The sequence below is a fragment of the Callospermophilus lateralis genome, chromosome X (assembly GCF_048772815.1).
Source record: "Callospermophilus lateralis isolate mCalLat2 chromosome X, mCalLat2.hap1, whole genome shotgun sequence".
Lineage (NCBI taxonomy): Eukaryota > Metazoa > Chordata > Mammalia > Rodentia > Sciuridae > Callospermophilus > Callospermophilus lateralis.
The window spans coordinates 4,786,807-4,993,276 of record NC_135325.1 but is presented as its reverse complement, the minus strand read 5'-3'; the positions used below and the strand labels follow the sequence as shown (position 1 = coordinate 4,993,276).

The window sequence follows — 206,470 nt, the reverse complement described above, 5'->3', positions numbered from 1 at the left end:
ATCAGAGTAATTGAGGCAAGTATCAGGGGAATCATTCAGCTAAATTTTTCTGCTTTCCTAGTTCAGAGATGAATCAGCCTTTCAGGGCCAAGAGTGATTTGCTTGTGATGGATTCTAGGAATGTTCTGTGCCTTTGAAGAGAGGGTCATAAGCTATGCTTTTCTGGGATGCTGCCAAAAACCCACAGGAAAGACAGAGAGGAACACAGGAGTTTTATGCAATAGTAGGCCACATGTAGCTTCTAGGTCAGAAGCCTGGTTGATGGAACAGACCAGGCTGTGTGCTCTCACCAGTGTGGAAATGGGCGTCACATGTGTCCATCTTTTTTAGATATATTTGGATGTCCTTATGTTAATGGGCTTCAGAAACCAATGTCTACAAAATAATCAGTCCTTGATTTGAAACCAACCTATTTCCTGGGTTCAGTGAGTCTGAATCCCTAATGTGGAATATTTCAGAGATATTTGTCACTTAATGAATAGCCGCTACACTGTCCTAGGAGATAAATTACCAAAATCTACAGGATAGAATTTTTGGTTGATAGCTTGAAGAAGAAAAACGATCGCAAGTGATGAAGTTTTTAAGATGTTCACACACTTGTATAAAATGTATCTTTGAAAAGAAATTTATTAAGTTATATGAATGAAGAAAATACAATTTTTGAAGAAAAAAGTCAAATAAAACGTGCTGACAATGTGGGGGTCTTTTTTTTTTTTTTTTTTTTTGGTCCCGGGGATTGAACCCAGGGACGCTTAACCACTGAGCCACATCCCCAGCCCCCCCTGCTTTAAATTTATTTTTTAGTTATAGGTGGACACAATATCTTTATTTTATTTTTATGAGGATCGAACCTGGCGCCTCACGCATGGTAGGCAAGCGCTCTACCTCTGAGCCACAACCCCAGCCCCCCCAGCCCTTTTTTATATTTTTTTATTTTGAGACAGAGTCTTGCTGACTTGTTTAGGACCTTCCTAAGTTACTGAGGTTGGCCTTGAACTTGCGATCCTTTTATCTTAGCCTCCCAAGCCAAGTTGCTGGGATTACAGGTGTGCACCACCTCACCCAGTTGTGTGTGTGTGTGTGTGGGGGGGTCTTTAAAGATTATAATAGTGTTATTTTATTTTTTTAAATTTTGTAGTTGTACTTGGACACAATACCTTTATTTATTTTTATGTGGTGCTGAGGATGGAACCCAGTGCCTCACACATGCAAGGCAGGCACTCTGCCACTGAGCTACAGCCCCAGCCCTATAACAGTGTTATTTAAAGTCACTTAGGGAAGGCATTATTCATTGTCATATGAGTGTGAAGCTTTCTGTTATGCATCCCAGGATTTCAAAGGTGATTGAAATCCTGGATTTCAAATGACATGGTAAAAATGGCTCAAGGTTCAATGTACAGGGTCATGCTTGTCATTTCAAAGGTGGGCCTTGTTATAGTGAAATATCAAATACCCTTTATTCCATTTCTAAACATTCTTCCCTCTGCCACCTTTTCACCCCCATTTTTAAGTCTTTGAGTTCTTCAGAACTATCTTTCTTTCTTTCTTTCTTTCTTTCTTTCTTTTTTTCTTTCTTTCTTTCTCTCTCTCTTTCTCTCTTTCTTTCTCCCTCAAGGGGCCAGCAAATGGAATTCCCTATTTTGCTCTGACCACACACAGCCTTGATTTTATCTTCTAGCAAAGGCCAACTTCTCAAAGATTTATATAAAGAAGGGGAAGCTTGCTCTAATTCCTATTATGGTCGTGGAGATGAAGGGGAATTTGAGTCCCAGAGGGAGCTCTGTACAGGCGTTAAATTGAAATATCTCCAAGAATATTGCAGATCCAGTAAAGAGATGGGTGAAAATGACCATCTAAGCTATTCTTCCTTGTTCTCTTTTATTATAAAGTTGTCTTGGTAAATGCTGATTGTGAGGAAAGACACTGGAATGAATCTAACCTAACTTTCCTATGTACATATAGGAATAACTACAGTGAATCTCACCATTGTTTCATTTACAGGAAATTATTAAAAAAAAAAAAAAAAGGAAATGTCAGAAGGATCAATAGAAGGAAGGAATCGGGGATGGGGAGAGGAAAGGGGAAGGAGAGATACTAGGGTCAGACTTAGAACAAGATATATTCCATGCTTGTATAATTATGTCAAAAAGGATTCTATTGTTGTGTGTAATTAAACAGAACCAAAAAAAAAAAAAAAAAAAAAAAAAGAAAGAAAAAAGAAAAGAAAAGAAAGAAACAAAAAGAAAAGAAAAAAAAGTAGAACAGTTGGAAAAACAAAAAACAGAGGGGTCTTTTTGAGACATCTGCACTTTTCTAGGTCACTGCTATGGCCAGTGGGATGAAACATTTAATCTCTAAAGCCTAGATTAATAATTATTTAACTTATTTGGTGGCCGGTCACCTTGGTAATAATTTAAATGGAATGTCCACTTTCTGAAAAGATAAATATTTGTAAAAGTTTGTCATTAGGCTGGAGATCTTTAAAAATCTACCTCTTCTCTTCTTTTTTGGGGGGGAGGAGGAAGGGTATGGGGGTGGTTTGAACCCAGGGGCACTTAACCACTGAGCCATACCCCCAGCCCTTTTTATATTTTATTTAAAGACAGGGCCTCGCTAAGTTGCTGAGGCTGGCTTGAATTTGAGAGCCTCAGCCTCCAGAGCTGCTGGGATTACAGGCATTCGCCACTGGGCCTGGCCTTGTCTTGCATAAAGGCACATTTTTCACGTGTCCATTATTACAAAACAAACTACTCGAAACTGAATAGTTTAAAACAACCCCCTTTTTTTTTTTTTTTTTTTTTTTTGCTTCACAATTTTGTGGGTCAGGAAGTTGGGAAGGATGGGGTTGGGTGCTCATGTCTTATCCATATGGCATGGGCAGGGGCAGCTGGGGCTCATGCATCCATTTCCATGATGACTTCTTTGAGTTTTGTGCCTCAGTATTGTTGGCTTCTGTCTCTTTGTATGGTGTCTTCCTCCAGGGCTTTTCCTTCCTGTGGTATGGGTTTCTTCCAGAATGGTGACCTCAAGTTCATTGTTTTTCTTTTTCTTTTTTCTTTTTTAGTACCAGGGATTGAACCCCATGGGTACTTAACCACTGAGCCTTATCCCCAGCCCTTTTATTTTTTATTTTGAGACAGATCTCACTAAATTGCTTAGGACTTCGTTATGTTGCTGAGGCTGCCTCAGCCTCCAGAGTCACTGGGATTAGAGGTGTGTGCCACTGCACACTGTTGCACTGTGTGCCACTTACCTTGACAAACAATGGCTGTTTGATGGAGGAATCAGACCTGATTATAAAATGAAATTATAAGAACATTATGATGAAGAACCAATGCCTGGGGAAAAAGTTAAGGCTCCCCCTCCCCAATCTCAGCTTCTCCTCAGGGAACCTACTTAACCACCTGGTCCCTATTTATTGGATTGTAAATAGCTTTCTCTAGGAGTTTTCCTCTCTTGAAAATGTAAACATCCTTGGGACAGACTTTCAAGGCCACAGATGCAACAGGTGCCTATGAAAAAAAAAGTCATTTCTTCTTATACTTTGAAACTTTCTGAAGTCTGCAGGAATGTAGCCACATCATTTAATTGCTATGCCAATAACTGCTGTCTGAAACTTTCTTACTTCTTAGAAATATAGCTCTAGGGGCCAGGGTTGAAGCTCAGTGGTAGGGCGCTTGCTTAGCATGTGTGAGGCACTGGGTTCGATCCTCAGCACCACATAAAAATAAATAAACAAAGTAATTGTGTCCATCTACAACTAAAACAATATATTTTTTTTTAAATGTAGCTCTTAGGGAGATAAAAACAACTTTTTTTTTTTTTTAGATTTTCTTCTTGCAGTGCTGAGGATTGAACCCAGGGCCTTGTGCATATGAGGTAAACACTCTACCAACTGAACCACATCCCCAGCCCCCCAACTTACCTTGAGTTACTGCTACCTGTGGTGAAGGCCACTGTCTTTGTTCTACACCTGTGAACTACTGTGCATGATCTTTGGTCAAATAGGCCAAGAATTCAAACCCACCAATGTTGTAATAGTTAAGAAATGATGTCAAACTTCCTATAAAAGCCCCCTGTACCTCAGTTCAGGGCCCAGAACTTCAGAGTACTCACTATCTCATCTGGGTTTGCCAGTGTAAATAAACCTCAGTTCTCCAACCCTGGAGCAGCTGAGCTTCCTCTCTTGCTGAGTGCAATTTCCATAACAAGGGAGAGCAAGATTTCCATAACAAGCTAGGTCATTGTTTTTCTTACAGTGCAGTTGGCTTCCATGAAGCAGGAAATGCGAGCTGCCAGGCCATTTCAGAGCCACACTCAGAGCTTGGCACAGTGTGGCTTCCACCATATTGCAGGTCAAAGTACCACAATCTCTGTCCAAACTCAAGAGGAAGAGATGTACCCTCTACTTTGTGTGTGTGTGTGTGTGTGTATGTGTGTGTGTGTGTTGCTGGGGATTGAACCCAGGGTCTTGTGCATGCTAGGACCCTCTACTTTTGATTGAGTGTGAAAGTCACATTGCAGAACAAGAGCTTTTGAGATCAGAGACACTGTTCAGGGCATCATAGGAAAATAATCTTTCAAAGGTTGACAAACAATGGCTCTGGGAAACAATGTGTAGGTGTGAGGATTTTCGGGCCAAACATCTTCCCTAGACTTGAAGGGATAGCTGAAGATTTCCCAGAGAGAAAGACATGGAAGCTAAGAGCTGAAAGATGAATGGGGATAAGCCAGATCCTAGAGAAGGAAAGAATGTTTCAGACAGAGGTACAGCAAACCAATGAGAGGGAGCATGCACATTCCAGAACCTAAAATAAGTTGGTGTGTGTTTATCCTTCAGATAGAGTGTATTAAGGGCAAGGCCAGTTCAAAGATATCACAGAACTTTCTATTGAAGGTTTTAAGCAATTTTGATTCCATTTACCTACAATTTTTTTTAAATGAGGTAACTTTTTTTTTTTCATAGCTTTATTTTATTCATTTATTTTTATGTGGTGCTGTGGATCGAACCCAGGGCCTCACATGTGCTAAGCAAGTGCTCTACCACTGAGCCACAGCCCCAGCCCCAGCCCCATTTACCTATGATTTAAGAGAATGGGTTAGCTAGGCAGGAAGAGCTGGTGGTTGTTGGAGAAGATGGACTGTGGTAGTCAAAATGAGAAGGACTGGGTGTGTTGAAAGATCTTAGGAATCAGAATCTCTAGGCTTTCAAAGTGAAAGAGTGAGAGGGGGGACCTGGCATTCCAGGAATCCAAGAATTGGTTGAAGTTGAGCTTTTGAGTAGGGAATGCAGAGCATTTATAAGGACTGCAAAGTGCAGTCAGACAGAGTGCTCATGCTTATATTTTACTTGAAGACAGTTATGGTTTGGATGTGAGGTGTCCCCCAAAATCTCAAGAAGGTTCAGAGGAGAAATGACTGGGTTGTGAGTCTTAACCTGATGGCATGACTTTGCGGTATATATTTTGTATCCGGGGAGCAGAGTCTTCTTTCTTTCTTTTTTTTTAAGTGTTTTTTTTTTTTTTTTTAATACCTTTATATTTTTTACTTATTTTTATGTGGTGCTGAGGATCGAACCCAGGGCCTCACTCTACCGCTGAGCCCCAGCCCCAGCCCCTTTCTGCTTTCTGATCATCATGTGAGCTGCTTCCCTCCACCACACTCTTCTGCCATGATGTTCTTCACCTTGAGCCCCAAGGAATGGAGCCAGCTTTTTATGGAATAAGATCTCTGAAACCGAGTGCCCTCAAATAAACTTTGCCTCTACTAAAGTTGTTCTGGTTGGGTCTTTTTAGTCACAGCAGTGAAAAAGCTGACTTAAAACAGAGACAGTTGCAGAAGTAATTATAATGGTGATAAGAAACAATACATTATTCCATCATGTTTTAATGGTCATATGTATTAACTCATTTAGACTTGCATCACACAAATAAGGTAGAGAAGGTGGTTTTGAGCCCCACTGATATGTAAAGAGCCCAGGGAAAAAGTCTTTGTTCCTCTACTAACCTGTTCTTAAGAGCAAGAGCCTGCAAATGAGGCCTGCAGCCAAAATTATCTATTTTGTGCAGTCTGAGAACTAAGAATGATTTTTTGGGGTGTGTGTGCGGGAGACTGAACTCAGTGGCACTCAACAACTGAACCACATCCTCAACCCTTTTTTGTATGTTATTTAGAGACAGGGTCTCACTGAGTTGCTTAGCCCAGATCGCTGTTGCTGAGGCTGGCTTTGAACTCCCATCCTCCTGCCTCAGCCTCCCAAGCTGCTGGGATTACAGGCGTGTGCTACCGTGCCCAGGTAGCTAAGAATGATTTTTACATTTTAAGTGGTTGGAATAAAAATAAAAAGGAGAATAATATTTTGTGACAAGTGAAAATTATATGAACTCAAAATGAAATGAATCATCTAAATTCAAATTTCAGTATCTATGATGAAAGCTTTATTGAAATATAGGCACACCCATTCATTTAAGTATTATCTATGACTGCTTTCTTGCTATAAAGGCAAACTGGAGCAGTCTCCAGGGAAATACTCTGTGTTCTGCAAAGTAAAAGTAAAAAATATTTACTATCTGGTCCTTTACAGACACAGTTTGCGGGCTTTTTTTTTTTTTTTTTTTTGTTAAAGGAACCCCTTTCTTTTCTTTCTCAAAACCAGGCAAGAAGCCTTTTGGTGTTTAGAGTACAGGAACCGCAGCCAGGCCTGTACCTCTGATTAATAGTCCTAGCAATTAACTAGATTGCCTGGCTAACTGGAGGCCACTCCTGATTTCCAGGGGAAACTCTGCAAAGCCTGTTCATTGTATTCCAACAACATGGAAGCTCTTAACCAATTGCCCTAGCTGAAACCCTCCTTCTCTTTAGGTAGGAACGGAGATGTCTTTCTTGATTCTTGGCTCCTTCCCCTACCCCCAGTTCTAACTGGCAAACAGCAGGAAACTTACATAACAAGCAATTTTATGGTGCCTAGGACGCGACAGGCTCTTCTAGTTCTCAGTATAACCCCATGAGGCTGGTACTATTATCATCAGCATCCTCAATTCACCAAAGAGGAATCTGAGGCACAGAGAAACTGAGCCACCTGCCTGAGATGACACTAAAGGATGCCTCCAAGTGGTGCAGGTAGCAGTCGAATCTGTGCAGCCAAGCTCTGCGGGTAGAGTGACAACTAGTCTGTGGTTAAAGACAGGTTTCCCGCCAAGGCAAATTGGGGACCTTTGTTCTGATCAGAGCACCTGCTGGGCCCGCACACCCCTCCCGGGACCTGGCGCGCCCCCAAGCTGCCGGGGTGCGCATCTCTTCCGCGCGGTGCCGGAGCAGCGCAGAGACCAAAGGGCAACAGAACTGGCCCCAGGAAGGCGAAGGGCGGAGCAACAGGATCTGTGCGGAGCGTGAATAAAGGGAGTGGCGGTCAGGGCCCCGCAGACCCAGAGACTCCCGCCTCCCAGAGGCTTCCTTGGGCGAAGAGCTGAGTCACGGTGAGGATCCTGTGGCCTTAGCGCCAGCCCGCAGTGCGCTCGGTGCGGTTCCCTTGTCCCCCACCGCAAGGAGGCTCCAGGGGCCGCCGCGCCTCGCTCTTTGGCTGCTCGATCGCTGTGTGAGTGCCTGGGGCTCCCCCAGAGGTGGGCTGGGTGGAGCATGTTGCAGATCGGTTGGCAAGATACCACCTTCCCAACCCTATTCAGACTCCTGAAATGAGTAAAGATGCTGCAGTCAACAGTACTGAGATTTTGTCACAGTGCTAGTTGGCTTTTCTTTCCTCAAAGCACTGAAGCCTGTTAAATACCTCATCAGTTGTTCACAGGCATAGAATTTAATTTGGGGAGTCTGGAAGGACCCAGAATAGTCTAGCTGGGGGTAAACAAAGTTTCTAGTTGCTCTCTAGTAGGTAGATGTTGACAGATCTGTACAGCTCTGAGTATTAAACTCCTTTCTCTGCCTTGCATTCTGTCGCCCAATAAATATTTACTAATTATTCACTTGCAGGGGGGGGGGATACATTTTAGGATGGGCCTTGAGTAACTGGAGGGTATTGCTGGGTAGAGCCCCCCTAAGTAACAGCAGCTAACATTCTCATGGTACTAACCACACCCTTTTGATATGGCATTTATTACTCCCACATTATGGATGCAAAAAACTGAAGCATAGAGTCCCAGGTCAAAAGTGAAGGTAGGATGCAAACCTGGGCTGTCTGGCTCCAGAATCTGCTTCTCGCTCAAGCATTTTTTTGAATTTCAGTAGGAAACTTTGAAGGAATTAGTTCTATTTCACTTGAAGAAGAGATTTAGAGAAACAAAGGTACTATTTGCAAATACTTGAAGCCGAAGTGAAGTTAATTATATCTGTTCTGTGATAGTCCATTGGTTAGAACTTAGACCCCTCAAAAAGGAAACACTCTTCAATAATAAATGAAGAGTATAGGTCCTCCTGAGTATGGAGTGCACCCTCAAGGGCAGTTCACCCATGAGTTGCCTGAGCTTTAGAAAGCTCAAAGATTTCTTGCCTAGAAAGTTGGCCCTGCACTTTAGGGATAGATGTATTTTTGAATTCAATGACCCTTGAAGATCCCTTTCATTGCTGAGATCTTCAGAATGTTCTGGTGAGAGTCATGGACCTCTTGGTTTTGTGTTTCCTATCTTGCCACACAAATCCTCCTCTATCTGACTCCCTACTTCATGGGTGGTACTAGGGACTGTGTGGGGAGGTCAAGAGAGTGCAGTGTCATAAAGCAGATGTAGTACAAGATAACTAGATTACATGAAATAATGAGCAGGGTACTGGGCACCTAGAAAGTACTATCATTATAGTTATTTTAACTCACCTAATCCACACCCTGTATATAGTAAACATTCAATAAATTGTAGCTGTTGCTGAGCGTGGTGGCACAGGCCTCTAATCCCAGCAACTCAGTGAGGCCCTAAGCAACTTAGTGAGACCCTGTCTCAAAATAAAAAAATAAAAAGGGCTGGGGATGTGGCGCAGTGGTAAGGCACCCCTGGGTTCAATCCCTGGCAATCAATCAATCAATCAATTTATAGCTGTTACCCTTTAGGAAAGTCCTAATTTTAATACCCTTTATGTTGTAGTCCTTGGATATTTTCTTCTGTATAACTTCTTTTTTGTTTTCCCTCCTCTTGCCTTTTATCCTCTATGGCAGAGCATCAGAACACTCTCCTTTTGGATTTCTACATGGGGTCTTCCAAGAAGGTTACCATCTCAGTGCTCAGCCGGGAGCAGTCAGAAGGGGTTGGAGCACGGGTACGCAGAAGCATCGGCAGACCCGAGGTATGTTGGTTGGGTGGTTGCTACTGTTTTCTTTTCAGAAGGAACTGGTGGGATGTTGAGGATGATTTGGGAAGAGAGGGCCAAGATGGGCATGAGCTTCCCTGTGCGGTGCCACAGATACAAACTCTAAGCTTCATGATTGAGGCCACATGCAGACCATCCCTATCCTAAAGGGAATTTCTAGAATGTGAATACAGAAGTCCAGGGCAACAAGTACAGTTGAGCTTCAGGAAGTGTGTCTGCTTCTGTCTGCACATCCATGTCCTACCTTGGGCTGACCTGCTCTCTGATTTAGCATGTGCATCACTGAACATACAGCTCCTCAGTTTATATGCTCACAATTCAAAGTATTTGGGAGTAATTTTGGGTCTCAATTCTAAATTCCCAGGAGACAGAGTTGATTAGCCTAGCATGGGTCAGGTATCTATTCCTGGTCAATCCCAAAGTGTCAGGGATTTGGATTCACAGAGAGACTTGCTAAGACTCAACTCTGTAGACTTCTGGTGAGGGGCGCATAGATGGGGACTCAGTAAAGGTGAGATAGATATTTTCAACATTAGAGAATCTTTTCACTTGAATTATATTGGGACCTTGAGATTTAAAGGGGAATAAATTCTTAGTATCTATTATTTGTCAATTCAAAAAAATAAATAAGAGGTATCAAATAGTAGTCATAGCCCTAGGGCCATACCAGATTCCAAAATTATTTTTGAATAAGAGGAAATGCATAAGAGAAATGGATTCCATTTTGAGAAGTAAGGCTGGGTTGTCAATCCTCTTAAACTCTATTCAGATTGTACCTTTTTTTGTTTTATTTATTTATTTTGGTACCAGGGATTGAACTCAGGGCCACTCAACCACTGAGCCACATCCCCAGCCATATTTTGTATTTTATTTAGTGACAGGGTCTCACTGAGTTGCTTAGAGCCTCACTGTTGCTAAGGCTGGCTGTGATGCGCGATCCTCTTGCCTCAGCCTTCCGATCCACTGGGATTATAGGCGTGTACCACTGTGCCTGGCCAGTACCTTGTTTTAAAAATATTTTTTAGTTGTCAATGGACCTTTATTTTATTTCTTTATATGAGGTGCTGAGAATGGAACCCAGTGCCTCACATTTGCTAGGCCAGTGCTCTACCACTGAGCTACAACCCCAGTCCCTCAGATAGTATCTTGCTACTTTGTGGCTAAACCTAAGTTTTATGCCACTCATTACATAAGACTTACTGTCTGCACCTTTAAACAAAAAGTTATCTTTGAAAATTGCTTACAGGGTTTTTAAAACCTGGCTTTCCTCAGTGAATGTGGCTCTGCATTGTTGATAGATTGGATATTTTTTAAAAAGTAGTTATTTATTTTTTTGAATTGACAAATAAAAATTGCATATACTATCCCAGTACCTCAGGAGGCTGAGGCAGAAGGATTGTGAGTTCAAAGCCAGCCTCAGCAACTTAGTCAGGCCCTAAGCAAATTAACAAGACCCTGTTTGTAAATAAAATATTAAAAAGGGTTGGACATGTGGCTCAGTGCTTAAGCACAATCCCTAGTACCAAAAAAAAAAAAATTACATATACTTATGGTGTACAACAAGATGCTTTCATCTATGCTGTTTTAGTCAGCTTTTTCTCTGCTGTGACTAAAAGACTTGATTAGAACAACTTTAGAGGAGGAAAAGTTTATTTGAGGGCTCATTGTTTCAAGGGTAGCTAATACTTTAATGAGTTCAACCGTCCATAGACAGCTGGTTCCATTCCTCTGGGCCTGAGGTGAGGTCGGAACATCATGGTGGAAGAGTGTGGCAGAGGGAAGTAGCTCATATGATGATCAGAAAGCAGGGAGAGACTTCACTTTCCAGATACAAAATATACACCCAAAGCCACGCCCCCCAGTGCCCACCTTCTCCAGCCACACCCTGCCTGTCTTCAGTTACCACTGGTTTAATCCCATCAGGGGATTAATTCACAGATTGGTTAAGGCTCACATAACCCCAATTATTTCTCCTGTAAGCCTTCTTGCCTTGACTCACACATGAGCTTTTGGGGGACACCTCACGTCTAAATCACAACATATGTGTACATTGTGAAATGGCTAAATGAAGCTAATTAACATATGTATTACTTCACATCATTTTTTTTTTTTCTTTTAGTGGTGAGAATGCTGAAAATCCGTGGTCTAAGCAACTTCCAAGGGTACAATACATTGTCATTAATTGTAGTCCCCATGTTGTGAAATGGATCTATTAAACTTGTTCCCTAATTGAAATTTTGTGACCTTTGACTAACATCTCTCCAGCATCCCCACCCCCACCCCTGGTAGCCACTGTTCTCTGCTTCTACTTGTTTAGATCCCACATATAGGTGAGATCACGAAGTATTTATCCTTGTGTGCTGACTTTATTTCACTGAGCAAGAATATTGCTGACTGACCATTGAAGTAGAGGGTGAATTGTCAACCTAACTCTGCAGCCAGTCTACCAGGTTTCCCTGGCTGTTACCTTGCTATTTCTCTTTACAGGGTTAACTTCTTGTTTACCCACAATTATCTCTCAAGGCCCATCAAATATTGTTTGCAAGGATACATGCAGACTGGTTGGTACTAAGAGCTAAATGCGCAGGGGCAGATGGAGGTGGTGTCATATTCTACTATGCTCCATCAACAACAGAACAATTGGAAAGATTTCCCAAACACTACAGACACCTCTCAGTTAACTGTTATTGTATGTCAAGGGTAGCTAATACTTTAATGAGTCCAACCATCAAGAACACATTTGCTGAAGATTTTCTGAAAAAGAAATTTTGATCTGTTTGGTGGTCTGGTGAAACCTATCAATTCCTTTGCAAAACAATGTTTTTAGATATATAAAATAGCTGGGTGCTATGGAGCATACCCATAATGCCAACCACATGGAAGACTGAGGCAGGAGAATTGCAATTTCAAAGTCAGCCTTAGCAACTTAGGGTCTCACTAAGTTGATTAGGGCTCTACTGTCTCTAAATTTAAAAATATTTAAAAAAGAGCTGGGTGTGGTAATGCACACTTATAATTCCTGCAGTTTTGGAGGCTGAGACAGGAGGATTGCAAGTCCAAAGCCAGCCTCAGCAAAAGCAAGGTGCTAAGCAACTCAGCGAGACTCTGTCTCTAAATAAAATACAAAATAGGGCTGGGGATGTAGCTCAGTGGTCGACTATCCCTGAGTTCAATCCCTGGTACCCACCCACCGCCCCACAAAAAAACAAAACACAACAAAAATTTAAAAATTAAAAAGGGCTGGGGATGTGATTCAGTGGTTAAGCACCCTGGATTCAATCCCTGGTACCAAAATAAATAAATAAATACATAAAATAAACCACAGAGGATTACCAAGAAAAAATTTTATACTACAATATGGTTAAAATTTTCGAGAACCACTGGTGCAGTGCTGCACACCTGTAATGCCAGCACTCCTTGGGCTGAGACAGGAGCTTTGCAAGTTTGAGAGCAGCTTCGGTAACTTAGTGAGACCCTTATCAACTGAGGGACACTGGTTTTGGAGAACGCTCTTACACACAGCTGAACCTAATCCTAAATGATATAAAGCCAATAATACCTGAGGTAGCAGGGTACAGTCAAGTGATTCTAGGTTAGCCTATATCAAGACAACATTGTAGGGCTGCAGTTGTGCCTCAGTGGTAGAGCACTTGCCTTAAATGTGAGGTACTGGGTTTGATTCTCAGCACCACATATAAATAAAAAATAAAGGTCCATCAACAACTAAAATGAATAAATAAATAAAATTTTAAAAAAGACAAGATGGCAGCAGAAAAGGGAGACCCTCCTCACTAAGTTATTCATGACCCTATTTTTGACCATTTAGGTTCTTGCTGTGTTTTTGTTTGTTTTTTGGTACTGAGGATTGAGCCCAGAGGCACTTAATGACTGAGCCACATCCCCAGTCCTTTTTTATTTAGAGAGAGGGTCTCACTGAGTTGCTTAGGGCCTTGCTAAGTTGTTGAGGATGGCTTTGAACTCATTATTCTCCTGCCTCAGCCTCCAGAGCTGCAGGGATCACAGGCGTGTGCCAGTGTCCTGACTGTTGCCATGTTTTCTCAGCACTATGCACTACCATCTTGTCAGATAGGTAGATCCCTAGTCTCATCAGCAGAGAATAAAGCCATTTGTCTAATGTCAAGGAAGTTACTTTTCAAATTCTCTGCACAAAGGTTTATATCTCTGAAGAAATATCTCATAAACATTGGACCCCAGTGCTATTTTTTCGTATAAGGGATTGAACTCGGGGGCACTCAACCACTGAGCCACATCTCCAGATCTATTTTGTATTTTATTTAGAGACAGGGTCTCACTGAGTTGTTTAGCACCTCATTGTTGCTGAGGCTGGCTTTGAACCTCCCATCCTCCTTCCTTAGCCTCCTGGGTTGCTTTACAGGTGTGAGCCACTGCGCCTGGCTCATATCCATGTTTTTAGTATCCACAATGATTGACTCATGGCAATCTTATTTTGTGTATATCCTCCTCCATTTCTCCCCTTAAAGCATTTTGAAGGGACCCCTAGCCATCTTTTCATTTATATATATTTCAGTCTGTGTCTATAAAAGATAAGAAAAATTGAAAATATATGTATGAATACAATCCCATTATCACACTTATAACTTAAAATAATTACTTAATATCATCAAATAGCCCTGCCAAATCTTGGTCTTCATTGATTTAGCCCCTGTAGCTGGTGCTCACCATTATCAAGATACTGAGTTAAGGTAGAGGGTGTAAGAGTCACAGCTCAAGATAATTCAAGGCTGTATCTAGATTTCCATCTGGGATATGTGCTTGTGGTCTCCTAAAACCTCAGGCCACAGTCTAGATGCTGAGTAAGCCTAGGAGGTTAAGCCTCTGAGCTACTAGAGGGCCTCCCTTTTTTGCTGCCATCTTGTCTCGATGTAGGCTAATGTAGAATCACTTGATTGTACCCTGCTACCGCAGGTATTATTGGCTTTATATCATTTAGGATTAGGTTCAGCTGTGTGTAACAGCATTCTCCAAAACTAGTGGAGAACAAAAGTGTTTGTATTTTTCTTTTGTAAAGCCCCAAATTAGGCAGTCAGGGGGTTAAAGGCCTCACTATTACTCATTCTATCTTAGGTCATAATTCTTGTTTATTCCTTATGGTCTAAGACAACTATTAGGACTATGTTAGTCATCTTTGCATTGCAGTGATCAAAATACCTGACAAGACAACTTAGAGGAGAAAACATTTAGACTCATGGTTTCAGAGGTTCAGTTCATGGTTGGCCAACTCCATTGCTTTGGGCCTGAGATGAGGCAACATCATGGCGGAAGGGCATAGTGGAGGAGTGCTGTTCTGTTTCTGGCAGCCAAGAAACAGAAGGGAAGAATCCAGGAAGCAGAGAGAGGGGTAAGGGGCCACAGGGAAGATGATTCCTTCCAGGTATGTTCCCAGTGAGCCACCTCCTCCAGTCATGCCACACCTGCCTACAGTTACCACACAGTTAGTTCATTCAAACTAGGATGGATGCTTTAGGTTACATTTCTCATAATCTAATCATTTTGCCTCTGAATATTTCTGCATTAACATAGGAGCTGGGGGGCGGGGGCATACCTTATATCCAAGCAACAACAAGGGCATCAACAACCATTTACACTCTGCCACACAAAGGAGGAAGAGGGGAAAAGAAAAAGAACACACCTCAGCTGTCCATCCCCCTTTTATAAGGAATTTTCCTAAAGGCTCCACTCTGTAATTTCTACATTGTGGCCAGTTTCAATCATATGACCACACCTAGCTACAGAAAACTAGGGAATCTAACACAAGTACTACTCAGGATTTTTTGTGGGGTACCTTCCTTGTATATAGAAGTATTCTAAATTCAGTGGAGCATCATAACAAAAACATAGCCCTAGCATCATAACAAAAGCACAGCATGTGTCCTATCCCCAGTGAACTGCCATTCCTAGTTGGTACTTCCAGTGCTTCCTGACTTAAACAAATACCAGGCTGCTGGAGTTTTATTATGGAAGTGCTGTGGGCCAAGGGGTGGTGACCACAGATTTTGATTGACTTTCTCAGGAGATCAAAAGAAATAACTTGGAAGCTACAGCTTGAATTTAGCAGTTAAAGGATTTGGAAGTGTGTACAGGAAAGGAAAAATTTAAAAGAGCACCAGTTTAATATGTAGAGAAAGAAAGATGTGATTGAGTTGGGGTCTTAGTTAAAACATGTTAGAAAATCAGTTTTCATATAAACTGATCTTATATACAGATAACACATATTTATTTAACACATTGTGGAATCTATGCTCAATGTTTAGAGAATATTAGGAACTTTGATAAGGACTAATTTTTTCTTTTTTAAAATATCTTTACTTTGTTTATTTATTTATCTATTGTTTATTTTTATGTAGTGCTAAGGATCGAACCCAGTGCCTCACATGTGCAAGGCAAGTGCTCTACCACCGAGCCACAACCCCAGCCCCAAGTACTAATTCTTGACCCTGCAAATAACACTTTAGTACAACAGTTTAACACAAGATACTCATACTTATTGGAGAAAGATAGTCTCTAACACTATCTTTCACCTTTTGGCCACTAAAACTGGTTGTTACAGAGCTGGGGCCTTCTGGGAAATTGAGGCATGCAGAGACCCCCCCCCCCCCGCCCCTTTCAAACCCCAGTTCTTGCGATCAAACCCCAGTTCTTGGGATCTTCAGTTCATGGTTGGCCAACTCCATTGCTTTGGGCCTGAGATGAGGCAACATCATGGCGGAAGGGCATAGTGAAGGAGTGCTGCTCTGTTTCTGGCAGCCAAGAAACAGAAGGGAAGAATCCAGGAAGCAGAGAGAGGGGTAAGGGGCCACAGGGAAGATGATTCCTTCCAGGTATGTTCCAGGTATGTCAGAAAGATTTCAGACATGTCACTCGGAGTAACAGGCATGAATTGATTGAAGGTATAGAAAAAGGGAAAGGAGACACTCTCAAGGGAGAGAGAGGGTCCTATGAGAGATACGAGGGACAGTTTGCCTCTCCTGCACTCCAGTTTTATTGGGGATCCCAGAGAAGTTTCCAGAGACTCCTACCCAGGTTCACCTCTTGACTTTTGACTGACAGCAGGATGACATCAGACATCTGCATCCCCACTGCCATGACCACTCTAGTTATATTGGGCCCTGCTGACTGGTTCTAATTGGATTCTTAACCATTCTTTTATGGTTAAGATTTTATGGTTAGGTTAAGATTTTATGGTTAGGAGGAATTACCCTTATCTCCCTGAGTTTCAGGATCTGGTCACCAAAGTCTCCTGGGTTCCTCCCATCAACTTTATCTTGGGTCTGCATTTCTCCTGCAGTTAACAGGTAGTTTGCTCAGGAATGTGACATATCGGTCCAATTATACCCTGCAGGGCTGCAGGTAAATCACTTCTTGAAAAAGAAAGCATGTGGGGTCAGCACAGTGGGCCCATCTTATAGAATTATTCTCTTGTGTTCCCATCATCCTTATCTGTCTGTCCCCTATCAAGGTCATCTCTCTGACTCGATTCAACCAATCCCCTGGCTTCTGTAATCTCTTCCTGGTCATGTCTTTCTTCCTGTGTGTGTTCCTACATTATAGATTGGTGACCAGTATTACAAATAGTTTTGATATGGTTGAAATTGTCCCCAAATTGATATGTTGAGACCCTAATCTCGAAGGTGATGTTATTAGCAGGTGGAGGCCCTCAGGAGGTAGGTCATGGGGCTGGGACACTCACAAATGGAATTAATACCATAGAATCAGCTGGCCCCTTCCAGTATGTGAGGACACAGCTAGAAGTTGCCATCTATGAACCAGGGGGTGGATCCTCACCAGATTCTGAATTTGCTGGTGCCTTAGTCTCGGATTTCTCAGCCTCCAGAACAATAAGAAATATACATATATATAGTCATTTATAAGCCACTCAGTTTATGGTATATTGTTTCAGCACCTCAAAAAGAATAAGAAAATTGGCACCAAGAGAGGGGTCATTCTTCCATTGTTTTGGACAATATATTCTAGCTTCTGTTTAAAATGGCTCCTTATCAAGTGGTGATTTGGCCACATCCTTGGTTTTTCTCCCACACATTTCTTTACAATGAGAAAGCTTTATTCCAAGTAGGCTGAGGATTTTCCAAATCTTTTAAGCTCTACTTCCCTTTTAATTAGCAATTATTTATTTATTTATACTGAGAATTAGACCCAGAGGTGCTAAACCATGGAGCCACAACTCTAGCCCTTTTTATTTTTTATTTTGAGACAAGATTTTGGCAAGTTACTTAGGGCCTCCCTAAGTTGCTGTTGCTGGCCTCAAATTTGCAATCCTCCTGTCTCAGCCTCCAGAGCTGCTGGGATTATAGGTGTGTGCCACCATGCCCAGCTTAATGATTAACTCCTACATGTACTTTAAGACCTCCTTTATTCTACCTCATTCTCACATGTGTAAAATTGTCTTTCCTTAGAGCATTTACAATCACATTGCAATACTTGGTTTTGTAGTCTGTTCCATTATGAATCTGTTTAGGACACAGATGATCTTATTTGTACTTCACTATTTATATCTCAAGTGATTAGGAAATGTTTGTTCACTCTTAGTAAAACATCAACTCTCTAACACAATCAGCAAAAAAAAAAAAAAAATTCCCTATTGTTTCAGGAATAAGGAGTTCTAAGGAGTTCTTTTAAAAAAAAAAAAAAATTTGTTTTTGGTACCTGGCATTGAACTCAGGGGTCCTCAACCACTGAGTCACATCCCCATCCCTATTTTGTATTTTATTTAGAGACAGGGCCTCACTGAGTTGCTTAGCACCTTGCCATTGCTGAGGCTGGCTTTGAACTCCAGGTCCTCCTGCCTGAGGCTCCCGAGCCACTGAGATTATAGGTGCGTACCACCGTGCAGGCAGAAATAAGGAATTCTTCCTGAAAGCAATTTTCATCACAAGAAGTTGCTTTCTGGCTATGTAGTTTTTGATGAGTTTTGCTAAATCTGTTCATGAATGCAGTCCCTGGTATCATGGCTGAAAAAGCACATCTAATCTGATGAATTATATTTTGATTTCAGTTAAAAAATCTGGATCCGTTTTTACTTTTTGATGAATTTAAAGGAGGTAGACCTGGTGGGTTTCCTGATCATCCACATCGAGGTTTTGAAACAGTAAGTATGATAATTTGCCTGTGAAAGTGTGTATTTTAAAACTCACTTCTAATTGAAAATTCAATTTTGGAATAATGGATAGTGGACTAAAATTCATTTTATAAGTTTTTGGCTATGCACTGTCTTACCATAGAACTGTAATATCAATTTTACATGAGATGTACTCAAGTTTAAGTATTTACTATTAATAGTCTTTGGATTTGTGCCACTGGAGGCATTTCATTTGAGCAGTTAATAAGCAAAAGTTGGCTTCTTAAAGTACTTTTATAATTAAAAAAAATTATTGGAGATGAAAAAAACTATTTAAGATGTGATTAGTTTTATATATATATATATATATATATATATATATATATATATTTTTTTTTTTTTTTTTCTATGCAAGAATAGATACATTTAACTTCATGTAATATAAACCCCCAAAGACAACTCAAGAACTCAGTGAGTATTTATACTAGGTTCTAAGAAATTATAGAATCAGGGGGCCAAAATGCAACATAGCCTAAAAATTAGGGTTTTGAGGACATACTTAGACCTTTGCAAGTTTAATTGCAAAATTTAGAGATTCTATTGAATAATATTTTTAGTTTTGGTTAGATATGGAAAAAATATGCAATATAATATTGTGGCACATTCAATGTTTTCCATTTTCCATATATATATATATATATATATATATATTTTTTTTTTTTTTTTTTTCTGGGAAAACTCAGTGACACTTCCTGTTACAAAGTTTAGCCATTTGCTCTTTATTATTTTTTTTTTAATATTTATTTTTTAGTTTTCAGTGGACACAACATCTTTATTTTATTTTTATGTGGTGCTGAGGATCGAACCCAGTGCCCCGTGCATGCCAGGCGAGCGCGTTACCACTTGAGCCGCATCCCCAGCCCTGCTCTTTATTCTTAACAAATAATCCAGGGCTTGTTAAAGGTTTAATATATTTGCAAAGCCAATTAGTGAATAAGTAAATATTTACTGAAGGCTGGTGACATGCAAGTGTTGGTATAAGGTGATCTTTTGTATTTCCGTGTGTTTGTTGTGCGTTGGGGACTGTTGATACAAGGCAGAAGGAGTGAGGCTAAAGAAGAATGGGGCATGATCCTTACTCATATCCATATGTGGTCTAGTTAAGGATATGAAAGCTGGCTAGAGAGTTAGCCATCATAGTGTAGAAGTTAAACGAACCCAGAAACTTCTAGAAACAGGATCAGGGTAGTTGGGATCTGTCTTCCTTTAGCAATTTGCCATCTAGTTCATCTCTGCTAATATATTGGGAGCACTGTGCTTTACATAACAGCAATTTCGGGAGCCATGTGTCTCATGTTCTCTATATCCATGTTGGATTCCAATACTTTTCCCAGAACATGTCTCTGCATACCTCCCTCTAGTTTCCATTTACTAATCCCTTAAAAAATTTTTCAAACGTCATTATATCCATGAAGTTTTCCAGACAATCCCAAGAGGATGCACTTTCTTCTTTGTTTGATCTGCATAGCGTTATATTTTTTACTAGTCTCACATACATTATACATTAAGGGTGGTCTTGATCATTTTCTGTCTGTCTTGTGTTAGAGTTGGGACTTACCTCAACCTCCCCTCACCACACCCAAGAAAACTGTAAATTGCTTCAGTAACTACTGGCTAAAATTAATTGGATAATAAAGATGACTTTTGCTGAAGACAAGTATATTTAATAAAATGAATGGGGAAACATATTACTTTCATTTCCATTATGGAAAGTGCCTTCTAAGGGGACTGTTTTATATATTGGAAGGCATTCAACTTTAAAAACTCAACTGTCAAATATCCATGTTTGGTGCTTTCTTTTTAAAAATTTTCCTTAAATCTGTAAATTAGTAATCACAGGTGATGCTCATTATTTGTGGATTGCATATTCATGAATTCACCTACTTGGAAAATTCACTGGTAACCCCAAATCAATACTTGTGGGGCTTTTGTGGTAATTCATGGACATGTATGGAGTGGTGCAACATTGGAGTTGCTTAGTGTTCATGTTCCCAGCTAAGGTTGAATAAGGTGATGCTCGGCTTTCTTGTTTCAGTTCTCATAATGTAAGCAAGTGTCTTTTTCATGGTCTTAGTGCCACATTTCTTATATTTTCATGCTTCTTCTTGGTCATTTCACTGTTTCAAGTGGCTCCCAAGCATAGTTCCACTGTGCTGTCTAGAACCCCTACGCATAAGAATACAATTAATGTAGGGCTGGGGTTGTAGCTCAGTGGTAGAGTGCTTGAGGCCCTGGATTTGATCCTCAGCACCACATAAAAATAAACAAATAAAAATAAAGATATTGTGTTCATTAACTGAAAATAAATAAATAAAGAATACCGTTAATGTGTCTTTTCTCATGGAGAATAGTGTATCTTACATAAACTGTGTTCATGTATGAATTGTAGCACTGTTGGCTGAGAGTTCAATGTCAATTAATTGACAATACATATTACATAATGTGTCTTTAAACAGAAACACATAAAACAGAGTCAGATATTGACAGGTTGACAAAAAATACTACGGAGGCTTGAAGGAACCCAATCCTATATTTCCTGTAGGAACAGTGGTTCAGCATTCACTAATCCAGTGATCATGGTAACTTTATAAAACATAACTGCCTTGAATCATGAGAAATGATTGTGTTGGTTTTCCCCATGAGGGTTGGTAAGCTAAGGACTCAACTATCTCTTCATATGGACTTTAAAAAGTCTACAATTTAAAGCCAAGTTCACCTGTAGTCTCTCATTACCTTTTCTTTGGTGGTTTATCTAACTTATACAAGCTTATAAATTTTGAAAATGCTGTTATGTTATCTTAGTGTACAAAAATATTATTATTTTTGATCTATTTTCCTCCAGTACTTTTTTCTGTTATCTTGCTATATATGTTTTGCATTTTTTTTACCTAACATTATACTGTTAGCATTTTTCTAATATTCTTCAAAAACCTAATTTTTATTGGTCTCATTAAGTATCTGTCATGATGATTGTACCAATTGACATTATCATAGTGAAGTATGAAAGCAACTGTTTTCCTTCAACATCACCAACATAATGCATTTACTTGACTTTTTAAATCTTTGCCCTTTTTCTTTCTTTCTTTTTTTTTTTTTTTTTTTTTGGACTGGGAATTAAACTGAGGGGCGGGTGCTTTATCATTGAGCCATATCTCCAGTCCTTTTATTATTATTATTTTTTTTTATTTTGAGACGGGTCTCACTAAGTTGCTTAAGGCCTTGCCGAGTTGCTGAGGCTGGACTGAAACTTGTGATGCTCCTGCCTCAGCCTCCTCAGTTGCAAGGATTACAGATGTGTGCCATGGATCCCAGCTAAATCTTTGCTATTTAGACAAGTGAAAAACAATACCTCATCATAGTTTTAATTGACATTTCTTTTATTTGAGCAAGGTTGATTTTCTTTTCATTTTAAAACATTCATTTATCATAGATATTTAGATCTCTATTTTTTCTTTGTGCTGTATTATCAATAATGTGTAAACCATAAGTATCTCCTTCTCAGGCTAAACTAAACTTTGGCAGGACTTGCCTAGGTTTATTTTTTTTTTTTGGCAGGGGTGGTGGGGGGTGTACTGGGGATTGAACTCAGGGGCAGTCAATCACTGAGCCGCATCCCCAGCCCTATTTTGCATTTTATTTAGAGACAAGGTCTTACCCAGTTGCTTTAGCGCCTCACCACTGCTAAGGTTGGCTTTAAACTTGTGATCCTCCTGCCTCAGCCTCCTGAGCTGCCTGGATTACAGGCATGCACCACCACACCCAACTCAAGGTCTATCCTTATTGGTATTATTTTTATTATTTTACATAAGTTCCTTATATATTAAGGAAACAAGATCCTCTTAGTGATAGGAGGTGAAATAGTGTTAAGAAAGATTAGATTGTTTTGCATGTCTCCAAACGAAGCATAGGTACTAGTTAACTAACAGAAGAACTTTCTAAGCTGGGTGTGGTGGTGCATGCCTATAATCTCAGTGACTCAGGAGGCTAAGACAGAAGGATTGCAAGTTCAAAGTCAGTCTCAGCAACTTAGCAAGAGCCTGTCCCAAAATAAAAATAAAAAGGTCTGGGGATGTGGCTCAGTGGTTAAGTGCCCTTGCATTCAATTCCCAGGACCAAAAGATTTTAAAGAGGCCTAAACAGTAAGGGGTGGAATAATTTTGCAGTTATCCAATTTTTAGTCTCTCCTGATATGATAATGTGTTTAGGGCAGCTATAAATGATCACAAGCACAGGATGATCTAAAAAATAAGAACGCCCTGCCCAAGTTTAGTTTAGTTCAAAAAAGAGGTAGTTAGCTAGGCGTGGTGGTGCATTCCTGGGATCCCAGTAGCTCAGGAGGATTGTGAGTTCACAGCCAGCCTCAGCCATGGTGAGGAGCTAAGCAACTCAGTGAGACCCCCGTCTCTAAATAAAACACAAAATAGGCTGGGGTTGTGGCTCAGTGGTCAAGTGCCCCTGAGTTCAATTCCCAGTATCCACCCCCACCCCCCGAAAAAAAAAAAAGGGGTACTCACAGCACACACCTACCCTGAGAAGAAACATATTTTGTGTCTTTCAAAATCACCCTTAAATTATGGTCTTAAGTCTTCCCAGGTTTTATCACTGAAAAGTCTCATGTCCCTGGGAACCCCTCAGGCCTGGATAAACTGAGATGGTTAGTGGTTACTCCTGCGTCATTTTAGGATGGTCTCATTCATTATGTTCTTAGTTAGGCTAAAAAGTATTTTTAAAAAAAAAAAAAGTTTTTCACTACAAGCCTCAGCAGGTCCTTTGATTTTCTTCATGAGAACAAAACCACCCTGTTTCCAAGGGTGTGCCTATCAGAAAAGCCATACTCATAATAACTGGTTGGTAGCCAGCAGCATTTGCAGGCAGTGCCTGAACAATATCCTAGAGAGGAAGGGAAAGGCCCTAGTGATTCACACCTAAAACATATGACCAAATTCCAGCGTCCTATCTCCCACACAGCCTGTTTCTTCTAGCTTGCTATGCGCCATTTTCAAAAGCAAACCATATCATCCAGGCTGAATCAAGGCTGAGAGAGAGAGAGAGAGAGAGAGAGAGAGGGCGCTAGCTTGATGAGAAGAAAAAAGTTTCTGGAAAAATTGGGAAATGATACTTTCCTAATATCATAGAGACTATTGTTTCATGAGTATCTTATGTCATATTTATTTATTAAAAATTTGTTCTAATTAGTTATATATGATAGTAGTTATGTCATATTTAACACTCAGATCTTGCTAGCCCAAACTGGATTCAGCTACTGTGAATTTTCTTTTGTTATCATATTACCTACAAATGAATAATTTTCTTCCTCCTTTCTAATATCTATGACTCTTATTAGTAATGGTTCAAAGCTCTCAGAACCATAAGAAATTGTGATTGGAGGACTCAGGACTTGTCCTAAAGTTGTAGGTATAGTGAGGCATATGGATTTTAGAATATATGTTGATTTTGGAAAGAAGCTAAGAGTTGATAGGAGGGACATCCCCACCCCTATGACATCCCTGGGCACCACCATACTAAGAATGTCAAGCAAAACCTCTAAGTAAATGGCTGGATATAAAAGAGTTATGTAAAAATCAACCACTTTTCTACATAAAAGCAATAAACAGATGTAATTCGGGGAAAACATTCTCTTCCTAATGCAAATAAGAACCTCATATAATTCCAGAGAAAGAAGTTATTTCTCATTAACACAGTAATCCTACTTCTATGAATCTAATAATTTCCTGGAAAACAGCCCAGAGTAAGAACAAAGGCTTATTATACATGTTTGCCCCAGTACATTTTTTTTAAAGAAAAGAACAAAGTTATTCAGAGTAATAGGGTGATAATTACATATGTGGAAATTATATATGAGGAAATTATTATGTGTCTGGAAAATGAAATATTAAGCTGCATTATTTATAAAGATAATGTTGTAAACTGTTTAAATATTTATCAATCACAGACTGTTTACATTGAGATTTTTCAACCTCAGCAACTATTGACATTTTGGATGGATGATTCTTTGCTGCAGCAGGGCTGGAGGGGAGAAGTTCTGTGTGTTGTAGGATGTTTAATGGTGTCCCTGGCCTTTACCCACTACATGCCAATAGCATCTACCCCCAATTACTGCAATAAAAATGTTCCCAAATCTTGTCAACTGTCTGCTGGGTGGGAGGAAGTAGGGTCAAAATCACCTGTGGTTGAGAGCCAGTAGTTTAAATATAGTGTCTATGTAATAGCTCACTACCCAGTCCTTAAGAAGAATGACACAGTTTGGTAGGTATTAGTACAGAACAAACCCCATGATATTTGGAAAGCGACAGAAGCAAGGTATAGAAATTATAGCACAGTGAAGGATTTATATAAAAGCAAAAAGTATACCTTTATTGTTTAATGGTTTATTATCAAGATTATTGTTAGGAGGACAGATTATTTTAATGCATGGTTACTTCCACAGACTATATGGAATCAAAGAAAATAACATTACAAAACACATGTTACAGTACCAAAAGAAATGGTGCTTAGAAAGAAAATGAACAAATCATTACAGCTACAACAAGTTCTTGGGCATACCTAGATTATCTCTGAATGGCTACTTAAGAAACTGGTGACATTGCTTCCAGGGAACATTTCTGGATGACAAGGGAGAAGGGGAGGGAAGTTTGTTAACTTTCACTTCTTTTTTTTTTGATACTTCAGATTAAACTCAAGAGCTCTTAACCACTGAGCCACATCCCAGCTTTTTAGACAGGGTTTCGCTAAATGGCTTAGGGCCTCAGCTAAGTTTCTGTGGCTGGCTTTGAACTTGTGATTCTTCTGCCTCAGCCTCCTGACTGTATGCCACTGCACCTGGCAGAAGCTATCACTTCTAACAGAGGATCTGGGAGGTTTCAGGAGGAATGTGGACATTTATATTAAGACCTTCAGGAATAAGTAAGATTTGACTGGATAGTGCAAGTTAAGTGTGGAGGTCCTGGTTTAGAGGATATAATAGAAATAGTAAGTAGCCTAGTCAGGCTTAAAAACTGTATGAACAGCCCAGCATGGTGGCTCACATCTGTAATCCCGTGGCTCAGGAGATTGAGGCAGGAGGATTGCAGTTTCAAAGCCAGCCTCCATAATTTAGCAAGGCCCTAAGCAACTCAGTGAGATCCTGTCTCAAAATAAAAAGGGCTGGGGAATGTGGCTCAGTGGTTAAGTGCCACTTGAGTTTACTCCCTGGTATAACAAAACCAAACCAAATCCTGTATGTACAAGGGCAGGATGGGGCTGGGGGATGTGATGGCATCTAAAGCTATAGACTGGGTCATTGTTGGAGGTCTTCAAGGGCCAAGCTTGATCTGTAGTTGGGAGTGAATGGCTGATATTATATATTCTGAAACTGTCAGGTTGAAATAATTTTGGTAAAATAGAGCCATCTCTAGCCTAAAAACTCAGCTTTTTTGGAGAGTATTATTTATGTCAGTGTTTCTCAACTAATAATTTTGCCCACCCAGGTCATTTGGCAATTTATAGTCATTTCTGGTTGTCACAACTGATATGACACTGCCATCTAGCGGATAGTGGCCAGAGATGCTGCTAAATATCCTATGGTGCACAGGGCAGGTCCCACAACAAAGAATTAAAACCTGGTTTATGTCAACAGGCATAAACCACGTAGAGGAAGGGAGGACTTTAACTGAAATATTCTTTGAAAATAATCCAAATAAAATCTAAATTTTCCCATCCATCTCACCCAAACTACATTACAGTTACAAGCAGAAACCATCCATTCATCCGAGAATACTTTCCTAGAATTCTTAAGTAGAAAAGTTGGTGTGTGTGCATGTATATAAAAAGACTCTAAACTAGTTATTAAAATATTATTTTATGTTGGGCATGGAGGTACACTCCTGTAATGTCTCAGAAAGCTGAGACAGGAAGATCGCGAGATCAAAGATAGCCTCAGCAAAAGTGAGGCGCTGAGCAACTCAGTGAGACCCTGTCTCTAAATAAAATGCAAAATAGGGCTAGGGATGGGTCTACTGGTTGAGTACACCTAAGTTCAAGCCCTAATACCAAAAATAGTAATAATAAAATAGAATAAAATAAAAGGACTGGGGATGTGGCTCAGTGGTTAATTGCCCCTGGTACCAAAAAAAAAAAAAAAAAAAAAAAAGAACTGTTGTCCCCTCATTTTACAAATGAGGCACTCCCCAAGCTGAAATAATTGAATAATTGTGTTAAAGCAGAACCATCTTTAGCCTAAAGACATGGTGATTTGTCAAGTTCACTTGCAGAGCAGGATTGGACAGGCCCGTGTGATCCCAGGCCCACACTTGTCCACTCTTCCATACTACCACTCCCTTCCAGAACAAGGTTGCCTTTCTGTACATGTGATGTTCTTTCAATACACTCACATGTTCCGATGAGTAAAAGGTTTTATTACTATTAGAAATGAGATTGCATGAGCAGCATAGAACACAGAACTATTAAACATTCCATACTTCTTCCAAACTTATTTACTATGGGACCTGATGTTTTCTGGGGTTAGGGATCCAGATTTTCCTACCTGAGAGTGCAAAGTAATGCTGTTTATCTGAACTTCTAGTTTAATGAAAAAATGAATTGTTATACCTGGATAAGAAGGACTTTCTAAAGTCACAAAGAGACCCTTCATGATCTAATAACATAATAGTTAACAAATTCATACTTAAATCACTCATACATTTTATTACAAACTAAAAATTCTTTTTCTTCTTCTGTACACTTCTGGCCCCACCTTACCCTGGGTTTTCCTCAATATATCAATCTTTTAAGGCCCATCTGGAAAGATGCCTCTCCTGCGAATAATTCCCCAATTCTTCCAGATTCTTTTTTACCAGAATTAATCCTTCTGTGTATCCACTGGAACTGCTCCTATTCCTCTTTATCTTTTATTTTTTAATTTTTTTTTTAGTTGTAGATGGATACGGTATCTTTATTTTTATTTATTTATTTTTATGTGGTGCTGAGGATCGAACCCAGGGCGTCACGCATGTGAGGCAAGCGCTCTACCACTGAGCCACAGTAACCCCAGCCCTCCTCTTTATCTTTTCTACACTTGTCTGTATATTTTAATAGCTTATCCCCTACTGGAATGGTAGCTCCCTAAGGGTAGAGAAGTAATGGTCACTATGTTCCTTCTTGATGATTCCTAACTTCCTGTTTGTGATTTTTATTATATTTCCCCCTGTGCAGGCCAAAATGAAAAACAGAAAAATGATTAAGAAAATAGTAGGGATAAATTTATTTTATTTAAAATAATGCCAAGTGTGGTGATACACACCTGTAATCCCTGCTACTCAGGAGACTGAGGCAGGAGGATCACATGCTCAAGGTCAACCTGGACAAATATAGCAAGACCCTGTCTCAAAAAATAAAGAGGGCTGGGGATGTGACTCAGTGCTTAAATGCCCTTGGGTTTAATCCCTGGTACCAAAAATAAATAAATAAATAAATACATAAAAATTTGAAAAGATTCTTTTTTTATTTATATATTGCTGTTATTTCTTTTTTGATAGATTACATGGCCTTTCTTTTATAAAATGATGGCCATATAGTCTTCATGTCTCTTCAAAATTATTGAGCTCATGAAAAGCAAGGAAAGAATGAGAAAGTCCCAAAGGTGGAAGAAACTGAAGAGACACAATGACATGGATCCTGGAGCAGATAAAAGACATTAGTGGAAAAATTGGTGAAATCCATATATGTTATATACTTTACTTAATAGTGACATATCTAATCAATGGGTACAAACTTACACTTAGGGGAAAAATTTCTGGTGAAAATTGCTTACAGCCTCCCTAAGTTACTGAGGCTGGATTTGAACCTGTGATCCTCCTGCCTCAGCCTCCTGAGCCACTGGAATTACAAGTGTGTGCCACCACGCCCAGCTATAATAACATTTTAAATTAAATATTAAAACCAAAGTGAAATTGACACAAGTCTCTCAAACCTGTACCTATGTAAGAGCCCTACAAGCCCCAACCTGCCTAGGACTCTGTGCTGGAGTAGTTCAGGCACTTCATTCTCAGGTGTCTCCCTGGACAATTTTTGATCAGAGTTTGAGCTGAGCAGAATAACTTCCCTCTAAACCACAACATAGCTGTTGCTTTGGCAATAAGATGGCAGCCTGCTACACTGACACTCAGTTCTTAAGCTCAGGTGCCATGCATGTGCTAAAAGGCATATTTACTTATCCTGGTTTGGTGAGGCATGATTGTGGAAGTGAGCACACATCATTTGGGTCAGCAGAGGGCGCTCTTAAGCAACAGTCGTAGTAACTACTTACTTTCTCTACTGGGTGTGGACAGAAGACTGTTGCATGGGGGAGATTTTGTGTAATTGTAGAAGTTGGCAAATCATTCCTTTGAGGACCCTTAAATATAACGTGGAAGGTAAAACAATGCAGGTAAAGCACCCTTATCACATTTTATAGAATGTAGGTGGTACCAGTTAGGAAGCTAGGCTACTGATTACATGGACAGGCAGCAGTAGTTTGTCTGAAGAAATTCCTCAACAGTTTGAACTTGTCCTGGATTCAAAGAGGAAGAGGCATCCTATTCCTGTGATTCTAGAAGTAGATGCTGCCATTCAGCTTGCCTGAATACTTAGGTCTGTGAATATGATTAATGTGCATGTCAGAAATTTTAATCAGAATAAAAGGAAAATGAGTAGGTTTGGGAGGCTTTTGAGAATGTGAACAACAGAAAAATATGAGGAAAATAGCCAGATTTCTCTTTCTCTCTCTCTCTCTCTCTTTGTAGTTAGATATTATCGGGTAGAACTCCTCAATGTCCATACCAATGAAGGACTCTATGATCACTTAAAATCAGGATACTGCGGCTCTGGGTCCCTTGGCTAAGCTCTTCTTTTCACTTAGGAATTATGAAACCTATTATCAGCTTTGCATACTGAGGCATGAGATCCTTTCTCTGAGCTAGCCAGTTCATCTGAAGCCACTGACATTGGTAATAACCTGTTGTTACCTGTGTGAAACCCCTACAATCTGGCTGCTATTGCAACACCTGCCAGATCTGTCAGAGGAATCACTGTGTTTGCAACACTATGTTACATGGCATCAGCATTTGTGAGGCAACTGGGGAGGGTGAAAATAGTTTTATTTTCAGAGACAGAAAATGTTGATTTAGGTCCTTGCTCTGCTCTTAGGAACCACACACCCTAATTGTACTTGGCCACAATGTTTTCATCAGCAATGTGTAGATGATGATATGTACCCAGCGTCAGATGCTTTGTAAAGGCTGAAATTCTATGCAAAGGCAAGATGTCATTCGTTCATTCATTCATTCAGCAATCTTCAGTGTCAGCTGTATGCTGGGTTTTGTTGAAGATGAGTTTATAAAAAGTCCTTGCCCTCAGGGATTTTATGCTCACTTAGGGAAGATGGATAATAAATGAATAACCAAATAATTTTATAATATAGTGTTATGCAGTAAAAAATCTGGAAGAAACAAATCAGGGTATGAGATAAAGATTAGATTGAAATGAAACTGTAAAATTAATATGTGATATTAATTATAATAATAATAAAGACTAGATTGATAAATTAGATGTGATGGGCTGGTCGAGGCAGGTTTACTTAGGCAGTGACATTGAGCAGAGGCCTGAATGAAGTGAGGAAGTGAACCATGAGAATGTTGGGGGAAATATATATCAGAAAGCATGAGGATCTGAGGGAGGACCCACAAATGGGATCTCTGCCCAAGGAGGTGTGACAGATGGGCTAACTCTAGAACTTACTGAGCAGGTACTTTGTTTCCTTCCAAGGTCCTTCTTTTTTTTTTTTTTTTTTTTTGGTACTGGGAATTGAACTCAGGGGCACTTGAGCACAGAGCCACATCCCCAGCCCTATTTTGTATTTTATTTAGAGACAGGGTCTCACTGAGTTGCTTAGTGCCTCACCATTGCTGAGGCTGGCTTTGAACTTGCAATCCTCCTGCCTCAGCCTCCAGAGCTGCTGAGATTATAGGCGTGCGCTACCATACCCGGCCCAATGTTCATTTTATACATGCATAAATTGAACCTCCAAGAAATTAAAGGACTTCACCCCACATCTCACACCTGGTAAATAGCAAACCTGAGATTCCAACCAGGGCACCCAAACTTGACTGATTTCTGGAGACAGAGCCATGTCAACAATGGGAAGTGAAAGCAGGAGTCCCCGAAGCATCTGGGCCTCTTCAGGGTGTGACACAGAAATGTCATGAAGGGACCTAGTAGAATTTAAAGTAGTTGGGTTTGCCTGTGGGCTAAACACCTGAACTGTGTTGGTCATTTTCTTCCTTTTTAATTAAAACGACTTTTTGTTTCTTGTGAAGGTACCTATGTGGGGTTTTGGATTAGATGAATCAATTTAGTGGGATGATTTTTTTTAGGTTTTTGAGTGATTGCTCAAGTTGGCAAATCATTGTTAAACATTGTTAAAATATTTGTGTAAACTAGCTTGTGTTCTTCATTGTATGGATTCAGACATCATATTTCTATCCCTGACACTAGTTAGCAGAGTCTATTATGCAGGCTGTTCCTTGGTGGCATTTCTCATCAGCCATATATGACCTCAACTTGTATTTTTGTTTTGTTTTACTCAGCTACCAAGAGGCGGGGGGAAAAGCTACCACTTAAGGGCAAATGTAAAAAAAAAGAAAAATATAATTTCCCCTATAATATAAACTTTTTACTTTAAAGAAAAAGTCTTGCATCTTATTGTGAAACAGAATGAGGCACCCACACTCTTCCTTCTAGGTACCATTTGGAAAGAAACAACAAACTATTTTCTTTTGGGTTGTAATTCTTCAGAATTAATTTATAGTTCCTTGAGGGACACCTTTCCTAAATTACATATGGCAAGTGACACTTTTCTGTCATCACTGTTATGGGTTTGTTTCCTTCTCTCTCCATACACAAACACAAAGAAATAAGAACTGACAAGGAAGCAAAAATATTTAGTAAAGATCCATGGAAAGGACTGGAAGGAGGAAAGGAGGAAGACAGACCAAGAAGCACATCAACTGCTTTAAGAAAACACCTGGTTCAGATTACAAACTTCTTACTTAATTAGACACATACAACCCTTGACTTTAAACATAACACTCAGAATTCGTCAGCCACCCACGGCAATTCTCCAGGTGTTTGTGATTATGTAATGCCCTCAAAAATCATCTGGATTGTGTCAACTCTCAGAAGTACTGCTTGACTTTTTTGTAAAAAGAAATCCTCTACGGACATTAATTTATATGTAAGGTCTCAGGGTAACATTTATAGCACTTAGCCAAAAATAAAAGATTATAATAAAAGGTCAGGGTTTCCTTGGATTCTGAGGGTTTTTTTTTTTTTTTTGCTTTAAGTAGTGAAAGGTAAGCATTATGTGTTCAGTAATTCTTCATTGACCAGACTTCTAATTCAGATTTTATAGTCTTTAGGGTGGGAGAAACGATGTTTACTTTATTAATAATCAGGGAGAAAGAGAAGGTCCACTCTGCAAACATGAAGGAAAAGGGAGATGAGTGTCTTTGCAGTCTTTGAGAACAGGGTTGAAGTTACTCTTTAAAATCAAATTTGAAAATTAAAAAAAAAAAAAAAAACAAAACCTCTCCTCTCTTGGTGTCCACTTAAATTTTCATCTTTAAATGAGTCACAACACAATTTATTTTTTTGAAGTTCCCTGGCATATTTTCTGATGATTAGCAAGTTGAAAGTCCTTAGGTTTGGATAACTGAAAATTTGGGGATGGAAAAGAATATGATTGGAAAGGGACTATTTGAGAACCCAAAGGGGAGCTTCAGTCCCAACACAATGGGAATGGCTTTTCTTATCCAGTTATTTAAATTGAAAGTGTATATGTAGGGCTGGGGTTGTGTATGAAAGTGTATACGTAGGGCTGGGGTTGCCATTCTAGACTCACTTCTTAGAGTTTAGCTGATTGTTTGAAAATTGGAAGGTTTTTGCTCCTATTCTGACATGAATGTCCTCTATAAAAATCACAGGTCTTTTCCACCCTAGTAGCCCATGTTAAAGTCTGAGCTATATGGCCTTACAAGTGATAGGGAGTTATTCTTCTTATTCTTCATATTTCTTCTTATGTCTCCTTGCCTTTCTGTTCATCTCTGGTTCACCTAAGCAGGAAACAGATATTTACCAGCATCTACATGCATAGAAAGAAGCAGACCACTTATTCTCATCCCTCTGATTAGAGGCAGTATCTTTATTTTTCCTAAAATAAAAAAGATATTTCCATTAGAAAAGTAAATTAATCATTGCCAAAATTCAAACTATCAGAAAAATGGAAGATTTTCTTTCCATTTTTATTTATTTTCAATAATATATACCTACAATTCCATTACTTAAAGATGACTGCTGTTCACATTTGGGTATGTGTCTATCTGAGCACCTTCATGTACACTAACAATAACTGGATAAAATTTTACTGATTGAACCCATTTAAAAACACTTGTATTTGACTCCTTTATAAATGGACTTGCTGTTCTTTGACCTGTTTTTTTAATTAAATAATCATTGATTTTTTTCTGTGTCAATAGAGATCTATACCACTTTTATCAGTTGCATAGTATTCTCTTATATGGCTATATTATAATTAATTATAATTATATTATAATTAATCCATTACCTAGATTGTTTCTGTCTTTTATTCTATTGTAATAAATATTGCAAAGGATAGATTTGTGCAGGCATTTTGTATTTCTTTTGTCTCATTAGATTCTAATCTTGAAAGTATATTGTTTATATTTAATTCATCCACTGGAATATGGTTTTCTATTTGGTTGGGGTTTTCTCATATGATCACTCAGTAATTCCAATACTGTTTATTAGAAAATGCTTGTCTGGCCCTCTGATTTAAGATTGCTGTTATCAAATATTAATTTCACATACAAATGACTCTTTTTTCCTGTGTCAATGTTGTACTGTCACTGTTACCATAGTAAGTCTCTAGGTATGAAGAGTTTTATAGTTAAAAACCTATAACCTCTAATTTCTGAAGCCATCTGCCTATTACCTGCTACAGTAAAGGTTCTGCCTAGGCTGTTCTGTACACAGTGAACCTTAATAGCATTGTTTTGCATGATGAAACATGGAGAGTCCTCTGTTAGCCAGCCTGGATTTTTAGTATAGTAAGTGCTTTATAAATATTTGGTTCCAAGAACTGGTACCGAACACAGTTAGCTCAAGAAGAGGAGGGTTTACTCTTAGGCTACAAGATAAAACTTCAACAGCACCACCACAATTGCCTTGGTTGGGGATATGAAGAGGCATAATGAATAATGAGCTGGTTCCCAGCCTGAGTTGTCAACCAGTTGAGAAGATTAAAAAAAAAAAAAAAAAAAGAAAGAAAGAAATATGGCAGACAAAAATGTACCTTCATTTCTGATAAGGCTGATATTGGAGAAGGTGGCTTATACCTGCAGGCAGGTCATCCTTCTGAAAACTAGGCAGACATACTCAGATCTCACTAACAGTGTTGGACCCCTGCAGGCCACTTCAATGAGGGCTGGTCCCCTCACAGAGGCCAAGAGCCAAAGAGGACTCTTACTTTCTGGGGGGGGGGGGGGCTGAGATCTAAGAGGAAGGGGAAAGAAAGCAGTTCAGCTCTGTAAGCTCAGTTTCTTTTTTCAAGTCTACCCGACTGTGAAGGGCAAAGTGTGGCCTGCGAGGTGGCACATACGTGTCATTCCAGTGGCTTGGGAGGCTGAGACAGGAGGATCATGAGTTCAAAGCCAGCCTCAGAAAAAGTGAGGCTCTAAGCAACTCAGTGAGACCCTGTCTCTAAAGAAAATACAAAATAGGGCTGGGGATGTGGTTCAGTGGTCGAATGCCCCTGAGGTCAATCCCTGGTAGCCCTCTCCAAAAGAAAAGAGGCAAAGTGTGTTAATATTAATGAAGTTTCCTTCATGCCGAAGGATACATCAAAAAAGGGAGCACAGGTTCTAAGCCTTTGTGGAAGGTCCTGCCCTGCTTTAATCAGCTGTGACTGATGGAGCATTACTTACATGGAATGGGTGAGAATATGGCAGTAGGAGGCTAAAGTTATGGATCAATCCAGAATAGTACTATTATTGGTTTTATTTCTAGGAACTTTCTCATCTCCCTGTTGCCATTCCCATTTGTTGGATGAGTTCTGTTTTGTTTTTTTTTTCCCTCACTTCTTGACTTTCACACATGCCTGGAATATACTTCCTGCCCATCACCATCACCATCTTTTTTTCCCCAGGTATACTCCTATCCCTCACCTCCTCCGAGGAGCTTTACCTTGCACACAAGTGTGAGTAAAATACCCACCTGTCCTTATCAGCACTATGTTCTAACTTGGCAGGATGCAAGTTCTCTGTTTTACTTCCTGCCTGATATTTGTGTTTCCCATGAGAATAGAAGCTTCATGAAGACAATTAAAATATCTGTCTTGTATACTCTTTTTGTTTTTAATCTTCTCCCAACGTGATATTTAAAACTTATAAAGGAATAGTGTAGATGAATTCATCTTCTTAATATTTTAAAATGATTATCATAGGTTTTATACCTTTGAATTGATGATCTTATGATTATTTTCCCCAACACAAATTTATAGGAAAAATTATTTTAAAAACCCATTGCCACTTATGACTTATAAAATAACTTTTTGAATTTCATGTTAAATGGCTACTTAGGTCTACTTTTTATACTTCGTTATAAAGCAAAGACATACTACAAAAGCAATCTAGCCTGAATATATTTGAGAGGTTCTTGTGTAGAGGAGAAAATAATTATGTTTGTGTAAAACAGAAGTATCTGATGTATATGTTAAGAACTTCATAACTAGTTTTTCTTTTCTTTTTTTTAATTGATGGACCTTTACTTTATTCATTTATTTGTATGTGGTGCTGAGGATCAAATCCAGTGCCTTACACATGCTAAGCAAGCACTCTACCACTAAGCCACAACTCCAGCTCCCCCCCCCCCTTTTTTTTGACTTATTTCAGACAAGAGGCCTAACAGTGTTGGCCTATTTTTTATTAGGTACTGGGGATTGAACCCAGTGGCACTTAATCACTAAGCCACATCCCCACCCCTTTTTATTTGTTTATTTATTTATGAGATTGGGTCTTGCTGTTATGGTTTAGTTTTTGTTTTGTTATGTTTTTGTGGTGCTGGGGATTGCACCCAGGGTCTTGTGCATGCGAGGCAAGCACTGTACCAACTGAGCTATATCCCTAGCCCGCTGTTATGGTTTACATGTGAGGTGTCCCCCAAAAGTCCATGTGTGACACAATGCAAGAGGGTTCAGAGGAGAAATGAATGATTGGGTTGTGAGAGCCTTTACCCAATCAGTGAATTAATCCCTGATGGTATTAACTGAGTGGTAACTGGAGGCAGGTGAGGTGCTGCTGAAGGAGGTGATTCACTGGGTCATGACTATGGGGTATATATTTTGTGTCTGGAGAGTAGAGACTTTCTCCCTTGCTTCCTGATCATCACTTAGAGCTGCTTCCATCTGCCATGATGTCTACCTCATCTCACCATGATGTCCACCTCATGGAGCCTGCTGTCTATGGACTGAGACCTCTGAAACCATGAGCCCCTGAATAAACCTTTTCTCCTCTACAGTTGTTCTGGTTGGGTCTTTCAGTCACAGCAGCAAAAAAAGCTGACTAAAACACTCACTGAGTTACTTAGGGCCTTGCTAAATTCCTGAGGCTGGATTTGAATTTGTGGTCGATCCTTCTGCCTCAGCCTCTGGAGCCACTGAAATTACATGCATGGGCCACTGTGCCCAGACATAACTAGTTTTTTTTTTTTCAATATATATTTTTTAGTTATAGATGGACACAATATCTTTATTTTATTTATTTATTTTTATATGATGCTGAGGATTGAACCCAGTGCCTCATGCCTGCAAGGCAAGCGCTCTACCACTAAGCTACAACTCCAGCCCCATAACTAGTTTTTCTTACCTCTTCGGCATAGTTTCTTTTTTTCCTTCTTCTTTAAATAATAGTTTCACTTGCTTTTTTTAGTTGAGATTTAGGGAATTGGTAACAGTTGCAAGTTCAAGAAGTTGGTAAAAAGCATAATTCATTATTTTTAAATACTGACTTAAACTGCTATATTTGGTTGAAAATTAAGTCTAGATACATAATAATAGATGTTGGGATTTTAATCACAATTTGCTTTTTCTGGTTCATTCACTTAATAATGGTTGATAAAATTTTGAAGGGAAATTTCTGGTATTAAAAAAGATAATGATATTAGGAAAATATTGGGATAGCTAAAGTATGAAAAAAGTCATCCAATAATGTAAATGTTAGAAGTTGTTACCCTTAAGCCTGAGGTAAGGAGCCCTGAGTGGTTTGCAGATAAACAGCATTTTTTTAATGTTCCTTTCAGGACTATCTAGGCTGATTGGCAATTCCTGTAGGAGTAAAAGATGAATTTCACAAATGTTTACAAATTGAGCAAAACGGTTGTCAAATCTAAATAGAATGTACAAAGGGATCCTTGTATCTTGACACACATGACATTTTAAGTCTTACATGCTAAATTGTGCATTTCAAAAAACAATATTACCACATCCCTTAGGTAATTAAAAATTCTAAGTATTTGGTTTCTCTTTAATCCTTGTTTTCTAGGGTAATCATAATAGCCTTAAAAATGAGAATTTTAGAACTGCTTGATTTTTTTTCTTATAAAAATCATTTTTTTCACATATTTATTGGCTCATTATAGGTGTACATAATGGTGAGATGTTGTTATGTAATTTGTACATGCACATGATATAGCAGTATAATTTGGCCAATAACACTCCCCAGTACTTTCTCCCTTGATTTTTTTTTTCCTTTTACTAAAATAATGATAGGAGGGAGGCTCAACTTTCTTCTGCTTTTCAGAATTTTCCACCCATACAAAATGCTCACCATTGTTGACTGTTGATTTTCAAATTCATTTTTCTAGATCATATTGTCAAATAGAAATTTCTATAAGGATGGAATATTTGCCAGGCATGGTGGCGCATGCCTGTAATCCCATCAGCTTGGGAGGCTGAGACAGGAGGATCATGAGTTCAAATCTAGCCTCAGCAACAGTGAGGCCCTAAACAACTCAGTGAGACCCTGTCTCTAAAGAAAATACAAAATAGGGCTGGGGATGTGGTTCAGTGGTCTAGTGCCCCTGAGTTCAATCCCCGGTACCAAAAACAAAAAAAAGAGATGGAAATATTCTGTAATATTCCCCATCCATTATGGTAGCCATTAGCCACTTGGGGCTATTGAGCACTTAAAATGTGGCTGGTGCAACTGAGGAGCTGAATTGAAATTTTATTTGATTTTAATTAATTTAAACTTCAGCAGCCCCACATGGCTAGTGGCTACTCTGTTGGATAGCACAGAATTTCCATTTTTAGATTCAATATGGACATAAATCCAGAAAAGTGGACTTTATGTGAATTTATTTGACATATTTCATAAGAATTTATTGAGTACCTAGTAAATTTGTGTGCCTGGTGTGAGAAATGTTTCATTTGGACTCTCTGAATTGGCTTTTAGGGGCAGGTATGGAGATCTGAGATGCATCATCCCACAAACCTGTGAACAAGGTCTTGGTAGCAGGGACCTTACTATTTCAACAGGAGTTGCCCTCTTTCACCTCGAGCTACAGGGCCATCATCTACCTGCTGAGGGAGTGAGCCCAGTAACTGGCTATGAGCTCTGGCATGCCAGGGCTGTTGCATCTGAAATGCTCTCAAAGACTTTGCATGGGTGGGTAGTGTGACCCTGTCATTGAGACTTCCTCAGCTTGCTTTACTTTCTTAATTATTCCCAACTTTTTTTTTTTTTTTTTTTTTTTTGAGTACCAGAGATTGAACTTAGGGGCACTCAACCACTGAGCCACATCCCCAACCCTATTTTATATTTTATTTAGAAACAGAGTCTTGCTGAGTTGCTTAGCACCTTGCCTTTGCTAAGGTAGGTTTTGAATTTGTGATCCTCCTGCCTCAGCCTCCCAAACCACTAGGATTACTGAGTGCACCACTGCGCCCAGCACTCTTGACATTTTCCTCAACAGATTTTTGGTGGAAAAATCAAACAACTCTTCCCTGACACTTGATACTTTTGTCTTCCCCTCCCCCAGTTTTATTGAGATACAGAAGACAAGTTAAAAAATGTACAATGTGATGTTTTGATATATGTATTCAATATGGAATGATTATCACCTCACATAGTTACTTCGTTTTTTTTTATTATTAGTTGTTCAAAACATTACAAAGCTCTTGACATATACATAGTTACTTTGTATGTGTGTATATGCTGAAGATCTACTACCTTATCAAATTTCACATATAGAGTGCATTATTAAGAACTCTAATTACATGCTGTGCAGTGGGTGTCCAGAAATTTTTGATCTTATAACTGCAAGTTTATACCCTTTGACCTACATTTCTGTATTTTTCCTGTCCCTGATCCCTGGTAACCACCCTTCTATTTTCTGTTTTTATAAATGAGATCATGCAATATTTGTCTTTCTGAGTCTGGCTTATTTCACTTAACATAATGTCCTCTGGCTTCATCTATACTGTTGGAAATGACAGGATATCCTACTTCTTTTTTTTAAATTTTTTATCTTTTTTTTTTAATTGGTTGTTCAAAACATTACAAAGCTCTTGACATATCATATTTCATACATTAGTTTGATATTCTACTTCTTTAAGACTTTGAATAATATTCTACTGTATCAGAATTTCTTTATCTACTCACCCATTTGCAGACATTTAGATTGTGTCCAGACCTTGGCTGAAGAGTGTTGCAGTGAACATGGGAGAGCAGATATCTCTTCAAAATTTTATTTACTTTTTGAATATATACCTAGAAATGAGATTGCTGGATCCTGTGATAGTCCTGTTTTTTAAATTTATTCAGGAATGCCTATACTGTTTTCCATTGTGGCTCTACCAATTTACATTCTAACTAGGAATATATAAGGGTTCCCTTTACGCCACATCTTCATCAACACTCATTATATTCTGGCCATTTAATAATAGCCATCATGACAGGTGTGAAGTCATATGGCATTGTGGTTTTGATTTGCATTTCTTTGATAATTAGTGATGCTAAATATTTTCACTTATACCTGTTGGTCATTTTATGTCTTCTTCGAAAAAATATGTATTCAGTTTCTTTGCCTGTTTTCTACCCCCATGGGAAAGCAACTTGAAATAGGAGAAAATAGTTTGCAAACCATGATAAGGAACTCATACAAGCCAATAACAAGAAACCACACATAATCGAATTTTAAATTGGGCAGAGGATCTACTTTTTCTTCTGTTTGTTTTTTAAAGGTATCTTATCTTCTGGAAGGGGGAAGCATGGCCCATGAAGACTTCTGTGGACATGTTGGTAAAATGAACCCAGGAGATCTGCAGGTATAACTAAGGGGAAGGGATTGCTGATGGTTTAATAGTCTTTGGGTGTGTCCTTGATCTTGCTCATTTCTAGTGCATTCACGCTTTCTGTCCTCTCTCTGTACTATTTCTGACCTCTCCCTTTTTTTTTTTTTGGGAGGGGGGCTACCAAAGATTGAACTCAGGGGCACTCAACCACTGAGCCACATCCCCAGCCTTATTTTATATTTTATTTAGAGACAGGGTCTTGCTGAGCTGCTTAGCTCCTCACTTTTGCTGAGACTGACTTTAAGTTCGAAATCCTCCTGCCTCAGCCTCCCAAGCTGCTGGTATTACAGGTGTATCCCACTGGGCCTGGCTTGATCTCTCCCTTTTTATGGATCCTTCCACTTAGCTTGGAAACCTGCACAGGTGTATTTGACCCCCTCAGTCACTTTCTGGTTCCCAACTATCTATTTTTTTCCCCACATTTTTCAAAAGAATAATCAAGAGCAACTATCTCAGCTTCTTTTTCCTCCATTTTCCCCCTTCTGCTTACTGAATCAGATTGGTTTCTCAGCAGCCCCTTCTCAAAACTTTATGAAATGGTTCAGGCAGTGATCACTTGTGATGTCCCAATTGCCAAATTCAGTCCTCATCTTTCTAGATCTCTCTGAAGCATCAGAGATGATTTACTACTTATCTTCTAACTTAATTGCAGGATTAGGTGTTGTCATTTAAGATAATAACCCAAACTCCTGCCCCATCCCAGTCTTACCTGAGATATATGATAATTAAAAATCCCCAAGAAGTGCTTAGATCATCTTTGTCAGTTCTAGAAATCTGAACATTGTATCAGATACTCTCTGGGATCATTTATATATTTGTGGGATGATAAATGCACATATGTGAATTATGGTATTTCAAAGAATACAAAATTTAAAGACAGAAAAGCAAAAAGGACAAAAAGTCATGGTGAAAGTCAATAGTAACCTCTCACTGGAGCAGAACATAAAATAGAGCCCATCTGGAAAGGTAGACACGATGAGTGGGTGTGTCCAGATTATGGGAAGCGGGGACTGCTGCCAGTGACATCATCAGGCTGTTTCTGCAGCCATATATGTGAGGTGTTGGCCGACACTTCTATCATTATAACTTCACGTTTGGTTAGGATGGTGGTTGCATAGTATTTTTCAGTTTATTTAGCATTTGCACATGAAGGATCTCATTGAAGTAAGTACTGTTTTTATTTCATTTTAAAAATGAGAGAATAAGGATTTCAAGATGTTAAAAAAATAAAAAGATGCCCATGGCTGCAGAGCTAGCAAATAGTGAGGAAAGAGAACCTTTTTCTCCCCCTTGTAAATCCAATGGGTGGGCCATTTTAAGAAAAGTATTGCTAACCTAGGTTATGTGAAAAGGTTAACAAAGCATTGAAACTATAGAGAGATGAACTGTTGATGGAACAGGAAAATGCTTTAAATTGGGAGGATGTCTTTGAGGAACACCAATAGCTATTGTCAGACAAAAAAAATTTTGGATCTCAGATTTAATCAGCCTTGTTAAATGGACAATAGAGAGAAATCTATTTAAACTTAATGAGGGAAAGAAATCTCTAACATATGACTGGTTTTCTTGGTCCTTGAACTAATAATGCTGATTCTTGCCTCAAAGCCTTTATCATATGCTACTGTCACCTTTTGGAGCCCTCTTTCTCTCCCCCTTCCCTTAGTCAATCCTTACTCTGCCTAAAAGTTTCACCTTCGGGTAAGCTATTTTGAACTGCACCACCACATCATATGCTCTCATAGAACCTTGGCACAGTGCTCAGTGCAATTGTGAAGTCAAGAGTGATTTTATGCAATGATTTATTTAAGGATTTTTTTCCTCCCATAAGGGCTGGATGGAGGATGATATTGCCTCATAGCTTCTTGGCCCACCTCTGAGTTCAGGTGGTGACAGTTCTTAGGTGTGTACACAGCACAGCATCTCCAGTGTTGCTACTCTTCCGGAGGGCTTTCTCCAGCCCATATACCAGCAGCCTTGATGTGCCAAGAATATGGAGGGATGGAAATGGAAATCAAAATGTCCTAGATTGGGCTGGGGTTGTGCTCTGTGGTAGAGTGCTTACCTAGCATATGCGAGGCTCTGGGTTCGATTATCAGCACCGCATATAAATAAATAAAGGTCCATTGAAAACTAAAAAAGAAAAAAAAAATTTAAAAATGTCCTAGATTCCCTTCTCCTCCATGCAGTAATTCTAAAGTGTATTTCCCAGTGATATTGAGTCCCAGGTGTCCAGATACCCTGCTCACTAATACCCGTCTGTGGCTTTCTGCCCTATCACCTGCACTTGTGCTTTTGCATCACTTTCCAAATAAACTACCTGAAGATAGGCCCTTGTTTCAGGTTCTTCTGTGGCATAACCCAAGCTAAAACAAGCAGGAAATGTACCCCTAAGGCTGAGCTCCATCCCTTCACTCCCAAGTTCCAAGGTTAGTTTCAGGAGCTGGCCCCTAATATGTTCTTTTTTTTTTTTAGTTGTAGATGGACATAATACCTCTATTTTATTTATTTTTATATGGTGCTGAGGAATCGAAAACAGTGCCTCACACATACTAGGCAAGCATTCCACCGCTAAACCACAACCCGAGCACATATTGGTCATGCAGTCACATATATACACACAGACCAAAAAAAAAAAAAAAAAAACAAGGTAACACCACATGTATATTTAGACCCACACATATATCTTCCAGGTGCTGGGCATACTGGTTGCTGATGGCTCACTGCTCCATCTTTCCTTTCCAAAAGTTGGCCACATTGCCCCAACTTGGGACATTCCTAAAGGTTTTTCTCTACTCCAGAGCTCCCTCTCAGATTGGTTCAGCCCTGTGTTGTAACTGCATTGCTGGTTGGCTTCTCCCCCTGCCCAATACTGCTTTCTTCATTTAAGTTGTATCTCCCAAGAGTGCTCCCCAATATATTGTCTGCCTGCAACTCCCCATCTTGAAGCTCAACCTAACACTCAGGGATATCCTGGAGAGGATTCTTCCATGTGCAGGAATTCCTTTTCTGATGCTTCGATTTCAAATGAAGCAGCATGGCAAGCATTTGGAAAATTGGAAAGGGCTCTAGCAATTTTCATTGATGTTTGTTATTTCTCATATTGCCCAAGGACTGTGAGAGCAGCACCTGTCAGATACATCACTTAGAGATGATGTTGTAATTGTCCCACATGCAGATGTGTTAGGGGCTGGGCTACCTTATCTTTCTTGTTGGTTTGATGTTTGCAGTGGATGACCGCCGGCCGGGGCATTCTGCATGCTGAGATGCCTTGCTCTGAGGAGCCAGCCCATGGTCTGCAACTGTGGGTTAATTTGAGAAGCTCAGAGAAGATGGTGGAGCCACAGTACCAGGAATTGAAAAGTGAAGAGATCCCCAAGCCCAGTAAGGATGGTGTGACAATTGCTGTCATTTCTGGAGAAGCCCTGGGAATAAAGGTAAACCATATTGTTATTGTATGTCTGTGAAATGTGAGGCATGAGATAACATAGGGCTGGCCCCATTGTTGGCTCTCATTAGGTTTATTATAGTTTGTGTCTCACGGGATGATCTTGCTTCAGAGGTATCAGAATAAGTACAACCTAAGGGAACCCAGAAATTTTTTTGCTGTGTGCAAACTCATACAGTTAAAAAAATTACAAGGGTACATATCCATGTAAGAATTTGGTCAAAAAGCAATTTTCAAGGTATGTCTTAATATGTGTGCAGATTTATCCTAATCCATTTCACTTGTAGTATTTATTTAATGCTTTGAATTAAAATGCATTGGCACTACAAGATTGCTACCTTTAAGAAACAAACAAGAGAACAAAGAATGGGATCCACTCTGCTCCATAAAGATTTATGTAGATTATTTATGACCAACTTAGTAAGTAAGGGAAGCACACTATTGCAGTATACAGAGGTGGTTTTTAAAAGTTAATTTGACCCTTTATTTAACCCATACACAACATGCCCTGTGTATAGCTGAGACTTTATACTGTTTAAGTTTAGGGCCCCACCTTTTGTCACTTCATATCAATTATGGACATGTTTATGGGAGGAAAGAAGTGTGACAAGCATTGTGCTCTTACACACTGGAACCGCTGGCTGGGGAGGCTGATTCCTTGCATCAGCCAATTGGAGGTAACAGTGAGCTGGGTAGCATGCTGTCTCAGGTGGGGTTTCCCAGAGGCGGACCCTGAGATGCAGACTCCTGGGCAAGTGATTTTAAGGAAAGTGCTCCTGGGAATAGTAAAAGGAAGCAGTACAAAATTGGGGAGGAAGTCAAGCAAGGGTACCATCTCAGGCAAAGTCCTAGAGGGAGGCTTTAACCTGATCCTGATAGGGATGGTGGAAGATGGGTCTGACTCAGTGTTATCCTTACCCGCCCCAGGCAAGGAAGCTAGGCATTCATTCCCCCAAATCCACTTGTCATTGGTTATGGCCATTGACTTTGGGGCTAGAGGGGGTCCCAGAAATGATCAAAAGTGATCTGAGGGGATCTGTGAAGGGTCTGGTACCTGGCCACGAGAACATGAAGATCTTGGAAACTACTTTGTCATTCTTCCAGCGGACCACCAGCACTTAAAACTATTTGAAATACTCGCTTATTAGTATTTTGATTTTAACTTTTTATGTGTACCAATGAGGATAATGCCTTGGCAGTGGCTGCTAACTTACCACTCAATAGGATGTATTACATGGTTATGATTATAGGTTGGGATTTACCAGTTTTTCTTTCTTTTGTATTATAACCACAGTTTTTGAACCTATCCCATGTCTAGATGCATGTATTATTTTGCTTTTTGTTTCCAGTTTACACAGAAGTAATTGAAGAAAAAAAATTCCAAGTTCTCTCTGTTAAGCATAGCTGACTTTTCTCCACCCGCTGGAAGGCTTATTGCTTACTTTGCCTCAGTTGGAAATGACCTTTCTTTGTGTTTCTGTGACCCGTTTCTCTTTTGCCCAGCATTGAACAGTGCCCTTTTCCGCTATTTGTGAAGACTTTCCTCTCTTTCAGTCTGCAGAGGAGAGTTAGCATCCTGTGAGGCCTTCCTGGAGTTAGGCCAAAGGACATCACTGGGTATAGTGTCAGACAGAGAGGTCTAAGGGGAGCTTTGTTAATGCAGTTGTGAAACTGTTCCCTCTATCCCATGTGATATTTTTCATTGTGTTTCTGGGACTCTAGGACTCTAGGGACATAACTTTCAGGGAGTGGATGGTGGAAGGCAGGTAGTTCCCCCTCCCCTTCAGCCAAAGCACAAGACTGTCCAGTTGCGTGTATTGGAATTATCTGTAAGATTTCATTTAGAAAAAGATTTGAGCTGTCTGCAGCTAAAAAGAGAACTTGGACCAGTGATTTAACAGATAAGCAAAGCCAGCAATATCATGACTCCTTAGAGTTTACAAATGTTTTTCATTTATAGAAAACACAAGGCAATTTTAAGGTTGAAGCTGGTTCCAATTATAGGCAGGACATTTTAAAGCATTTCCAAGCAGGAGACCATGTGGTGTTACAATTGCAACCAGGAATTAGAGACCAGAGGTAATGTTTTAACTTTTTTTGTGTGTGTGTGTGGTGCTGGGGATTGAACCCAGGGCCTTGTGCATGGGAGGCAAGCACTCTACCAACTAAGCTATATCCCCAGTCCCATTTCTTAACTTTTTCAAATAATGTTTTGGTAGCTGCTAGCCTCTATTGTTTCTTTTTTATCAAGTAAAATCTCTAAGGTGAATTATATTCTCTTTGATTTGAGAGCATTTTAATATTAAGAGCCTCTTTGAACCGTGAGTAGCATTAAATTTTGATTTCTAGAAGGAGCACGGGTCAGTACTTACCTGTGTGGATTCTAGAGATGGTGAGTTAGAATACCTACCATGAACCAGCTGTGCAGTCTTGAGCAAGCCACTTCATTTCTCTGTGTCTCACTTTTCTCATCCATAAAATAGGGTTTCTGTGAGGATTAAGTGACCTTTTATACAATAAGCTCTCAGAATAGTGCTGAACACATTTTAAGCACCACGTAAGTAGTAGGTGTTATTATTCTGGTAAACCTTTGTTAACCAGGCAGGAACTGGGCTGAAATTTATATTTGCCATCTATACTAACAGGATTTGCTGCAATTTGGGAAAGATAATTAACCTGCTTTGAAGAAAGGACACCAGTGTGAGTCACTGAGAGCTATTGGTCATTTCTCTGTGGATCTGATAAGAGACATAATTTTGTACATTTGAAGCCTTAATGTCTGCTCACCAAGGAATAACTCGGTGTTAAAAGGTCTAGATCTACTATAAAAACACACTGAATATTTTTTTGCATCAGGAAGATAATTTCAAGTTAAATTACAAGGTGAGACAGAGACTATACCTTACAAGAGAGTGCTGCATGTGTAACATATAGAATCAATAATAACTACCCTTCCTGCAACTAAAATATCTTGAAAATGGATGACATAGACTTAGTTATCATCGCAGTACTTCTCTGACTTTAATATTTATATGGCTTGCCTGGAAACCTTGATAAAATGCATATTCTGATATAGCAGGTCTGCAGTGGGGGGCTGAGATGCTATCTTTTTTTTTTTTTTTTGGTACCAGTAATTGAACCCAGGGGTGCTTAACCACTGAAACACACACCCAGCCCTTTTTAAATTTTATTTAGAGACAGGGTCTCACTGAACTGCTTAGTGCCTCACAGTTGCTAAGGCTGGCTTTGAACTCATGATCCTCCTGCCTCAACCTCCTGAGTCTCTGGGATTATAGGCATGCACCACCATGCCTGGCTGTGATTCTGTATTTCTAACAGGCTCCTAGGTTCGCCCATCTTGAGGAAGTTTGACTAGGCTCCTATGGATGCTGTTAAATGGTCTGGTTCTGTGACTTTTGACAAATCATATTTAATCTTTCTGGACTTCAAGTTCCTGCATCCACAGAAAAGGTGAGGAGTTTTTGTGTAAGATGCCATAACCTTAACTCACAACAAAACTGTCTTTTTGATATTTCCAAGGCAGGATGTATCTTTGTTTCCCAGGTTGTATGTGTCTAAGCATTGATTTGGCTTTGGAAAGGCATAGCCAGTTTTGAGCAAGATTCTGCCAGGACAGCCCAGTCTAACATGAAGGCTGAGAGGGGAGAAAAGATAAAAATGAGATAGTTTGAATAGTTTCTGTCACTTCTGGAAGGTCACAATCACATGTTTATTTCATGAGAATATGCAGTTCTCCAAGCCCCATTCCATTCTTATCAGCCGGCCAATCAGCTATATTCCTTGCCAGCTCTCTGTGGAACACAATTCTTTTCCCAACAAATGCCTCTGACTTGCCTCCTGCTGTTCTAAATTCCATTAGTTATGTCAGAAGCAAGCCTCCAGGAGGCCTCAGCCCCACCCACCAGGGTCAGAGAAAGGCAATCTTGGAGCCAGATGGCTTGGGTTCAAGGCCAGCTCTGCCACTGACTTGCTTTGAAGAACTCACTAAGCTTTCTGAGCCTCAGTTTTCTAATCTGTTAAATGGAGAGGACTATAGTGACTTAGTTCAAAGGGCTTTTGGGAGGATTATATTAATAAATACATGTAAAATAGTTAGAATAAATACTCTGTGTTTGGCACAGAGTAAATTCTGTGTAAGTGGGTACTATTTTTACTTTCTTTCCAAAGTGCTAGGACATATTTGTGTGATTTATAAAGAATCTTCTTTCTGTTGGTAGACTGTGTCTTCCTGAATTGTATGTAACTAAATTTTTAAAAATTCAGTGTTTAAAGGATTTTGCTAAACATCTCATGGAATTTTCTCAAATCTTTCTTTTTTTTTGGTACTGGGGATTGAACTCAGGGACACTCAACCACTGAGCCACATCCCCAGCCCTATTTTGTATTTTATTTAGAGACAGGGTCTCACTGAGTTGTTTAGGGCCTCACTGTTGCTGAGGCTGGCTTTGAACTCATAATCCTCCTGCCTCAGCCTCCCGAGCCGCTGGGATTACAGGCGTGCACCACCTTGTCTGGCGCTCAGATCATTTTGAATTCCACCTATTTCTCTATTTCAGGGCATTTTCAATGAAGCCCCATCCATTTTCTGCCTACTTGAGCTTGTTTCTGTTCCCTTGGTGAAATCTGTCCTTTCCTTCCCAAGCTCGGGAGGACATTTTTGCAAAGTAGCATTAAAAAAAAAAAAAATGATTACATCTCCAAAACAGGTAGCACAGGCACATGCCCCCCCGCTCCTTGCCTTTAAAGTACTCCAACAAGTTCATAGGTCTAGCTTGAAAACTACGACAGATATTCTCCTAATGGTAGAGGTTGAGTGAGATTGTGGATTTGTATCAGAAGGCACTTGAGAGAATGGGCTCCAGCTGTCTCAGAGAGCAAGCAAACGGAGAACTATGCTAATTCAGAAAGGAACTCTCCCTTCCAGTGGCCTTTTTGATACTTTATTTTATGTATAAATCAGAATACTCTGTGATTGAATAGCAGATCTGTGAGTATAGATCTGTAGATCTCTAATAAAGCTTCCCTTTGGGGTCCAGGTGGGGGTACATGGATAAACTCTCTGTATGTCTTTCCATTTTTAATTTTGAAAAAACAGAGATGAAAAATTGTGGTATATATGTATATTAAGAATTGTAATGCAGGAAAAAAAAACAAAGTACATGTATAAAGACATGAATTGGCATGAGCATACTTTATATACAAAGATGAAAGATTGTACTCTATATGTGTAATAAGAATTGTAATGCATTCTGCTATTGTGTATTTAAAAAAATAAAATCAATTAAATAAAAAAATGGGAATATCTACATATTTAAAACTTCAAACAGAAAAGGAAAAAACCCAAATCTTTAAAAAATTGTTTTGTAGTTGTAGATGGATAGCATGCCTTTATTTTGTTTATTTTTATGTGGTGCTGAGGATTGAACCCAGTGCCTCATATGTATTAGACAAGTGCTCTGCCACTGAGCCACATCCCCGGCCCTAAAACCCTAATTCTTAAAATCAGAAACAAATGAAAAATCTACAGTTAGTGTAAAGATTTCAGCAATATAATCACACAGAGAAAACATTTATTTTCAGGGCTCTTAAACATAGTTCTCTGGCTGTACATTTTTGGTGGGTTAGGTTCTAAATACTCAAAGAATGGCACAAAATTTTTAAACTTCACTGTGTGGTTTTATTGTTGGTGTTGGTATTATAATTTGGTAACAGTTTTATGTATGTTATGAGATAAAACAAATGAATAAATTTGTTAGTGTTTTTAGGAATCAATGTTTTTCAGCCTAAGAAAACAGATACAATAGAATACAATAGAAAACAATAGACACTAGTATGGCTGTATGTATAATCATGGCTGTAAAACCAATGTGATACTGTAATCTGTACATGTGGAAAAATAAGAATTCATACCCCATTTGAATCAAATGTATGATATGTCAAGATCATTGTAATGTTTTGAGCAACTAATAAAAAAATTAAAAAGAAAACAGATACAAAGCAGCACGGTGGTGTACACCTATAATCCCAGCAGCTCCAAAGTCTGAGGCAGGAGGATCTCAAGTTCAAAGCCAGACTCAGCAACTTAACAAGGCCTTAAGCAACTCAACGAGACTCTGTTTCTAAATAAAATACAAAATAAAGCCGGGGAATTGGCTCAGTGTTTAAGTGCCCCTGAGTTTAATCCCCTGTACTACCAAAAAAAGAGAAAGAAAGAAAACCAACAAAAGAGTTAATAATGTAATAGTCAATGCTAAACATTAAGTCGACACATAAAAATGAACGTCCATTTTTCTCTTTGAGGCAGTGTTTGTAGATCTAATATGATTCGATCACTTCGGGAATCCAAGATGCAATTTTATGTTTCTTTCTGATAATTTCATTTTCCATTGGCTTTTATTTGCAGCGATTTTTCTTAGGTCCATTTTAATTACATGAAATGCTAAAAAAATAAAGTTCCACCTAAACAATTCACAATCACCATAATGAATTCTGGCAGAATTTCCCTTTTGAGACTTTAAATAAGTATATTGTAATGACCAGATGGGGAGGACAAAGGAAAGGAACTATGAATGTGAGGCAGAGAGCTTCCTGGTCTCCCTTCAGCTTAGGGGAAGGAGCGAAATAGCATTTGAGAGAAAGAATATTGCAAAGTACTATGGGAAAATGGAGTTGAGGGTTTCACCATTTTTATCTGCTTGCTGGTGCTCATCAAGGTCCAACCCAGCTGCCCAGCTCATCAGCATGTTGACTTCCCTCTAGATCCACACCAGTATCCTATGTTCATTCATAACTGAGGACATTTTTGGACTGGCACTTCTCATTTTGTATACTTCTCCCATTTCTCTGGGATCTCTTTTCATTCAGTCATTAAGCACCCACTTCATGCATGTTGGAAACATGATGTGAATAAGATACAACCACAGTCCTCAAAAAAGCTCATAGCTGAGGGTGGGGAGAGAAGCTAGCAAGCATCAGAACTATAATATGACATGGGAAACGCTAAAGTAACAGTATGTAAAAATTCCATTATAGTCCAGAGGAGGGAGAATTCAATCTGCTTGTATGGATGGAGGGAGGGAAAGAAAGAAAATAGAGAGAGCAGAGATTGTTTGATAATGGTTTGTATGTTCCTGCATCCCTCTCTTTGAAGATTTTAAACAGCAGGGCTTGAGGTTCAGGTAGTCCTATCTCATCTCAAATTTCTTGGAACAGTTTATTGTATGGTCCCTATCCAAAACAGGCCAGGTGGCCCAAGCATATGATCAGCATCATTCCACAGACAAGGGCAAAACTTGGCTTTGATTCAACATTGAGAATGGGCACAATTAGGTTGTTAGTCTTGCTTAGTAAATAAGAGAACACCAAAGAAATGCACCCAGCAACTTCAAAGAACTTGTGCTGTGGTAGGCAGCCATAGTTGGCACTTCATTTGCAGTTAGGAATGTTCAAATAAACAATGGTCAAGATCTGCTCAAATCAGCTGTACAAAAGGTTGTTCTTGCCCAGGGCAGCCCACTCACCCCAGAAATACCATTCTTGGTGTGCACAAAAGGGTGCCAGATGTTCTTATTCCTTCAAGATGTCCCTGTTGACCCAGTCACCTAGGAAGTACATTCCAATGGTGTCAACAAGCCCTCTTCTGCCAGTAAATGAAGAATGGATAGGTACATTTTTAATCCAGAAGTTACATTCTGTTCTATTCATACATCCTTGGCCTTAGTGATCAGGATTATAAATTTGCTGGGAAAATTACACTAAGAGCATAATGAAAACTATAAAAAAACCAAGATGTCACCTTCAAAAAAAGGTGAGTGGACATTTTAGCATATTGTTGTAATCACTCCTCTGGCTGGCAAGGCTTGCCTTTTAGGATATAATAAGTCTTTCCTCAGGAGCACATCATATTTTTTCTAACCATAGCAAAAAATATAGGATAGTGTCAAAGAACTTTCTGTAGATGACTCTAGCATGTTGTATTAAAAAGTTGAGATTGATGTATTTTAAAAACTGGTATCAGCATATATATAAAGCTCTGTTGTTAATAGCTATAAACATAGGACTTTATTTTGCCAAAGGACAAATCCTTGGGAGCATGTAGCTTTTGAAAAGTTAGACCAAACTTACACTAAATATGATAAGCAAATTTAGTGTCAGATATAGTTCTGATTACTTGAAGCATTGAAAGTTTATGGTATATAAATTATACCTTAATAAATCTATTTTTTATATATTTTCAGATGTTGCTGGACCTTTATTTTATTCATTTATTTATATGCAGTGCTGAGAATCGAACCCAGGGCCTCACACATACTAGGCAAGTGCTCTACCACTGAGCCACAACTCCAGCCCCGATTAGTCTATTTTTTAAAAAGAATTCTACAGAACAGGTATAGGCACTCCAGGATAGCCAAATATTTCAAAGTTTCAACTCAAATGGGCTCAAAATCATTGAAGTAATTACTCTATTAAAGGGGAGCATGGTGTGATCTGAAAACCACAGGGAATCCTTTTTATCATCCATTACAGATCCAGGGGTTGTTTTTTATTTGCTTGGTTTAGTAAAAGGAGATGAGTAAACTGGAAGAAACTACCATTACCAGAAGGACTTCCATATCAGCCATGGGGAGATTGGAAGGATTTCCTGGAGGGCATCCTGGGAAGTTATGACATTAGTTCAGTTGAGTTCAGCACACGTGTACTGAGGGCCAATAGTGGGCAAGACCCGTGAAGGTATGGGGAGAAATGATGGAAAAATTCAAGGAGCTGGAAGGTCATAATTAAAAAGACAGACACATCAACTGGTAACATGAGTATATTATGGTGAGCCCCCAGAATAGTAATTGTGGTGGGTTAATGGGAAGATAGATTAGAAGGATCAGCCCTATATGAAGATTAAAGAAATGCTCTAAGAAGGCCTTCAAAATAAATGTTTATTCTTTTTTTAATTGATTTTATTTTTTAAATACAAGACAGCAGGATGCATTACAATTCTTATTACACATATAGAGCACAATTTTTCATATCTTTGTATATAAAGTATGTTCACGCCAATTCATGTCTTCATATATGTACTTTGTTTTTTTTGCATCACAATTCTTATTATACATATATACAGCATGATTTTTCATATCTCTGTATATAAAGTATGTTGACAGTCTCATGTTACTATCAGAGTCTTTTACTGTGGAGAATATAGTTGTTATATTTGGCTTAGAACATGAATACATCAGTGTCCAACTTGGCCTTGCTAATTGAGAAATAATAATAATTTGACTATTTTTCTGGAAATGTTAAAAGCCTCCTTGTTCTCTTTGCTTTCATATAATCATTTTTAACAACATGGAAGGAAACCATCATATTCAGAGTTCTTTTCCTGGACCAACTATAAATACCAATTAGAGACATTTATTTATTCATTTGAATTTTTTTATTCTTTTTGGTTATACATGATAGTAGAATGTATTTTGACATATCATACATACATGGAAAATAACTTCCCATTCTTGTGGTTGGACATGATGTGGCGTTACACTGGTCATGTGTTCATATATGGACATAGGAAAGTTATGCCTCAGTCATTCTACTGTCTTTCCTATTCCCATCCCCCTTCCTTCCCTTCATTCCCTTTGACTTATCCAATGAACTTCTTTTCTCCCCTCCTTATTGTATTTTAGCATCCATGTATCAGAGAGAACATTTGGCCTTTGGTTTTTTTTGGGTCTGGCTAATTTTAACACAATAGTCTCCATTTTCATCCATTTATTGGCAAATTCCATAATTTTATTCTTACTTATGGTTGAGTAATATTCTAGTTGGAGATATTTAAATGCTTCCTTTTAAAGGAAGCGATTTTTAAGTTCAAACCAAGGATCATCTTTCCCACCCCCTTCAGACGCTTGCCTTGGGTTAGTTTTTGTTGTATCTCTAGGTTCTAAAAGTAATTCTGGCTTTGTCATCCTATCTCCTTCTGTTATTTGTTTGTTTGTTTGTTTGTTTGGTGATGCTGGGGATTGAACCCAGGGCCTTGCACATGCTAGGCAAGTATTCTATCAACTGAGCTATATCCCCAGCTCTTCTGTTATTCTGTAATTACAAATAAGTGGTCCACAAGAGAGGAAGAGCTGAACTATTAAAAGGAGTAAAAAAAAAAAAAACAAAAACAAAAAACAAAACAAAACAAAAACAACCTAGCAACTTTTCTACTCCATCTTGATTCTATTAGCATTGATTTTTGTTCCTTTCTCCTTTTTCTCCACCAGTTTTCTTGTAGACTGCCCGCCCTTCCCTCCCCTGCCACACACATCAGTTACTGTTTCTGCCAGTTGAGTCCTGACCAGATTTTGTTTCTAAGCAGCCTCCACTTTGGCTGTGGCAGCTGTCCTTGTCAGGGGTCCATAGTCACCTACGTCTTTGTCTGCCTTGGGAGACTTTGAGTGTCTCTGACTAACTACTGAGACTTGGCTGAGATACTGATTTGAGGCCATCTGTTACTTATCAGTCCAACAGAAGTTTTGAGCAAGAGTTCCTGGTGACTGTCATGAAATGTTTTCTTAGGTTTTAACTGACACTCTGTCAGCCAGATGCACTGAAGCAGACCAGTACATTGTAGAGGGCCTAGAATTTGGTAAAAGTCAATTGTGGGGAGTTGAGGTTGAGGAGACAACTAAAATTTGCTGCTCCTTTCTACCCCTCTCAAATTCAGAATGGTCTAAGAGGTAGACTGAGGAAGGTGGCCAGATAGGGAAGCAAGTATCATCTCTATTACCAGTTGAATCTGGGTAAGAGCACATGACTTGTATCTGAGACCTTTTGGGTTTTCTAATACTCCCCCCCGCCACTTCATTAACCATGTCCAGGAAGAGCTAGAGGCATGCTTGTTATCTCATGGCCAAAAAACAGAGAAAGAGACATTAAAAAGCCTGGAAGGGTTGGGTCTGAACTGAGCTGAGCATGCTCAGTTCCTTGAATCATCCTCACCAACCCTATCTTACCTCCTTCCACCCCCCCCCCCCCCCCCCCCCCGCTCTCTACCCCTAGGGATTACTGAGGAAGGCAGAGAGCATCTAGCAGTGTTTCCTCATCAGGACATTAGGGAGGGGTCTGGAGGCTCCCCCTAACGTTCCCTAGTGTTATGTTTTATTAATATATTAGATTTGACACTTAGTGGTGACTGCCCCCTCAGGGAGGGAGATGAGAAGTTTGTCGGTGTGGCCCTCCTCTCTAGACTTGGTTGTACCCCAGAAGGATCTGAAGGGAATACAGAGTATTTTCATTATATTTACAGCAAGGGACATTGGTATTCTAGGCTGCACATTCACTCCCCATTCTATTTTTCTGCTTAATTATTTGTAACTATGTTGAGTGGTATATGAGAAGCCTGAGTAGCAGCATAAAAATCATGTCAATAGTAAAATATCCCAAGCTTGAAGGCAAACTTCTCCTATCATCAAGTGTCTAAGATGAAATAAAGTTCAGATCAAAAATTCCTTGTCTTTATAAATCAAGTCAAAAAAATTAAACTTAAAATTTATCTTCTAAATAAAGTACCAAAGCACCTTTACCCAATTTTAATCCTGCTTTGCTTGGGTAGAACAAGGATTTTCTTTCTAAGCAGCGTAGCAAGGGTTGCATCCCCGGCACTAGATATGTCTCCAATAATTCTGCCAAACTTGAATTCATTCCACCTCAATTCACATTTATCTCAATTAAAAAAAAAATAGTCTCAACAGGTAACAGAAGACACATTTATTACAATACCAGCCCTGATTCCATGAAATTTCATTGCACAAGCAACCTCCAAGCTCTAGAGGTTGGTTACTCTAGAAAGTTGGTTGCTGTCAAGTGCTGGCAAGGATGGGAAGAAATGGCTATATCATGATTGGCAGGCAGTTGTGATTATATTCTTTGTGGTGAGCAGGCTGGCGTTACTCAAAAAAACTAACTGCATATAAGGCATGTCCTGCAAATTCCCTTCCTGGAAATTTGTTTCACCAAAACTTCACCAAGCAGACATATGACAGTGGTCATCCTAGTATCATAGGTGGTAGAAAGCGGTCAGCCATGATATACAGGTTCATCAGTTAGGGAATGGATAAGTAAAAATATAGAGATCCTATGAGGTAGAATACTGTGTAGCTGCCAGAAGCAAAGCCTGTGTTTACTTAGACTTATATTATTAGCTGTCAGAAAATAATATGGAATAAAATCAGAACAAGGAAGCAATTTACCACATCTTGTGGCTTAGTTCTTCATTGAAGTCTTGATGAGGAGGAAGTAATCCCGAGCCTCAGTGGGACAGTCAGGTCCAACCCAGGCCCTGGACCTGCTGTAGCAGGGGGAGTGGAAGTAACTAAGGCTGTTTCCGAACTTGGCAGTCAGCCAGGAGGGGCTAAGGCGGTGGATCTCAGCAATGGCAGCCGCAGTGGCACCCAGGCATCTCCATAAGACACCAGGGGCTCAGGAGCTAGTGAGGCTAAGAGACTCTGAGGAGGCATATAAAAAGCGTCAATCAGATTCTTTCGAACAACTTAATAAAATAGGGAATGGAAACAGGTGAGATTAGCAACTTGCCCAGGGTTACATATGTAATAAGTGACAGATCTGGGATTCTAACTAGATGGACTGACTCTAGAGTTTGCACTTCTAACCGCAAGCTCACCCAGGTCCTTACCCGTTAAGCATAACCTGGTACAAATCAGATTTTGTGTTAAGAGCAGGCTTCAGCTGTGGCAACTTTAAAGATAGAGTCTGAGAGACATATGTGAAGGGCTCAGAGGAAAATCTTGACCATCATCTATAATTTTGCTAAGGAACTGACCACTTCCTACTTACCCAGGAATTCATGAACAAGCCCGCTCCTGAATTGGGAATAGATACTGACTCCTTCTGTAGATCCCCAGCGGTTTAGCAGATTTGATCAGCTCTGCAGTTTCTCTGAGATGTTGTTGAATAACTGGAAACTTCCTCTTATTTTTATATATACAAGAAGCCATATTTGATACTTTGGGAATCTATTTGAATACTTTATTTTAGACAGATTGGGGTAGTAAGTTTGAGGTTTTGGTGGTTAATCAAGAAGAGTCAGATTCGTGAGAGGCAATAACACAAAATTAATTTAGGCAGTGCTTGGACAAGGTTGCATGAGCGGGGGAAGTCCCTCACAGTTGAAGAGTTTCCAGAAACAGTGGGAAGGAAAATAGGGCAAGAGATATCCTGAGGGAGAGGGGAAAGTCAGAGAGGGGAACTTATGTGTCATGGTAATGTCACTCAACAGCAAAGAGGGGTCTCTAGAAGCAAGGTGAGGTGTCTTTGGGTCAGAGAACTCCAAAGGATAGCAGCAGTTTGGGGTACTTTTTAGATATAAAGTTTGTCTTATTTTTGGCTAGCAGATGTTGGGTGCAGTTTGGCTAGCAGATGTCAGGTAGAGATGTCAAGGTTAGAAATACGAAGGTTCTAGATGGTTGAAATTATTTATTCAGAATGTATTTAAAGCTATTTGATATGTGAGAATTTGAATTTGGTATCAGTGGGCTTTGGGTTAATGGCCTTAGCCTGCCGTGGAGAAGTAAGAAATATGGGGCCCATTTTTACCCAATATACATGGAACCATCTCTGCTCCATGTATATAATAGTTGGTTAGGAAACTTTCCATTCGTTCGGCTTCTCTGTTGCTGTAATGGGGTACTAGAACCTAAACAAAGTTCTTAGGAAGCAAGAGTCTAGAATTCTGATAGAGTGAGATGCGTCTCCAAGCCAACCAATACCTCCTCTTCCATTTCATTTGGGCTCCTCCATTTGAATCAGAATGTCAGGCAGCAACAACACACTTGAGATATCAGCTCTCCTGCTCAACTAACTGCTTTGTAAATGACAAAGCTGCAGTCCAACCAGGCAAAAAGTTTTCCCCAGTGTTACATAGTTCATTTCAGAAGGAGACTAGACCTAAAGGCAGGTTTCCTGAATTTTGCCCCATTTTATTGGCACATTGCCCTTTCCTTATCACACCATTCAGCCCTTCTGCTTAAATTTGCTGGCCATGTTTCTCTCCAGTTTGGAAATGCCTTATTTCATTTTTGTGGAAGGAAGCTTCAAAATGAACATCCCTTTCTCTTTCTACATCAGGGGACCTTTAGACACATGTCTGTTGAAGCATAGATCCTGCCTGTTTCAGAATGTCCTGCAAACAGTCACTTAGGAGAAGTCTTGTACTATAGTAAATTCCCCCTTTATCATTAAATTAAAGGATCCTATCCATACAAAGGTATCAGTTCCCAGAGTTCTATGCAATTTTGTCTTTGCCAAATAGTTTGTCATGTTACATCTTGATGCATTTTCTTGCAAGAACTCTTAAAAATTCTTAGCAAACACCAAATGTGGCTAATATAGATTTAAAATATTGCAAAGCCCTATGAAGAATATTCTAGCATCAGTTAATAGGTTTGCTGACTCAGTCTTAGAACATATTACCTATGGATTGGAGCTAAGGGATAGGAAGGCTCCTTGCTAGCACATTTAGTGCCCATTTGTGGTTTGATTGTACTGTTACCTTTATGGGTTTATGGGTAGATTATTTATACAAGTGATGGACCTTTTTGCTTTCTCTGATTTTAATTTTTCAAAAAATTAGAACATCTGTATCTTTGGGCAAGGATGCTGACTCAAAGGGTGAAAAAATAAAATCACAGTCCAGTTTCATAATTAACATGTCTTTAGCTTAATTTCCTGTCAGCATCTTTGTTCTCTTCCCCTTTAGTCACTCTCTTCTCTCTACCCTTCCCATAAATAAAAGATGAGAGGAGAAGGATTGAAGTGTTATAAGGGGCTGCTTGAGTAAATGATACTATGGAGACTAGACTGAGGATAATTTGGCAATGTTCAAAATTCTTGGTCAGCTGGACAGCTTGATGCTCAAGACTGTCCACAGTCCTTCACGGTTGATAGAGGTTCAAAATGTTTTCTGGTTCTCCTCTCTAACTCCCACCCTGCACAGAGGCTTGGCATTTTGCCCAAGAGTTCCTTGTCTTCTCTTTATGTAACACTTCATGTATATGTCAAAATACCATTACGGGTTTTAATTCTTCCCACAGTACCTTTGGCACTGAGGATGGAAACTAATCTCTCCCACTCCTTATCAGAATTGTTTAAAATAATCAAGAATTCAGAAATAAGAGTGCTTGGGATTGAGGACAGAAAACATCATTTTGTTGAAGAGCATTAGCTTATTCTAAACAAGGAGAGTTGGAAGTTTGCTTTAAATTAGGTGGTAAATCTACTTTATGTTTCCCTGAGCCTTAAAATCTTCAAAAAAAAAAAAAAAAAAAAAAAAGGGAAGGGATAGTTTTGCAGGCAGGGGCTGTGGGATCTGGTACTGAATTTCTTGAGTATGTGTGGCAGTGGAGAGAATAGGTCTGTGCTGAAATATTTTGTTCCAAGCACAAAGCCCAACAGACCATGAGGGTGGAAAGAAAACTGAGGAGACTAGGAGGCCATGGGAGAGGTGCTAGATGTCGACACGAACTCCTCGTACAGTAGATATGCTTCTATTAGTTGGGGCTCCTGAGATAGCTGGTAAAGTGGACATTTGGTCATCTCCATTAAGGCTCTTTGTAACTGGCAGAAAAGAACCTACCTGAAATAAACCCAAGTGTATGTGCAAACATAATAGTGATAAAGAAGATTATAGATTCTCAATCAATATCTTCCAAATGAGAGAATTCATAAATGAATGAAAAGTTAAATAGGTTAATGAGCAGATAGTTTTTTTTATTGGTGCATATAAGTTATACAGAATAGTGGATTTCATTGTATCATTTTGTATATGTATGTAACAGATAGTTTATTAAAAGGGAAGTATAGCTGGGCGCAGTGGCCGGAGGCTGAGGCAGGAGGATCTCGAGTTCAAAGCCAACCTCAGCAACAGCGAGGTGCTAAGCAACTCAGTGAGACCCTGTCTCTAACTAAAATGCAAAATAGAATTGGGGGTGTGGCTCAGTGATTGAGTGCCCCTGAGTTCAATTCCCAGTACCAAAAAATAACAGGGGGAAGTATAAGCAACATAATTAATATACGTGAGGTCTGTAGAACAGTGCTTGGTACATGTTAAGTCCTCAATATATTTAGCTATTGTTATTCTTATACTAATAATACTATTTGTTAAATTAAAAGTAACAATATCATCTAAACTAATAGTTAATTTAAAGAGTAAGGAAATACCAATTTTGTGTTTTTTAAAAATAAGCGGACCAACATTTTGATGACATGGGTACTTTTTTACAGGTAGTTGCCAAGTGACTTGACCAAAAACAATTAGGGAGAAAGTCACTTAGTATAAAAAATGATCAAAATAATAATTTGCTAAAAAAACAATTACTTCTAGATACACATTGTTGCAATATTGTTATTTGTACTCTGGAGATGGTACCTGTAACATTTTTTTTCAGGTTAAGTTACTTTTCTTTTTTTCCATTTTTAAAAGATTTTCAGATTTTTTCCTTTTCCTTTTTTCCCCTTTTTTTCTGCAATTAGTTCTTCCCTTCTCTGTTTGTGACAAGGAAAAACATCTAAATGCACAATAATAGGAAATTTATTGGAATGTGTTAATCTTCTAACAATGGGGGGGGGGAACCCAAACCAATAGAAGGAATTGAAAACTGCCCTGTGGTATAGCAAAATTTCCAAGACTAGAAAAAGGAGTGGCTAGCTTTAGACATTTTCAATAAAATTGCTGTTTAAACAGATGATTGTGTTGACCAATTTGCTTTGGGCTACATTGTCTAGACCTTTAGACTCATAATTTTTCCATAAAGGGAAAAATCAGAAATGCAGTCAGAGATTTACATGCAATAATATTGGTCCCAAGTTAGCAATGACACACACACCCAAAACCCATAAAACTCAATGCCCATCATTAGAAGGATGGCCCAGCTGGAGGGTAAAGATCTAGGAACAGGTAGAAACACTGTTTCTTTCTTCATATTGGGGTTTGGAACTCCTTAGTATAATTACTTAATTTGTTTAGCAAATTCTCTTAGACTGAGAATTTGAGTGCATTTCTTGAAAAGTCACTAAATTATAGTTTGTGAAATAGATCCCCCAAAGAAATGTGAAAGCCCATTTATTACAGCTCTGACATGGGCATTAAGTTGTTTCCACTTGTTTCTAGGAAGGACAGCCTGGTGACAGAAGCAGTAGCACTCAGGAATAAATGGGCAGCAGTTATCTTGTGAAGGGAGCAGCGGCAAAATTCAAGATATTCCCTTTGCCACTCTCACATATAGCAATGTAGCATACTCTTTTTCTTGGGAAGATGTTTTAAAGCCACATGGCTTCCATATGGAAGCAATTTCATCTCCTAATTAAGATCACATTTGTGAATAAAAGCAGAGGAAGGAAGCCAGCTTGACAAGGGTATCATACTAAAAGCCAGGGTAACTGGGAAGTCTTTGAAGGATGTAAAATGAAGGTAGTTTGAGTTTGGAAGGAAATGATTTTATAGACCTAGTTTTGTCTTGGTTGTTTTGTGGTTGTTACTGGAATGGTGTCTGAGACTCATTAAGGGTTTGGTTCTGACATATTTATAGAGAAAGAGACACAAAGCTCTCCTGCATTTGGTAGCACCCCTGTTGCTGTAGGTTAGGAAAATTCACCCTTAACCTCTTATGAAGAGTTACATTACTTATGTTCTAGAAGCTTTCTTGTATGTTATTTGAACCATGTGATTATAAGACCTTCAAATATAGGCTAAACTCTTTAAAGGAAAGTTTCTTAAATACTTTCTTTTTAAAAAATATTTATTTTTTAGTTATAGGTGGATACAATGTCTTTATTTTTATGTGGTGCTGAGGATCGAACCTGGTGCCTCACGCATGGTAGGTGAGGTGCTCTATCTATGAGCCACAACCCCAGCCCTCCTAAATACTTTCAACCAAGAATTATGAAATGGGAAGAAAGAATAAAGAAGAATACTTTGGGATTTTAGTACCTGTGCAAGCGTTATTAATCAGAACAAAAACAGAGAAAAGGAGAAAGTAAACAATTTCACTGATGGAATTTAAGTGCATTAGTTCTGTCCATGCTAAAACAGATTTGTAGAGGAATGTTCTATTTTAGTTTGTCATGGCCCAATTTGTTTCAATCCTATGGAAATAGATAATTGATAGCTAAGTTTCAACAAAAAAAGCAATGATTTATTTAAATTCCCATTCCACTTTGAGGGTGTATTAATAGTTTAATACTATACATAAAAATAAACAGAATACAGGAAAGAATGTACCTAATTGTGATATTTCTTAATGCTTGAAAATCAGCAGTGTATGTAATAGAAAAACTAAATCCAGATTTTTCAAAGTGTATTGGAGGCTGTCATTTTTATCTTTGAGTTAAGTGAACATAATTTACAGTGCTATTTCAACAGAGTTATGATGGAAGATCAAAAATTTTAAAAATTGGGCTGGGGATGTGGCTCAAGCGGTAGCACGCTCGCCTGGCATGCGTGCGGCCCGGGTTCGATCCTCAGCACCACATACAAACAAAGATGTTGTGTCCGCCAAAAACTGGAAAATAAATATTAAAAATTCTCTCTGACTGTCTCTCTCTCTCTCTCTCTCTCTCTCTCTCTCTCTCTCTAAAAAAAAAAAAAAAATTTAAAAATTGACCTGCTTTTCAAAAAATGTGTGTATATTTGTATATATGTGTGCGCCTACTCACATACTCACGGGAACAGCTTTCAACTGAGTTTTATCTTATTATAAATTAAGTAGAATAATATACATTTAGTTTAGAGGGGTTGAGACAGTCATTTACTCAACACATGTGATATTGAAATCCTCAGTGATCCAAATTTCAATACAAAAGAATACTAGAATCAGAATTCTATTTTAGGATATGGATGTAGTGAAAAATACCTCTAAAATCAATTTAAAAATTCCCTTTAGCCTTTTTCACACTCTGAGGCAATAGGATATATTTCTGGCTTTATAATATCTCTCATTGCTGGGTGTAGTGTGCAAGCCTATAATCCCAGTGACTCAGGAGGCTGAGGCAAGAGGATTGCAAGTTCAAGACCAGACTCTGCAATTTAGCCAGGCCCTAAGCAACTTAGGGAAACCCTGTCTCAAAATTTGAAAAAAAAAAAAAATTGTAAGAAGGGCTGGGGATGTGGCTCAGTGGGAAAGTTCCCTAGTACTAAACAACAACAACAACAAACAAAGTCCTTGATTTTCATTTAAAATTTTCAAATGAACGCATAAAATGAAAACAGAATGCTCTATGTGTGCATGGTTGGGTGTGTGTGTCTGCATTTATTTGTGTAGTCTTAGGTAGATTACTAATTTTGAGATAATGTGGCTTCGTTTGAGAAGCTAAAGGCAGGAATAAAAGAAGAAAAATAGCCAGCCCAGGAGGGCAAGATTTATGGCTAAAGCTGAGGGCAAACAGAGGGAGTTAACCAGTGGCCCCCCACTGTCCTAGTTGTTCTCCCTCACCCCAGCTACAGTCTCACTTCTCAGTAACTCCAGTCTGAGAAATTAAAAGAGAATTTTTACAAATTAAAGTATGAAGGAAAAACATTAATTTTCTGACCCAGAACTTCAAACCCAGAAGTAGACTTAAACATCAGCAAGTGTCCCTACAAAGTTTTCAGATGAATGAACTAAACTTTGTTAGTCAACAGGGGAAGCAATATCAAAGACTGCTGATTTCAGTTCAAGGTTATTTTTTTCCATATTCTGAGAGAATACTAATAAATAATCAGCCAAGAACCTCTCTGTGATTAATCTCTTTGCTGTAGGTAAAGACATGCATCTGCCATTGGGGCAGAGATTGATAAAGATGCTTAAGCCAAACAGGCATCCTTTGTTTGAAAGTTAATATTGCCCAAGTTGAAGAGTCATTTGATATTATGTAAAGTTTACCCTGGATCTTTTCAGAGGTAACTTTAGACGTCTTAACCAGGAAAAAAAAAAAACAACCACCAGCCTCTTTCCAGATGGTGCCATGCACACCTAATCACCTAATGATCCTAGATCCTGTGTCCCTTGTGAGCTGCCCTTGTTTTATGTATGCTTCAAGCTCTTCAGATTGATTGTGAATCTTTGGCCCTGGGTTGCACTTGATGTCACAGGTCTTTCTGGTTTCATTTATGTATGCACAGGGGAATTTGCCTTGCCAGTCTTTGAAGCTGTACCAGTGCAGCGTGACCTTCTAAGCCATGTAAAACCCCATTAGACCATTTTATTTATTTTATTTTTATTAGTTCATTTTACATAGAGATAGCATTTGGATTCATTTTAACATAATTATACAACCATGGAGTAGAATTTGCTACCAGACCATTTCAAAGCCCAAAGCCTTGATAGGTGACATAAGAAAGGAAAAAGGTCTACTGATAATCAACATTACTTATTTAATTTATAATTCTAATTTAATGTACAGACCATACTAAATTCACTTGTTCTGAAGAGTGTCATTTTGCTACATATAGATAAAGATACTGATGAATATCCTAGATATACTGTCAAAAATATATTACTATACATGGGATTTTCCATTGTGAGACATCATTTGATAAATATTTATTGAATCTGGGTGCAGTGGTGCACAACTGTAATCCCAGGAGCTCAGGAGGCTGAGGCAGAAGGATCACTAGTTCAAAGCCAACCTCAGCAACTTAGTGAGTTCTATGCAACTTAGTGAGACCCTGTTTCAAAAAAAAAAAAAAAAAAAATTAAAAAGGGGCTAAGGATGTGGCTCAGTGGTTAAGCACCCCTGGGTTCAATTCCTAGTACCAAATAAATAAAAAATAAATATTTATTGAATACCTACTATGTGACAGATAAATTGCCCCTGAGAATTCAGTGATAAAGGCATGAATGTCCTTGTTCTCATGGAACTTATGTAATTATTCTCTGCAAAATTATGTCCTTATCAATGGTGGTAAATAATTCTGGGTTCTGGATTCTCTTTTTGTGTATGTATAAATGCTTTTTTTTTTTTTTTTTTTGGTACCAGGGATTGAACCCAAGGGCACTCAACCACTGAGCACATCCACATCCCATTTGATATTTTATTTAGAGACAGGGTCTCACTGAGTTGCTTAGAGACTCTCTAAATTGCTGAGGCTGGCTTTGAACTCCCGATCCTCCTGTCTCAGCCTCTGGAGCCACTGGATTACAGGCATGCACCTCTGTGTCCAGCTATAAATATATATTTTTTTCTTTTTTGGGATTGAACTGAGGATTGAACCCAGGGGTGCTTAACTGATACCGCTGGTTAGAGTCCTGCTTCCCCACATGTTGAAGTTTGAACATTAGAGAAGCACGCAGAGGCAAGCATAGAAAGCAGGGTTTACTTTAAAGGGGTAACATAGACTTCTCCCAGGAGGGAGAAGGGGGCCACAGCTGGTATTCTGGTATCCCAAGAGGGGAGGTTTTCTGCCCTTTTTATATGTCCTAGGCTTCCTGTGTTCTCCTGCCTTTCCCCCTTATCTTTCTCCTTCCTGTGCATGTGACTAGGCCCAGGAATGCTCAGTGGGGTGGCCAAAAGGTGGGAAACAGGTGGGCTGAAGGGGGAAGGGCAGGATGGAGCAGCCCAGGACACATTAATTAACAACCTTACAGCTCCCTGTGGGGAGGGACAATTCCTGGGACAGGTTACCTTAGCAACAGGTTGGAGCAGGGACAGGTTCTGGATAAGATCCCTCAGGGGACAGTCTTCAACTTCCCAGACTCACTCAAAATTGGCCTCCTTGACCCGACCTGACTCGATTTACCTATCTACACTGACTGCCTATCTAATTCTGGCTTCATAACCACTGAGCCACATCCCCAGCCCTTCTTTATATTTTATTTAGAGACAGGGTCTGGCTGACTTGTTTACTGCCTGGCTGAGTTGCTTAATGCCTCGCTGAATTGCTGAGGCTGGTTTTGAACTCATGATCCTCCTGTCTCAGCCTCCCAAGCTGCTGGGATTACAGGTGTGCGCCAACGTGCCTGGCTATGAATGCATTTTTTGATATTTTTTTTAGTTGTAGTTGGACACAATATCTTTATTATTTGTTTATTTATTTTTGTATGGTGCTGAGAATCAAACCCAGTGCCTCACGCATGAGAGGCAAGCACTCTACCACTGAGCTACAACCCCAGCTCTATAAATGCATTTTAAAGTAAGTTTTTTTTATTAAAATATAAACACAGAAAAGTACACACATCTAGTGTGTTATGCTCGAACTTGGGACCCCCAAAGACCACCAGAGACCCAAGATCGATGTAAGCAGCAAAGAGGTGTTTATTGTGAGCTAGCTCAGTCCTCCGAGCACACACACAGCAACTGGTGACGCTGAGAGGCCCCGAGCCCAGGGTTTGCAGCAGTTTTATACATTCTTTGGAGAAGGCAGGGACTTCACATACATCATAGCCTCTTTTAGCAAATCATCACACACCGCGAGAAAATCAAATAACAACTCTAAAACATGATTAGCACATTCACTGGCGGGAACAAGTTGGGTAGGGTGATTGGTCAGTACAAAAGGGGTATTCGTTTGAACTGATTGGTTTGAGCCAAGAGGGGTTTTCATGCTGAACTACACGGTTTCCCAACATGTTACCAACCACCATAAACTACTGGGAGGGTCATCTGGCATCCCAGGTATTTCCCTGTCTCATGCTGATTGGTGGCTGCTAGGGGGCTGCTATGGATCCCCACCTAGCCTGACTGAGTCAGGGACACCTGGCGCAGCAGATCTCTCCTGTAGATAAACAACTTAGCAGGGTGGGAATGTGCCTAGGAGTGCTCTGTGGGTTTTTCCAAGGACTAAGGTCATGTCCCTTCCTTGGACAGGCTTTGCTCTGAGGTAAAGGCTGGTTTTTCAAGTGTACATCTCAGAGAATTTTCTTCACCAAGTGACCGCACCAATGAAACTAGCAGTCAGATCAAGAAGCAGAATGTTTCCAGTGGCCCCCAAACCCCGTTTTTTAAACTCCATCCAGTTACTAACTTTCCTAAGGTAGATGCTTTTCTGACTTCTGACACCATAGGTTAATTCCATCTTGTTCTGAACCTTACAGGAATGAAATCACATGCTGCTTGCTTCATTTGCTCAATATTTTGCTTGTGAGTTTGCTCTGATTTGTTCCATGTAGTTAGGTTTATTATCCTCCCTGCTCTATAGTATTTCACTGTAAAACTACATTACAATTCATTTATCCATTCTGTTGTTACAGACATATGGGATATTTTCAGTTTGTGTATATCATCCACAGTGCTATTATTAAAATCCTTGTACCTGTCTTTAGGTGAATATTTAAATTGGATATACACCTGTGAGTTGGATTGTTCAGTCAAAGGTTATGCATATATTCATCCCAACTATATACCACTAAGCAGTTTTCCAAAGTGTTTGTACCAAATTACACTGCATTAGCAGTGTCTGAACATTCCAGTTACTCCACATCCTTGACAAGCTAACTCATTTTTGTGTGAATTTCTTTTTTATTTATTTTTAGTTTTAGGTGGAAACAATATCTTTATTTATTTTTTTAATGTGGTGCTGAGGATCGAACTCAGTGCCTTATGCATGCTAGGTGAGCACTTTACTACTGAGCCACAACCCCACCCCTAATTTTTGTATGAATTTTTAAGTTACCAAAAAAAAAAAAAAGAAAAGAAAGATAAACTAGAGCCACTGAGGCTTTGTGATAAGTAATGAGACATCATAAAGTTTATAGCAAAAGTACTAATCCCCTTATATTTTGGTCTGCACCAATGATTCTGTATGGCATTATATTGAATCACAAACTCTACTTAACTGTTGATGGAATTAAAGGCACCATTTACAATGAAAAATTCTCAAAACTTTGCCTTTCTTATATTTGGAGTTGGGGCTTTTACAAGCCAGCAGTAGCAGACTAACTTTTTGGGCAAAAGAGCCAAACGAGAAAAAATAATATATATAAGCCACTTTCTCGAATTTCAAAATGGAAATGGCTTTATGGAGTTCTGGGGAAGAAACGTACATTTGGATGTGAGATAAATTACTATATCAAGTGGAAGATTAAAAGTGAGAAATGTGGAGTAACTGTTAGCCAGTAAAGTATTGACATTGGGGGTCAGGCATAGTGGCACACGCCTGTAATCCCAGCACTTGAGAGGCTGAGGCCAGAGGATTACAAGTTTGAGGCCAGCCTCACCAACTTAGTGAGGCCCTAAGCAACTTAGCAAGGCCCTCTCTCAAAATAAAAAATAAGAAGGGTTGGGGATGTGGCTTATGGCTCAGTGGTTAAGCATCCCTGGGTTCAATCCCCAGTATAAAAAAAAGTTTTATATATATGCATGTGTGTGTGTGTGTGTGTGTGTGTAATATAAAAATACACATGTACATACACATTGGGCCATATTTGAGAAGTGGCTGTAGGGAGACATCTGTTATTCTTTACAATTAGCTTGTAAAGCTAGGAGGGCTAACTTCTAGACCAAGACCCTTAATAGGAGCTATATTAGCAGCCCACCCTGCCTTAATAGCACCTCCCTAGGAGGAACCATAAATGAAATAAATCTGAGCCTGGACCTATTACAGAAGGGCCCCTTATTCTGCTGGGGTGTGGCTCAGTGGGCACTTGCCTAGTATGTATGAGTCCCTGGGTTCCATCCCCAGTGACCTTATTCTTAGAAAAATGCTGATGGTTTCCTTTCTCTTTTCAGTCCAAGGTTTACACTCGCACACCAACCTTATATTTGGACTTCAAATTGGACCAAGGAGCAAAGCATTCCCAACCTATTCCTGAAGGTATGATGGGTTCTGAGGTTTAGTAATCTTGTCAAGGAAAAAAAAAGAAAGAAAGAAAGAAAACAAGGGTCTACTTTCTCTGGAATGCTGTTCTTTATAAACCTCAGCACAAAATCCTATGAAATTTATTGATGTTTAATGATGTTCAAATTAGCAAATGTTGGGACCTTTCAAGTTAAGAAAAGCAGGAAGAATTTATAGAATGTTGGGGCCTGACCTTCTGGGTCATATCTCTCAATTTACAAGTGTGGACACCAAGGCACATTTGAAACTTGGTCAAGGCTGTGTCAAGACTTAATGGATGAGGTAGGGCAAGTAAATTACCCATGTTTCCTGACTTTCTGGCCCCTATTAACTCACAGTATTTCTGGAGGCAAATTCTGAACTTTGTTACTTAAGAACAAATGCATACTTGATTGCAACACAGGTTTTGCTTGATATAGGTATGGCTATGGAAGGCTAACCTTTGAGATGACATTTAAATCCAAAGAATAATTAGAACACTCTCAAGTATTTAAGGTCAATTTTATTTTTAAAAATGGCTAGGGCTGGGAGTGTAGTTCCATGGCAGAGTACTTGCTTAGTATGTGCAAGGCCCTGAGTTCCATCCCCAAAACTGCAAAAACAAAGAAAAGCAAAAGGTTACACTCAAGGTCATTGTTCATCAAATTTACATGCACACTATACATGAGTTTTATGATAGTAAGTGTAAGAGCTTATGTGCTTTAATTGTTGTGTATAATATTTTTTGCTTCTACCTTTTAAAAAAAATTATTTATTTTTTTATTTATATATGACAGTGGAATGCATCAAAATTCTTATTACACATATAGAGCACAATTTTTTTAAAAGAGAGAGAATTTTTTAATATTTATTATTTTTAGTTTTTGGTGAATGCAACATCTTTATTTTATTTGTATGTGGTGTTGAGGATCAAACCCAGCGCCCTGTGCATGCCAGGCGAGTGCGTTACCGCTTGAGCCACATCCCCAGCCCCTAGAGCACAATTTTTCATATCTCTGGTTGTATACAAAGTATATTCACACCAATTCGTGTCTTCATACCTGTACTTTGGATAATAATGATCATCACATTCCACCATCATTAATAATTCCATGCCCCTTCTCTTCCCCTCCAACCCCTCTGCCCTATCTAGAGTTCATCTATTCCTCTCCTCCCATGTTCCCAACTTTTTTTTGTGTGTGTGGTGCTGGGGATTGAACCCAGGGCCTTGTGCATGCGAGGCAAGCACTCTACCAACTGAGCTATATCCCCAGTCCTTGTTTTTACTTTTTTTTTTTTTTTTAGAGAGAGAGAAAAAGAGAGAGAGAGGAGAGAGAGAGAAGAGAGAGAGAGTTTTTTAATATTTATTTTTTAGTTTTTGGCGGACACAACATCTCTGTTTGTATGTGGTGCTGAGGATCAAACCCGGGCTGCAGGCATGCCAGGCGAGCGCGCTACTGCTTGAGCCACATCCCCAGCCCTTTTGTTTTTACTTTTGATATTTGCTTCCCTTCATCCTTTTTGTCCTTTATCCACCTGTAGCACTGCCCTTTCTCTCTGTATAGCCCAGATCTATCCTGGAATGAAATCTTGCTGTATTTATCACCACACTTATTTTCCACATTAACATATGTGTACATGCAGATATACACATATATAGGGTTATTTTGTCATTGCTTTACTAAAATGAAATCACATTATACTTTTTTGCATTTTTTTTTTTTTGACTGAACAATACCTTGTGGAAATCTTTCCTAATTTACTCATATGGATCCTTTTAGCAGTGATGTTTTACATTGTGGGCTTAGGATGATGCATTTAGCTATTTCTTATCAGTGGGCATTCACTTTATTCCTAGCACCTGACTACTGCAAACTAGTCTGCAGTAAACACCCTTTTATATTTTTCTTCCCATATGGGGATTTATTTTAATGGGACAGGTTTCCAGGGATAGTCACAGGTTTGTACATGTTTAATTTTAAAAAACATTGCCAGATTGCAGTAAAAAATGGCAGCTTTACTTTCTTTTTTGGGGGGCGGGGTACCACGGATTAAACTCAGGGGCACTCACTCAACCACTGAGCCACATCCCCAACCTTATTTTGTATTTTATTTTGAGACGGGATCTTACTAAGTTGCTTAGTGCCTGGCTAACTTGCTGAGGCTGTCTTTGAACTTGTGATCCTCTTGCTTCAGCCTCCCAAGCTGCTGGGATTACAGGTGTGCGCCACCACACCTGGCCCGGCAGCTCTACTTTCTATCAGCAGTATTACAGTTTCTCAATGACCCCATCAGCAGAAGGTATATAGTTCATGTTCATTTTGGCTCTGCTCTTAGCTGTCACCCCTGTATTGCCTCATGAGAGAATGGGTGCATGCCCATTTGCAAGCCTGTGTTGGCATTTTCTTGTCATTATGAATTGTAAACCTAAGATTTGTTTACAAACACATTTTTAGAGGGATTGAAGCAAGAAAACTAAGACATTACTTCTAGTTAGTGAGTTCCATCTTTTTCAGTCCCTCTCCCTCTCTCTTATTTCTCATGTGTGCTCTCTGTTTCTCTCTCTCTTTCTTTCTCTCTCTCTCTCTCTCTCTCTCATATGCACCCACACATCCATGCTTCCATTGAATTAGGTGACAAATTTAATGTTTGAGACAAATTCAATGTTGGGCACACAATTAATTCAAGTATTATAAAGTAATTATTATTTGAGGATTTGATGATCTCAGCTGCCTGAAGTCAGACACACTGGATATAACTTTATGCTGTACAAATTTTATTATGATGTCATTCAACTCAAGGTTACCCTTTGTCTTTTATTTATTTACTTATTTTTTTTTACCACTTTTCCAGGTCAAATTCCATCACAAACTCCAAGGACTGTCTAAATTTATTTTATTTGGATGCTTTGTTGCATCAAATATTCCTTGAACTGTGAAGAGCATTGGCTGGATCCTTGACATGTTTTGTTTATAACATTTTGATGATTTTTGTTACTCATGGTAAAGGGATTTGACATGGATATCTGGGTTATGTTTGGCTTTTGGCATACACTTTGGAGTCTGATTTAATGTCAACTTGGTTGTATCATTACCAGACTAATTGGATAGAGAAGTACATACTGCTACCATCCCATCCCTGATACCAACAAAATGCCTGTGTCCCAAGGGAAACCCTGTTAAGGGAACCCAGAACCATTTTTCATGAATCAGGCTAGGGTTTATCTGAATTCCTTCCCATAAATAGTATTAGAATTGATTTTTACCATTGCTTATTTCCTTTGGGCTAGGCATGGTTCTGTTGGGTTGTGCTAATCTCACAGAAACAGATGTTTTATACAGTGATGATTTGGAAGACAGTTTATATCAGAAATTGAGCTGGACTGTGCATCACTTACAAAGAATCCAATTTGTCGAGTCTCTGACAGTACCACATTCCTTTCATATTGGCCACACGTTTTTCATATTAGTTCTTGGCTAAAATAAGAATAAGTGTGGTTCCTTCATAGTGACTTTTACCATCTCTTGCAAGGCAATCTGATTTTTCTTGTATAAACTGATACACAGATAATATTATCAGTTATCATACATTATGAAGGACATAAATCTGTGTTTCTAGGAAAAGTATCAATCTTTTCCAAGAAATTTATGCCTTCTGGTCCTCACATCCCCTTTGTCTTCTGACTGACTACAGCAAAGTTTGGCCCTCAGTAGCCACTCTGTTTATTTTCTCCATCTTCCTTCATAACATCTCTGCTTCTGGGTACTTAAAAGCATGATATGGAATGTTAAAAATGGAGACATGTTGTAGTATGGAAAAAGTTGGATTTTGTGAATCTTTTGTTTCTCTTACCATATAACTTTTTTTGTGGGTACTAGGAATTAAACCTAGGGTCACTTAACCACTGAGCCACATCCCCAGCCCCTTTTCATATTTTATTTAGAGACAGGGTCTGGTTGAGTTGCTAAGGACCTTGCTAAGTTGCTGAGGCTGGCTTTGAACTCACAATCCTCCTGTCTTAGCCTCCTGAGCCACTGGGATTATGGGCATGCACTACCATGCCTGACCCACCTTATAACTTTTCTTTTGAATATTTGTAGGTAAATAAATAATTTATTTAGAGGACATATAGTCAATTCCTTTGTGGTAGGCAGATTAATGCCCCCCCACACCAGATATTCATATCCTGGTCCCCAGAACCTACGAATATGTTATGTGGCAAAAGGGACTCTGCAAATATGACTCAATGAAGATTCTGGAGATGGAGAGTGTTATATTTTGGATTAGTGTCTCTCAAAGGCTATGTTTTTTGAAGGTTTGGTCCCTAGTCGGTAGCACTATCAGGAGGTAGTAGAAACTTTAAGAGCTTGGGTGTAATGGGAGCAAATTAGGTCATTGTGCATGTGTCCTAGAATAAGATATTGGGACCCTGGGTCCTCTTATTCTTCTCTTTTTCACTTCTTGGTTGCCATGAGGTGAGCAGCCTTGAGGCTCTGCTGTGCATTCCTGCCATGATATTTTGCCTTGCCACAGGCCTGAAAGCAAAATGGTCAACTGAGCATGAACTGAAATCATGAGCCAAACAAATTTTCCTCTTTTAAAGTCAATTATCTCAGGTATTTTGTTGCAGTAATGGAAAGCTGACTAATACAGAGAGATTAAACTGGATAACTCAAGTAGGTACAGTGTCATCATAAGAGTCCGTATACATGAAAAATGAAGACAGAGAAGTCACAGAGAAGCAGGGAGGACAATAGAAGCTGTGATGTGATTGTGATTTATTGAAGCAGCAATAGGAAACTAATATAACCTCCTAAATATTGTCAATATATTTTTGATTCTGTGTTTACCTTTAAAGGGAGAGAGAAAGGAAAGGAGCCGTATTTTAATTTTTTTTAAAGAGAGAGAGAGAGACAGAGAATTTTTTTTTTTAATATTTATTTTTTAGTTTTCAGCGGACACAACATCTTTGTATGTGGTGCTGAGGATTGAACCCCGGCCACACGCATGTCAGGTGGGTGCGCTACTGCTTAAGCCACATCCCCAGCCCGCCATATTTTAATTTGATTTAAAAAGTAGATTTTAGGGCTGGGGATATAGCTCAGTTGGTAGAGTGCTTGCCCTGCATGCACAAGGCCCTGGGTTCAATCCCCAGCACCACAAAAATAAATGAATAAATAAAGTAGATTTTAATGCTTTCCATCAATAACTACTTGGTAAGTCACATTAAGCTATATTTAAATAAATCTTATTGTATTAGTTAACTATATGCTGTATAACAAAATTACCCCAAAACTTGGTGCCTTAAGGCAACATTTATTATCACAGTGTCTCACAACTTGGCTGTGTTCTCTGGCCCAGAGACTATTACAAGGCTGCAATAAAGGTATCAGCCAAGACTGAAGTTATGAGCCTCACCTGGGAAGGATGCACTTCCAAACTCATACTTATGTGATTGTTGGCAGCAATCAGTTTCTAGAGGATGGTTGGCTAGAGTCTGTTCTCTGTTCCTTGCCACGTGGCCTCTCCATAGGACAGCTGTTATGGTTTAGATTTTGAATGTCCCGCTTTAACCTTTTTTTTGGTGATGCTGGGGATTGAACCCAGGGCCTTGTGCATGTGAGGCAAGCACTCTACCAACTGGGGAATATCCCCAGCCCCTTGAATGCCCCCTTTAAAAGCTCATGTGTTGAAAGCATGATCCCCAAACTAACAAGGTTCAGAGATAGGACTTTTAGGCCATGATTGGATCATGAGGACTCTGACCTCATCTAATGGATTAATCCACTCATAGCTGAATGGACTACTAAAATGTAGGACCTCACTGGAGGGAGAAGGTCACTAGGGACATAATCTGGAAGAGTTTTATCTTCTCCCCAGCCCCGCCCCCCTCCCCATCTGCTATGAGCTGAGTGGCTTTCTTTCACCATGCTGTTTCTGCCTTGGAGCCAGCTAATCTCAGAAGTGACATCCTGGGCTGGGGATGTGGCTCAAGCGGTAGTGCGCTCGCCTGGCATGCGTGTGGCCCGGGTTCGATCCTCAGCACCACATACAAACAAAGATGTTGTGTCCGCCGATAACTAAAAAATAAATATTTAAAAAAAATTCTCTCTCTCTCTCTCTCTCTCAAAAAAAAAAAAAAAAAGAAGTGACATCCTATCAATTTTGCTATATTCTATTGATTAGAAGCAAGTCACTAGGTGCAGTCCACACTCAGTGGGTGACACAGGGCAATATTAGAAGGCAGAAATCATGGTGTCATCTTATAGTCAACTGCAACATTTATGATCTTGGTTAAAAGTATAATGCATTTTTCCATAAGGTCAATGACTCAAAAATGAGTAGTGATTTTTTTGTTTTGTTTTGTTTTGGGTTTTTTCTGTGCTGGTAACTGAACCTAAGGCTTCATGCATGCTAGGTAAGCATTCTACCACTAATCCATACCCCAAACCCCTTTTGATTTTTTAAAACATAATTTGACCTAGATGTCCTTCAATAGATGAATGGATAAAAAAAAAATGTGGCATTTATACACAATGGAGTATTACTCTGCATTAAAAAATGTCAAAATCATGGAATTTGCAGGGAAATGGATAGCACTAGAGCAGATTATGCTAAGTGAAGCTAGCCAATCCCTAAAAAACAAATGCCAAATGTCATCTTTGATATAAGGAGAGCAACTAAGAACAGAAGAGCATGAGAAGAAGATCACCATTAAACAGGGTCGAGAGGGGGGAGGGAAAGAGAGAGAGAAGGGAAATTGTATGGTAAAGGAAGGAGACCCTCATTGTTTTACAAAATTACATATAAGAGGAAGTAAGGGGAAAGGGGGAAAAAACGAGAGAGAGAAATTAATTACAGTAGATGGGGTAGAGAGAGAAGATAGGAGGGGAGGGAAGGGGAGGGGAGGGGGGGATAGTAGAGGATAGGAAGGGCAGCAGACACTTGTATGGCAATATGTAAAAACGTGGATGTGTAACCTATGTGATTCTGCAATCTGTATACGGGGTAAAAATGGGAGTTCATAACCCACTTGAATCAAAGTGTGAAATATGATATATCAAGAACTATGTAATGTTTTGAACAACAAATAATTAAAAAAAGAATCAAAAAAAAAAAACATGATTTGAATGAGTCTGAAGAAATACATGGCAAGTTTTCCTCAGAGTTCCTGCCTAAATGTCTTTTCATAGTTATTCTTTACTGTTAAGGAGAATAGCATGAATGATTCATGTGATTTTTTAGATTTTGGGGTATTTCCATAGAGACAGTGAAAGCTGATTTTATTCACCACTCCAAATACATGATTTAAGTCATGGATAGTTTTTTGCAAAGCTTTCTATTTAGAATATTCAATCAGTTTCCCTCATACTTAAATATATGCATAACATTTATGGATGTAAATCAATAAGTCTTCAGAGCAGTGATGAATGGGAACCAGAAGCTGAAATGTAAAATTATCCATCAAGAAGTTTCATATCATTTTTCTTTGTGTAGGTTGTCCATGAGTTTTCATATTGATTTCTAGGAGCTCTTTATATATGCATAATACTAATTATTATCAGTTATTTGTATTGCAAATATCTTCTCCCATTTGCCTTTTCACTCTTCTATACTATTATATTTTCTATATTTTAATAAATAAGAAGTCTTTAAGTGTATGCATCTATTCCTTAATGATTAGTGCTTTCTGTGGCTTCTTTAGCATTCATTACCTAACTCAATATCATGAAAATGTTCACTAACAAAATGCTTTGTTATTTTGCCTTTCATATTGATGTATTTACTCACCTGGAATTAATTTTCTTTTTAAAATTATTTTTAATTGACAGATAAAATTGTATGTATTTATCATACACAACTTGATTTTTGAAGTATCCATATCTTTATTTATATATATTGTAGAATAACTAAATCTAGCTAATTAACATACATTATGTAGTTATCATTTTGTTAAGAACAGTTAACACTTTTCAAGAATACAATACATTGTTATTAAAGATAATCAATGTAATGTGAAAGAAGATCTTTCTTTTCTTTTCTTTTTTTTTTTTTTTTTTTTTGTACCAGGGATTGAAGTCAGGGGCACTCAACTCCTGAGCCACATCCCCAGCCCTATTTTGTATTTTATTTAGAGACAGGGTCTCACTGAGTTGCTTAGCACCTTGCCTTTGCTGAGGCTGGCTTTGAACTCATGATCCTCCTGCCTCAGGTTCCTGAGCCCCTGGGATTACAGGCATGTGCAACTGTGCCCAGCTGAAAGTAGATCTTTTAAACCTTTTAATACTAATTGAAATTTGTATGCTTTGATGGAATTGGTTTTCATGTATGGTGAGATACAATTGCATTTTTTTAAAATATAATTTTGATATAGAGGATAAAGTGGCAAAAAAACAGAGATGAGGAATGTAATGAACTAATCATCATAGCTAACATTTATTAAGTACCTCCTGTTTGCCAGAAACTGTTCTGAGAACTTTACCCATATTATCATCTGCAATCCTCACAATCCCATGAGGTAAGGAATGGGATGGTTTCAGTTTTCAGATGAGGAAACTGAGGTACAAAGAGATTAAGTAACTTACTCAAGATCAATTAGCTAGTGAGTGTTAAGTATGAGATTGTAACCCACATGGTCTGACTTTTCACTATGATTCTTAACTGCCATCTTGTCCTGCACAAAAAAAAAAAAAAAAAAATTAATGGATCTTTAGTGAATAGTACTCTATTAGTAGTGCCTTGGGCATATTGGTAAATAATCCCAAGATTTTTCACATAGGTTAAAAAAATGAGTATTCTTGAAAAATTTTAGAAATTTCAGTGAGTAAATAATTTTCACCAATTTAAAAATTTATTGTTTTCCCAATATGTCATCTTTAGAAGCAAACAGTTTAAATGGATAATCAGTGTAAAATAAGAAACTATTCTAAGAATTTAAACACATTTCAAGTTTTACAGAGGTTTCATATTTTGCACATACTATTTAAAAATCCTTTTCCCTTAAAAAATAATCAACTGTCTAAATATGTCCTAAGATAATCTTAGGGGGTATTTATGACATTCCCTCCTAATTTCCAGTTTCTATTGTTTTCTGAGCCTTTATTTAATGCTCAAAATTCTGTATATTTTAGAACTTAATATTCTGTAAACTTTGCTTTAACCTTACTTTAAGTGCTTAAAATCATTTCTATTTTATAGCTTGTTATGTAATTTTGTGATTATGTCTACAAATTTGAATTATTTTCTGAGCAATTGGAAAACCAATAGGAAATACTGTATAGTTGAGGAGACAAATTCTTTTGAAATAAAACCAAGAAATAATAGGAACATATATTACTTTAAATGAAAATTATATTAAATGTCTTCTTAATTACAAAAAAAAATGTCAATGCTTCTATGTAGGGTTTAATCTTTAAAGAGCAATATATGCTCCCAGGGGATTCTAATATATTTACTTCTTGCTATTTTATTGGCAAGAAAATAGTCTGCAGAGTTTATCCTGTAGTGGGCTAGGCTCCATTCAGGGCATACAGAAGGTTGTCTTCTGAGAACACTGTGCAGAGCTTATATTGTTAACATGTTTTTCATTCAAAGTGTTAAATTTTATTTATTTCCCAGTTTTTCTGTTAGCCTTTGAGCAACGAATATTTATTATTATAAATGTGAACCAAACTGTTACATTTTTTTTTTCTAAAATAGAGGATCTTTACAGATGACTCTTGATGTTATATGCCCAAGGTTTAGAAGCAAAGCCTGTAAAATAATGATTATTCTGTAATGCATGAAATATATCTATTTTCTTTCTTTTTGGTACTGGGGATTGAGCCAGGGACACTTTACCATTGACCACTGAGCTACATCTCCAGCCTTTTTTTTTTTTCTTTTTAATTTGAAACAGGGTCTTGCTGTTGGCTATGAATTTGAGATCCTCCTGCCTTAGCCTCCCAAGTTGTTGGCATTACAGTGTGTGTCACTGTGCCTGGCTCTACATGTACTATATTCTGAGTACATTTTATTCTGGAAAGCCAGTTGTCTCAAGTGTAATTACTTGTGTAGCATGCAATACAGGTGGGCATTTTATTATCAGTGTCACCAAATTTGGCAAAATGGGCATTTGCTTGTTTTCTTTGGATGGAATTCCTGTAAATTCATGTAATAACCTCTTTCCTAGATTGCAGGGCCACAAAGTTGAGACCTCTGTGTGTCACCTTTCTTGCTATTTATGGATAGTTATAAGATGGGGGTTAAATGACTATTTAAGGCAGATTTGTCAATCTTATAGTTGCTGTATGACCAGAAATCCTGACTTTTGTCACCAATTCTAGACTGCAGTGTTCAATGGGACACAGACAGCATCTTAAATGCCATAGGGAAGTTGATGAGGACGTTTTGGAAAACAGTTCCAAAATGTAGAGCTCTTAATTCTGTTTTGGGGAAACAGGACCCTGCCAAACATTTCTCAGTGTCTTGTGCAATCTGCTGCTTGGCTTGGTGTTGACAGGGATGCAGTGGGGAACGTGTGGTCATCTCTGTAGCTGTGATCCTTCTCTGTCCTGGATCACAGCCTCATCAGATGTGTATAACCTCCTTTTCTGCAAGAATTTGGAGCAAAGTAGAAAGTAAAGGAATGGGCAGGAAAGGGAAGTGACATTTAAAAAAGTACCTCCTAAGTGTCAGGCGTGGTATAGAGAACTAAGAAAGCATATAACACACGTCTGCATGTGAAAATTTATATATTTGTACAGAGATGCGCCCAGTGCCACTTAATTATCATAATAGCCCTGTGTTGTATCTATTTTTTTTCCTTATTTTACAAACCAGGAGACAGGTTTGAAGAAGTTTAGAGTCTGGTCCTAGGTTTCCCCATGAATGTTGTGTGGATTTTTATACCTACACTTTCTGACTGTGATCATGTGTTCATTTTTGTTGTTTTCTAGTTATGTGGTTGGTTGGTTTTCTCTTGCTCCACAAAGGTCCCTTTGTGGAACTGCTGCCCTGCCCTCCTTTCACCCCTCCCTAGGAAAGGTATGCTGGGTTAGAATTAAATATGGAGGCAAAATAATCAGAGGCTCCATGCTAATGGAGAAGAGGAGCAAGACCAGATTGAGAAGAATCTGCCAGGTTTAGATGTTTGGGCTTGTACTTACTGGGAGAACAGGAAGTCACTGAAGGTTTTGGGAGTGAGGGGTTAGTGCTTTTGGTTTTTTGATGGTTCTGGGGATTGAACCCAGGGACCCGCTACATCCCCAGCCCTTTTCAAAAAAATTTTACTTTTTAAAAATTAATTTTTTTCTTGGTAGTAGGGATTAAATCCTGGGACATTTTACTACTGAGCTATATCTTCAAACCTTTTTGTTTTTTGAGACAGGGTCTCTCTAAGTTGCCCAGACTGGCCCTCAGCTTGTTATCCTCCTAACTCAGCCTCCTGAGTCACTGGGATTACAGGCCTGCACCACCATGCCTGGCTCCACTAAAGCATTTTAATTGGGGCTTCTAGAAAGTTCCAATTTGCTATGTGTAGAAAACAAATTGGGGCCAGTTAGGGGACATTTCTTTTACCTGTATAGTTTAGTCTTAAAAGAAAAGGGGTGGAGAATGTAGTTCAGTGGTACAGTGCTTGTATGAGGCCCCAAGTTCAATCTCCAGTACATGCATACACACACACACACACACACACACACACACATGTGCATGTACATATAGACACACATACACACAAAGTGAAATAAATGTGTTCATTATTTCATACTTTGTATGCTTCCATTTTTTAAAAAATGGAAGTATTGAAAATAAAAGTATTGAAAATAAATGAAAATTCTTCTCTAAGAGGGGAAGGGGATTAGCAAACAATCTGTTCTAATGAGAGGGATCAGCAAACAAACCTGAACTGAGGGACTTTCTACAAAATAACTGTTCTGTACTTTTAATGACTCACACACACACACACACACACACACACACACATGCAAAAAAAAAAAAAACAAAACAAAAAAAACTGAAGGTCTGTTTCAGATGGAAGAAGGTTAGATGTGATCACTAACCAGAGCATGTTACCCTGAGTGGATCCTTTCCTAGAAATTTGTTTTTCTTATCTCCATAAAAGATATTATTCTGAAAATTGCAACAATTTGAATATGTAGATAATGGTATTGTATCAATGTTAATTGCATAATTTTTTATAAGAGCACTTTACTTGGGCTTAGGGTTGTATGTAGCTCAGTGGTAGAGTGCTTGTTTAGCACATGTGAGGCACTGGGTTCCATCCTCAGCATCACATAAAAATAAATAAATAAATAAAATGAAGGTGTTTTAAAAAAGAGCTGGGCATGGTGGTACATGCCTCTGATTCCAGCAGCTCTGAAGCCTGAGGCAGGAAGATTGTGAGTTCAAAGCCAGCCTCAGCAAAAGCAAGGTGCTAAGCAATTCAGTGAGACCCTGTCTCTAAATAAAATAAAAAATAGAGCTGGGGATGGGGCTCAGTGATTGAGTGCCCCTGAGTTCAATCCCTGGGTACCCCTACTTCCCAAAAAAAGAGTGCTATACCTTTGTAGGAAAATATCCTTGTTTTTAGGGAATACATATTGAAAATTATTTCAGGGTAAGAGGCATCATGTCTATAAATTATTTAGAAGTATTTTGGGAAAAATGACATTTATACCAAGAAAAATGATAAAGTATGATAACATGTTGGCTTTTGGGGAATCTGGGTAAATGGTGTACAGTAATTCTCTGTATTATTTTTGCAGCTTTTCTGTATGTATAAGTAAAAATTTAAAAATAATTTGGTGAAATGAGGAGAGGACCAAACATCTCTGCCTCCTGTCCCAGGAAGTCAGGCATTAAGTCCATGGTGAGGTATTTGCCTGTGGAAACTTAATGCAAGGACTTCTGGGGCAGATTTTCAGGAACCACGGCTGTTTTGAGGTCTGGCAACCAGTGTGACCCAGAATTGGATTCTCTTCTTGGCTCCTTTACCCTCTCCTCTCCTCCCAAGAGCTGACTTCTATTATGGATTTGGTGTGTCACCAGACCATGTTTTTCTACTTTTTATCTAGATACATGTATCTGTAAATTCACTGGACTAATGAACTCTTAAGACTGAGAAGGGTCCTGCCCGGTTGGTGCATGCCTGTAATCCCAGTGGCTCAGGAGATAAGGCAGGAAGATCGAAAGTTCAAAGCCAGCCTTAGCAATTTAGCAAGACCCTGTCTCAAAATAAAAATAAAAAGTTGTAATGTGGCTCAGGGGTTAAGCGCCCCTGGGTTCAAGCCCAAATTAAAAATAAAAAAAGACTGAGGAAGAGGGAAATGATCTAGATTAAGCCAAGGAATGTAATTAAAAAAAAAAAAAAAAAAAAAAAAAACTCTCACTAGGGATGTTTGCAAGAATTAGGAACCTCCCTGGAAATGAGAACAGATGCCACAGAAAATGATTTACATAATTAAAAGAAACATTGTACATTTTTTATGTTTGGCTAAAGGAGGTCTGATTTATATGTGTTGCTGACTTAACTGTCCTAGGGGGCCAGAAAAATATGACCTCTATCCCAACTCATTTTATTTGTTATTGCCTAAGGGAAGGGAAGTGCTTCCCAGCTGTAGAGGGATGGTAGCTTGGCAACCATATTTGTAAAAGAAAGGAAAATGTAGGGGTGTGACCTTGACAGCAACAAAATTGTGAGGGTGGCATCAATTCCTGGTGCATAAAAGTGGGAGGAGGGTACACACAATTTTGTGGTGCTGGGGATTGAACCCAGGGCCTTGTGCATAGAAGACAAGCACTCTACCAACTGAGCTATATCCTCAGCCCATAGAGAGGTAATTCTAAGGGAACAAGGTTGTTTTTAAATATGTAGTATGTATTCACATACTTGGGTATTTGTTTTCTTTTATGCTAGCCTTAAGAAAACAAACTTAGTGGAAATTAAACAAAGTTTAATAAAAACAAGTGCATGTGGTCACCCATGCTGAAAAGAAGATAAAAAGGAAATTGCCCGCTCTTGCAATTCCATTACTTCTAACATTGTGCATTCCAGCCAGCAGCATGAACTGTATTATAACTGGCAAAAGAAGACTCTATATCCTACTAGACTATTTTAAAAAGGAGGAATAAAAATAGATAAATGCATTTAATAAACTGACTCAGCCATTCCTTGACGCAAATGTTTGGTACTTCTGGTTATGTGAAAAAATTTTAAAGAAAATTGACCTCGGCAATTATGTCTGGACTAGATTTCTGCTTAGAGGGTAAGAGAGAAACAAAGGAGGAATGAAATAGAAAGATTAAAATGATCCTACCTGGATCCCTACTGGCTAGATTTGGCCACTTGCTCTCATAAAATAAAGATGGAAAAAGGAAAAGTGAATTTTGTGCATTTTTTTCAAAAAGAGATTTTTAAATTGTAGATGTTCACAATACCTTTATGTTGTTTATTTAGTTTTTTTATGTGGTACTGGGAATTGAACTCAGTGCCTTAAGCGTGATAGGCAAGCACTTTACCACTGATCTACAGCCCCAACCCCCAAATTTTGTGCATTTTGATGAAACTGGGGAAAAGCAGCTAGATTGATTCTCCTGGCTGCCCCACAGAAGCATTTACCATTTATAAAAACAAAAGCCAGATGATATACATATGTAGATTTGCTTGGCTAACAGAGGGGACAAAATGGGAACAAAAGGCAGGAAATATCCATATTCAGTTTAGTTATCCTGTACTACACAGGCTGGGGCAGGGATAGTCTCCATTCCCAGATTTCTCTGTCAGGCCAGGAAGTTGAGGGGAAGCCCCTTAGCTTCCACTTGAGTTTAGAGGGGAGCTCCCAAGTTTAGTCCTTTTCAAAATGAGTTTTTATTTGGTATTGAAACACACAGAACTTCCTCTTGCTGAAAATGGTGATCTTTTCAAAGCTGACTTTGAATAAAACCTATTTGCCTACGAATTTGACTCTGGAGCAGCAAGTGTTGTAGCTTAGTCTTTTCCTCTTAGAGCCAGGATCAGAACCGCCAGGTAGCAGGTCAAGCAAATAACAGCTTGAGGTCGTGTCAAATGTGGAAAGAGTTTTTTAATACCTTGAAACCTTGAAGAGGGGATTGGTTATGTAGATTTTGACATGTCCTTACAGTGCAATGCCATACAGCCTTTCCTAAGGATGAATTATTGCTCTGTGTTTTGACAAGGAAAGGAATTTAAAACAGAACATTTTGGTCTGTGCACGCCTGTGATCCCAGCAGTTCAGGAGGCTGAGGCAGGAGGGATCTCAAGTTCAAAGTCAGCCTCAGCAATTTAGGGAGACACTGAACTACTCAGTGAGAACTTGTCTCCAGATAAAATATTTTAAAAGGGCTGGGAATGTGGCTCAGTGATTAAGCATCCCTGGGTTTAATGCCTAGCACCCCTGCCCCCAACCCCTCAAAAAAAAAAAAAAACCCAGAACTTTTTGTTCTAATTTTTAAGTCATTATCATACAGTGTATAAAAGGAAACAAACAAACCTTTAAGTACAAACACCAAATTGCTAACAATATTTATGTCAGTGTAGGCATGATGATGTAGAAAGATTTCCAGTTTAGATGGTCCATGCCTTCATATTCTTAAAATAATGTGTTACTTTTTTTATACTCTAAAAAAAAAAAATAAAGTCATTTGCATTTTGAAAAGAAAATCTCAAGAATGTCCAGTGGTGTTTTTTTTTTTTTTTTTTTTTTTTTTTTTTTTAACAAAGCAAACAGAGAAGAAAGGGGTTTTGTTGTACAGTATAATGATAAATCAGGTTAATAGGAATGGGAAGCTCAGCATCCATTAGCAGGCAGATCAGAGTGCACTACAAAGTCTGGCCAGGGCTTTCAGCATCTGCCACGGACCTCTCTCCCCAGAGCTGTACAACTTGAGCACCGCTGGCGGGGCCTTGTTCATTATATCTGCCAATTGTGTTTGGCCAACCTTCAGATTTTCTCAAGACTCCATTGTGTTCAATGTTATCAGTTCTGGAGTTTCTTTTGGGCACTCTTGTGTGTTTGAACCCACCAACCATCAACCATCACAACCATGTCCTTAGAGTGTATTTTATCCTCCTTACTCCTTCTGTGCCTGCTTTTGTCTATTCAGTCACTGTGTCTTTGACTCCTGGGCCCTTCCTTCCCACCATGAACTCTGCCCTATATTTCATTTCCATATTGTCTTTTCTGCTGAAGGCACAAGGAATGACATCCTCACTCCTTTTTGAGATTTCTAGGTTCACATCTCTCTGAGCAAACACAGCATCTCTCTGAGCCACGGGTACAGTACATAAATATTCATGAAAATCAAGTGCTGGGGCTAAGAGTGCAAATGTTAGGTTGTTGGCCCCTCAGGTCATGGTAGGAATCTCATAGACACTATGTATCCTTTTCCCAGAAAAATGCACATTTTTGAAAAATTGTGTGGGCAATTCCAGGTATTTCACAAGCCATCTGAAGCCCATTAGTCCCCCAGAGATTTTTGTATACTTACATCCTTGCAATTGATGCATGTTATACTTTAGAATAGATAAGAAAAAATGAGTTCACTGAAAACTAAAATTCAACTAAGTAATTAAAAAAAAAAAACAGGGCTGGGGTTGTGGCTCAGTGGTAGAGCGCTCGCCTAGCACGTGTGAGGCCCTGGGTTCAATCCTCAGAAACACATATAAATAAATAAATAAAATGAAGATATTGTGCCCAACTACAACTAAAAACTAAAATATTTAAAAAAAAATCTTTGTAGCATTATTCACACTTCAGGCTACCTGGGGACATAGCAAACTGAAGATAAAAGACAAATTGGAGTCTTGCAGTTAATAGAACTAGAAGGAACAACTTGTTTGTTAATATGACTTTTGGCATATAGATATATAGCCACATGAATTGTGCATTTTCTACTTTGGGTGGCTCTGAAACATTGAGAGTGAAGTCATTTAGGTTTAGAAGCACGTATGTGTGCACGCATGTGTGTGTAAGAAAGTGTACATATGTGAGTATGTATTTTAAGCAGCTCACAAAACTAGAATCTCAAATACATGTCTAAAAGAAAACAAAGGATTTCATCTTCAGATTTTTCTTTTGTCTTTCCTTTTGGCATTATGGACACTAACATTTTAATGTTGCTGGTCCTTTTCCAGGGTGGACGAGTTTCATTTATACCATATCTGGAGATGTGTATATTGGTAAGTTATAGGTATATAATTTTGGCTTCAACTGCAACTTAATTTAAACCACTAAAGGGATAAATGGTAGATTGAAACTATTTTGTATAATCAAATACACCAGCCCTCTGTACATTCCCAGCATAGGTACAGTCACGGCAGGGTGCTCACAGTTCCAGAATGTTCAATGAGGGAGAATATGAATACCATTCGTGACATAGCCATTTTCTGTGGTCTCTGTGCAGACAAGAGGTCCAGGCATGATTATGTGTGTTATCATCTCACTAAGAAGAGGTTGGCAACCTCCATACTATAAGGAGATGCAGCTGTAATACACTCCCCTAGGAGCAGGAATCTATCTCCTCGGAGGTGAAAGAAGGTGAATTAGCAGTCCCAGATGCCTCTGAAGTATCTCAAAGTGAGTTTTCTCCTATTCTAAGGGTTGTGTATTGTATAGCTTGTTGAGTCTTTTTAAAAAGGGACATTTGAGAACTAATTAACTTTCATTTTTTACATGAGGAATGTGAAATCTAAAGGAAGTTAAAATTTAACTTGCCAAGGGTACATTGATAGACCTGGGACCAGAACCAAGGCAGGATATGGTTGTAGCAGATGCTGTCAGTGCCGTACCCATAGCCCTGGGGCTATATATCCTCAGTACCTATTGATCAACTTCCAGTGGCCAGTATCTATGCCACTTTCTCTCAAACCCTGGAAGGCTGCTCTGCCCCAGACAGGCAGGTTGAAAGTGCTGGAGAATGAATACTCTGAAAGTTACCTGGATCCTCAGGTAGAATAACCCAGAAGCCTTTGTGAGAGAACTTTTCCTAAAGTTTCCTGGTGGGAGTGTTCCCCATGACTCGCCCTTCATTGTCTGCCTTCTGTTCCTGCCTAACCCTTCTGGACTGTTGTTCCCTGGAATCAAATAAACTTATTGCACCAGAATATTCATCTCTAGCTGTGCTTTTGGGAATATCCCAAAGAGAATCAAGTTCTCATTTTCTGTTTCTCATCCCTGTGAACAATCATGGTTGGGGAGGATCCCAAGGTGCAGGCCAAGAATCCCCATTTCTGAGACCCTCTTGGGTCGGATCCTCTCCACCTGCCTCCTGCAGGTGCCCATATGAACTTCCAGGGGCCCTAACATGGCCACCTCTTTGGGCAATACACTGTAAGCTCCAGGATAGCTGGCTCGCTAACATAATCTGCTCAGAGCTAGAAGGCAACACCCAGAGCTAGTTTAAAGCATTCTTTTTTTTCTTGGTCTCAGGGATTGAACCCAGTAGTGCTTAACCACTAAGCCACATTCCCAGCCCTTTTTATTTTATTTTATTTTTTAATTTTGAGACTCAGTCTTGCTAAGTTGCTTAGGGCCTTGCTAAGTTGCTGAGGCTGGGAATGTGAACTCATGATCCTCCTGCCTCAGCCTTCCTTTGTTTGGTACTAGAGATTGAACTCAGAAATACTCGACCCCTGAGTCACATCCCCAGCCCTATTTTGTATTTTTATTTACAGACCAGGTCTCACTGAGTTGCTTAGCACCTTGCCTTTGCTGAGGCTGGCTTTGAACTTGTGATCCTCCTGCCTCAGCCTCCTGAGCCGCTGAGATTACAAGTGTGTGCCACCATGCTTGACTAAGCTGTGCTTTATATTTTCCAAAAAGAGTGCTCAATTATCTACAAGTTTTCTTCTGGAAATAACAGTATTTTGAACTTATTCCTAATATGGTGTAAGTGGACTTGATTCCTCTTTCACTGAGTTCAATTAAGGGTCAGAAGCAAAATTCATTTAGTTTAGCATTCAAGAAAGTATGAAAATAATCTAGTATTGTATATAAATCCCTGAGCACCTATATTAAGCTATATTAACCACCTGGAAGAGATGAAATATCATTTATTTTTATAATCTTCTGAATATCCTGATAATTCCATAATACTTTGTAAAAATGTAAAAAAATAAAATGGAAGTAGTACCCTTGATTTATGATTTCAAGACCAAGAAAATAATCTGCATAAATGGAACATAATAAAGAAAGCACATGAATTCTAAGGTGGATTCCAGAAATATTTATGTGGAATAAGAAAAAGCAGGAGAAAGCGAACTTTCTATAAAGGGCCAGACAACAAATACTTTCATCTCTGTGAGCCACAAAGTAGTCTCAGTTGTGACTACTCAGCCCTGCCAGCAGGCACAAAAGCAGCCATAGGCAATAACACATACAAATATATACAATAAAATTTTATGTAAAATTTGTGTATTTTTCATATGTCATCAAATACCATTTTTAAATTTCTTCCAACCATTTAAAAAACTAAAGACCTTTCCTAGCCTATTGGCTCTACAATTGATTTTGGTTTTAATGTCATTGTGAAGGATAAGGGGAGAAAAATTAACAAGTAATCTTTAAAATCTATTTTAATCCATTGTTACAGTCTTGTTTCCTGAGAGACCTTTAGTTCCAGAAATTAATGCATGAAAAGCTCTGTACTTCTCAGGGTGAGAATGCCACTTATTTTTCTTATTGTTTTTTTTCTTATTTATTTCTTATTTTTTAAAAATTGTCTTATTTTATCCACTTATTTTCCTTGAGGTGAGGCAGGATTTTTCTGAGTCATCTCTGATCACTGGCCTGATTCCCATTTGTGACCATGGGCCACAAGTGCAAAACATCTGGCAAGAAATAGGGTTGTGTGGCCAGGTGCAGTGGTGCACACCTGTAATCCCAGTGATTTGGAAGCCTGACATAGGAGGATCATGAGTTCAAAGCCAGCCTCAGCAAAATCGAGGCCCTAAGCAAATCAATGAGACTCTGTCTCTAAATAAAATACAAAATAGGGCTGAGGGTGCTGGGGTTGTAGCTCAGTGGCAGAGCACTTGCCTTGCACATGTGAGGCACTGGGTTTGATCCTCAGCACCACATAAAAATAAATAAACAAAAAAAAAGATATTGTGTCCATGTATAACTAAAAAAAAATATTGAAAAAAATAGGGCTGAGGATGTGGTTCAGTGGTCAAGTGCCCCTGAGTTCAATCCTGGTACTTCCCCCCTGCAAAAAAAAAAAAAAAAAAGAAAAGAAATAGAGTGTGGTCTGTAGTCTTGGAGTGAAGTTGCATCTATCCAGAGGTACCATGGACAGAATCCAGCTCACAAAACTAGCCTCTTAGGACTCTGCTTGAATTAATGAGCAACCCCATTTGAATTTTATCTCATTTGAATTTTATGAGGATCTCATTTGAATTTTACTTCCTTCCCTTCTTCTTACCCAATCTCTAATAAGGGTGTTAAAAAAAAGAGTCAAGAACAAATCACGGAGAAAACAAACTGCAAAACAGAAAGAGCTATTGAATGTGTTCTGACTTATAAAATTTATATAGAATCTAGAAAATGCTTTCCGATTTTACTGCTTTGATTTTATCTTGCTTATAAAACTAGATTGGCACCAGCCAACTACAGATGGCAGGAACTGGTATGCTTTTCAAGGCTTTTTGTAAATTTTGATACATTTGCTTTCTTTAACATTGGAAAAGCTTTCTAAGTCAACTGTTGCCTTTGATGACAGTCTCTTATTGAGGCAAAAAGTCCTTTGACCATCACCTCAGCTGGATTCTGTGCAGAATGTGATAAAAAGAAAAAAATCAAAAGAATATAAAAACTGTATGGTCAGAAAACTAATAGATCCCAAAGGTACTACTACTGAACTCCTTCCCTGCAGCTATGATGAAAATTACACATTAATGCAGAGATCAAAAGGGTGAAAGAGTTTATGTGTCATGTCCTTGAAGCTTGCTCTGGTTTTATCAGTTTGAATGCCAGTGCCCTAAAAGGACCAATATCAAGTATAATGTTGGTGCTGAGAAAAAGGCATTTAGAAATCTAAAAACATTTATCTGTGGTACTGAAATGACAGCTAACTGGCTTACAAAGGTAGAATGGTCCCACTTAAAACTTAGTTGGTATTCAACCTTTGGTTCCTAATTCTGAGTGGAATTAAGAAACTTGACATGGTCCTTGGATATTACAATAAAAGTGGGCAAGCACACATATATACCAGATGTGCTCTTAATTGACCTCCACTTACTCAATTTACTGGATTGACTGATGCTCTTGCATTCCATAGTGAATACTGTGAGGGATGTACCCCACAGCTAGGATGATCAGGTCTTTCCACCAGCTGAGCTGTACTGGACTTCAAGGCAGTTGTGATTGTTCTCCATTTGTTTGTGCCAGTTGCACCACTAATTGCAACTATGTAATTTAATTAATATGTAAATAAAAGAAATAAATGTGGAAAGAGAGATGGTATTCTAGAAAGACTAAGTCAGATGCTTTGTAAAAGTTAAGTTGCTGAAGAAAATGCCTTCAAATCAATATGAATGAGACAAATGGCAAAGATTAGGGGAAACTGTAATAAACCAGAAGGATTTAGGTGATGCCACATGGGTATGTCTTACAAAGAAAGACAATGCTTCAATCCAGTCAGCAGACCAATTTTAGCTATATTCATAAAAATTAAAAAACTAATGCACATTTACACTTCAATTTAAAATGAAATGTTTGAGGAAGTTTCTGTTTTTCGATTAACAGTCTTGATTGTATCAGATAAGGGATCTTTAACTATACACATAAAATTAGTGGTGTCAAAATATAATGGAAGTACTAGAATGTGTGGGACACAGAGTATGTGGGACAGCAGTTCTCATAAAGAGAAGAAAAAGGCATATGCAGAAAGGATGTACAACAGTTAATGGCACTTTTTTTAATAAAAGAATTTTTTAGGGACTGGGGTTGTGGCTTAGTGGTAAAGTGCTTGCCTAGCATGTGTGAGGCCCTGGGTTTGATTCTTAGCACTGCATATGAATAAAATAAAGGTCCATTGACAACTAAAAAAATTTTTTTTAAAAAAGAATTTTTTAGTTGTAGGTGGACACAATACCTTTATTTTATTTATTTATTTTTATGTGGTGCTGAGAATCAAACCCGGTACCTCACACATGCTAGGCAAGTGCTTTTCCACTGAGCTACAATCCCAGCCCCAGCACTGAGTTTAAAATAGATTTTCAAGTATTTTTGCTCTTTTATGATGGTTTAGGTAAAACATTTGCAATTAAATCATCTTCGGCTAAATTTTCCTTAACTATCCTATTAGATTGAACATTCTTTGGCACAGATTCCCAATGGAAACTATTTATTATCTGATTTGGCCCTATTTATAATAGAAAGTAATCAGAAACAATAAGATATATTTCCTTTGAGACCAATTTTAGGTTCAGGAGATAACTAGATTGGGAAAAATATCATAGAAATGACTTAGAAATGAAGATGAAATCAGTCTTTGCCTTCTATGACCCCTTGTTTTAAGCATTTCATGTAACAATGTAGAAGCTAGAGGTACATTTAGAATTATTACAGTGGAAACCTGACTCCAGTGTCTATAAGAAAGGTCTACTTAGGGTGAAACATTTTGAATGGCCTCTCCATATCAACACTTTCATACATCGGCAGGGAGCATGGGCAGAAGTCGTACCCCATGTAAAGTTAGGATTAGAGCCCTTCAGACAGCTCAATTCTTGGTTTCTAAATTAAGATTTCCTCACAAATCAGTGAGCACTGCAGTAGAGCAAGCCACCCTGATAAGGGGTGCAGAGAAATACCAACTCGGTATTTCGAGTGCTGTCTCTTGTCAGCTCACTCCATTAACGCATAGCAAAGGAGTTTATAAACTATTTTGGTCTATGTATCATGAAACACGCTATATGACAAACTTAGGGGCCAGAAAGGAACCACACGGGTAATGGGGGCTATATATGAATAAGATGAAAATAAAGACATGGTTCATTGCTCCCAGGGGATCTCAATAAAACACACCTAATAAAATGCTGCTCCACATCACAGTTAAAAATATCATCCAACTCTAAATGAGGTTCTTCTTTAATTCCCAGACTTTTCTTTTATTGCCAAATCTAAAGCCAGCCTCCATTTCTGTCATTCTAGAAGCATGTTTGAGCAATGGTGGGAGGTCCACAGTTTCCCCAGAAATGTTCCTGCATTACCTTCCCACTGTCTGTCTTCTTGTCTAGAATTCCCCTTTTCCTGACTTTGCTTCTTGCAGGTTTATCCTAGTTCTGCAGAGCTCTGTTTAAGTGTTATCTCCTCCATAAGGAATTTCTGGAGTCCCTAGACCCGAATGAGACCTGCAGCCCCTGTTTTCCCAATCAACTTATTTGTTACCTTGAAAAGTCAATTTCATTTGTTCTTTCATCTGTAAACGTCAATACAGAAGGAATGAAAACTTATCTATCCTGAAGATACCCTCTACAGCACTTAGAATAGGGTCCTGTTCGTAGTTCAATAGCTATTATTCCATAGCTATCTAATTTATTTATTTTTCAGTCGAATTATTCTCTGATTATTTTGTATATGTATTTTGTTTGCTCCAATGAGATTTTTGTTTTTTTCTATCAGGGATTGAACCCAGGGGCACTTTACCACTGAGCTACATGCCCAGCCCTTTTTATTGATTTTTGAGACAGGGTCTCACTGAGTTACTTAAGGCCTCACTAAGTTGCTAAGACTGGCATTGAATTTGCAATTCTCCTGCCTCAGCCTCCAGAGTCACTAGGATTACATGCGTGTGCCACTGCACTCAATCCTAATGAGATTTTTAATTATTTGTAAGCAAGAAGTCTGCTTTGCACATTTTGTATTTTCCCATGATACTAGGCAATTGTAGGTACTCAGTAAACATTGCATTGAAATGAATTAATGATGGAATTTGATAATTTTCCTAGGTATGATTACTTTTTCTGGGGTTTATAATTTTCCCAAGGAAACACTTTTAGGAACATGTAATGCCAAGGACTTTGCTTATCCATTGAACTATAAATGGAAACACAATGCAGGACTCACTTCCCTGTTCTCATCTATATTGAAAAGCAACCAGTTTCAGACTTTGGTAGTGTGAAATCTACCTGATCAAGAGGTTTGAGGAGATCCCTAAGTCTGTTATTATGGAAATTAAAACTAATATGGTACTAAATGGTTGCCCAAATGTGCAATCATAGGATAAATGTACTATAATAAGTCTTAAAGTTAGTGGGTCATCTTTTTTTTTTTTTTTTTGTAGGGCCTGATGATGCTCAACAGAAAATAGAACCTCATCACACAGCAGTGCTTGGAGAAGGTGACAGTGTCCAGGTGGAGAATAAGGTACGTATTAGAAATCTTTACTTTTCTTAACTTGTACTTCCTGCTAGTTGCTAGGAAAATACTTCAATCTATTTATTTATTTACTTACTTATCTATTTATTTATTTATTTTTATGTGGTGCTGAGGATCGAACCCAGGGGCCTTGCACGTGCTAGGCAAGCGCTCTACTGCTGAGCCACAACCCCAGCCCTCCTTCAATCTCTTGTATAGCTGGAAATTGTTCTTTCTTCCTGGGAGAGTAAATTATGCCACAAATTTATCAATTCCTTTCATTACTTTATGCTATTTTTATTCATTTATTTTAAAGTTTCATGTATGTTGATCCCTTATCTTCAGGAATCAAATGAAGCCCCCTCTTGTTTGAACCTGGAGACATCTTTGTTGTCTTTAATTTTCATCCTTTGTAAAACTGGTTTATTTTGCTTTTAGCATAAGTAAAAATGATTTGGCCCTCTAGAAGTGTAAATATTGACCTGCACACATACTCACATAGAGCCATTTGAAAATAATCCCCATTTGGAACTGAGGGGGCCATGGGATGTGTTTCATCTCCTTTTTTGATGATTCTCTGTTTTATAAGTGAAGGTTAATATTTTAAAAGTCCCGAGAGGTATTTTGTCCAGGTTGCCAAGCTTCTTATGTCTATTTCATTCCATTGAGTGGTTCGCTCACCTTCTTGTGAGTCTGTTAATGCAATGGGATGGCTTTGGGTCACTCTAATAGAAAAGATTAAAGAGACAATTGTGCAAAAGCTTCTGAAAAGATGAGTTTTGAGAAGTAGAAATGAGAACTATTTCAGTGTGCCAGTGACTGATAGAGAGGTAGTGTGACTCATTTCTGACCCCTGACCCTTGTCGTACAGAGTGTAATGGATTTTAGGAATTATCGTATCTTAGCCCACCTTCCTGGAAGTCACTTTCTGCTGCTTTCCTCATTTGCAGCACCTCCATGAACTGTAAAGTAAATAGGAGAAAAATCTCATGAACACCAGAAAGAATGCATATCTCAGAATCAATGCCCTGTAATGTTAGGTCGAACCATATGAAATTGCCATTTTTGACCTACAAAAATGCACTTTCACATATTTCACTCCAATTCAGAAAAGAGGCATGAAAACTATACATGGGCCAGAATCTACTGATGTCAGATTAGCTTGCAATATTATTTAACTTAGCAACCTCATTTCTTTGCAGATAATAAGGATTTAGAAGGTAAAATGGAAGGGGAGCCAGAGCACAGGGGACAACTGGGATAGAAAGGAATTAGCTAAAAATCATCAATGCATGGGCAAGCAGCACTCCTGGTTCAAAGAACTATTCTGCCATTGTTCTGTGTATAAGCTATAGCCTGCACCATGCAAACCTTAGAGAAAGATTTCTATCTAAAAAATGGTTTTTAAAAATTAGCATTTAAAGAGTGTATGTTCTATCCACAGGAGGGTAGAAATTTCCCCTTAGATAACATCAGGAAAGGGATTGTAAAGATTTGAATCTTGGCTTTGCCACTTGTTCATTATGACACTTTAGTGGGCTGGGGTTGTGGCTTAGCAATGCACCTAGCACGTATGAGGCACTGGGTTCAATCCTCAGCACCACATATAAATAAATAAATAAATAAATAAAGGTATGTATCATGTCCACTTACAATTTTAAAAATTTTAAAAATTGAAATAAAGGGCTAGGATTGTGACTCAGTGGTAGAGTGCTTGCCTAGCATGTGTGCCTGGGTTTGAGCCTCAGCACCACATAAAAAATTTAATTAATTAATTAAAGGTATAAAAAAATTGAAATAACTGAGGCCAACTGCAGGGATTGTTAAGAATATTTGGAAGGATCTAAGAATCTATTTATATCTAGCACAGGGGTCAGTAAATGATGTGTACTAGGCCAAATCCAAATATGTCTCCATAAATAAAGTTTTATTATATCACAGTCACATCTACTCTTTTCTGTGTATCTATGGATTCTGTCACACCGTAAAGGTAGAATTGAGTTGCTGTGTTCCCACAAAGCCTAAAATTCTTTGGCCTTTTCAGAGAAAGCTTGCCAATCCTTGGTATAATATATTGGAGGTGCCCAAAAATGGTAGCTGGAGAGTTTTCTGATCCAAATACCTCATTTAACAGATACTTATATCACATTCATGTTATATCATAAGGACCTATACATACCCTACCTAGGCTTGAAGGCAATTTCTACAGCTAAAAAAAGTCCCTAAGGGACCCTGACTCAGTCAGGCTGTAAGCCAGGTTTATCTTCAAACTTCATCTCAGCATCATGCCCGTCTTCTTGGTTAACAGTGATGAGTAAAGTTTCCTCTCGAGGGGCCAATTTCTAGGACAGGAAAGGAGGGCAAGACAAGAACAATGTATAAAACCATGCCTTCTCTCTATTAGGCTCCTTTCCTCCATCTCAGCATTTATTTGACCAATCTCAGGCTAACACATGTCAGCCTGCAGGGACGCTTCTTGGCCATTATTCTGCAGTCTGCTGTAGCAGAAGGAATTGCAGGGGGCTTGGTTTATGATAGATTTGAGAATCTTCTGGCCAGACCCTTTGACTTCCTAGAGAAAGCCCAAACCACAATGGTTTCAAAACAAACTTAGATTTTTCAGAGTTCTTAGAGATTAGAATCGACCTCAGGCTACCCAGGACATTTCATCCTGGACTAGTACCAGTCACCCTGGAATGGCCTCTGTTTCAAGGGCTAAGGCTCCCTTTGCTGCTTGGGCCTCCCAATTGTTGCTCTGAACTTTCTCCTGAGTGATGTTTGTCCTGATGGCTCTATGATTAGGAGCACATAAGTTTGATATGAAACACTCCATCTCACCTTTAGACCCTGTTTATACTAGTTTTCTAATTATTATTAACAGTCTCACCTGTAGTATACTGAGGTAGACAATCAGTTCCTCATTGACTATCTTCAGAACCATTCTTGGGAGTAACAAGTCTCTCAAACTGGCACCATTTGTGCAGAATTCACTAAAATAAAGAGATGAATATTTGATTAAATATAACATTTGAGCCAGGCTCAGTGGTGCACACCTATAATCCCAGTGGCTTGAGAAGCTAATGCAGGAGGATTGCGAGTTCAAAGCCAACCTCGGCAAAAGGGAGGTGCTAAGCAACTCAGTGAGACCCTGTCTCTAAATACAAAATAGAGCTGGGGATGTGGCTCAGTAGTTGAGTGCCCCTGAGTTCAATCCCTGGTACCAATATATATATAAAATATTTGATTAAAATAACCATGGAGGGGCTGGGTAGGGCTCAGTAGTAAAGCACTTGCCTCTCATGTGTGAGGCACTGGGTTCAATCCTTGGCACCACATAAAAATAAATAAAGACACTGTGTATTCATCTACGACTAAATAAATATTTTTAAAAAATAACTATGGAAAGAGAAATAAAATACCCCATTTTTACTTATTTATGTGTAAAAATTTCATGATGAAAGAAACCACTAATTTTTAAAAACTGATAGCAGTTAATTGTTTTATCTTTCCATTGGCCTAGGAAGTATAAACAATGAATTCTAGTAAGAACAAGTGTATGCAATTAAGCCATGCTAAAGTTCAGTTCCTTTCTGGTCATTTTTAATGTAATATGTGACTATGAAAAATGCTACTATAGCAAAAGCATGTCCTTTGATTAATTCTCAAAGTCCTGATGTTATCTCAAACTTTGTATTTATAATCAATCACACAAACCAAGAAAGGCATAGTTTAGAAGTTATTAGCACATTAAATGAATCATAGGACTCTCATCTGGACTTTAATCATCTGTTTTTAGTATCAGTGGAACTCAAGACATATTTTGGCAATAATACTTATGGAATAACAAGCAATTTTTTAAAGTAAGTTTCTTTTTATCCTTTTAGTACTGGGGATTGAACCCAGGGGCCTTAACCACTGAGCCACATCCCCAGCCCTTTGTATATTTTTATTTTGAGACAGGCTCTTGCTAGGTTGCTTATGGCCTTGCTAAATTGCTGAGGCTAGCCTCAAACTTGCCATCCTCCTGCATCAGCCTCCTGAGTTGCTGAGATTACAGGCATGTGCCACTGTACCCAGCTATTAAAAGTTAAGTTTTAAAATGGCAGCCATTATGAAGTCAAACAACAACAAGTGCTGGTGAGGATGCGGGAAAAAGGTACGCTCATACATTGCTGGTGGGACTGCAAATTGGTGCAGCCAATATGGAAAGCAGTATGAATATTCCTTGGAAAGCTGGGAATGGAACCACCATTTGACCCAGCTATTCCTCTTCTTGGTCTATACCCAAAGGACCTAAAACCAGCATACTACAGGGACACAGCCACATCAATGTTTATAGCAGCACAATTCACAATAGCTAGACTGTGGAGCCAACCTAGATACCCTTCAATGGATGAATGGATAAAAAAAAAATGTGGCGCATATACACAATGGAATACTCAGTACTAAAAAATAACAACATCATGGCATTTGCAGAGAAATGGAAGGCATTAGAGCAGATTTTGCTAAGTGAAGTTAGCCAATCTCAAAAAACAAATGCCGAATGTCTTCTCTGATATAAATGGCGGGGGATGGGGGGAATGACTCAAAATGGGGTAGGGAGGAAGAGCATGGGAAGAAGATTAGATAGGGAAGATGGGTGGGATGGAAAGGGAGGGAGAAGGGGGATTGCATGAATGGTGGCAGGAGACCCTCATTGTTATTCAAAATACACGTATGAAGATGTGAGGGGAAAAAAAGAATAGTGTTACCTTAGATTAGGTAGAGAGAAGTGATGAGAGGGAAGGGGAGGAGTGAGGGGATAGGAAAAATAATAGAATGAAACAGACATTATTATTACTGTGTGTATATATGTGACTGCATGACCAATGTGATTCTGCAACCTGTACACTCAGAAAAATGAGAAATTATATTCCATCTGATTCAAATGTATGATATGTCAAGGTCAATGTACTGTCATGTGTAACTAATTAAAACAAATAAAAAAATTTTTTTAAAGTAAGTTTTAAAGTAAGGTGCAAAGGGCCTAACTCTGAGCCAGAAACTCTGAAAATGTACACTAAAGTAAAAGACATGACCTCAGCCCCTAAAGATCATGAATTTTACTTGTGGTTATTCTATGTGTAGTAAGTGGGCCTCTGTTATCTTTGTATTTTCATTAAACCCCACAAAAACGTTTACTTAGAGCCACGCCAGGACTCATGTCTTAAACAGGTCTTTCATTTTCTTTGCTTTTGCATGATTTTCATCATCTTCCACCATTTGCAAGGTCACTGTAGATGAGCAGTTTCAAGATAACGGTAACTGGGATTTCAACTCACATCAGTGCTCTACTGAATATCCAAAACAATAACCAGAGTTTACCAAAGAAGACTAGTTAAGGGAAGCAAAAACGATATATATTTTTTTGAAAAGACACAAAATAGATCTAGTTTAGATTACAGGAGAGGAAGCCACCACTCAGAGGTTAAATTTGTAGAAAAGTCATTGAAAGAAATGTGGACCATCCTGTGGATTTCTGCAGTGATTAGACAAACCCAATCCGCCAATTCCCAGGAGTTTAATAGTTTTGCATTTTCACACAAAATGCACATGTCTTTGTATCCTCCTGCCCAAATAATAATTGGAAAGTCATTTGAGTAATATCAAAAGAACAAACTTATTATTTTGAAGACTTTATCATTCCAAAGTTTATGGCATGCTTACCACTCAAGAAAAATCTATCTTTTGAATTAAGAAATGAGAAGCCTTTCTTCTCTTAACCCCTAATTCTTTCTCCTCTGTTTCCTGACCCTGGAACTCAAGTGTATCTCCTTGCCCCTACTAAAAAAACACCCCCAAACACTATTAAATGACTTCCTCTTTCAGATCAACTTATAAATAAGGTCTGTTGTTTCGCACTAAAATTTCATCTCTCCAAAACCATCAGAGAATGAATCTTTAGTGATAAGTGACAATTAAATTAAAAATTAATTAAAATTAAAATTATTATTGAGTTTTTATGATCTAAAACTAATGTAGTCACATTAAAAAAAAAAAAAAAAAGAAAGAAGTCATTTCAGATAGAAACCTTTCCCTGCTTCTTTCCATGCTAGTAGCATTCCCCAAAACATGGTAAATGTTCTCTGTGTGCCCAGGGAAAGTAGCATTATGACAGGAAACACTGTCCACCATAACTGGCTATGGTGGGCAGACTAGGCCAATTTTTTGGAAGAAGGCTAAAACTGTAAAGATTGTCTTGAGCCTTGAGTGTATTAAACCCAACTACAGATCTAAGAAATCAATAGTATTAAGAAATGCAAGTATTTTGAACTGGAAGGAGATAAGAAGAGAAAGGGCCAAACAATCCAGTTCTGTGCTTCATTTTCGATAATAAAATCTTTTTTTTTTAAATTAATTTTTATTGTTGGTTGTTCAAAACATCACATAGTTCTTGATATATCATATTTCACACTTTGATTCAAGTGGGATATGAACTCCCATTTTTACCCCGTATACAGATTGCAGAATCACATCAGTTGCACAACCATTGATTTACATATTGCCATTCTGGTGTCTGTTGTATTCTGCTGCCTTTCCTATCCTTTACTATCCCCCCTCCCCCCTCCCCTCCCCTCTTCTCTCTCGATAATAAAATCTTGAGGTCATATGCATTTCAAAAAAAGAAAAAGGGACCTTCCCCTTTCCTGTGGACTTATATGATGCATAATTTAACTTATTCATAACCTTGGGTTATCAGTATATATTGCCCAACTATGAAGTCTTCAGGGCTTGCTTGCTTCTATATTAAGTGGGTCTAGACAAATTTTTAAGCTCATGTGCCTCTTTTTCATAGGTTTTTTTTTTTTCTTTTTCATTTTCATCATTGATGTTAAGCTGGCAACTTTTTTGGTATTGTTATACAGTAGTGCTTTCCTGTCTTGCTTTGCACCTTTTATAAATCTAATAACCATGAAATCTAAAAGTTAGAATTGTGTATCAAGCAAGAATAAGTAGGGATTGAGTGAGGATCTATGCTAAAACTGAAGCAATGATTTTAGTTAATGGGCTTTAGGCCAGCTATTTTTAAACATTTAAATTAGCAGAAGCTGTTTTAGGTTTACTCCTTGATTTTCAGCTGGTTCGCATTCACACATTTTGAAAGCTAGTTGGATTATGGATTGAAAAGATAATGATGCATAAATATGCACCTTGGGAATGATTGAACAAATTTTTTTTTAATTTTATTTTTTTTAATGTGATGCTGAGGATCGAACCTAGTGCCTCACAAGGGTGAGGCAAGCACTCACCACTGAGCCATGATCCCACCCCTGAACAATATTTTTTAACGTGAAAAAGTGATTAAATCATCAACTAAGTGGATGTATTAAATGATACCTGCCCTGGGGTTGAAGAAACCATCTACTTTACTTTCCCATTTAATTTTTTTGAAGTTGAAAGACCAGGAGAAGAAACAAATTTCAGTCCTATAAAACATGGCAGTTTTGATTAAATACATGAAAAAGTAAAGAGTTAATTATTAATGTTTGTTGCATCCAGTAATAAATCTAGGACTGGAAACATTATGATGATTTTTAAACTTTATGTTAAAAGAAGTACATAAATAAAACATTATGATGATTTTTAAACTTTATGTTAATAGAAGTACATAAATATATGATATAGTTTAAAATAATGGTATGATATATAGGTAAATGCTGAATTATTAGGAAATTGGTGAAGTTTTAGAAATTTTCAAGGTTTTGTTTAAAAGGACATAATCAGGGCTGGGGTTGTGGCTCAGCAATAGTGTGCTCACCTAGTATGTGTGAGGCCCTGGGTTCAATCCTCAGCACCACATAAAAAATAAATAAAATGAAGGTATTGTGTCCAACTACAACTAAAAACTAAATATTAAAAAAAGTATGTAATCATTTTGCTTTTTATTTTTTCTAAATTAGATAAACCCAAGAGAAGATTGAAAAAATACATGTTCAATTACCTATTAGTAATAAACCACTCTGCAATGTTTTGCCTTAAAACAATAATAATCTATACTTTTTCACAATCATTGAGAATCTGCTGTTTTCTCTAGTGTCATTCATGTGACTCTCAGGCTAGTGGTTGGCTCAGCTGGGGCTATTGTTTGGGGCTGCCTCAGTTCTGGTTTATGTGGCTAGCTTGGGATTCTTCACAAGATGGCAGTCACAAGAGAGCTCCCTGGAAAAAGATTCACAGGTGGGATGAGCTGTAGAAATCAAACTGTAAAAGCAGAAGTTGAGAAATCAGAGAAGTCACTAGTCTAGAATTAATCTAGAATACTAAAGCACATCCAGTTACTGAAATGAGGCCACAGAAGGGAAACTGATGGAGAATCTACTGAAAGACTCTGTAGTTCTGCAGCCAAAAGTCTGAAAAATGGTTCTGGGGTTGCTTTTGGTCAGCAGGGTTAGCAGTCAGGAAGAAGGACGGGTAATAGTGTGGAGGAAAATAAGAACAAGCTGGAACCTACTAGCATTCTCTCTTAGCATGCTAACTTTGTGAGTTCACAAAGCAGCACCACATATATCTAAGTATATATGTAATTCATTTCCAACAGAACTATAGTTCTTCTTAATTTCAAATCAAAGCACCATTTGGAATAAGTAAATTTGTTGAAGAGTTCATATAGGATATAAGTATGATTTTGGAGAGAAAGGACTCTCCAAATTTACTTATTACAAATGGTGCTTTGATTTGAAATTAAGAAGAACTATAGTAATTAACGTGTTAATTACTTAAAATATTTAATTAATGTCATTTTATAAAATGAAATGGTCATATGATTTTTTTGTCTGAATGCATTACATTATAAAATAACTCCTTAAACACAAACTTTTAAAAAACATAATTTTTTTTCTTATACATTCTATGTTTCTTTGGGGTACTTCTATGGGGTACTGGGCTCTACCACCAAACTCTACCTTTAGCCCCTCTTTTTAACTTTTAAAATTAGCACTCAGCACATTATTAGAGCAATTTTTTAAAAAGAGAAAAACAGAATGAAATTCACCTTGATTTTCATTATTCAGAAAGAACCAATGCTAAAATTTTGGTATGTCTGTTCCTTACTCTTTCAATATATGGTATTTTTATTTTCCTAAAAGTGAAAAATACTATTCATACACCATTTTGTGGTATTTTTAAAAACTTACAATATATTATGAACATTTACACTCTTAAGTATTTGTTGAAAGAGATATTTTTAATGGCCATATAATATTTCATCTTAAAAAAGTATAATCATTTAACCAATCCCTCATTACTGGAGAACTGTTTCTAATTTTTTCTGTAATTAATAGTTCTACAATGGGGAAACTGGCATTATTAGATTAGAGGACATCAGCAATATTGGAGGTTTTGAATCATATTTTCAAATTGTTCTCTGGAAGGACTACTGCACCAATTTCAAAATATCCCAAAAGATATATCAAAGTGTGTCTTTCACTGCATCTATACTAGCCCTTGATATTATAATTAATATTTTTCCACTTTCAGGGGGAAAAATCAAATCCTCAATTACCTTTTTTTTTTTATTTTGGTGCTTGAACTCAGGGGCACTCAACCACTGAGCCACATCCCCAGCTCTATTTTGTTGTAGTTTTTATTTTTTAACTACACGATAGCAGTGGAAAGCATTACAATTCTTATTATAAACATAGGGCACAATTTTTCTTATCTCTGTATATAAAGTATGTTCATGACAATTTATGCTTTTATACATGTAATTTGGGTTTTTTGCATTACAATTCTTAATACATATATATCACAATTTTTTGTAACTCTGTTTGTATATACAGTATGTTGACACCCAATTTAAGTCTTCATACATGTACCTTGTTGTTTTTTATTTAGAGACAAGGTACCATGGAGTTGCTTAGTACCTCACTGTTGCTGAGGTTGACTTTGAACTTGCAATCCTCCTACCTCAGCCTCCCAAGCTGCTGGTATTACAGGCCTGTGCCACCATGCCCAGCAAATCCTCAATTCTAATCAAAAACTTAAAAAAAAAAAAAAAAAAAAAAAGGACCCTTTTGGAAAGAAACTTGCCTGAGCAGATGTTCCTTGGATGATCTGTTTTTATAAGGTTCCATTTGGTGCAACATATTTGGGGCATATTTTACATTAATAGTAATAAATGTCAAAAGTAAATAAAATCTAATTTTATTTGGACTTATGTAAGTAATTTTTTCTTTTAAAAATTATATTGTTAGTTAGTGAACTCTATAACAAGCCAAGTCAGTCACATAGTTTGCCATGAAAATGTTTCCAGTTAAAGATTTTAAACTTGAGAATGTTAATATTTTGGTGTCCTGAACTTATTTTTGAGTTTTAGTTACTACTAAATATCTAAAGAATAAATGTTTCCATAATGAGTATTACACAGAAAATATTTTTGGGATTTGTACTCAGAAGTACAAACATCATTCATTTAGTTCGCATGTCAACTATAAATCGTTCCTAATTTGACATTCAAAACCAAGCATGTTTTTATGTTTTCCTTGTTAACTTTAGGATCCTGAGAGAAGCCATTTTGTCTTAATTGCTGGGGAACCATTAAGAGAACCAGTTGTTCAACATGGTAAGCCCAAAATGATGCTGATTTTCCTGCTCTGCTTTCTTTTTCTTTGAGAGTAGTGCACATGTATAGAATTACTGAGAAGACTGGCTAGATTTTCGTCCTCACTCTCCATCAATGAACCTAAAGATTTTGTTTCATTTCTTCACCATCAGAGGAAAATATATATCTGGTGTTTATTCCTACATTAACTTCTGCTTTTTTTGGAAAAAAATGTAAGTACTTAGATGTGGCACATTAATCTTAGAGCTATGGGAAGAATCAAATAGTGCTTTTGTATTGTGTCATAGGGGATTTCAACTTGAAAAAAAGGTTCTGCAGTATATTGGGGACCTGAATATCATTTTCATCTTTACCAAAAAAAAAAAAAAGTGGTTTTAATACTGTCTTAGTTTATTTTCTGTTGCTGTAAGAGAATACATGAGGTGAGATAATTTATGAAGAAAGGAGTTTTATTTTGGCTCACAGTTGCCAAGTTCAAGAGCATGGCAGCAGTGTCGTCCTCATACTGTTTCAACTCATGGAAGAAAGCAGAAAGGTACATATGTGCATGCCAAAGAGGCAAAACCACAAGGGGTGTCCCTTACTTTGTAACAACCGACTCTAATGGTAATTTATCCAGCTGCAAAAGAATGAGAACTCTCTCACTAGAGAAAAGCATTAGCCCCTCTTAATGACTTCATCAACTCTTAAAGGCACCACCTCCCAATACTGCTACAATGGCAATAAAAAATTTCTTTCAACACGAGTTGAGGGGACAAACCACATTCAAACCATAGCAGATACTTTCCTTATAGTTTATTGAATTTTTAGTGAAAAATATGGACCTCTTAGGAATAATATTTCTTTGAAAGTTTCTATAATAGTCAAGTCATTCTTCTTTACTTACAAAAATGAATAAGGTAACTGTGGCATTGTAGAAGTAGTACTATTACTTGGAGGCAGAAAATCTTGACATTAAGTACCCAGCCACTTCAATTCTTTGAATCTTGATTTTCTCATATCATTGGCATTTGATTAAATGAGAAACATTTAAAGGCACCTAGAACCCAACTTAATAGTTAGATGCATACCTACAAAACAAATGTTTGCTTTACTAATTATTAAATTCAACATGCATTAAAATCCATCATTGTGTTACCTTGCCTCACATGAATTCCCAGATATACACAGTGATTGCAAATAAACCCCAGCTGATCATAAGTTTAAAGAACATGGATTGTCTTACAAATATTCTTTTTTTGGCTCTATTAACAAATTCAGCAGGCATATTATTTAAATGCCTGCTGAATTTATTAATAGTTCATGACATCCATCCTATAGTTCATGACATCCATTTTGCATGCATCCAATTTCCACTCCAAAAGTTAGTAGTTTCTGTTTCTTTTTATCTTGACCTGACAGCATACAAACTGAGTAGGGCCATAATCTCTATTTGTAGAGACTAGAATTTAGGTAGGAAAAGGTGTGTGGGATTGAAATCTTTTAAGTTAGGCAATTTCATCTGCAACTGTAATGAAAAACAGGGGTCCAGTCAAATTAGGTGACACACACCTGTAATCCCAGAGACTCAGGAGGCTGAGGCAGGAGGATCCCAAGTTTGAGACCAGCTTCAGCAATTTAGCAAGGTTCTCAGCAATTTAGCAAGACCTTGTCTCACAAAAAAAAAGCTGGTGAGGGGTGTGGGTGGCTGGGGATATGGCTCAGTGTTTAAGCACCTCTGGGTTCAGTCCCTGATACAGAAAAGACTTGGGTAACAGACTAAAGGGGATTGCTCAAAACCACTGTACACTTATATATGTGAATCCTCTTCCAATGGCTTGAAACACAGGGACACTAGGTATGCCTACAAATACAAACTCAGATCAACCTAACAAAATAGTATGTCTCTTAAAATATCAGTTACTAAGAAACAAAGCATTTTGTTTGCTTATTTTGTTTATTTAGCTTCTAAAGCTCAGAATTTAAGTTTCCTTTTACCTAAGAATGTTTAAAGGCAGCCACAACAGTCTCTCGACTATGTGAGAACTAGTACTGTTTTCATGAATTAGTTAATAAATACCCTGCTCCTCTTGTCACCAAGATGTTTTCTGGATTCTGTTTCTTCTAGAGTCTCTGAGGAGAGAAGCTTCCCGAACATGGCTTTGCAGGGCTCTAAGCTTCTAGTACTTCCCTGTGTATCAGAACCTCATTTCTCCAAGTGTGGTCCAGGGATTAGCAGGATTAGCATCAGTTGGGAGATAATCAGAAATACAGAATCCTAGTCCCCACCCCAGATCTCCTGAATCAAAATAGGAATTTTAGTAAGGTTTCCAGGTGATTGATTTATGTGAGCATTATAAATTGAGAGACATGGCAGAATACCCCAGAAAGTGTCAAAATTGAATCCCAGAAGCATACTACAGAAAAATAGCTTGTACATGATAGTGGTGCTCCACAAGCACAAACTATAGGAAAATTATGATGTGCAGGAAATCGGTCCTTGGCCTGATCTCATTTTCCAGTTTCCATGTCCCCTTCTTCTGTGTCCTTTAAAAAGTTGGCTTCTCCAAGGTCCTCTTTTGGACTTATTTATTTATTTTGGTACCCCCATCCCCAGCCCTATTTTGTACTTTATTTAGAGACAGGGTCTCACTGAGTTGCTTAGCACCTCACCATTGCTGAAGCTGGCTTTGAACTCATGATCCTCCCACCTCAGCCTCTCGAGCTGCTGAGATTACAGGTGTGCGTCACTGCACCCGGCCTCTTTTGGATTTATTATTTATTCACCATATAAGGTCTTTCTCATTCTTTTCTTCCTGATGCAATTCAAACCTTCACTTCCAGATGGAATTTCTGTCACGAGCCCCAGATCCATAGTCCCGAAAATGTACCAAAGACCTCTCTGTTGGGAAACCATTTTACTGTCTCTAATACCTCTGTGTCAAAATACACAGAGCCAAACTCCTTGTCTACCAACAGCCTCCTGCGTCCTGTATGTCAGTTACCCTTAGCTCCACCATTGACTGACTCAGCTTCTCAGGCCAGACAGCTTCTCTACCCCGATGCCAAAATTGCCTTTAGAAGCTACACATTAGATCATGTTATTTCCTATTTACCCTTTCTGATCACCTACATAATTATGTCCAAACTTCTTCCTGTAGATGGCCTCCAAAGCCCAAAAGTGTCTGGCCTCTTCCTGCATCTCAGATCCCCATTCATTTTTGCCCTTCAGTCCCTCCTTGCAGCACTATGACTCTATCCTGAACAACCCCAGTATTATGATACTTATGACAGTGCCATTCTTCTTTGTTTAACTAAACGTCACTCTCTCTGAATCCTTTCTTGGCTCCCTCTTCCTCCTCTTTCTGTATGGATTCTGCAGATTTTATATACTTTTATTATTCCATGTATCACACTGTTTTGTAATTTGATTTTTTACTTTGTTTTTATGTCTATGTGATAAATTTGAGGTCATTTATCTTTCACCTCTGTGTCTCTAGCTTCTAGCAAAATGTCTGTCATTTAATGGGTATTCAATAAATACTTAATAGATAGAACAAATGAATGAATGTAGATGGCTTTTACTGAATTTTCTCTTCCTATTGGATTCTATTTCCCACAATCTCCCCAAAGATAGTCAACATCAGTCAGGTATATTATCCTGTGTCTTCATTTTCAAGTTTTAAATTATAGTGATCACCAAATCTCTGTTGATATGCTAACAATGGTTAAGAAATTTGAATGTGTTATTTCCTTTGAAGTAATGAAATTATATATAAGTCAGGGTCTCCCAGAGAAAGACCCTTAGTGGAGAGAGTTCCAGAAAAGGAATGCCAGGAGATGTTGAGGGCCATAGCCAAGTCAGGATGACGCATGGCATTTTTGCCAGAAGTAATGGTTGAGAGGCGACACTAGCGAGCCATTAAGATGATGACTTTTGAGTTCTGGCAGAGTTCCCGTTGAGTTCCGCTTGAGTTCTTGCGGGGATTCCCGGAGAGTTCCCATTGGTTGGGGAAGTGCCGGAGGAGGGATATTTCCAGTTGCTGGTTCCTGGAGGAGCTGCATGGTGTTTGGGAGAGTTCCCGGGGAGCGTATGTGGAGTGTGCTGGTGGAGTTCAGAAATAAAGTTTGTTCCTGCTTCAGTGGCTCATGATTTGTGCCCAGCCAGACTTCGGCAAGGAGCCTCTGCAGGCTAGTAGAAGAAACATATAGAAAGGGCAAGTCTGTTAATTGCTTTCAAGACACTGCCTTTACCAAATGAGAGTGGGCCTTGAAATACTCCAGTGCCCCATTACTCCTACAATGTGTGAAGAAGAAAAGGGACAAGACAGACACTTTTCCTTCTGATAAATTAGGGGAGAACTTGTATACTTTTAGCAAAACCTGAGTTCAGATCCAGGAATTCAAGAAAAAGATTACCAAACTATCGTCCATGACCCAAATTTGTCCACAGTGTGTTTTTGTAAATGAAGTTTTGTTGGAACACAGTCATAGGTAGTCACTTTCATATTGTCTGTGGCTGCCTTTTAATGCTTCAGTGAGAGTTGGGTAGTTGAGATGGACATCTGTGGACCCACAGAATCTAAAATAATATGCTCTCTGGCATGTCACAGAAAATAATCTGCTGACCCTTAGGGAATCCAAAAAATGATGCTTTCTTGACTTGGAAATTTTTTAATCTCCTGTTTATTGTCAATGAGATGCTGCTAATTTTCAAAAATGCTTTAAAAACCTTCATAATCATACATAGCCTAATATACTGCTTAGACACCTAAACTATGATCAGATTTGCCAGTTTGTCATATCAGATTGGTGCCATTCTTGATGTCACTTAATGCTATAAAAATAAAAACTACAAAGTATGGTTGTAAAGCATATATAGAGAACCAAATCTAAGAATGTTTTGAATAAAGAAATTGTCCTTACTGGTGAGGTACCTTCAGTGACTGGGTGAGATGCAATTGCAATTGTTCATTTAAAGTTTGATCTTTATAGTAATCTGAGATCATATACAATCCTAGGTAGGAAACCTGTAACACAGGGAAAATAAACTTTTGCTGTTCAGAAACACTTAGATTTTATCTCAAATTAGAAACTACACAAATACATAGATAAAAATATTGCCACCCATAACTTTCTGAATGTCTCTTTCTGTTCTAGGTCCATTTGTGATGAACACAAATGAAGAAATTTCTGAGGCCATTCTTGATTTCAGAAATGCAAAAAACGGGTTCGAAAGGGCTAAAACCTGGAAATCAAAGATCGGAAACTAGTGAAGAGCACAGAATAGGTCTTGATGCTTCCTAGAATTTTGCCATTTGTGGTGTCCAGCCATTTGAGGCATTCAGTTTCCAAAACTGACTTAGCCAGTGCTTCTAAAGAATTCCACATTAAAGTGATAACATGGTTTTTGTGGCAATGTATGTAGGATATTTCCTGGCACATGCAAATAAACCTAATTGCTACATCTTTAAAAATCAGTGTTCTTCATTTTGACTTAAGTTATTAAGCTTCTGTTACAAAATTCCTTTTGTGTATGTTTTGCCTTTTTGCCGGTATGTATCAGTGTTTTGTTATTTTTGTACACATGTGGGGTTTTTGAAGCCTGTTTGATTGGTTTCTGTGTTACTGTCAGCAGGCACAAACATCTGAGGTCCCTTCCTAAGCAATCCTATTGCAATACAACCATCAAGACTATGTGCTGAGGTGTCATGTTACAGGTTATCTGCTTTAAAATAACAGCAGCCCTGAGCATTGGAGTTAGTTTTTAAAACTGCCCTGCTATTGGTAGGAACAGGACAGGATTACAGCCAAGACTTCCCTGCATTTTCTGCCAAAATCTGTGTCAGATTTAAGACACATGCTTCTGCAAGCTTCCATGAAGGTTGTGAAAAAAAGTTTTAATCCAGAGTTGGGTTCCAGCTTTCTGTAGCTGCAAGCCTTGGAGGCTGCTCCACCTCCCTACAAAGCAACTAGAACCTAGGGCTTAGGGTGGAGAGATTTTTAATTTTTTTTTAATTTGCTGGACATGAAATGAATGTAGAATGCTTTCTAACTTCAGGTTGGAGATATGACCACCTCCTGATTATTTTTGGAGCATGAGAACATTTTAAAACTTTTTTAAAAATCCCCCTCCCACTAGGATTGTGAAAAAAAAAAAAAAAAGGACCTTGCCTAATTGAAGTCATTTCATTGGATTTTGATCACAACTGATCGCTTTTCCATGTGAGGTTCTGGGGGTTTGAACTTTCCTTCTGGAGAATGCCTTTTGAAACCATTTTTTCTCTAGCTGCCTGATGTCAACTGCGTAGTAATCAGTGGATATTAAAATATTCAAAATGTACAGAGAGTGGGCAGTGGTGAATATTTTCATAATGTCTTATGTGCAACTGGTGCAGGGCTTCGGTAATGAACATGGACCAGTGAAGGTAGGTGAGCTCAATTTTTAATGGTATGAAGATTTATACAGATTTATAATGTGATGAAGATTTTTACTGATTTATGTAGAAGACTTTCTTTGCCCTCACTATTTTTGAAACAATATAAAAATGCAGAGCACTCTTTATAGTGGACAGGATATATCCTGTGTTTATTAGTAATTATTCTGTTTCTTGGGCTTAATAAGCTTCTTGCCATGAGTATTTGAAAAATGCTGAAGTTCTTGTTTGTTTTTTTGTTTGTTTGTTTTGGGCTGGCGTTTTTGTTTTTTTCTTTTGAGTTGTAATTGAACTTGAGTAGTCTGAAATCTTTTCAGATGGAGAAGTTTCTCCCAATTGTATATGCAAATGGCACAGTGATTGTCTTTCAAGCACCAATTTGTTCTTATGACACACATAAATTTGTGGGCCATTTATTTTGTGAGTAGCAAAAGTTACTCTATTTCTTCTGTAAATTGAAAATTATGAGACTCTCTATGGGCGTTTTCTATCTTCTTTTACAAATTATCAATTGCCACCATCCAGAAAAAAATGTTTTCTCAAAGGTTGTTTTTGTTTTTCCCTTTTTGAAATGTGTACAGAATTCAATAGTAATCACGTCTTGGGTTCCATGAGAAAGTATCAAGTAGAGTCCAACAAATTGCAAAAAATAAAAACAAAATAATCAGAGTGTTACTGACTGCTGGGACAATGTTTTACTCAATTTTATGTATTTCATAGATTATATATTTTTTAAAGATTTGTATTCTGAAAATGATTCAGATATAATTGTTTTGACTGAAGAGTGTTAAACCATTGTTGATGATGATAATTAAATGTGGGCTTGAGTTTATATAGCTTTTATTTCACAACCTACATTTTCAACAGGGATGATATCACCCCCAACAGGCGAAAAATGGTTCATAGAAGGGTGTATGAAAATTTTGAATATAAAGCACAAATATACGTATAGTACATAAACAGATTTATAGTACATCTGTATGAAAATTTCAATGGGAAAATGTCTAAAAAGGCTCCTGGTTGACATCAGTAAATAGGGTACCCTGGGGGTTGATAATAAAGCAAAAGGTCAAGCAACACCAGAGAGGGAGTCAACTTGTCTAGCAGCTTTGTAACTTTTCAGATTTGAAATGCACACGGGAGAAATCCCAGTCCCGAGCTCTACTTTACTGCCATCAGCCTTGTTGGATCTCAGCACCAGATTGTAGGTGAAAGGGAATCCGGTTTATTTTGTTGTTGTTATTTTAAGTTGGATTGGTTTTATTGGTACCAGGAATTGAACCCAGAGGTGCTTATCCACTGAGCCATACATCCCCAGCAACCCCCCCCCCCCCTACCTTTTTTAAAATTTAGAGACAGGGTCTTGCTAAACTGCTTGGGCCTTACTTCCGGAGTCACTGGGATTACAAGCATGTGCCACTGTGCCTGGCTGGGAACCCAATTTTGTGCATAGGTAACAGAGACAAAAAGTCTGACTTATTTGAAGGAAGTAAGACTTTTCAGACTATCCAGCTTGTTTGTAAGTCCACAAAACGCAGGAATTCTGTAGATGTGGTGGGCTCACTATATTTTCAAATGTTTCCAGTTTACTTTTAACGCATCAGTTAATTTGGTGGTTCAAGAAAGAAGACTGAATTGTTAGAAATAAGTAGTATTCGTTAGGTCATTCATTTATTTTAAAGAACATAAACACTAGAATTTTTTACATGTCCTGGGAACAATGGAGTTTTAAATATTTTGAATTTACTGTTAACATATAAATGTATATAATGGGGCAGTAGATGAAAATTGCTAAGCTTGCATGTGACAGAAAACATGTTCTTACACATGGCAAATTCAGCACACTTCCTTACTATGCAGCATTTTTCTCTTACGTATCAGAATTTCCTTTAAAAACTGAAGCTATATACACTGAGCTTATACCTACCCAACCCCTACATAAATAAAATTGTTTTTGATATGAAGGAAAGAGTTACCTATAATTAAACAGAAGTTTTGAAATAGATGTGCCCAAGTAATAGGGGATAATGTTGTATATCATATTGGTTTACAGTTTTCTTCCTCCCTCCAACTTTTTCTTAAGAAAGAATCTAAAAACTGTTTCTTAACATTAATGTTCTTCTGGGCTGAGGTTATGGCTCAGTGGTAGAGAGCTTGCCTCACATGTTTGAGACACTGCATTCAATCCCCAGTACCACATAAAATAAATAAAAGTATTGTATTCATCTACAACTAAAAAATATTTTTAAAAAACCATTAATGTTTTCCTGGTTTAAATTAAAATTTAATATGGAAGCATATTCAGGATGGTAATGGTTTATGATACTGGCATTCAAATATTATTTTTTGCCTTTAGAGATAAAAATGTTTCATTTATTATAAGAAATTTTCATAGCACATTCTTCTTTCCATCCTCCCTTTATTTTCAAATTTGTCCCTAGGTTGTCCCCCATTCCTTAGCCTGGTCCCAACTTTCTAGCTTTGGATATTGTTTCAGCTTAGACTGGCATTGCCTGCCCTACAGTTCTTTTTTTTTTTTTTTAACCTGGTGGGGATTAAACCCAGGGGCACTCAACCATTGAGCCATATTCCCAGCCCTTTTTAATATTTTATTTAGAGACAGGGTCTTGCTGAGTTGCTTAGGGCCTCACTAAGTTACTGAGTCTGGCTTTGAACTCACGATCCTCCTGCCTCAGCCTCTTAAGCCGCTGGGATTACAGGCATGTGCCACCATGCCAGGCGCCTGCCCTACAGTTCTTTTTTTCTTTTCTTTTCTTTTTTTTTGTGGAAGGGTGCTGGGGATTGAACTCAGGAACACTCAACCGCTGAGGCACATCCCCAGCCCTATTTTTTGTATTTTTTTTTTTTTTTTTGATACCAGGATTGAACTCAGGGACACTCACCCACTGAGCCACATCCCCAGCCCTATTTTGTATTTTATTTAGAGACAGGGTCTCACTGAGTTGCTAAGCACCTCACCATTTCTGGGATTGGCTTTGAACTTGTGATCCTCCTGTCTCAGCCTCCTGGCCACCAGGATTACAGTCATGTACCATATCACACCCGGCCCTGCCCTACAGTTCTGTTAGTATGTGAGCAACTTTTTTATAGCAACCATGTAAACAGCTACTAGTCCAGCTACCCTGGACTCTTGTGTATAATTCCACTTGAAAGTAAGGCATACTAATTTCATTAGTCTTGCCACTTGTACTCTGAAGGATAGCTGTTTGGATTCAGTAATGCATGGAACATGTGAACTGAGGCAAATCTGTTTGAAAATCTCAACTTGAATCCATTGCATGTATAATTTAGCTATTAAATTTCTCAGTCCAAGAAAAACACATTTTCTTCTAAAAATAAGAAAAGCCTCTTGTTGGTTATCTAACATAATCATAAATGTGGGATTTATTTCTGTTTCTATTTTCCCAAGGTTTTTAAAAGACAGTTGGAACAATCATATACAGTTGCTCTGCATGTGCACTTCACAATTCCAGGGAGCTGCATCTGCATAGACTCACATCTATAATGTGACAGCTCAAAGTACAATATTGTAGATGCTCTGGACATATAGTAAATAAGTACCAGCAATCTCACTGTCCTGCCATTCACATTGGTGTTCTGACTAGCACTATTTCTAGCTGATCTAATAAACAATTCTCATTACCAGGAATGTGGGGTTTTCCTTAAGACACTAGGGGAAGCTACCTGTAAATCTTTTTGATATCATCAATGAAGATGAAGCATTGTAGCAACAAAGTCATGGTAGGCTTTCAGAACCCCTTTCTGTCAAATTTGTTTCTTTATCTTTTCTCCATACTACTTTATTTTTTTGGTGGGATACTGGGGATGGAACCCAGGTGTCCTTAACCACTGAGCCACATCCCTAGCCCTTTTTATATTTTATTCCGAGACAGGATCTCACAAGTTGCTTAGGGCCTTGCTAAATTGCTGAGACTGGCTTTGAACTTGTGATCCTCCTGCCTCAGCCTCTCCAGCTGTTGGGTCTACTACTTTTTTTTTTTTTAATCTACTGGAAGAAGAATATTGCTGGATGTTGGAGGCATTCAAATTCTTTGTAAGTCTGGAATAAGTCCAAGACCCACAGGAATATGGGAGACCTCGAACTTTTATGAGACACCATGGGGTTTACAGACTTCATTACCTTCATGACACTTGCCTCTGAAATTGTGTCAAGTGAATTGAATAAAAAGGACAGAGGTGCACCTTCCTTATTTAATTCCAGGAAGCAGATCTATTCATATTCCCCACCCTGTTTGCACTTATGAAGTCATATATAGGCATGCCCACTGACTTTTGCTGGAAAAAAAGCCCCATTGTGCTCTTCTTGACTTTTCTTTCAGACATAGTCCTTGGCACAAGACATCTGAAATATTTTTCATTAATCTTCACTTATGATCTTGTAGTTAAATCTTCTGTCCATATATTCTGTGCACAGATGTGTTTTAACCTAGTTAGTCACTTATAACTAACTGGTGGTTGAAGCTTTTATATCACTGTAGCATATTATTGGTACCCTACCCAAGATACAATAGAACTCCTTGTATCATACATCTTGAATGATATGTTTGTAACTTTTAAATCCTGATTAAGACCTGTAGTTAAATTTTTGCTATAAACCCCTTACAAAGAAATTTTCTGGAATGAGGATATAATTTCCTGCAGAACTCAAGGTAAACAGGTCTGGAGCCCCCAGACACATTTATTACCATAATTGGATAAACGTGCTAGAGAAATAGGGGTAGAAATGACAGCAAAATTGTTTCTGAGCATATTTCTAAGTCCAACTTTTTCTTACTACATGAGATGAGCAGAAGGTGGGAATAATATGTAATTGGGGATAAGACTGAGATCCAATAAGACAGGTAAGATGAAACATTTGTTCTTAGATTGCTTTTATGGAGGTGAGTCAACTTTTCTTTTTGTCTTGCTTCTTCCAGTTCTTACCAAGACACTACAGCATTATTAAGCAAAGGCACTCTGAGTGCCCCACCCCACCTCCTTCATCATGAAAGCCTTGGCTACTCGAGATGTCTTTTGTAGAAAATCTCCCTTCTTAGGGCTGGGGATGTACCTCAGTTGGTAGGGTGCCTGCCTCACATGCACAAGGCCCTGGGTTTGATCCCCAGCACCAAAAGAAAAAAAAAAAAGAATCTCCTTTCTCATTAGAACTTTCCAGTGTTTGGTAATTTCTTTCTTATTTTAATTTTTTTGGTAATTTCTTTATTAAGTTTTTCATTAAGAATTTATTGAACACCTGCTATATCTAGGCATTGATCTAGGGGGTGGGGTGCAGCAGGAAACAAAACAGTGTTTTAGCTCTTTTGGAACTTGTATTCCAAATGTAGTTGATGGAAGGGGACAATATGCAAATCTCTAACATGTCAGGGATGATAATTGCCATCAACAGAATCAAGTAAGAAGTGGGGACACAGAATGCTGGGGAGCAGGGAGAATTCTCTGATTCAGTTTCATTTTCATAGGAAGGAGGAAGAGATTACTATCAGTGCAGTAACCATGGTAGGAGCAGGGAATCGACTTGATGAGAGATTGAGTATTAGTCAGGGGAACAGTGTGGCTGGAAAAAGGTAAGCAGAGGCTAGAAGTACAGATATTCAGGTTGTAGAAATAGTGTGGGAAGATTATGCAGGGTGTGACTGTTTCAATAAAACTTTATGGACACTTAAATTTGAATTTTATGTAATTTCCATGTATCATGAAATATTCTTTTAATCTGTTTCAAGCATTTAAAAATGAAAAAAAAACATTCTAAGCTAATAGGCTATACAAAAACAGGCTTCAGGTTGAAGTCAACTCATGGATCATAGATTGCCAGCAGTTCTCTATATATTTGCATTGTTCTATTTTCTTCATGGTATACAACTATAAATGACTGATAAACTAGGTTTGTGGGATTTTGAGATATCCAGGATGTGAACTACTATATTAAATAGTCTCTAACATCTACTCTTATCATAATTTGTCTGATTTTGTGAATTGATTTTAAATTCTAAAGCATTTTTCCTCCTAAGGCAGTATATTTACTCTCTCCTATTTTCCCATGGAGATAGGTTAGAGTTTGGGTGACTGTATCAAAGAGTCTTCCAGGTCCTTCTAGCCATAAGCTATCCTATAAGGTGTTTGCTTCTAGTAGCCAAAGTTACAGAAGGAAATCACCTTAGCCTATTAATCCAGCATGGTGGTTATAGAAAGAGAGATGGGCAAAGCAGCTCTGGCCACATAGAAGGTCTGGACAAAATTTAAATACCTTGATGCTTTCCTTCATCCCTGAGAACTTTAAAAGGGGTACCTCTGTAGCCCTATGTAAATGTTAGGTGGTTTGTGACAACATAGTAAATTATGGCAAAATACTCTGGTCAAATACTTTATCAATCAGGCTAGGCCAGGATATGCTATGATAACAAAAATCCTCAGAATTTTGTTGGCTTATAAACAATAATGGTTAATTTGTTGCTCATACCATATCACTATTTTGGTTCATTTAGTGTCAACTCTATATTGGGAAGCAGCTAGCTGAGTATCCACATCTAGAATATTATAAATCACCATGACAGAGGGAAAGAGCACAGTTAAATTCTCTGACCTAGAAATGTTATACATCATTCCTGGTCACTGCGTTTAGATCGACTGGCCCACCTAGCCACAAGGGACCAGGAAATGCAGTCCCACCTTGTACTCTGAAGGTAGAAAGGTAAAAATATTTGGTGAACATATTAATGATGATCACACAGAACTTAAGTCTTTTTAAATGCTTCCAGGATTTTATCTTTGTCTCTAGAGTGTTGAAAGCATCCCCAAGCTTATAGAAATGACGAAGTATGAATTGTATTGAGACAGCTTGGGAAGGGCAGGAGGAGACAGTAGAAAGTCAAAATTCACTGATTTCCATCATACCTCCTTGCATGGAAGACCCTTGGCTTTGCTTAAAAAATCTGGTTTCCATCCTTGGAACAACTTCACTGGAGATGGGAAAGTTTGCTGAAAGAAGGCAGGTTTATTTCTGTTGCTCAGCAGGCTCCTCCCTGGGAAAAGAAAAGCTGTACATTCAGTTCAGCAAATGTGTGGAATGTCTCCCATGTGCCAGGCACATGAGTGAAAATGGTATTTTTATAAAATAAAGATGTCTTAAATGTTTGCATGTCTTACTAATAGCCAGAGAATTCATCTTGGCCTATGGGGAGGATAATTTTAATGCCTGAAACTTTAAGTAATAATATATATTTTATAGAGAAATTTTTTGGTCATTTACTGAGTATTACTAAATACTAAGTATTCCTTTCCTGAAATCTGGATTTGGCTAAAATTGTTTGTGGAGAGAGGAAATGGCACAGCAAATGTCCCTATGAGAAATATTTTGCTGTTACTTACTGTTCCTTTGTGGATAGAGTTAAAAAAGGTGTAATTTTGATTGAATGAGTACCCTAAATTTAAAATTCTACACACACACAAAGAGAACAGAGTGGAATGAAAAAAAAAATAAAAGTAGCCTTTGCAAAGGTGTATTTAGTTCAGAACTACATTGTCACAGTAAGATTGGGGATCATTGTGCATCATTGTGCAAAGGATGCCGATAATGAAGAGAAGGTGATCAGTGGATGTTGATGTTGAACACTAGGTCTTTTGGAAGAAATGTGAAAGGGGACATTCTGGGTTGACTGACCATGGCTAGATGGGCTGCCTTAGAAAGGACAGTTGAATTTTGCATGAAGATCCTCCTCCCATCCAATGGATTATGCTACATCTTGACTAAAATAGAGCTGTAGCAGTTAACTATTGCCATAATTGTGCCATGTAACAAATCAGTCCGAATTTCAGTGGCTTAAAACATCAATAATTTATTCTGTGTCTCTATGGGTCAGCTGGGAGTCAGAGGATCAAGGCTCAAGCCACAGGTAAAGTGTGGGTCTGCCCCACATGGCTCTTGTTTTCTTTCAGTCACTGGGCTAGCAGGAGCATGTCCTTGTGATGATGGCAAATGTCAAGGAGAACTATGAGATCATATGTAAGCTTTGAGCTTGTATCATGTCTTATAATGAATGTCCCATTGGTCAAAATAGGTGACATAACCCAACCTCATTAGAGCTAGAAAATATATTCCTTCCACAGAGGGTAGAAGGAGGGGATGAAATTGTTTTTAATAATATCCTAATCACCATGAAAGCTTTCAGTTTTTTTTCTTAGACATTGGGCCCTTGATCATTGAGATCAGTGATACAGGGACTATAACATATCCCAGGATCTATACTCTTGGAGTTATTCAGAGCATACTTTTAAAAGATCTAGAGCTATCTTGCCACTCAAGCCTATTCCACACTCATCTACCCCCTCATTTCTTAAACACAACTATGTCAAATGGAACAGAGTCATTTGAGTAGAGCACAGATTTAAAATATATAAAAGGGATATTGACATGTCCTCAAATGGTAAATGATTTGGATGGAGAGAAAACTACCAATGATCTTCATCAAATTGGAGGACATGGAGGTCCCAGGCATCTTAGTCCCCTACCATCTCCCTAAAATATCCAGAGAAACATGCCCAAGCACAAATTCACACATACACAAACATACACACAGGGTTCTTATATTTGTAGTTCCTTTACTTAGTATAAGTAAACAATCTGTATTCTCACATATGCATTTAAATATAAAACTGCATAAAGGAGCCATCAGTAGCATGAAGCCCCTGAAATAAACCCCTATCCACCCCCAGATGACCAGGTTTCTGGATATCAAAGATGCAAGACCAAGCCCTTGGCAGGTTGTACGTGATCAGCCACAGCAGCCATAGCCAGAGCAATAGTTATTAGCAAGTGAACATTTTCCTCCCTATCCCCAGTTATTATGCCCCACACCATCAGGCACCACCTATTCTAGGTAAAGCCAGACCCTAATAACAAAACACAAAGTTTAAAAGTGAGGGGTTTTTTTTGCTTCCTATATTGAAAAGTTTACTTCCTTCTTGGTGTGAAGTTCTATGAATCTTAACACATGTACAGATTTGTGTAACAACAACTATAAGGAACAGTTTATTCTTTTTTATTGCTGAGTAGTAGTCCATGAGTTGCTTAACCATTCATACATGAGTTGTTTCCAGGTTTTTTGTTTTTGTTTTGTTTTGGCTACTACAGATAAAGCAACTATAAACATTTGTGTATATTTCTTTTTGTGTGTATGTAAACATAGGCTTCATTTATCAAAGGTAAATTCCCAGGAGTAGGAATGCTAGTGATATGTTGAGCATATGCTTATTTTTATAAGGAACTGCCAACACATTTTCCAGACTGTTATATCATTCAAAGCTAGTTTTCAACAATTCAAATCTATGCTCTCTCCTCTCAAATAACCTGTCCAGACATAAGAGTGGATTATATAATATTAGGTAAAGCTTCCTTGGGGTGGATATGAGTTTCCTGGAGAGCTATGGGAGGCAAAGTCAACTTACACTTGTAGGTCTAGCAAGACCTGCACAGGTTCCTTGACAGGTGAAAGAGGGAGAACATCTGTGGAGGACAGCTGGGAGCACAGCGGGACAGTGCAACTTGGACCCAAAACCAGGAAAAATGTGGTGGTTTTGGCTAAACCTTAGCCATCAAGATAGAGATGAAAAGCAAAATGCTCTTCCAGTGAAACCCAAAAAGTTGCTAAGAGGTGGAAGGAACACGGAACTATTTGTATTGCAATATGATCCACTTCCCCAAACCCGCTGCAAAGGGAAATTGCTGATCATGGTAACAAGACTACTGGGCCCCAGGCAGCTCTTCTAAATTCTTAAGCAAATTTAGAGAAAGTCGTGTGCAATGTGTTTTCTCCACAACTCACGCCAAAGCTCCTGGATATTCCAAATATACAAATTCTACTCACCAAACCCCCTTATCATCAAACTTCTGGAAGACATTGCCAACACAATTTCACAAAGAAAATAGCATCTGCAGTTTTTAAAGGCTTGGAAACAGTCTAATACCCATTGCTCAAGAGTTCCAATGACAAATTAAGCAAAGCTGATCTCCTTTTCCATGTCTGGAACCGGAGGTTCTTAATCAAGTGAACCTGGAATGGCCCAGGAAAAGCTTTTTTGCAGCTCTTCGAGGAAAGAAGCTGCGGTCCTCTCTTACCAATTTTTGCAGATGGTCTGACAGCTCAGAGCTGGGATGGGCACCCAGCTGCATACCCCCAAGCCCAGCTCCTTCCACTTGGCATTTATATATATATATATATTTCCATATCAATAGACCTTTATCTATTTATATGTGGTGCTGAGAATTGAACCCAGTGCCTCACACATGCTAGGCAAGTACTCTACCACTGAGCCACAACTCCAACCCTAACTTCCCATTCTTGTGGTTGTACATGTTGTGGAGATTCACTGAAGTGTATTCACATATCAACATAGGAAAGTTTTGTCTGATTTATTCTACTGTCTTTCCTATTTCCATCCCCCTTGCTTGCCTTCATTCCCCTTTGTCTAATCTAATGAACTTCAATTTTTCCCTCCCTCTCCTTATAGTGTATTAGCATCTGCATATCATAAAGAACATTTGGCCTTTGGTTTTGGGGGAATTGGTTTATTTCCCTTAGCATGACAGTTTACAGTTCCATCCATTTACTGGCAAATGTCATAATGTCATTCTTCCTTTAGGCTGGGTTAATATTCTATTGTGTGTGTGTATATATATATATATATATATACACATACATACCACAGTTTCTTTATCCATCTACTGAAGGGCATCTAGGTTGGTTCCATTTTAGCTATTGTGAATTGAGCGGCTATAAACATTGTTGTGGCTGCATCACTGTAGTATGCTGTTTTTAAGTCCTTCGGGTATAAACCGAGGAGTGGGATATCTGGGTGATTCCATTAGGACTGCCTTTTAAGGGAATTATAATTTATATTTTTTCAGTTTAATTCCAACAGTATGTATTATTTAATTAAAGCAAGTATTATTTAATTAACATTTAATCAAAGAAGTATGTATTATTTTAAATTTTATTTAATAAATGAGCTGTTTGGGATTTGGGGGAATTTGAGGGGCAGTTTAGTCTGTCATTTAGGATGGTTTCACATGGGCAGCCAGCCTCATTATGTTGTTTAGTTGGGAAAACAATATCATTGGTCTTTAGCCTTAAAAAAGTCATACAGGCTGGGAACTGGCCTGTAACCAATCAGCTAACTTCAGTGAGGAAAACGCTTTAAAATACAGTTCAGTGAGATACTCATACAAATATTTTCAATCTAAGGTATAACTCAAGGGATTTAAAAAAAACAAAAACTCTTTTGAAGCATGCATCAGTTATTTATTCCCCTCTGAAGCTCAGTGGACTTGTATAGACAGAGCTCAGGCCCTAACCCAGGTCTTTGAACTCAAAATCAGAATGCTCCATGCCCCAAATTAGTGATTTGTATTGAAATTGATTGGGAAGATTTTTTTAATGGCATTTTATTTTGAACTGATTTGAGATTTTCAGAAAAGTTGTCAAGATAGTATAAAGAGTTCCCGGAATGCTCTTCACCTAGCTTCCTCTGAGGCTAACACAGGAAGTTTATAAAAATCCTGATGGCAAAGCTGAGATCCAGGCCTATAAAATGAGAATCTCTGAGGAGGAGATGCAAGCATCAGTATTTCTTTGAAGTTTCTTCCCAGGTAGAAGACAAGGTTGGGAACCTGTGCTCCAAATCCTTCCAAAAGTGTAGTCAGCCAACCATAGAGAATTTCCATTGCTATGGAGCTTGTTAGGAATGAACATTCTAAGTCTCTAAGTGTAGGTCTACTCTACGTTGCTAAAGTTTTGTTACAAAAACTTTAAGCCTCACAAATTAGATACTGGCTTCTGGTAGCCAAAAAATCAGAGAATGATTTGTTATTTAGAAATGAAATTGCTAACAGTGTTACATGAATTACAAAAAAAAAAATTTAAAAAAAAGAAAGTAAGAAAAAAAGAAAGAAAGAAAGAGAAAAAGCTACTTCTGTAATAGAAAACAGATCTGGTAACCCTGTTTCACTTCCTTCCTCTTGCTGACTACTTTTTTAGTTATTTTAGTTTTGATTAGCATTCCCATTAGAAAATAGGAAGAAATTTAGTGCAACTTATTTGACAAAAGTTTAGTAGTTAAAACCTTTAAAAACAATGGTTTAAGTATGTATTTTGGGATTATGTCCAGTCTTTTCAATTTTTATTTTTGTCTTGCCAAAGCAGATAGCATAAAATTGGTTATACAAAAATCAACCAGTGCAGAAAGCCAATTAGAAACAATAGGCAGTGATTCTTTTTTTGTTGTTTTTGTTCTTTTTAGTTATACATGACAACAGAGTGTATTCTTCATATTATACATACATGGAGTATAACTTCCCGTTCCTGTGGTTGGACATGATGTGGAGTTACACTGGTTGTATATTCACAAATGAACATAGGAAAGTTATGTCCAATTCACTCTACTGTCTTTCCTATTCCCATGACGCCCCCGCCCCACCTGTCCAATCCGTTAAAACCCAGCACACACCTATTGTGAGTCAACATCTGCCTATCAGAGAAAGCTTTCAGCCTTTGGTTTTGGGGGATTGGCTTATTTTACTTAGCATGATAGTCTCCAGTTCTATCCATTTAGATAGCCATTCTTGACCTTGGTAAATGTCTGCCCGAGTGAATTCATTGTCAGATGTCTACTTACATTGAATTTAGTACTTCCGTTTATAATAGCAAAATAAGTGTCTGTAATTCCTAAGTTATTTCAAACTAGGTTTTAAATTATGAGACAAAGGATGCTTAAATGACCTACTATTTGAGTATACACTGGATTTTTTATGAGACAAGTCATATGAGCCATTCATTGATTTTAATTCAATCCAGAGAATTCATATTTTCTCCTGAGTTCTCATGGTTGGATAGTTTAAAAATATTTCTGAAATTGAACTGAAATCTATAAGAACTATGAAGGCATATGTCAGCCTGTATTTATAGATGGTATTGGATGAAATTTCATCACAATAAATAAAAATCCTTTCAATATAGTGTATTCTAATAACATTAAAAAACTATTTGGTTGCTTTCATCATCTTCACATGGAAGCAGTATTGTCACAAAATTTTATTTTGGAGATTAAATTGGATAGGAAGTGGCTATACCATCCAACAGGAAGAGAAAGTAGGTAATAAGGAAATAGAGACTATTGACAAATGGAACTTAATGTAGAGTCACTGAATTTCAGAATTGCCAGGGACATTAGCAATTATTCAGTTTCATTCCTAGAGTTCCTAGATGAAGAAACTGTGGCAAGTCACTTAAATTCAATGCCAGTGCCCACAAACCTCATCTGTACTCCTCAAGCTTCTCCGTCACCTCACTCCCAGAAAATTGTCTTGATTCACACTTCACAGAGAAGTGGGAAGCCACAGGCATGAGCTTGTAAAGCTTCCCAGGCAGACTTGAAATTGACAAAGCTATGTTGTTCCCTATAGTTCACCTAGGTCTCAGAGAGTCATCTTCTTGTCTATTCATACTGTGACAACTTATCTCTGGAACTCAGGTCAGACCAGATCCTCTTATTCCCTGTTGTATCTCTGATGCATAAGCTTTCAATTTCTTCCTTTAGCTCTTTCCCTCAGCTTATAAACACATCCAGGATTCTCCTACCTTGATTAAACACACACATATTTACTGGACTAATGGATCTAAATGATGAGGAAAGAATGATGAGAAAGGGAAAAAAAAAGAATTTCTCAACAAAGCACATCAAGATACTTATTACTGAGAAAGGCAGCAATAAAATTAATCACTGGGATATAAATCATATCCATGAAGCTAAAATATAAAATAATTTGAAGACATACCTAAAATAAGTATATTTTTGACCCTCAAAGAGGTAAAGGAATAACATCCATAAAACAAGAATGACAAATTAAGAACATATGAAAATGAAACAAAAAGTACATAGGAAGAAGAATGAAGTAGAAATACTTGAAATTATGAATATGGTTATTGAAATTAATGATTTAACAAAATAAAATCTTGACTACACAATTGAACAATTGGTGATTAGGAAGATGAACCAATTAAATGTGTTTTACCCATAAAACATTAAAGATAGAAAATAGGTAAATATGAAAGCACATTTAAATGACACATAAATAGATTTAAAGGCTTCAACATATCAGGTAAGTATTTTTTTTTAAAAAAAGTAGAGGGGCTGGGGTTGTGGCTCAGCAGCAGAGCACTCACCACGAGAGAAGCTCTGGGTTCTATCCTCAGCACCACGTAAAAATAAATAAATAAAAGTATTGTGTCCAACTACAACTAAAAAAATATTTTAAAAAAAGAGTAAAGACAGCATTATAGATGGAATAGTGGGAAAGATAATGGATGAGATATTAAAGAATTGAGGAGAAAAAGACAGATGGCCTCAGATTGAAACTGTCATGAAGGTCTCTGTCATAACTTCTCAGCTTTGTCATTGTAGCATGGAAGCAGCCATAGATGATATGAAGGTAAATGGACATGGCTGTGTTTTCTGTGCCAACAAAATTTTATTTATAAAAACAGCAGGCCACAGGCTGAATTAGGCCAGAAGTTCATACTTTGATGAACTTTGATCTAAAAAATAACCATTTTTACATTTTCATGTATATGTCTTCAGATCTTCATATACATATCATATACATTTGTATACATGTCTTCATATACATATGACTTGAACCACACTTGCTCTTCTGAGTGCCCACACTTTTTTTTTTTTTTACCATATCTGTTATCATATCTAAAAGAAAAAAATCATATATCCCAAGGGGCTGGGGTTGTGGCTCAGTGGTAGAGCACTTGCCTAGCATGCATGAGGCACTGGGTTCAATCCCTGACACCACGTAAAAATAAACAAATAAACGAATTGTGTCCATCTACAACTAAAAATATATTTTTTTAAAGAGAAGAACTTGCTAAAAAAATCCTATTCCCCAAATACTGAAGAACAATATAAATTTTATCTACTGTTTTCAAGGGGCAATGGAGGAGTGTGTCCATTCACACTACTCAGGTAAAGCTTCTAAAAGTCCCATTTGCTTGTCTCTGGTTCAGTCCACCCCTTTCCTCCCCATCCAGCAGGCAGTAGACCTTCATCTCTCCCTTTCACCTTCTTCTCTCAGCATCTACACCACTCTTCATCTCTTATTGAACCCCAGCTCTAAAAATGCCTTCAGTCCGCACATCCCAATCACTCAGTAAAACAAGAACCCAGAAACTCCAGGGTCAGCAAGGGAAAATCCGAAGCCCTAGCCACAGGCAGATCACCTTATTATTTCTACAGCACATTCAAGGAGGGTATAAACTCATTCTGTCCCAAATTACCTCTGCATCATTGGTTTTGATGATCACGTAGTATTTCATTGTGTGCATGCATTTATCAATATTTTATATAAAAGCCCTCAATTTTGAAAAACATATTACATACTGAAAACCTTTTATTGACTGAGTCTTTTTTCTCACAAACCCATCTAATATAATTACGTTGTTTCAGTCAATATAGTTCATGTGACCCAGAAAGCAATTTTTCAATGTAAATTCTAGAAATGCATTTTATAAGAAAAAGTCACGTTTTTTTGAAATAAGAAACAAGCTTTCAAAGAAAAAAAAAAGGACAGAGAGGTTTTGAAGTCAGGTTATCAGAGTCTCAAATTTTTCCTTTCTTGTCTGATTGTAGGCAGGATTCTTCAGAACTTTGTGAATCAGTTTCTAACAAATAAAAAAGATGAAAACAATTGTCATTAGCTAGTGTCACAAAGTTAGTATGATAAAAATAGTATTTTTTTTCCTGTGGCCATTGTAACAAGTTACCATAAATTTGGTGGCTTAAAACAGGAAAAAATCTCAAATCAAGGTGTCAAACTCTTGTAGAGAGAATCCTTCCTTCCGTACCTCTTTCAGTTCCTCGTGACTCTGTGTGATCCCTGTATGGTGGCTATATCACTTCAATCTCTGCCTCTATCTTCACATGACCTTCTTGTGTCTATACCTTCTCGTCTTCTGTCTCCTACAAGGACACTAGACATTGGATTTAGAGTCCTTGTGGATAATCTCATCTCAAGATCCTTATTAAGTTCATTATATCTGTATAGATCCTTCCCCCAAATAAGGTCATGTTCACAGGTTGCATAGGTTAGGATGTGGACATATCATTTTGAAGTCCACCATTCAATCTGCTACAATATTCTTTGTAAGAGTTCTGAGAAATCAGGAGAAAAAAGTACATCCTCTTCAATCATGAATAAGTGAAATGTGAATCAAAAGTACTAGATGTCATTCCTCCTAGGCATTGATGTATATTTGAATAATCTCTCTAATTTCTTTACAGTTCTATTTATGTTTTTAAGTATTAGCAATGAAATTTGTCAAGACAGACTTAGTGACTTGCTCTTCAACCCCTATTTCCCTTTTAAGCGGTCATCTCGGTCAATGTTAGAACAATCTGAACAGCAGATTAGGGCCGCTTCCAGTTTGGAGGAGCTACTTCGAATAACACATTCTGAGGACTGGAAGCTATGGCGGTGCCGGTTGAAGCTGAAAAGTTTTACCAGTATGGATACTCGCTCAGCATCCCATCGATCCACCAGGTTTGCGGCAACTTTCTATGACATTGAAACACTCAAAGGTAGGTGTGTGGGTATGGACACAAATTCTTTTTTTTTTTTTTTTTTATCACATAGTGACAAATGTACCAATTCCAAAAGTTTGAATAGGACAGACGGATGTTCAAGGGAGAATAAAAGGGTATCTTTAATTGTTTTAGGAGGGGTACTGGGGATTGAACTCCGGGACACTCAACCATTGAGCCACATCCCCAGCCCTATTTTGTATTTTATTTAGAGACAGGGTCTCACTGAATTGCTTAGGGCCTTGCTAAGTTGCTGAGGCTGGTTTTGAACTCACGATCCTCCTGCTTCAGCCTTCCGAGCCGCTAGGATTACAGGCATGCACCACCGCACATGGTGGTGTCTTTCATTTTACAACTTTGGTATTAATGGAGGATCTTGATGTTTAATTTCTTACTTTACAGGGAAACATACACAATATGATTTTGAGATCTAAAACCAACACAAAAACATTTCAAAACATAGAGTTAAATTCAACTCAGGCATATGAGGGCAAAAGAAACCCTAACAAGACTTTTTTTTTTTTTTTGGTACTGGATTGAATTCTTGGGCACTGAACCACTGAGCCACATCTCCAGCCCCCTGTCTTTTTTTGTATTTTTATTTAGAGACAGGGTCTCACTGTTGCTTAGACCTTCTCTATTGCTGAGGCTGGTTTTTTACTTGTGATCCTCCTGCCTCAGCCTCCCAAGCTGCTGGGATTATGGGTGTGTGCCACCATGCCAGGCAAGACTTCCTAATAGAAGAAAATCACTGAGTTTACTTTAAAATTAAAACAACCTGGATATTCAACAACAAGGAACATTCTACTGCCATACATGCATAAATAAAAACCAATGTATAGCTTTTTATGTCTTCAACATTCTGTGATTTTTAGTAAAATTGAAAAGTAGATGTCAGAAGCTGAGCTATAATAATGGGTTCTGGTGTTGTTGAGAATAATAAAGGCAGAAAAGTCTCAACACAAAATAATCAAAACTTCAAGGTAAAAAATAAAAAAGGCAGCCCTTTGTATCTGCATGTTCCATACCCAGAAATTCAACCAACCGTGGACAGAAAATGTTTGGGAAAAAAAATTTGAATCTGTGCTGAATATATGAGACTTCTTGTTATCATTCCCTAAATGATACAGTATAAGAGGTACTTGCATCATATTAGGTATTATAAGAAATCTAGAGATGATTTAGAGGATATGGGAGAATTACATGTAAATACTACCCATTTTATGCAAGGGATTTGGGTACCTGAAGATTTTGGTATCTGTGGAGGACCTGGAACCAATCTTCTGAGGGAGATGAATGTAATTTGAAACAAGAGGAATGATGGTTCACCAGTAAGGCGTGGATATTCTTTATAAGAAAACCATTGCATGTATATATTGCACCATAACAAACGAAATCCATGTCCAATGAAGTTGTGTGGCCTCAGAGTAGGCATTTAACTTTTTGATGACGTGTCAAAACAACACAAGAAGCTACTTCAGCATTGTTCATCTAGCATTATAGGTTTGAATAATGTGATTGCCTAGTAAATGACTATATCTATTGCATGGCCTTAACCAGATTACCTGTCTAAAGGCTTGCGGTGCATCTAGAGATACTGTTAGAAGACAAGCATTACCATCAAACCAAAACTAAGTGATTTTAAAAAGTCAGACACATTGTCATTTTTTCTACAGAGGAAATCAAAAAAATTAATGGAATTTGCAAATTCCAAATTTTTTCCCTAATCACCTGAGAAATTGTCTAAAGTATTTATAAGTTAGAAGCAGTAAGTAATTGAATCAGTGTGTTAAACCAATTATCATGTGTAATCAACTCTTTTTTATGGATTTCATGGTAATTCCCTGGCAATAGTAAAGGCTGGGAGAGTTACCAAGGCCTTACTCAGTAGCATCAGTCATAACTGCATACAATTTTGATGCAGATCTTACCTCTCCAACTTTCAAAACTTAGTTGTTCAAGGAGAAAAAGTGAATGGGAAGCCACATTTCAGTAGAATTTCAAACAAGAAAAATTTTCATGAACTGATTACTTAGTTTTTTTTTCAAAGATTTATGACTAATAGTAGTGAATTAAATAATACCTATATTAAAACTTAATTGAATACTTATCTTTCCTGTTTATAACATTCAGCCTCTTTATATAAATAGTCACAATCAAGAAATTTAAAAAGATTTCTCAGAATAGAAGATTTTTATTAAGAAAAAAAAGTTGAGGTAAATTGTGTAGTATAAACAGTGCCCACCACCCCCATCAGATATGTTGTATTTTGTGTTTTCAGTAATTGAAGAAGCAAAAATTGGGATAAAGGAGTAGAAATGGAAAAAGGACATAGAAAGAATAGTTTAAAGGAATAATTTAGACTAGGGACAGATTTCAAACAGTAATTTCATGCCTGTATACTTCAAGCAGAGGCCCTCTCTAACCCTTCTAGTGGAAATATGTTTACATATAGGATAATTCAGAAAGATCTGGGGAAAGACCAATACAGAGTTTTAAAGATATGATAAAATTGGAGACATGTTTGTCTATTACTACTTAACACATAACCCCAAAACTTAACTGCTTAAACATTTTTTAAAAATTGTATTGGTGTATTATAATTATGCATAGTAGTGGGATTTGTTGTCATATGTTCAGACACATCCACATGCAAACACACACACACACACACACACGTACTTTGGTCAATTTCATTACCTAGTATTCTCCTGGTCCCCTTCCTCTGCTCTGCTCTCTCCCTTTTATTTTCATGAGGCCTCCATTTTTTTCCTTTTTTCTCTCTAGCTTCCACATATAAGTGAAAAAATATGACCCTTGACTTCCCGAGTAAACAAACATTTTTAATGTCACAGTTTTTGTGCATCCAAAATACAGACATGGACTAGATGGGTTTCTCTGCTTCAGAGTCTCTCTGGAGGCTGTAATCAAGATGTCAGCTTGGACTACAGGCATTTCAGGGTTCAACTGGGGCAGGATGTGCTTCCAAGTTCATTCAGCAGTTATTTGCAAGACTCAATTCTTCACAGGCTCTTGGACTGAGGGTCCCAGTTACTTTACTGGCTGTTGGCCACAGGCCTTCCTTAGTTTCTTGCCACATGGATCTTTCCAACATAGCAGCTTGCTTCACGAAAACCTGGAAGCAGAGAAAGATTGAAGGAGAGTGCCAGCAAGAGATACAGACTGCATTCTTTTAAAACTTAATCATGGATGTGACATCTCATCACTCTTACTGTATTTTCTTTATAAGAAGTGAGTCACTAGGTCCTGTCTACACACAAGAGAGGGGATTACATGAGGCCTGGCCACAATAGAGGTAGGCATCATTGAGGGTCAGTTTTTTTGTTTTGTTTTTGTTTTTGGTACCAGGGATTGAACTCAGGGCTCTCAGCCACTGAGCCACACCCCTAGCCATATGTATGTGTGTGTGTGTGTGTATATATATCCTCCTGCCCCAGCCTCCCAAATCACTGGGATTATAGGCATGCACCACCACACCTGGCTTAGGGGTCAGTTTTGCTTTTTTTAGGGAGGGTACCAGGGATTGAACTCAGGGGCACTCAACCACTGAGCCACATCCCCAACCCTATTTTATATTTTATTTAGAGATAGGGTCTCACTGAGTTACTTAGCACCTCATTTTTTCTGAGGCTGGCTTTGAACTCGAGATCCTCCTGCCTCAGCCTCCTGAGCCACTGGGATTACTGGGATTACATGGTGTGTGCCACCATGCCCAGCTCAGTTTTGAAACAAGAATTTTTACCATACCCTTAATATACAATAAAGTCTACACTTCAATGCATGGGAAACTGTAGAGCTTTATTATAAAATTGAATCTTTCCTCCAAAAGCAGTCATAGAAAGACTAGAAGCATTAAGTGTCCAAGTGTCAAAATCTTACTTAAAAAATAAACTGAGAAAAAAATCAAGTACTATTTTACAAGAAAGTATGTAATTTTCTTTTTATTTCCAGAGGCTTGTTTCTCTTTTTCTTGTTTTCCTCAAATTAGCTCGGGCCAAAGGATTGTTCCTTCCATTAAAATGAATGGGTTTATTTCATCATACTATGTGAACATCAGTGAGGGGCATTTACAAATTAGAAAACTCTTGATTTTAGAAAAGATTAGTTCCACTTAAATGCCCATTCATGTGCTTGCCAGGTTTAAGTCCCACTATAGTTAGTTACTGAAGCAACCAACAGAAACATACTTCTTAACGTTGCTAAAACCTATCCACAGCTGGTTTCAAGTATAAGAAATGCTATCCAACTGTATCCTGTAAATCATTTGATAAATAACATTAACATGTTATTTTTTACATGCTTCCATTTACTTACTTACTAGCCAGATTCCCCAGATGGGTTCGGTGGGATTATGTACGGGACACGGTGTATGTCCCCAGAGGGAAATAAAATATTCTATGAAATGTATAGTATAAATGGGAAAGAACACAGATTAGGGGTTTAATATTTTTTCATAATCTTTGCTTAAAAAACTGACAAAAAATTCCCATGTAGTACAATAAGCAGAAAAGCTACGAAAATGCCTATGCTCAGCACCCTGGCACGTGTTGGCATGTCAGGGTCATTTCATCTGCTGGCCCCAATGAGCTTTCTCTCTACAGTTATCGATGAGGAGTGGCAAAGAACCCAGTGCAGCCCTAGAGAGACATGCGTGGAGGTTGCCAATGAGCTGGGGAAGAGTACCAACACGTTCTTCAAGCCCCCTTGCGTGAATGTGTTCCGATGTGGTGGCTGCTGCAATGAAGAGAGCCTCATCTGTATGAACACGAGCACCTCTTACGTTTCCAAACAGGTATGGGGACGTTAGCAAGTGTGCCCTCTCCAATGCCCTGATGAAGGTCTCATTGGTAGCCATTGATGACCTTGTGGCCAAGTACCATGCTTAATAATCTCATTTAATCCAAACAAATTAAAGGGTATTTTATCCTTTTTTTTTTTTTTTTTGATATTGGGGGCATCTAACCCAGGGACATTTTACCACAGAGCTACATCCCTAGCCCTTTTTAAAGATTTTTTATTTCGAGACAGGGTCTCAAATTGCAGAGGCTGGTCTCGAACTTGCAATCATTTTGTCTCAGCCTCCCAAGTTGCTGGGATCACAGGCGTGCACCACAATGCCTGGATTCTTATCCTGTTTTATAGATGAAAAAACCAAAGCTCAGAGAGATAAATTACTTATCCAAAGTTACACAGCTGATGAATGTCAGAGATGGAATTCATATATATATATATATATATATATAGTACCAGGGATGGAACCCAGGTGTGTTTAACCACTGAACCATGTCCCCAGCCCTTTTTTTATACCTTTATTTTTATTTATTTATTTTTATGTGGTGCTGAGAATCGAACCCAATGCTTCACACGTGCTAGACAAGCACTCTGCCACTAAGCCACAATCCCAGTCCTCCAGTCCTTTTTAATATTTTATTTAGAGACTGGTTCTCACTGAGTCACTTAAATGCTCCACTGTTTCTGAGGCTGGCTTTGAACTCATGATCCTCCTTCCTCAGCCTTCCAAACTGCTGGAATTACAGGCGTATACCACCACGCCTGGCTTCATACTCAGATTTATGGGATTCCATAGCCTGAACTCATTTCTTGTGCTATAATGTCAAGAACCAGAAAATCATCTGGAAGTTACTTGAACAGGATGTTAAAAGCAGAAGCTGCATCATCTTGTGTTAGTTCTGTGTTGCTCAAATGGAGTGACTGACAAGAGTTTAATGAAGGGCATAGACAGGGTTGAAGGAAGACAGAAGAAATGGTAAAGCACCTGGGACAGGCAAAGCGAGAATGTCCAGTACAAAAGAACCTGAAAATCAATTTCTGCAGTCCCCATGAAAGAAATATCCCCCCCTCTCCTTTGTATAAGATCCCCTTTGTCCAGCAGATGAGGATATTTTCTGTGGCTACCACATTGTTGTAAAATGGAGTAAATGTTGCCTTTGAGAACCGTAGTAACAAATTTAGGAAAACATTACTCAAAAGCTGTAAATAAAACTACATTCCTTCTGTCCTGTGTTGTAAATTCCTCACATGTTAATATATTTATTTGTCACAGTTGCCAATATAATCTCTTTTTTCATGATCTTGCAAAGAAGTAGTACAATAAAATTCTACAGGCATCAAATATATTCATGTTAGGCAATTATCTTATTTGTTCTGTGAATAGGCTAACTTATCATAATTTTGTTCCTTCTACCCTCTAAAATAGAATTGAAACTGGAGAGTTTCTTTTTCAAAATACTTTTACAGAATCTTGGAACTTGTGAAAATCTGATCTTTGCCATTTGACAATTATAAAAAAATGACATAAAGCATGGCTGAGCATCAGCTTTTAGTAAAACAAAGCTTGCATAATGAAAGAGGGCTTAGTTCATGATTATGTTATTCCTCAGAGCATAGCTGAAAATTGTGCAAGAAGATGAAGCTTATGCAAAGTAAACACTCTGAAAACACTCTTGCTTAGTCTCATGCAAGTTCCATTACATGTTAGAGGTCAGAATAAACACAACCTTAATGGATTGTTTCCACTTAATAGATGATGGAGCACTTTATTTTGACTGTTGTACTCAACAAATAATTAAAGAATGTCCTTAAGTGTAAGTGTACAGCAGATTTTTCTTTCCAAACATGCATATGTGAACATTTTAATAGTTTGAAATAACTACCTCTCACCCTAAAGTTATGAATTATGTGAACAACCTATTAGAAACACAATAAATAAATGAATACTGTATACAGTAAGAACAACATGGGACAGTGATTGAATGGATGTGTATTAAAATCAAGTTCATTCACCCATCATAGAACTACTCTGGAAAATTATATAATCTTTTTGGCTATCTGTTCCTTCATCTGTAGGATAAGGATAATAAAACCCTACCCCATAATGATTTTAATAAGGGGTAAATAAAGTAATATACAAGTACTTATAATAGAGTCTGGCATACAGACACAGAAATAATGATGTACATGTGAGCTATAAGAATTTGGGGGGGCATTATGATCTTATGTGAGCCATTAATTCACACTGCTGTATAACAAACACCCTGAAATTCAATGACTTTGAACATAACGAGTTATTCTCATTTGTATATCTGAGGTCCATTTGGTTTAGGGTGGTCTCTGCTGGACTTAACTCTGAGCTGCATTGTAAGCCCAGATGTGCTTCCTGTGTCTCTCATCTCTCGGACCAGCAAGCCTGCCAGATCTTATTCTTCTTATGCCAAAAGCATAAGCATGAGAAAACAAGCCCCACCAAGCATGTACAGTTCCAGTGTGCACTTGTGTCATGTCTGCTACCATTCCATTGGCCAAAGCAAGTGACATGGCCAAGTCTAAAGTCAAGAGACAAGAAGCTATTTCTACAACAGAGATAGTATATGAGGGGATAGGTAGTTTGAATAATGATTTAATCCACCAAGTTCTTGAATAATCTTCATATTTCAATCTCATTTAATTCTTACAATTTATATTCAAATTTAAAGCAAGTATAGGAACTAATAGTACCATTTCATGAGGGTACAGTGACACCAAAATGTTAAGAGATTTGAAAAAAAAAATGAAGACACTTCATAAAGTTGGATTAGTATCCAGTCTCCTGACTCCCAGCCCAGTATTGTACCAGCCCTTATCATTCTCAGTTCCACTCTTAATGTACAACTTTGCTGAAGTCACCACTACAAATGACAAAGGCAAAAATGCAGATTGTATAAATTTAAATAAAAATAATCTATAAAATAAAATAATCTATACATTATGATCATCTTTTTCTGCTATAGCTCTTTGAGATATCAGTACCTTTGACATCAGTGCCTGAATTAGTGCCTGTTAAAGTTGCCAATCATACAGGTTGCAAGTGCTTGCCAACGGCCCCCCGCCACCCATATTCAATTATCAGAAGATCCATTCAGACCCCAGAAGAAGATCGGTAAGACTTTCTTGTACTTAATTATGCTTGTTCGTGCTTTTGCCAAAGCTGTGTATGGAGAATACTTCATTAATTACAGAATTATAATTTTTTTCTTAAAGTTTTTTTTAATCTTTCAACTTAAAACTAAGATCTGTTGATAGTAACATTTTGGCAAATGTATTTTTTATTAGGTGTTAGATGTGGTAGAACCAACGTGGCTGGTGGTTATGAACTCAACATGGCTACTTGTAGACACCTTGGTTTTTGTCAGTTCTCTGTTCCTATGTGTAAAGTCTAATGCAGTTATAAAACTACTACAGCCTCAAATTTGGCATGTGTCCCAGCATTCCAAAACAAGCATGAAATAAAATTCATTTCACGCTATTTGTATGTTCAAGTCCTGAAATGAAAAAGAAAAAATGAAAAGGATTTCTGGAGTCACTGGGAGGTGGCAAAACTTTCAGCATATGAGTTTTCCAATTTTCTAATGTTTCCCTCAAAGATTACCAAATGGAAAATTTTTCTTTTAAGTTAAAACAAATTAAAGATAATTGACTTAGACACTGGTGAATGAAACAAGTTTCCAATATACAGGCAAAAATGTTCATTTGACTTTGAATTTGTTGAGAATAACCTTGTGACTCTTTATAAAACAAATTATGACATTGAAATGTTCTGAAACCAAAGGTAAGGATTATTGATTTTGGAGGAAAAAAAGGATTCAATATAGAGAATTGAAGGGAAAATTGCAAAAACATTGAATGAAAGATGAAATAAGTGAGACACATTCTGCAGAAGTGAAACAGTGGACATATTGTGTGAGTAGAATGAGTGAATGAGCGAGCTGGGGATTATATGCTAGTTTATGCTGAGCCATGGGCCCCCTTCTGCCTTTCAAGCAGAAGACAAAGCTCATGGAAAAGGAACATTCATTCTCAAGCTGTTTCTGCTGCCCTGGTCAATGTTCCTCTCTCTTAGAAGCTATGTGAGAACAATATTTGCTTTTGGTAAATAAACTGTTGACAGCTATAATTTGCATAGTTTTAACAACCATCTTTTATAAGAGTTTAATAACGTTTCTAAATTACAGCTTGGTTTCTAAAGGTTTCCCAACTGAATATTTATAATTGTAGAATTACTATGTTATAAGATATAGTTCATAAATATGAATTAAGCTCTTTAAAATCTTCTTCTCACATAATTATTTTGGGTGATGAAAACATTTGAAATTTACTCTTAGCAGTTTTGAAATATATAGTACATTATTCACTGTAGTCACCATGCTATGTAATACAGTAGGTCTCAAACACTCCTGTATAATAGATTAAAAACAAAACAACAAATTTTAAAAAATATTTATTTATTTATTTTGCTATACTGGGGATGGAATCTGGGGCACTTTGCCACTGAGCTGTATTCTCAGCCCCTTTTTATTTTTATTTTGAGATAGGGTCTTGCTAAGTTGCTGAGAGTCTCACTAAGTTGCTGAGAGTCTCTCTAAGTTGCTGAGGCTGGCCTCCAACTTGGGATCTTTATGCCTCAGTTTCTAGAGTAGCTGGGATTACAGGCGTGCGCCACCACGTCTCGCTTAAAATTTTAAAACCCTTAACTTTCCATGACTCAGAAATTTATTTCATGTTCCAAAATTATGATTACTCTTGAAAACTTTTAAATCTGGTTTATTGTTTTCTTTTCCTAGCTGTCCCCAGTCCAAGAAGTTCTGTCCTATGGATATGCAATGGGATAACAACAAATGTAAATGTGTTTTACCGGAAGAGAATCCACTTGCTGGAACAGAAGGTAATGACAGCAATAGTGACATAATAATAGTAATTATAAAAATAAAAGCAGTAGCAATGAACTTTATTGAGTACTTACTATGACGCAGCAATGTCATAATTTTATATATCTTCACGTTTATTATTATTTCTTTAAAAAAATTTTTTTAGTTGTAGATGAACAAAATATTTTTATTTTATTTATTTGTTTTTATGTGGTCACATAGCCAAGAATGATAGAAGCAGTCAGATTCCGGAGCCCTCTGTGTTGTGGTCATGTAATGAGTGAGTCCACCAATTCATCACTCTGCTTTTTAATCTCAAAGAAAAGCCAAAAGTGATTACACTATCCCAAAGCACTGGATTCAAAATTTTAATGACAACTACTTCAGAACTAAACACTAGTCAACCACAGTTAACTAATTCATTTGTATGAAAGTCTCACAGGAACATAAAGTAATCTTGGGCTTGGTTTCCTTCAACTGCATCATGCAGAAACATGCCAAATAATTTAAAAAAATGGGGAATAAGGGAAAATGTTTTTGGAACTAGAGCAAAATAAAAGCAAAACATGGATATGGTGCTGAGACGAACTGAGAACAAAGTGAGATAGGCTATTGTCATTGCTCATATTCTGTAATGCTGATTTTTGATGATGAACATACGACTGAAAATAAATGCTTTTAAAATTTATTTCCCAGAGAGCTTGACATGGTTCCACTGGGGGGTGGGGGGATCACAAGAAATCATACAATTTAAATCTTGCTTGTTTTAAACTATGATCTAGAAGCAAGAATATTAAGGACTAAATGCTAAGAATTTAAGAAGAAGTTGTAACTAGCAACTTAATTTCTATTGTCCAATCTCTTGAATCCCTTCTAAATGTTTTCATGAAAGCTCAACCTAGGGTGTGAGGTAAACTTAGGGTTCATGTACTTTAAACGCCTATGCAGATCTGGAATGTTCTTGACACCCTTCCCACCAACTGTTCAGCCATCCTCTGCCAGAATATGCATCAGTTATGGGGAAACTCAGCACCCACCAAGAAAGCACTAAGGAATGCCCACATTCCTATTGCTATATTGAACTTGAATCTTTCTCTGTCTCCAGTACAATGGAATACGATGAAAGTCACATAGTAACTTTAGTTTTACGTTCATATTAAAGAGGTAGAAAGAAACAGGTTCCACTCATTTTAATATATATTAGTTAATCCAATATATTCAAAACAGTACTATTCTAACATGCAGCCAATAGAAAACACATTAACAAGACACCCTACATTTCTTGTGCTAAGCCTTTGAAATCTGATATGTGTGTTACACTTTCAGCACCTCTCAATTCAGACCCTTCATTTCATGCTCAACAGCCACATATGGCCCAGAGCTATCTTGTGATTAGCCCAGCTCTACAGCATCAACTCATTTGTTCAGCTTTTACCCTATAAAACCATGTCAAACCAATCTGATTCTTTCTCTGTGCGACTCATTTTTTAATAGCGTTAGAAAGTTATTGTGGGAAGCAATATATATACACAGCTCAGAGGCTGTTCTAGTCGCAGTTTTCCCAACTCTGCCTCCCAGACAGAGTTTTACAGGCAGGTGGTTTTTTTGCAGGTACAATGAATGCCTTAAAGGGAGAAGATATATGGATGGCAATGCAATTGCTAAGAGATGTCAACCGATCCTACAGGGAGTTGAAGCTGGAACCCCTTTGCCAGGGATGTCTTAAATAGGCAGGTGAAGGAACGGCCCTGATAGACTGGTCATGGTTATGGTCTGCCACAGTAGGGGACTTAACCTTAGTGAAGCAGCTTCTTTTTTTTCTGGAGGTCATTCCTGGAGAAGGATTCATTGGGTACACAAGCATTGAGGGTGGAAAGACAGTGGGGAAGGAGAGAACTGGTCTGAGCAGGGGGGATATAGGCATTTGGGGCTGGAGGTGAGAGAACGTAGCACACACATCCAGGGTGCTGAAGATATGCAGTATGAAGTGGGAGTATTGGCCAGATGTGAGACAGAAAGCTGGGGAGGCTTACAAGGGTGGTGTGAAAGGACCTTGTGAATGTCTGCTGGAAGAGCTTGAGTGGGATGCTAAGGTCAAAGGAAAACCACCAAATGGTCCAAGCAGGGGAGTGACAGCACCCGCTAGAATTTTAACAAAATCAAATCAGCAACAGCGAGAAGAGGATGAGTTAACTTGGGCAGGAAAGGAAGGAAGGGACCTTTTGTGAAGTTATAGGAATGATGGAAGTGAAGATACAGGTGGATGAGATCACAATCACTTCTAGTTTTCATCTCTCACAACTCCCTTATGCAGGCTAAGTTCATGTTCATTTCTCCAGTGGTCCCACCAAAATGATGACATATAGTGATCTAACTGTGTGTGTGTGTGTGTGTGTGTGTGTGTGTGTGTGTGTGTGTGTTCAGGGGCACTTGACCACTGAGCCACATCCCCAGCTCTATTTTGGATTTTATTTAGAGACAGGGTCTCACTGGATTGCTTAGCGCCTCTCTTTTGCTGAGGCTGATTTTGAACTCCCGATTCTCTATTTCAACCTCCCGAGCCGTTGGGATAACAGGTGTGTGCCACTACACCCAGCACCAAACATCTTTTTCACATAAGTGGCTGTTAAGTCTATTTGTATTTTCTGCAATGACTCTTCTTCCCGCCAGACAAGTGCAATTGAGTTAGTAAATCCAAGCGCAATTTAATTTTATATTGTTAGATTCAGGTCATTGTTCTAAACTTAAAAGAAAAACAAGGTATCGATTCTGTATTGTAAAATATACAATGTGTCCCTTCCTTTCTCAAAAAGCCACAATTTCAATTTTGAAAAATTCCATCAGTTTATTGCAAAAAAAAAAAAAAAAGATAAATGGAACAAGGCTGAGGACAGAACACATTGGTGACCCAGCATCAAGCTCCCTAGGGATGGAAATCAATATACAATACTTCAGGGTATCTGCCTCAACTAGTTGCTATTCCACCCTGTTCACCTGCAGCTGGCTTCTATTCCTTTTAACTTGCCTCTAAGGATGTAAAGACTATTTATTTATTTATTTATCTATTTATTTGTTTATTTATTTATATTTTGTTTTAGTTGTAGTTGGACATAATACCTTTATTTCACTTTTTTTTAATGTGGTGCTGAAAATCGCACCCAACGCTCCGCAAGTGCTAGGCGAGCGCCCCACCACTGAGCCACAACCCCAGTCCCATGTAAAGACTATTTATGTCACATAATTTGCTAAAGTTCAACAAACACCTTACGAGTGTGTGTGTGTGTGTGTGTGTGTGTGTGTTTCCCTAAGCCATCCTATCCAAGCATGGAGTTGGTCCTGGATCAAGTGTTCTGAGTGCATATCTGCTGCCACCTAGTGATCAATGCAAATCTTTTCCGCACTTCACTGTTATCAGTCAAGTACATCTTACCCCAAAGTAACATCTGCCTCATTGGCCTATGGCTTATACAATGCACCATTTTCCTCTTCACAAAATTCTGAATGGAGTCATCCCAGACACTCACTTTACATAATTTTTAAAACACCATCAATTAGAAGTAAAAATCACAACACTGATTAACATGAGGTTGTTATTTTGGTATGTCATTAATGATCAAATATCTAGTTTTATCAATATCTTGAAATGCTACATAGGTTCTTTAGGACCTTTTTGTTACACCACATAAATCCAACAGATGTGTTATTGAGTGCCTATTATTATTTTTTTGTTGTTGTTGTTATTTGTTTTGACCAAAACCATGAGACCTGATCCCTAATCTCCATGATATTTTACTTAATGGGAAAAACAGAAATAAACGGACTAATGTAATTAGTGTAAGGAAGGACTGGGGACAGAATGGAAATATGCACAGGGTCAGGGCACTTAGCTAAACTTGCAGATGTTGGGAAAGATATCAGGGAATTAGCAGAGTAAGAACAATGACAAATGCCTGAGAGACTCTGGCATATCAGAGAAATAAGAAGAACTGGAATTTGATATGGATGGAGCACAGGGTATATGTCAAATGATAAGTCTGGGAGGTTATGAAGGTCTAGTTCATGGAGAGTTTTATATTCCTGGTGAGAAAATTGGCTTCTATTGAGACAGGAACTTTTAAGGCATTGAAAGCAGAGGAATGATGTGGCTAGATTTGTGTTTGATAAAACTTGTGGTGGTGAGATGAATGACAGCCATCTACACAAGAAAAAAAAGGCACTGACTGAATTATGGAAGTGGCAGTGATGATGAAAACAATGAGCAAGTTCTGGCAAATGGTGGTAAAACTCAGTATAGCCGGTGAGTCCAGAATGATGCTGCCATTTTTGAAACAAGGTAACCTGGGAAAGAAGCAGATTTAGGGAAGAATCGTGGATTTTCCTCCCAAACCTTCAAGAATGCCAATGTGACAAGGTTACATTCTTCTAAAGTTTCTGCCTCTTTCTTTTTTTTTTTGCAATGAATTTCAATTTGCTGATTAGACTTGGAAATGAAGTAGCGGTCTCCAGTGGTTTTGTACATCTTCTGGAAGTATCTGTCAGCTGAAAGTGTCAGAGACTTCTCAGAGCCTTCTTTTTGGCTGAGTGTGTCTTCTAGCAAACATCTATGAAATCAAAGTTCATGGTCACTGGTATATCTTTTATACCAATGTAGTTATCTATGCTGAGGAAATACATCATTGTTGCCATGCTTGGTCTGAAAGTTCTGATGTATATTTCTTAAATTTTTTTTTTTGTTTTAGTTGTAGATGGATACAATCCTTCATTGTATTTATTTATTTTTATGTGGTGCTGAGGATCAAACCCAATGCCTCACACATGCTAGGCAAGTGCTCTGCCACTGAGCTACAGCCCCAGGCTTTATCACTAATTCTTGATTGTGGAAGCTTACATTTTCAACAAGCCACCAATCTAAAAGTCCTTAAATATATCTTAAAAATATTCAGTTTGTGATGTGTATTTTTTAAAAAAAAAAAAAACAAACCTAAGAAAGACAAGAATTCTGTGTTGTCCTATGAAATCAGAGATGAATTTCCTTCACCTTGTGAAAAAAATTAAAGACAAAAATGTATAGGAAAAGGGATTGGGTGAATCCAAGTTATGGATGATGTAGAATCTGTGACAAAGTTTGGTGATCACGTTATGCAGGCCACAGCTATCTAAGGAAGACTTTGTTTCTGTTTAGATCAATCTCATCTCCAGGAACCGGCTCTCTGTGCACCACACATGAAATTTGATGAAGATCGTTGCGAGTGTGTCTGTAAAACACCGTGTCCCAGAAATCTCATCCAGCACCCAGAAAACTGCAGTTGCTTTGAATGCAAAGAAAGCCTGGAGAGCTGCTGCCAGAAGCACAAGATATTTCACCCAGACACCTGCAGGTCAATGACTTTTTTTTAAATTTTGCTTTAACCTGGCTTAGCAACATTTAATGCAAATGCCATTTTTTATTTGATGGGATTCCATATTAAGCTATTTTTTTCCTCAATGCCCAAGTTCCTTTTTGATAGTAGGACAGAGGTTTGGCAACTAAGGATTAAGTAAAAGTACACAGAGGGATGATAAATTGTGAAATTAGGAAAATCCTGCTTGTTATCAAGGGTTGATAGTTCTTTTTTGGGGGGAGGGGAGGGTACTGGGGATTGAACTCAGGGGCACTAGATTACTGAGCCACATCCCCAGCCATATTCTGTATTTTATTTAGAGACAGGGTCTCACTGAGTTGCTTAGAGCCTCGCCATTGCTGAGGCTGGCTTTGAACTTGTAGTCCTCCTGCCTCAGCCTCCCAAGCTGCTGGGATTACAGGCATACACCATTGCGCCCTGCTAGGTTGATAGTTCTTAAGCAAAAACTAAATGGACAAGTTTTAAACAATCATTGGGGGAAGGGACGTTCGACCTCTTTTTCACTATATATGTCCAAATGTATTTGTTTGTTCTTTGATAACGGGGATGTCACTGGATTTATGTAAGCAAGAAATTTATTGATGAATAGAACAGTTAGAGGTTATCCGCTGGGCCTTAGTAAATTTCAAATATATGTGGGAAACCATTCAGGATTTTATATTGACATTTTAAACACAGGTCTAAAAATTTTCCTTTGAAAATGTAATTAAATCAGAACAGAGTTAGTCCTTTGAACTCCATCCTTGATTCTAAATTCTCATCTTTACTTTCTTTGGCTACAGCTGTGAGGACTGGTGCCCTTTTCACACCAGAACATGTGCAAGTGGAAAACCAGCATGTGCAAAACATTGTCGCTTTCCAAAGGAGAAAAGAGCTGCCCAGGGACTCCACAGCCAAGAGAATCCTTGATTCAACTTTGCTCCAGTTCCCCATCCCTGTCATTTTAAATATCATGCTGCTTTGCCAAATTGCTATCACTGTCTTTCCCCTATTTTACATAGTGTCACAGTGAATCCAGACCAGCCTTCCATTGACACCAGCTGAGAATTTCCTGGTTCATTTACAGATGGCTTCTAGCTGCACATACCTCTGCACATCCAAGAATGGAGAAGAGGGCTCCTAAGTAACCCATGTTTTGGTGCATGAGAAAGGTTTGCTTGTCATGGAATGACAGGTACCATGTGATTGATTACTCGGAGCAGATGAGGAAAACTGCAGCGACTGAGTCCTTTGCTAAGTGCAACTCTTGTGAATTATTCTGATTCTTTCTTATGCAGAATTTCATTTGTATGATCAGCACTGAATTTCTAATTCCTGACCAGCTTGTAGTCTTTGAGTTTAGTGAACTACTGTCTGATGTTTCATATTTAAGGGTATTTAAAGGAAATAAACACCATTATTCAAGCCATAGAATTTTGTGTTTTGTTTTGTTTGGTTTGGTTTGATACCTGGATTGAACCCAGGGACACCTAACAACTGAGCCACATCCCCAGACATTTTTATTTTTTTATTTTGAAACAGGATGTTGCTAAGTTGCTTAGGGCCTTGCTAAGTTGCTGAAGCTGGCTTCAATCTTGCAATCCTCCTGCTTCACCCTCCTGTGTTGCTGGGATTACAGGCATGTTCCACCATGCCTGACTAAAATTTTGTGGTTTTAAATATGCTTCCAGTCAATATTTTATGCTAAAAATGTTTTACAAAACAAAAGAAATTCAGAAGTGGGAGGGACAGGGAGAGACATGAATATAGCAAATGTCCACCTTAGTTTTGGGAAACCAAGGAATAGCTCTCAGAGGTTTATGATTCTAAATAAAGTTAAACAAGTGTGGCCCAAGGAAAGCTGGGAATCGCCCTGTGCTTTGAGATTAAATTGAAGTTGGACTTGACACGAAAAAAGGGAGCCCATCAATGCCCTTGATAATTTTAAGAATTTGCGCTCCTTCTAAGACTCTGGTTCCAAGTTTCTGTACTTACTCAGCTCTCAGTCTTGTTCACATCTCAACTCTTGTTAACTTAAAAACTGATCCCCCATAGCATCTTGCATAGATAGATACATACACACAATCTTATAACATTTACACAGTGTGTAAATACTTGTGTTTATATTTATCTCCCCACTACACTGCAACCCTATTATGTTTGGAAACTGTCCAGATTAAATTTGTGCAACCCAAATTTCTCATGCCAGACCACCCTGGAGCAGGAAAATCCCAAAGAGAAAGACAATGATAAACAGTGGCATTGCTGGATCCTGGCCTAAATCCCTGCCTTCCTTGGTCAAGGTTCTTGAACCGTTCCTGAATTCTCCCTTTGTTCCTTGAAGTTCTCTGTGGGCTGTAGCTTTAGATACAGGGCCTCTGATACCTCCTGTCTTTAATCCTCAGTCTCTGCCCTAAACACATGAGCTGATCTGCATCTAGCCATGGGTCGGTTACCGTCCCAGGCCTACTACACAGTGTGCCAATCACTGGACCAAGTAGTTCTGCAACAGAGAGTTTATTCACAGGGGCCACATGTGGATGTGGGAGACTCAAATCTCAAATCTGCCTCCCTGGGGATAGTGTTCAATGTTTCCTTCAGTTTCTACCATTTCCTTCCTCTCTACGATATTTGGTTAAGTTCCCATGAGAGCTGGGGGAGGAGATAACCCAGGGAACACTATGCAGAAGAGTCACTCTTGTCCTTGATTGATTTAAAAAAAAAAAGGCAGAATCTCTGACAAGGAGAAAAAAAAACCTAAGTTTGCTTGTTTGTTTTGGTACTGGAGATTGAACTCAGGGGTGCTTAACCACTGAGCCACATCCCCAGCCCTTTTATTTTTTTTAAAGATAGGGTTTTGCTAGTTTGTTTACAGCCTGAGTTGCTGAGACTGACCTTGAACTTGCTATTCTCTCGCTTTAGCCTCTCAAGTCACAAAGATTACAAGCCTGCACCACTACGCCTAGCAAGACCTAAATTAACTACAGACTCTTCCACTTAATCCCATTGTGAAACTGAACAACCTCATGGAGCCTCAGTTTCCTCATCTGTTAAATGTAGATGACAATATCACCTTCTTACATCTCAGAATTCATCACTTCACTTCAGTTACCATTATTGAAAAAGTATGTCGAACACTACAACATACATTGCAAGTTAAGGGATTATCCCAAAGAAAAGAAGCAGAACCATTGGCAAATCCCAGGAGTATGAGACCACTAACAAGTTTTGGCTTATACTGAATCCCTGGATCAGTGCTAAAACCAACTAAAACCATGTTTTAGCTTTAAGTGGCTCCAGTTTTCTAATTGCCACTTATTATTTTTAATCTACATTTTTGGTGCATTATAATTATACATAGTATTGGGATTCATTATGTCATATTTGTATGTGCATATAACAGAATCTGATCCATCTCATTCCAAGTTCCTCCCCTTTCCTTCCTCTCCTCCCTCCCCTGATCCACTCACTCTGCTCTACTGATCTCCCTTCTATTATCATTATTATTATTTTAGTTGATGCATTATATATATGTTTATTTATTTATAACACATAAATATACATATATGTATTCAGGATTCATTGTAGCATTATGTTCTTCAGTTCCATCCATTTATCAGCAAATGACATAATTTCATTTTTTTATGGCTGAATAAAACTCCACTATGTATATATACTACATTTTATTTATCCATTTGTTTGTGGAGGGCACCTAGGCTGTTTTTATAATTTGCCTATTATAAATTGTGCTGCTATAAACATTGGTGTGCATACAGGCTAATTTTATCTTTTTGAATAAATATCGGAGTGGGAAAACTGGGTTATATGATAGTTCCATATATGGTATTTTTTTCTTTTTTTTTTAAAGTTGTAGATGGACACAATACCTATATTTTATTTATTTTTATGTGGTGCCAGGATTGAACCCAGTGCCTCATGCATGCTAGGCAAGCACTCTACCACTGAGCCACAACCCTGGTCCCATATGTGGTCTTTTGAGGAATCTCCATACTGCTTTCCAAAGTGGTTGTAGCAATTTGCAATTCTATCAACAATATGTAAGTGTACCTTTCCCCCCAATCCTTGCCAGCAACTATTGTTATTTGTATTCTTTAAAAAAATCTTTTTAAAATTTTTTTAGTTGTAGATGGACAATGCTTTTATTTATCTTTATGTGGTGCTGAGGCTCGAACCCAGTGCCTCACACATGCTAGGCAAGTGCTCTACCACTGAGCCATAACCCCAGCCCATTATTTGTATTCTTGATGATTGCCATTCTGACTGGGGTGAGATGAAATACCAGTGTAATTATGATCTGCATTTTCCTGATCTCTAATGTTGTTGAACATATTTTTTATATATTTGGTGGCCTTTTGTATCTCTTCTTTTGAGGAATGTCTGTTGAGATTTTTTTTTTACCCACTTATTTATTAGGTTGTGATTTTTTGGTGTTAAGTTTTTTGAGTTTTTTATGTATTCTGGATATTATTACCCTATTGAAAGACCAGCTGGTAGAGATTTTCTTTCATTCTCTAAGCTCTCTATTCATGTTTTTAATTGTTTCCTATGCTGTGCAGAAGCTTTTTAAATTTGATGCTCAGAATTGATTTGGCTATTCCGGGTCTTTAATTCTTCCATATGAATTTTAGGACTGTTTTTATAGTTCTGTGAAGAATGTCATTTGGTGTTTTGATAGGGATTGTGTTAAATTTTCAGCTTGCTTCTGGCAATATAGCCATTTTGATAATATTACTTCTGTCTATCCAAGAACATGGCCACTCCATTTTCTAGGTTATACTTCAATTTCTTAATTTAGCATTCTATGATTATCATTGTAGAGGTCTTTCATCTCTTTTATTAGATTTATTCCCAGATATTTTTTGAGGCTATTTTGAATGTAATTGCTTTCCTAATTTCTTTTCAGCAGACTCATTATTGAATTATCGGAAAGCTATTGATTTTTGTATGTTGATCTTTTATCCTGATGCTTTGATAAAGTTATTTATCAGCTCTACAAGACTTTGGTAGAATTTTTTGGTTCTACATATAAAATCATGTCATCAGCAAACAGATAGTTTGACTACTTCTTTTCCTATTTGTATCCCTTTGATTTCCTTCTCTTGCCTGTTTGCTGTGGCTAGAGTTTTGAGACCTGTATTGAATAGAAGTGGTGAGAGTGGACATCCTTGTCTTGTTCCTGATTCTAGAAGAAATGCTTTCAGTTTGTCTTCATTCAGTATGATGTTGGCTTTGGGTTTGTTGTATATAGCCTTTATGATGTTGGGTAAGTTCTTCCTATCCCTAGGTTCTTCAGCATTTTTAACATGAACAGGTGTTGGATTTTACCAATGGCTTTTTCTGCATCCATTAGGATGATCATGCAATTTTTCTCATTAATTCTATTTATGTGATGAATTACATTTATTGATTTGGGTATGTCAATCCAACCTTGCATCTCTTGGATAAAACCAACTTGATCATGGTGCATAACCTTCTTAATGTGCTTTTGGAGGTAGGTTGCTAAATTTTTTTTTATATTTTAAAAATTAGAGACAGGGCCTCACTGAGTTGCTTAGGACCTCACTAAGTAGCTGAGGCTGGCTTTGAACTCACCATCCTCCTGCCTCAGCCACCTGAGCAACTGGGATTATAGGCATGTGCTGCAGTGCTTGGTGGATTGCTAATATTTTATTAAAGATTTTTATGTCTGTATTCATCATGGGTATTGGTCCATAGTTTTATTTTCCTTTATGAGTCTGTTTTAGTCAGCTTTTTCACTGCTGTGACCAAAAGACCTGACAAGAACAATTAGAGGAGTTTATTTGGGGGGCTCACAGTTTCAGAGGTCTCAGACCATAGATGGCTGAATCTATTGCTCTGAGCCCTAGGTGAGGCAGCACATCATGACAAAAGGGTGTGGTGGAGGAAAGTGGACAAAATATATATCCCAAAGGCAAGGCCTTAATGACCCACCTATTACAACCACACCCTACCTGCCTGCACTTACCACCCAGTGAATCCCTATGAAGGGATTAATGCACTGATTAAAATTTCTTATAACTCAATCATTTTGCCTTTAAACTTTCTTGCACTGTCACATGAGCTTTTGGCGGGGGGCACATCATGTCCAAGCCACAACAGAGTATCTAGTTTTGATCTCAGGTTGATACTGGCTTCATAGAATAAATTTGGGAGTATTCCCTCCTTTTCTATTTTGTGAAATAATTTGAGGAGGTTTGGCATTAGCTCTGGTAGAACTCAAGTGAGATGATTATATGATTCTTGTTTTTAAATCTATTAATATGATGAATTATGTTTATTGATTTCCATATGTTGAACCAATCCTGCATCTCTGGGATGAACCCCACTTGATCATGGTGCACTACAGAATTTTATTGAGAATTTTTGCATCTATGTCCATCAGGGATATTGGTTGAAAGTCTTCTTTCCTTGATGGGTCTTTGTCTGGTTTTGGTCTCAGGGTGATCTTAGCCTCATAGAATGAGTTAGGAAGGGTTCCCTCCTTTTCTATTTCATGGAATACTTTAAGGAGTATTGGTGTTAATTTTTCTTTGAAAGTCTTGTAGAACTTGGCCGAGAATCCATCTGATCCTAGGCTTGTCTTGGTTTGTAGGCTTTTGATAGCGTTTTCTATTTCATTACTTAAAATTGATATGTTTAAATTGTATATGACCTCCTCATTTAGTTTGGGTAGGTCATATATCTCTACAAATTTGTAAATGTCTTTGATATTTTCTATTTTATCAGAGTATAAATGTTCAAAATAGTTTTTGATTATCTTCTGTATTTCAGACATGTCTGTTGTGATATTTCCTTCTTCATCTTGTATTTTAGTAATATGAATTTTGTTTCTTTTTCTCTTCATTAGCATAGCCAGGGGTTTATCTATATTACTTATTTTTTCAAAGAACCAACTTTTTGTTTTGTCAATTTTTAAAATTTGATTTCATTGATTCCAGCTCTAATTTTAATTATTTCTTGTCTTCTACTGCTTTTAATATTGATTTGTTCTTTTTCTAAGGCTTTGATATGTAATGTTAGCTCATTTATTTGCTGACTTTTTATTCTTTTAATCAAAGTGCATAAATGCATTCTACTGTTATATATAACTAATTAAAACAAATAAAAAATTTAAAAAGAACTCAACTGAGAATTCATCTGACCTTTTATTTTTCTTATTTGGAAGCCTTTTATTATTATTTCAATTTTATTGCTTGATATTGATCTGTTTAGGTTTCCTATATCTTTTTGGTCCAATTCGGATAGGTCATATGTGTCTAGAAATTTGTAGCTGTCTTCTAGAATTTCCAAATTATTGGAATATAAGTTTTCAAAATAGTCCCTAATAAACCTGTGGATTTCAGGAATGTCTTTAAGGGTATTTCCTCTTTTATCTCTAATTTTGTTGTTGATTTAGGTCTTCTTTCTCTTTCGTATGGTTACTTTGGCTAAGGATTTATCAATTTTGTTTATCTTTTCAAAGAATCAACTCTTTATTACATTAATCCTTTATTTTTTATTCTCATTTCCATTAATTTCTGCTATGATCTTAATTGTTTCCTATCTTCTACTGGTTTTGAAATTTGTTCCTGCTTTTCTAGGGCATTTAATGCTATGAACTTTCTTCTTCAAACTGCCTTCATAATATCCCAGATGTTTGTATATTATATCAGTATTCTCATTTGATTCTAGGAATTTTAAAATTTCTCCTTGCATTTCTTCTATGATCCAGTCCTCATTCAAAAAAATATTGTTCAGTCTCCATGTGTTTATGTCGTTTCTATAATTTTTCTTGTTGATTTTTAATTTCATTCCACTATGTTCTGATAAAATGCAAGGGATTACACTGATTCTTTTGTATTTGTTTAAAAAATTATGGAATGCTTCACAAATTTGCCTGCCATCCTAGCACAGGGGTCATGCTAATTTTCTCTGTATCATTTCAATTTTAGTATATGTGCTGCCAAAGGGAACAGTTAATTGTCATTTAGATGCAGATACTATAGGGAGCCTTGTCTAGGCTAAACTATATACCATCTGGCTTGGCACTGTTAGTACTCTCCCCTTTCTTCTTCCCCAATTTCCCCAAATCACAGTGATCTGCTCTTGGATCCCTGAGGCTGGATCAGGTTAGGGCTGGTCCCTGAGGGGGGAAATAGGACAACTGGCTTATTGCTTATTAGAGTCCACTAGGCATTGTAAAGGAACATTTGTCATACTAATAGCCCTGGAATGTGAGCTGAAAATTTTCAACTTGTTGCAAAATAAAAATATGAGAGAAGTCTTAAAGCAAACAGTAAATGCCAGTGATGCATGATGCCCCTGATTATTTAAGCCACTAGACCAGAGACTATATTAATAAGATAGCACAGATCATAAACCTGTTACCAAAATAGTATGTGGAAGCCTTTTGGAGGTTAAAACAGATTGGGCAGCAAATGATCAGAGTTGGATGAAGATTAAAATACTATCTGAGGCATTTGATGAGAGATGACACAAAAAAATACACTTTAGCTGGGCACAAGGGCATATGCCTGTAATTCCAGCGGCTTGGGAGCCTAAGGCAGGAGGATCACAAGTTCAAAGTCAGCCTCAGCAAAAAAAAAAAAAAAAAAAAGGTGCTAGGTAACTCAGTGAGACTCTGTCTCTAAATAAAATACAAAATTGGGCTTGGGATGTGGTTCTGTGGTTGAGTGTCCCTGAGTTCAATCCCTGGTGCCCCCCTCCCCCACAAATTGTGAATTCAATGGATCTGGTAATTTGGTCAACAAGAGCTAATTTACTCTTAATCCTCAGTGTGATAACAATGCTTTGTTTATAGTAGGTGCCTAATAAATAATTACTTAATGAATAATTAATGATTGCATTGATTTTGTGACCAGTAAGTAAAAATCCCTCTAAAAGGAAAGTCAAGAGTAATTTTATACAATTCATATTGTTTAAACTCAGCTAGATCATAGCATATCTGAATTATTCAGATGTTGTAACTCTAGATAGGAACTTAAGGAAAGATGTATTCTCCTTAAAAAATGTTAAGAAATGACAACTATCCAAAAATATTCTGTTATTTGACTCTTCTAATAGCTCAGTTTAAAAAAAGTCTGCCTTTTGTTATCTTACCACTGATATTGTTTGAAAGCAATCCCACTGGCCAATTTTGGCCCACTCCCTGTTTTTGTAAATCATGTGTTATTGGAACACAGTCATGCTCATTTGTTGATATATTGTCTATGGCCACTTTTGCTCTGCAACATCAGGGTTGAACAGTTTATGACAGAGATCATATATCCTGCACTGCCTAAAATATGCACTTGGTCCTTTATTGTAAAAGCTAGCCAATTCCTTGGTGAAAAATATTCCTTAGTTTATCAAGTGTTACCAATTACTATGAAATAGACTGTTTTTTGAGCCTTTATAGTAAAGGACTCTGTTGAATGGGTTGTTGGAATTAGCTGGCCTCACCTTTTTTTTTTGTCATTGTGTACGTATGCAACCCAATGAAGCTAAGGAGTAACCATGATTTAAATTTCAGTTCTCAGAAATAGTTGAGAACAGTTTTTTTTTTCTTTTTCTTGCAGTGCTGGGATAGAACCCAGCACCTTGTGAATACTAGGCAAATATTCTGCCATTGAGCAATGACCCCAGCCCAATTCTCAGCAATTCAAATATAAGTCATGTTACATTTATGGAAGGATTCTACTTATTTTCATGGTATATCTCAATGGCATGGACTCTGAATAGTCCATAAAAATAGTCTGCATAAAAGCATTCATCAACTTTTGCTATCTTTCAATGCACTGAGTAAACACTCCCCAAGAGGAAAGGGATTTTATAAGAGCATAAACCTACAAAGACCTGGTGAATAGGAAGGTTGACAGAAACAACATTCTGAAAGCTGAAAAGTAGGTGGATGAGTTGTAAATGGTTTGGCAGATCTGAAAATACAAATAGGAATTTAAGCCAATAATAGGGAAAGCTGAGTTCCCCAAAAGCTCAGAAATTGGTGTCCCTTGTACTTGTATAAATGGGAGGAATGCTAAAATGAGGTTCAATCTGAAATCTGATTAAGAAACAGTTTGATCCCAGATCCCCTCCCACACACATACCCTGTTGTAGGGTGAATGCCGCTCCTGAGCTCAGGGAAATGATAGGTTATTAATTTTCTGACTAGGGTGAAATAGAGTGCAGCTGGACTGGAGGATACCTGGCATCCACAAGGACATGATACTAAACTGAGAACAGGTAAATTAAGTAAACAGATGCATACTAAATGTTAAGAACCTCAGCCCTTAGCCCTCTATGTGTGACCACAATGCTGGCAGTCAGGCCTTTACTCAAAATGGTTTTCTGTAAGGGAAATATGACCAACCCAAGAGGAGAGACCCCCAAAGTGACTGAAATCAATCTGAAAGGGGGATTCTCAGTGAAACAGTCCAATGAGTCAACAGGCCCCACCACTCTAGGGCTCAGAATTCTGATCAACTCTTTTGTCCCTTTTATTTTAAGTTTTTTTAAATATATATTTTTAGTTGTAGATGGACTACAATGCTATTTATTTATTTATTTATTTACATGGTTCTGAGAATCAAACCCAGTGCCTCACACATGCTAGGTGAGTGCTCTACCACTGAGCTACAGCCCTAGCTCTGACCCATACTTTTAAATATGAGTGGGTAACCATGAATTTCCAGACATCTGGTAAAACCCTAATATGAAAGAGAGTAAAACAAACAGAAAAAGGCAATTTGGAAGGAACATACTCAACAGGGAGAAGAAAATGTCAAATCATTAATATCCAGGAGGTGGGGGCAAGAGGGAAACACCAGTAAGCATAAGGGAAGGGGCTATTAGAAAAGACAATGCCAGGGCCTGGGGGTATGGGTCAGTGATAGAGCACTTGCATAGTATGGCTGAGGCCCTGGGTTCAATCCCCAGTCTGTCTGTCTCTCTTACACACACACACACACACACACACACACACACACACGTGACAATGCTGGAGAACACAATAGAGCTCTAGGAAACTAAAACAATTATAAGATAAATTAAGAATCTAATGGGGGGGGGTGCTGTAGCTCAGTGGTAGAGTGTTTGCCTGGCACGTGGGAGGCCCTGGGTTCAATCCTCAGCACCACATAAAAATAAATAAATAAATAGGTTAAAAAAAAGAATCTAATGCGGGGTGACGGTTGAGGGGGAGATAAGAGTTGAAGAAATTTCTCAGGAAGTAGAATAAAAAGAAAATAAATAAGAACTAAAAGTGAAATACAAAGGGGTCTAATATCAGAATAATGAATGTTCCAGCAAACCAGAGAGACAATGGAAGAATATGTAATCAATAATTTGGAAATTCAAGGAAATTTCTCAGAGCTGAAGCACATGGCTTGGCAAATAAGGAGGCTTTGAGTGCTCAGACTAAAATGAAAATACATCTATACCAAGGTATGAAATTTCAGGCCACAAGAGACTGAGAGACAACTATATAAGCTTCTAGAAAAAAAATTATGAGAATTTCATAAAAAAGAGTCAGAAATCATGATGACATTATATTTCTCAACAGTTACACTGAAAGCTAGAAGACCAGAGGAAGGTGGTTAAAATTCTGAAGGAAAATAATATCAGGGGCTAGAGTTGTGGCTCAGTGGTAGAGTGCTCACCTAGCATGTGTGAGGCATTGTGTTCGATTCTCAGCACCGAGTATAAACAAATAAAATAAAGGTCCATTGACAGCTAAAAACTAAAAATAAAAAAAGAAAATAATATCAGTCCTAGTACTCGGCACCCAGACTATGAATAAAATCGAAGGGATGAAAATGTATTTTACAACATATAAGCTTTTAGAAAATCCCTCTAGTCTTCTATCATTCTTTCTCAGAAAGCCATATGAGGGAGGATGGTCTTCACAATAGGGGAGTAAAACAAAGAAGAAAGCATTGTTTAAGCCGATCCGTGGCTCCTGTGATTTTCAGGGCCTCTATTTTTGTCATTGCACTAAAATCGATCTGGTCCTCCATCCCTTTTGTCTACAACTATGCTTCTTAAGCATTGATGTGAACATTAATAAGTCAGTATCTTGTAAAAGTGCAGATTCTTATTCAGTGTGTCTGGAATAGGGCCTGGGAATCTGCATCTTAAGGTCTCTCAGATGCTGGTGCCACTGATATGCAGACTGGACTTTGAATTACAAGGGGCTAATTACTCAGGACTAATGAAATAGCCTAAATGGTCTCTTTTCCAGCAGTGCCACTCTTACACTCTCTTCTCCTCCAGCTACTAGAATAAATTTCCAGAGACAAGGCTTTGATTGTGATTTGAGATGTTTCATCTCTATGTTGTACACTGAAGCAAAGTGACTTCCTTAGTACTATTTGCATCATACTAATTTTTATTTTTTTTCATTGCATTAAAACCGTGTCTAACCTAAACCTTATCATTGAAATGAGTTTTCAAAATATTAATACTTCTTTATATTCAAGATTGATAATTGATCCCTTAATATCCATTGACATTTGTTTCATTTCTGCATGCTTTTGCTTCCAAATTCTCATTCAATTTTTTCCATATATTTCTATTATTTTTTCTATTATTTGAATTGTATCTGGAATGAGTTGAACCTCTATCATTACATCTCTGTGTTTTTCTTAGTATACCTCTTTTAATGTTTGGCATTTTGGTTTACAAACTAATCTTGGACTCTCTCTCTCTCTCTCTCTCTCTCTCTCTCTCTCTCTCTCTCTCTCTTTCTCTGTGTGTGTGTGTTTGCTTATCATCTCCCAGACTAGCAGTGATAGTAGTATATTGCAGATCACCTTGCTTAGTTCCGTTCTCTAACAAGGTAATATCCCCAGAAAGGTAGCAACTATTGCAAAAAATTATTTCAATCTTGATTCACAAGTGGGGGAGATGGTTAGGTAAGGAAAGGTGGTTATCTATTGCTGTAAAACTGCCATAAAACTGAGTGTCACTGGGCACACTGGTACACACCTATAATCCCAGTGGCTGGGGAGGCTGAGACAGGAGGATCGCAAGTTCAAAATCAGCCTCAGCAATGGTGAGGCGCTAAGCATCTCAGTGGGACCCTGTCTCTAATAAAATACAAAATAGGGTTTGGGATGTGGCTCTCAAAATCATTGCTCATTTGGTGCAAAAAAAAAAAAAAAAAACAACTGAGTGCTTTGAGACAACAATGACTTATTAATTTATATAATTCTGTGGGTTGATCCATATAGCATAGGCTGAAGTCACTCCATTGGTTACATTAAGCTGGGAACTCACTGCTGTAATGGTCGAGATGACCTCTCATTCTTCGAAGTGACTCTTCCCATGTGGCTTTCCATCACTGAAGATCTTGCCTCAGCTTTTTCACAACATAGCCATTGGCTTTCAAGAGGAAAGTTTCCAACAGGACATAAACCAGTTCATGAACACCTATTAAGCCTCTGTGGTATCTCATTTATTGATGTCCCATTGCCAAGCAAATCATATGGCCAAACCTCAAGAGTCAATGTGGGAGGGGATTACACAAGGGTGCCCATATTGGCAAGTGGCTTATTGAATGTCACTAATACAACAGTCTTTCACCAGGCTGGTTCATGTCTCTAGCCACATGTGGAGTCCTATTAGTCTCTACTATTCTATAGGAGCTAACCCTTGGTTTATGTCTTCCTGTTGCCATATACACAGAGTCTGGGACCTATCTGACTTTGGTCCTGATCACCCTTTTGCATTTTGGTTCTTTTTCTGATACAAGAAAAAATTTATCCTCTTTTTAAAAAATCACAGCTGAAACTTGTGCTTTCCTCATTTATTTTGTATTTCTTCTCATTTTTCTGTTTGAACCAGAATGAGTGATGAGTCTTGGAATATTAATTGAAAATGTCATATTGTCTGGAAGTCTGGCTCAACAACAAGTCCATTTTTCCTTGGTAAGATCTTAGTTTGCTCTAACTTTTACTGAAAATGCCACTCTTTTCTTATCCACACCCCTTTCCCATTTCTTTCCTGTGTAATTTTACAACAGTGTTCACTGAACAGTCAGTACCTGTCTTTGTTTCTTGTTCATTTTGTTCTTGAAATGGTCTTGCTCTCAAGAGTTGCACAGACACCCTCTATTTACTCTTCTAGCTAAATTTTCACAGACAGAAATACTCTCTCTCTCTGAAATCCCTGTATTTTTCTTATGGCACTTGTGAGTTCCTATCTTTTTATCATAGATAGTTACATATGCTTTAACTCCATCTTGATTCCACGGGAGTTATGTTCATGCCAGATTCTCTCTGCATTGTGCTTTGCACATATATAGCAATTTCTCAATACATGTTTGTTGCCTTCCCTCTCCAAAATTATCTAAGGCATCTAATTTACACACGAATGGGAATATGACATCCACATTTATTTTACATCTTTTCCATTTTAGGTCATTTAATTCTATAGCTGGTACTGATTGCCCTTATATTTTATTAAGTATAATCAGAATACAGTGCATGTAAGTAATTTGGTCTAATTTTGGTGGTTTCTAAGAAAATTCTCTAAAGGCATACTTTGAGGTCATACATTAGGCTGAACACTGTAGTTAGAATCATCTCTAGATTTATAATTTTAATCCTCCTACTGCAACTTTCTTTTGACTTTTAGAAAATAGTTTTAAATGGGTATTGTTGCTTAATATTTAACTGACTATAAGTGGTGTCATGTATCCATATGAGATTGTAAATTCTTGAGAAGTGGAATCACTATTTATTAACCTTTATTTTGTTTTGTTTTGTTTAATCAAGAATTGAATCCAGGGGTGCTTAACCATTGAACCACATCTCCAAGCCCCCCCACCCCTTTTCTTTTAAATTTTGAGACAGGATCTTGCTAAGTTGCTTAAAGCCTCGTTAAATGCTAAGGCTGTCTTTGAAATTGCCATTCTCCTGCCTTAGCCTTCTGAGCTGCTGGGATTACAGGCATGCGCCACCATATTTACCTTTTAATGCTCAGTGCCTAGGACAGGCTAGAACATGTCAGTGTTCAATGCCAAAGTACTAACAAAATACAAAAGTGGGGCTGGAGTTGTAGCTCAGTGGTAGAGAGCTTGCCCAGCATGTGTGAGGCACTGGGTTCCATTCTCAGCACCACATAAAAATAAATTAATTAATTAAATAAAATAAAGATATTGTGTCCATCTACAACTAACATATATATATATATATATATTTGTTATATATATGTATATATATTTGTTATATATATGTATATATGTATATATATGGGAGCATTTAATTATCTCTGGAGGCCTGGGGAGACCATCAGGAAAAAAGTGAAATCTTAAGGGGTGAATAGGCTTATTCCAGGTTTAGAAGGGAAGCTATCGTGGTGGTAATGATGGTGCTCAAAAAGGAATTTGTTCTTGTTTGAAAGTACAGGCATGGCAGGACTGGGGAACTCCAAGTGCCAACTGTGAAGGGTGGGTGACCCTCAGATTACTCCTACTGATTCTATTAGTCCTTTGGCTAAGCACCAGCATAGCCAGTTGAACCTGTTTGAGTGGGAGTCCTCAGATGCCGTCCCCGCTACTGTGAACAGTTGTCTGATAAAATGTAAGTTAAGCAGTTGAATCAGAACTTTATTAAATAAACACTATTAATTTTTTTGTGAAGCCTCCTGTATTTGGGACAAACTTGTATGAAAAATTATCTCACATTCAAAGTTGGCATTTTTATTTGTTTTGATCTGCTCTGACTTTTTGTGTCTTTTTATTAGTTGCATCTGGCAATTCTGCCAGTACGGTTCTGCTGTGGCGCCAATGATTACAAACAAAATGCCACTATGACCCTGGCTTTCGTAGGCTTCTCTCACGAGTCTCTCCAATCCGAAGCGAGCAAGGAGAAAACTGGCTTCCTGAAAAGAGACGCTGTAACTAGGCAACCAGGATAGGCACGCACCCAATCTTCTGCAGCATCTAGAAGACGTGCGCACGCGCTAGCCGACGCGACCTCTCGCGCTGAGGGGTGGGGACGACTGAACGTCCCTCTTTCACGTGACTTCGGTGCCTCCTTGTGATTGGATGCCTCGGAGGCGCGGCTCTCGGGCGCGGACGCTCCGGATTGGTGTTTCGGAGCAGTGGGGCGGAACCCCGGCTACAGCCGCGGGAGGTCCGGACACCGGCGGCCATGGGACTCGCCGGTAAGTGCGCATCTGCCCCTCTCCCCTCCCGCACTCTCGGCCACTTCAGGTCAGCGTTGTGCTGTACCTGCTGGAGTGGGGCAGGCTATGTAAGGGATGAAGCCGGTCGGGCTTCAGGCCCGGAAGTCGGGTCAGAGGGTCTCCGGAGTCGAGTGGGATTGAGGAAGCGTTGAAGGCTAGAGCCGGTTCGTTGGCTAAGGCTGGTGGGGCGAGGGACTGGGGACGCCGGGAGTCCGGGCCTTAGACCCCTGCACACACTCTGGCCATTTTCCTCCTCCCTTTGGGCCTAATCAGACTGTGCCTGACCCCGCCGGGTCGCGGACTGAGCGGGGGCACTCCCTCCTGGCCCTAGCGCTCCCTAGCCACCTCTCAGAGTGGAGCCAGGCTATCTGTGAAGTACCTTCCCCTTGATCCCCAACCGCCTCCAGGTCTCCCCGAGGCTCCCCAGGAGCCTCCACTACTAATGACTGCTTGGGGCTTGTTGGCTATGTCGAGAATTTTAAGGTCTTCTTGAGTTTTCCAGTTTAAGTGGCTGGGTGGAGACTTTGGAGAAATTGCTCAACTTGTGTTTGTACAACTTCTCATCTGTAATTTGAGAGAGAAATAAATCGTATCTCTAAGCCTCTCTTCAGCTTTAAATTCTAAGATTCTCAGATTCTGTTGTATATTGAATGTTGATGTCCTGATGGTGGGCAGAATCCTTAGAACGTTTCAGGTCAATGACAACATTTTAAATAATTTCATTTGGCTCATTACGCACTGTTCATTATCTTTCATCTTTTGAAACTGAATAGAACTGGAATTTCAGGTTTAAGTGACACAATATTAGTTAAACCACTTCAAAGTGTTAACTTGAGGAATCTCAATATTTGATAATGTTGAATCTTAGAAATTCAGTTCAGCAGACACTGCTGGAGTATTTCTGAGAGCATATTTAAAATGTAGATAAGGCTGTAGCTCAGTGGTTAGAGTGCTTGTCTCACATGTGGAAGGCACTGGGTTCAATCCTCAGCACCACATAAAAATAAAACATCACATAAAAATAAAATAAAGGTATTGTGTCCATCTACAACTAAAAAATTTTTTAAAAATGTAGATGAGTTTATTGGAGAGAATTGATGTTAAGACTTTGCACACACAGTTAATTTGTATTTTCTGAGTTTGCAGGTGAAATCTGCAACTCAGATTAAGGATGGCTTCCCATTGTATAGTTGAGGTTTCTGGAGCCCTGAGCATCTTCATTTGTAAGCTAAGGAAAATTTTTAACTAGATCTCTAAGATTCTTTAGCTATAAAAGTCTAATAATCTGGGGCTTGGGATATTAGGTCAGTTGGTAGAGTGCTTGCCTTGCATACACAAGGTCCTGGGTTCAATCCCCAGCACCACAAAAATAAATAAATAAATAAATAAATAAATAAATAAAATCTCTCTTTCTGTTTGATGTGGAACATTCATTTAAAAAAAGTCTAAGAGTCTGTAGTAATATTGAATGAGCATTTCACATTGATATGGCTTTAGGGGATCCCTGAGATATACATTTCTCACTTTAGATGTAGGAACTGACTGGAGATGGAGACTGTCTCTACTTTGGCCTTATTTTCAGACTCCACATTGAAAGGAGAGCACTCAGGGAAGAAGGGCCTACATAAATAAAGTTTAAGGAAAAAATGAAGGGAGCAGTTTGATTATCACCATCCTTGAATAAGTAAGGAGAAAATATGGATTTTCCACAGCATGAACTCCAGGTGACATTTGAAAAGGTGCTATCTAGTTCCAGATATATTTTAACATAAACCACAAAGCCAATACCAGCAGAAATTTATGAGATGAATTGAATCAATGGCTAAGCTCTAGAGCAGGAATCAGCAAACTTTCTGTAAAGAGCCAGATGGTAAATATTTTAGGCTCTGTGGGTCATATGGTCTCTGTGGCAGATAGTCTGCTGTTGTAGCACAAAAGTAGCCATTCACATAAATGAATGGGTGAGTCTGTTCCCATGAAACTTTTTACTTACAAAACCAGGCAGTAGACCAGAATAATTAGATTTGAATTCTGGGCTGTTTTAATCATCCTTTCTCCCTAAAACTTAGTGGTATAAAACAGCAACCATTTTGCAGTTTTTCATGGTTCTGTAGTCTACTAGACATGGCTAATGGTATTTCTGGTCTTGCCAGTGGCCACCAGGGAGGCTGTATTTAGCTAGCAGTTTGGTGAGAGAATGGGTCCAGATAATATGAACATGGCTGGGCCTCTGGCTCTCTCCATGTAGTCTGAGAGCTCGTCCCTCTTCATATTGTTTTCTCCATATCTCTGTAGCACAATAGCTAAACTTCTTATGTGGTAGTTTAGCATAGTAAGAGTGCATAACTGGAAGCCACAGGGCCTTTTTCAGGCTGAGGTCAAAAATTTGCATATCACTTCTCTTGTGTCCTGTGAGTTAAACCTGATCCAAATGCAAGGTGTAGGTGGGATCACCAGTGAAGCACATTATGCTGCCTCTAAGGAGGTGAGTGATCTTGGACAGATTCCTTAACCTCCCTTAAGCTTTAGACTTTCCATTTATAAAATAGAGTTGATACCTTATAGGGTTTTGGTGAAGCTTCAAATAAGATGCAGAAAACTCTTAGCACACAGTTCCTATTGTATAGTGGCCATTTAATAAGTAGAAGCTGGTAAAGTGATAACAGTAGAGGAAAATATGCATATTGAAAACAATTGGTTTGATGGTGTTGCAAACCATTATGTACTGTGGTGTAACAAACTCATTTAGAATTATGAATAGCAATGACTTTTTAAAAATTATTTTATTATTTGTTCTTTTTAGATATACATGACAGTAGAGTATACTTTGACATATGTACATGGAGTATAATTCTATTTAGGATCCCATTCTTATGGTTGTATAAAGATGTGGAGTTACACTGGTTGTGTATTCATATATAAGGATAGGAAAGTTATGTATGATTCATTCTACTGTCTTTCCTATTACCATCCCCCTCCCTTCTCTTCATTCCTCTTTGTCTAATCCATGAACTTCTAATCTTCCCCTCCCTATCCTCTCTGTTTCTGGGTTAGCATCCACATATCAGAGAGAACATTTGGCCTTTGTTCTTTGGGATTGACTTTTTTCACTTAGCACAATATTCTCCAGTTCCATCCATTTACTAGCAAATGCCATAATTTCATTCTTCTTTAAGGCTGAGTAATATTCCCTTGTGTATATATAACCCATTTTCTTTATCCATTCATCTGTTGTAGGGCACCTGGGTTGGTTCCATAGCTTGGCTATTGTGAATTGAGTGAGTAGCAATGACTTTTAGAGCAAGATAAAGACACTAGCAAAATCAAGATGTTGCAGAATGTAGTTTTCTTGTATGGCACCTAGTAAAAGTTAAGCAAGTAAATGTTGTCAAGTGAGTAAATTCATTATGTGCTTTGTTTTTATGTCTAGGGGAAAAGCTAACAAATTTATGTTAACATTAAAACTACTTTCTAACAGGATTTGGAATATGGAATGTGTTTGTCTCTAAGCTGAGATTCTGTTTTGCTCTTTTTCAGGTAACAGGATACATAACTGGGTTGCTCTTAAGAACTGATGCCTAAATCACCTCAGCATGGCCTGTAGTGGAGGAGGTGGGCATGGCCAGCCTTCCTCAGCTATACTCTCCCCGGTTACCCCTGGAAGTCTTTCCACTTCTAGAACCCGTGCCCATAGCATATGCATGGTGTCTGACTTTTTCTACCCAAACATGGGAGGCGTGGAGAGCCATATTTACCAGCTCTCTCAGTGCCTGATTGAAAGAGGGCACAAGGTCATAATTGTCACCCATGCTTATGGAAATCGAAAAGGCATCCGTTACCTCACTAATGGCCTCAAAGTCTATTACTTGCCTCTGAAAGTCATGTACAACCAATCTACAGCCACGACCCTCTTTCACAGTCTGCCATTGCTCAGGTACATATTTGTTCGGGAGAGAGTCACCATAATCCATTCCCATAGTTCTTTTTCTGCCATGGCCCATGATGCTCTCTTCCACGCCAAGACAATGGGGCTCCAGACAGTCTTCACGGACCATTCCCTTTTTGGATTTGCTGATGTCAGCTCGGTGCTTACAAACAAGCTTCTAACTGTATCTCTTTGTGACACAAACCACATCATTTGTGTCTCTTATACTAGTAAGGAAAATACTGTACTAAGAGCAGCACTGAATCCTGAAATAGTGTCCGTCATTCCTAATGCAGTAGATCCTACTGACTTCACTCCAGACCCATTTAGGAGGCATGATAGTGTAATAACTATTGTTGTTGTCAGCAGACTTGTTTACAGAAAAGGTAATGAATGATAGCTGTATTTGCATTGCAGTCTTTTTTCCTTATAGAAAGCTATTGAATACTTGTGTATATATGTATATATATATGATGATTGTTTGGTTTTTCATTTTGTTTAATGGTTTTATAATTACTTCTGCATTAACCAGAGTAAAGAAAGCTCTGATGTTGGTTTACACATCCAAGGAGAGAAATTTTTAGAATGGTGATGAATGCTGCCCCCAGCCTTTGATGTTTTATTGGTTGATTAAAGATAAAAACAATAACCTGATGCTGTGTCATCACTAAGATCTTTTACAAAATTAAAATAGCCCTGCACATGTGGTAAGAAGTAAAGGATTCAACCCACCACATGGCCATTTCTTTCTGATTGTAAAGGTAATATATTTTCATTGCAAATGTTTTAAAAGCTAAGAAAAGCACAAAGATGAAAACTAAAATCAGGGGTATCGGTGTTATTCAGAGATGACCCTAATGGACATTTTGATTTATAATTAACTGTCCTTTTTATGCCTATGTTCATATGCTCCATATGAATGGACCTGTTTGGCACACTGCTGTTTTATAGCTTGCTTATTTGATCTAATCATATATGAGACATTGATAATATTGGCAGGTAAGTGGTGAAAAAGAGAGGATTCGATGGCCCAAGGTCAGAGCCTGGCTCTACCCTATTGTATGATCAAGGGCAAGTTATTTAACATCTCTAAGTTTGTTTTTTCATTTAAGCAACGGTGGGAACTTTGTGAAAGTTCACTGATGGTTCCTATAAAGTCCTTAGCCCAGGTTGTACTTGATAAATGTCCAGGAGTATCAAGGACTTTTTTTTTTTTTTTTTAAGTGCAGCACTCATAGATGCCACTAAAGCATTTGTGGAAACTTGTTTACCAGAATCTGAAATAGTCTGATTATTAAAAACATTATAGAGCCAGGTGCAATGGTGCACATCTGTAGTCCCAGCAGCTCCAGAGGCTGAGGCAGGAGGATCTCAGGTTCAAAGCCAGCCTCAGCAACTTAGCTAGCTCCCTAGTAACTTAGTGAGACCCTGTCTCAAAATAATAGGGCTGGGGATGTGGCTCAGTGGTTAAGCACCTCTTGGTTCGAACTCTGGTACCAAAAATAAAAATAAAAACAGAGAGAGTTACGAATGCTATTATGAATCTAATAATCACTTATTTACTTTCTTGAAATATTTGAACTCAATTCAAAATAGTAACCACACTGAATAGTGAGTAGTTTGATGTAGAGCTGCTGACTTCAGGTACTAGTACACTGATTTCAGTGGCTTCATCTTGCACAGTCACCTTCACAAAGCACAATCTACCATTGCTACTTTGGGCTTCTTTTAAGTGGGGTGAAAACCTAAAGGTGCATGAAGTGATGTTCTCCTGGACTTTAAAATTTGCTTTCAGTTTTACACAGTGGTTTAAACATTTGTATTCTCATCTGACAAGAACTTAGTTCTATGACTTTTCTTTATTGGATTTTTCAACCATTCAGCTTAGTTTTCGTAGAAACTTATATTGTCATTTTATGTGATACTTAATTAAATTAACCAGTACAGTGACAAGTGCAACTGGCATTACACAGATTTGTGAACAGATGCAACAGGTTTTGGGTAAGCAAGAAGCTTAGCAGTGTACCAGTGAACTAGGGAGTGGCCCAAAACCTAGATATAGTCCCTAGTTGGTATAGTTCACTTTTGGAATGGGAAGCTTAAGTCCACTTAAGGGAGACTGGTAAAAGAAACTTAAACTAAACCATATTTTCTGGGGCCAAGGCAGCAGTATGCTTCTGTTCTTTATCTGAGAAGATATGAGTGCGGCTGGGGGTGTAGCTCAGTGTAGCTCAGATAGAGCACTTTGCCTAGCATGTGCAAGGCTCTGGGTTCAATCCCCAGCACCAGAAAAATTAAAAATAAAAAAGAAGATATGAATGGACTTGTATTTTATTCTGAATCTCTTTTGGGATATTGGTGACGTGTTTGCTGTAACTTAGAAAATATGCTTAGTTTATTTTTTAATCAAATAGTATACTTTTGTGAGGTAGCTGAGTATGAGGCATATGTGATTAAGGGTCAGCAAAATTAACTACTCATCCAAAGGTTAAACCTATCACCTTTACTTCACTATTGTGATGTTTTGACCAGCTGAGCTAACCACCAACAGAGTGAAGGTACAGCTTCTCCTGTTTAATACTCAACAAATATTTATCAAACTCTTTCCATATGCCAGGCACCCTGCAAATAGTGGCATTCTGAGAAGGAACAGCCACATTTGTAATCCAAAAGTGAGTAATCATATTAATGGTCCATTCCTTATTAACAAATTAATTTCTTCAGGAGATGTCTATTGTACCAGCTATCAAAAGCATATTGGAGTGGATTAAGTAAGAGAGGCTAAGTCCAAATTTTCTTTGCCCAGATTTCCTGGTTGACTTCTGAGCCCTGTTTTGCTCTCTGGCAAGGTTTCCCCATGCTCTGTGTGTGTGCAGGCACACCCCATTTCCTCCTATAGTGGTAATGACAACCTACCATTTGTATTCTGCAGTTCATAAAGCCTTGACCCTCCCAACAACTGTAGGGTAGATGTTATCTGCATGTAACAGACAAAGAAACTGAGTCTCAGAGAGGGTAAGTAACTCACCCAGGTTACACAGTAAGTAACAGACATGATAAATGTGAGTCCAGCTCTTCTCAAGTTAAGGCCTCTTGTTCCCCTACTCCCAGCCTGGCCACCATTATCCTAGGATAGATCAGAAAAATGCTTTAAAATATTGTTAGACTGAGCTTTTAAAGAAGTTTGAATTGAGAATTTTTCTTGTCTTTTTGAGTATGGCAATTGAAAGTCTCTTTGTCCGTTCCTTTGTGTTAGACTCTTCTTAGAGGCACCAGAAATGATTCTTTTTTGTAGTGAGGAAATAAACCCTTTATTCTGATAACTATTATAGAGCACTGATAGTATTAACCAGTCTCATTTTTTGTAAAGTGATTGTCAGGATTAAATGACAGTGCATTTAAAGTACATTGCCTAACATAGGAAGCATTCAGTAAATGTTAAAAATTATCAGCAGTTATGATTATTGCTCTATTTTTATTTGAAGAGTGAACTCTTAACATTGTATTTGAAAGGGGGAGGGAAGAGAGAAAAGAAAGGAAATGAAGGAATCATAGAAGACTAAATGTTATTTAGCCACCTTTTGCTTTATCTAGAAATTCAGTTGATGGATTTGATAATGGACTTGAAACAAAGATAGCTAAGATTTTTAATGAGAAGCCTTCATTAATTCAGAAAAAATACATGGGAATTTATTTTTGATATACGCCATCCTCTTTTAAAAATACCAGCAGAGTTTCTTTAATGAATCCTACTTTGCATTACTTAATGAAAATGACCTTATATGTGTCATTTCTCCCAGCATCTGTTTATAATTAATCTGCCTGTTTGTGGGTAGATGAACATAAGAAATGCAATTCGTGGGTGTAAATAACCAAATAGTAGCACCATTGCTATGGCTTTCGATAGCCCCTTACTTTTTCAGACTATAGGTCATGATTTAGTTTATTACTTTATATTACATGAGGTTGTGGTTACAGATTATCAGAAAATATTTTTTTAAAAGGAATCAAGATGCATTCTTTTGTTCTGTCGACTGTAAAGATCTAACAGTTGAGGTCCAACTACCCTCATTTACTCCCATTCTGGGAAAGTGGGCTATAGCTGGTTCGGGTGGACTTTTTAAAATTCTGCTAACACTGTAGGGTTCATTACAAAATCCTTTGTACAAATTGCGTTTTGAGCAAAGTGCAGGGAGTAATTAGACTTTGTTGCTTAGTCCTTTCCTGTGGCAGGAAGTGGAATTATAGACTGATAGAATTTTATAGCTGAAAGAGACCTTGGTCTTTAGGTACATAGTTCCCTGCAATTAATAGATCAGGAGACTGCCATGATCAAAGGGCTCGCTGGTTAAAAACAACAACAATAAAAATATAGCAGAGGCAAGACCTAGATCTCCTGTTAGTCATTCTGCTGTGGAGAAAGCTAACTCAAATTTTAACCACCTTAAATACCACTTAACGTGGACAAGTAAATAACTTAAAGAATAGTATGTTGAAACAGGATTAATTGTCCATATTTTGGGTGTGTGGAAGTAACAATGGATGTCAGGGTCTTTGTCTTCAAGAATTGCAACTCTTGGGGACTCCTGGGAATTTATGAAGCATTCAAGTCTTGGGAGATTTGGTTTCTCCAAGTGAGTGGATTCTCAGTAGTTCTGATGATTTTTAAAGTTTAAATATTAATATCTCTAACATTAATCTTTATTTTATATTTTCAGGAACTGATTTGCTTAGTGGTATAATACCTGAACTCTGTCAGAAATATCCAGATTTAAATTTCATAATTGGAGGAGAGGGACCAAAGAGAATCATTTTGGAAGAAGTACGAGAAAGATACCAGCTACATGACAGGTACTGATGGCTTCCATAGTGTCATGGGTGAGAAAATATCAGCTATCCATTTTGGTTTAACTAGATGTCTGTTTTAGACGTGCTGCTTCTCCTGCATGTAGTTGATATAAAAATGTAGTATAAGTCCTGTTTTTAAAAGAATTTAAATAAAGTGAGAAAATGAGAATTCAGTTTTATTTTTTCTATTACTCCAATATTATGTGACTTTGGGGGACAATTGTTGGAGGCACTGTGGAAGGCACACACCCACAAACAAAAATAACCACTTTGGAAATATTTGTAGATTTCTGAGCCATATTTTGTTGTGTTTTAAATAACATGGCACTGGCTGGGCATGTAGCTCCTTGGTAGAGCACTTGCCTAGCATGCACAAGGCCCTGGGTTCAGTCCCCAGCAGTGGAAAAAAATAACATGGCCCAAATCATGTAAATTGCTCTGCACACATAGGTTCAGACAGATATTTTCTTCAGTAACTTTGATAACACACAAAATGTGTATGTATGAAACATCAATTTTTTTTCGGGGGGGCGGGTGCTGGGAATTGAACCCAGGGCCTTGTGCATGCAAGGCAAGCACCCTACCAACTGAGCTATATCCCCAGCCCCTGAAACATCAATTTTGAAAAGGCCATTTTCCTGTTAGAAATGAGACTTTAATATTCAATCACCAAAGTGTATTAATATTTTTATTAAATGCAAGTTAGTTTTGGAGGAGATGAAATTTGGTATACGTAACAAAAGTTAGAAATATGTTAGTTATATGAGTTGTAACTCAACAGCTTTATAAGACTTTCTTTTAGATCATTGTTTGATGATATTGGTTCTTAGAGGTGATAAACATTACAATAAAAGAATCTAAATGTAATATAAATAGCTAACTTAGCTTAGAAATTAAATTTCTTTTGTGGCATGATTTTTCACTCCCTTCTTTCTTCCCCTCTCATTTAAAAAATCAGGGTGCGTCTTTTGGGAGCGTTAGAACACAAGGATGTTAGAAATGTCTTAGTTCAAGGACATATTTTTCTTAATACGTCCCTTACCGAAGCATTCTGCATGGCGATCGTGGAAGCAGCAAGTTGTGGTTTACAGGTAAAAAGCTTTCAGGGCTTGTATTGTTGGTATTTCTGTGTTCATATTTTGGAAAGAAAAAAAAAAACACTGAGACACATGCTGTAATAATTTTTTAAGTTGATTTTGTTGATTTCCCCGAGGTCTGATTATAGTGGACCATGTATTCCTTTTTTTCTTTTCAAGGTTGTAAGTACCAGGGTTGGTGGAATTCCTGAGGTGCTTCCAGAAGATCTTATTATTTTGTGTGAGCCTTCAGTAAAATCTTTGTGCAAAGGGTTGGAGAAAGCTATTTTACAACAGAAGTCGGGGGCATTGCCAGCTCCAGAAAATATCCATAACATAGTAAAGACTTTCTACACCTGGAGGAATGTTGCAGAAAGAACTGAAAAAGTATGTCACATGCTGAGAAAAGATTTTGTCTGAACTCTTGATGTTTCACACACATATTTGCTTTCTTTTACATACAAGTTTGCCATTGATATTGTTGGTTAAGTTTATGAACTCTCTTCCTTATAGAAAGAAAGGAACTATGCATTACTTTTGATACACATGCTGGCTAAGTTTTCGTTAAAACATTGCATTTGACTTCTGATTTTGTTGATTTTCCTGAGGAAAATTAGAGCAACCTCATAACTTGTTAATATTTAAAAATATTAAAAATTTAAATATTTAAAAATATTAAAAAATATTTTTAGTTATAGATGGACACAGTACCTTTATTTATGTATTTATTTATTTTTTGAATGCAGGGCTGAGTATTGAACCCAGTGCCTCACATGTTCTAGGCAAGTGCTCTACTAATGAGCTACAACCTCAGCCCATAACTTGTTAATATTTGATTCAAGCTGCTTCCTAAACTTTTTTTGGTCCTTTTGCTAACTACTGTGATTTTCTACAGGAAAATGATTTTTGCATCTTTGAACTGTTTGAGAACATAATAAGTTAGAATTCAAAATATACTTAAAAAGTTGGAAAAATGATCACAATAAAAGACAGCTATAGGGAATTTCAAAAGGACAGGTACAGGAAATAGATTGACACCCTTAGGTAGGAGAGTGTGCTTGTGAGAAATGCTTCCTGATTTTGGTCTAGAGACTTCATTTATTCTATACAGTTTTATCCTTTAGGTCTTTCTCCTGACTACTTCTTCCTCATGCCTTTTATCACCATGTAACAAGCTGAGTGGAAACAACTCATTCATTGTGGAAACAACAATTCATTTTCTTAGTATATAGAAATCCTGGACCAGAAAGACAGCCAGGTAGAGTATGGAGAAGGTTGTAGTGTAGAGTAGTGCTTTATATTTTCAAGGTATACAATGGAGCAGTCAGTTTTTAGCCTGAAGTAGTAGCAAGTAGTAGCAGAGAAGAGAATATATTGTCTTTTACTGTAAGGCTTTTTTACTTAGTTTCAGTGATCAGATTCAGTATATAAAATGAGCCTATATTTGAGAACAAATTCAAAAACATCTTTATCTCTAAAAATGGTCATATGTAATAAAATTTTCAGTTGAAACATGTTTTTCAATAAATGTTTTTGACTGAAGTGTCTGTGAGGCACTCTGACCTTTTAGAATAAGTCTTGCAGAATCTCAACCCATGTGAAATAGCTAACTTTTCCTTTGAAAACTGGAATCTAGCACTGATTATCTGTGACTGTGCATGTCAGAGTTACCTGGGTAACCTCTTCAGACTCTGTCTCCCTGCCCCCTTAGCTCCCCAACCACTTCCTAAATTCTAATGTGACTCTGGGGAGGCAGAGATGGAATTTTTTGTACGGTTAGCAAGGATATTTGGCTAGAGAGGTTTTTGGCTTTTTTTTTTTTTTTTGGTGATACCACTCTTTTGTTCATCCTGATTGAGAACCACGGCTCTTTTAAGTTGTGACTTGACCTTCTTGATGGACATCATATAAAGAATTCTGAGCTATTATACGTAAAGAATTATGGTGACAGTTTGTCAGCATACATTAAAAGAGCTAGTTAGGACTTTTCTTGTAACCACATATTTTCTTTTAGTTATGTTTAAAGTAATAATAAAGCATCTGTGTATTTTTTTCTATTTTATACTCTGGTAGATTATTGTATACATTAAGAAAAAAATAAATCCTTATCTATAACAGATTGTCACATTCTCGTCATAGTAGTAAATTGTTATTTTATCACCTAAGATAATAAATTAACTGATATGAAAAAAAACCTGAACAAACAGGTCAATTGTAGTTGGTCTTTTAATTCTAGACATTTTGATTCTTTTCTTTCTTTCGAGATTGAACCCAGGAGCACTTAACCGCTACTACATTCCCAGCCTTTTTTTATATTTTATTTAGAGACAGGGTCTCATTGAGTTGCTTAGTGCTTTGTTAAGTTGCTGAGGCTGGCTTTGAACTTGCAATCCTCCTGCCTCATCCTCCAGAGCTGCTGGGGTTACAGCTTGAGCTGCCATGCTTGGCAACATTTTGATTCTTTTTAACTCCTTTTAACTGTGGTGTTCAGAAAGTTGATCACAAAATTAAATTGGGCTTCAGCCTTCACATAATTTTCAGCATCATCCTGATTAAAATGTCCTCAGGATAGAAGAACTAGATGAAAGTGTCCTATATTTTTCAAAGGCCACTGACCTGTGGATCTTGTACTTCATGTTGTAACTTTTCTTGAATTTAAAAGAAGATGGTTTACAGGTCTGTGAAACGAAGCACAAGTAATGCTTAAAGGCAATTAAAAAATGGTCATGCTGGCCCATTTGATGTGTTCTAAACAAGTATGTTTAAAGATCTTTGGTTTTTGCTATTTTAGAGCAAAAACGTGCTCAGCAATGTTTTAAAAAGCAAGCCACCTACTTACCAATTCTCAGCAGCAAACTCAGTTTGCTAAAGTGTGAACTATGCTGCCTACTAAAATTTACCCCCTATTTTCCCGTTTTACTTGGGTCTATGGAATGTTTCTGGGTAGCATGGATGGCCTTGTGGCAGTTGAAAGAAGAGCCTGTGTATCCCCAGAAGCCCACTATATTGTGGCACTCTGATTATGCCTGATGTCTGCCAGATGCTAGTGAGAGCTTTCTTTGACCAGTCAAGGCATTGACAAGGCCAGTCCTGCTTGAGCACTGCTAAAGTCAGTGTTGAATTAAATATCCTTTGCATCGGTGACCCAAAAGAACTGTTCAGAAATTGTAGGTCTTTGGTATTCTAGTACTCAGCTGAAGTTGATGGTGATCTCCTAGGGGAGAGGAATTAATTGTAGCTTATTCTTTGTGTCACACCTATCTAGCCCAGTCTTTTGCCCAGAATAAGTACCCAATGAGAGTTGTATCAAAGGGCATTAAGGACATCCTTACTATAACAACAACAATAAACATGAGCAACTTCTGTTTATGTTTCTGAAACTTTCCTGGTCAGTGTGAATTGTCCTTTGATGGGTCCACCAGCTCATTCTCAGTCTTCTCTCCTTCAGGTGTACGAACGGGTGGCGGGGGAAGCCGTGCTGCCGATGGACAAGCGACTGGACAGGCTCATCTCTCACTGTGGCCCAGTAACAGGCTATATTTTTGCTTTTTTAGCTGTGCTCGACTATCTCCTCCTTGTTTTCCTGAGGTGGATGACTCCAGATTCTATCATTGATGTTGCAATGGATGCCACGGGGCCAAGCGGTGCCTGGACTCATCAAAATCCTGACACTACACAAAGGGTTGAGAATGATGAGGTTTTAGACACAACCAGATAGAATAAAGTTGTAAAGTTTTAAACATTTGTAATAATTCTATTAAGGTGATTGAAAATAACCTTGCTTTGTTTGTTTTTGATTGTTAATTTTAGCAAGTTATGCTACCTCTATATCATTCGATATTTTCTTTTGAGGAAAGAAAAACTTATGCAATTCCTGAGTGTAGAAACTCCTTGCACTTCCTTAAAATGTAGAAGAGAACGTTTAAGCCACTCAGGTATGAAATTTTTCAGATTACTGAAATCCTTCTAGCAGAGATGTTTTAACATTATATTTTGAGAGCTTTGGGTGCTGAAGGGCCAAATGTTTCTGGGCATTTTTTGGCCAGTTTTTAACGTTAAAGCATTAATTAGACACTCACCAGATGTTTACAAGTTTTCTTTAGGGAAGTACAACAATTACATGTTTGTATACATTTATTAGATATTTAAGTCATGCTCTTAAAACATTTATTGGGTCCATTCAGTAAGCATTACATCTAATCAGCAGGTTTCTTAAGTAAGATGGTCTGTCAGTTACCAGCATGTTTTGAGTACCTGTTTTTGTGTAGAATGTTGAACTAGCTTCTTCCTGCTGTTAAGGACCCTGGTTGCATTTGCTCTTTGCTCATCTTTCAGATGGCTTCTTTTGTTATAGTCATAGTTGACATGAGATGGTAAAATGTCTAATATGCCAGAACTGCTCATATTAGTTAATGCCAGGAAAAGTCACCGGCATACTCTAAGTATTTCCTTGATCGGTTATGTGTATTCTCCTCAGTAGAGCCTTCATCTTCAGTTATGTTTATGAAGCTTTTGATTTTTAATTTCTAGGGACCGATATCACTGTTGATAGTGCAGAGAAGCCCTCCACATTTTCAGTGCATAATTTAGTCTTCTGTAAATGGCCTTTGTGTTTTCTGAGCAGAATGTATGAGGTGTGCCATCTCACAACCAGCTGCTACCCTGTCCTTTTGATATAAGTCGTTTCCTTCACTGTGGCCTAGCTGATGTCTGATAAGTATTGTCAGTGTGCAAAAAGGCTTTACTTAAGAATGTTTTATTTATAGCAAACCAACTCTGAAAAATCTTAGGACACAGTCTTTTTGTGAGTGGATGTTGTTAACTATAATTGTTGTTGCCCAGAGCCATGGGTTTTTAAACCCCAAATTATCCACATGGTGTGTATTATTAATTCTTTGAACTCTTTAGAATAAGCTTTTGTGAAAAAAGGACTGTGAATCAAAACAATGAGGCACTTGTGGGTGCACTAGATAGATTCTGTCAGTATTGTGATTCTGTACAGGATTTTTAAAATGACAACATTCACAAAACTTCTTACTTTTTAAGAGTATCTTAATATGCCTATTATCCTGTTGCCACTGGTATAAAAGAAATATATTTGTGTTTTGTTTGTACTAGAACACAAATGCAAGAGTGCAATTTTTAAAATCTAGAAGCTAGGGATTCTTTTGTTGGAGAAAAATGGACTAATCCAAACTATTCAGACCTACTAGGATTTTTATGCATTGAAACTGACATAAATATGAAATAAACAGTGCAATATTCATGGTAAAGTGAAAAATGGTTAACATTTGGTTTTATTTATTCTACTCAGCAATTTTAAAAGGTACACTACTATTTTTTCCTTTTGCTTCTTAATTTATTTTTCAAATTTGTCATTGAATTCTTCAGTTGTTATTTATTTAAAGTGAAAATAGCATTTAAAATTGTTTTTGCATGTAAGATGTGTACTTTACAAGTGAGAAATTATTTTCCTTTTTTTGGTTTTCAAACAAATGGAAGTAAGTTTATTTGTCTTACATAAATCTTAATTTTCAGACTTCCTGGATACCTTAGTTGTAACTGTCAGTGTTGCACTGGTCAGTATGTGGAAACACATTGTTCTACCCCATTACTTAATGTTTATTTAAAAGTGAAATTACATTGATGAGGAATTTATTAAAAATATATTGTATTTCTTTTGATATTACAGATGGTTGCACATGTAAAATTGGTTTGTTAAAACATGCTACATGCCCAAAAATAAAGATGAGAATGACATTTTTGACAATTTTCTGAGTTTGTCTTGTTTTATGGACAGGATATTAGTTACTGGAGGAACAGGGTCCTCCCACCCCACCCTCCCTTTTGTTTTTCAGTGTAAATATGTTGCTTGGTTTGTTAGTAAAACAGGAAATGTCCTTCAGATGATGACTCATTCTCCGTCATCTTTTATTTCTACAAATACTCTTTCTTACTCATGGAAGAGCAAGTTCCATTGCACCATTGTTTCCTGACCCAAATAAGCCCTTGTTTTGCACTGCACTAGAGTTCTCACATAGGATAAATGAATGCATCTATACACTATTGTTTATGTGAACTACATAATTATACTTTATATCTTGCCAGATATTATAAGAGGAATTTGGATTTGGATTTTGTTTATAAAAGCCCAGCTTTTCCCACCCCCTTTGTTAGAACCACTGTAAAGTAGTCACCTACATTAAATCAGATTTTAGTTCTGATTTATCTTACACCAGAACTTATTTTTGGCAATGTCATGTATTATAGGTTTGTATTTACTTTTGTAAAGTGTTTTTAAAGACCTTTTTATCTATCCTTGTATGCCCAGAAGGATGTGTCCAGATGTTAAATTGTGTGATTCTGTGATTGGGTTTTTTATATGAAATTATGAAAATTAATTCCAGTTTTGTACAAAATTTGATTTGTTTTCTGCAGTACTTTGGGGAGTTGAGTTTATTTTATCCTTGATCATTTATATTAGGCTGAGGCTCAGTGGATCTCAACTGAGAGATGCGGGATTATTTTGTTCCCAAGGTGATGTCTGGCAAAGTCAAAACATTTCTAGTTGCATCTGGATGGGGTGTGACATTAGCATCAAGTTGAGTAGAGATCAGGTGCTGCTAAGCATTCTACAATGCTTTGGACAGCCCCCCACAACAGAATCAGTAGTGCTGAGGCTGAGAAAACTGAGAAACTGTTGACTATTTCATCTGTAAAAGATGCTATGAATTAACTATTAAATAGCATTTACCTTTCATTTCTGTCCCAAATATATTGCTCAAATGTAATAAACACAGTCTTTCAGAAATAGTATAGCCATTTATTTGAACCAACTTTTTTGATATGTAAAAATAGGACTGCCATGTTTTATGTGAAAATTAAAACCCAAACAAGATGAATAATGTTATAATATGATATACATGACTGGTCTGACATGAGTGAACAGTGGCCTCCATAGAGTATAATTGGAGAAGGAGATACATGAAGAGAGCTAAGATACATAAGAGAGCTATTTATGTATTTTCCTACATTGGTGTTCTACTGGATAATCTAAGCTTGATAAAGAAAACATATGTTAATATCAATTCCTTGAGAGTGGAAACAGCTCAAAATCTCAAAATAACAGTGAACTGGATGAGCTGTATCATGTGGCTCAATGTATGCCCATGTGTTGGCCTTGACGGTGCTGTGAAATAGTTCTTACAGTCATTTTAATTTGCCTGAGTACTAGGAGAAACTCCCAAAGTTTTGCATAAAGCACTTATTAAATAAGGTTTATTTGGTTTGTTTTAATAATTTGCTTTAGTGATAGGTTTTAGAAATTTAGAAAATCGAATATAGTCGAGAATGAAAGAAGAGATAGTTATGAGGAAAATTAAAATCAAATCAAATTCACTTGTATTGGCCAGTTGATAAGAGAATATTATCCAGTTAGGGAAGCCATTGATTTGTGGAATCTTTGGTTACTTCACCTAGAACCTAGAGCATCTCTTTTATTCATTTCATTTTGGTTCTTCCAAGATCAAGGATAACCCATATTTTCCAGAAAGATGCTCCACCTTTACTGATGCTTGAAATGGAGGTGAATGATTGGGAAAGAACCTTACCGTGGGAACTTGTCATGGGCAAAACTGCAGTAGTGATGAGTCTAACACTTCCAGTCACTTTCAAGTTTTTGCTTGGAGAGACATCCAAGATGATAGACCTTTCATTAAATACTGACTTCGAGTAAATAGTCTTTTTTAGCTGGTCTTATTTTAGATGTGAGCTTTAATCCTCCACAAACTTTAGAATAATGAAATGTTCCCAGGAGTAGTATTTCCTACTAAGAACATAGGTTATATTTGCACTTCTTTGTATGAACATCAAATAACTTGCTTTGTCCCTATGGGGTCAGACAAGTGTCTTTTATCTTTCCAACCCTGCTTTCCAACATAATATAGCAAAAGTAGGAATTTAAGAGTAAAAAATGTTTTGGACTGAATCCCACTTGTTAGATGGTACTGAATAATAATTTAGAACTCTTAGGAGTTTCTGGTTGGAAGGAAATTTCTTTATTTAACGTTGCCATGGATGTCCGTATCTGCAGTTGCCAAATCAGAGTTAGATTAGAACCTACAAACTGAGTTCTCGGTAACAGGAGCACAGAGTGCTAGAAGGTTTAAAATAGATGTCATATGATACCAATTATAACTCAGTGAAATTTTGCAGTCCTGGGAACCTATACAGAGCATAAGCCAAAATGGAAGATGGACCTGTTTTCTATGGCTTTAAAAACATTTTTATTACAATGTTTGCTACCTTTTTTTTCTTCAAACTTTTAATTAAAGTATTTTTGGCTCTCCTAACCCATTTCTATATCGTCAAAGGAAATAGAAAAGAAGCGGCTAGGATAGCAGAAGAGATCTATGGTGGAATTTCAGGTAAAAAAATACATGAATTTATTCCCAATACTTAAAAAATACCCTCCTAGATAATTCATGTGAATAATATTCTAGAAGGCAGATTTTCTTTGTACTTCAGTTTTGAGTGGGTAGTTTAAAAAATTACCTGTCATTTAAATTAGCAAATGGTGTTGGCTGCACCAATATGTGAAGAATTTTCAGCTTAATTTTTGCAAGTTAATAGAGCAATTAGCAATTATCATTTAAGAAGAAAACAGGATAGTGACTTTTATGAATAATTTTGAGAAACCTCATTTATACTGGACAAAAGAATTGCTCAGATAGCATTATTTTCTTTAATAACTTTTATTTGTTTGCAGTGCTGGGAATCAAACCCAGGGCCTCATGTATGCCAGGCAAATGCTCTACCTCTAAGCCACATCCCCCGCTCTATTTCTTTACCATTTTTAATCAACCTTTAAAATAAATAACATTCAGGCAAGACTAAATTGCCTCAGGAAATAAAATGAGCAATTTGATTTAAAGCAGCAAAGGTGGCATGCTATATATATTTTTGTGCTGATCATTTGCAAATGGAATTGATTAACCACTTGTCACTGTCAGAAAACTCTTCACAAAATTCATTTATGAGTGGCACCATGCAGAGCACCACAAAGAAAGGTTGTTATAATGTGGAGTACTAAGATTTGGATAAAACGTCTTAAAGTCTCATGCTTTGTAGAGATTAGACTACATTTCTTTTAAGAAACAATCGTAGTGAGATACTACAAAAGAAAATGAATCAAGTGTCTCTATCACTACTGGGATTGCCACTTAATAGAGGAGTATTTATTCATAAACAAGAGTTCAGAGTCTCCCTCTGTATTTTTAGTGTTTGCAGGGGTTCCAGGATTACATCATTCTTTATCTAGTATCCATTTCAATTTGCACCCAGGATTCTCTTTCAAAATAGACTTATGTGATTCCAATACACTAGACAACTTGGAAAACACTAGACATCAGCAGTCTTATCCAAAGAAATAGGACCTCCAAAGACGAAGCATCAGAATGCTTCAACTAACTGGGGAAAATGAGAAGAATTTTGAAGTTTCAGAAAGTGTCAGAAGCCCTGGACTATGGAAAGAGATTTCTTTTGGGGATTACATTTGTCACACATTTCAGGGAGGTATGTTATTTTGGTGAAAAAAATTAATGCTTATCTTTAGTTTCAAGTTAAGCATGATCTGGAAAGCTAATTTCTAATTTAACCTGTAAATTTGGGCAGGGACTATCTCAAGTTTTCAGTAATAATTTTGATGTTCTCAGAGTTTAAATGAAGGTAAAGTCCAACAAAGTCAATATTGCCACAGGGTATAAAAATGTTTTCTCCAATTGCTCCTATGCATTATTCCTATCTTTATGGCCCTTAACGAGGAGCAACTTCTCTTAAAGGGTTTTATAGCAGTCAAAACCCATATAAACATTATTTCAATTGGCCTGGAGTCAGAATTCAAATCTCTGAAATAGATTTGATGACTCTATGGCTCAAATAGCTTTACCTGTTCAAACTTCTGGGATAATATTCACTTATGTTGCAAGTAACATAATATTATAAGGTTAAAAACATTTTCAATTATTGTTAACAAGAGTCAGAAGTGTGAATAGTGCATGTTAACTTCTCAGTTTAATTTCCTTCCTCTGTGTGTGTGTGTGTGTGTGTGTGTGTGTGTGTGGTGTTTGTCTGTCTGTCTCCTCACATACCCCCACCCACATATATATCATAACATATCTGGATTTGGCAAATAAGTTTTTTTTATAAAAATGTGGTAGTGAGATGCCAGGACCATATTTTTACATAATTCTAAAATTGCTTTTTCTTTTGACATTGTGAGCAGGTATATTAAAAATCAAGAACAAAATTTTGTGGCAGTGTTAAACTCAATCCAGAAGTCATCTTTAAACTCTTCATTGGTTGGAAAATATATTCTGTGGAAATATATGACATTTAATCATTAAGTTAGCTGACTTACAGAAGTCTCAGCTCAAAGTTAAATTTCCTGATTCTGCTTTGTATTCTTTAAAAAACATTTTTTAGTTGTAGACAGACACAATATTTTTATTTTTGTTTATTTTTTTTTTATGTGGTGCTGGGGATCAAACCCAGGGCTTCATGCATGCGGGGCAAGCGCTGTACCACTGAACTACAACCCCAGCCCCTGTTTTGTATTCTTGTAAACTATTGTCAGCAATGTCAAAAACAAGAGCAGGGGGCTAGAGTTGTAGTTCAGTGATAAAGTGCTCACCTCGCATGTGTGAAGCACTGGGTTTGATCCTCAGCACCACATAAAAATTAATAAATAAAGATATTGTATCCATCGACAACCAAAAACATATTAAGAAAAAAAACAAGGTCAAAGTTAAATCTTTTCTTTGGTAGCTACACCTAACATCCCTTATTAAATATCATTCATGGCTGTAAAATCTTTTAGAAATTAATTTTCTAGAATAATTATTTGATACATCTTTGTGGTTGAAAGTATTTACTACTTTTGATCTTTCAAGCATCTTTGTGTATTTTGTCAAATATAATACATTTGTGTATATAAGTTTGAAACGTTGTCTTTGGCCCTTAGCTTATGTGTACCACACAGGTAGATCACTGAATGAATCCCCTGTGTGGACCACAGATAGTTCTACACGTACTACCTGTCTCCAGAGAGACAGAAATTTTTCAGCCTTTACTAAACTATAGTACCCTGTGATTTTTTTCAGGATCCAGGAGCTTTTGGATGTTCAAAAATAACAATGTGTGCAAACATAAATAATCGCACTAAGTGAAAATACAAATAGAAATAATTAATCGCTTAAACTGAGTCCTAGCCATGTTTTGCTGGCAAAGGAGTTTTGCATTGAATTTGGAGGAAAGCTTGATTTTCCCAATTTGAGGGATTTTACAGATGCAGATAAGAGGAAGTAGAACTATAGTACCCTTTAAAACAAACAGAGAAACTAGTTTAAGCTAAATAAAAAGGATTAGTTTCTATTTCCAAGTGTTATGCTCAAAATCACTTGTCCTTGTTCTAAATTCAAGGGACTGACCTTGACTTGACAACTATCCATCTGCCTGACTCAATAACCTCTTTTTTCCTGTCCTTTCCTTTCCGATAGGATTTTCTTACATTTGTTCCAGTTTTGCCCAAACCCCTACCTAGCCTTCTACTCTTCTTTGGTTCTTGCTGGTTGTTTCACCAAGCCTTGACCTTACTATCCTCTGTGTGGTTACATTATCTCAGATGCCTGCTGACTTCTTCCAAGTCAGGACAACTAGTTCCTGGCAGAGGTTCTGTCTCCCCACCTGTCACCTTTAGCTCAATCTCCTGCTCCTAGTGAGTTCAAAGTAGCCTTCTTTTTAAGAGTTCATTGTGTCTAACACAGCTCATTGGTTAAGTTTAATCTTCTGACCATAGAAACTATTTATTTTAACTCCTTTTATTATATTTTAGATATCTCAAATTTTATTATATTTTCTCAATTACCTTTGTTTTCCTTACAATGTCATTAATTCTCCTAGGCTCTTGCCTTTATTTTGTTTCAGAATTGAATTTCCTTATGATTTTCTTCTCTTTGATAAATGTCATAAGAGATGTTGTTTCATATGACTTCAGAACTTAAATAAAGAGAATAAAGATTGTTACACGTACCCTTGGGATTATAATCAGTTACGTGGTCTTTTGGAATAACAAGCCAGTAATTTCAAATCCTTGTTAAAATTATCCAGGGTAAAAATTGTAAAATAAAATATAAAAAGAATTGGTTTTTAACTTGAATACTTGGAACTTAAACAACTGTATTACTTCTGAACCAATTTCATTATTGGAATATATGGTTTTAAAAGTAGTTTCGAATGAGACTGTTATTCAAAGAATTTGAGAACAAGAGATATAAATGACATTCTGAGAAAAATTCAAAGGAGGAAATAAAAAAGTACTTGAACATTTTCTGTACACCTCATCAGTAGCAAGCAAACATATCTGTAAACTATTTCATAATGTTTGCAGCCTTATGACCCAGGAAGTCTGCCAAATAACTAAAAATAGTTTGCCTTAGAAGAGAATGACTGAGTACAACTTAAGCATTCATTTACTTGGAGAGTTTAGTTGCATATTTCCTGAAAGGAATGGAAAAATTCCTAACCTTCCAAATGACTTTTATCCTTAATTTCTCACAATTAACTCCAATTCATAGAACAAGAAAGATAAGATCGTGAGACTATCTTGGCAACAAAAAAAAAAAAATAGAAAAACAGGACACTTTCACCATGGTACTGGAAAGGTGAATTTCTTGAGAATGATTGTTTCCAGTTGGGGACAAAAATGATTTCTACTTTTAGGGTGATACAATTGGTTTATTTCACATTGTTTATAGAGAGAAGATAGATGTCAAAGCATTTCAAGACTGGTAAATTTACCATGAGAATAGTCAGAATTTAGAGATCCATAGTTCTTAAAAACAGAATAAGGTATTTTCTGAAGTCTCCAAAAACTTGGCTTTCAGTGCTACTTCTTTTTTAAAAAAAATATTTATTTTTTAGTTGTAGTTGGACACAATACCTTTACTTTATTTATTTTTATGTGGTGCTGAGGAACAAACCCAGGGCTTTGCACGTGCTGGGTGAGCGCTCTACCACTGAGCTACAGCCCCAGTCCTCAGTGCTACTTCTGACACTAACCATGAGACCTCTTTTCATGTGGAGCAAAGTGATGAATGTGTAATTTGGAGTATTCTTACTCATAAAATAAGGCTCTCCCCTCCTCTTGAGGAAGCTGCTGGTGCTCTAGGAGAAATAGAAATTTAGATAAGGGTGCTTAAGAAGAAGGGATCTTGTATTTCACTCTCCCGTTGGAAGGCTTCTTGAGCATATGACTTGCTCATGTACCCTACTATGCTACTCAACCAGGAGGGAAGAGTTGGAAAGCAGAAGTGTGGTGAGGGAGATTCTCGGGACAACCCCGCTTCCCCCTTTCTTGGTGCAGTGAAAGATGTGGCCACAGGCTTGCCACTGAGACTTCAGCAGTACAGTGTTAAAGTTGGGGGACATCAGAAGATGCTGCCTTTATGAGAAACACTATGAGAGGTGGTCAAACAACAGGAAAGAAAGATGCTTAGGAGTGAGCCCAAGTGTTAAGGCAAACCACAGACCCAAAGTGAACTCTGTAGTTGAGGCTCAGAGAGCAGGACTGGCTTCCACTTTTAGTTAACTGGGAAGGCATTGTCTGTGTCCTTTTTGCTTCTCCCCACCCACAAAGCACCAGAGAAGTTGGCACCTAGAAGGAGGAAGTAGGAGGCATATGAAGAACACACTGTCCTTCAGTAGACCAGCTAGCTGTTCAGTAGACCAGAGAAAGCCATATCCTGCCCTGGGAGTGGGAAGAGGGTAGGAGCTGTGGAAGGCATCAGCAATAACATTTTAAATGGTGGCAGAGCCATTTTAAAATCCTTTTTATGGAAATATGATGTAAATATAGAGAATTGCACAAATCCTTAGCAAACAGTGGGATGAATTTTCACAAAGTGAGCACAGTCAGGAACCAGTGAGACTGTGTTTTGTCAGCATGGCTCCAGCCATGCACAATTCCTGTCAGACTTCACCCCTCCTTGGGTTGCTTTTGGCTCCTAACACCCAAGGTGAGTTTGTCCTCCTCTCCCTCACTCAGACTTACTCAGCACATGCTCTTTTGTGTCTTGTTTCTTTCACTCAACATTAGGCTTCTGAGGTTTCTCCATCTTCGTATATGGATCGGGTCTTATGGGACTAATGAGTCACAGAAACTTACAGGAGAATCTGAAATAGGACGAGGATGTGAAATAGGACGATCATCACAGCCTGCATGAAGAAAAACTTTAGAAATTATAAAGCTGTTTCATGTTGATATATCTGAAATTACTGTTTTAATGGCAAGTTGCTACTTCAATCTTATTTTTATGTTTGAATAGAATACTTATACAGTTTAGTATCCCTTACCAGAAATGCTTACAACCAGAGTGCTTTGGATTTTATTTTTTTTTCCAGATTTTAGGTATATTTGCATCTATGTCTATATCTATAATATCTTGGGTATGGAACACCAGTGTAAACCCCAAATTCATTTGTGTTTCATATACATTTGATACATATAGCCCAAAGGTAACTTCATCCAGTAGTTTATTTTGGGTGTTAAGCACTTTCATTATGTGCAATTTTTCATTTATGGCATCATGTCAGGACTCAAAAAAAGTTTTGGATTTTGGAGCATTTTGGATTTCAATATTCAGATTAGAGGTACTCAACCTGTGGTACCTTCAAGTGACTATGATTGACTAAGCAAATATTAGAATAACAGAATTTTAAAAACTCTGCATTTTTGGGTTTGCCTCTTATATTAGTCAGGTGCTGAGTTTCCAACTGTGGGCAAAGACTGTCCTCCCCATCCAGTGCCCGTGCTCACCTCCAAGAACAATTAGAAGAGAGCAATGTGTGAAGTGCAATTAATATTGAATGACATAGAGATGCATTAGAGGAAAACCAAGGCAGACTAATTCAGGGTTATATGCACACATTATCTCATTATCTTCAGCTTATGAAAATAAATGTCAAAAGAGATTTAAAAATATTCCACTCATCAACTTTTTAAAATTTATCCTTTTTAGATATACATGACTGTAGAGTGTATTTTGACATTTTATACATGCATGGAGTATAATCTCCCATTCTTGTGGCTGAACATGATGTGGAGTTTCATTGGTTGTATGTTCATAACAAACATAGGAAAGTTACAACCAATTCATTCCACTGTCTTTACTATTCCCATTCCCGCTGAAGATATAGCTCAGTTGGTAGAGTGCTTTCCTCACTATTCCCATTCCCCTGTCCCTACCCTTTCTTCTCCTTTGTCCAATTCAATGAGCTTCTATTCTTCCCCTCCCTAACTTCCCTTATTATGTGTTTGGTTTTTTGGGGATTGGCTTAGTTCACTTAGCATAATAGTCTCCAGTTCCTTCCATTTACCAGCAAATGCCTTAATTTCATTCTTCTTTATGGTTGTCCACTTATAAACTCTTAATCAGCTCAGGAACATGTGAAGATGACACAATCACAATTATGTTCATGTTACAAATTTTTATCTGTTTTTCTTTATTATAAAAGCATTATACATTCATATCAGAAGTATGAGTTCACAAATGATTTAATCTATCTATCTATTCATCATTATCTTTTTTTTTTACTTTTTATTTTGGAATTAATTTTAACTTACAGAAAAATTACAAGAGCAGTACAAAGAATTTTCACTTGTCTTTGCACAGAGACTCTATTCAGATTTACCCACCTGTTCCAATAATATTCTTTATAATAAAAGGATCTCATTCAAGGTTAAGTGTTGCTTTTAGATGTAGTGTCTTGTCAGCCTTCTTCAATCTAGAACAGTTCCTCAGTCCCTCATTGAACTGGTTATAGGCCAATTATTTTGTTGAATGCCCCCTCAGTTTGGGTTAGTGCACAGTGTCCTCATGACCAGAGTCATTTTGGGCAGGAATATCATGGAAGCAATAGTCTATGATTCACACTCTGTTCCCTCTGATGACACATGATGTGGTTCACTGCATTCCATTAAATGATACGCAGTGCCAATTTGTTCTATCACTGTTTATGTCAGCTTTGATCACCTGGGTAAGGTAGTCTATGCTTTTGTTCCACTGTATAATTACCCCATTGCCTATATAATTAGTATTTTTTGTATAGGGAAATAATTTGAGGCTGCTTCTATCATTTCTTCCACATTTAAAAATCAGTATTCTAAGCAACACTTTCTCTTCTCTGTCTGTATATATTACTTTTATCAATGAGAACTTATAGTTTCCTATTTTACTTCATAGTGTATAATCTCTCATTTTCATTGTTTATTTTGATGTTCAAATTGTCCCATATTTAGCCAGTGGAGCCCCCTCCAAGTTAGTTTCTGTGTCTTTTTAACATTTCCCATCATTTTTTGAGCACTTCCTTCCTTTCTGACAAGCTGATTGAGGTCCAGCCTATATTTTTTTTCTAGCCCAGGCCTGGGATCAACCATTTCTCCAAGGAACGTTGGGTTTAGGGTTTCTCAATTTTCAATGCTAAAAAAGTATGGCTTTCCCCATTTTTTTTTTTTTTTTTTGTAATCCAAAGAGAGAAGGAACATTGGGTTTCAATGTGTGTGTGTTGGGGCCGGGGGAGGCTTACTGAAATGCATATAACTTTGGTTCTCACCCATCAGAGAAATTTACCCTTTCCTTGAGGTCTTGTTATTTCAAATTCACACACTTCCATTTTTTGGTGAGATTTTGTTTTTGCCAAGTTTGCAGAGAAAACCTGAGTTCTTACCATCATCGAGATTACCTAGAAGAAACCCTTTTTGTTAAGAGAGGCCCTTTTTGTTAAATCCAAATCATATTACATCCTATTGAGTATATGAAGAACATAATCATAATTTGAAAAATGTCCAAATTTTGCAAAGCAGAGTAGGTTTTCTTCCTGAACAAAGGATTGTCCTTTGGCACTTTTAATAAAGGATTCCTTCTCAGGTGCTCATTTAAACTGGGAGAGATCAACTGTACCCCCTCAGCACATACCAGACAAAAACAGACTTGGTGCCCTCAGTAGCTTGTCATTCTGAAAGCAACTGACAAGAAAGCTTGATGAATGATACCTGCTTTCCTCCCAGCATGAAAAAGCTGAAGAAAGAAGTCTCTAGACTTTGACTCTGAGCTTGATTTGTGTTTCAGATTGCTGGGCTGATCGATCCCCACTTCATGAAGCTGCGGCTCAGGGGCGCTTACTGGCCCTTAAAACGTTAATTGCACAAGTAAGTAAACTGAAAACATGATCCTTTATGCTGTGCCATATCGAGCATCATTCTTTATTAGCTTTGACTGTAGCAGAGGTCTTATTTGCCTCATTTATTTAGGTCCCAGGCATATATATATGCTCTTTCTCCTCACCGTTTCTTCCTTTTGTTTCTTCTTTCCTGAGGAGCTGCCTCATTTTTGGCCCAGGTACCTCCTTTCCCTTCTGGGCCTTTCTTTACCTCATAGGAAGTTTCTCTATGACAATCAATGAAAGATACTTTCAAATTTATGTTGAACTAACTTACCTCATAGTCTCCTAGGGTACATTAGAGACAGCAGTCCTGAAGTCTCATTTGTCAGCTATTATTGTAACAAATTACCTCAAAACATAGTCACTAGAAACAACAAACAGATATTTACAGTTTCTGTGGGCTGGGAAGCAGTTTCCAGGCCACAAGATGTCAGCCAGGGCTGTAGACATCTCATGGTTTAACTGGGGGCACAATCTGCTTTCAAACTCACTCATGTGGTTGTTGGCAAACTTCAATTCCTTGCCACATGGGTCTCTCCGAAGGCTTGTGCCATGGGGTGGCAGTTGACTTTCCTCAGAGACAGCACCCAAGAAGGAAGTTGCAGTTTTGTGGGTTTTTTTAAGAATTTTAAAATCATATATATATATATATATATATATATATATATATATATATATATATACTACAAATGACAGTACAATGATCTTGACATATCATACATTTCAATCAGATGGGATATAATTTCTCATTTTTCAGAGTGTACAGGTTGCAGAATTACATTGGTCATGCAGTTTTTTTTATAACCTAATTTCCAAAGTGAAATCCCATCTTTTCTGCCATATTCTACTCATTAGATATGACTCAATAAGTTCATCCCACACTCAAAGGGAAGGCATTATACAAGCGACTCAATATTAGGAATTAGGAATCACTGGGCACCATCTGAGGAGGCTGCTTGCCCCAGTGATACGCTTTCAAGAGCAAGCATTAAAATAGGTTGACAAATGGATAAATCTTACTCTTTAGTGAAGACTTATGACTACATCCCAAGCATGTTGAACAATGAGTAGCAGCCTAATAAATATTTGTGACTATTTTGAATTTAAACAGCCAGGGGAACTGCTCTTTGTGTGTGTGTATGTATGTGAGTGTGTGTGCGTGCTCCCCTCTCCCCATTTTTGCTTCCTCCTTTCTGAGTTCTGTTATCCCATAGCAAAGTAAGCAGAGGCACAAGGAAAACAGTATTGTCAGCAATGATGGGCACTGTACTTGAATTTGTGACTTGCTTATTTTTTTAAGCACTTTTAATTTCATCTCTTTTGATTATTTTGTTATATATGTAATATATTCACATAGTTCAATAATAATGAAAAAAGTCTCATATCTACCTCCCTTTCAGACCCTCACCTTTATACTTTTACTAGTATTTTAATAAACTTCAGTGTGGAATAATTTTCAAGAAGAGTTGCAAAGGCAATACAGAGAATTACCAGGCATCCTTCACCCAGCTTGCCCTGATGTTGACATCTTATATATAGCCTTAGTACATTTGTCAGGAATAAGAAATTAGCATTGGTATAATAACCATTAACCAACCTGCAGACTATTGGGATTTCATGAGCCTTTCCCCTGTTGTCCTTTTCCTGTTACAGGACCCAACCCAGGATCCCATATTGCACTTAACACTTATTATTTTGAACCCTAACTCCTAAGCATGTTAGCTTCAACAGTGTGATTAAATGTATAGGGGCATTTCATAAAAATTTCAACTTTTTCTGGCTACATCCCTACTTCTTTACCTTTCACACTGTAAAAAAATATATTCTACTTTTAAAAACTTTATTCCACATTTAGATAATGTGGTAAATGTGAGTAAAACATTAAACCACTCCAAGTAAATGTGAGTAAAATATTAAGCGAAGGTTCAGGAATTCTGGGGTTATTACACTGGCTGTCACCAAGTCTTACCTATAATTTGAACTTCCTGCCTCCTGCTTCAAGTCTTACATATAATTTGAACTTCTTGCTTCTTCATTTTATCATACACAATTAAGATGATTCACTTTAGATATCTTTCAGGCCTGTCTATTACATTTCTCCAATTCCAGGGATTCTGAGATTTTGTATTGCAGCAATTATTTTTCCCTAGCACAATGCTGCCACCTCATGGACTAGACTGTTTTAAAATCTTAATTTCTTAAAAGGAAATCAAAATGAATCCACTATTCTGTATAATTACAATGTGACAATAAAAAATTTAAAAACAGGGACTGGGATTGTGGCTCAGCAGTAGAGCGCTCGCCTAGCATGGGTGGGACCTTGGTTCGGTCCTCAGCACCACATAAAAATAAAGGCATTGTGTTGTGTCCATCTACACCTAAAAAATAAATATTTTTTTAAAAATTTAAAAACAAATCATACATGGAGAAATGAAAAGGAAAAGATTAATTTATTAGATACTGAATTTGATATATGTAGCACAGCTCTAGAGTAATGACATATTCAGGACATGAAAATGGACAGAATCCAGGAGACATAGAAAGCCCTTATGATGAAAAGACAGGCAATAAAAACCTGGCCACAGCAGGTTGCACCTGACACTACAGAGATGTGGCAGGATGCAGTGAGTACTAGATTGGAGTTTGCCATTCCGGGATTGTAACACAAAGCTTTGGAAGCTTTCAATAGGCCATTACAAAGCATGGACTCAAAATCAGGAATTGGCAGGAAGGACAGATCAGGGACCTAATTCCTTTTGCAGATAGAAAGTGTCAGTCATAGAGGAAATGGTAAAAGCCAAGTTGTTAAAATCAGGGTGTAAAGGCAGAGTTGTCCAGCAGCTAGGCTGACCTTGTCACCTGTCACTTGGACTCTAGGATAAGCAAGGTGGTACACAGCAGTATGAGAAGGGGGAATGGACTAGGAAATGGTGGTGACAATCATACATAGGTAAGTAGATAGATAAGGGTTAGGAGAATCCCTCTGGCCCTAGACACTGGGACTTCAGAGTCTTCTCCATGTAGTGGGGTTATGGCCAAAGCAGTACTTCTGCCACACAGCAAGTGACTCTTAGAAGCACTCATATGGAACTTTCTACTTTTAAGCCCAGAGTCATTCTTCTGTTTCAGACCCAGTTTTAGCTCCCAACCTCCTCTGTGTTCCATCACCTACTCATCTTACCCTATAGCAATGTCTCTGTGGCTCTCCTTGCTTCTGCCTCACATCTCTGCCTCTGCCATCAGCCATTCATGTTGCTGCTTCCACTATGCTTTTCCTAAAACAGCTAATCTATTAGCTCTAGATTATTCAAAGCCTAACAAACTTATAGATGCCTCATTCCCTAGAAGATCTGCACTTCCTGTTTGCAAATCAAGGCCTTTCATGATATTGCTTCAGTTCACTGGCTTCCTGAATCTCTCCCCATCTTCTACTTCCCCTTTCTCTATGCTCTTTCTGATCCAGAAATAACCAACTGTGCAACTGTGGCCCTGCCATACTTTCTGCATTTGTGTATTCTGTTCCCTCTTAATGGCATACCCTGTTTTCCCAGTTTTAAAGTTTTTATGCTTCAAGCCTTAGTTAAATACTACCTTATTTGTGAAGTATTTTTTCTTATTTCCCAAGCCAGACTCAAGGAAACTCTGTGCTCCCAAGTGAAATGTGGTGCTTCCAATCTCAGTCTTTTAGGTTTCATTTCTGCCTGCCCAGTAGGCTCTGGAGGAGACAGACCAGTAGCATAAATTTTGAAGACCCTGATCCAGAATACTGCATAAACATTTATTGAATAAATGAAATTGAAGCTCCCATGCTGTGCTGAGACTCACCTGGTCATGGTCTTGACTCCTCTCTATGCAGTGCTGCTATTACAACCAAAGACTGAAAACTTCAAGAACCTGTTGAACAACATTGCTTTCACTGCTATGACTAATGGAACATTTAATTATCTTCTCTTCAAATTATAGGGTGTCAATGTGAACCTTGTGACAATTAATCGGGTCTCTTCTCTCCATGAGGCATGCCTTGGAGGACATGTGGCTTGTGCTAAAGCCTTATTGGAAAATGGTGCACATGTGAGTACCACCCCTGCCCACATGGATCTGTCTTCGTAGGTACATCTTCTAACACCTAAAGAGACAGCATCTTCCAGGCTGCTGAGAGGGACTGGGTGGAGACAGGTCTTATCCCACGCATGTTCATGTCTCATCATTCATGTTACTCCGTTTTCTCAGCCTAACCATATGCGAATATCCAGATGCAGCAATTCACAGGAATTTTTCAAAATTATGATGTTGACTTGTTTTTTGTGGTGCTGGGGATAGAACCCTGGGCCTCATGCATGCTAGGCAACTGTTCTATCACTGAGCTACTTCCCTAGTCTGTGATGCTGACTTTAAAAAAATTCTTTGTTATCAAACACGATAAAGAACAAATTTTAACAGAATAATAAAACACTCTTAATTCAATATTCTACCCCAGCCACTATTTTTATTGAGCAAAATTATAAAATTGAGTTTTTAATAAATAATACATTAAAACAAATTAAGGTTTATCTTATTTTAACTTATATCTTAATTTCTTCAAATAATAGCAGAGGTACTATGTATAATACAGCTCTCAGAATAGGCTTATAAAAATCAAAACTTCTGCAAATCTCAATGACATCCAGAAAATGCTTTATTGCTAATTTCATTGTTTAATCTAGTCTCATGTTCTTTGTTTTATGAGTTGTAATATCTTTTTCCTTTTTTGTGGTGCTAGGGATTGAACCTAGGGCCTTGTGCATGTGAGGCAAGCACTCTACCAACTGAGCTATATACCCAGCCAAAGTTGTAAGATCTTTAAGTATTTAATGATGATTTTTTTCAGATTGCGTATGGAAGATAGGTTTCTACATTTAGAACTGAATATAAAAGTCTTCTGGGAACAAATTGATTTTTCCAGTGTCATCATGGTGCTGCATTTCTATTAGGTAGTGCTTCTCTAAGTTGTCACTTAACTCATGGGTAATGATGAGGACAAGGCTCTGGGAGGGTGATTTCATTTCAAGCTAAATGACTGGACTCACAAGCAGATCACTGGTGGGAAATGTTGAATATTTCTCTCTGATCAGAGAAGAGATCTTGTGGGGGACAAAGCAAAGGATAAGACAATGGTCTCTTGTCTTTGGCAATTTTATAAGGTAAAAGCCAATAAATGCTGTATTATACCACTTGACATTAAATCAGAATGAGTGAAAGTTTGGTCAAGCAGTAGAAAGTTCACCACAATCTGCTGCTGCTCGGATTCCTCAAACTCAGCACATCTGAAACTGTGTATATCATGTTCTTCTTGCTGGAATCTGCTCCTCATCTTGGGCTCCCAGTTTCAGATACTAGGTGAAACATTCTTCTGGTCTCCCATGCCTGGGAGTCATCTTGTTCCTGCCATTTTCTTATTTATTTAATCACAAAATATTTCTATTTTCCTTTGTATTTCCCAAGTCTATGTTCTTCTTTGTTCCGCTCCCATAGAGATCTAAAACACTTGTTGTATCTAAATTGTCTCCTTTTATGTTTGTCTTCCCTGATAGAAGTCAACCTACTTAAAGAGAGGCAATTGTCTTACTTATCTTTGTTTATAAAATATTGGCCCCTAGTAGATATTCAGTAAATGTTTGCTGATATGAACCAGGAGAGAAACTTACAGGAAATCAAAAAGAGTTTCCTGACAGAGGATAAGGATGGTGCTTATTAAAAAACAAATCAAACCAGTTTCATGATTTTTTTTAGTAAGAAATCCCTAGCATATGATTCTTATGCAATTTTCTCCATCTTTGTCTGTTTGTGCCATTTTAATGGGGTTATACCAGAGCCCTGGAGACAAGTCATTTTTGTTTCTAAATAAGATAATTTAGAATCCTGATTATTCCAAGCATCTATCTTTACTTATTGAGGTCAAGCAGTTTGACGTCAAACTACCATTGTGATATGACATTTGAATCATATCAGAGCCTCCCTCCCTGAATACCTGGGTCCCATGGTGTTCTTTTCTATCTATTGTTGATACTCAATGATACTTCCCAGTCCTGCAGGTTCTCATGTGTTTCCCATATCACTAGAAGTTAACAAGGATGATTAGAGATAATTAAAGGCTATTGTCTATGTGCCTTTAGCTTGGTCATTATCTCTCAGGAGTCGGAGCTGGCATGTGCGATTTCTGTAGATTATAATAGAACAGAGAGAAAATATGTGACAAGAAGGATGGTAGAACTGTTGGAAGTTGTGAAGGAGTTTTTTCTGCAAGCACAGGATTTGGAATCTTCACCCATTTTGTCCCAATATCCCAGATATAAATACTTAAATTGAGCAACAAATATACCACTTATTATAACTTTGAAATAATTATTGTTTTTTCAAAGATCTATTATCTTAAGAAAAAAATCATAGGTAAATGATCAGAGCATTTGAAATATATATGTATCATATTTATGATTATATATAAATGATACATAAGTTCTAGGTTATGATTTCCTACCTATTTTAATGTACTTATATCAATTTCATTGAAATATTCACAGAATTGAGAACTTGGAACTTAATGGGTTAAGCTAGTTGGTTTCTCTATTTCTTTGGGTTTCTGCCATGGTTGTTCACAATTGAAAAGGGAGATGAGCTCCATATTAATTGGAAATGGGAATAATAGTTGTTGCAAATGTTCATGCAGTGCCAGGCAATGTTCTGTTTAACATATAGTAATTTAATGGACTGTCCTATAACCTTATGTAGTTTCATGTAAAGGGAGTTCCCTCACTCATTCATTAGCTTGGGGAGTTTCCCTAGGCACATACACAGGAAAACATACTTAGAGTGAGAACAAACTACCAAATCCTCTGGGTCTCTCCTTGCCCACTGTTAGGTCAATGGAGTGACAGTTCATGGAGCCACGCCCCTCTTCAATGCGTGCTGCAGTGGCAGTGCTGCGTGCGTCAACGTGCTGTTGGAGTTCGGAGCCAAGGCCCAGCCTGAGATGCACCTGGCTTCACCTATCCATGAGGCAGTGAAGAGAGGTAAACGAGCCACCACAATGCACACAAAACAGTGGTGTGCTCACTCCAATCTGTATAAATCAATAGTCTGCTGTTGGCCATATGAGAGTCACTCAGATCTTTTCACCAACAGAATGTGTGTGGCTTAGAAATTCCACAGCAGTAATTTCAATTTGACTAAATCTTTCAGAAATGCCACTGTGGCATGAAATGGCTCTTCTCAATACATTGGAATGTCTTTGAGTTTCAGATGTCCCACTTTCTGGGCCTCTTTGTTGGTGTTTTGGGAGCAGCTAGTGCAGCCAAGACAGAAGTTGTAACTTCATGATTTATACTGAGCTTATGCCTTTGCCCTTTAGTAGAAAAGAACAGCTCATCTCCCAAAACCCATAAAATATCAACCACTAACATAAAATAAATTATGAAAGTGCCTGAAAGCCAAGGATGATACTATGTCTAATGGATTAGTAAATGTAACTGTCCTTAAGAAATACACTTCAGATGAGCTGATGACTTCAAGGCCATAGTCACGAGAAAAAAAAAAAAAAAGAAAGAAAGAAAAAGAAAAGCATTTTAACTTGAAAAATCAGGGCATTGGAAATTTTGAAGTTGACTCTAGACTCCTGCATTGTTCATTATTTTTGAAATGAGAAAAAAAAGAGTAATTTTAAGGAATTTTCAAACCATATGCATAGACTAGTCATGAACAATAAAAGATGCCATTAAAAAGATAAAGTCGTTTGTCAAAGCTCATACCCAAAATGCAACATTTTGGTGATGTCTAGCAATACAGATACTTCTCTTATATTAAAATCAGAAATACAATGGAGAAGTTAGAACAATCTAGAATAGGTCTTTGCTGGTGTACTTGAAGATGAAAGTCTTTACTTCAAAAGGCAAAAGTGAAAGATTTGCCCCCAGGTTAATAAACATGTCATTTGGTAATTTTCCCCAGTGGATTACTTTAAATGATACAAAAGACCCAAATCTCAATATATCTATGTCTTTTATGTATAAAACATTCTTAGTAAATATTTATTTATTAATTAATAATGTGAGCCATTTCCAAAGCATCCTTTAAATTGCAGAATAATGAATTATTTTGAAAATGAAAGTCTTTAAAAATTTTAATAATGATTTGAAGTAAAAAAGGTTACTTGCATGTACATTCAAATGTTTAAAAATAGATAAATATTGGGAATAATTCAATTTTTTTCTTCTTTCTTTCTTTCTTTCTTTTTTTTTTTTTTTTTTGTACTTCAGATTGAACCAGGGGTGCTTTATCACTAAGCTACACCCTAGACCTTTTTATTTTTGTTTTTGTTTTTTTTGAGACAGGTTCTCACTGAGTTGCTGAGGGTCTCACTAAGTTGCTAAGACTGGCCTTGAACTTGTAATCCTCCTGCTTCAGCTTCCTGAGTCCTGGGATTACAGGCGTGTGCCACTGTGCCCAGCTCAAATTTCTTAAGTAATTCTGCAGTGCTTGCCTGATTATGTATGGAGTGTTTTGTATCTGTGTGCCTACAAGTTTATATCTCTACATATTTTTTCTGTTTTATAAAAGCTCATTAAGGAACAATATGCAAAGAATGGAAGAATGTTTAGCAAATTCATTGTTTTAGATATTGTTATATGAATTTTAGTCATTAAGTTTTGTTTGTTCATTTTTTAAAACTTCCTGAGACTATTAAATTTACCTCAAACTAGGCTAATTTTTCTGTTCTGCCAAAAAACAGAAAGAATTATTTTAAAAAAATGCCTTGTATTTGTTAGGCAGTTTTAGGCACTGATTAGATTTTTTTTTTCCCCAGAAACTGTTTAGCTTTAAACATCTATGAGCAAGCTGGGTCATAAGTCTGAGTCAGTATCTTGATATATTGATACTATAGTCCAGGTTTAAGATTTATTTATGTGACCAAATACTTTGAATACACAAATCCTGATTGGTACATTGTAATGCATACTTATGATTAATTCAGAATTTGTGATAAATCGTGCAAGTATAGGATGAAAATCATGTTATCTATAAAGAAAAGGTTGGTTAAATTAGTGATGATAAGATTGTTTAAGGATACATTTAAATCTTCAAGGAGAACTGAATTTTTATAAGCTCCCATCAATACCTCAGAAGTATTCCCTCCTGAGCAGATCATTCATATACTGCAAATTAATCATGTCTGTCTCTTCATTGGGCAAACTCTCCAAGGAGAATGCTTACTTTCATAATCTTGCTAGTCATTTAATTTCAAAGTGTATTTAAATAAATTCCATACATGAGACTTTTTATTCATCTTCATAGGTGTCTTCTAGGCTAACCTAAGTAAGCTTGCAGGCCACACCCCCAGTCTCACCACTGTCTTCAGGGTAATGGCAGGGTGTCTTCATTTACCCCTCTGGGTCTTGTAGCCTCCATTGTAAAATGGTGTCTTCATTCTAGAAAGTGATTTCAACTGTGTTCCTCAGAGCCTTAGTGTGGTTGGAGTTTTCTCAGGAATTACACAAAGGAGTTTGAGTGGAAGAAGCATGGGTATCAACTATTCCATGCCAAAAGAACTAAAATCAGCATACTATAGTGATACAACCACCTCAATGTATACAGCAGTACGATTCACAGTAGACAAATTATGGAATCAACCCAGATGCCCGTCAATAGATGAATGGATCAAGAAAATGTGGTATATATACACAATGGAGTTTTGCTCAGCCATAAAGAAAAAACTATCACATTTGCTGGCACATGGATAGAAATGGAGAACGTCATGTTAAGTGGAATAAGCCCGACTCAGAAAAGCAAGGGTCAAATATTTTCTCTCATCTGTGGAAGCTAGAGCAGAACAAAGGAAAGAAGATGGTCAGGGAGGGGATCAGATATCATGAAGATACAGGGAAGACCAATGGAGTAGAAGAAGGAAAACAAGAGGGAGGAAGGATGGGAAAGGGGAAGATAAGTGGAGTGAATTTAACAAAATCCTGTTATATATTTATATATAAAGTTATCAAAGGAAATTTCACCTCTATGTATGTGTAGAAGAAAGGAAGTTTAGTAGAGTAGAAGAGGGAAAATAGGGGGAGGAAGAAGGGGAGGAAAGGGGGGAGGGGAAATGGGGATTGAAATAAAATTTCTTGCATGTATGATTCTGTCAAAATGAACCCCAATACTATGCATCATTATAATGTTTTAAATTTTAAATATCCTTAAAAAAAAGAAGCATGGGCATGCTATTCTTCTTAGTCATTTTTGTTTGGGGAGTTTATATCTATGATTTCCAAAACCAAACAAAAACATTTTTCTACTATGAAAAGAGACCTGGGTTATTTTTAAAGCTCATTCCAGATAATGAATGTATAATTCTGTGAATATTCAATGTGTCCCTAATATGAATTGGAATATCTTATGCTCCACCAGGTCACAGGGAGTGCATGGAGATTCTGCTGGCAAATAATGTTAACATTGACCAAGAGGTGCCTCAGCTTGGAACTCCCCTGTATGTAGCCTGCACCTACCAGAGGGTAGACTGTGTGAAGAAGCTTCTAGAATTAGGTAATTACCAGAAATCTTTTTATGAAAAGAACCTGCTAAATTTGTGGGGTTTTTCAATGGCTTCAAAGATGAAGTTCTTATTAGGATAGAAAAAAAAATTCTGATAGCATTTGATGCTTGAATGCTAAAAACAGAACTTCTCCAGAGAAATGGGTGTCTATATTTATCAGTTCTGCTCCCTTTGGTATTGGCTTCAATTACCTGGTATGGCTCTTCCTGGTGGTCTCAAGATGGCTACTGCAACATCTGGGTTTGTTGCCTTTCTCATCCATACACAGCAAGAAGGGGTACTGGCTCTTTTATTTTTCCTTCTTTTTTTTTTTTTTTTTTTTTTTTTTTTTTTTTTGTGGTGCTGGGAATTGAACCCAGGGTCTTGAGTATGCAAGGCAAGCACTCTACCAACTAAGTTATATCCCCAGTCCAGTATTGGCTCTTTTTGATTCACATACTTATCTCTGAGCCAATAAAGGTGGCCAAATGAATACAATATGCTAATTGGTTTAGGCCTAGATTTTAGTTTAATCTGCAGTTATTAGGCTTCTCTAGAAACATGTAAACTGGAAATCACAAGAAGGTGGTAACCTAGAGGGAAATCTAGCTATGGTTACCAGGAAGATGCTGTACAGTAAAAACAACAGATATTTGCTACAGACTATTTTACCTCTATCCTGCAAAGTTATTTAGTCATTTTTAAATCTAAAAGACATATACAGAAACTGAGATTTTAGGGAAAAGTAAAATATCTTGAAAGTATCATTTGGTTAAAGATTCAACGTGCTTAGCCTTTGACATAAAGGCAGAGATTCTAGTCAGAACCTTTAGTTGAGAATTTTTATCTCCAAGATGTTCTTTGGTCATTTTTTATTCATAGCATTTACTATTCTTTATGGAGTTCAGAAAAATTTTTGAGCCCTAAATAATATAAAATAAATATGAAATAAATAAATAAGAGAACTAAATACAATATAAAAATAAGGAAATTCAGCTTTATACTTGGTCAAAATATAAAATAACTATGTATTAGTTATTAACTATGTAAAATAACTATGTATATAAAGCATTTTGTGTGGGAAAGCAAGTAAACTATTTAAAATGATTAAAATTATCCAGATTCACTTTTTTATCCCATTATTTTGAATGGTCTTAGTGGACATTGTGGAGGTTCTAGGCTGAAGTTACATATTTTCAAGGATTTGTCAAATATGTCATGGCATTTGAGATGACTTCATATACAGTGACTACAGATTAGGCTGATTGTGTTTTACATTCATACCTAATGTTGAATTGTGGCCATTTCCTTTGTTAAGGAGCCAGTGTTGACCATGGCCAATGGCTGGACACCCCTCTCCATGCTGCAGCAAGGCAGTCCAGCGTAGAGATCATCCACCTGCTGACCGACTATGGGGCTAATCTGAAGCTCAGAAATGCACAGGGAAAAAGTGCTCTGGATCTGGCAATTCCCAAAAGTAGTGTAGAGCAGGCACTCCTACTCCAAGAAGGTAAGGAAGGGCTGGGTGTCCACTTCTTTTCCTTAAGCCCACTTGCTATCTCTCCTTCCTTCCACATCCCTGCAATATTTCCTTTTCCTTTTTCTCTTCCCAATTGGGGATGATATTGCAGAAGGCATCAAGTTCCGGCATCACTACCATGTCTTCTGGGATTTTATATGCTGCGTTCATTCACTTAATAACAAAATAACATAGACATGCAATCAGATCATTGCTTTTTATTTTCCATAAAAAGAAAATAATCAGACAACCTTGTTGGCATCCTGAAAAGGTTGAATATCCAGGGATATCCTATCATATGCACATGATTAAGCAAACCAAAAGTCCACTTTGTAATATTGGGAGACAATCCATAGGCAAATTAGAAATATAGCCACATTCCTCATAACAACCTTCAATGATGAGCTGCATATACAACCCATTGTCTCATGAGGTTATATCACATAGGTTTGTATAAGTACATTCTATGATGTTTGCACAATGTTGAAAGTGCTTAATGATTCATTTCTCAGAACTTATCCCATTGTTAGGTGACATGTGACCATACTTAAGTTTGGGGCAGTAGAAGGGACAGAAGGTGTATTTCAGAAGCCTAACTAAATGGTGAGATTGTTTGCCTTTTCTCCAGATTGAGGAGTATGTGGTTCTATGTTCCTCATCTCCTCACTCCTATTTCCATCATGAACATTAAGAGCAACTATCAGTGCCAGGGAAGGAATAGTAACCTTCTAAAATGCTTGATGTCTCAAATTCAAAAGAGAACCCTATTATGTCTGTATAGTAAGAAGACATTTTGTGAGCCTTCATTGATCATTTGTATGCTGGGGAGAATATTAAAGATAAATTGTGCCAGCACTGAGATGAATTTGAAACATAGATTAATCTCACTGAATTCTTTAAACTTAAAAGCAGTGAAAACCTTATAGTAGCTGGTGCTGTGCCAGCTGCAAATGGGAAAATTAAAGCATGGAGAGATTGGCTTGCAGAGAGTGACATAGCTACTAAGAAGTAGGACTAGGATTCTAATCCAGCTGTCTGACCCCAGAACATTCTCTCTTAATGCTGTAAGGCCCCAATCCTGAAGCTTCTAGAACAATTTCCAGTGTGTGTGGGTCTCATTTCACTTGCTGGTTCCATTTTGTGAACTCACTCCCATGTCTAATATCTTCCAAGTAGAATGCTTTGTTAAATCATTTTAGGAAGTCTCTCTACACCAGTGCCTCTTAAACTTTCATGCACATATAGATGATGACCTGGGGATCTCATTTAAAAAGCAGATTCTGATTCTGGAGGTCTAGGATTAAACTCTGCATATCTAATAACTTTCCAGTTGATTCTGCTGCTGCTGGTGTAAGGACCACACTTTGAGCACTATTGGTCTAGATTATTTCCAGTGGTCTATGTCATTAGTGATTGTTGTTTTACTTGAATCTTCACCAGAATAATTATGATATTCCTTACCAGGTACTTTGCAATGATTGATCGAGTATATAGTTTATAGCAGTTGTCACATTTCTGGTTTTCTTCCATCAAAAATGTTTCCAGGTCAAGGATTTACATTCTTATAAGCAAGTTCCTCTGTGTACTATCTTTATAAATATAGGCACCTGCTTTAAAGGAGGAACATCACCTATGCCAAGTTCACTCGTGTCTGAACTTCTCCAGGCAAACAGGACAATTTGTCCATGTTACTGTTTTTCAGAGGAACTTAGTTATTTTTTTTTTAATTCTAAAAGTTTGACCCTAGATGTAAGGGGTGACAGGTAGAGATGTTTTTGATTCCCGAGATTTTAACTGAAGATATTCATCTTCCAGGTACCTCTCTATCCATGGATGTTCCTTGTCAATGTCATTCTAAGTGTTACCTGGATATTTGCATATGCAGTCTACCTTTTTTTTTTCCTTGGTGGTACTGGAGGTTGAACCCAAGACCTCACATATGCTAGGCAAGCACTTCACTATTAAGCTATACTCTCAGCCCTTCAGTCCACCATTTATCATGAGGTATAAGATGCTGTTACAGTAGGATTTTCTTGAAAAGGGAAAGTTTGTATAGGTCAGTAGTTAGATCTACTTGAATAGATCTTTACTGATAGGTTAGGAAATAATGTGATAATATGAATGCCCCTGTAGAACTAGTATTGCAACCCAGAGCTCATTCATCCTATTCATCTATATTTTGAACTCTCATCAACTTATTTTCCTTAAGGATTCAAAGCTACTGAAAGTCATGGACATGAGCACTCTGAGACCCCATGAAAGTGAGGTTCAGGGAATTATGGGGTCTAAGTGCTTTAAGTTCTTTCTGCACATCCTTATTGAGCTGAAATCTTTGAAAGAATGGAGGGTCCCTCTGGGTGTGAGATAGGACCCAGCCAATACCACCTCATGGCCAACTAGTGTCAGGAGGTCCAGGAAGACATTAAGGGCTACATATTTGCCCCCTGGCCCATCTCTTAATACTGCCTCTATAGCCACACAGGTCAAAATTCCTGGTGACACCCTCTCTGCAGTTGTTCTGCTCTGCAGCTCTGTCTTGGGGTCTTGTATGCTATAATCATTTGCATTTTCTCGTTGTTCAGTATATCACTGTTCATTAGCACAGGGCACATAAATGAGGTGCTTTCTCTTTATACCCACTCACTTCTTTCCTAACTGCCTCTGGATAGCCTCACTCTTTGATGTTGGTAATACAATTGGAAGATCAACTTAAAGAAAAGCATCTCTTCTAGAGGGGCAAATAAGGATTCCCTGCCACCATGAGATTCACACCATTTTTATTCCCTCTCTCAGGCCCACCTACTCTTTCCCAGCTCTGCCGCCTGTGTGTCCGGAAATGCTTGGGTCGAGCATGTCATCAAGCCATCCACAAGCTACATCTGCCGGAGCCACTGGAAAGATTCCTCCTGTACCAGTAGCCCCAGTTGTCCATGGGAAGATACTTGGAAATAAGTAGGTTGTTGTCTGCTGTACCCAGGGTACTTATTATAGATGCCCAACAGCTAGGTCATCAGTATCTTTCAATGAGCTCAGCCAATTAGAGGAAATCCTTTATAACAGGAACCTTAAAGTTTTTAGCTCTTGCTGTTAATAAACTTAAAAAAACTGATACAGGATTTCCCAGTGCATATGGGTCAACATTTTGAATATTGTACAGACACACATAAATCCAGGTGAATAGGATTATAATGAATGTTAAAAATTCCAGAATGTGCTCTTGATTTAATTCCTCTCTTCTACCCCTTTCTTCCCTCCTTCCCTCCCCCTCTCTTTTTCTTTCTTTACCCCCTCTTTCTTCTCTTTCCTTAAATAAATCTATGCTGTAACTTTGGTTTCTCTGCCTTTTTAAAAGACACATAAAAAATGAAATATTTTGAAAACATCACAGTTACTTGGGACTTCCAATTCTTGAGGTCCTGGTTGATAAGAGAGATTTTGGAAGAGATTAGCTCATATAGAGTTTAGGCTCCTTTGCTCATCATTTCTGATGTTAAAAGCTCTTCTTTGGAGGAATCTTAGACAATTCTAGGATTGCACAACAATAGTTGCCCCCCCCCAACAACCTGAACTCATAAGCACTTTGTGATGCATTTTGGCCCCCCAAATTGGCTTATTTTCAAACTCAAGATTCTCAGCTTTTTTTTGAAATGCCTACATGTTGATTCCAGCTACCGAGGTGTACTTAATGCTGAGTCAACATTTTTAATGTGGATAGGTGCCCAAAGTAAGCATAAAGATACATAAAAAGCTGTCTCCTCCTTCTTTTCTCTCTTCTTTTTCTTCCCATCTCCCTCCTTTTCTGCTACTCCTCCTCCTATCAGTTCCTTATTTCCCTTTTTGTGAATTTAGAACATGGGAACTCGATAGATTTTCCATTATTATAAATTAATGTCATGGTTCAGTGACTATAGTAATATTAGCTTCTAAATGAAAATCCTCTCTTAGATGATCCTAAGATTCATTTTCAACATTTTTTGCCCCCTAGTTTTTCTAGTTCTTTTGTTTTCAACAAGGGACAGTTTTGTCCCTCACCCAGGGACAGCAGTGGCAATGTGTGGAGACCTTTTCATTTGCAACAACTGAGGGGATGGAGCTACTCATCTCTATTGGGTAGAGGTCAGGGATGCAGCTAGAAACCCTACGCTGTACAGGACAGGCCACAAAAAAGAATTATTAGGTTCAAAATATCAACAGTGCTGAGGATGAGAAATTGCTGTAGACCTATGCTATTTGGTTCAGTAGCTATCCACCACCTATGGCTGTTGGAATTGTGACTAGGTGAACTAAGATTTGTTGTACATATGAAATACATATCGTGTTTTGAAGATTCAGTACAAAAAAGAACATGAAATATCTTATGAATAATTTTTGATGATGGTCACATATTTTTTGTTTTTTGTTTTGGTTCACTGATGAATTCTTTTTAAAAATTCTTTATTTTTAAAAATTTGTTCTAATCAGTTATACATGACAGTGGAATGCTCTTCAATTCATTGTACACAAATGGAGCACAATTTTTCACTTCTCTGGTTGTACACAAAATGGGGTCACACCATTCATTCAATCATACATGTACCTAGGGTAATGATGTCTTATTCCACCATTTTTCCCACCCACAATGGTCACATATTGAAGGGATTATATTTTGGATGTATTAGGTTAAATAAAGTATATTATTGAAATTAATTTCACTTGCTTCTTACTTTTTAATGTAAAAATGTAATACATATAATAACAATTTAGATTACATATGTGGCTCATATGTTTCTGTTACAACTGCTCGGGACCTCTGATTATTATAACTTTGTGATATCTAATAATCCTAATTAGATAACTATCTGGGAAAAAGATTGTTCTTATGTTATATTTCAAAACCAAATCTTGAATTTTTTGCAAATGTTAAAAAGTTTAAATATATGGTAAAAATAGTACAAGAAAATGTACATGAATGTACATGAAAGGGAAGGTATTTTTAAGCATAATAACAAAGGCAGAATATTGATAAATTAGAATATATTAAAAGTTATGTTGCAAAAAAATGCCAGACAGAAAATGAAAGGACAAGCACAAATGGAGAAAAGTGTATGTGATATTTATGGTAGATTAAAAGTTAATTGCTGGGCTTGATGGTGCATGACTGTAATCCCAGGGGCTCCAGAAGGCTGAAGCAGGAGGATCCAAGTTCAAGGCCAGTCTCAGCAATTTAATGAGGCCCTAAGCAACTCGGCGAAACCCTGTGTCCAAATAAAAAATAAAAAGGGCTGGGGATGTGGTTCAGTGGTTAAGTGCCCTTAGGTTCAATCCTTCGTACCCCCTCCCTCCAGAAAAGCTAATATTTGGAGTATAACAAAAGAGACCTTCACTCCCTGCCCTTAGCTTCCTTCCCTTTCCCAGTTGAGACTGGGAAGCAAGTGTTTGGAATCTTTTTTGGTAAACAGGGGTGCTAATACTTGTTTTCAATTGTTTGAGTTACTTCTTGCAAAATACCAAAATCATTCCGACCTACAGTACAATCTGAAACATATGGTACTCTACACATTTTTTAGAAGGAAAAGGAAAAAGTTTAGATTATTATCTGGCTCTACATGTTGTAGTATATGTATTGCATTACATGGTGGCAAAAAATATGTAAACTTGCTTGTTTTATGTGGTATGGCACCTTTCCTTCTGTGATAGATTAACAAGATAAACAAATTTCTGAAGAATTTTTACAAATCTTAGGGAAGACAATTTTCACAAATGTTGGGGAAGTTATAGGATATCCCAAAATCTATGAAAAGAAGTACAATTCAAATCTGTTGCAAATGTTGAAGGACAGCATGATCTCCCTGATATCTACATTTTAACATATCAGTGGTTCACTTATAAATTAACAAGAATAGTACAGTTTCACTAATAGAAATATTATCAATGGGAAATGATTTAAAATTTATCAAAGGTGACTCAAATGAATAGCCATAAGATGGAAAACTGATGAAGAGAAAGGATGAATTTGAAACAAGACAAGGAGCCATTTGAGCCATTGCTAGCCATGGAAAGATCAAAGAGGAAAGGGTGAGTTTCTTCCTATCATAGAATGTTCAGGAACTGGAGAATTCCCTCTTCAAGTTGTTCTGACAAGTGCATTTTTTGGTCAGCTGGGATCTTGCTGAATGCCTGACCTCTGTGTCAAACCCTGGGATGCTCCAGGATATTCAAACTGCTTGTGACTCTGAGGGATTTGAAGTTTTGTTGTTCTATTGCTTTCTGAAACTTCAGATCATGGATATAGCAAGTCATTTGTACGGATGTCCCAACTCTGCTATATGTGTGTCTATGTGTGTATCCAAATCCTGAACTAGGTCCTGAGAGACCTCTCATCAGAATCTATCTGGTAATCCAGGTCCCTATATCTTGAGTGGTGCTGATACCTTATGATTTATGGATGAAAGTACTGTATTGAACACAAGATAATCTTTAAATTTCCTTCAAATCCTACATTCTATTAACCTATATTTAGACCATCAGACTGGTCATCTGACTTTTATGGGATATTTTGCAGGTAGTTTGAGATTCTTAAACAATTAATACAGACAGGTTAGTGCATTTTTCCATACTCCGTAATATGTTTTACTCCCCAAACAGTGTGTGTGTGTGTGTGTGTGTGTGTGTGTGTGTATGTATGTGTGTGTATATATATATATATATATATATATATATATATATATATATATATATACACATTTACATTTTCAGTCATATATGAAGTACACTAAGATTCATATTCAAAGTACTCCAGGGTAAATTCTCAATTTGTTCAACACATTTTACCCAGCATCTATTATGTGCTATATGTTGTAGAAGAGTGTGAAAGACAAGATGATTATCCTTGAAACACTTATGCATTAGGGAGACAACAAGGAATAAACAATATGTAAATATACAACATCAGGTCACAATGTATATAATATCTATTAGTCAATTTTTACTCTTAAGACTTTAGTGACTTTTTTTCAGTGCATTTTTAGTACAGAAGTCCCCTCTTGTCTGCAGGTAAAATATTCCAAGTCCTCCAGTGGATATTCAAACCATGGATAGCACCACATACAATATATACTGTCTTTTCCTATACACATGCAGGTTATACATATGTATGATAAAATTTAATTTATAAATTAGGTACAATAGGAGATTAACAGTAGTGATAGTAAAATAGAACGATTATAACAATATATTATAATAAAATTATGTAAATGTAGACCTTCTCTTTCTCAAAGTATCTTATTGTACTAAACTCACCCCTTCCTGGTGGTGATGTGAGATGATACAATGCCTGGGTGATGAGATGAAGTAAGGGGGCTGATGTAGGAGGCATTGTGACATGGTGTTAAGCTACTGTGTAAGGGTTACCTGAGCACAGCCCAGTGATACTGCCACAGTTGATCTAAGACTCAGAATGACTACAAAAGTGATTGACAGGGATGAAATGGCGGAGTGTTGGGTATAGTTTGGATACACTGGACAATTTGATGATTCATGATGTGGGCAGGACAAAGCAGGATGGAACAAGGCTTCATCAGGCTACTCCGAATGGTGTGTAATTTAAAATTTATGAATTGTTTATTTCTGGAATTTTTCACTTAATATTTTTAGACTCTGATTGATTCAGGGTAACTGAAACTATGGAGAGTGAAATTACGGATAAGGGGACTACTGTACACCATGTGACTTTTATTTCTTTGCCTGATTTAATGTTGGTATCTTATCAAATTATGTGATAGTACTTTTCTTACAAACCTTAGTACAATGATATTTAAAGTCTCAGACCCTTTGATACCATCCTTTGAAATTGTTGTATCATATTCCTTAACATTTTTCAACTTGTTAGATACCTAGATTATTTCTAATTTCTTCCTTTTATAGATAACACTGTCATAACCTTTATTTTAAAAGATGTCTTTAAAAATGATTGAAGGATTTCTTAGGAGATTTCTAGAAGTGGGATTTATATACTGAAAAACTATTTCAAATATTTATTTTATTGGTTCTTTTTAGTTATATAATGACAGTAGAATCCATTTTAATGTAATTATACTAGCATGGAATTTATCTTATTCTAATTCAGATCCCAGTACCTCTCCTCCCCCTTTCATTTCCTCACCCCCTGCTTCCTTGTCTCTATTGATCTTTCAATAGAGAAAGAAAATCATTTACCATTTACCCATAGTTTTTTTTTTAGATTAATTTCTTGAGGATGTACATGATGGTGAGATTCACTGTGGTATCTTCATATATGTACCTAGGAAAGTTATGTCAGATTCATTTCACTGTCTTTCCTTTTCTCATTCCCCTTCCCTTCCCTTTATTCTCCTTTGTCTAGTTTAATAAAATTTAAAATATGTATACAATAAATAATTTTAGGGGAAAAATCCTTCCGTAACCAAGTAAATACCCAATATTATTTATCTATATACTTTCCCCTCTCTATATATGTAGATAGACATGCACCCTCCATATGTATGTATGTATATATATCTCCAGTATGTCTGTCTATATACCATCTGTCTGTATCACTTTTCAATCTACTGTCTGTCTTGACTCATTATTTTAAAGAAATAAGCTTGATTGTATCACCTGAAAATTTTAACCTTGATGCTTTCAAAATCCCTTAAATTATTTAAATGTTTGGGTATGTCATTCAGCATTACTAATTTTTTGTTCATTTTATTAAATAATTATTTCTCCAAAAGTAATTTTCCTCCTTAATATTTCTAACACTGTCATGTCAAATAAACATGAAATTTGTGGATGACTCTTTTTTCAGTAACAATGTTGATTGTTCAGAAGATTTGTGCACTGAACACAAAGAGAATAGCTGATGCTTCAGAGACATGGCCCAGAGCTGCCATGGTGAGGGATGAATCGCTGAGCAACTACAGTTTATCAGGGGAGGAGGCTGTCTGCACTGGCAGACCTCACATTTTCTCCCATCACAAATTCTGCCAAGGCCTGCTCTTACACGGGTGTTTTCCATTTGCATATGGGAATATATCATCTCTTTCTCTTAGCAGAATCTGTACCAGAATAAATACATGGGGCACACTGGGAATAACAGTTTCCTATCTTAACCTGTATAAAATTTATATCTGGTTTTAATTTCCACTTACTAATTTTTCTTCCTTTATCATTGTTACATCTTGAAAAGCTTTCAGTTTACAGAAAAATTGCAAGAATAGCACAATGAATACCTTTGCATCCATCATTTAGTCACGTTTGCTTCTCTCTTGATGTATTCATGTATGCATGCACACACTCACATATATATATATATATATATATATATATATACACACACACACACACACACACAAGTGCATATGCATCTATTTCTTTGGGGGGGATACTGAAGATGGAAATCAGGGGTACTCGACCACTGAGCCACATCCTCAGCCCTATTTTGAATTTTATTTTGAGACAGAGTCTCGCTGAGTTGCTTAGCACCTCACTGTTGCTGAGGTTGGCTTTGAACTCATGATCCTCCTGCCTCAGTCTTCCAAGCTGCTGGGATTACAAGAGTGCACCACTGTGCCTGGCTACATGCATCTATTTATATGTACATATCTATTGTGAACCTGTATATAATCAATACATATGCATATGTGTTTAAGTGAACTATTTGTAAGTTTCAGGCATCATGATTCTTCACCAGGACTAGGATCAAGAAGAGGTGAATGAGGCCAAA

The 206,470-nt window shown here is 37.7% G+C and overlaps 4 protein-coding genes and 1 non-coding gene across 10 annotated transcripts; 4 read left to right on the top strand and 1 right to left on the bottom strand.

Annotated features, from left to right (window-relative positions):
- The first annotated feature begins 7,386 nt into the window (after positions 1-7,386).
- Positions 7,387-108,550, top strand: Pir (pirin). Of its 2 annotated transcripts, none has more exons than XM_077107174.1 (10): positions 7,387-7,475; positions 9,155-9,282; positions 18,359-18,451; positions 39,831-39,914; positions 43,169-43,375; positions 68,101-68,185; positions 85,323-85,367; positions 92,471-92,553; positions 103,078-103,144; positions 108,284-108,550. In XM_077107174.1, exons 2-10 carry the CDS (start codon positions 9,187-9,189, stop codon positions 108,394-108,396), a joined length of 873 nt encoding a protein of 290 aa, XP_076963289.1. In that variant the 5' UTR covers positions 7,387-7,475; positions 9,155-9,186; the 3' UTR covers positions 108,397-108,550. The 2 variants fall into 2 exon arrangements, with proteins under 2 accessions (XP_076963289.1, XP_076963288.1); XM_077107173.1 differs by having other exon boundaries at positions 7,451-7,594.
- A 615-nt stretch (positions 108,551-109,165) lies between these two features.
- Positions 109,166-142,726, top strand: Vegfd (vascular endothelial growth factor D). Its single transcript, XM_077107253.1, has 7 exons — positions 109,166-109,551; positions 126,024-126,234; positions 130,860-131,050; positions 134,046-134,194; positions 135,876-135,976; positions 141,142-141,337; positions 142,144-142,726. Exons 1-7 carry the CDS (start codon positions 109,462-109,464, stop codon positions 142,268-142,270), a joined length of 1,065 nt encoding a protein of 354 aa, XP_076963368.1. The 5' UTR covers positions 109,166-109,461; the 3' UTR covers positions 142,271-142,726.
- A 6,504-nt stretch (positions 142,727-149,230) lies between these two features.
- On the bottom strand, positions 149,231-149,335 carry LOC143639627 (U6 spliceosomal RNA). The gene has a single exon (XR_013154770.1). It is a non-coding gene; the product is annotated as a U6 spliceosomal RNA (small nuclear RNA).
- Positions 149,336-161,024: 11,689 nt separating this feature from the next.
- On the top strand, positions 161,025-173,168 carry Piga (phosphatidylinositol glycan anchor biosynthesis class A). 3 transcript variants are annotated; one of them, XM_077106558.1, is made up of 5 exons: positions 161,025-161,161; positions 166,193-166,325; positions 167,281-167,413; positions 167,579-167,785; positions 170,847-173,168. In XM_077106558.1, exons 1-5 carry the CDS (start codon positions 161,143-161,145, stop codon positions 171,114-171,116), a joined length of 762 nt encoding a protein of 253 aa, XP_076962673.1. In that variant the 5' UTR covers positions 161,025-161,142; the 3' UTR covers positions 171,117-173,168. The 3 variants fall into 3 exon arrangements, with proteins under 3 accessions (XP_076962673.1, XP_076962671.1, XP_076962672.1); XM_077106556.1 differs by having other exon boundaries at positions 161,025-161,860; XM_077106557.1 differs by having other exon boundaries at positions 161,025-161,860; positions 170,953-171,061.
- Positions 173,169-175,616: 2,448 nt separating this feature from the next.
- Asb11 (ankyrin repeat and SOCS box containing 11) lies at positions 175,617-201,412 on the top strand. 3 transcript variants are annotated; one of them, XM_077106569.1, is made up of 7 exons: positions 175,617-175,824; positions 184,582-184,661; positions 188,639-188,746; positions 191,571-191,721; positions 195,107-195,241; positions 196,549-196,740; positions 199,543-201,412. In XM_077106569.1, exons 1-7 carry the CDS (start codon positions 175,644-175,646, stop codon positions 199,665-199,667), a joined length of 972 nt encoding a protein of 323 aa, XP_076962684.1. In that variant the 5' UTR covers positions 175,617-175,643; the 3' UTR covers positions 199,668-201,412. The 3 variants fall into 3 exon arrangements, with proteins under 3 accessions (XP_076962684.1, XP_076962685.1, XP_076962686.1); XM_077106570.1 differs by lacking the exon at positions 175,617-175,824 and adding an exon at positions 176,794-176,971; XM_077106571.1 differs by lacking the exons at positions 175,617-175,824; positions 184,582-184,661 and adding an exon at positions 176,794-176,971.
- Positions 201,413-206,470: the final 5,058 nt, after the last annotated feature.

Coding starts and splice junctions, on each gene's coding strand:
- Pir (XM_077107174.1), top strand. CDS start 9,187: ATGGGGTCTTCCAAGAAGGTTACCATCTCAGTGCTCAGCCGGGAGCAG. Junction 85,368..92,470: donor ATCTGGAGATGTGTATATTG/GTAAGTTATAGG, acceptor TTTTTTTTGTAG/GGCCTGATGATGCTCAACAG. Junction 92,554..103,077: donor GTGTCCAGGTGGAGAATAAG/GTACGTATTAGA, acceptor TGTTAACTTTAG/GATCCTGAGAGAAGCCATTT.
- Asb11 (XM_077106569.1), top strand. CDS start 175,644: ATGGAAGATGGACCTGTTTTCTATGGCTTTAAAAACATTTTTATTACA. Junction 188,747..191,570: donor TATTGGAAAATGGTGCACAT/GTGAGTACCACC, acceptor GCCCACTGTTAG/GTCAATGGAGTGACAGTTCA. Junction 191,722..195,106: donor CCATGAGGCAGTGAAGAGAG/GTAAACGAGCCA, acceptor ATGCTCCACCAG/GTCACAGGGAGTGCATGGAG.
- Vegfd (XM_077107253.1), top strand. CDS start 109,462: ATGTACAGAGAGTGGGCAGTGGTGAATATTTTCATAATGTCTTATGTG. Junction 109,552..126,023: donor ATGAACATGGACCAGTGAAG/GTAGGTGAGCTC, acceptor TTCCCTTTTAAG/CGGTCATCTCGGTCAATGTT. Junction 134,195..135,875: donor CAGACCCCAGAAGAAGATCG/GTAAGACTTTCT, acceptor TTCTTTTCCTAG/CTGTCCCCAGTCCAAGAAGT.
- Piga (XM_077106556.1), top strand. CDS start 161,143: ATGGCCTGTAGTGGAGGAGGTGGGCATGGCCAGCCTTCCTCAGCTATA. Junction 166,326..167,280: donor AGATACCAGCTACATGACAG/GTACTGATGGCT, acceptor TTAAAAAATCAG/GGTGCGTCTTTTGGGAGCGT. Junction 167,786..170,846: donor TTGCAGAAAGAACTGAAAAA/GTATGTCACATG, acceptor TCTCTCCTTCAG/GTGTACGAACGGGTGGCGGG.